The following is a 288,358-nucleotide window of genomic DNA, read 5'->3' as shown; positions in this document are numbered from 1 at the left end:
TCTGGTCGTTAGGACAGTACATGTACTTGTATTTCTTTACCAGTTTTGAACAAAAAACCCTACCACACAGTTGTATTTTACAGCTCTAAATATGGCAAGCTTTATTTATGCCAGGCATGAGAGATTTAGTCAGACTCTTTACAAAAAAAAAAAAAAAAAGATTGTTACTAGCAGAAGCCATTAAAACAGGGAATCTTTACACCCACATATTGCAGACTAATCCTTGTACAAGAACATTTCTTTTAGAGGTCCTGTCCTGCCTTGCTCTGCTTTCCTCTATACACCATGTGTACAAGTCTATGCATCTGCTTTAGAACTTCACTCTCTGATTTTATTATGTATAAGCATTTCAGAGGTAAAACTTAAGACTTAGGAGTTTACCTCTCCTGCTTCCAGTTGATAAAAAAAAAAATCCTCTTATTCCTGTGCAGGCAGACCTGCAAAAATCTGATTAGCCTGTTTATCCAGCATTTGTATCAAAAGTTGTATTTTGTGTGGTCTGCTCACACAACATAGTGTCCCTCAAAGCAGTGAAACCAAAACACAGGGGTAAATAGTGTCTTGCCTAACAGTGACAAAAACCAGCAGACAGGGAAAAATCCCAGGATCCTCAGTCCAGCTGCAAAACAAGGTTTAGTGTAAACACCTGAACGTGCACCGCCTATTCTTTGGTACTGACTTCTGCAGAAGACGTCTTCTGAGAACCTAAATCCAGACTAGCAGGGAAGCAAGGAAATACAAAAGAAAAACTGCAAAACTGGAACAGCAATTGAGAAAGAGGCCAAAAAACAACGTGATAAATTTTTTAGTAAATCATATGCTTCCCAATGAATTTCATACTATTCAATACTAAAGATTACAGTGTTTAACACCTAAACAAGTAAGGCATTACAATGTCTTTTTATTTTTAGAAGAAGACAGGTACTTCTGTGCACCTGTTACACAGTCAGAACCTTGACATCCTCACAACAAAATGAGTTTGAAAGGTGTAGTTTCTAGACTGGGTATGACATTCAAAACAGTACACTATATAAAACCTACCATCAATTCACTCCTCAAACCACTGACACAAACTTCACTTTAAAGTAATAATGTCTAGATGTTAAACTGCATTCCCCATCATTAGATACAGTGCACTTCACAACAGAGCCTGATTTTAAAAACAGGCATTAAAAAGAGAGAACTTGTCACCTACTAGAGACCAAACAGCTGGTTTAAATTCTATTCCACTGCCACAGCTATGCAAAATACTATTTTTAGCTGCTTTAAATTTTTATTTTAAGACAAATTGCTAGTTTCTCCAAGTCCTGAATATCTGAAGATTACAAGGTAACAAAAATAGACATTAAAGTGTTCTTATTCCTAAAAGTTTGCAAACCATTTTTTCCATTAAGGATATCTGCAGTAATGTCAAATGTGACGAATCCCAGGTCACTTCGTTCTCTGGGTCCAGTGAAATCTTCTACATTTTTTCTAAGACAAAACAAAACACAATGCAAGATTATCCTTTCTCATTATTTGTCTCTTACACACTACATGAATTATGATTCTTATTAGATATTTCCCTCATCTGTTTTCTGTATCTGCTTGACTCTGCATGGAACAAATCTTTTATGAATTATCAACTTCATAGGCATATTTAGTCCAGTTGGGAAATTAGCCAATTAAAACATCATTTCATTAAAACCAAGTTTAGTAATCTCAAATAAAAAAAATAAAGTTTACAAGTGAAGAAAGCACTTTTGGAGACAGAAGTTAAGAAAAACACTGCCAAATCTTACCAATTTAAGCCTTGGTATGAATCTCCATCCCTTTGCAAAAAGCAGTATCTTTTTAAGTGGTAAACCTTATCAACACCTCTTAACCACTGTCAGTCTGGTGGAGTAGCAGGCCTTAAGCTTGGGGTCTCCAGAACTTCTGAGACATTCAAGAGAAGCATCTTAGGTGTAACATCTCCCAGTAATACCAGATCTGTGCATCACAGAACAGACCGGCAGTACACATTTAACCCAAATTAGGCATTAGTATGCTGCCTCATATATGCTGAGCTCACCATAACACTCAAAAATATGCTTTTATGCCAATGTTATGCTCTTGCAATCCTCAGTGTAGCATAAATATGGGGCTTCTTTTCCTGTGGCATTAAACCAGTCTGAAAGGTGATGGCAGTCCCTTTATTTGCATTCATCTTTCCTTTCAAGTCCTGCTATTAGGCATCCACTGGTGCCACTTATTTTGGGATGGTTCCAAAGCTCCACAGAATCATCACCAAATCACAGAATGGCCTGGGTTGGAAGCGATCTTAAAGATCATTAAGTTCCAACCTGCCTGACCATGGACGGGGACACCTATCACTTGACCAAGTTGCGCAGAGCTCCATCCAGCCTGGCACTAAATACTTTCAGAAATGGGCTGCTTTAGCTCACTAATCTGGGTCAAAACCAACCAAACAATAAAACATGAACCGAGCTCAGTCAAGTGTCCTATGAGCCAGATTCCCCTGTGGAGTTCTGGTAAAGAACCACGTGGCAAAAACGGGAGCAGAGACCTCTACTCTTAGGTGGCTGTAACAGCTGCTCAAAGGCTTGTGAAACTACCGTCCTCCACATCACGCATACTTAACTTAATGGAAGTTTTCTGTAACTATGTTCCAATTCAGAGAAAAAAACCCCACCCCAAACCAACTCCAAAACTGGGAAAAAACGGTCCCCCACCACAAGTTTGCATCAATACATTTTATTTGTACACAACACGTTCTGACGTGTATTACGTCCTACACCTGGCGCATTTCGCAAAGGGGAAGCCATCCCAATCACTCTGCTGCCACAGAAAAGAAAGGATGCTAGGTTATCAATGGAGGCACCCAACCGAACTACTTCTTAAAAGAAAAAAGTACTACGACCGGATAGGATAAACCCCATGTTCCTGTAGGTCCCTGCCTCCCAAAGCTGCCGGCCGGCAGCAGCTGGCTCGCCCCCGCGGGAGGTGCCGGGTGCGAGCGGCCGGCCCGGCCCCTGAGCGCGCCGCCCCGGCTCCCGCCCGGCCGCGCCGTCGTGGGGCTCCCCCATTGGCCCGGCCGGGAGCGCAGGAGGCCGAGCCCGAGCGGCCGCGCGAGGAGCCGGGGAGCGCCCGCCCCTGCCGGGCGCCAGCGTCCCCTCACCCGCCCCGGCCCTTCCTCTCGGCTCCCGAGCCCTTCCGCTCCCCAGCGGGCAGCAGCCGCCGCCCGGCCTGGCCCGGCCCTCCCCCGCCACTCCCTTCCCTCTCCCCGCCGCACTCACAGCGTGACCCGGGAGACGGCGATGCGGACGGGCACACTGCGCTCCTTGAAGGCGGTGGTGATGAAGCAGCCGAAGGTGAGCGCCGCCATCACGCTCAGCGAGAAGGCGAAGAGCGAGTTGGCCCGGGACAGCACCGTGTTCATCTCCCCGCTGGGCCCGGCCGGGCTGCGGCCGCTGCTCGGGCGGGGCGGGCGCGCGGACGCGGCAGGAAGCGGGCGGCGGCGGGGAAGGGGCGCGCGCGCGACCGCCGGGGGGGCGTGGCTTCGGCCCGGCTGGGCGGGACGGGGAGGCCACGCCCCCGCCACGCGCCCGCCACGCCCCCGCCACGCCCCCGCCACGCCCCCTGCCCGCTTCCGGCCGGCGATGGGCGGGGCCGGCACCGGGGTCGGGCGCGACATGGCGGCGGCAGCGGGGTGGGTGCGCTGCCAGGGCACTCCTTCCTGCAGGCCAGTTGTCGCTCTGCTGGGTTTTTGCATTTGTATAGTAAAACATAAATAAGTGCTAGGCGAAGGCTTGTATTTCCACTTCATATCTGTATCTTGCTTTCAGTGGTACTGTGATTTGCCATTCCCTGCCTTGTTTCGTATAGGATGTTCCTATTCATTTCCAGTTTGTTACATACATGCTCAGTATGTCAGTCTTCTTGCCTAGAAATCTCCTTTAGTAGCTGGGCTTGTTCCTGGAATCCATTTTCTTTGCCAGATGGCGTGGTGATCTCACACCGTTTGCAGGGTGAGGCAGCCTTTCACCCTTATTCCACCAATTTGGTTGAAATTTCAATTCAAATTGGTACCAGCAAAGATCAGTTTATGTAGTGAGGTGGTTCCTAACTCCTCCCGGGGCTCCTATTTGATGCCGTTCCTGCTTCCCGGACCTGCAGCATGTGAGAACGTGAGAACCAAGGGGTGAGAGCTTTATAATGGCTTGGGGTCGATTTTTTTGGTGTTCCCACCCCTTCTATTCCTCCGTGTTAACTGTACCAGGCCGGAGTAACGCGGGTTTCTCGGGGCTGCCAACAGGTGTCAGCAGTGATTCAGTTATATGTGATTTCCCGGCCCGAAGGTTCCAGTGCTGCAAATACTGGGAGTAGGGACAGGAGCTCTGAAAGGCTGGAAGGAGTCATGGTGACTGAAGGGATAGGGAGAGCAAGGTGGGGGCTGTCAGGCCGTTCTGAAATACGTATGCTCTGTAATGATGGTGCTGTTGCTTTTCCTCCCTGTAGCCAAGAGTAAGGTCTATGAATCAGGAAAGAAAAATCTTTGCAGATAAAGGTAGGAAATGGAAAAGGAAGAAGATCATACTGAGGCTTTTTGTTTCCTCTCAGACTGAGTACCTGTAGTACATGTCTGTTTAGCCTGTAGGATGAAGGTACCTATGGAGACATTCCTTTCTTTGGGGACCTTGTTTCCACTATGCAGTTGGTTTCTGTGTGTTTGCATTTGCCCCGTTGAAATCAGTCTCAGGTCCGAAGAGGGTAGACTCTTTTCTGGTTTGCATTTTGTAATTCTTGACCTTTCTGATATTTCGCAAGAGTTTCAGCAGCACAGGGAGTTTCTTGTATAAAGGTTTTTGTTGGCTTGTTATTATTTTATGCTATTCAAAATATTAATTATAGTGATGACTTATGGTCTGGAACTTGTTGTTACTGAAACCTTAGATTACTCTTACTGAAAAGTAGGTACTGTTCCCCAAAATATTTGGAGACTTAGAAGCATTAAGGAAGCTTTTACTGCAAACTGGGGAACCTAATAATTTTGGAAGTTATAAAATGTTGGCTGTTTTTTTCTCGTATCTACAAGCAAAAGGCTTAATTGCCTTTGTTCTTGCTTTTAGTTCATGTAGCTGCTATTTAGAGTTTTTCATATTAAACAACTGTTTAATAAAAAAAAGGCTCTTGGGCAGAACTTACAGGAATACAGTAGTGAAATTTCCAAAGCAGTAGTTAAATACCCACAAAAGACCAAAATCAAAAGGTATTCATCTGTTTTTAAAGGCAATGCATAAATATGGCTATTGCTTGTGGAGGTTTGGATTTATTTTAGTAGAAACTTTAAATAAATGTCACTTAAAAGCACAGTATGCAGGGGAAGACAGATGGTGTAGTTTATTCAAGGATTGATCTATTACTGTTTTAGAATAAAGAAACCTATCGCTTTTTAATGACTGAAATCTTGCAAAATCAAAATGGGAAAAAAATTTGAAACAAGGCAGTTGTGAAAGCAGGGGGGATAATTATTCACAGTAGCTATTTGCTCGCAGGTTCTAGATTGTTCTTTGAAGGATATAAAATCTCATATTTTGTGAAGAATAGTGACATAATATTAATGTGAAAAGTCGCTGTCAGCTAAATAAGGTGTGTTACTGTGAATTGAGCAAATACTATAATTATGGGAACAAATTCGTAGGATCTTGGGGAGGCAGAAGAGTGTGAGAGACCATTTCCAAGATGCAGTGGAATGGTATTCATTATGCCCAAGCAGTGTCCTTAAGCCCAGACCAGCAGAGCACAAGGCATGTCAGTGTTCACGCTGGCTATTACTTCAAGAAATGCCATATTTTTCATTACAAACTCATTGAACAAATTGCAGAGGTAGGATTGGCAGCAGGTCTGAAATGCAGAATTTGCTGTCCTTCTCCAGTCCTTACCCTAAAATTATCTGACTTTGAAATTGAGTTTTTGTGCACTCTTTGATCTATTAAACATGTGTTCTTTTTTTATAGTGCCGGCACTTCAACAGGATTGATCCTTGTCAGCAGCTGATGATTAGTAGTCTTGAGAGAGAGTAGCTTGCTTTCTTTGGTTGACTCTGATGTTCCGGTTATGGAGTGATTCCTTTCATCCTCTGTAAACAAAATAACAAGTGTTGACACTGACTATCAACAGAGATTGCTATGAGTTCTTTGTTTTCCCACTGAAGTCATATTGGTTCTAACATGGTACACACAGATGGAAGCTTTGGGGTGGCTGACAGTTTGGGAGGTATGGTTTGTGAATTTCAAGTGAAAGGGAGGTGTTAACTTCAGCCCAGCACCTTTGGCCTTCTTGGGGCTTAAGTTTCTGACTAATTTTACAAGTGAAAGTTTAGGTGCCTGTGGCATCTTTGGTAACTGGATAGTTAGACGAGAACTGTACAGATAATGTTTTTTTTGATCTAAGGACATGTATATACTTCCTGATTTTTTTTTTACCATAAATGTCTAAATACTGTCTTGAATTTGTCTTTTATTAATTGTTGAAATGTTAATTCTTTAAGAGACAGTGGCAACACACAGCCTCTTAGGCAGCTCTGGGAAGGAAGACGAAGATTAAAATAAATGTGGCCATGATCAGCTGTCTCTTGCAACAGCCCCCTTTCAGTTAGCACCTCTCCTGGATGGCTTGTTTTTACAGCTGGTGTTGAAAGGTTGTGACTAAGAGAAGAGGCTTTTTGGACTGCATTGGAGGGGCTTGGATTCTAATGTTCTTCTCACCTCCATTTTTCAGCTTTGGATCTCCACAGTCTGCAGAATAAGAAGATAAGCAAGAAGAAATTTTCACTTGCCTTCGTAGTATTATCGTAAGTCCTTCAGCAAGAAACTCTTGGGGAATTTTAAATTTCTCATTTTAGAATGAAGTTGATATTTTACAACACTGTCTCATTTGGTGGCATAATATATGGCAAAATAAAAGCTGCATCACAGAGAGAAACAAATATTCTTGGCTCCAAAGTCAATATATTTTGGAGCCTAACACAGATAATTTTTGGCTTCTGTGAGGTTTGTCCGTTCCATGGCCTATAAAGCCATGTTAGGTAAAGTCATTCATACGTTACTGATTCAGCTTAACCTTTCTCACTTCATTGTGCTTTGCATTCTGGGCAAGAAACCTGGGTGCTACTGATCCACCTCACCGGGGTTTTATCTCATTCACTCAGCCAGTTGCAAGTCTTCATCACAAGGTATTTTTATGTCTCTTGTAAAAGCACCAAGCAGAGACTTGTCATGCCTCAGCTTGAAGAAAAAGATGTTTTACCAGTTCTGTCATGGTGATATCATTTAGCCAATACCAATTTTAGTGGATGGAAAAAACCTTTCTGTTATGAGCACTAGCCATGGGAGTCAGCATATAGTGACATAAGCTTGCAGAATAAACTTTTAACTCTCATCCCTACTATTGACTCTGTAATTTCCTTTTATTAACAACATGCTTAGGCACCAAAATATGCTTTACACAGAAAGGAGAAAAATTAAACCACTTTTACTTGGTCAAGAAGAAAACCTGACAAAGTTTGAAGAAAGGGGGAATAAAAGTAAACAGATGATTTCACTGTTTTTAGGAAGAAAAACTATTTTTTGAAGAAAAAAATTAAATGGTTAAAGAAAAATTTAAAGACAGCCTATAATGTAGAATAAAATTAACAATTTTAAAAATAATTCAAATTGATGACAAAAGATTAACAGCTCAGGTATTGTTTTTATTTAGAGGCATCTATTTAATGAGAACCTGTGACATTTTTGCAGTTCATTAAGGAAAAGATTAACCATAAAAAGTGCAAAAATACCAGGTTTAGTTACATGAATTTAGATTAATAAGGTGGTTGCACTGCTTACTAGAGAAATAGCAAAGTTAGTTTGTCAAGGTAGTTGAAATACCAAAAGCATGGCTCCCGTGGTACCACAATCCTACGGAAGAGGTTGCGTTAGTTGCCAGAGAGGGAATCCGTGTTCTGCAGACGAGGTTGGCAATGAAAGAAATCTCTTGGATGCAAGAAAGGAACTGTACAAAGGGAAAGAGGTACAAAATGAGGAGACTCTTCCTGAGTTTTGCTGATACAGCTGTATCAGTACATAAGGCCATCAAAGATGTATCCTTACGAAGAGGCAGCGATTATGTGCATGTTGACATTGCTCTCCCCTGTTCGCTTGCTACGACTTTTTCCGGGGGGTCATTTCATTTCATGTTCCGGGGGGTCATGTCATGTTTCTTTTTCCGGTCATGTCATTTCATTTCAACCCACTTCATGGGTTCTAAGGAGTGGGTGTGAGTGGTTTTTTCTGTGTAAAATCCAACAGGTTAGTTTTAACTTACCAACAGTTTAAACTGCCGGATTTTGAACTGAGGAGTGTATCAATACACATTCCTTCCTGTTGATTTCCAGGAAGGGAGAGAGAGGGGCAGGAACCTTTAGCTGAGGAATGGAATGGGCAGCTGGAGGTGGTAACTTTTTAAACTTCTGGGGGCAAGATTTGCTAGAGTGTGTCTGTCAGCAGGCTGTGTGTGCCTGCTGTCTGACACGTTTCTGGGTTTAGTAATGTCTCTAAGTGCACACATGACTTATTTTGGAATCTTCTGTAATGCTCTTAATAGTTGAGTTATGTTAGTTATCCAAAGAGGACTGCAACAAATACTGTAAATAAACTTACTATGTTTCTAGCAGAACTCAGATTGAATTTACTTGTAAGCACATTGATCATACCTGCTTCCCTGCTGGGTGGAACTTTGCTGTCAGTGATTAGATGGACTGGTTAAGCAGATCAAGCATGCTCATGTGATAATGTGGCTGACAGCAGGATTGTTGATATTGGACTTGTAGCTGAAGGAGCATCTACCCCCATTACGGGAAGCAGCTATCCAGTGGTGTATAACAAAGGGATACAGATTTAAGATTACTATGTTATTTTTTCAAGAACTGAGAAAGTTAGAAAACTAGAATTTCATAATCACTTAAATATCTGAATTACTTTTTATGCTTTTAAATGCATGTCATATGGAGAATGTCTGTTATGTGTAGAGATACTGATTGATATTTAATCCTTGACTAGTAATTCCATTCTCTGGAAATCCAGACGTACAAGTCTGTATACTAGAATTGTTTTCTAAGATAGGAGTAGTATTTTCAACTACTAGGAAAGGCAAAACACCTCAATTAAATAATTTTGAACTCATTAAGAGTTAGCAGTAGAATAAGCAATCTTTTCATGATGTTGCAAATGAAAGGTTGCATCATTCATGTTCCACAATAACTTGATTTGTATAGAGCCTAAACTGTGTCAGACCAATGATTTTAGTACACTGGAGGAAAAAAGTACCACCCTACCACCCAAAGGCATAAGTTTGAACTTTCTAGAGCAGTTCGAGAACCCATGGAAATAATGTGCTACACCAAAATACAGAGAGAAAGTATATATAAAACAAAACATTTTTGTGCATTAATGCTCTTTTAAAGGAGCTGTTGTGTTTCATTATTAGAGAAGACAAATGGTGTCTAAATGTGTAACTGGTTTAGTAGAATGGGTGTCAAGAGCCAGAGCACAACAAGAGGAGAAGTGTTTTAAGACAGTCTCATTTTTCCCTGTTATGCCACTAAAGATGTCATTGCATTGTATTTTGAAACAGACTTTTGGTTAAAGTCTTGGGCTGGGTTATCAGGATATTAGCAGGAATTATGAGAACTGCAGAAATCTGAATTAAACATAACTTTGGTTATGAGTTATGACGTCATGCTGCATGGTTTGTGTAGATCCTGGGTAGACTTGGTGCTCAGGAAGAAAAGCTGTAAAAAAATGAGGGCCTTTCATTTGTTTGGTTTACAGAGTTGTGTCTGTTTCAGTTGGCAACACAACTCTCAGGTTTTTGTGCTGATAATATGGGTTTGTCATGATGCTCAAGTAATTCCGTAGAGTTCTTAAGGATAGCAATGGGGTGCAGTGAAAAAGCAGTTGAGATCTGAACCAAGTTTCGTCTTTTCTGGATGAAAAAGTTTGTGTTTTCTCATTTTTTGTCTTTTCATTCCTCTAAAACCAGAGCACAAAGTCAGTACTTCAGCCACCTCTTCCTATTTTACAAAGAGTAGTAATTGTGTTGTGCTAATGGGCTTGAGTTCCTGTTTGGAAAAGGACACAGCAGCTGCTTGATGTTTTCCAGTCACTCCAGCTTCTAAATTTCTTGTAGCTCTCAGGTAAATGTGACTTGTTTGGGTTTATTTTCTGTGCCTAAGTATAAATGCATAATATACGTAACTTAGGAGTGATATTAATAAAAAGAACATTTAATAGTACTTTTGGAAGATTGTTTTATTGTATGAATGCCTTTTTTTTGTCTTTAATTCGATGTAACATTTTGCATAAAGAGGAAATAAATTTTAAAGATGTTTGTTTGAGTCTAGATTTCTTCAGTTCAAATGCTTTGAATATAAAATAGTAGAAAAAATTGCTGAACATAGATCAAGGAGGAAATGACATAAACAACATTCAGTAGCTTTAGGTAAGTCAGGTAAAATTTTGAGGATTAGCATCTCATACACTCATTAAAATACAAGTCAGCTGGTCACTAAGCAGGTAATTTTTCATGCTGAATTAGACATTTGGTTTTTAGAAGCTCATGCTTCTCTTCTTCTGATTCCTTCATGAAGCATTGTATGCTTACAGAAACTCAGTTCTAGAACTCGATTTCTTACTGATTTTATTTTAAACTCGTTCTGAGGGCATTGCTTTAGAAATTTCTCCTTTTTGGTTGTCCATAATGTTTAAAATAATAAATTCTTCAAAGCACCTAAGAGTTCCTGTTCCTCTGCTTGGTATCTTACAATCTTCTGTTATACTTGTTATTAGACAGAAGTTTCAGAACCAGGATGAGTATCAACTTCGTGTGTATATTTAGCTAACTCTTATATGTGGAGAAAGACACGCACATGAAAGAATTCCTTGTACTGTATTGCATACCTCATCTTTAAAAAAACATTTTCACTTTCAGACATTTATATGCATCTCCAAAATACTGAAGAAAACTACTAGGACTAACTGTAATGGAATTTGTGCTGTGAATATAATTACTCTTTTACATCTTCTGTCATCTGGTTTAAATATATTACTTTAAAAAATTTAAATAGAAGGAAGTATGTTTTCCAAAGCAACAACACAGCATGTGCTGTAACGAAATCATATTTCTAAGGGTTTTGTAGTCTTTAGTGTTAAAAAAAATGCCTTCAAAGACTAAATATTCTATCAGTTGTGTTAATTTTCTTGCATATCTTGCCTTACTAAAAATTAAATGCACCAGTCTTCTAAAGCATAGATGAAAAATTATCAGAATAAAATAGTTTATGAATGTGGTTATGCAATTAATCATAGATGATAAGCATAGTTGGTCTTTTTTCTAAGAATTACTTTGTTAGGTTGAGAGTAAATTGTACACTAGATTTTGGACAGTTTGAATTAGCACAAACAGGTGCCACTGCTAAATACTTTCTTTCTGCACTTGGCTGCTATGCAGCACAGCATTAAAGGCCAGGCTACTTTGTCTGGGCTCTGGAGTTTGAAATGAACCACTTTATAGTCATCATAAACAGTATTGCTATGTTGATTATACAGGTTATGTTCTTTAGAAATGATAACTGACCAAGCTACATTAAAAGGGAACTCTAAGACCATAAATTCCAGCATTTAAAGTTTCCTAAGTGGTTTTAAAATTAAAATAGGCTTTTTCTGGAAATGGGGAAGCATATCAGAGGAATCATTACATTGTTCTTGTTTTATTTGCTGGGAAAGTGTTAGTATGTCAAGGTAGGGGTATCCTTGTCTGTCACAGTATTTCTATCTTCTTAAACAAAATAAAAATCAAAATATCGTTAATCTGCAATGTAGCTTGTTGCCATTTTCTTGTGTGCTATGGTAAAACCCTAGATGCTAAAACAATTTTACAGCCTATCTCTTTTGTCGACATTAAGTGAATGAACAGTCAAGATATCATTTTATTTACCTTTGTAATCTGAATTTTATATTAAAATAAAAAATTATTAGATACCTTATTAGTTTCAGTATTCTTTTCACCAGGATATCTGACTGATTTTTTAACAGCAATGAAGTTATCTTCAGAATACTCCCATTTTACTAGTGAGGAAATGAGGCCAAGAAATTTCATTCCCAAAAGTCAAAACTACATGGGAAATGCAAATATCCAGATTAAGCCACTGCTCTTTTTAAGTGTTTTGATATCTTTAAAATATTATACATTTGTTACATATGGTGCATTTCCATTTGGAAGCTCTCATTTTTCTGCAGTGCTGCAATATCTGACTCCAGTTACTTCACATTGCCATGCAATAGAAAATTGGGGCACTTACATCCCACGTTTTTACAGTCCTTCATGGCATCGCACTGACTGTCAGATCCTTTATTTATTTACCTATGCTTCTATTTTCTGATTTCCCTTACAACAGCTGTAGCTTTCTGTTTCCCGGTCTGGATAACTGGTTTTCCCAGTCTGCATGGGCCTCCTCTCAGCTATTCTGTGTTCAGGTCTCAGCATTCACATTGTTGGTTCTCCCAAAATGCTGTGTGGGTGTTAACTTCTAAGCAGTTGCTCAGTTTTCGTGACTGGGTGCCTTGTAGCATGGCTTTGCCAACAAGCTGTAATGGTAATTTCTGTAGCACTTTAGTAGACTTAGATTAGGATGGACTTGGTTCCGTGTGGCTGGGAGAGTTTCCAGCTAAGCTGACACATTAGAGTTATAGAGCTCTAAAAAATGAGGAAATATTATGAGAGTAATTTTCCCAGCTTCTGATGGGTATGTGTGAACCAGAATTCTCAAAACTCATGATTTCATGTAGTTTTTCATCTTAGTGTAGTTTGTTACTGGTGAGGGGAATTTTTTAAAGGACGGAAGGCAAGTTTTGATACAGGAATAACCTTCCTGCTCAATTTTCATGTTGTTCCTAAAAGCAGTTTTACAAATCCATGACATTATTTGAAACATCGCTTACAAAATAGTAATTGCATGCACAGCCTTATTATTGTAGTTTTAAATTTACTTTTTTTGAACCTTAACAGAAAAATTCAACTTGAAGAAAACTATCCAACAATTGAGAAATTTATTTTGTGATTTCTCTACTGCAGTTGTAAGGAGCAGAAAACATTATTGTAAGGGGAAGATGAATTCTGAGTACTGCTAACTTCAGCTGTTATTTATGGTATTTGCTGCTCAGAGTTTTGCCTCTACAAAGAAAGACTGTTTTGTAAGTTAACAAAATGTGGGAGAAGTCTAAGAGAAAGCAGGTGCTAGATTGCACAATATGAAATCAGGAAAAATGGGTCAGGTAAAACACTGTAAGAAAGAAAAAGCTTTCTATAACATAATTATGGTTTTTTCTTGTTCTGCATGGTAAATTTGTAAAACAGGTCCATAAGATGGCTGGGGAATTCTGTGGACTGATCAAGTTAAGCTTAATAATACTAGTACAAATATGGAAGAAGTAAGAAATTCCAATATTGTGTGTGTTACTGAGGAAAATACTATTTCTGTTAATGATTGAAACAGAAATTGGCAGTGGTAGCTCAGAACATAATGCCTTTTATATTTGTGGAAAACATGACACCTCAATTCAGTGTCAGATAACAATGTGCCAAATATAAAAAGGGATTTTCATTTGGCATTTTAAGTGCTCATTCCCGCTTCTAATAATGGTATGAGGAAAGCAGTACCTATTCTGTCTGGATGAGAAAATGTCTATAAATTAAATTTAGTAAAAAATTGCATATATTTTTTTACCAACAAATGTAGTTTACAATGTAAACTGCTTTTTAATTGCCTTTTCTAGTTATGGTTGACTTTAAGTGGATTAAATCTTTTTCAAAGAAAAATACCTAATGCCTGTTTCTCTCAAGATAAGCACAATTAACTTCCTGTCTGTTAAAAATCTTGTTATTTATTTCCAAGAACATTTCCTTTTATCGTTGTCTTTTCTTCATTTATATAGGTTTGTTTGAATGTAGTTTCCAGAAAAAAAATTACAGTTTCTCTAATAAATTTAATAAATTACACTAATAAATTACTCCTAGAGTCAGATGACAAGAGGTGCCTTATTGTTTCCACTTTCCTTTCAGAAATATGATTTTGTATTTTAGTACCTAATCTGCTATACCGTTCATGGAAGTCAGGGTGATCTGTGGATGCAGTGACATTTGGATCGTACCCTTTTTTCCTGATGGACAGTTGCCAACATTCTAAAATGTTTCTTTCTGATCACCAAACAAGAATACACGGTAGAATAGAAAGGTTTAGGATTACTTTGGGTAGAGTATTTTAAGTTATAATTCAAGACACTATTTTTTAATTTAAAAGGAAATATAAAAGTTTAGAGCAGGACCCTTTCTTGTGCTGTCATGATTCTTTATTTTAGGATTATAGTTCACTTAGAAATCTAGTTCTGTCATGAAGCTCCTCAGTTTGTGTCATGTTGCAACTCACAATTTACTGAGCAATTACTCACACTAATGGAACAACTTGTGAGTGACTGCTGATGACTGTGAGTAATAACTTTATGGTATAAAAGCACATTATTTCTTAAAATATCTGAGGAATTTAGATTCCCTTCTCTAAAGCTGGCCAACAAATAAAGCCTGTCCTGTCATAGGTTTAAAGTAATATGATGCAGCACAGTGAAATGCGTATCATAACTATTAGAAATTTTCCATGTTGTATATTTATCATTGCATTTTAATTAATTTAATTTTAGATGCTCCAAGGTCTTATGCATAAAAATATCTAGATGTTTGATTCTTATCACCTGTTTTCATATAGTGCTTAAGTCTTTGTATACTAGATACTTTCATTCAGCTTGAGCAAAATAATGAGAGACTGTCAAAGCTGGTGTATATAAAATCTCTGTTTATATATTAATGTGTACTTCAATTATTTACTGATATGGTTCTAGTTTTTTAAGGAAGAAGTATTAGTCTGACATAAAATGAAATATCAGAAAAGAGCAATTGTACTTAAGCAGCAGCAGAACATATTTTAGCAAAAACAGATTATCTGAGTTACCTGGTTCAGTACAATTGCAGAGTTTTACAATAGTATGTTTGAATATGTATTTTAAACATGTAAATAAATGAGTTAGCAATGCAGAATTTGGAATGCAACAGACCTTTTAAGTGGAACAAGTACAATCCAGGATCTTGGAACCTGCTGTCCCACATGATAGCAAGAGCGGTAGTGAACTCAATGCTATGTACAGTATAAATAATCGTCATATTTTGAGCAGCAGGCATCATGACCAGCTGATATTTTCTTTCCTCGGGACCAGTTGTTCCCAAGAGTGCATGGCTGGAGCCATATGATCTTATCAACACATTCGAGAGCCTGACCCAAACACTGACAGAGATTTTGCTGCAGCAATGACTGTCATAGAAGAAAGTCGCCCTTTTGCACAGCAGTTATCCAATGTCTACTTTACTATACTCTCACTTTTTTGTTTTAAACTTTTTGTGAAGATCAGTCTTGCTATACTTAGTCATTTCTACATTGTGAAAGGAAACCGTAAGGAAGCAGCAAGGATAGCTGCTGAATTTTATGGAGTTCCTCAAGGACAAGGTATATTTGTACATACTATGTTATCACTACTGTTTGGGGATTTTGTTGTTCAGGTAATTACTTACCTGCTAACCTCATTTACATTCAGTTTTTCAAATTATATGTGTGAGTGGGTTTTGTTTCTGTAGTTGTTGCTGTGTTTTGTATAACAAAAATTATCTGTAGGAGTGTTGTTAGATTATGCGCCTTTTTTGGTTTGGTTTTTTTTTTTTCAGTTTTTTAAAATTTATTTTTTAATTTTTAGATTAACATTAAGTTCAGAATAAAACTGAAGTATCATAGCTAGTGTTCTGTTAGGAGAGAGGCCTATATTTGGGATGGCTGTATATAAATAAGGTTGCTGAATACTTCCCAATCTGGGACTATTTTCCTAGTAGCTCCTAATGGTAAACTCCCAGCTTACCATGCATAGTTGAAATTTTCCATGTTTGGCATATGAAATATCAGAATATTATTTTGCACCATTCTAGTGAAACTAGTCCAAATATTTCTGAAAATTATTTCTTGATTAAGGTAAAATTTTCTTACATTAATTTGTTTGAGAAGATATAGTCCTCATGTACTTTGAATAAGTTGTATCTTGGTACATACCAGGAACCTTAGTAACCCTTTGTCAGGGCCAGGTTTTGGGCATCTCTGTGGAAACCTTTCAAATTTTACTGGGTTGAAAGCTCTTGTGAAAATTCCTTTTTCTGTTCTTGCAAGCAGAACTTCAGCAGAACTGTTGCCCCAAGCTCATCTGTAATGAGGTACCATTTTCATTCAATTCTTCCTTTTGCATTACAGAACACTCTTTCTTCTAAATTGTGGTGTGCTGGTACGTGACTGGACCATGATTTTGCTCAGCTTGGGATTCCTGCTACCTCACTTGTCTTTATTGTTGTTCCTTGTATTCTGGGATGACATCAAATTGAGTTAGGCAGTGGAACAGGAAGACTTGTCTTGCCTCTTACTGCCTTTACCACTCATCCCTAAGTACCACGAATGTGAAGAAGTAGCCCAAGTGAAACATAAAGTGAGAAACTATAGAAATGAGCCAGAAACAGTTTCAAACTCAAAAGATTCTTTCAGTCTTCTATGTTGGGACTAAAGCTAGACATTTTGTGTAAGGGCATTAAAATTTGCAAGCCAGAAAGAGAGGCTTAAATCCTAAAGCAGGAATTAGCTTACTTTGCAGAGGATTTACTTGAGATGGGTTTATATCATGTGTTTTCTGCACAATCTCTGAAACCCAGGGTTTTTACATCTGAACCCGTTAATAACACCATTTGAACTGCTGTGCATGTGTGTGTTTGTGTGTGAGTGTATGTGCAGATATATATGGGTGGGAGAGTGTGTGTATGTATGTATATATTCACTGCAGTAGGATAGGAAGAGCACAGGCAGGAATACTTGCAGAGAATGGGGAAGGCATTACTTGAAATCTGGAATTTTTGCCAGAAACTGCTGGCCATCTTTAAGGCAGCTCATTTTAGGAAGACTGACACACAAGCCGGGCAAAGAAGCAAAGAGACTTGGGAAGAATTGCAGGGAAATGAATAACATACATCAGGGTGGAGAGTAAAATAGTGTCTACAGTGTTACCTGTTGCTGAACCCAGGAGTCTGTAATTCAGTAATTTGTCAAAAGTCTCATCTATTATACCTAAAAAAATGTATTATTAAGCATTCTAGTAGCTGGCCCATGCAAAAGATTGAAATCTATCACTCTTGCAGGTTACTGTTTTGGTCAGGTAGCAGAGGTTTTTATTGATTTAAAGAATCAAACATATGGTAGAGTTTCTAGTTTTCTGCTTGGTTTATTAAAAGAAAATAGTTAATGCAACTATTTTGTGCTTGAATTGTACTTTTTGCAGTTCAACATCAGTGTGTCTTCATTTTTCACTGTCCAGCTTGCAGTGTTTGGTTCTAGATTTGAAACAGTTGTAAGCACATGTTCAGCTAGTGTTACATAATCTGCTTTTCATCCATTTTTTTGTGAATGACAGCAGCAATCCTTTTCCTTTGGGATGCAAATAATTCTTCTCAAAATTATTATTTTATCTTATCTTTTCAGTACTTTAGTTCGATGTCTGTAGAAGGAGGCATGCTAGTGTCTGAACTCACACTGTGTTGTGGGATTTGGTTTGTTGGTGTTGGTGAAATACAGGGATGCCTCCATGGTGTTTATATAATACCATGTAACAAAATATCCTGTTAAAAGTAGCATCTAAAAGATGTACAAAAAGTAACATGAAGCATGAAAACAGCTTGAAACATTACATTATAAAACTAAATACTGAGTATCCTTCTGATTAGTTATCCATTCTTTTTTCTCAAGTAGCAGAAAAACCTTGGCAGAAAAAAAACAACACAAAGAACCACCAAAACAGAAAATTAGGCCAACATCTATCATTAGCTAACTGAAGTTTATAGTGTTTCAATAAGTAATTCAAATTAGAGGAAATGTTTCTTTTCATTTTCTAGTTTTAACCTGATTACATACTCTCAAAATTCTGTTAGCACTGGTATTTTAGGTTTGCTTTTAATAACAAAAAATTATTTATTTCTATTATAATGGCTTGGCTAGGACAGAGTGCTATAATTTTGAAGAAAAAAGAACCTTTGGCAATAATGTGCTACTAGGCACAGGCATTATTTCATACTTGCTAAATTGACCCCTTGAATTAAAATAAGCCTTTCTTTTATGAAGTCTGTATAATTGAGGGTGTTTCAAGTACTGAGCAGTAGCTTTTGGTGGAACTCCTTTTGCCAAACTGAAGGGATAGAGGTCAGTTCAGGAACTGAGGCCTAGGGATCATACATTTCAAGGCTGACTTGCTTTGTCACTTGTTCTTTTTATTAAATATAAGGAGACAGGTGAAGACCTGTGTCATCTGCCTTGTGTGGTCTTGTTGCTGCATGTTAGTAGCGAAATGGGTCCTTAATTTTTCGGGAATACTTTCTCTTCAGTTTCAATAGTCAGCAATCTACACTCCATCTATCCTTTGGATCTCAAGTGTGTGAACAGCTGGATAGCGTCACAATAATTAATTACAAATTATTATACTGTTTATGTGGCATTGAAATATAGGAACTAGACCAGTGTTCAGCATCAGCTAAGACCAAAAAAGTGCATATAAAAGCTCTACTAATTATAAGTCACATTAATTTTTTTGTGGAAATGATGTCTGAGTAAAATTTTTCTTGTGTATAGGTGAAAGGTACCTTCAGAGGTAAATTGAATGCTCTAGGATCAAATATACATGAGTTATCTGTCAAAAGTTTGGTTAACCTGTTTTTAAAATGCTTAGTAATAGTGATTTCTGCAGCATCCTTATGCAACCAATTGCAGTTTTTACTGTTCTCATCACTAGACTGCTTCCCACTTCCCCCAAGACTGGCCTAAATCTTTATTTCTGCAAACTAAATACGTGAAATATGGTTGTTTCTCTCTACATATGAGAACTAATCAATTCAAAGACTATTATCATGCATTTTCCTGCTTCTACGGTTTTTTTTTTTTCTTTTCTAGAATAATGTAAAAAGGATTTAACTTAGTCTGTCCTCCTAAGTCTTAATTTTCTAGCAGTTGGAGTTATTGCAGTTGCTCTCCTTTGCACTTGTGCCAGTTTGTACATAGTTTACAGACGTCTTTACTGATGTCTAATTTCCCGTGTTAAACTGAATGCTCCAGCTGAGACTTTATTAGTGTAACCAGGGGAACTATTAGTTGTATACAAGGGGAACACTTGTGTCACATGCCATGTATATGGTACCCTATGTAATACCTCCTGGAATGATGCTGCCCCCTCAGCAGTAACGTATTATGGAGAGAGTCTGTAGCCTGTAAACTTCATGTTAAAACAAAGTCACTATCCTGTGCATTTGCTTTTTCCTCTCTCAGTCCTTTGTACTGGCCTTCAGCTAACTTCATGCTGTCTTGGTATCAGACAATTTCTCCATTTTACTTGCCTGTTTTGAATTGTTTCCCTCTGAGCAGCTGTAGCATCTACAGATTAGTATCATCTACTGCTTGCATAAAAATAAATACATTATTCTACTGTTCACAGTGTTAAAAGCCTGAATAGCACCAAATGCAGGACAGAATTCTGCAGTGTTTTACATTTGCTTAAAGTGAATTGAAGACCTGTGTCCTAATAAGCTATTAGAGTTGAACTCTTTCTTTTTTTTAATGAAGTCAGTGGTATTACTACCATAAAAAATTAAATGAAAAGGGGATCCATTCTATTATAAAGGTCCCATTTGGTGGGTTATTTTTAACTTTGGCGCCAATTTTGTAAACACTCATATACACTTGCCTCATTGATTTGAAAGGGACTGATTCGTTGTTTGGAGCCAAGTGCCTTGTAATCAGGGACTAGAGCTGTGTTGTAAATAGGTTGTTGTGCCTAGTGTTTCTTTATTTATTGTGTTGAAGTGAACATTTACATATTCGTTGCATTTGAAATTTTGCAGAGGTCAACATTTTATTAATTGCTTTCTTAATGAATAGAGTCATAGCAAGTATATGTTCCATTTTAAAATTCTGTGCCCTACAAACTGATATACAAGAATAAACTAACTTGAAAATTAACTTTGGGTATATTTAGCTCCTTAGCAGACTATGTGTAATGACAGTGATCTGCACAGTAGCATTTCTTCTCATGGTATTTCCAGATCTGTGAAGAGCTAACAACTCAGCCTTTTGTACAGCTGTTGCTGGATAAACACTGGAGGGTCAAAAGCAACTTTTAGACTCTTCCTGCTATAACTGGTCGTATCATGAAAGTGCTCTGTGTGTATGAGCACTGGGTTGGATGGAGCTTCAGATGAGTTCTATAGTTCAGTTGCTTTAGGGTGAGGTAGTGGTGCTGTGGTATGAGGTGGATTCAAAGTTTATGTATCAAATCTAAAGAGTTAATACATTATCAGATGTTTTGGGTCTGTAAGACATAAACTCTGCCAACAAATACTGGTAAGATCTCAGTTTGTATGGAAGAGTCTATACTTTGTTACTACAGATAACTTTTTAGAAGGAAGCATAGTTCCCACTCATAAACCTTTTTATAAGGGAAAAAAGTGTCTGTTTTATCAAAAGTAAATGTGTTACTCAGTAATTGTCAAAATATATTTAGCTGCAAGCAGAAAGTGATAGAGAGGAACCTTCTTATGAAAAAAATAAATTTGCAGAGGTTAACGTAAACAACAAACAGCTATTCATGTACATATACAGATACCTGGGGTCTGATAGGCAAGCTAAGCAGTTCTGAGAATGTAAAATGATTTGTCTTAAATATTCTATTTTTTAATGATGTCGATTCTCTTCACAAAAATTTGTATAAACTTTCACTTTATGAATAACTGTGTAAGTGAAAGTTACCAGAAATTGTGTTTATAGTATACTTCTTAAAATACATACTGGTTTTACAGAACAGGAGAGGTGAATATGCCCTGGTTTCTTCTAAGCTTAAAAAAGTGTACTCTTGAATGACTGTAGCAAATTCTAAGCTACCCATCTTTGCTGTATCTGCCTTGGTCAGGCACGGTAGGAAAGCTCAGTACCCTAGCTGCTCCAGTTAGGCTAAATTAAGCCATCAACAGGATTGTGGTAGTTCAGAACTGGAGTCTCCATCTTCTTCCAGAAACTGGTAAATACTATGAAGTTTTCTGTTTCCTTTTCTTTTTGTACACTACTTGGGTAGTCCCTAGAACCAGTCCTTAAAATACAGCTCATAAATAGTCAATAATGCTGTGGTTCACTGTCAGAGATCCACTGTTTGGAAGGCTTGATCATGTTTTGAACTGTAGTGAATGATTAGAACAAAGTTTCGTTTTTATTTTATCCTAACGAGTTGCAATTGATAATGCCACTCAGCAACAGTTGTTAGGTAGGGAAGACAGGCATGAGGCATTTTCTCAACTTGCATTCCATAGAGATCACAGTTCTATTAATAAAAGCCACCCAAGACCTCTCCTAGTTTCCTGGATACAATAGAGATTCATTTAGCAATGATAGGAATACTGTATGGCATACCTATTCACCATACCACTTGGTGTAAGGCACCACATTTAGCATTTGTTTTTCATTTGCAGCACGTAAGCTAATGGTGTAAAAATGCTTAAGATAGTGTGAATATTCTTTTTTGAAAGTTTAGAAGGGGGGACTTTTTAGATGGAGCTCATCACTTTCTCTTTTATGTCAAATAACTTTGCCTATTTTGGAAAATGACTGCCAAAGAAGAGTCATACTTCAAAATAAAGCCAATAAGATACTTGCTTTGAAGGAAGAAAATGACACCACATGTCAGACAAATCTCAGAACCATTCTTTTCTGAAGTACGTATTCTACCTTAAAGAGGTTTTGCTCAGAGATATGTGATACAGCTAAATCAGCACGGCCAGAGCTCTGACTTATTTGCAGGAGCACCTGTTGGCAAGCATGTTACTTTTAATTCAAATTTTACATTTTTTACATCCCTCATCTTAAAGAAAATTTCTGAGGCTACAGAAACTTCTAGTGAATACACATGCTGGAGCATGTTTGCATGTTTGCCTCCCTGAAAGAAACTGATATAGCCTACATGTGGATTTGTTTGTGGGGGTTTTTTACTCTTTTGTGTTTTTCAGGACCTCCTTGAGGTCCACCAGCTGCATATTTTGGTTAGTTTCCTCCTTGAAATGGTGTGCCTCCTTGAAATGTATTTCTTCCTGAAGATGGACCTTAACTTGTCACCAACCTAGGTCCCATACACTTGCTTGGAGTGTGCACTCTAAACTCACATGGAAATAACCTGCATCAATTGATTTCTCCATTTTTCTGTGTTAAATGAATAATAAGCTTATGAAATAATACAAGTACAAAATTAGTATTATGAACTCTGATATAGCTTATAACCTGGGGTTTTAAAGGTGCATAGCAATAAGACTGAAAGGCAATCCTGGAGCAAAATCTCTAAAAGGCTTTAAAGAGAACTGGTGCTAAAGGGAGTATGTAGAAAACTGCAGTATTGGCTCAGAGCAAGCTCAGTTTTACCACCTGCACTGGTCTTTTTTGCCTTGGTGGGGCATATGGCAACAGGGGAAGACCAAAATAGCATAGCTCCCTGAAGCTGATGTTCCTTCCTTCAGCCACAGGATTCTTATGGCCAGGGTTTTGCTATTCACATTCCACTCTCGTAGGGGATGTTCTTAAACTTTCGCAATGCAGGCAAACAGCGAGTGAACTGCTGCCAGTTAGATGATGATGGCTTGGGGGGAATTGCATTGCGTGCCTAAGTACTGAGCTCTGCTCATGACTGCAGCCATGCTGGCTGGTTGGCCATAAATCCTTTGTGGCATGCTGCATCTGTTGCACTAGTGGATGTTGCCCTCTGCCATGTCTGGAGTCTTTCTGGCAACAGATACAATCTCTTTATGGCTGTTCTTTCACCGTAATTGGCTGAAGAGTCTCTCTGGGGTGCCCTTTTCCATTCCTATGCTGACTACTGGTTTCATGCCTGTGTGTGTCTTTCTGTCAATATCTGAAGCGCAGGCCTGCTTGGTGAATGATTTGCGTAGGCTCAGCCACATGACTTCTGTGATTTTGTTTAGTTTACATATTAGCAAATATTCTATGTTAATGCTGCCTGTCTGCATGAAGAGTCTGGCAGTTACACGTTGCAAATCCACAAGCCAAGAAATGTGATAAATGTATCATTGTTCCGTATTTGACTTCTGGGAGGCCTGAGACAAAGCCTTTGTCATAACAGAAGTTTAAATATTTTTTTAACCTTAAGTTATTGTTCCCAGCATTCAAGGATACAAGGTGTAACAGCTGTAAAAATCTCAGGGGAAGAGGTAGGAAAATTACTTGCCATCCAACCATGCTGTTGCTAACATCATCATTCATCATCAAATACTACTACTACTACTAATTTGGATTTCCATCTAAGAAACAGTGATGAGATTGTATTAAGAGTATGTAATAGACTTTTTTAGTGCTTAAAATGGTGTAAAGAAATGTCATTTTATGCTTAAGTAACTAGTGACCATTAAAGCATTATCTACATATCTGCTGGTATTTGTCAAGAGGGCTGATTGGTGACACCTGGATAATGCCTAAGCTTCTGGTTGCCTGCTAATGACTTAGATCACCACCATACTTGCCATGAAGTATGGCTTGATACAAGAATCTGTTTAACAAACAAATGAAAAGTTATTCCAGGCCTTTCTCTGTTCTGCTCTTAGAGCTTTATCCCTGTACTTTTATGGTGCATTTAAGTTCCTTGGCCTTGAGCTGGCACTACAGGATGTAACAGTGACACCACTGTGGCCTTGTAGGATTCTGTTTTTGTCAGTAACCACAGCTCATCAATTCTTCTAAAATTTGCTTCATCTTGGCATCTCCTACAGGAAAGAATGTTCAAGATCTCTTCTGGTTCGTTTCTGGCTATGTCAAATGACAGGCTACTCCTGGGGTACTGGCACTGAGCCACAGGGAGCCTGTCTGTCATTTCAGCTTCATGGTTGCAGGGTGTGGATCACATGAGCAGGAAGAGTCAGTTTCTAGTCCTGTTCCAGAATTTAGTGTGGCAGGTTCCATGCAGTCACTGTGGCCCCATAATAATCCTGGTCATAAAAACAGAGTAACCTGAAAGTACAGAACAATTTGGGAAGCAAGGTGGGTCATCAGTTTGCTGGTTTGAGAGGGCTGCACACAAAATACTCATCTATGACATTTGAAAATGGTACAATTTTGTCCAAATTTTCCTAAGACAAATTATTGTTATAGTAATTTGGACTGTAGTGCATTGGACTGCATCATGTGTTGAAAGGTCAAGGGGGTTTTGGTATTGTTGCTTTTATTAACACATTTTTTGTGTCTTACCACAGTTGCATCTCTGTTGACATAAAAAACAGTCTTGAAAACAGAATGAGTTCCCCGCTGAAAGGGAGGAACAAAAATGTACTTCTATTTTCATTCCCACCTGTTAAGGACTGCTGCCCCTTTGAACTCAGAGCTATGTGCTGGCATGGAAGTGTTGAAACTGTACTGACATTTCTTTGGACAAAAATCTAGAATAAAAAGATTTTGAAAGTTTTCTTTAACACTTCTTCCTCTGGGTTATAAATTTGAACAGAACTAATTATTAATGAAATGTAACATAGTGCTTTATTTAAAGCTTGTATGCTAAATTAGGTCAGAATGCCAAACTCATCAGTAAAGTCTTCTAGTTTGCTTGCTCTCAGACTGTAGTGTCTGCCCCTTCCCTGGCTGCTTTTTTGAAGGTAACTTCCATGAGTAACTGTAATCTAAATGCTGCCCCTAATTGCTTGTTTGCCAAGTCAGGAAAAGTAATGGTCAGCTGTATTTTGTATGTGCTTGGACACCTACTTAGACTTCTGTTATAGGTTTTTGGGCAGATTTTCTAAGTGTTTGAGTGTCTTCTATAGAAAAAAAATCTGAAGAGCAGACTCTCAGGACTAAGCCTGGGTAGTTCTGTACTTTCGAGGGTTAGAAGTTTTATTGCCTAATGAAGTTGAAGGACACTGATTTTATTTTGTAGCTAATGTAGCCCAGGGCATAGATGGTTGGCATGAGAAGGATCTCACTTTCATTAAGCAATTCCATGTCAGAGGTGGAAGTGAAATAGCACAGTCTTCAGCCTTACTCTATGGTTTTAATCATGTTCATTCCTTCATCTCAAGTATATTTTGAACATCATTTCAGATGATTTCTGATGATGTTTTACCTTTTTTTTTTTTTTTTGAATTTGTATTTATGAACTGTTTTAATAGGACTTTTTAATGGGTTTTTCCTGGAGGATGAATGGTTGGGTCTAGCAGAATTTAGTGAAAAGTTCCTTCTAGAGTCCTGAACTGGCAAAGCTTTGCCTTCTTTAAAGCACAAAAATGTGTATTTTACTAATGTCCTCTGGAGTATTCAAAGTAACTCAATGAGTGGCAAGCATCTATGGAATATCTCTATGGAATAAAGATACTTTACCTATAAGCCGTGCTTTGAAGGTGGAGGATTTTGGGAGTGGTCTAACTGCATTGGTAGCTCATTGCTTCCTGTGCAGTTGTCTGGACAAGAGAGCAGGTGATGCTGACTCCTGTGGGGGTCTGCCTCTTGGAGCCATGGCAGCTGTCTGTGTACCTGCTGGTTTCCTTGCTCCTGCCAGTCACACCTCCCAGGCTAGTAAGAGAGAATGGAGGCTGGAATAAATGTGGAAAGCATATGTATGAAGTACTTCCAGGTTTGTACCACTCCTGTAGAAAGACACAGATTCATTCTCAGCTGACAACCTCACCCACGAAACTCCTACAAAAAAATGTAGGTTTTTTCTTGCCAGACCAATGTCAATTCCTGCTCTGCAGTTCCAGATGCTTTGCTTGATCTTGATCCTCACCACCTTCTTCTGAGACTCCTGGAATTCCATTCCTAATGGAAATTTAGAACTGAGATGAGCCTCAGAGCCATGGCAAGTACAAAAGCTGTCAGTATTTATTTCTGACAGGAGAACAATGCTGGTATTTTCCTGCACAGGCATGTGTGTACGTATCCCTAGTACGCTTGCCTGTTAATTCCTCTTCCAGTATTTATTTACTTGGAAGAAAGCACTAAAAAGTAACACATAATTCTAGTATTAAAGTGATACATTTATAATGTCCCATTTATAATGAGCCCTTTTGTGAAAGCTCTGTTTCAGATTTACATGCAGAGTCTGATTGCTGGATACGTTGAAGAGTTTATTTCAGTCTCAGAGATATTCTGATTCATTCAGCTGGATAAAACCTGAGGAAGAGAGTTGTCTGAAAGCAGCCTAGTGTCTGTGAGAGTGCTGTTTTGTTCTGTCTCATGGGAAGAGCAGTAGCCCACCTGCTTCTGTTCTGTAAAGAGTGTAGCACTATTCCAAGTACAGCAGTTCTTATGTGCAGTAATTTCAAGGTGAAATTTGCAGCTGCTCCTTTTTCTTCCCTTCACCCTATCTAACTATAATCTTGCCTCTGATTTTCTCTTAAAGAAAACCAAGAGGGATCTAGAAAGTTTCATTAAATATCTGAGTATTATTTCAGAATTTTAGGAATTAAATTTTGTCAGGTACCTAAAAAAAGTAGTATTAGTGAAACTCAGTAATGTTGATATGCTTGTTAAAAATTTACAACTGGCTAGTTTTATATATATAGAAGAGCATAATGAGGAAATACTAGAAAGAAATGCCAGGGACATAAAGGCAGCATTTTAACATGCTATTATTACAGAGAAATCACTGTCTTTAACCGTGATGGAATTTTATCCTGGATTGCTTCTCTCTGCAGATATCTGATACATGGTAAAGAACAAAAAATTCTAGCACTATTTGGTTGGTTTTGTTATTATTTTTTAAAAACTATTGACTTGTGCCTCTTCTGACAAGACTACAGTCTTACTTTCATAATGGGATCAGACTTTCAAAATAACCATTATTTTTTAGTCAAAACATGCTTTTATTCAGGACTTAGTTTCTGTTGACATTTATAGGATAACTTGCCCCCTATTAAAAAAACCCAAGAAACAAACCACAGGTAACCAGGAGTGCTTCACAGTTTCATGGATTCTCCTGAATTCTAAAATCAGTCTTAACTGCACATTACATATGAGCAAAACCTGATGCAGTAATAATTGTTGTTACTATTCTTAAAAGAATTTCCATTCTGATAGAATAATTTTGGTTTTCTGTTTTAAGCTGCTTGGTATTCAAGCAGCAAAGTATTTGAATACTTATGCTTTAAGAATCTGTTTCTTTTTGTGTGCTAAATGATTAAAAAATTAACACCTTCTTTCCATTTAAACCATGTAAATAGTTAAGACTCATGCTGTAGCTAAGCTGATTCTTTCTCTGTTTTAAAAATAGAAAATGCTGGAGCAGTCCCTCCCTTCCCCCACTCCGTAGTCACTAGTCCAAGCTAGTAAATGTAACTGAATGGATTTCAGTGTTGTAGCCATTCTACAGTAGGTACAGCAAGATCCTTTGTGAAAAACCAAAAGGAAAAAAGAAAAAAGGTAGTAGAAATCCATTTGTGGATGTTCGTCAGACCAGAGTACCTGCACCAATGACAGACAGGCTTTCCTCGAGAAACAGATCATGACAACAAACACTGCTGCTCAGAGGAGCCAGAATCTCCCCAAAAGACGCCTAGAAAGTGTAGGGGAGTGTCCTGCAAAACGGAAATCTAGCTGGGGTATTCTGACCAGCCAAGGTTAGTATAGCAGCCATTTCAGAAACCGGGTACTGAAATATGCTAAGCTGACCCAGTTTGTGATGGTATAGCTATAAAACTGATTTTTGTGGGTTTTTTTTCTCCTAGCTGTAGTGTAAATGCATGCTTTTGTTAGTGGCACTTTATTGTCTTGCATGGGTTAACACAAGGGTACTGAGGCTATTTTCGTTCTTTCTGCTCTCTTATCAGCTGATCTAAAATACCATTTCTTGTTTATCTGCCCTATTTGTTTTATGCAAGTGTTTAAGGCTTGACTTACCCTGACTTTTGCTGTCCTGTCACAAGGTAACTGGATACTGAAGGTTAGTGGTTTACTATGGGGAACCAGGGAATGAAAGGAGGGGGAGGAGTAAACTTTACATATCACTTTATGTGTAAGGAGTCTATAGATAGCTGAAATAGGAGGCAATAGATGAACACAGGTGACAGAATTATTGTCCTGTACTAAGATACTAAGGACAAAGATATAATTGCAAGGCTTTCCGTAGAGAAGTACTTAGGAGGTATTTAAGTTCTGAACACTGACTTTTTCAGCAATGAGGAGCAAACTCTGTTAGAAGTGTTTAGGACTCCTATTGCCTGTGCCATATTTTCCTATATTTTTTTCATAATCCAAGTGTGTAAAAGGGAGCTTTGAATAATTGCAAGAGTCTTAAGAGAAATTTTTTTTAAAGAGTGATCATAATTCCATTTAATGTTGATGATATCATAAGTTTTAGAGTGAAACAAACGTTAAGGAAGTCAAACTTGAAATTCATGATAATACGATATAAAATAAAAAACTGGAGATGTTAAAATAGTCAAGGAAAGGAGTAGACGGGAGTGAGTTTATATGTTGTGCATAAAGGAATTTACCATGTAAAATATAGCTATATGTTATAGAAATCAGAGTTATTCTTAAAATACCTTTGATGGTTTCTTGTATTGACAGTTTTAGAACTAAGCAGTATTCAAGAGTTTAAGCACCAGTTTCCTTCTCTTCCAAGTAACCATTTGAATGCAATGACACTGTATGGTTGCGTTTATTCATCAGTTTTAATATGCAGAGCATCTTTTGCCCCCATGTTTTTCACTGTTTGGGCTAAGATTTCCTGACCTAAAGAAACTTTTATTAATGGTGATTGTAGCTCGTTAGGTCAGTAGTTTCCAAAAGAACTTGCACAGTCTCTCTCAGCTGAAAAGAAATTTCACAACAGTTCATCAGCATTAGTACTAGCCACTCTATTATATGGTTGAAGATTAGGCTCTCTTGCTACTCTCACAAAGAAATAGCCATAATTCGTCTAGTGTTGAAATTCTCAGAATCAAAGTAAAATATGGAAACTAAAATTTTCTGAAGAATCCATCTTAACAGGGTCTAGCTACTTAGAGCCTCTTTGTGATTGCCACACTGGGAATATCTATTTATTGATGGACGTCCTGAAGTGCTGAGACTTCTGTTGCACTTAAGGCTTCTGACTGTTGCAGTTCACTTGAATAACAAGTATATGTTTTATCAAGTCTGAAAGATGCTTCTTTCCTTCCTATTTCATCCATGGAGGTATCCAAACCTGACTTGACTCTGCAGGCACCCTTGCAGAGCAAAGGAAGAGAAAGTCATACTGCAATGCAGTCTGTAATTAAATAGATTGGAAAATGGACTGAAAGTGATGCAAAAGATGGAATATATCATAATATTGGATAGAAGAGTGAAAGGACAGTCAGAGTGGGAAAAGGCCTTCAGCCTATTGGCTTGAGGGGCCCCAACTCCAAAGTCTTGTGGATGTTACAAAAATCACACACTGGGCCCAGTTTTGCTGCACAATTGCTTACTGCTTATAAGGCTTGGGATTAGGCCCTGTGCTGCATTCTCTCTCAGGCAGGCTGGGAAAATACTGAGAATTCTCAGCACAGTTTGGGAAAAATTGCTTGTAGTATGGATTGAGGCTGAGACTGTGTTTGAGGAGCAAAATTATTCCAGACATAAATCCTCCAGAGTCTGAGCTCAGCTCAGAATGTCCATATGCCTTTTCTGTCACCTTTTAGTTGGGAAGGGGACTGAAAAACCCTTGCTTTGTTTTAGTGACTTGTCCAAGGAAATAATAACAGTCAAAGAATATTACCAGTTGCTCCTCCTACTCAAGTCAAACCTGGTGTGGATGTAATAGATTACTGAATTTGGAAGTTTATGTGATTTTACACCTTGGAATTCTATCTAGGGCACACAGACTTTGCAAGCTAATTTTGGTTAGAAAAATATCCAGACAGTTGTTGAGGCTTCAAGAAGATGGAAAAAACAACCTGTGCATGAGCAATGGCTGTGGAGCTGTGGCTGTGCTTCATGTGACACGAGAAGGGGCCTGACACACTCCTTCCCACGCGTGCGAGGCCCAGTGCAGAGCCAGCAGTGACCGCTGCTGCTCCTACCATTGTCATTGCCATCATCTTCACGTAGCAGAATGTGGCTTCTGTTGGGAAGCAAGGCAAGCTGTGTTTGGAAATCGCTGTTGTGTTATTCTAGGCTTTTTTATAGAGTTCAGTGGCTCATATTTCTGTGTGAGAAGTATGCTAAAGTGCAATGCCAAATACTCAAAATGTTATCTGTGCCACACTGATTTGAGCATCCAGTGCGTTATACCCCGGTATTTAACAGCACAGTCACATGCTGTGCTCTTCCACAAAGCCCCAGCCTCCTTAGCTGTGCAAGATGAATGATGTTCTGAGAATGCATGAAGTTTGTACCCAGGAAAAACATACCCTATGTTTTTCTGTTTGATGCAAAGTTAGAAGGCATGCAGTGAATGGTAGGGAAAAAGGGTTAATTTTTTAATGTCCCTAAAAGTAAATTCCGTTCTTGTCTTTGCTTTGGCACCTATGTGTTTTAAGATCAATCATCTAATATAAAAGTTTCTTGGCTGATCATAGTTATTATTATCTAAGGCTGAAATTTCAAAAGCTCAGAGCTCTCATAACCATAACTAAACTGTGCTTTTAGTGTACACTCTAATGTTTAAGTAGTCAGAAAAAAAAGATCAGCTGTTAGAATGATTTTATAATTCAAGTATCAAAACTCTGTTTTTTAGTTCCTTAGTTATAAAATAGTATGAATGGATGATGTTCTGATATAGGTTCAGCAGGGGAGCTGAAGTATTCTTTTGTTATTGGGACAATACCATGAAAAAGGCAGTAGAAAATTAACAATGTTACAGTGAATTTATAGTTTGGATGTCATCTTAAAGAGATCCTGCTAGACATGGAGATAGAAAAAATTTTGGATACTAACTCATTCACTGAATGCAACACTGGAATGGCAAAACTAATGTCTAGTCACGTAGTGCAGGTGCATTAGAGACAACTGTGTGGGAAAGTAGGTTTGTTTTGTATGATTTTTAGGAGTAGACAATTGTTGGCATTTACATTTGGAATGAAGTCCCCAAATTGTGAAAGGCTACATTATGATAAACATTGGAAAGTATATTGGTTTGAACCAATCAAGTTTTCATTGTTCGTATGCATATATATATATGTTTATGCATATAAGCAATATATATATATATATTTAGTTATATGCTTATATAGTTAGAGAATTTTTAGATTGTTTGAAATATTGAAATGAAATATGTGAATGCCACTTGAACTACACCTTGTCTTTCAGACATATTTTAGTAATTTCTAGCCTAAATTCTGATTCTCTTGAAGTTCTTCAGTGTTGACTGTTGAAACTTCACTTATTAAAAAAAAGTGGCTTCTGTTTTTCTGGTCATATCTATTCATGGTAGTTAAGCATCATAGATGTATTTCTAAATGTTTAAATCCTTCATTGAAGATTTTTTTCAATATTTTTTATCATGAAATATCAATTAAGTAGTTGACATGCTTCTTTATCCTACAAGGGATTTAGACAAATGAGTAATTTTATAGTGCCACAGTAAAAATATGTTAGAACCTAATTAGATATACAAAATATCAGACACTTTCAACAATGGGAGTGAAGTGATTCTGTTGATCTTGGGACTTTGATGTTGCAGAGTTTTTCTCTTTTGTTATTGATCCTGTCTGTTGCTTCAGTTGCCAGGATCTGAAGCACTCATAGTGCATCTTAAGAAATAAAACGTAACAGTCCTGGTCTTAATACATAGCATTTGTTGGTTTTGCAGAAATAAATATTAGCTACAATGCTTTCCAAATACTCTGTGTTTCTCATCTCCCAGTAATGAGCTGTGTCAGGCTTCTATTTTCAGTTCTTCTTTGATGATAGTGCTTCTTCTGAGGACTGGGACTCAATCTGTCTAGCCGTAGAGCAGTAATTTTTTAAAGTGCTGAGCTCTGGTATGAATAATCTCCCAATGAAGTCAGTGAGAAGAATTTCATTTATTACAGTCCTTCTTTTGAAAATCTAACTTTTAATGTACTTTTTATACTGAGTTGGGGGTTGTTGTTTTGTTGGTTTTTTTGATTTTTTTTGGAGACTTCACAAATTTTTAAAAATAAATATGAAAGGAATGACATGACTGGAGGTAAAGACTGTTGTGAAAATATTTTTACTTAGCATTTTGCTACTATGATTATAATTGCAGGAATGACTTATAGATAATTGCAGGTAGAAGCAAAGGAGTGAGGTGTGTAGGGAAATGTGAGGAAAAGAACATTAATGACTTAGAAATGAATCAAAGTCAGAATTGCACCTCCCTATTTTTGGACATTTTCACTGCTGAGAATAGCTACCAATGCCCCAATTCAACAACCAAAGAATATTTTAGAACATAATTGAACGAATAGTGAACTACTAAAAGAAAAACACAGTTCGGGGTATAGATCAAACAACATTTGAAACATATTCAGAATATCTTTGCTTTTCTTTTCTAGATGTGTTATGAGGAAGTAGTAAAATAATATAGGGATATTTGGCAGTGCTCTCCTTAAAATCTATGTACTGATACTTATTTTTGAGGATAAAAAACTGTATCTCTTTGCATGAGGTTAAAAAAGGAGGAGCTTGTCCTGCAGTTTATTCATGTCAAAGTTCTCTTGATTTTACTGTGAGTTTCTCTTGTGTTGAAATTCCAGTTAATCTGTCTTGGAAAGCCAGTGCACAGATGCTGGCCCTTTGAGAAGCTGTTATGTTAAAGAAAGAAATGTGAAAAACTGACAAAAAGGGCAGCAGTCCTTTACCATAAGAAACTGACAACTTTTACACACTCATATATTCAAAGCTGTGTTACTGAAGGCTGAGAGTTCGTATTACAGGGAGCTGCTGATCTCCTTCCAAACACAGCTGAAGTGTATTAAGAACAGGTCCAACTAGCAAGAGCAGAGGTTTTTTATTATTATTTAATTTTTTTTTATTTTCCAGATTGAAAGAAATGAGTAGGATTTATAATTGCAGTTGGCTGGAAGTGCCATGGGGAGATGGAGATTTAGGTACTGTATAATAATTCATAATTTTTTTTTTAACTTCACCTGTTAATGCAGTGAATCTATTGATTCTTTCTTGATAATGCTTACAAAGCAATGATGCTTTGTAATAGTTTGCCCTTCTGGTAAACTGTACATCAGAGAACTTGGAACTCATGTGGCTTCTATATATAGTTAGAAATACTTTGTATTCAGCATCATTCAGCATCAGTAGGGAATTAATGCATTATCAATTTTGGAATAGACCGTGTTTGCTAATACTGCTGCTACAGACACAATGAGTGAAAAAGTGTCCTTGTTTATATTTTTGTTAATGTCTTCTAAGTGAGAGACATTGTAATTTGTAGATTAGCGGAAGGCAGTAATCTAGGCAAAGAATTTAAGAACATCTTTGATGTGTATTTATGATACATATTTATGTTGAGCATATTCTTGTCCCTGTGGTATTTAACAATGAATTACTATGTATATCAAGAAATCAGTTGGAATGTGAATTTTCTTTTTCCAAACTTGGTCAGCACAAAATAGTTCTGCAACATTTTGCTTTTAGATTTGTCAGTAGTAGAGATGATGCAGGTATTTTGCATTTAATAGATTTACCAGGAACAGCTGGCTGCTGAATGTCTCTGCCTGAAGATAGGGATATAAGGTGCGTCTAGGTGCAAACCAGAGCTTACAAAAGGATCTGGCATCATTTGAGTATCAAATGCCACTGGAGTAATTAATAGACATTCTTCTGATCAATCCAAGATGGAAGGAGGTGAAGGAAATAAAGGTGAAAAATTGTTGCTTTCAGATCCTACCTGCATCTTTATTTTGTTTATACATGGCTACAAAAATGTCTGAAGTGTAAGTGTATTTAATGGGCATAAAAGCTTCATAACTCTTACAATTTTATATGTTTTTCCATATTATCAGTTAAGTGTCTTTTTTTTTCTTTACATTGAGTAGGATAAACTGTCAAGAGAGAGATGTTCTCATCTATAGAGACAGGGTGACAAAATACCAAAAGCAACCTCTAAATACAGATTTAAATTTGAGGAATTTTTTGCAGCAGCTAGAAGGAGAACTTAATGGATCTTGTTAATTTGAATTAGAACAACTTGAGTGCTCATTCAGATACTACTGCAGAAGAAGTAAAATAATGATTACACACACCCAAATTACAGTAGAATAAATCTATCTGAGCTTATTGGGATGACAAATACTGATGATTTGTCAAAATTGGGTCACTTGAAGGTTTCTGAGCTCAAGTTGGTTTTTTTAATGTAAAATAACCCTTAAAATCCCAATCCGTTTGTGTGTGGGGTGGTTTTGGTTGTGGGTGTGGGCTTCGTGGGGTTTTTTTGGGTTGGTTTGGTTTTAGGTTTTTTTGTTATTGTTTTTTGGTTTTGTTGTTGTTTTGTTTGGGTTTTTTTGTTGTTTTTGGTTGTTGCTGGTGGTGGTATTGTTTTGGTTTGTTTGGGGTTTTTTTGTTTGGTTTGATTTGGGTTTTTTTTGCTTTTTTTTTTTTTTTATTCTGACTATCAATAAGAATTTCAAAACATTACATTAAATAAACCTGAAGTAAAAAGTACAGGGAATAATGTATGTGTACAGGCACACACAGATGATCAGAGCTTAGTGCAAATAATTCTGACAGAGTATTGGAAGCTGGGTCTTCCCAATAGCACATCTACTGCCACAGATGAAAGAGTACGAGGAGCTCCACACATACAGGATACCCTGACATAATAAAAATCTCACTGCTTTTTTAACATCAGGCTTATAAAGCCTTTCTCTCATATTTTTAAACTTCTGTGATCAGCTTTATGTAGTCTTATGATAATTAAACTAATCATCTCTGCTTTTGTTTTGCCAAGTTTTTGATCTCAGTAATATTCAGTAATGCTGAGTCACAAAGTGCACTGTGTTCTCCAAGATGCAGTCATATGTCTGTGTAAGTGTTAGTCTCGTTCAGTAACACCAGTAGGAAAATGGAGGTTTTATCTACATTTTCCTATTGTGCACTATTTCATATGTTTTTAACTATGCCCTGATTTCTTTTCAGGTTGAGTAGCCTTAATCTTTTCATCATTCTTGATGTGATATGAGGGGGCTGTTTATAGTAAACAAAAGTGTACTTTCTGAAACAGAAAGTTCTGGCCAGAAGGAGTCCAATAGGGAGCAGAAACAGGGTCTATTTCTGGGGTGCAGTTATCTTAGTGCTTAGGCTGATGATTGCCAGTGATTGAGCAACAGCCTTCTCATTTCAGATTCATCGCGTTGTCAGTAAATGCAGTGGCTGGCTCTGTAGGCAGTGCCTGTCCATAACAAAGTCAAACCTGCACTCATGGAAGAGTCATCTGCCAATGTTAGCAACTCATCATTCCAGGCTAATTCTCTCTACGTTTCTTCAGGAATTTGGGCAGCTTGATATAACTCACACAAATGATTGTATTAGTATTTTACAGTTCCAGTGATTTTGTTCTTAGAGGAATAAATACTGATAATTCATAATACATTTTGAAGTTGTTTCTTCCTTGCACAGCCTCTCAAAACTGGATTTTCAAAATTCATCCAATAAATCAATATCAGCTCTGCCTGCAGCCTTGGCTGGCTAGAAGGGACCTGTCAGTGTCCAGTCTTCTAGTGGAAAGGGCAGGTCCTTCAGCAAGAGCTTCAGGATGTCTCTGGAAGCTGGGTTGCAAGTTATGGGGGGGGGGGGGATGTGTGTGAAGGCAGGGTTGTTGTTGGGTTACTACTTTCTTTCACTTTTCTCTTTTGGGGGTGATAAGTAAATGAAAATAAACACCAAACCTTTACAGTAAACATAGCTAATTATTTTTAAGCCTAATAGTTTATGGAATGAAAACTTAAACTTTATATCTTATTTCTACTATAGTAATTTTTTTACTGTGATTCTCACTGTATTTCTCTCCTTGCACTTATGTAGTAGCTTCAAATTAATCTCACCATACATAAAGATTTCCACACTGATTTTCATATACACCAGCTTCTTTGTGACTTCTTCAGTCAGCTTTGCATCTGGTTTAAGTTCAAATAATGCCTATATTCCAACTACGACGTTTAATTACTTGTATTAAAAATAAGCAATGCAAAAATAGAAGTGGAATATGGTAATTAATGAATTTATTAAATCAGATTACTGATATAAATATCTTAGTATTTTGTTCTGTGGAACACATAATCATTTATTAGAGATGTTTACAGTTCATTATAGAGCACTTTTTTATTATTTAGAAACTGATCATTTGAAATACAGTCTCTAAAGAGGAAAAATTAATTTCATAGGACAATTGACTTCATTCTGTGCATCATATTTTCTGCTTTGCTCTGTGCATTCTAAAGCCTTTCTAATTCATATGGTTTATTCAATAACTGTTGTTATTATATAGGTTCTTGGGCAGATCGCTCACCTCTGCATGAGGCGGCCAGTCAAGGACGTCTTCTTTCTCTAAAGACTTTATTGTCACAGGTGAAGGCTCTGTTCTTACAATTGCTTTCATTTTTGTTTAATTTCTCAGCATAGATTATTAACACAGATTTAGTATGCTTTGTTTTGCTTTTTTCACTTGAATTTTTCAGAGCAATACATATTTAGGAATTTTTCATATTATAATATATAAGCTAGTATTTAAAATATTTTCTCTGTATGTTCCTCCCCCCCCCAAAAAAAAAAAAAACAAACAACCCAACAATCAAAGTTGTGAAGTTGTGTCTAAATTTATGTCAGTCTTCCGGTCTTGCAAGGTATAGATCAATATAGTTTCAGTGCTTTAAGCCTTTGGGTAAATAAAGCTAGTCAGGAAGATACTAGTTAACAGGAAGAATCACTGAAAGATTCTGGGTTCTGCATAGTTGTCATTTAAAAAAAAAAAAATTGTTAATAGCAAAGGGAGATACTGTAAATGCTAAATTTTAATATTGCAGTATTGATCCATTAGCTATTTCAATATTGAAAAATTATACTACAGAATACAATTGATGAGAGCCAGTAAATAAAATTGTTCATTCTTAAGAATCAAACTACATCTACTGGAAAAAATTTCAAGGGCTTGGTGATTTTATCAATCCAATAAGTGGTTTCTTTGCTAAAATTCATAGCTTTGGATATTTCAGACCTTAAGTTAGAGGATGATAAAATAACAGGAGAATTTAGACTCAGGTCATCATGGGGTTTTAAACATCACCAAGAGTGGAGATGCACCATCCTCTCCCTCATCTGTTTCAGGGTTTCACTGTCCCCCAGTTAAATTTTTTTCCATATAGCTGCTTGGAATTAGCCATGTTCTGACTTGGGTCTGTTGCCTTTTGCCCTGTCACTGTGCATCTAAAGAATCTGTTCCCATCTTCTTTATACCCTTTATATTTTATGCCTATTTCTGATTAAAAAAGAAAAAAAAAGAAGAGCTGAGAACTTTTATTCTGTTATGCACTGATTCATGAAAGATTCTTTCTATGCTCACTGAGGATTTACTTATTGCAAGTTGAGTTTTAAGCCTATTTAGAGCACTGTAAAGTATTAATTTGAACAGTAGTGTGAGGAAACGACTTTTAATAGGTTTTGTATGATCTTTAAATGCCATTCACATCTATTCTAGGGGTACAATGTAGACACACTAACAATTGACCAAGTAACTCCACTTCACGAAGCCTGCCTGGGAGATCATGTAGGATGTGCAAGAATCCTCCTTGAAGCAGGAGCAAATGTAAGGCTTTGGTTTTGTTTTCTTTTACATGAAGTCCAATGCTAACCTTGGCTTAACTGAAGGATATATTCCTTCATTTTAGTGTAATTGGTCTCTACTTACCCAATTGGCTGTGTTCATCTCATGTAATTACAGCTGCCATCTGAATGCTGGCAAATGAAAGTGATGGGCAGTCACAGAGACAGTAATGAGTCAGGGTGAATCTGTTAGCAGTATTCATTATGATATTTCTCTTCTAAAATATGAAACCCATTCCTCCACTTGACTGGGTTCCTCTGGCTTTGAGTGGCTTTCAGGAGACTGTTCTTTTAATCTTCAAAATGTCTGCTGTCACACTGTACCTGTGTGCTCTTAAAATTCTTTGGTCTAAGTATAAAAAAAGCACTAAAGCACTGTCTCTTTTCTGTACTCCTGACATAGACTGTCTTACCTTTTATCCCAAAACAAAAATGGGACATTATGGATCACTTTCACTGCAATGTCTGTTGACATCAGAATTCAAGTCCATAGCTTCCCAGATCTCTGATCTTTGTAATGGAAATATTTATTGTTCTTAAAATTCAGGTTTGAGAAGCATGTAGAAAATGTCTGTGTTACTACAGAGAAAGAGAGAAGATACATAGATGTTTCCAAAACCAATTTCTCCCTACTTTAGGTAGCACAAGGATTCTAAGGATACAAAACTACAGGAAAAAATTTCATTTTCCCACCTGATTTATTTTTAGTATTTTTAATTGTTTTGGTAGGTTTGGGGGGTGCATGAAAGAAGATAGGCCAGAGTCCTGGAAGGAGCCCTCTCCTCATACCTGTGCTCCTTTCTTTAGTATTATTAACCCTCACAAAGTTGCCTACTTTGTCTCCTTACTCTCTCACACTGGAAATACTCAGTTGAAGAGTGCGGTGATGAGGTTGGTATTAGAACAGTAGGCTTATGCTATTAGCTTTGTCTCCATCCTGTGAAATATCACTTCAACCTGGAGACTAAAACTATCAAAGAAAATGGCAAATAATGCTCACATTTAATATGGAGTTTGCATTCTTGCCAGAGCTGTGGAGAGAAGATCCCTTTATCCCCTTACTATGTGAAGTGTAGATTTTCTGTATCAGTGAAACAAGCTCAGTGCAATGGCTTTTGAAAATTATTTACTGCCCAGACATCAATATATGCTCTTTAGTATTCCAGGTGTATTTATCCAACATAGTTTAACTAGAAAAACAGTAAACTAATTTCAGCTGAGCAGCATGGTAAGAGGAAGACAGTAGCACAGGGACTGGCCAGTTGTTATTTGACCTAGCACTTTTCTTTTTGTATTTTATGCAATTTCTAACTATTTCCTGTTTAGAAATCTACCTTTCTTTCAATTCTGTTCATAAATAGATTTTATATATCCTAGGTAAATGCTACAACAATTGATGGAGTGACACCTTTATTTAATGCCTGTTCGAGGGGCAGTGCAGCATGTGCTGAGCTCCTGTTACAGTATGGTGCCAAAGCTCAGTGGGAGTCCTGTCTGCCATCACCAACACATGAAGCAGCCAGCAGAGGTAAGAAACTACTTCCTGAATAAACGTGGAGCAGTTGAGCAATGTCTCAGTAACAGGGTTAAGCAATGTGTGTGGTTTTGCCCATGAGACAGCATACTGAAGTCGAGCAAACTGTCATGCTTTGTACTGACAGGTCACAGTGAATGTCTGGAGGTACTGCTATCCTGGGGTATAGATGTTGACCAAGATCTTCCTCATTTAGGAACACCTCTGTATGTAGCTTGTGTTTCACAGCAGATCCATTGTATTCGAAAACTTCTTTATGCAGGTATGTCATGATTTAAATAAATATATGGCTGGTCTGTAAAATAAACATATTGTACTCACCTTTGAAGTCAGCTGTGCTCAGTCAACTGAACTGGAACCCTTGCTTGCAGGGCTCTACTTCAAACTTTATGCTGATTCATGTTTTCTTATAATAACTTAGTATATCTTATTTTTTGGTGCTTTAGTAAGCATATGAGGAAAAAAGGAAGCAAGACTAGTAAGAATGTGTGTTCAAAATTTTCAGCACATACTGCAGCTTTATTGATACTAATTTTCTGTAGGAAAAACAGGGGTAAAAAACTAGTTTTGAGAAATTTTACATAATAATCATTGAGATTTCAATTGAACTATTTTAGCAATGTAGTCCCAATTGCTTTCATTTTTCAGCAAGTTCTGATTGATCTTTTCATGAGACATAGAGGCTGAGTTGCAGAGGGAAGAGGTGAGGTAAAAGGCATCTGATCCTAAATTTCAGATTATTTATTTAATCAATGGGTAAGAGATATTGAAGGCTTGCTCTGTTTCAGCACAAGTCCAGGGACACAACTGGGATAGCTCAAAGACAATTTGCTGTGTTTCAGGCATCTACATACAGGCTTCTGCATCCTGCAGAACAAGGAGTTAAAATCTATATATGAATAATTCAGCCTTGCTATCATTGCACCAGAATAGTTTTTCTACTTGATTGCATGTTATATTTAGAACTTAAACAAGCAGTTAAAGTGTTTCTCATTGAGTCCATCTCCTTGGATGATTAATTATCCTATGTCGTGATTTTTTGTGTTTAAGAACAGCAAAAGTATAATTAGCATATTTTGGGATTCAAATGCTACCATACAGAAAAAACAGTAACAGAAAGGCATACATTGGTTGCTGCCCTGAAGTAGAAATGGCTATGTAAATTGAGAATATAAGTAACTACTTATGTAAATCTAAATTTTTTCATATTTTATCAGTTTGTGAGAATGTATTAGAAGTTGAAAAGCAGATAGACAATGAAATAAGCAAGACAATGGTACTGCAGAAGCATGCTCAGATTGTTAATATTAAGAACAGTGAATTATTCAGATTTCAGATCTAATTTCTAGATTTGTGACATTATTAAATTATTTTACTCAAATGAGCATTTAAAATGCAAAAGGTGTTGATTCAGGGAGTAAAGTTGATACAGAAGGCAACTGTATCACCTGTGTTTTGGTCCCACAAAAGGTCAGTAAGAAGTCTGAAGAAGGCTAGGTTTTAGGTGAACCAACAGCTTGCCTGTAAGGGAAATTCTTCCATACTAGCTAGTTTAGTTTAACTCTCATATGGATTTATTTTTCTTGAATATGAATGAATTGTTACAAATTAATTTAGTCCATTTAAATTTAAAATACGTTAACAATTCCCTATTAATGTAAAAGTGTAACAATTAGAACCCATGGAATGGGAGAATTAATGGTTTGGGGTTTTTGTTTCCTGTTAGCTTTCTTGACTGTGTATCTCACCTTAATTAAAATTAAAATTAATTTATAGGTTAATAAAAAAAGGTTGGATGGGATGGGAGTTTATTTCAAACCCCTTGCTAGTTCTGACATTCGAAAAATTATAAAGCATCCAAGATTTCTTCTTGAGTTGATGTACTCACAAAAATATGTGTACAAAACTTCAGTCTAGTGATTTTTTTTTTTTAAGACCTAAATAAGGAAAGTATGTTTTTTATGTAGTGAAAATTTTCTTAAATGTGTACAAAAAGTGCTTTTTAATGATTAGGCAACAATGATGCTCATGTTACCTGGTTGGTACCTGATACATTTTTATCTGGTTGTATTTAGGTAAAAAAACCTAGGATTAAAAAAAAAAAAAACCAAAAACATACAAAACACTGATGTGATTAACTATAGTTCTATGCAATGAAATTAAGAAAGTGGCTAAATGCACTGTGGCATTCCAGGCCAGTGGTGGTTTTTGTTTGTTTTGTAGCCTCGTCTTTCTTACTCAATGGCAAATTTAATTAATCTCTTCTTACATCTCTTTATGTGCATCTACCCACCAGGTGCCAATGTGCAGAAAGGAAAGCATTTGCAAACTCCACTCCACGCTGCTGCCCAGCATTCTAGTACAGAGATTGTAAACTTACTCCTTGAATTTGGGGCAGACATAAATGCCAAAAATTCAGATTTTGAGAGGCCTGTTGATTTAGCTGCCCCAAGCAGTTTAGTGGAGAGACTACTGCTGTTTCATGAAGGTAAGTTTACACGTTTATATTTGAAACCGCAACTTGTATTATTAAAAAAACCAAACCCACATATTATTAACAGCCCAAACAACCCATGATATAGAAGGTAACACTGTGCTTTATGAAATGAATACATGAGCATTCAGGTAATTTCCTTTCTAACTATAAACATACTCAGCAATGTTTAGCCTCAGGCCAGAGCCCATTGATCAAGCAGCATCAGAATTTGTACAAGCTGAAAAAGTATCGTCATATGTTTATTGGGTGTTTACAGAAGTAGACATTAAAGCTACATTTTTATTGGTTTTTACAGACCTTGTTAAAAAGAAACAGAGTATTTAAGTTTCAGGTTAAAATATATTTCATTTTCGTCAGCTGTCATAATATTTTTAAATATATATTTTATGTGCATATAAAGCAAATTATTTTGATTGTGGGCAAAAAGTGTAAGAAGTTTAATTTTCTAAATTTTCTTTACAAAATTATGAAAACCTGAGAAATAGGAGACTAAAGAGTCTAGAGTCCCTCAAACCTCTTAAAGGTCTATCTTCCTTGGAGAGAGAGAATATTCCAAAGGGAAGTGGATTTGTTCAGACTGACCTATGTATAATGTAAAAATAAGCCACAAGAGAAAGAAACTATTTTAATAACCATGGGTATCTCTTTAGAGGTGAACTGACAAGCAACACTGATGCATGTTTTCCTCCAAAAAACCACTCTGTAGTCTGAGTGCTATTAACAAAACCCCTCTAAAAACTGTATGTTTTCACAAATTTACCAAGACTAGTAATGTTTTTAAAAGTTAGAGCAAAGAAAAAAATTACATGGCATGAACCAGATACAGGTTTATTGTCCAGAGAAAATAGCAATGTTCATTTTGAAGGAGTGGGGGCAGAGTGATGAAGACATTATTATTAACTAGTAAGACCACTAAATATGGTCCAGGATCTCGGGGTATTTTGCCTGCTTATTCTTGTTGCAGTGATGCATTGGTAGTGCAGCTGGTAGTGCTGTAGCAGATATGTAACCTGTACTGTGAATAAAAAAATCCAAAACAACAAGTCTGCAGTTTTTAAAGTTATTGACATCAGATATTTTCTGGGAGCTGTTTTTTCATTTAAAAAAACTGACCTTGTCTTGCTTTCTTTAGTATTTCCCTAACTATTTTTAAGGTTTAAACAGCCCCAGTCTTTATCTTTGAGGGGAGAAAGGCAATGAAGGAAAGGGAATGAAGAAAAAGGCCAAATTTGCAAAATGTGAATTTTTTTTTTGTTTTCTTTAGAAATCCCATTATTGTGCAAGACTGTTGTAAAATAAATTGCTGGCTTTTATAGTTGTACAATTAAACTCCTTTCTTTATTGTTTGCAGCCACACCATCCTCTCTTTGTCAGCTCTGCCGACTATGTATCCGAAATTACATAGGAAGAGCTAGACTGCATCTTGTTCCACAACTCCAGTTGCCAACAATACTTAAGAATTTCTTACAGTACAGATAACATAGTAATTAATCGTTAGAAACTTAAATATAGCGAGTACTTTTTCTTCTCTCTGTTCATTGTACATTTTATCTAAAGAACTGCTGGGCAGAAAAAAAAAAGCCTTTTGCGTATTGCTTAAAAAAATTGTATCTTTGACACCTGGTGTTGGTAATGTAATAGTAATTGGGAGCCATTCAGCAACTAGTGCCAAGGTGCTAATCCAGCTGAATTGAATAAGTGTGCTGATACTCTGGGACATGACTGTATAACTTTATCTTAACCTTTAATAGCTTTAGTGCTGTTAACTTTAATTGTGTTTATGTTTTTAAAATCTGTTTGACACACCTGAACCACAAAGAGTTTCTTCATTATTATTATTTAAGTTTTTCCACTTGGAGTCAGTATTTTATGTGTTTTTAAATTTCTGTTGTTCATGTACCTAAAAATACTTAGTGATGGGTGCACTATATACATTGATAAGAATAAAACAATTAGACGTCAATTCTTTTTTTCTTTTATATAGACAACTCATTAATCACAGTGAGAAACTTTCTTTAGTCTTCCTCATTGCCTGTGCTGTGAATTGTAATTAAACTGATATGAATATAACCTCAATTTTTTATAGAAATCTGTTTATTGGTACAATTAGTAACTTATTTCTCAAAAATCTTAATGCAGAGATTCTTTTGATCTCCTCTTGTAAAACAGAATTATATGGGCACTTCCCTTATCTTTTCGTAACAGTTCTGTATCATAAGCGTTTAATGAGCATATTAAATAATTATTTTAATGTATAGTATCTGGGAGGTTTCTGAAGGTATATTGTGGAGATGCGGATACTGAATCTTCAAGCTCAAGTTTAGGAGGTGAATACAAGGTTTTCAAAAAAGTCAGTTTTCTTTATCAGGATGGGTACAGCTCACGAAAGGACATTACTTCTCTTACTACCTGTTTTGTCAACATGTACCCAGCTCCAAAAATCCTATTGAAAAATCTCAGAATACCCTAGCAGGCATTTCTGTGAAAAGGTTGAAATTATGTTGCTCAACTCTAGCCAGAGACAGAATGGTGACAGCCCCAAGAGATAGTAGAAAACCCTAAGGCTTTGCTCATGCCCTTGAATTTTGATGATTGTGATCTGAACAGATGAAAATGCAGTGCTCCTCCTTTCCTTCTTCTCATTCGTCATCTGTTCCTTTGAGAACAGAGTACTTTCTCAGTGACTGATACTCAATTTCTGCAAACCAAAGCATGGGACACCTGAAAACTTGCCATTTGCCCTTGGTGATTCACTCTCTTCCATTCCTTTTCAGTGACTCCTTTCAGTATTTATGTTCCTACTGGAAAGATGCTAAGTGAGGAACTAACTATAGAGGAAGCTTTCACAAAGAGGAATGCTTACTCAGTTGCTAAATTATATGCACCTAATAAAAAATGCAGCTGTCTTGACACCATGTTAAATAACCTTAATTTGTTTCTGTTCCCTGCAAGAACTCTAGTTAGGGGTCTTTTCTGGAGTCCTTGTAAAGGAAATTCAAATGCAAATATGAGGAGAGGCTTAGGAGTCCATCATATCCTGAGTCTGTACTGGAGTGAGTCTGTTGGTTTTGGTTTTCATCCAGAAAGTAGCAATTTGTGTTTTTAGGTACAACACCATTACTGTGTATTACTTTGACAGACAAGCCAACTTTGAACTGCCAAGCCAACCACGGCACTGTTGAACTTCTCCATGTAGAATGAGCTCATTTAGATCCTCACCTTCAGGTGTACACATCGCTTTTCAAGCTTGATTCAGACAAAGTGGCAAAAAGCTCTCACGTTACATACACCTATATCAGATTGAAGCAAAGATTCTGCAAAACACCTGTTCGGAACACAACTAGATAATGTTAAAAGTTTTGCTGAGAGTCACGTCAGAGTCCAACCCATCTCATTGCAAATAGGTGTGTTCATGCTCTTGTGGGATTTGCAATATCTATTTCCACTGTTCCCCCTGATTCCTGCCACCATCCAAAGAGCAAACAAGACCGTCTTTGTGGTTTACAGGTATTTGGTACTATTTTTTCTGTAATTATACAGAATAGGAGACTAGTCAGAAAAAACTGGGTTGTGGTAATACCATTACTTTGATCTCAGGCAAGAGGCACTCTTCAAAATAAACTCCCGTCTTTTCCTAACAGATAATTATGTGAAAATTGAGTTAATTTTGGCAAGCTGAGCCAAGTTGGATGGGGCATTGCTTCTGTTACTATGTAACAGGGACAAACAAAATAGGGAATGGATGTGGCTGGCCTGGCAGGACTACATACTGGAACAGGTCTCTGGCAGGTCAGAGCACGCTACTGCCACATACCAAAACACAGAGCAATGAAATACCTGGTGCTAGTGCTTGGTAAAATCCCTTCCAAAAATGATCCCTTTTTTAGCCAGAAATGAAAGGAAACAGGTTCGTTACTGTTCTCATGTTGTGAGGGCCCTATTCCAATGTGGCTCTGGTGGGTTGAATTCTTAGTATGAAATAAATGTTAAGTAATATATTAAAATATTAGGAACAGGATCTGAAGCAAACATTGACCCAGGTCAGAGCAATTTTAAAGACTGTTACAATAAAGCTCTTATTAAATGAATTTTTATACCTGTTAAAAAGTCTTCTAAGGCATTTTCAGAAAAAAAAAAAAAAAGTAGTGTAATATGTCAATTCTGGAAAGAAATCCAGCAGTGGAATCCTGTAGGCTTGCTGAAAGTGTTCCAGAGACCCAAAGGAGGTACAGGGCTGAGAAAGCACGTGGAATACAAGGTTCTCCTTGTGTTTCTCTTGGGGCTGCGGGGCCACTCGGCTCCGGCCACAGGCAGCACAGCATCACTGGCCCAGCCTGGCGGGAGCTCTGCGCAGGGTGGAACAAACAGGGCATCATTACAGTCCAGCAACATGGATTTAAAGTGCCAGATCTCCTATCTCAGACTGCAGCTGCCAGTGAAGCTGTCTCTGAAGCTTATAAACATATCAATACTGTTGGACAGATTATTTCCACAGAAAAATTGATTTGGTTTCGCAGGGATAAAGTGATGTTAAACTTAACTGAGATTTAATAGTGAAAGCTGGAAAGCTTTTAACTGGATTTAATTTAATAATTTAACTGGAAAGCACTAGCTGTGTAGCTTGATATGTTTCTTCATTCAAATGGAAATAGGACTTTTACAGAGGAGTCAAACAGTCTTTTGAAGACAAAGTATTCTTTAATATTAAGGGGGAGATATCTGTATTTGACTTGCTGTACTAGACAATGAAGCTACATATTAGCAAACAATCTGAAATTATTTTTGAAAATAATTTTTGAACCCGTTGACAGTTGCAACCACAGCTGTAACAGCAGATACAATGACAACCTTTTCTGCATATTCCTCTCACTCACCACTGTACAAAACTTTAAAGAAAATGCAACCTCATGTTATTCACAATGATTTTTATCTGATGGATCCCCAATATAAAAAACACCTTTGACTTTGTTTTTGTATTTTTGTAATGAAAGAATTCTTAAACCTCACTCTATAATTTAAAGAGGGAGTACATTTGCCCAAGATTTCATGTTAAGGCACAATTTATGTGCAACACATTGATGCAGTTATACTACATATTGTAAGATATTTTAACTGTGAAATATTAGTAAAAATCCTTACACTACAACAAAAGATTTTAAATATAGTAGAATGGCAGTTGAGTCAATGCTTTAGATCCCAATCATCAGTCATGGGGCTGCATGTTCAGTTCTTACCTTTGCTCTCCACCTCTGCATCAACAATTTTATATACCAGGTTGTAAGATTTCTGTGCTAAAAGACAGATGGTCTTTCATTTGACAAAAGCAAGATCAGACACTGACTGATCAAAAACTATGAATTTTAACTTCTGAAACTGAATTCTTCTTCTGCAAGCTCCATGGAGTAAACAAAGGAAAAACATTTTCAAAGAATATCTGCAGAAAGTAAAACATTAGGTTCCAGCACCCACGTACGTACAAAAATGGGGGTTTTAGGTTGCAAAACAGCTGAGCATTCCCTCTGCCCAATATATTCTTACACTAGAAACCCTGCAATAATACTCCAGAACGTTGCCAGAATGAAATTTTACCATTTTGAAGAGGGAGGAAAAAAACAACAACCGGGATTTTTAATTTCTAATCTCCATCCCACCTTTCCAGCATGGTGGCATTGTTATTTCTATAGTTAAATAAGGGCATAGCTTACCTCTATATTGAGGACTGTTTGATAAGATCTGCTAAATAGATACCTGATACTAATTCCAGTTTTATAACAGTTGCTATAGAAATAATTCTGCCAATTTTTAATTGCAGCCTCATTTCATGTAACTACCAGGAATTTAAATAAATTTTAAAATTTATTTTAAAGCAGCAGCAAAAAATGTAAGAACAGGTAAAGCAGATTTCTGCTTATGTGCCATCAATTAAGCTAATAAAGAGTACTGTAACCAAGGCATCTTTTCCACAGGTGAGCAATTCTAAGAATTATTAATAAGAATAATAAGTATAATATTTGCCTAATAATTAAATTCTGTACTATACACAGCTTTAAAGTTTAAATATTTTTAGTATTCTATTGCCATAACAATTTTTCCATTTGACCGTAGATTTAGTAAATATATATGCACAAGTATTTACTGCTGGTCTGTCATACTATATGCATGTTTATAACTAATACAAAATATAAAAAGAAAACAAGCATTTTAAATGTACATAGCATAGTTAAATAATTTCAATAAATTTTCTATTTGTTCCTTACAAAGCCTTTTAAAAAAAAAAAAAAAAAAGTTCATAAAGAGTTTTAGCCTCCAGTGAAAGTATAAGGGGGAATGTTGCCAAAGATGATCCTATTAGAAAATACAATTTTGTAATCTAGATAATTTAAATAAATAGATAATAAATAGATAATCTAAACAAAACATAAGTGAGCTTCTATTTCTACTGCTGTTAAAGCACAATAGCAAGTGGATGAAAAAAACATCTACTCTTTAAATTTTACTTTTGCTGTAGAACCCTGTGTGTAAAATTAGTTCAAATTAAAAAGGGGGACAGTGTGAAACAGCCACAATATTTCAGTCATTCTAAAAACAGGTTATAGTTGCTATCAATAAAGTAATTCTATTATTATATGATATATTTGGAAGTGTGTTTATGGGTTTCACAGTTTGTTATCAATATTTTGGTAATGTGTAGATAGTTGCTTACTTTACAAAGCATCTATTCACACAGAGGTGACAAAAATAATTGTCTGATGACAATATTCTTATTAAAAAAATGACATGGCTATATATGAAATTAGGACTTTTTCTTTGGATTATCAAATAACTTTTTTCTTTGGATTCTCAACAAACATTTGTATAGAAATCCTTTTGTTCTCATTTTACAATTTTCAAAGTTCAAGTAATTGACCTTCAGGAGGAATCAACTACGACCTTTCTGTCCTTTGACAATCAAGGTTAAATCAGCATTAACCCCCAGAGTGTTATTTTAAGCACGATAAAGTACAGAGGAAAACACCTCATCAAAATGGGTTAAGTCGTATTCCTGTTCCTAATGGTGAAAAAGGATTCACTTTGGCCCACATCAAAGCATCATTCAGTGAAATAGCAGATTTTCCATCTTCGAGAAAGAACACAGGACCCTGTAAAGCAAAAATGTTTGGGAAGGGAAAGAAAAAGGAATTACACATGTATTGTATAAAGGCCACCACAACAGAAAGCACATTTCATCTGAGGAGAACATAAAAACCTTGTTCAGACCTGTCATCTAAGTTCATGCAAAAATTTTACCCCCTGACTTAAAACTCTGGTAACAGCTACACATTGAGGGCACTTATGTTCCCAAATCTGTCAACACAGCATTTCAAAATATTTAAATGTTTAGTTTGATGTATTTTATTGTTATTTTATATATGCTTGTCAATTATTCCAGAGTTAAATTTAGCCTGAATTAGAAACTGAGGTAACAAGCATTTTTCTTCTGAATAATGTCCGTATTTCATCATTGTCTCTGCTGATCTATGCTTTTTCCTATCCACAAAAAACCCCCTGATATAATGCCTCCATGAATTGTTTGAAAACAGTCTACAGGGAGTCTACAGAATAATTTGAAATATTCACTATGAAAAGGACAAAATACTCATTCATCTGATAGAAAAAGAGTTATTTGCTAATTTATTAATTTGACAAAATCTGCTCTCAAAGCTGCAGTTCCATTTCAGTGCTTTCTGAAAGAGTTATGCTCTCAAACTTGCTACATAAAACTTGTAAACCCATACAAGTAGGCTGCTCTACTTTAGTATTAATTAATTTTGACTTTTGAGCTGATCTGCATGTTTAAAGCCATGACTCCTAACGTATGCTAATCCAGAAATAAGTATCCTGTAGATGACAAGCTGGTGACACCATATTTGGTATTCTTGTTGAATGGATTATAACAGTGGCAGCTTTACATGGCTGTTAGCAAATGTTGAGAGTACAGCCATAGACAGAGAACACTGATCTAATGTGGAAGTGTTGAGAACAAGTTTTTTTACACTGATGGTGAACAGTTGAGAATTTTGTTTACCTCGAAAATCCCACTAGCATTTTGTAATCTCCAATTTTTGTCACAAAACTATCCATCCCTCTTAGACTCTAAACCACCCTGTTACTCTTTGGGCTGACATCTTACACTGGACAGAGGAAACAGACTTGGCATCACTTAGGAAAGTAAATTCAGGCATTGTCTGGAGTCAGGAGTAGTGTTTTCAGGATCTTTCAATTTTCTCTTTATTAAAATAACAACATATGCTAAAGAGGTATTATAAGGACTAATGCATTTTAATCTTTAAACTCTATGCGAGTGATGAATAAATATATTTGAATATTTAGTCTTCTAATGCTGGATTTAATTAGTCATGAATTCCAAGTTTTGCAGTATGCATTTCCATAGTAATAAAAGCCAAAACCAGAAAAATGTTAGTATGTGGTTGAAGACAAATAACTTCCTAGCTTTTATTCAAGCTGTGGTGAGGGAGTAGCCAATAAGATACATGCACTTTAGACACAACATTTAGCAAAGGAAATCTTTCACATGGAAATTAAAAGGTTTTGGATTTGGGAAATGACAACTACTTGATTGGGCAATTCTTTATATAGCCTTTCTTATATAGAATCTTATAGATGTCACTGCCTGTCACCTTTAACTCTACTCCTGTGATAACAGGGTAAACATTTTTCCAGGCAAATGATGGGAGGGACCTTTGATTTATGGCAACCTCACAAGTAGTCAATGCTATCAGGAAGAAAGAACACTTCAGCTCTCTGAAACCATACCTGGATCTTTAGCCCTGTCAAACAAGAGATATGAACATCTGAATGACTAGGAAGATTTGATCCAGTGACACAGTCTGGCCCAACCATCCCCTTCAGAGGCTCCTCCTGAATTCGCGATACGAGTACTGAGTACAGTGCTCTCTGCGATTCAGACGGTGGGGTGCATGGCAACTCATCCGTAGGCCTAGCAATATAAAAGAAATTTGGTTTTCAATTTTGCTTCTTAATTTGTGTTAGAAAGTAAGACCCTCAAAGCAGTGACCTTCAGACTTTACATAGGGAATACAGGTACAACTAAACAGTTAAATACTACTGCTCTCACTCATGGTAATTTTATGTTTTTCCACCTACTTGTTTGATTGTGTGCAAGCTCTCCATGCATCTAATTCCTCAGAAAGCTGTTCGATTTTCAAAGGTACAGATACTTCCCGTCTTTTTAAAAGCTGACTGAAAAGGAACGCAAGTAATTAAAGTCCAAATTAATCCCAATAATGACTGTTTTCTTAGAAGCAAAACATGATAGACAGTAGTAAAGTAAAACTATTTCTGATTGGATATGGAATAACTATGGAAATAAATTGATCCTTCACAATATAAACTATATTAAACCTTAGTAATATTCATACTAGATATAAAAGTATAGATTTTGATTTAAATCTTATTTTCATTATCCCTATTTACATCTTATTTAATTTGTTCTATTTTTTTTTAATTTGAGGCAATTCTATATTTTAAGACCGTATGTGTTTTTATTTCTTAATATTGTCAACTTTACTAAAATTAAGGATCCATTTTGCCTATATATACTACATATGGTAAAAATGCAGTTAGAGAAACATGATTCAACACATGCTTTGGGACAGCCTTTTTTCACTTAGAGAAAACAGTTTCAAAGCCCTTGCAGTGGATGCATTTTTTATTTATCAAAATATAATATAAGGGGCAGTTATTACCTGACCTAATTCAGCCATCTTTCATTTGTGTTGGGATACCTTAAAAATGTCCTGCTTAAGCATGTAAGTTGTCCACCTTAAGCAGGTAAGTGTGCAGTTTAAGATGGGCTGGAAACTAAAAAACTGCTTGTTACTAGTCTATTAATATCCATATCAGAATAGCCTTTCTGTAAAAGCTTGTATTTCATCTTGTTATTTCTTTAGGTTCAGAAAAGAAAAAAACCAAACCAACAACAAACAAATGCTCCTTTTCCCAATCCTCTTACCAAGTTTCAGAAATGAGGATAGCTAAGAAGAAAGACATGTTAAGTTGTTGAATTACCCTTGGTAATTCTGATAAAATATCAGCAGGCGTTGGAAAGCTTGCAATTCTAGTAAGGTGTGAAAGGACTGAATGACATAAACATAACATTTATTCTCGATGAAGAGATAAATAAACTGAGATGATAAGCAAAGCTACAGTGGGGGTTAGAGCAGTTAGTGGAGCAGTAACAGTTAGAATAATGCCAGCATAGCTTGCACTATAAAATCAGGGACATACTGGAAATGGCCTTGCTATCCAGCAAGTTAGGGGACAGAAAGAGGAATTGACAGCCCCAAAATGTGAAGAAGTGGAAGTTAGTCAGCTGGATATCATTACCAAACCAGACAGGAAGACTAAACAATTATGGTTATTCTCTAAGGAACACTAAAGTATTCTATGTAAGCCTATTTTATTTACCATATAAAGATTATTGATCTTAATCTTTCTCCTTCCTAGTCCAAGTTGGTTGGTTCAAGTTCAAGTGGGGTCAGATGAAATTGAGTGTACCAAAAGAAATGAAGTGAGTCAGGTTGAGTAGGGCCAAGTGAGTTGGGCCAAGCTTCATTGGGCTGGGTCAAGCCAAGTGGAGAAAGTTGGGTCACGGGAAGTGGTTGAGGTCAGGTTAGGTCAGGTAAATTGGGTCAAGCTGAGCTGATTGAAGTCAGTCAAGTTTAGTCTGGTGGGCCTAGTCAGGTCAAGTCTAGTCAGGTGGCTGGTTGGGGTTGAGCTGGACAAAGCAGGCAGCACCAGGCCAGATCACATCAAGTGGGCTGGGAGTCATTGGTGTCTGGGAATATTAGCTTATTAGTCATTAATGTCTAGAAATATCAGGTCACTGAATAACAGGAGGTCAAAGTGGGTTTCTTGGTGAGAATCAAGCTAGTGCCCAGTCATGGGCTCCAAACTCAAAGCTACTCCTTTTCGGTACTGAGGAAGTCTTGGCAAATGTTCTACAGGTAGATACAAATTAAAGTGTTACTGGCAACATATAGTCACACCTGGCAGTGATGCTGAATACTCAGCTACTTCTAAAAATAGTTTTTCTTACAGAACTAAGAGTTTGACTGACACCCTGGTTTCACAACTTGTTGAGTTACCTCAGAAACTCATACATGTATAATGCATAAAGAAAGTAAAGAAGCTTGTACATGCAGGCATAGATATACCTTTACAACTTTATAACAGAGCTGGGAACTCAGCTGTTTTGTGAGGGGTTGTGAAGAAGTGGGGTCAGTGTATGGTATATGCCATAATAAAGACTGAAATTACTCAGTGTTAATGAAAACACTGTATTACCTTGTGTACTCATACAGTGCAGGTACAATGCTATTGTACTGTCTTCTGATAGCAAGTAAAGCACCAACGTAGCCACACAAAATCAGCAACTCATTCCGAAATCTAGAAATGAACAAGTATCAATCATGAAAAACAAAAAGCATTTGCAAAAACATTAAACAAACTCATATTCACATTATAATTTTAAAACCTAATTTATCCATCCACCTTTTGTGAAGAATATATGTTTGCTGATTATGCTTACTTTCTGTGTCATGGAACTGTTAGAACAGATTCCATCTGCTTCATATCGATCTCCATCATTAAATCTTAAATGGCATGTACAACACAATTTTTAAGCACAATCATGTAAAGTTATAAAAACAGCATCACTCAGACATTTTAATGTGATAGAACTCTAAATGTAAATAAAATTGCCCCAGATATTAGGTGAATTTCAGTTTACCAAGTTTCCACAACTTCTTTCTCCTTTTTGTTCCTCACATATATACTTGTGTAGGCATCTAGGCCTAGCTTCAACCATCCATTATAAAGGTGAACCAGAGCTATCCAACTATTTTAGAGTTAATTCTGAGAGTGGCTGCCCAACTTTCCTTAAGACTTTGACATAAAAGTCCACATGATTTGTGATACCACTTCAGGGAACTGAAGCCAGAGCCGATCAAAGTGAAGCTCTTCACATAAAACCAACATTGATGCACACATTGTAAATGCTCCACAGAGAAAGAAGCAGTAAAATATCTTTTTTTTTCTTGCTAAACCTTCAAAATTTGGGAAAGTTCCACCTTCTATTTTCCAGACTGGGAACGAGCATGTTGCTGAATTTTTTTTTGTGTCCCTTTTCTGGTAACAAAAACAAATGATACTGACAATGTGCACTTGTAAATTCATTCCAAAAGATTCCTTTAAGGAAAGTTCCACTTTTCTAAGTCAGGAAAATATACTCACTCACTACACTTAGGCAACATTAACTGTTCAGTCGGCATGTAACTTAGAAGATCAAGATACAGAAAGACTGAATCTAAAGTCCAATCTGAGCCACAAAGTTGTTCTGTTGAAAAATAAAAAGAAAAATATCTCATGAGGCAAGTTATACAAATGACTTCTGCTTTAAAATTGTTCATCCAAATACCTACCTTTCACATATTGAATGCCAATAGGGAGAGCCTTTTCAGGTTCTGTGCTTAACAGATAGTATTTTATTGTTTCAAATATATCCCCATCTGCATGAATTGTCTCTGCCAGTCGCATACATTCTTCCACATCAGGAAGGTTACACTGGAAAACAAACATTTTGCCAGAAAGTTACTGAAATGTTCAAACACTTCTCTAAGATGCAGAGAAATACTGATGTTTGCACATAACAATAAGAAAAAACTCTCTCTGAAGGAGTCATTGAAAGACATACCTGCATAAAATGTGCATTAAGAAAGCCATCTAGACCAGAGAACAGCACTGGAGGAAAAGGTTCTGTAACTTTAATTTAAGCAGTACCAGTTTTTCTTGCTAATGTTTTTGTGAAGTTTTTACTACTGTTTAATAAGTGTGCAGTCTGAGTTGCACCCTAAGGGAGTTATCAAAGCAGACCCTTCTGCTGCTGAAGAGGAAAGGGGGCATTTAAGGACATTACAGGCATAAGATATAAAACAATTTAGACTTGTACAGAAAGTCGATCTGCCAAAACATGATTAGGCTGCACATCTAGCAGGTTATAAATCATACTGACAGGTAATTCTGAAGATCATAAGCTACTTCAGAAAGTAACGTGTCAGGGAAAGAGTACACAAAGGATAGAAATAAAGAACTAAATTTATTGTACAATACTGAAAATAAAGTCAACAAAGACTAATAGAGTCAAAAAGGATATGTTACATATAAGATTGTAGAGAAAAATTCATCCATTATTTGGCCTAATGCTTTTTGAAGTTAGTAAATAAATCAATACAAAACCTTATTACCATTCAGGTAAATCCTTTTTCATTGTACCTTTTCATGCAGGTCATTTATTTCTGCTATGCATCCAGGATAAAAAGCACATAGTTTTACTAACTGCAGTTTATTATCAGGAATCATCATAAGAAGATCAACTGCTAAATCCCTGCACAAACAAAAGATGACATGTAGTTATTCTTGATGGTTTATAATAGAAGGAAACTATTTTCTCTTTTACATTCCTTTTATAAAGAAGAGTTACTGAAAAAATACTATTTCCAGAGAAGTGCAGAAGCAAGCTCAGTCTCTAAGACCATTTTTGTTCAACAAATAAGGCAACGAATTTTTCATCTTTTTGGGAAAGTAATTTGTTAATTTTCTGTTGCTTTATTTGGTTGAATTAAACAGCTGTGAAATTCTTAAGCATCAGAACCATCTCAAAGTGAATTGGAAGAATATGTGGGCAGGGATGGGAAAGGAGTGTAGGAACCATGAAATTTGAGAGAGGAAAAGATGATAATGTGGTTCTGTGTCATGAAACCATCCTCAAAATTCCAGGCTTCTAAAGCTTCATGACATCAACATAGGACATCTCTCAGTCATCCAGAACGACTTGGTGCTCATGTGATATTGAAATAGATTATATGAGAAAAGAATGCAATACCTATTTTCATCCTTCTCAAAGGAAAACTGTTTTAGCAAACTGACATTTCTGACATTTTCCTAAACTTTCTACCATTTGTTACCCTATCCTTCATGCAACAAACAGCTGAAGAGAACATGTGTAATATTAGGAAATTATTTGGAAATTGTTCTATTTAAGTTTTAAGAACTGTTTATTCTGTGACTCTTCTATTCATGCAGATGTCATGTCTCCTGTGAACCTCAAGACTGACTTGCCCCTGTGTAAGGCAAAAAATCCTACTGATTTCCTCTGGATTTTCAGAATGTGGTTCTTAGCTTAAAAATGTTCAAGTAAGCTATTATCCAGTACTTGCAACTGCTTTCTATCCCACTTTCAAGTACTAATCACAATTAAAAATTAGGAAACTTAGATTTGAAAAGCATGTGACTTTATAAAGGGAGAAAATAAGCTTAAACTTTCTCTAAAAAAAGCAAAATACCTGTATCCAAGTGATGGGAAGCTAAAAGGAAGACATTGAAACAGTATTGAACAAAATTGTGTATTACTTTACAGAGAAAATATCTGATAGCAAATAATTAAACTACAACAGCAAATCTAAGGGTCAGGGCAACTGGCTTCAACAACAACAAAAAACCAGCTTTCTATTTTATGCCTTTTGACAACCTAAAGAAACTAATGCCAAAAGGTCTTTAGAAAATCTGTGATACTATTACTGTACAACAGCCACTTTTCCAAGTTACAGAAGCACTCTTTCAGAATCTAGGATATTTCACAAGTTCTTAAGCTATTTTCAAGATCACTTACTCATATGTATTAATCTTCATAAACAATTTAAACATTTTTTTAAGTGATCAGAAATTGTCTTGTCATAAAACTGAAATCCAACATTCATTTGAAAAAAAAGTAATTCAAAGAAGCCCTCATATAATGGCGTACAAATTGTGCTACCTGGAACGATTTTTAAGAATCAAACTGAAAACACTGTTGCATATAAAGATCAAAATGAGGTGTCTGAGTTTGCATATGCAGAATTCAGTATCTCATATGACTAGCCTTTTGAATAGTAGAAAGCTGCTTTTGACAGTGTTTAGGTGTTAAATGCAAATAAAAATGTGTCCTTAAACACTCACACATTTCCTCAAGGCTGTAGATTTAGGAAAGTGCATGAATGTTTAGTTTTGACTTATTTTTTGGCTTGATTTTATATTTTAGAGCACTTCTAAAGACAGCCAACCAAAACCCAAGAAACATTCCACCAGTAACTGATTTCTGTATTAATCTATCAGGGTATATTAATCTATCCTTCTCGTATTCCTTTTCGTGTCTACAGTTAAGTGCTTCACTACAGCGAAATGTTTCCAACTGATGGATATCCCTAAGCATAACAACCAGTAAAATAAAAAGGGAGCCCTTCAACTATCAGAGACCTTTGAACTCCAGCTTCCCCATACATGATCTTATGAATGCAGTGAACCAAGGGGATTATGCTGTGTGAGAATCTCTTTATTACAAAACAAAGAGATCCATGAATCTCTGATCTTTTCCTACAGAATAGAAAAAATATGCTGTAATGGCTGGCAATCAGAATCCAGGATTGCAGGGTGTTAAGTACAGCATGTGAAACCCACTGACAAATTCAGATGTATACCTGGGCAATATGTGCTACACCGCTTTAACATTTTCTCATCTATACCCATGTAGACTTCAGCATACACATGCCATAAGTTTACAGAAGCTTTGTGTACCTAAACATAAATGCCATACTATCACAAGCACTTATTACAGCCCTCAGATCACAGCAAGCTTTTCTTAAGGAACTGAAAAAAATATACACTATTTTTCTTAAATCCACATCCAGTGCTTCCTATTGGAGGCTACACAGAAATCACCCTTTACAATGAATGCAGGGAGATCAAAGAAGGAGCTTCAGACACTTTAAAACCTGCCGATGGAGTTACCAAAATGACCCTATTAAGACTGGTGGAAAGCAGACATGCTAAACCATGGCAAAATGAAAGTCACCAGTTTCTTATCTTCGCATTTTCAATGCTTCATTGTCTAGAGCAAGCTAAATGTTCTGTAGAGAGGAGTTCCACTATGTTTCTCTCAGGCTACCTCTAAATACATCAGCAAATATTAACTGTAGAAGAAAAACTGATCCTTAACTGTTTAAGTGCACATTTTCTATGAAACGTTAATTATGAAACAGTTATACAGCTGCCAAGTATACCTTAGGAAGGTTTTCTGCTTTTTCATTGTTAGGTAAAAAACAAGAAGTTGTATTCTTCAAAGCAAAATCACTATAATGAGGAAAAGAAAATTTATGACAGAAAGCTTCCCCTATATGCAAGAGAGAAGTTACTTCTGCAGAATTAAATAGTAATCCTGTTTCATCCTTAAATCTTTTCAGCAGTCTTGTGCTCCTAATACGAATAGAAGATAATTCCTCAGACTCTTAGTTTTATATTTTTCAAACAAGTACTTAAAAATCACTTCACATATCCTACTTGGGCTACTGTTCCTTTTGACATTTTAACTCAGTTCCAGCCTTACTTTTTCTAAAGCAGTTCTTGTTACTCAATATAAACTAGGACTTCATATGCTACCTATTGCCCAAGTAGCTAGGATTTTTTTCAGTGGGTTTCATACTCTGACAATGACTCCTCTCTTATTTACAATGCATACGGAATGTATTTTGAGATTAAAGCAGAACATTTGCATGCCCTGTACTTCAAAGGTCTAATACAGCAATCCTTGTTCAAGGAGCAATTTTTATTCTCCCTACCCATGGTAGTTGGATCTCTACAAAAGTTTCACAATGACACATCTTGATTGTTTTATCAGGGAGAAAAAAATAAACCTTTGGGTTAAGAAATTCTTACCATGTCATTACTGCCATATATTTTCTTGCTAGTAGTTCTAGGGCATAATGTGTTGCTTGTGCTGCACTTTCTCCTAAGACAGTACCCACACTGATTGCCAACTCCAGTTCATTTCCACGAATCAGATTTGCCATCGCAAGCTTGCTCAATGAAAAAATATCATTAAGGGACATAAGCATTTTGGGGCATTCACCATGTTAAGCATATCACATTCACTTATGAGACTTTTTACGGAAGGACAAAATATGCAATAATTAAACTCAATTATATATACTTGGGGTCTCTTGAATGAGTAAATAATTGTGCACCACGTGTTAATAATTTTTTAAATAACTAAATAGACTTCCTTTAGCAGAATCTTCCTTTATTCAACTGAAGAGATCACATAAATACGATGCCTAAAATGCATGATAGGAATTCCATCTAATCTTAAGGACACTAGAATTCAGAGTGTATATTTCCCCTCTCTTTCAATGAAATGAGACTAGAACGCCAAGAAAATGAGAAGGATTGTCCTGTTCTTACTCTCTCTCAGCCACCAGAGTTACTGATAGGCATAGCAGAATGTCAGACCCTAAGAACTACACAACAACTTGAAATATGCCTATTAGAAATACAGGCATTAACTGATTCTCAATTTCTCTCAGAACAGCTAATTGAGATGGAATTATACTTATTTGGGGGATAGAGGAGGAAAAACTTGGTAAGTCAGCAACAAAATCCAGAGAGACTGAGGAAAAGAAACAATTTGTAAAGCTACAAACAAATTAAAAAATGTAATGAAATGTTTCCTACATGTCAGTTCTATTTTTGTACTGAGGGTTGGGGGTTTTTTTCCTATTTACTTCTTCATTTAGACTGTAAATTCTTTAAGGCAGAAATTGCATCTTCTTTAGCAAAATAACTTCCAGTTCTGAATGGGTATTTTGAGTCACCATAAACAGTAACACTTAGATGTATACATCTAAGGTACTTAAGTATATTATCTAATATAACAAGATACTGTAAATACAATTCAAGATCATGCTACCTTCTGTACATGAAAGATACCTTGAATTTAATAGAATCAAGGGAGTTTTGCTACTAAATTTAATACTATAAGGATCGAACTCTGCATAAATATAAACAAATCAAATACCAAATACCATTTTAGAATGTGACACATAAATTTTAAAACACATGTGAAGATGTAAAAAGGAAGTCAATGTTGGCTTTTTCATTGTTAAATTAAAAAAAATTACCTCTATATTTTCAACAGCCAGATGACAACATGCTGCAAGCACTGCACGGCCATCCTGGAAATACCAATCTGCCAGTTCTTTACTGACCCTCTGCAGGAGACTGCAAGAACAAAAAATTAATTCTGCAAGGTCACTTTAATGTTGGAGTCTTGCCTTGGGTCTTAATTTATGTGAAATTCACCACACTTGCTTCTGTACCCTAAAAGTTGCTATATTTGACTCATAGATAATGGCACTACTAGCTTGAAAAATGCAATCTGTTTGAGCTTCATCCACTACTTTTGTTGGTACATACTGAGGTGGGTCAGTTTCCCAAAGTCTACATCAGTACAGAAATGTCTCTTCAGACTGAGAGAAGAAAAATGAAATATTTGGATATCCAATCTGTACCTGTAAACTCTGAACCATTATTTCTCTAATTCCTCAAAAACTGCTCATGTAAATGAAGTAACTACACAGCCTCTAAACTCCTTTTTTTACTACACCTATAACTGGATAATGTAATTCAGGTTTTGGAGCGCTGTTCTAGACAAGGAGAGCTGCATATTTGGGGTTTTTTTATGGGCATGGACAATGAGAGTAATAGAATCACAAAATGGCTTGTGTTGGAAGGTACCATAAAGGTCATTCTGTTCCAAGCCCCCTGCCATGGGCAGGGACACCTTCCCCCAGACCAGGTTGCACAGAGCCCCATCTAACCTGGCCTTGCACACTTCCAGGTTTGGAGCATCCTCAGCTTCTCTGGGCAACCTGTGCCAGTGCCTCACCACTCTCACAGTAAAGAATTTTTTCCTAATATCCAATCTAAACCTACTCTCTCAGTTTGATTTTTATTTAACATTATCAGAACCTTCATTGATGACAAACAGCAAAGCTTCAGGAAGAGATTATGTGTAATAATAGGGGATCACAGATACTTGTTAATGCTAAAACTTACTCTGCTTACCAAAGGTTCTAAGGTAATATGCTATATATTTAAGTGCACAGGAATGCATCTTAAATATCAAGCAAGTGAAAAGGACATTTATAATTATAATACATACATATGAAAAATCCATTTTGTGCCAGGAGACAGAATAGGGAAATTAATGTAGCAACAAGTAGTTAGTAACTCTATTAACTAAGTACTAGAAGATACAATATTTTGTTGAACTCTAAATTGCTGATGCCAAATTAAACCATTTTGCTTTATCTCCCTTAATGACTTTACACTCTGCACTAAGATGAGGTTTTACATATAAACTAGAACAACTTACTCATTATAATCATCTGTATTGTTTCCACCAGAATTTGAAGTTCTGCTTGTTGTGGAGAGTGGTAACATCTGTATATTTCCTTCACAAGCTGCCTGGAAGTGAATAAAATATAGATAAATTAATGCACAATTCAAACTGAAGATGAAATGAAATTTTTCAGTAACAACAAAAATAATCTAAGATTTATAAAATTCTTTCTAAAGCCCAGTTATAACAAAGAAACTGTTTGAATGTTTAAACTAATGAACTCATTCATAGCTAAATCTTAGCCTAGTTTTATCCAGACATACAAGAATTCTACCGAAGCAAATACTTCTTCCTTCCTACGCATTTGTGCAGGATTTTTCAGCATTTGTATATAATGGATGGTGAAGGCTACAACCTTGATTTTTACACCCCAATGAGCAAACAGCTCTGAGGGAAGGATGAAGTCCATAGACTTCCATACTTCTCAGCAGGTATACCAGAAAATCTGGGAAGGTTTGGCATATAGTGGCTTAAGGTGAACTTTCCTTCGTATCTGGTAATAATTTATTTCTAACATTAAATACAAAGAGGTCACTGTGGGTTAAAATGAAATCAGTTGACAAGGCAGTGTTTGGTCAAGGGTTGGACTCAATGATCTCAGGGGTATTTTCCAACCTAATTGATTCTATGAATTTTGGAAATTCTTTCACATGTTTTAAGATGTAGCTAGGATAACACCATTAAACCTCAGGGCTCAGTTAAAAGGGAAAGTAATTCCTGGTATTTTGTTGCTTATTATTATCTTATTAAACCGTTGAGACAAAGATTATTCTATGAATTGTAATATCTCTCTGCAATACCTCTCTTACATGAAAAATTAAGATCTTTCTGAAGCTTTAACTTGCTTTAAAGTTCAAACATTATAGCTTGTTAAATCTGTGTCAAAGTTACATTCTGTACCTTATTCAGCTATTTAGCTAAAACATACAGACAGATGATTTCTCAGCAGAAATTCAAGAGAAATGAAATTCTACATGACTTTGATGTTAAGGGGACTGACTGTTGAAAATCAGGTTGCATTTCAATTGAAACTGAACACATCAGTTTTCATTATGATCATTTGCAGTTTAGAAGAATAAGGCTTTAAATCTGTAAACATGAGTTACCTCCTTATGATTTCTGCATAAAAATTGGTCAATACCACATGGAAGTAAAGACTTGGGCATCATTATTCAGCTATTTTGCTAAAGTGAAAAGAGCTAGCCTTTTAAATTATGTCATATTCTGAGTTACAAGCTAAGAGCTAAATACATCTCCCACACTGATATATATGTAGTAATACCTGTGCAACAAGTAGAGCCTCTTTAAGCTGACCTCTTGAAGTAAAGAAAGAAACCAGTTTCTTCACATCGCCAATAGCTATACAGTATGGGATGACATCATCATTTTCTTCCTGAATTAACTGATCAGCTCTCCTAATTAAACAAATGAATAAATAAACAAGAAATATCTACATATATGAACAATCACCAAACTTATCTATATGGTTTAGGTGTTAGATGAAGCTGTTTAAAGTTCACTGAAAACCATCTGCCTTTCCAGACTTGCAAAACGTGAATACTGCACTAAAGAGTTTATGAAGTTGCAGTTTATGTTCAACCCTTTGCTTCTTGTACACAAAGTTATTGTTGAAATCCTCCCCAGCTCCATCCCAAAGCTTACTGAACAAAAAGTAACATCACTAGCATGCTGTAACAAAAGAAAACTATAACTGATATTACTATCCGTCCTTCCCACTTGTCTATGTCCTTTTATGGACTGAAGCTACAATGTGCCATAATATTTTTATTAACTTACCTTTGCATTAACTTCCTCCAATATTTCATTGATACACCAGGTGCAACTGAGAGAGCTTTGTCCCACTAGAAGAAAGAAGCAATGCATTTAACACGATAATTTTAATTTGAGAAACAGCCATATTTTGAACTAGTGTAATTTTTCTTCCATTAAAAATAGATTTCTCAAAAGTTAAATAAGGAATGAGCTATGCTTTAGACTGCATATGTTAAAAGTAATTGGAACAAGATTACTGATCTGGGGACTAGTGACCCATTTATTGCCTCCCTATCTTTGCTAGGGTAGCTGCAAATATGCAAATATGAAGGTTTTCAGAAACCTTCATATTTTATTATTCTTCAATAGTGTTCTGATATTTTACCTCTCCAAGTTCTACCATTAGCTCACAATATCGCTGAATTTGTCCTAATCTTAAATGTATTTCTGCAGCTTCTTTGAGTCTTTCTTCTTTGCTTGGTGCACCAATACCACCTCCAAACTTAGACATCTTTACTGTTGTCAGTTCTTGGGCCTTGGACTGAGGAAAAAAAAAAAAAAAAGATTAAGAAGTTTTCTGTGATGAAAACAAGTTTTCCTAAGAATGGACTATTGCCAGATATTACAGTGGAATATAAAGATTATAATTTAAGAAAAAAATTCTTTAGAGAAAAGGCTAATTGAAAGAGATTTCAATGAGATTACAGTGAACTATATTTATGATGTTAAAGTAACTGTGTTTGTGGTTTTTTGTACACATACATTTTCCTTGATTCTCTTCCTTTATTAGCTTAGGGTTGGTTTTTTTTTTAAATTCTCATATATAATAGTAATTCACCCAGATGTGCCTCATAAAAATCTTGATATTTTGAAACTGAAAAAGAAATATTTATGAACATATGCCATACAGAGCTGGAAATTGTATGTATTACTATTACAATGACGTCCACATAAAGAAATAACAAAGACAGTAGGCTTAACTGGTAGACAATAGGCTCTGTGGTCTGATCTGTCATGTCCCATTAACCATATGGCCAAGAAATTACTTATATTCCCAACTACTGCAATTTTTATATTAGTTGGGGAGATAAGACTAAATTTCTTCATCTGTCAGAGTTTGAGAAACAAGCTGCAACAGAATTATACTTAACAGAAAAAATAAGCAAAGGGAGCTTTTCAAGAATTCTCAGTTGGATTCTATCATCAATGCACAATGGTGGCATTTGGCTATTCATGACTTTGCAGTACCATATATTGAAGATGGAGAACGAATTTTGAACATTCTTCACCAAAGTAAACTGCCATGTAGACCAATGGCAGCTCACAAGGATCTGGGTTTTTTTTAAACAAACTACATTAATTTTTTTCTTCAGCACTTCTATATTTTTTACATTTTCCTGCTGAAGGTTCCAATGCATCCTCTCTGTTTCCTAAAAACAGAAAAAAGACAGTTGCTCTACATCCTTACTTCATCCTGAAATGTCTAGGTACTGCAGTGCCATTATTCAGCTTCCTAAGGAAAAGAGAGTATTAGCAGTCCTTAACAAGCAATCAGCATTACCCTACCCCCTACTTTCTCTTAAAGGTCTCAAACAAGACTCTGAGTGAGTAAGAAGGGGGGAAAATGCTTTTAATTAATGTGAACACTTCATCTAGGTCCACAGAATGACCAGCACTTACTGTAGTTACTCTAGATCAATGGGGCTATAAATGCATGAAATCATGTTGCAGGGATAAACAGACTTCTTGGACTGCACAAGTCAAGATTTAATGTCTTCTCAGGCTAACTGGCTGAGAAAACTGTTGTTTTTGACACATGGACACACAAACAGAACTCCATAGGATTAGCAGAACAGCTGCTATTATTACAGTTAACAATACTAATCATCTTTAATCACTTGAGAGTCATAAGGAATGTAGGACACGCTTAAAGAGCCTGTGATTTTGCAAAATAGCATGTAACAGTAAACAACATGTGATACCTGGCAAGTATTAGCCCAGGGGCTGGCAAGAGCATTCCCTTGATCCATACCAGCAGATAATCTTTCCTCTATTTACAGTCCAGTCATTAAAGTATGGGATACTTTAGTATTCCTAAGAACTTCCTGACAGAATGATGAATCTGCATATTCTACACAAACTGTGTATCTGGTTGCATATTCATAAATGCAGCTACTAATAAATTTATGGCCTAGTACTTAAATTTCCTATTCTCATCCAAGTCACTCTTAAGCTGCATATTCATATAAATGACAGGTTCTTGCTTACCCATTCCTTCTTCCAGAGACCTGCAGAACATATTTCTGCTGACTTTCCTTCATTTTCAGACATGAATTCCCGTCTGTACATCTGAACATAGCTACACACTTCATGTTTATACAATCAAATAATCTGAATTTACCAAACATAAAAGTACAGTGTATATAACAGGCAAGACAAACTTGCTTCATAGCTGAAACGGTAGTGATGATTGCTTTGCAATTTCTTTTAATTGTTTTGAAAAATGCTTTTCTAGTTAATAACTGTAACCTAGCATTTTAACACTGAGTATGCATGAAATCACACAGACAGCTACATACTATTGTAACGGAGTAGTATTGCAGTGAAGAACTAGTATGCACAAATTTCTTTGGACTTGAAATTGCAACCTTTTGTAAAGCATTGAATGTTATTTTTAAATAGTGAAATACTACATGGACTAACAACCATTTTCACATATTGTTTGTGCTTCACTTACCATTCTAAATCTAATGAGGTGTTTCATATGCATAATTCCTTTGCAGTAGTTTTGTGGAAGCAAACTGTCATCCTGTCCTTTTATTACAGCAACCAAATCCCATAAATTTTTGCTGCCTCCTGGAGGCTAAAATTGTTAGAGAAGAAGAGTTTTATTACAGTAATGTTCAAGAGAGAAACTTGAACTTACAAAGACATTAGAAAACATTTGTCAGTCAACTCCAAGAAATACAGTTTCAGATCATTTCAATATTAGAACTTTTATTATGAAAACATGAATTAGTTCAAGATACTACAAGTTCTTCAGTCTTCTTGCAGGCAGTAAAGATACAGTAAGATCCATGAACCTATTAGGTTATGGTTAGACATAGCTGAGGGCTTGCCATTAGAGTTTTCCCTTTTGCTTTCAAAGAAATACAAGCTATCTTGTGTCTACTGCTGGCACAAACCAGCAGTCAGTTGCTGGCATGCAGGAGCTGACCCAGCACTTGTTTCCCACTTTCTGTAAAGCAAAGACATGGGCCAGGTAGAAAAGAGCTTCAAGGCTTGACTGCCACAAGCTGGTTTACTATCTTAATATTAAATCTTAAAACAGACACATATAGTAGAACTGTAATAATTTTTTAAAATAAATTTCAAGCATTTCTATTGGTCTAGCCTTTGAATCAATCCTTCTGTAGAAACAGGACAACAGTTTAACATTGAATGAGGTCTAGAAGAGAGTGAGTATTTAAAAGCTTAAAAAAATCATTAAACCTTTGACCTAAAGAAGCTTCTCTAAGAAAAACAGGTTCACAAGTTTAGAAGTCAAATTATTTCTGAGCTGGTAAAAAGCATAAAATCCTACTAGGGAAATCTCTCCCCACCCCATGCCCACCCCCTCCCCTTGCCCCCTCCGGCCTCCCCCCCCCCCCCCAAAAAAAAGTCTACTCTCTCTTTTTTTGTCCATTAAAACTCTTATTAGACTCCTCATAGTTTAGCACAATACCTCATTTTCTGGACTCAAAAAGCACTGAGCATACCTGATCAAAAAAGCTTTTGTTCTTGGAAAATTCTAATATTCTTATAACAGTTTTACTCTCAAATCAACATGGGAAATCAAAATTTATAACTTCTGTAAGATAAGGAATTCCATAAATATATTTTTAACAAAAGAGAAAATGTCTAAGTTTGAAATCAAGAAAGATTGTTTCAGCATTTCTAAGTCATATACTTAAATTTAGCCAGAACTCAAAATAAATACTTTGAATGAACTAGGTCTTTTTAGATCAGTGTTTTGACTTAAATTACAACAGTGTTTGACATGAGCTCCAGTAGTAGTAGAACCTGTAGTTCCAGGTGATTTTGTCCTTGTTCTACCTCAAGTGCAGCTCCTATGCAGGTAAGCACTCACAGGAACCCATATTTTTAACTCATTTGCACTGAGAGGCTGCAGCAATTTATAGAAAATATTACTGTGCAATGGAGAAAAGGCAATAGATGGATACTGAGGTATGCCGGATCCGGATCTACAGTTCCTAGAACATAAAGAGCAATTTGGGCACAGACACTTGGGCAGTTCAAATCTTATCAGTAATGAAGGTATTCTTTTGATTAATTAAAAATTAAAAAGCTCTAATGCACTTTGATTAAACACATATTTTCATTTTCTTCAATAGCAAATTGCTGTCAAATTAACCTTTCCTATAGAAAATGATATTATTTCACTAATTTAACTTTGCAAAAAATTGGTTTGTTTTTTGCAAAGTTAAATTAGTGAGATTTGTTTTTCACAAGTGACAGACAATTCAATCACGGACATTTTTATATGCAGACCTATAGACCTTAAGTTCTATAAGAAATAGAACTGATTTCTGCCTATTTTCTAAGATCCCTTCAAAAAAGAGAAAAAAAATGGTGGAGAAGAAAGAAATCTCAGTTTTGGAGATTGACTTCAGAAGAGAAAGTAATTCACACTGACAACATCCTTAAGTTTGCAGAATACTTACTGAAAAATATTCTGAAAACCACCGTAGTTTTTTTCCCCGAGGATTTCCTGACAATTTTTCCAATTCTTGTTTCATATCCCTGGAAACTTTACCACATAGCAAAGGAGGAGTGCCAGGCTCCACGGCGCGATCTAACACACACAAAGAGTTATACATGAAATTAAAATAAAAAACAACCAAAGGAATAAGAGCAGTAACATAAAGAAAATGAAAACAATGGTTCATACAATTTGCTTACCTGGATTGCCGATAATATCATCCCAACATCTATCGGTTATGATATTTATCTGTAGAGGGTTTATAAGAGGCGTCAATGACCAGAGTCTCACAGTGGAATCACGAGAGCAGGATGCCATAGTAAATGGACGACTAGGATGACATGTTAATCCTAGTAGAAAGGATATTTAAAAATATAGTCAAGTAAGTTTATCTAATAACCTGTTTGATTAAATTACTGTATAAATTTTAAAACAGAATTTTTATTGGAATCATTTCAATACAGAAATAAAACAAAATTTAAAAAATATTACCATATACATCTGCACCATGATCATAAACTGTGTCCAAACATGTTCCATCTCTTGTATCCCAGACTCGAATTGTATAGTCCCAGCTGCCAGATATTAGAAGGTAAGGAATTTCAGGATTCCACATAAGTCCCCGTACTGGAGCTGTATGTCCACTAAGAACATTTATACAAGCATCTTGTGTATAATCCCATATCCGAACAGTACTGAAACATGATAAGAGATCAATCTCCATCAGATCACCTATTGAAATATAATTATCTCTCTACCTCAGCAATATTTTAAGCTTCAAATTTATCAGAATATTTATTTGCTTCACATCAGGGCTCAAAGATTGCAGTGAAAGGGGCTAAATCTAGCTGGTGACCAGTCGCCAGAATGCTCCTCAGTGTTCAATCCTAGGGCAAGTCCCATTCAATGTATTTTATTGACAAGAAGTTTGCTATCAGGTTGCTTCCTGTCATGAATCACTACACCATGAACTAATAGATTTTGCTTCAAGCATAAACCTCTAATGAATGCAAATGTGGAAAGCAATAGAAGCCAATACTCCAAACTTACAAAATATCCTTTACAAAAATATCTTCTATACTCTGCAGGGAAGTGGCTTTGAATCACAGAAAAATGCTTCCTCCTGCTCACATGGACTTATGTGCTCTCCCTCAAAAGCAATGTCATCAAACCAACAAAACAGAAGTATCTAATACTCATTAAAATTCTCTGCAGATCCTACTTAAGCATACTTTTGAAAAATATCAAATAAGAGCAGGTCTTGCACCTGTTTCTTTAGACGTAATGTAAACATGTGGTATCCTTCTTGTGTTATTCGTTGCAGTAATAGTATCAGGCATTGACCCTACTCTTGGGAAAGGATTTGGAAACTTGCCCAACTACAGCAGTTGTGACAATTTTAGATAATGATCCTGCTGCCCAAATACTACATAAAGCTAAGAATAAAGCTAAAGCCTGAATCTGAACAAGGCAGAGATTTAGATTATTAAGTATTCACAACACCATTATAAGTAAAGATCTTAAGTTTCTCCAATATTCCTGCTTGAGGTTTAAGTTTTCTAATTGTTCAGAAATACTAACCCGTCATCAGAGCCACTGCAGAGGATTCCTTCTCTGAGAGGGGACCACCGTACATGAAACACCTTTGCAGTATGCCCAGTAAAAACTTTCAGTGGTTGATCAGAGCTGGTTGCCAAGTAGTAAACACGAACGTTTTTATCCTCACAACCAGTAGCTATCATATCTCTGCAAAATAAAAACAGCAAAATCACAGAGATGGCCAATGTCTTTTTAAATTAAAAAAAAAAAAAAAAAAGTGCAATTTTCAGCTATGTTTTTAAAAAATAGCATATTTTTGCTTCTCCTTCATCTCTTCAAGATGTAGCTATTGATAATCCAATTAAATAAACTAAATCAGAAAAAAACCTGATAAAGATCCATTAGTTGCAATGGGGAATAGTATTTGCACTGCAGTATGACCATGCACCCAATACACAACTATTAATAGACTGAATTACTATATAACTTTTTTTTTTGACACAAAGTTCTCATGTCATTTTTAGGAATTATCTACAAAATTTACATATAATCATAATGTATTTACTTGTCTGCTACATCTTCACCTTAGCAGCCATTCCAAGGACACCAGTCTAAAACCCTCGTTCCTGGCTTTGAATGTCTGTTTTTTTCTCCCACCCATTATATATTCAGCTAGATAATTTTTTTTTCTCTCATCAATATTAAATGATCCTCCTTTGAAAATTAAGGAAGTTCATGGTGGTCAATGAAATATACTACTGGGAATAGAGAGCTGCTATAGGCGTATCCTACTGTGGAACAGATAACTCCAGTGTTTCACTATCACAGTGAATATCACATTCTAGATAACTTTGTGTTACTTTGCTGGTAATCAATTTAAATAGTAAATATTGTCAATTCTTTGGGTTAATTTTTACTTACTTGTTGTTTTGACTCCAGTCACAGCCAAACACTGCAGCTGGGTGTTTGTACTTGTGAAGAACATTGCCATCAATGGTTCGAATAATACTGAAACCAATTACAATGTATTATTATAAGCAAAAATACATTCTGAGTAGGCTATCCAAAATTAAGTTTTATTCTGTGCAAATAAGCCAGATAGCAAAAAGATATACACAAAGAATAGGAGAAATAGCCACAAATAATATCAGCCCCTCAATTACAACATCTAACTGGATGTTGATTGTACAACATCTAACTCTACTTCATTTTCTATGTTTCTTCAGAGTGGCTTTAAAGATATTCACCATAGTACCTCTATTGTGAAAGGATCCCCATAGCCCAAAATCAAAGTTTTAGTCATGGCTTTAAGGTACAAATAGATCTTTAGGAATTAAAAAAAAAAAGAAGCTGATTGTTTTCTAAAATTTCTGCTCATTATGTTTGAGCTGGAATGACACAGGTAGCAGAGGAAACTAATGAAGAAGGATTTTTAAAATGTACTGAAACACAATATATGCAAAATTGGTCTCAATAGATATTCATGTGTTTTTAGAAATGAGTTATTATACTCCTGTGATAGTACACTTGTAATTACTTCATTCTAAAATAGTACTTTTTAGTCCTTGAAACAAAAAACTAAAAAACTAAAAAAAAAAATTAAAAATTAAGACAAGCAAATTGGATGGCTTTTGAAAAGTGTCCTCTACAGATAAGAAACATAGGAAGATATTCTGGTCCAAATAAAAATCAGTACTTAGTTTTACTATTAGAGTGTCTTAGACACTATTCCTTTGAAAACATTCCTTTTTTTTTCTTAAAATCATGAAAAACATACCCTAACAAGTACAGAAGACTAATATAATTCAAGTTTTGTCCAGTAAGAAAAGTTTTATAATTAATTACTGAGAGTACTGTCAAAATTTATGGACTTGAGAAGTGCATTTAGCAATTTTTTTTTCTTCCAATAACACTCACCAAAATCCATCACTGCTGCAGGTTGCTATTCTTTTGGAATCTTTATGACTCCAGGCAATGCAGAAGATTCCATTCTTTCCATGCTTCAAAAAATGCAAAATACCTATCAATAAGAAATAATTCACCCCTTTTTCTCTCATCTATTGACTCATCTTTTTTACTTTATTCCCCTATGGGCTGCAGACCTTTTCTCCCAGTACAGTATACTGTACAAAACCACATTATAATGAGTACCCAATACAATTGGATGTTTGAGAATCCAAGTCCAAAATATCGGGAATATGGAGATAGGTAGTTGTCCTGGGGTGACTGTATGATACTGTATTCCCTATCATCTGCCCTATGCCAGACAGGAGTTCTGTGCCTTTAAAACTACTATGGGAGAGGGGAGAGAGCTGCTGGAATTCTTTCGGCAGTTTGTGTTCAAAACACAGATAAGCTCGCTGGCTTCTCCTGCCTGGCTGCTCCACTTCTGCAGCAGGGAAGGGTTACATTCCTTTTGCCCTTTAGCTAGTTTCTTGTTTGTTAGCTAAAGTACGGAGCCTTGGGACTTTGGCTTCTTCTTCTCTTCTGGACTGTTCAGCAACGCCAGAACATCATCCAGAAGGCTCTACACACCAGCCCAGAGGGGCCCATGCTGAACCCCACAAAGGACTCTGAAACCTACCCAGGTTCTCTCCATAGCAAGAGGTTTTATTATTTAGCATTATTCTTTTTTCCATGCCTGCATGCTCTTTTGCTTGTTAAATAAATAACTTTTTTTCACTTTCCTCTGAGGAAAATTCTTTCTGAAGAATCTTCTGGTGGGGGAGGGTGGCTGTAACCTGCTTTCTATCAGAGGACGTTCATTTCAGACATTCCTCCGAATTTATCTCAAACTGGGACAGTTGTAAAACTGCTGTAACCTTCAGGATCCAAGAGATAAAACTGGGTCAAGCTGAAGAATGAGCAATCCCTAACTATATAAACCTGAAGCTTAAATAAAGAACACTGTGGACAATCAAGAGGGACCTTTGGGCCTTGGGACGACTGGTAAAGTGATGTGAAGTACAAGTTGTGTTGTCTTCTGTCCTGCCAGTTGCAGGGAATGATGGGGCAAGAAACAGGAAGATCATGCAGATGAACATCCGGATTTGATACTGGTGTTACCAGCACAGTTTTGGGGGTTTTGATCATGGGTCAGTTTATACAACACCAAGCCTGCTGGCAACAAATGGGGTCCACCTGTCTCAAAGGAGAAAAAGGACCTTAGTTCATGAGTTCATAGGGCTCATTGAGAGACCTTTAAACTAGATTGGAAAGAGGCCAGGGCCAGGCTTGCCAGAGAGAAGGTGTAGGGAAGGAGAGAACAACAGAAACCACTCTAGTAGCTTAAGGAGGCTTAAGAGGCAATACCTGGAGCAAGCACAAGCAGCCAAAGACATAATCACTAGACAGGACTATGGGACATCCATTTGCACCTCCACTGGGATGTGGACACAGTCAAATACTTCTATAAAGTGCCTGTACCCCAACACACACAGTATGGGGAGCAAACAGGATGAACTAGAGATCTACGTGCATTCACAGGCCTTTGACCGCACTGTGAATACAGAGACACAGCGGGATAGCTCGAATGACTGGAATGCTGCCACGAAAGGCTACACACTGTTTCGAAAAGACAGATCAGGAAGTGACATTGGTGGAATTGCCCCCTCTGTGAGGCAACACTTAGGATGTATCAAGCTCCGTCTTGGGGTGGATGATGGGCAAGTCAAAAGCTTATGTTTTGGATAGTAGACACTGTTGTGGGTGTTTGCTATAGGCTGCCTGATAGGGAAAAAGAAGTGGATGAAGCCTTCTATAGCCAGGTAGAAGCAACTCCAAAGTCACAGGCACTGCTTCTTGTGGGGCACTTTAATTACTCTGACATCTGCTGGAGAAGCAACACAGAGAAGCACAAACAGTCCAAGAGATTCCTGGAAAGTGTTAATGACATCTTCCTGTCACAGGTAGTGGAAGATCCCACAAGGATCTTGTGCTGCTTGAACCTCATACTAACAAACAGGGAAAGCCTTGTGAGGGATGTGAAGGCTGGGGGCAACCTTGGCTGTAGTGACCATGAGACTGTGGAGTTCAGTATCAGGCAAGGTGGAAGCAGGGCAGCAGGTAAGATACAATCACAGACTTCGGCAGAGCTACCTTTAGTCTCTTCAGGGATTTTCTTTGAACAGTTCCATGGGAACATGCCTTGCAGGGAAGAAGGGTCCAAGAGAACCAGTGATATTCCCAGATCACTTCCTCCAGGCTCAAGAGCAATGTATCCTGATGAGCAAGAAATTGGGTAAAGGGGGCAAGAGATCTTTGCACACTGGAAGTGTGGACCAGATGAGTGGACAGTGAGGTGGGTTGAGAACTGGCTGAACAGCAGATCCCAGAGGGCTGCAATCAGTGGCACAGGATCTAGCTGGATGCCTGTCACTAGTGGTGGCCCCCAAGGTTCAACACTGGGCCCAGAATTGTTTAGTTTGTTCATCAATGACTTGATGAAGGGGCAGATGCCTCCTCAGCAAGTTCAGTGATGACACAAAGCTGGGAGGAGTGCCCAATACCCCAGAGGGCTCTGCAGCCCTTCAGAGGCAAATTGGCAGGTTGGAGAGATGAGCAGAGAGGAACCAGCTGAAATTCAACAAAGGCAAATGCAGGGTCCTGGGGAGGAATAACCTCAGGCACCAGCACAGGCTGGGGACAACCTGCAGGGAAGCAGCTCTGTGGAGAAGGACCTGGGGGTCCTGGTGGACACCAAGCTGTCCATGAGCCAGCAATGCCCTTGTGACCAAGAAAGCCGACTGTGTCCTGGGGTACATTAGGAAGAGCATTCCAGCAGGTCAAGGAATGTCATCCTGCCCCTCTACTCAGCCCTGGTGAGGCCTCACCTGGACTGCTGTGTCCAGTTCTGGGCTCCCCAGTACAAGAGAGACATGGAGCTCCTGGAGAGTGTCCAATGGGAGGCAATAAAAATGATTTCTCTTACAAGAAAAGGCTGAGAGAGCTGGGCCTATTCAGTCTTGAGAATTCACAACAGAGAAGTGATCATCAATGTCTGTCAGTATCTGAAGGGAGGGTGTCAAGAGGATGGATCCAGGCTCTGCTCAGTGGTGCTGAGCAATAAGAGGCAATGGGCAGAAACCGATGCATGGGAAGTTCCAACTGAACATGAAGAAGAACTCAATTGTGTATGTGGCCGAGCACTGGAACAGATTGTTCTGAGAGGTTGTGGAGTCTCCCTCTCTGGAGATACTCCAGAGCCATCTGGACACAATCCTGTGCAATGCATTCTAGGATGTCCCTGCTTGAGCAGGGAGGTTGGACCAGATGACCCACTGTGGTCCCTTCCAACCTTACTCATTCAGTGATTCTGAATAAAGGTTAGTTACTTGTTGGAATAATGAAGTTAGTGGGCATGAAAAATTGTGGTATGAGAAGATTTAAGTGGGACCTGTATCAGATATTTAGTAGCACAAATGCAAATATCAGTGTCAGAATCCCAGAACTCCTGAAGGTTTCTGCTTGTACCTCTCCTCACTCCTTCACCTCTCTTCTCAAAGAGCATCCCTTGTACATTGATGCAGATCCTACAGTTAAATAATTATGTCTGTATAATCTGATGATCACAGCTATATACTAGGAATACACAAAATAGTGTAAAATACTACAGCATAGTATTACACAGCTCCTTCTGCCAATAAAAATTATGCTATTATATCAGGACTTAAAAATGCCTGGATAGATTTCAGCTAATCCAAGGCAAGCTGCTAAATGAGTCATACTGCTTAGTGTGCTGAGAAATGGACCTTTATTGATCTAGACTTTAGGGACTGAAAGTTTCTTCTGGCCCTTATGTTTGAAAATACAGAACACAGTTTTCCTTTTGAAGCTGAGTCTGTATGTCCATATATGTTTACACAGTTAAGAAGGAGTCAGCTATGCTTTTGCCATGCATCCCTACAGGACCAATTTTAAGATAATGGAGTCCATCTGGTGCTTCACCACTCTCATATCACAAATCAAGTCTGAGGGAGTAAAAATACTTCTGCCACACATGTAAACTGGCACACACATAATTCTATAGTTTTTTATACTACAGCACCTTTTAAAAACATATGAACTTTGGCCATCTCTAATTATGGACACTAGAGGGAATGACTACCTTACATTTCATATAGACAAAAAAAGAAGTAATCTCATCTTACCTCACTGAATCTGGTTATAATTTTGCCTTTTCGAACATCCCAGATAAAGCCGCCATTTCTGGATGTTCCACCTGCTATGCAGTTCAGATCTCCTTTAAAGACAGATGTTTGTAAAATATTACAGTAATTATATAATCACAATATTGTTTGACGGTGGTTCTACTTTAAATTAAAGAAATGTAATATGAACAGAAAACATCAATGGCACATAGACATGAGTTTTCCATAGTTTAAGGCCAGCATTTGCTACTAAGTCACAAACACCAATTTCAATGAAAGCCTGACCTGTTTTTCTACATTCCTGCTTTGAGGAATGGTCAAATAAAAATTGTATTGCTGTAAAAGTATCTTACTGCCTGCTGAAAGTCTTGCATGTAAGAAATTAATGATCATGATGCATATGACTCAAACTGAGAGGTAATCTCAATGTTTCAAGCTTAAATTGTAGCAACTAGACCATTTTCCTTTAAAGTTCCCTATGTAATAAGACAAATCATAAAAATGAGACAGAACATCTAAGAGTATTTTGTTTTCTTAATCTTGCACCATTACTGCATCTAAGACCGTCAAGAACGTACCTGAATCTGTAACCACACTCTACAGGGTGGAAAATCTGAGTACAAAACTCCACAGTGAGAACCTGAAAATTCAGTTCAGGTCTAACCCAAAAGTCACCAAATTCTCCTCACCACAGTGACTCTATCCTAATATAGCTATGCTTTTAATAAATAGCAGATTTATAGGAAAGTCTTGACTGTTATTTTATTCCAAGCTTCAGAGGCAGAAAAGACAATCTATGCAGGAGGAGTCTAACAAGGTAAATATATAAAATGGGAATAGACTCAGGTAGGAGAATGATGGGGGAGAAAAAAGAAAAAGTAGTAACCACTTTTTTCAAAGGTCTTCTGAGACCAAAAAAATGGTGGCATGCATTAGATTATATATTAGGAACAAAGTACAAGGCAGATAGGAACTGTCTGGGAGTAAGGTGAAAGAAGCAGCAAAAGTTCTGGCTGGGAGGGACAGGAGCTTTTGGACAGGATGGTAAGGAACAAAGTTGAAGCACGTGCTTCCAATTTACTTTTTTTTTAAAAAAAGCAAAACCAAAAAGCAACAACCTCACACCCCTCCTCCAGTAGACAAACCATTCATTCAATGTGAGATACAACTACAAATTGAATTTAAATTTCAAAGCTAAATAACCAAACATAAGCACCATATTTCATATTGCCATAATTGCCATATAGCAAGGTAAATTATTTCTGAAGAGCAACAAGGTCCAAGAGACTCTCTGAAATGAAAAAGTGCAAATTTATTTCATGTATGCAGACTACATTAAGCTTCCCGTCACAATATTTTTCTCCTGTCAGTTATTATTGAGGTCTCTTCCAGCTGGTGATTGTGTGATTCTATTTCTTAAGAGTTTAAAAGTGCAGGTGAGAACAGAGAGATGAATTACTTAGATTTTAAAGAAATGCATCTGCTGTCCAAAGAACTAAAACACAACAAGGAAGTCAACCTATTGTCAACTATTGACAACTATCAGAAGTGTTTTTTCAGGTACACCAAAGAGGGTTGCAGAACAGTTTTGAAAACAAAATTTCCTACTGACTCCAGTGATTTCTCTAAGAAAAAGCAGACGCTTTGCAGAAAAGACACTTCCTATTCTAATAGGGTAAAATCAGAGTTCTTCAGTGAGTAGACTCCTACACAAAAAATAAAAAATAAATACATATGTTCCATTATTTCAGCCCAAAATATAAACTGAATTCCTTTAAGTAACTGCTTCTCATGCAAAGCAAGTCATTTTGTCATTTGCGTAATGACATGTTAGCAATGTTCTGGAGATTTCCCTCCCTCCATTCTGAGTATGAAATACTTGGAGCATTACTCAGAAGGGTAAGCTTCAGCAAGGTCTGAAGCATTGAATTCATCTGGTTTCACAGAAAATTAAGTTTTATTTAAACCTTATATGATGCCCTTCTATATAAAACTAATACTTTTCTATGAGAAATTCTGCAGTCAATGCTAATTCAAAGAACATTTAGACATACAGCAAAATATTCTTACCTGGAGCCCAAGAAATGGAATAAATAACCCCCTCATTACCAGGAGATGTATAAACCGCTGATAAAGTATTTATGTCCCAAACTTTTATTGTGCCATCAAATGAAGCTGTAGCAAGAAGATCAGGGTTATCAGGTTTGAATTTGCAATCAAAGATGGTCTCAACATGTCCCTTAAATGAAACAAATATTTAATCCATTTTTATTACATTTGATGTTTTTCATAAGTCCAACTCTAGATCAAGCTCTAAAATACATTGTACTTAATTTACCTGTCAGGTCAATTAAGAGTTCGCCTTATCGGTCAAAATTAAATAGCATAAAATAACTTGGACTATAACATGCTCTTTCAGAGATTATTATGAAAATCAGAAAAATTCCTTCATGAAACAACAGGGTACACAGTGCCAGGAACGTGTTAGCATTTTCTGTTGGAACTAAGTTGCTAAAAATTTTAATTAAAAAAACTAAGAAAAAAAAAATTAATTAAAAAAAAAAGGAATAGTTTTTCCCTTTTGGTAAAAAGCACCTGACTGAAAAAGTAAAGCTCTGTATGTTGAACATGTTCCACAAGTTGTCTAGTACCCCACTGAATATTCTGTGCTCCTAGATACAGTCTATGATCTATTGCAGCTTAAACTTCAATCCATTAGAGATTTCATGTATCAATTGGGTGTTTTCCAAGACATGCATTTGTAGAATTAAAATCTACAAATATATGAAACACAGGTATTACGTAAGAATTTATTTTAAGCCTCAGTTGCTTTATAGAACCAAACCCAATAAAAATGGAAAGAGAAAGCCAACCAGCACCCTCTATTCAAACACATATGGGAGCACAGCTGAAAATTATTTGAGTGTTGTTTGTTTGGAGTTTTTTTTTCAATGAAAAAGGAAAAGAGAAAAATCATCAAGAACCTCAATCACCAAAAGCCTGGTGAAGAAGAGGGTCATCTGTGTTAAACCCATTTTTGAATTTTAGCTTCAAAGAAAATTTAATAATTCAGTCTTTGTAATGTTAAACTGAGTGCCTTCACCATATATCTCTCTGACTTGACTCAAACTTTTATTCTGAGTTATAGAAAACCCTCTAGAGAAAGTTTCTGAGCAGGCCGTCAAACTAAAATTTCAGTTAAAAAAATAAACAAACAAAACCCAAGTCCTTAAATCTTTATCTGTGGTTTAAAAAAAACCTGTCAGAATACTTCCAACAGAATTCAGTCATCCGCAATAAAAGATTATTTTAAACTTCAGAACTGTCATTTTGTTTCCTAGAAATTTAGGCTCTTTTTAACAATAGAAACTGCTTTACAGTACTGCAAAGACTTCATTCTCCAGTTTTTTTGCTGTTGGAAGAAAGTGCATAAGACAAATAAACTTTCATTTCAAAGACAGAGATGAATCATACCAAATCTCTAAGGAAATCCCACTTTTTGGCTCCCATGTCATAAAGCCCCACTCCACCATCCATGAAGCAACAGACGGTATGACCAGGAGGAAGAGAAAATGCTTGGTTTTGGGTTAAAGTTGGAGGAGGAACAGCCTCACTTGTTGAAGATGTATGGTGATTTTTAGTAGGATACTCTGATGAACATGCTTAACAATACAAAGCAAAAGACAATAAGAAAATATTATTTCTTATTTCAATAATAAGTAAAATTATAAAGAGTAAAATGCTTGTATTCCTATGAGATTTAAAACAAAAGAAATTGAGAATTCCTGTATGAAGCCTGGCCTACTACAGAAGGACCTTACAAGGTGCTTGATCCTTTATGCATTTGTTTAGTCCACTAGCAGCAGAAGGTACTTTAATTAAGAACTAAAGAGCTGACCAACCTTATAGAGACTGATCTGGACATAACAAGACTCATAAATAAGATTTTCTTAAGCTGCGGCCAGTACAATGAATAGCAATCAAATTTACACTTACACTTTTTCTTTGGAGGAGAACTTAGCACATGCAAGCCATGGAAACCAGTTTGCTTCAATTTAAAATTATCTATAGGTGTTGTACGTGAAACATTCCAAACACGTAACACACCAACCTGAGAATCTGAGGTTTAAAAAGACAGAACACAGAGGTATGAGTTTGAGGACTGATTTATGCAAAAATACAACCATGAATTAAACTTCAAGTCCTAAGAAGAATTTTATAAGCAGGTACTGACAACTCCATAGAATCGCAGAATAGTTAGGGTTGGAGAGGACCTCTGGAGATCATCTAGTGCAACATGCATGGCAGCCTATTTATCCTCCATTTACCACCATGGCCATATCACTATTAACAATCATTATTAAAACTAGCTATTTAAACATAGATAAATTCTATGGAACCTCTCTCATTATAAAATATTCTGCGAGTCTTAGTTTCCTTATTCATTTATTCAACCTGAGCCATAATGTCTGTGGCATAGAAAAGAAGGAAATAGGTTCTTTTCCTCTTTTAATTTTCTAAATCTTTGAAGTGACATCAATTAGTAAAATGCATTTTTATTCCTATTTGCAAAGGAATTCATATATTTGTTGCTAAAGTGTGCATGAGAAAAATATTATTTAGCATAAAAAAAAGCAGAAAGTCACATACTTATGTAGCTAAAATTTTTAAAACATGTAAAAACTGCTCAGTGTAGTTTTATTATTTTCTGGTTTTGTATTATGGTCTGTTTTTGTACAATTCATGTATGCGTCTACTTGTAAAAATGTTACAAAACAGAAAAATCAAACTTGGAGTATCAGTTTTGAAGATTCAGTTCTGTATTTATTATCTTTGTATAAATCAGGAAATAAAAGCCTTACCTCCAGTTATAAACATTCCAGGTGCACTAGAAACCCAGGCTAAACACTGAACAGATGCTGCTGCACTGGGAAAACTAAAAGTTGTGATGCAGGACAGAGATTCAGAATCAACTAGTCGAATACCATTATGTAAATTAGCAACAAGAAGGTAGTCCGTTGACAAAGGGTCCCACTCCAGAGCTGTAACTGGATCCTCTTCATCTGTTCCTTCAAGAGATTCTGGTCTTAAGACATGTTTCTGATTTTTTGAACCTTTAAAGTGCATGAGAAAACAGATTATTTAAAAATTAAATCAAGTATATCCTTTCAGTAATTATAAGTTAATTGACAAACATAATTTTTTCTCTCTCTTTGAAATTTTCACTAGCCTGCTCTCTTGTCTGCACCAGTGAAATTAATGAAGCTGCCTTTGCAGTACTTGATTTAGAGTATTTCTTTTTCCATCAGATTTGATTTTATGTTCAATACCGCAGAGAACAGAAACAGCTGTCAGGTTTATTAACATAATTTTATAGGAAAGGAAAGTATGGTAAATCATATGTTCTAATAATTTCTACGAGTAAAGGCTGCAGCACAGCATAAAATAGAATCCATTTGAGTGTAAGTAAATCTGCACACCACAACAAATACAGGCAAAATGAAGGCAGTATGAACCAGGAAACCACTGTGGTAGTAAAGGTTTTTCTGAAAAACCATTTTTTCTTCTGTTAAACTATGTGTGCAACCATGAAGTCTTTATAGATTCTGTAGCCATTAAATTAAACAGACCATTAAATATCTATTCTGACACCTACAAAAAGATGACGTATTTCACTTGATGATCCATATTATCAAAACTCACATTTTTTTAACATCATATTTATTTCCCACTTTTATTTTTACAGAGATGAATCTTAGTTTTATAAGACAGTGTACAGTCCAAATGAAATAGTATATAATAGAATAAATGTATTTTTGAAGTTGTGATCTTATACTAGAAAAAAAAGAAAATACTGTTTTCTAGAAATAACAAATTGACATCTTCCATTATTCAGCTGGTACTAATTTTTAATGCTGGTACTGGTTCATACACATTACATCTAGGCCAACTTTATAAAATCAGGTACCAGAAATGGGAGAAATAATTTAAGACTGCACAACAATTAACAGCACAAACCAGTTTCTCCATTCCATTTCTTTTCACTCTTCCGAAGCATTGGGAATAACATCAAAAGTATGATAACTGCTTTAATTTGCCAAAAACTTGAGGATTCTCACTTTTTTAAATGTCCTCTGCTTATATTTCAGCTCAAATTTTTGTTTTACTGCAAGTCAACATCGAAATGAAAAACAAGAACTGACAACAAAGCTGAATTGTCATTTTTCAGTTAGCTATACAAGAACTAAAAGCAATAAGTCCTCGAGTGATTGAAACCAGCCATACTCAAACACTTCAGCCCCAAGAAAGCACAATCAACTGGTGGGAGAGTATGAGAGAGCATGTATCTAGGAGCTATTCAGTTTTACCTGTGTTTCAAAAAAAAGTCTAAAAGCAAGCCTCATGAAAACCCTAATTGTTAAATTTTGTTTTCCATTAAAAGAAGACATGAACAGTATGAATCATGCAACTGAGTCATAGGTCTTTTAAGTAAGCTGTGCTTATTTTGATAACAAATGAAAGGAAAAATAGTACAAAACATTTGGCTCTATATGACTGCATTGAATCTCCCTAAAAATTGGGTACTAATCTTAAATTCTTCCATATATTTTCTTTACACTAAATGTTCTGATACATTAATGGATAGTCAAAAATACAGCCATAGGAGAGAAAACTAAGTAGGCAACAACAGTGAAAAACACATTTCACAGTCTGCTATTTATGCAGAAAATTTTCACCCAGCTTCAAATAAACTTTCAAATTTTATTTCTCTATTGGAAATGAAGACTCTTATGTACGTTAAGAACAGGAAATAACTTGCATGTTTGGTTTTTTTTAAATTCTAAAATTATTTTAATAAAGATATGTAATATTACAATAATAAGGAAAACTATCCTAAATACAGAGAAAGGAAGAATTCCTGTGATAATCTAATCTAAATTTCACGTTGATGCAAATAGTTTTATCCCCAGCAGTAATGGATAATTTTCCTTAAACAATTTTTTTACAGCAACTTGAATTGTGGTACATACAAAACTGCCACTGCCTAAATTTTTTCAGCCTGTGTTATATTTTCAGTTGCAGAACACAATTTTGGTATTTTAAATATTTTTTTTATTATTTCTGTTTTCATATTCAAATAATTCTAGACAGACTTCATGAAAAGTCTCAGTCTGATAAATACTTAGATGATGTCGTAATAAAATAGATATCCTTTTCCCAATGCCAGTGCTAATTCAGTCAGCACTACAGAAGCAAGGGAATCTATTCTGCGTGACATCCTGTGTGACAACTTAGTTGAGTGAACTGAAGGAAAATAAATTTTGCATGGCTGTTGGAGAACAACTTTATGTAAAATTAACACATTACTTAACAGTTTTTCTCACTAAGCTGGAAATCAGTTTTTACTCGAGGAAAAAGAAGTAGTCAGGAAAAAAAATTGAAATGTTCAACCTAATACAGACATCTGTCTTTGAAGAAAATTATGAAAACAAATGAAATTTTACCTTCAAATGAGCTTATGACACCTTCTTAGCAGACAACTAGACTACTTATAAAGTATGCACAAATGTGCATGGTGGATTTAAGACAAAAAGACATAAATATTTTCCCATCTATCCTTTGACAGAACAGAACCATGAAGATAATATTAAGTGTGACACGAGGATCTACCTATAAAATTGCAGGGGACTCTAAAATATGAAACAGAGGACTCCACAATAAATGCAAAAGTAAGAAAGTAAACAAAAGATTCAAGTCTTTCCTTTCAGAAAAATAAACTTGCAGGGAAATATAGCTCAGTAGAAGATCATGGCTGTTATCACCCTCCAAAAAAATGTGTATATTGTAGTAGTGAAAAATTGCAGTCTTATCTTGGTCACAAAAGGGAGGAGAAATGCCCTACACTCTTTATCTAAGAAATCATATTTTTGTGATATGGTAGGAAGTAGGACTATTATGAATCAAGAACAAGTTTTATATATGTACCTACATTATAGAATCTAATTTTTAAAAGTGCAGAATTCCATGCATACAGAAAAACAAGAGATACATATAAAAATATAAATATTTTACCATATGAGTTTTTACCTGGTTGAAAAATAGATAGGCTTCCATCAGTATGTCCAAATACCACCTTTCCTTTTTTCTTTGGATGCCATCTAAACAGACTGATATCTGACAAGAAACTGTGTGCTTCTCTATGTACAGTAACCCCACTGTCCGGTCCTGAGATAGTCCAAATATACAACGGACCTCTGTGGGACACAAATGCAACTGCATCACCTGCATTCCAGCACCAGCTAAGTGACGCAGGAATTCCTGAAACATACAGGTAAACCTTATAAGAACCAGGATACAAAATTCAGTGTAGTATTCCTTGAGCTGCTATCAGCAATTGTCTTGAAAAACAGTAGAAATAATTGTTCTATGCAAAAATTACTAGACTGAAATATAGAGAACTGCATGAACATCTTACAGTGTAAAAGTAAACTACAGACTTCCATAGGCAGGAAGTAAAATTACTTCCCAAATTACTTTTACACTATTTTGATGGGCTGTATTTAATGATATCTATACTTCATCGGTGCCAAAGACAATCACACATTTGAAAGAGAACTGATCCTGCAAAGAGATGTGAAAAATACTTTCATTCATTCAGAATTTCATTCACCACTATGTTTTACTGTAAGTTAATTGCTACTAAGCTAGTAAAATACTGAGAATTTCAAAATGCCTATTTTAGCAAAATACAAAGAAATTTAGAGATAAATATAACAGAAGCAGAAATCTGAGACAAAATTTGAAAGCTAGCTCTGTAATAAAAGGGAACTTTTGATAGCTTCTTTCGGGATACATGACAGTTTTAATTCAGTTGCCTAACATCAAACTGTAGGCAGTCCTATTTAAGAATTTTGATCTTAACGTCTCCAATCCTCATCATCCTCATAATTTAATAACATGTGCCTAAAGGAATAAACGACAGTAAGATAAATTCCTCAAGCTGAAACTTAAAACTGTATTTAGATACTTTTACATGGCAATGTAAAAGGGACTAAAAGAGAAACCAATAGAAGGTTTAAACATATTATCTTAAATTAGTTTCTAAAAATATTAAAATAGTAATAACAACACTTTATCCATGTGTAGTCATTGGCTAAAGTAGATTTTTAAACAAGCAAGGTATTGAAAAATAAGTACCAGCATTTATATTCATGCATAAACTGATACAATATTTCTTTTAGAATAGATTAAATTACTGTGGAGTTTTCTTTTGCATGACATCCAAGATGTACAAGATTTCCAGAGGTATCCCTAAATGCTCTGGAGAGAACAGAGTAGGGAGTCCCAAAATGGCTTATTAGATCCTGAGACTTGGACTGTTCTTGGGTTACATCTGCTTTCCAGGAATGCAAATGTAGGAGCCAAGGACACCTGACAAGATTGACTGTAAGAACAGAAATACAGGCACTTGTTTTGACTAAATGGAATAAATCAGAACCGGGCAGGGAAATATGACTGTAACATGGATACTTAACCCTCTAGACTTTTAATACAATCTCCAGCAATTTCAAGGCCTGAGGCAAGATTCAGGTAGACAAGCATTAGGGTATTTTAACAAAAGCTGCTGTTCAAATTCACTGATGATTTGTACTTGAATCTGTTAAGGCTACCTTTTATTTACTTTCACTTAGCTAAAGTTATATTGAAATTTATTAGTTTAAAATTTAATTATTTATCCTTTTATACAGTGATGAAAATAATGTTGGACGTTTTTTCCCCTGCTCAACAAGATAACACTAGCAAAGTTAATTCTTGAACTGGTCAGCTTCTTTAGAAAAAAAAGAATAACATCTTTCTTTACCAAATACAAGACGGTTCACAGCAATTTACTCAAACACACTATCTTTATTTTCTAGAATGAACTGCAACAAATCTGACAAGAATATTGTGTTAGGCAATTGTTAAAACTCTGGCCAACCAACTATAGAGTTTACACTGTATCAAGTATTTCTCATACCCATGGATCAAGCTGTATGGATCAAATAATTCTCCATGTCTAAAATACCTTTTGTATTGTCCAGCTTGGCCACAACTTTCTGTTCATTCACATTCCAAATGATCACTAAACTATCTGCACTGGCACTTGCAAACACATCAGGGTTGTGGGGACACCAAGATATGGCTGTGATTGTCTTCTTATGCTCAGACATAATCGCATGGAGCTTGAATTCATTGTATCGGTGATCCAGCTAAACAAATAGTAAAATTCATTTTAGAGATACATTTTTTGTAAACTTACTTTAAGTATCTTTGGGTTGGAGAATATTTCATATAACAGTATTAGACTTACAGATGAATTTATAGTGCATTAACAATTGCCAGCACCTCATATCTCAATAAAATAAATTCTCATACATTTGACTTCGACAGAAAGGTTGTCCAATATCCAACTATCCAAAAACCAGTTTTACTTCTATCCTCTTGTCACTTATAAATTATTATATTTCATTGAGAAGTGTACTCAAACAATCCTAAAATGCTTTATTTATAGGCATGGTAACAACCATTTACTAATCTCCAAGGGGTTAAACAGGATAGAACATAAAAAAGACAACAAAAGAGAGTTTGAAATCCTTGTCATTATTTTTAATTACTTAGTAGAGTTTAAAATGTATTAAAAAACCACGCCAAATATGACACAGTAAATTTTGTTTATTTTAATCCTACACCGGTATAACTCTTAAAATTATAGTAAGTGCATCCTATATTTCCTCACATATTTCTCAATCTGAAAATTCTATGTCACAGCATTTCTATTTTTTAGTTAGGTGTTGATATACAGCAACTGCAAACTTCAGCAGACCACAGTACTGAGGAGATCAGGCTCCAAATCAAATAAAGGTGGGCCATTGAATCCACAACTTTGAACCATTTTAATCCACTGTGCAAAAGACTATTTTATAGTACAGCTTTAAATGGAATTGTGGAATTGTTTCATTTCTCCTTCAGAACCCAGTCTTCTATCACTGAACTTCATTCATCTCAAATGTTTGCTGCACTGTGAGCCTGTCTTCTAAAAATAATTCTGGACACATACAACTTCAGGGGTATCTTGAATGGAATACTGAGCTTTACATAGACATTTTCTCAGCAGCAACCATACTTTCAAAAGCACTGCAGAAACATTTATCGAAAGGGTTCAAAGTGAGATCAACAGCAACATAAAAATGTAACTAGTCTGATAAACAAGAATGATCTTACCTGATAAACATAAACAGCAAGGGTAGCACAGTAGGCAAATCTGTCCCCACTAGCAGCACATATATCCTTGTTCCATGGCTGACATCCAGCAGCTAAAAGTCCCACTTGTTTAACATGTGACATTTTTGCCTTTAAAACAGAAATTCATGAGACTACAGGATGACAGAATATTAAAGAATAGAATAATACATTTTTATTCCCATAAATAATTTATACATGTCTACTTTAAAAATATAACTCGCCTGAGGTACAAATGAATGTATCTGAAATAAAGCCAAGCAGGATGTTCAGAGGTTTCAGTGCCACACAAGAAAGGGTGCCTAATACCATTCACAAGAATCCATTTGGAAGAAAAAGGGGGGGTGGGCAGCCCATAAAAACTTGAATACTTCTTGATTTGTACTAGCTGAAATTGTTCATCATGTTCATTTTCTTCTGCGGTCTGGTTCAGTACTTTCTCTATTACAGTTTAATGCCTTCTCTGCTCTCCCATTCATCTCCCACTGACAGCCACATAAAATAAACCATATACTAATAGTTTTAAATAAAACCAACATGTAACAAGGTCTTCAAACCATTTGCATAGAACAGCTATTTAGCATATTATCCTCTTTATTATCATCCTTTCTGGAGAAGCTTTCTAAATTTTCTTAATAATTACCATTTAACAAAAAAGTTGAAGTGAGCTGTAAAGAATCAAAAGCAAAGCTTAGGGCAACATTACTGAATAGCAAACTATGCTTTCTACGTCCAAAACAAGTCTCACAGTACCAGCTGTTCTCAGAGTGAGAAAACTGACTTCAACATAAAAATGCAAGAAATGTTTTGCTGGACCAGACCAATTATTTACCTAGCCCACATTTCATTCTGGATAACGTCAACATGTTACTTAGTAATAGAATATCTCAGGGTCCATTTATGCTGTGGATAGATTAATGAACTGAGGGGCATTAGGTGGAAAAACATTACATGGAATATGAAGGATTACATCTTTAGGTCAAAGAGCTAAGAATATAATCCTGAAAAACAAGAAGAGCTATGTTAAATTTACCAAGTGTTAGGTACCATTTCAAGCTCCACAAAGGAAAGGGAATTAACAAGAAATGAGACTTCAAAAGCAATCAAGCATTCTGAGGGAGCAACTGTTGATGAAGCACAAGGGCTGGTTACGCAATGCATGGCTGTGTAACAGTTGAGCACAGATATGTTGCTGTTGATCACTCTTGAGCTACTTGATGTCAAATGTATAGAGGGGGAAATATTTTTCTGGACAACGTTAGTATTAAGGCACATACAGAGCAAAATTTATATGGGTGTTGCAGTAGTGATCTACAGTACCCAAAGGAACCTACTGGTAACTAATGACTAAAAAATGGCTGCCTAAATATTATTAAAATTTCGTTTTAATGCATATATACAAGGAATAAAAATAAAGTTGAATGATTTTTTTTTTCTCCTCTGCTTGGTGTATCTGCTTGGTAGGTAAACAGTAATTAATAATTATAGGCAGAAAATTACATGACATCATGTTTCTCTCTCTTTGGAAAGTGTGAAAAAAAAAAATTGAGAGCAACTTATTTTGGGTGTGTCTTTAGCAGAAGATCAGGATCAGTTGAATGTTTGAGACTGATCATCTCAAAGATATCACTGACCCTAGTAAAAGTGCTTAAACATCTGAGTGAGTACTAAAGGACTGAAGGAAATGAAATACTTACATGTAACCTTTGAAAATTTTGGTAAAAGAGACTGCAATAGCAGAACAGAAATACACAGAAAAACAAGATACAGCTTTGTGGCAGACAAGTGCTTTGGCTATTAGACTTCCTTTCTGTCTGTCAATAATATTAATTCTTCCAACTTCTGCAGCAAATTAGAGATTCTAGAGAGAACACTTCCATAAATTGCATCATCTTGCAGCTCCTTTGCAACCCATCTCATGTTCTAAATGATACGAGTCCCACAGAGAGAAATTAATCTAATTATTTAAAGAATCAACATCATCAAGTGGCAAAAATAACCTCCAAATTTCTAATTTTGCCAGTTAGCGTTGTTTTACTGTTCAGTAAAATTACAAATTCCAGAGGTCCCTTCTGTACAATTAAAGTATAAATCACATATCCAGAGAAATAATTGGATTTGGGGCATTCAGAGCAGACTTCTTCTAGTTCCCATGAAAAAATAACTGGCATCATTAACAATCACTTTTTCTGAAATTAAAGTCCCCCAGCTGATTAGATAACTATTTTATGAAAACACAGAATACCTGGAACTAGAAATTTTGGGTTCTGTTCTTGATTCCAAGGAAAACAATGGTTAAAACTCTAGGTGTGTCAGCAAATTGAAAAGGAATGTTAAAAAAAGCCATGGTGAAGTAGAAGAGAATTAGATGTAAAATATTAGATTATTGTAGGTTTAGTTTGCAGGTTTACCACCTGAAAACCATCAATGTAAGATTGATAAAAAGTCAACAACTATTTAGAACTATTTACTAGTTCTAGAACTAGTACTATTTAGTACACAAGTATTTACTTCATAATAATAAAAGATTTGTCACTTTGTGCAGCTACTCTTTTTTGCCTTCTCATATGGGAGCTAAGAATTCCTGATTTGATGAAGTTTTAATCTGTAAGAAAATAAAACTTAAGTCTTGTTTAATTTGCAGTTTGATTACAGGTAAAATTAATCGTAAAGCTGAGATCTCTTACAGATGCTAAAACAGAATTCCACAGATTTTTCTTTCAGAGTAACAACAGATTTGTCTTGTAGGGTTCTGCAGTAATCTCTATAAAAAATGCTGTTAATAGTTGAAATTTTTGAATTTTACATGACAAATGTTGCTCTGTAATATATCATTATTTCACTGAGTTAAAATTCATGCTTAGTAAGTATTCTTAAAACTTTGACTAGATTTTCCCAATTTAAGTATATGTAAAAAAGCTACATATATAAAATATTCTGAGCTTTATTACAGAAAGGAATTTGCATTTTATTTACTAACATTTATTGTTTTAAACTTGCTATTATTTCCTGCTCTTTGTAATGATGTACCATTTTATGAGACGAAACATTTGAAATTCAGTATGACAGTATCTAGAAGAAGAAATGACAGTTGTGTGGCATACTGACTTCCTCTCTCGTAGGTATCATACATTAAAGCAGCTTCCTGTAGATCTTTTCAAATATTACAGATTTCTGTTAAGCATACTTAACAGAGTAAGCAGAGTATAAAAGAGAAAGAAGTATTCATCAGAACAGCCTGAGTAAAACGACAAAAACATGGAAACGCAGCATAATTGAAAATACGTATGATTTCACACATGGTGCATTTTTATACAATGGAGAGCTTTTATACTTTGTAAAAAAGCATTTTATTTTCAAATAAGGGATGTACAAGTTATTATATTGGACTCTTAAGTATACAATGAAAAAAACCCTGTGCATGTAAAAAATATATACCACATTGGGAAAACTAGCAGTGTGTGCCCACAGTTTCCAAGGAGATGAAGGAAAGAGGGAGGACAACAGTTGGCAGAAGCAGCAACATTCTAGGCCCTTCCTTGTTGCTAAATATAGAAAAAAGCCCCAACAACCAACCACATAAAACTGAAATTTGATATATCATAAATATTTAAAAATATCAACTGAATTGACTAGATTTATATCAATAACTTAAAGATAAATGCCTAATAATCCCTACCTTAGCATAGGTATCAGTTTTTGCAAACCATTTTAGAATTTCCATGTTCATTCCTATACCTTGCTGGTCCCAAAAATGGAAAATATTGTTCTGATTGTAGAATGAAATCACTTTACTTGACAGATAAAGGAACTAAACCTTGATGTTCACAGAATAATACAGTTACTACAGGATGCAGGAGAAAAGACTGAGCATTGTGTCACACCACACAGAAAACTGCAGCGTCAGTAGCCTGGCAACTGCAGCTCTTTAACAGGCACCATTTTAATTTTAATCTAACTCCTTTTTCTCTGCTCCAGCTACTCAGTGTATTTCATTGTTCACTGTATCTCCCAATTGCACTACAATGACACTTGTAGAATAATAATAGCTCTTTAAACCCTTCACTTAACACTTTCATTATCAATATGTGTGCTTGCACGTTATCAGTATCCATAAATGTATAACCATCAAGCAAAACCAACAACAGATGCTGTTACGATCCGGTTTAGGCCCAGAAAAGCAAAGCAAGCTATGTCTCTGAGCATAAACTGGAAAGAACTTAGAAGGTTCAAAATATCCCCAGAAATGAGATTAAAACCAAACAAGGTTAGATGTTGTTGCCAAAAAATTGATTATTTTATTTAATAGTAAAAGAGGCAAAGAGAAGGGAAGAGAAAAGAAAGAGAGAAAGAAATACAAAAAGAAATGTGCGTGGGGGGTGGGGGAACAGGAAGAGGTGACAGGGGTTAGGTGGAAGCAATCGCCCATCTGAAGGTCCCAACGACGTCTCATTGCTCCCCTCCATCCGGTCTGCTGGTGGTGAGGGTCCCCCATCGCTGCTGTGGCCACGCCACCACACGCTGCCACACGCCATGCCACGCTGCCACACCACACGCCGCCACACGCTGCCACACACCAAAGAGTACAGAATCCCATGGATTAATATACGCTTTGGGCCTTGCAGCACTGAGGGTCTGTTGCATCATCTCTGGTGCTCTGGTGCAGGGTCTGGGGACCCTTTTGAGGGCAGCCCCTGTGATGGGCCATGTCACCCCTCCTGCTGTGGATAAGCTTCTCCCCCTCCCAGTGAGGACCCCTCAGCTGGGCTCCTCTGCACAGTGGAGGATGGGCAGTCACTGTGCCTCTGACCAGAGGCTTTTTCAAGATACCCAAAGCCTCTCCTCCCTCCACCCCTTGGTGCGAGGGTCTGTTCGAGCCTGGCAGCTGATAGTCCTGGGGCTGTGGTCCTCATCTTGGAGGTGTTAAGCCTGTGCTCAGTGAATGTCCCCAGCCCCGAGTTGTCACTTTATCTTATCTTCATCAGCGAGCAGTGTCAGGCCTCAGTCAGGGCCCCATTTAGAGTTCGGTAGTCCTCTCTGCAGCTTTTGGAACACAGTTTTAAAAGTCTTTTAAGAAAATGTTTAAGTCATAAAATATAATATTTCAGTCTCTGACAGATGCTCACATGTGCTTCGTCTGTAGTCCATGTGGTGTATGACCTGTCCAAATGAGTCCATATGCAATATGGCATGCATACAGAAGTGGATATACAGTAGCCTTATGTTAATCAATATGCTTCTGTGTATACAAAGTGTAGTTTCTTAACAGCTATAAGCATAAAGTGCTAGTGTCCTCTGCTTCTGTTCACTCTGTTGGCATTATCTTCCCATCAGGTTTGTATCTTTTCTTATGTGGAAAGCTTGCTGTCACTCCTGTATGTTTGACATATAAAACTGTTATATCTCATCCAGACTATTGTCCCCAGGTACCAATATTTTTGCCAGCACATCAATGATAATGTAATAATTAATAAGATCTTTAGTCATATAAAGACATTATATCACATTATATCTCCTTAAAGACATTGGGTATATTTACCCATCTTTGGGGGGAAATGCATTGGAGATGAATATGTCACCCGTGAACCATAGAGTTTCAAATTCATCACCCTGTCCAGTGGAACCAGTTAGAAGCACCAGATAATGGACAATCATTTTATCTTGCTAAAAGCATGAAGGTCTTCAAACGTACGAAGAAATCTTGGCATGTCCGCAAGACAGACTTCTGCCTGACACTGTCTGCCTCAATGGCACCGAGACTCATGCAAAAACACACAAACATTATTAGCACTGGCAGTCTTCCAATGGTGCTGGGAAAAACCAAGCACATTATAGCCATGATAAGAAATTAAATTCTCATTAATTTTCCAGACCCATGAAGTAAAGGGTAATTGGAAATACTCTGGTATATATACAATTTAAAAGCCAATAGACAACTTACAGTATGAAAACTTTGACAAAACAAACAAAAGTTCTCCCCACTTTGGAGTACTGCAAAATGCTAACGAATTTTCAGTCTTGAGGTGGCTTATTAAACTGCAGTTACCAATGCAGGTCTCAGAATAGTCTGAGAAAATACACACTGCTACAGAAGCAACTGCTTCTGGGCAAAAGATGAACCAAGTCCGACTATATTAGTAGTGACAGTTACAATGTAGAACAACGTAGAATAATTATGTAGGTTTACATATGTACTTCTCCACACATGTGGAGCCCTTCATACTTCCCAGGAGAATTCTACCAAGGTAGTCTACTGCATATTAAAGTGCCAGGCTGGTTGCTAGTTTACCACTAAGCAGTATAGGTAGTTTGCAAAAATTGGAAAAGTGTTTTCTAATTTTGTATACAATTCATGGCACACAGGCCATGTATAGCTCCCAGATAATCCGAACACTAACCATAGTCAGGAACAGGGTGCCTTGGACAAGGCCTTGAATTTCAACAAGATTCCTCAAAAACACCAGAAGCTTTGGCTAGACTCTTGCAACCAGAATTTGCAGATGACATTTCCTAATCTATGGCAATCTATCAAGGGTTCAAAATGTGCACTCAGTTATCCAGACACTGACTAGGAAAAGAATACTCTGATTTAAAAGATTATTTGAAATGAACAAGTGTTCTACTACTGTTCACAGCCATTTTAAACCTCCACAGTAAATTTGGACCCAAATCACTACCAGAACTGATTTAACCACAGGATCTCTGGCTTCACAAACGAAGAAGTTGTGGACTTTTCACTAAAGTTTGAAACTTGAAATCACAGCCTGAGACTATTTTACAGAAAAAACCACTTGAAATAAAACCCAAATATATTAATCCAAGATATATACCCTGCTTATAAAGCATAAGGTAATAATATTAAAAAAATTATAAGATAGTAAGTCTTACAAAGTAGTGGTTTTGACTGTTTTGACTACACATTTAACTGTACATTTAACTAGAATACCCTTGATTGTGCAACTTTAACAAGATAATCTAAAGAGCCATACTAAGTTTGAAACCAAACATGGAGAAATACTGACATTTCTAACAATACATCACCAGCGTGTTGGAATACACACCTAATCAATACAAAGCCATCTAGCAGTGATAACAAAGTCATCATCTATGGAGTATTGCTTAATCATAGTTTGCAGATAATGGGTATAACACACAGAGATATATATACAACCACATCTGATCACAGTATGAAGCATCTAAGAGTCTGCATAAAATTTTGTTCTCATCTTCCAATCCAGAGTTACAGCAATCACCAGAAGATTGCTTTTCTGCTGGTAAATTGCCAAGACTGGTCTGATTTCAGACAAATTTACCTCTTGACATTTCTCACATCTGAATCCCTGACAACAGCTATGTCATGAGTGACATGTAAAATGAGAACAGTGGAACAGTATAAATACCTGCCAGTTTTTTATACTTATTAGCATATAACTGGCATCATCAAGTAATACACAATAATACAATGCAAGCAGCTGCTTTCAGTAGCATCTCCCTCATTCTAATTCATTAGCTGACCAGATACTTCGAAAACAAGAAAAAGAAATTACAGAAATATAAAGTACCATAAAAGAGCTTAATACTGTGAACGAAATGTAACTTATATTCATTTCCCACCATAAATCTATGAAAGCAGCTGTTGACCAAGCTTGCTCAAGGCGTGCAGCTAATAAATGCTAAAAAAAATCCAAGATATCCTGAAAATGTTGCTATAGTAACAACTCCTCCTCAGAAAAATGTTAATAAAAACATAAAGCTATCCAAGATACAATTTGGAAATGACCCTATGTGAATTTAATGTCTCCCAAATATTTTTTTTTACTCTATTATTACTTATAACTATTTTATTTTACTCCATCCCTCCTAATACTCTAAAATTAAATGTTTGCTTTCCATCTCATTCCATATTAAAGAATTACTACTTGTTAAATTATGCAACCTAAAAAATGCAAGTAGGTGGCCATCACACTTCCAGCACCTTTTATCCAGCTAGCAACATCAATTCTCAAAAACCTCATTTTAAATGTGCTTTATCTATGATTCAAGACCTCATTAAAACTACTAAAAATCCCTTCCTAGTACCACTATAGAAATAGGACTTTTGATACTATCAATATAATAAACAGCAGCTTAAAGAAGAAAAATAAAAAAGTAGTAAAAGAGAAAATATTAATTTAAGCAATCCTTACTCTTTGTTGTCCTCCATACCAATCATCTTCATCAAACCAGTGGGAAATATAAGTCATCCAAGCCATGACAGAAGGCACAGTTGAAATAAAAAATACAGAACCGGAACACATATAAGTACAATGACTCCTGAGCTAAAATTTATTCAACACTACAACAAGCTACTCAAAGACCAGATCTGAAGTCTGTGGTATGATTTGAGATTAATAAGCTTTAAATTCAGAAATATATAATCTGATATAGTTTGAACAACAATTTAAATGTTCTACCTATTGGATTTTCTAATGGAAAACAAATCAATACTAGAACAATTAGGAGATTATATATTTCAGTATTTAAAACTAAAGCAGGCTAGTGCTTCCAGATTGATTTTGCTGTGTTTCTGAGCTCTAAAAATGAGGTGCTGTTTGAGTCATTCTTATCTCTCCTAAAAATTACTTTCCTTTTTTTCAAATGTACTGACTGTATGAAATGTAGTTCAGTGCACAAAAGCTTGTATTGAAATGTAAAATATTCTCAGAATCACAGGGAATGATTTGATTTGTTTTGGTTATGTAGGGAGTGGTTTCAACTGGCACAGTAGGAGGGGCTAAAATTATCACAAATGCCAGGCATCGGTTCAACATTTTTTTAAAGAGGGATTAAAAGGAAAAATAAATCTGCAACTCCATTGTTCATAGCCAGCAGAGCCTGAAGGGCTCAGCTGCAGCCACCAGCACTGGCTGAAAAATGTAAAAAGCCTAATTTAACTAATTCATCAGAATGAATCTGCTTCTTTTCTCCTCCTCAGAAGAGTTTCACATATCTGACCGCATTATTCCTTCTGCACCGAGTATCCTTTTCTAGTATGTTTCCAAGTTTCACATTAGATTTCACAGTGCATTATGCCAATGAAAATGAAAGGTAAAAAGAGGAATAAAAGCTGTACTATCACATTTCAGTACTGCAGCAACATACTCCATCAGCCCTGCTGTTTAGGAGACATTATCATACAAATCTTCCTGACTGCATGGTTACAGCAACTATCAAATCCTCAGCAGAGACTAGGCAGACATAAAAAAACCCAGTTTCTTCAGAAGCCTAGAATCCAGACAACCTCTGCCTTTCTAACCTGACTTAACAAGCTGTTCCCCACAGTTTGTAATATAATAAATGCAAAAACTAAACACTGAAGTCCATTGTTTAAACAAGAAATCAACCAAGCAAACTAGGAAAAGAACAACTGGAAGTACCAGCTACTAACTGGTCAACTTTATTTACCATTTCCACAGAGCAATTCTGTGTCATTACCTGCCCTACCCCAGAACATGCAGTTTCTATTAAAGGTACTGTATAGGCAAGCTACAGTCTCCAGGGGAATAAAGAAAAGCAGCAATACTTTTGGTTCCCAACCTCTTACTCAGAAATTCTGACATCCAAGGGAAAAAAAACAAACCAAAAATACAAGCCACACACGCAAAATCATAAATATTTAAATCACGACACCCAGAAATAGGAAGCAGCGTTCCAAGATTGTCAGATTTTTTGTAGTTATACATTTCTCCATGCAAATGGATACAGACACAAGAATATACAGAAAAACTTCCTACAGTAGTGCTGAAATTTTTTCAAATTACTTGCCCTTCAAGATTTCAGCTCAAACATTAAGTATGCAAAATGCACAGAATTGCATGGTCTCATAAACTGTATGAGAAACATATTACTAATTCAGTCACCTCTAATCATAGCGCTGAAGAAATCCCCAACCATAACCACGGTCTATGAGTAAACAATAAATTTGTTACTGATGTAACACTCTATGAACAAAAATTTTACAAACTGTTAAACAAAACATATCCACATTATTACTGCTTGTTACACATGAAAATCATGGTTTCAAGTGAATTGATACTTATCCATTGAGGAAAGTCTTTGCTTGCAGGTTGTTCTGTCTTTTTTATAAGGGCACATAGTATCATTGAGAATCTTGATCAAAGAATTACAAGCAGTTCAGTCGTAACAAACTTGTTTCTCTTTTTTGCCTGTAGCTGTTTCACCACCTCTGTGAACTGAGTCTTCTAGCCTCAATACCAGCCTGTCAGAACAATGAGTCTCTCAAGACAGACGAACACCGTGATTCACATTGAGTTTCAGTACCATCAGGGAAGCATGGGCTAAATGGATATGGATACTGTATTATCCTTTCAACAAACTGGTAATATCTTCAGCTCAAAAGTACAGATGCAATTAAAATCACAGGATAGCAGATGGGAACTTAAACTGCTATAAAAGATCTGTTAAAATTACCTGAAATAAATTAAGAAATTTTGTGTTAAATTATAGATGAAAAACAAAGACAACAAAGACTGCAAATGCATTATGTGTCCATTACGTGTCCATTACTTTTTTTTGCCTATTTCATTATTCATCTCCAAGTTCTGCAAAAGCTATTATACTATAGTGTGCTGGTTTTGGCTAGGGTAGAGTTAATTTTCTTCCTAGTGGCTGGTATGGGGATGTGTTTTGGGTTTTGTGCTGAACAGAACTGACAACATAGATATTATAATTAATATAGATTACACAGAGTCAAGGCATTTTCTGGGGATGCGTGGGAAGCTGTAAGGCAATTTAGCCGGGACAGCTGACCCCAACTGACCAAAGGGATATTCCAGACCATACTGCATCATGCTCAGTACATAAAGTAGGGGGAAGAAAGAGGCGGGGGATGAGGGAGGAGGGAGGGGGATTGGAGTTGGGCATTCAGGGTGATGGTGTTTATCTTCCCAAGTAACCACTGATGGGGCTCTGCTCTCCTGGAGATGGCTGAACACCAGCCAGTGAAAGAATTCCTCATTTAGCTTTGCTTGTGTGCATGGCTTTTGAGTACCCTATTAAACTGTCTTTATTTCAACCCATGAGTTCTCTGCCTTTTACCCCGCAGAGTCTCTCCCTGATCCTGCTGGTGGGGGAGTGAGAGAGAGGCTGTGTGGGGCTTGGCTGCTGACTGGGGTTAAACCATGACATAAAGGTATAACAAAATGTATGTGTAGGACGAATAAAACTGTGAGTACTAAATATTATAATAAAAAATATGAAAAATCTCAAAGCATTCCATCCCTTAAATTGCTGTAAATAATGTTACTATTATTAAATGTTTTACAAGTAACTTAGTATGCTCTTAAGCTGAAGTCCAGTTGGTACCTCCAGTTAAGTGTTCTTTGATCTCAATTTAAGGACAACAAAATGTACTATGATAGATCAGACCAAAAGAGACATCTTCAAGGCATATACAGTCTTACAGTATATTGCCCAATAAATTTGTTTACAATATTCTAGAAGGAATAAAAAAAGACAAAATATACAATCAATTTGATGCAGAAACAATTGTTTAATTCTTGAGCTGACACAAGAAAATTGCATGAAGCTGCATCAGGGGACGTTCAGGTTAGACGCTATGAAAAGGTTCTTCACTGAGAGGTGTTCAGTCACTGGGACAGATTCCCCCAGAAGCTTTCATGTCACCAAACTTTTCAGATTTCACTGAGCATCTGGACAATGCAAGGAGCAGGAAGTTAGACTCGATCCTTACAGACTCCTTCAAATTTGAGATATACTACAGTTCTGTGATCAAACGTGCTGCAGACATTTCACAGTCCTCCCTTTGGAACAAGGTACTCTCATTTTAGCTCATTTCAGATTGACTAGGCATAAATAAAAAAAAACTAAAACAATCAGAAGGAAAAAATGGAAGGGATGTGAAAGTTATGATGTTTTAGGGTACGAACATCACAATGTGTCATTTAAGTGCCGCACTACAATGGTCAAGAATTACAAAAAACCAAATACAACAGACCACTCCACCCCCCCAAAAAAAAATCATTAAAAGAAAAATCATTGGTTATGAAAGTTGATCTTCTGGACAGTCCAGTGCAGCTATCTGTTTATTATGAGAGCAAGCTACTACCTTGCTCTCTACAAAAGACATGACCTTAAGAATCTAGAAGGATGTAGGAGAGTATAGTGGCCCCAATCTCTATCCACTAAAAAACTGTACCTAAATACAACATATAGTTTACCTAGAAAAGAGAGGATAAAAGATTACATCTGAAAATAATATTCTATACTGCACTGGAATGAACAAACTGATGCTGCTCTCCCATGTTATCTGGCAATATCAGAAGTCAGCAATGCATTTCAGTTCTGAATAAACATTTTCAAAAAAGGATGAGAGGTAAGAAACCTCTATTTTGATCTTCCACTTTTACCACCAAATTTGCTGTTAATTAATAATTTGAAGTTGATGTACTGCGACAAATCAACCATGCACTTTTTTCCAAATATATCTTTAACCACTGTTTCTGTTTCTGCTTATTATATACAGAAATATTTAGAGATTTGTCTGTGTAATATCTATAAAAAGTCATGTTTGATACATTCTTGCCATAAATCAGTAGCATTATGTATGTTTCAAAATTAAGAATTATTTTCAATTAATTCAATTTTTACCTCAGAAATTTTTATTTTTGATGTACCAAATTCTACGAGAAAACTCCCTGCCAATTCATGTAGACATAATTTCCTAATATGTTCTATCATAGATATAAAATTTATCTGCCTTAACTACTAAATTGCTAAAAATTAACATGCTATGCCTTTGCATTTTGAAGACACATAATTCATTATAGGAATGCCTTCGTAACAAAAATACACAACAAATAACCCGAGGACAAAATATTTAAAAATTTCCTTAAATTTACACAAGTATAGAAATTCATTACTTTAATAATTTATATGCCATTATGCAAATTCATTACTCCAATATCAATAGTAAAGAAGTCAATTAAATAAAGTTTTATTTATTAACTAGTACTTTAAGAACCTTTACACTGAGAATACAAAGCATCGAATGATGCCAAATATCCTAAAATAAATCCTAAAATACAATGTTTAGAGTAAAGCTGTGCAAGAACCAATCATATGATAATGACACAGCAAACCTATACCTCAGATCAGTTAAGTATTAGACTTCCGTAGACTTCCCCTACCCCTACCAAGCTACGAATGGTACAGATATGGCAGGGCTCTAAATAGTTGTCCTTTTTTATCTTTTCCCCTCACTTCCTCTTTCACAACAAGGATTTATCAGGACAAGATGACATACAGGACAACCAGGCCACCTCACAGTGATTAGACTAAGCCATTAGTAACAGATGTGAAACTATCATCACCACCAGCTCTGCATTGGGCTGAGACTTTCACACAACCTTCTCACAAGCTACTTTTAAGACTGAGCTTTATCAGTTTATGGAGGAGATTAAGCTTTAGCTACCAACAATAGCAGTGGATTGGTCTTGATCATGTATCTTCTTAAGGATGTTCTATAACTGGATTTTAAAAATAAAGTCAATTAATCTTTATAGTCTTTTTTTCTAAGAAAATAAATTAACATCTCTTCAGAAAAAAAATAAGTTTATATAAATATATATAGTACTACTTTTACTATGGCTTAGGAGATGCCATTCTAATTCTGTGAAGAATACATACAACATTTAAGAAATGGCAAAGTTAAATATTTCCAGTTGTGTATTTGGTCAAAAAAGACAAAAAGGGTACACAGTGTATTTACAGAGAAAAATTATAATCTCATTCATAAAACTATATCTATACTGAAATACCTGTCTCAGTTTCATAATCAATACTTGTATAAAATTTGAATGTAGTCAACACTAAAGTGCCCCAGTTATGGTTTAACCTGGCAGGTAGCTAACTCCACATGGCCACTTGATAACTTTTTGGTCTGTCAGCAAACAGTTCATATGCCAAGAAACATATTGTATGTACTTTTTTGTATCATGATCACAGGATTTTATCTATGCCTTGCTAAGCCATTCCATTCTAACATAATCTTCAGATACACATTAGATTCTAATAAATTTAGATTATAATAGTGCAAGTCCCTGTCTGGAAATATAATGAACACATTAGAAAGTAAATATTGTAATTATATCAACTTTTTATACTATAGTTTGCTGATTTGGATGTTAAGATAAATATAAATTAAATTTATTAATTTTCCAAATTTGAACAAGTAGTTAAAGTTGGACATGGGCAAGAAAGAGTTGATTTTATTAGAAAAACAGATCAACTCCTGAAAAGTTTGTCTCCAATATAATGTTCTAAAACATGAGATTTTCTGCCCTAGGAATTTTTACAGAGCAGTCAGTTTAACAGGTTTGTTCAGACACTCCAGGGCCACTTGCGTCCGAATAACCATAAAGGCAAAAGAACCCTCAAAAAGTAAACATCACAATCAACCCCAAAATAAGAAACCCTTTAACTGTAAAAAGACTTCCCTTGATTCTCTGGGAAACCTGAATGGGATACAACTACATACCTCTTCACAGCCAGCAGTTAGGTAGAAGAGACGTGCTGTAGGTTAGCAACAAATGATTACAGAGCTCCTCTCAACACTAACCCCACACCTGACAGGGGAAGTCTCAATCTTTTTTTCCTGAAATCTAAATCAATGAATGAAACTGATTGCTGGGACCTGACATATCCTATTTCATTCCATCATTATCAGTCCTCCATCACAGGTATGTTCAGACAACAGGTAACAATTTGAAAAGAAAATTAAGAGAATGAAAATAGTGGAATTAATTTGTTCTCTTAGACCTTGTTTTACCTATGTGGGGTAAAAAAATTAAATATAATCAACTCTACCATAAAACCTTCAAACTATTCTTTTGCCAGATTGAAAAAGAGAATACAGAAGGTTAAAACCAAAGAGATTACGTTTCATATTGTCAACAAACTAGGTCATTTATGTCTATTAAGAAAGAGGTTAGAGAGCATGTTATTTAATGGTACAAGTAAATGTCAACAATTCTACCTAAGACAGAAACAAACTAGGTCTTAAAACATATAAGTCAAAGGGATGAGAGAAACGCTATATGTTGCCCCCCAAAGATGCAAATAGAGGAGGTGGGTTTTAAGAGACCATGAAATTGAGTAAATATTATACAACTATAGAACATCAAACAGAATGGAATCAGTCAAAAGGAGAGACTGAGGAAAAAAACCCTTACAAAATCAGTCAAATATTGGATGTAATAAGCCATGGGAAAAGTATGAGCCACCAACAGGACATAGCCAGAAGAGATGTACAACATGTTAGGAAAGATATTGTCAACACAGAAGGAGGCCTAACACTGTCATACTGGTCATTTTCTGCTATATGTTTGGTTAGCACATTCAAGAGAGATGGATTTAGACATTTAAATACAGGGGTTTAAAAAATAATGAAACAAGGAAGTAATTATCAGATACAGAAGTGTTATTTGAATCAAGATATCATCCATGCTAAGCAGCTGGGTTCAAATTGGTCACATTGGCTAGAAGATAGGTAAAGGTTCCTGAACGTGAAGCAAATTTAGTCCGTAGAAGCATTAAGAAACTTCATTAAGTACAGGAAAGGCTGTATTAACCTCATCAATATAAGACCTATAATATACAGCCCAAGAAAGAAATACTACACGAATCCTTTTCCACTGCAACAACTGCTTCTGAGAGCCTCTACCATCATTAAATAGGAAATTAGATACTGAACAACAAATAGAAAGATTCACCACTGCTGAAGATCTTAAAAATCACTATTTATCAACTTGTTTGCTTACACACAGTTTCGCACATACAACTAAACAAAGTAGCCCAAGTGAGAAAATGTAAGCAGGACACTTAGCAGAGACAACAATGCAGTCAAGGTCATCAGCATAAATTAAAACACCACCAAAGACAGAACTGGAAGAGGCAAGTTTCTACACTTGAGACTGCCTCGAGAACTAATATATGATATTGTCAACATATTAAAAAAAAGTCAGCAAAGTTCTACAGGTCTTTACTGATAACCAAATAAATCCCACACAGGCCAGCAAAACCAAATTCTCCAACCAGTACTGGAACAGCATAAGGAATAAACTGCCCCAATGGACTCAGCCAAGATGTGCTTATAGGATGAAAGCAGGGAAAAGATTACTACAAAAGCTTCTTTCTCCAGTGCCCATAGTACAGCTCAGCTGCTACCATAAATAATGGCTAGCCTGAGTGATATGATGTCATCGAATTGCCTATACCCTACAGGGGAATTCACAGCTCTTGTAGTCACTTTCTGTAATTCAAATGTTATATTGATATTTACTTCTCTTCTTGTGCTGCATATGTTTTGCTTTATAGAACAAATTATGTCAGTTACACAACATCAGCACCAGGACTTGCTGAAGTAACTCTTACTGGCCACATCAACTTTAATTTGCAGACTGCAGGAAGAGGAAATACTGCTTTCCATAAATTATCGTCTCCTATTAGCACTGTTAGAAATAAAATACTGAATTAAATGTACCATTAGGACTCACCAAGGACCTTCTTATGTTGTTCTTGCTATGTGGGAATTTTCCTCACAGCAGATGACCAAATGACAAGTTTATTGCTGTGTTATGGGTCCTTCAAATAGTCAGAGCTACTAAGAGTCCAAGATTTGGTATAATAGAACATACAAAATGTTGAAACTGAGGAAGAAGACTGTAGATATCTTGTTAGGGAGAATAATTAATAAGTGAACAAAAAATCAGTAAGTAAAACAATGGTCACATGGTATTTTAAATTTTTTGCATTATCTGTAGTCTTCCATGCATACTCCATATTACCTTTGTAAGTTCTTTGTATCACCATGTCTCCATATGGGTTACAACAATTTGCCAAAGATGACTACAGTCTTAACTGAAGCTTTTGAACAGTTTTGATATGTAAAACATAAATAATGATAAGACAAAGCTATTTACAAAGTTTATGATTTGTGCAAGGTGCTTATTCTGTAACAGAAACCTTAAAATGTATCAGTAACTTATACAGTTGTGCCTGTAATTAGGAAAGAAATATCACAACATAAGTGTGTTTTCCCTATTTTAGGACCACAAAAAATCAGGAAGTTCAAAGATTCGGACCTTGAACTTATTTTAAAACAGTGAGAAATATGCCTTACCAGAAATAACTTAAAGCAAAAAAACTCTGTACTAAAGTTTGAAGAACATCTTACTATTCACCATATGTGTTTATTATCAGAATTCTTCCCCCATTACACTCTTATGAATAGCAGGTACCTGAATAATGTCATGGCAAACTTTTTAAATAAGGTACAAAACCAGAAGGCTCTACACTCCTACAAAAACCCCCTAGAATTAGTTAGAAAGAGACACAATGAACTTTCTAGCCCATGAAGTTCTTGAAAGACTAAGTGCATAGCAATCAGAAAGAGACTCTTGAAGCAACAGGGTTTAGGGCTCAAAAAGGACATTTCCAAGTATTTATTTTCTATATCATGCCATGGTTAAGCCCATTATTAAGAACAGTATGGTTTTTATAGATTCTAAAGTCCAGGATTATGTTCTTCACTGCAGCATTACAAGTAATTAAAGATCTTGCTCAGACTTTGATTTCACATCTGCCATCTTCAAGCCTCCAAAACAGTTTCTGTAATTGTTGCATGACGTCTATGTAAAGCAACATCTCTTAAGATATCAGAGGAAGTTACTGAATAGAAAAAAAACCGCTAAACTTATTTCTTCATTTGCAGAGTCTGCTGTCTTAAATTCACTTTCAGAAGCTTTGCTTACGTGGCTTATAGTTTGCTTTTGTACTTAAATGGTTTTCTTAATTCTCTAAGCTTGATTTTGTTTGCCCCTCCCACACTCGTCCCAACTGGGAGAAGCACTTATAGCATAAACAAGCCCAGAGTTCTCCCTCCCTACGGACGGCAAGCGTTTGCAGCTTGCTTCTTTTAGAGGTTGCTGCTTCCGCCTTTATCTTAAGTTCGTGTTTTCGCACAAGCACGTTTGTAGAGAGATACACACACAGTAGGACAGTCCCCAAAACAGTGCAAAATCCCGACAATACCGTCAGACGATTCCTGGATGCTTCAGACACCGCCCGCAGCCCCGAGAGCTCCCCGGGTCCGCTCCGTCCCCAGAGCGCAGGTGAGCTCAGGGCGGCGCGGCCCGGCCGAGCCCCGTGCAACCTGCGCCCAACGCGGGCTGAGCCTCTCCCGGGCCGTACCGCACCCCGCGGGGCGAGAAACGCCACGCCACGGCGGCCGCACCTCACCTCCCGGCCCGGCCCGGCCCGGCCGCCGAGCTCCCGCCCGCTCCACGGGGGCGGACCCCGGCCCTCCCTCACCTGTCCTCCCGCAACGCCAAAAGCGGGGCCGCGACGCCGGGCACAGCGACGCCGGGCACAGCGGCGCCGGGCACAGCGATGCCGGGCACAGCGAACCCGGGCACAGCGATGCCGGGCACAGCGACGCCGGGCACAGCGGCGCCGGGCACAGCGGCGCCGGGCACAGCGAACCCGGGCACAGCGGCGCCGGGCACAGCGAACCCGGGCACAGCAGCGCCGGGCACCGGCGCCGTCTCCGGGCAACCCGCGCGCCCGCCCCCGCCGCGCTCATTGGCGCGCGCGCCGCGGCCGCGTTACCGAGCAACGCGCCGGCCGGACGCGCACGCCGCGCGCGCGCGGCCCTGGCCCGGCTGCTCGGAACGGGGGGGCCCGGGCCGTGCGTGGTCACCGGCCCCGCCCGTGCTCCGCGGGCGCCTGTGTCCGGCGCTGGGCGGTGCGGCTCTTGGGTTAGGGGTTACTGCGGTAGTGCTCGCCTTGAAGGTCTCTTCCAGCCTAAGTGATGCTGTGATTGTGTGACTGTTCCATGCGAGTTCCCGGCTGGGGCGGCGGCCGGGGAAGGGAGCTTTCAGAGCTCGCGAGCCGCATTTCCCGTTACCGTGAGGGCACCAGAAAACAGCGCCGGGCGGGAAGGGCGGGTTTTGTGCGCCCCGAGGATCTCCGGGAGGGTTCTGATCCGCCCCCGGACGTCCCCGTTGTCAAACCAAGCACTGTAAGGTGACATGAATATTGACTCATTCAGCTGTAGCCGCACCTCGTTCTCAGAGACCGTGGCTCCATGCTGAGGGGCTGAAAGGAACTGCAGACTAATGCACTAATCCCATCAAACAGGAGTCACAAAACGCATGCCACCAGATCCCACTCCACCTGGACTTATCAGGTACATGCGTGGGTTTACGATTCACAGACATTTATAAGGCAACATCCACTTGTTTTTCTCTTAAACGTTTTCCCTCCTCCAGTGTTTGTGCAGCTGGATCGTGGCTTGCAGTGTGGAACGTGTTTAGTGAAAAGTATTTTTCCTTGAATTATATTTCAGACAGAAGAACTTCCTAGTCCAACTCAGTTTTTCAACATTGCTGTGTTTGTGTCGGTGTGATGCAAACAGCGGGAAGGTAGCCCGTGGACTGTGAAACTACAGTCCCAAAGATAGTTTTTGACTTCTTGCATTAAAGCTAACACAATCCACTGTACCTGATATGTATGCATGCTCAAATAAGAAAAAAATGTCTTTGTACCCTGTTCTCTGCAAAATCAATGTGTTGCTTGGGAAGATCTGTTTTACCATGTAATTCCTGACAGATTCTTCTTTAGCAGAGGGAATTCAGATGAGGTGGATAAGAAATCACTTTGTATGTTATTTACTGGGCAGAAAATGTATAATATACATCACCTGCCAGCGAAACTTTTCTTTAATTTGCTTCCTTCCTTAAAAAAAAATATGCTATGTTTTAACGTAAATGATCTTGAAGATCATAGCCATCACACTTGGTCATAGCCCCAAGTACTATCTATATTCTATATCCAACAACAGTAGTACAAGAAGTAGGTGCAGACTGAGTATGGAACAAAAGGCCCTAAAGTATTATACTTCAAGAAAAGCTTCTAGCAGAGGCAGATGCAAAAAATACAAGGAAATGTATTCTTTCCCTTTTGATATTGTATCTATTGGCAATTATAAACTATGAAATTCTTATACTAAATGTTGCATTCAGGTCATGGCTATGTATCCCCACATTTATGCACCATCCTAGACTTTTGGTCCTTAAAACATCCCACAACACTCAAAACTATTTTTAAAGTCAGTATTTGCATTTGTTATTTTTTAAACATCCCTCTGGAAACCCATGTGCTGCCTTTTTAATGATAGATAGCAAATAATTTTCTGTTCAGTTTCTACCTGTTCATGCTTTCCTAGCTCTTTTCAGCCAACCCTTTCACCAGTTGAAGAGATCTAGCCTACTTTGACTCTTAGATAAGATCTACCTGATAAATGCAAATTACCACACTTGTTGCCTTTATCTTTTCTAGCTGAACTTCATTCTTTTGGCTTAGGGTGACTGGAACTGCCTAGAGTTTATTCCTGGAAAAGTGTCAGGCTGTGGGCCAAAGGACCCATTCATAGGATCATAATATAGTAAAAGAGGATGATACAGATTAGAAGGACCTTCTGAGACAATCTAGTCAAACCTCCTGTTCAAAGCAGGGTGAGCTATGAGGTCAGGACAGATTCTCATGGTTTTATCTTGGCACTCTGTTGCACTGATATTGGACGGTAAAATGCTGCGACCTTCCCAAGAGCGCCTCCAAGGAAGCCTCTCGGTGCAGCCAGCACACTGGCACACACACACACACAGGATAGCCGGCTAAAACAGTCCGACGGTGAATGAGCAGGAAGGGTCTTTGCGTAGGGTTCTACAGGAGAGATTTAATGCATCTGCACTCCTGCAAGGTTCCAGAGAAGTAGGGGAGAACAATGGGGTGTCCAGGGTCAGGGAACCAATAGAGAAACTCTGAGGGGGTATCAGGTTACAAGGGGTGGGGTGGCCAACAGAGCCAACCAGGGGAGCAGAACGGGGGTACATTAACAGAACAGAACAGAGCGTTCTAGGGGAGGCTTTTTCAGTCACCATAAATTGGAAAGGAACCTAGGACTTATCCCACTGTAGGACTCCTTTCATTCCTTGTCCAGCAGATCCACTGGCCTCCACAGCAGTCCTTCACTGAACTTACTCTATTTTCTTGATGCCTTTCTTGTGTTGGGAGCCCAAAACTGGAAGCGGTATGACAGATGTGGCCTAAGAAGTGCCTAGTAGAGACAAAAAAATTAAACATGTAGAATAGAAAACAGTTCTAATACTTTCTCTTTTACATGCTAAGGATAGAGAATATTTCTTTAAAAAAAAATTAATCACATTTGTGTCCATAAAGTAATTTTCTCTGGATTCTGAGATTATATTTAACACTGCAATCTCCGTTATGTTGTGTTTTATTTTAGTTACTCAGAAAATGAATAGAATTTTTACTATTAGGAGTCTTGATTAACCTAGGCATACCTAGAAACTCCTTTATGGAAGGTGTATGTCTAGCTCTGCCACACTACTAAGAACAAATCCTACTTTTTCTAGCTTCTCTGTGACTTTCATCTCAAGAAATAAAGGTATCAAGATGAAATGCAGTAGTTTACTGTCATCCATGTCCACTATACTCATTAGTAATCTACAGCATGTTAGAGTTACTAGATCCTCAAGCTTTTACAGAATTTTTATTTGTTCTTTCTCAGTCACTGAGACTGAGCTGAAGTTTATTCAGATAGTTGTTTCTTATTTTTACCAGTGCTCTGTATTTTCTCCTGGACTCCTGTTATTAAAGGAGGATACTTTTATCCAAATCATGAATAATACAATTAAACTAGTAGAAATAGAAATTTAAATGGATTGAAAATGCAATTTCAATTTCTATCACATGTAGGATCAATGAGTACTTTGAATTTTGGTAATTTTCATTTTATTCCTATGGTATGACTGACCTCTGGTGGGAATCACTAAATATTATTTTAATTTCTCACCAAGAACGGGTTTTTTTTCCCACTAGTGATCCTATTGATTTGATCCCTGCCTGGCAGGGATCATATGCCTTTCTACCTCATGAAACTGAGGTAGAAATTATATCTAGCAAATTATTTTATTGGGAACTGAGGCTGGTGATTGTCTTCCTCCATTTCTTCTAAGAAGTCCTTACTGAAAGATGTCAAAATGAGAAAATACTTGAAAGAAGCTTAATTCATTGTGTTCATGCAGTTGTTTATTAGGTGCATACTGTCTCTGCTGTGACTAAAATCAGTAACATTTCATAAACTATTTTAAGTGGAGGAACCGCCACCTTGACAGTGCTGTTGCTGTTTGTTGGTAGTTACAGTGTTTGGACTGCCTAGAATTCATTTCAGGAAATGAAATGCAATGAGTCCAACATTTGCAAATGAGATCAGGCCAAATCAGAAAGTCCCACTTGCCCTTAGTGACTTGCACAATGTAGACTTTGAACAGCTTTTGCAGGACATGAGGAAGAAGAAGGTGACAGACCCTTCCTGACTGATGATTACTGGTAGTTTTCAAAAAGCTGTAACCAGGGATAATCACTACTCTGAACAGGCTTGCAGACAGGCTCTGGTTGCCAAATCTAGCCCTCGGGTGAGATTCGCTTTGAAGTGCTGGACCAGTAGGTCATTACTATTTTCTCTCACAGGAGTCCCACAAGATCTTCCACAGTCTCGTGCTGTGGAAGTGCCCAGTAGCTCAGTTTCTTATAAACTAGGAGTTTAGGGTAAAACGAGTTGTTTGTTCTAATCTATTGAATGTACTGACTAGATCATTACTGGCTATAATGGGAATTTTAAACACCTAAATTTAAGCCATCTCCAGAGTTTTAGTGGCAACAGATTTTTAGGCTGGATAACACCACCATCCTGGAGTGCCACTCACCATAAGACCCTTTCATATTGCAGGGCTACTGGCCCACATGACATTGAGCCTGAGAAGGCTCAGGCCTGTGTTGCGCTGTGCTGCACATCCCACCAGGCTCTCAAGCCTGCGGCTGCAGGACACTATCGGCCAGCTCACTGCGAGAGAGAAGACTGCAAGACTTCTCCCACTTGGCACCCGGTGTCTTTGCCATTATCTAAAAGTGCAGTAGGAAGTTTCCTTGTGGATATCTTCCCTGTTCAGGAGTAGAAATGATGACTATAGTTATACATATGTAAAAAAATCTATAGTAGCTCAAATGGTCAATATGGGGTAACCTTTTCTACAGGCAGGGTCTGCATGGTGTGCTGAACATCTAAAGGAAGGTAAGATTACTTGTGCTGTTCTCTATTTCTTTAATTTTTCTAGCTATAATAAAAAGCATTTAACCTATACTTTGCAGAGTTCAAGTGTCTTTCTAACTGGGAGCATAATGGACCAGTATCTTGTAATGCAAAACACTTCCTTTTCTCATTTTTCTTTTTTTTTTTTTTTCAGAAATACTGGTGGGATTTCTAGTCTACATTGAAGGGGAAAAAAGTAACCCCAGAGGCAAATATTTTAGAATCAAAAAGTATTGAGGCTTCTCTGGTTCCTTTCTTTGGGAAGAATTAGCTTGGCAGAACTCCTTCAAGGTAGAAAAGGCAAGGAGCTGGCAAATGTAATTATATGTAACTCCTTTTATTATAGACCAGAATAGATAAAATTGCTGCACTGGAACAGAGCTTCCCTTAGAACTTTATGCTCTTAAACATCTATATAGGAGCAAGCTCTTATAAACAGTATATACAAGCCTTTTAGTTAAAGGCAGTACCTAAGAATGTCATGATATGTGCTCAGGCCTTGCAGCAGTAATTCATTGTATTGTTTTAAATTTATTGTTACTCACGCTGCAAGCTCTTAACACCTCCAATGAACTTTGATATTGCAGTACTGCTAAAGCCCAGATCTTCCAGCAGATCAACCAGATCTATCATCAGACACAAAGACTGAAATCACCCCTTTGGCTAGGAAAGTCTGACATGCTCAAATGGCAGTGGCTGGATCCAGATGAGGTGGGATTAGGTGATTTCAAATACAGTGCTGTGTCTAGTGCCAGCAGGTATGTGGGCATGGAGCTCCCTGAGGCGTGCCATGGAACAGGGATATGTGGTGGAGCTGTGTGCTGTGGTCAGGGGCCATTCAATGATGCTGTAGGATGACATTACAGAGCACGTGGCATGTGTGGGCCAGACATCACCACTTCAGGAGATGGAGACTGGAAATTGGCTGGAGTCAGTGTTTTCTGTTTTTGCTGAAACTTCAGTTTTGAGGTAATCCTGTTCACTGTCAGTACATTAAATTGTATAACTACATTCTGATCTCTTCCCTCATGGGTCTGTGAAATAATTTCTTTAGTGTTCTTACCACATCCCCCACTTCTGTTCTTCCTCCTTCTTACTTCTTTCAGTCCCTCATCTGCATCTTTTATCCTTGAGAAGCCTTTCAGTGACCAGGTTCATAGTTAATTTTCTCTAGCCCTCTTCCTCCTGTGCTTTTCAGAGTGTTTAAGTCTACCTCAATGTAGCCTCTCCTTAGCAGGAGTTCTCTCTGCTTTTCTTTGACCTTCTTCTACTGTTATCTCTTGATTATAAGTAAAATCTGACAGCTTAAATAAAGGATGGTAATATAGTCAATACACAGTAAAATTATGTCAGGCTGTGACAGTTCTGCTGAAGAATTAAAAAGTCAGAGTTCACACACTTTTTTTCTTTAGAAAGACATTATTAGCATTGATCCTTCATATGCAAAAAATGGAAGATTAAAAAACAATTTTACTTAATTAAGTTTTCTTTTGATCTTTTTCTTTGCCCTTCCTTCCTGCTCCCTCCCTGATGCCATTCAGACTCTTCAGTTTTCATTGAATAAAGCTGGATATTATGTTTCTTTTCAAGTGCTTTCATGCAGGTAAAATATATTAATGCTTTCTTATTCATCTCTGGAGGCTAAATCAGTAGTTTTCAAGAAAGCAGCAGAGTGGATGTAACTGGAACAGGACCAAGGTCTGAGAAGGTCAGAACTGAGATCTTGTTGCTTTCAAATTTGGAGCATCATGGCATCTACATAAAATAAGGATAATACTGTAACTGCTTTTATAGAAGCAATGCATTTTAAAAGCTGCCTTTTAGAGAACTTTATAATAGTAAGATCCAAGACTAATGAATCCTGCCTTTCATTATATCAAACAAAATTTTTGTCCCTGATTTTAATGGGGGCAAGATTGTGCTTGGACATATTTGAAACAGAAAGATAAAGTCTGTTTTAAACACATTTTCAACATGATAGAATTTACTGAAACATCAAATATACTGTTAGGAAAGTACAGCAGAACTACTATGGTAGATAAATGCATTGTACCATTGTTACTTAAAAGATGTTAGGAAAAAATGTACATTTTTGAGTGCTAATTAATGAACTCTACTTTTGACAACTGCTAAGCTGGCTCAGATTTATAATGATTGACCTGAATATCTCTGGTTGTATCACTGTTTTGATCTGTCATGTAATTATTTTACATTTAACTAGAGCAAAAATTGTTTGACACAAGTTAGTTACTGCATATATCTGTTAAATTTCCTATATTTTGAATATTTTTAGTTGTGCAGAAGCATGTCCTAGGTTGGTATTTGGCAAACCTAGAGGAATTGCTAACAGGTTGACTTTGAGCATTATATAGCTACGCTACCTTCCTTTATATAGTCATCATAAGTCCTTGGCGTTTTTTTTAGGCGAGATGCTAAACTACTGAAAAATATGATTCTAAATTTCTCAAATAAAAGGCAAATGAGAAATACCCAAATTAATCATCAGTGTTAAAGATCACCTTTTAGCTGCCTGCTAGATGTTATAAAAATCTGAAACTTTCAAGTTTTGAGGTAACTTCCTTCTTTTATGTAAAGCTCTTGCAAGAGAAGAAAGAATATGTCTGCTTCTTGACTTCTATGGTTTTGCAGTGAAATGTTGCTTTCATCTGAAATACTTTATTTAAACAGGGTAGCAAAAATCAAATGATCATAAACCTTTCATGTCCTGTCTCTCCCTGATCATATCTACAAACTCAGTCTTAGCCATTGGTACAAGTGAATACGACAGTTCATGTATTACTGGGGAGAGCCTGATTTTTAAAAATATTGTGTCTAAAATACTAATTAAAATTAATTGTGATCAGATCATGATTATTTCTTGGATTTAATAATATGCCAAGACTCTTTAAGTCTGCATTCTTCATTCATAAAACATTTTCATTTTATACATTTTGAGCTGCTCATTTCTATTGCATTTTGTAATTTCAGCATCTGTATATATTTCTTTTGAGTATATATTACTTTTGAGTAATAATTTCTAATACTTATAGCTTCAAGTAAAATTACATTGCTGGGATGGATGACCAAATTAAAAAATATAAGATGAATTTATCTTAATGGCTTGTAAAACATAAAGTTAGAGGGATGTGAATGTTTCAAAACATAGAGCTAGTTTCAATGTAAAATGGGGAGTGGAAGGGAAAGAATTGCAATGGTTTGCTAATAACTTTCTCTCTTAACTAGAACAAGGAGAAATAATCTTTGTTCCTTTTGCTTCTGGAAAGATGTAGATGTGATTGTCCCAACTATAGGCCTGTGGATATTCATCCTGGACTAACCTCTTTTTGGAAATAAATATAAGCAAAACGGAACATGTGTGCAATTGCTAAGTGACACTCAATCACTTAACAGTAAGTTTTAGAGTGATATACATTTATTATCTTTGAAAAAGATCCCATTTAAAATAATGTAATAATTTATTAAAATTATCAGTATGCTAAAATTGCACTTGCATCAGTTGCTGGTAAATATCAATTTTCAGAGCCAGCAGTTGATAATGTATAATGGTTGTAGTTAAAAACCTTGGCAGCCTTAAGACTTTGTCTGGGGGCCAAAAAGCTGGTCTCTTTGACTTGTTCTTTGGCTTTCATGCTGTCTTCTGTCAAGGAGGTTAATAGAAGTGATCTTGGCCAATGAATTCTCATCAGATGCCTTACCAACTAAATGCCCCATTCGTATAAAATGTAAGTTTCTAATCATATTCTGCACTGACAAAAGCAAGTGTTTTTGCTGAAATACATGGAATTGAACACCATAGCCCACTGTGGTGGTGCATCCTACCCCTCATTGGGCCTTCTCTGCCTTCTCAGGCCTGTTCCATGATCTCAGTAATTCTCGTTAGGCCACAGCCTTTGTGTAACAAGTTCAGCAGTGAAATGTCCCTTGGCCATACCAGGACCTCTTGCACGGCTAAGACAGGAGTGGCACTGTCTGTTACAGGGACACCTGTTGCATGACAAAGGAGGGGAATGAGAAACAATCAGTCATCCCTGACAGCCCTGGAACATGACCCACCTGAATCATAACCCAAGTGAAACGGTACCATTATTACTGGACTTTTGAATAATTTCAGTAATTATCAACTTGATTATGGCCAGGATGGAAACTTTCTGATGACTAAAGGCAATCATCTTGCCACCCAATAAAGAACAGTCCTAAGCGAGGCCCTTTGAGCTCTCCTGGACTGCAGTGGGCTGTGCCGACATCTTTGCCTGAGTGGGACACTTCTCAGAGCTTGAAAACTCTCAAGTTTGCAATGCGTGAAGGACTGTCATCAGCTGAGGACAGGGTCTCAGCTGATACCCCAAATCGTCAAGGCTCAGCCCTTGTCTGTTGATAGACACCAAGGTATTCAACATATTTCACTGACACTCGAGGGGAATTTTTGAGGTACCTCTGTGCATATAAATCCATACATCTTTGTGTCTGTGTGTGTGCGTAAGTGAATTGATTAAATACCTTATAGATAATTGAGTTACTGTTGTGATTATAATCAATACTATTGAATCACTGTATAAATTTTAAATTAACCACTTACTCAGTTCTGCTAAATCCTTCAGGCTTAAACTCCTTGTACAGGTCTGAGGCTAAGATTAGACCCAGCTGCACTTGGGCTCCATCCAGGAATTCAGAAAGCAAGGGGGTCTGCTCCAACCTTTGTTACTCAATGTGTGAATCTCCATTATCCTTTTGCACCCTTATAATTTTGTATCCCTAGACTCTGTGGAAATCGTTCTAAACCGACTCTAATTCCATTTTTCTTGTACACTTCATCTATGCAATCAGTAATAGAGTGAAGCTTGCCACCAAACTGTGTTAGGTCACACTTCCAAAATATGTATATTAAGACCTACTTTTCCTAATAACTTTGGCAGTGATTCTTTAAGTGACCAAACTACTCACTTGTAACACCACTTAAAATAAACTAGTTTCCTATGGAAACATTATCTAATTTTTTTACTAGTGGACTTTGTATTGTAAAATTTGGATACCTTACTAAGAATGTTTAAAAAATAACACATATTGCTGTCACTTTGTTAAAAAAAATAGTTTTACACTAGCCAGTGTCATACATTTTTGTGGAGCTGATCAGTTTTTGGACTAGTACTTCTACATAATAATTTAACCTGCTGGCGCTAATTCTTCATATTATTTATCTTCCTAAATATGTAAATGCAAAAAAGGAAATTTGTTTTTATAATCAATTAGAAAATAGATGTGTCTCAGATGAAGGATTATAGTAGTTTTCTAGCCTATAGTATATAGATTTGAATTTCCCTGGTATGCTGTAAACAGATTGCTAATCCTTCCAGTTGGCAGTGTAATAGCTGTAAAGATGTGTTTGATGTTCTGTGACTGGGTCTTGCTCAGATTATTGAAGTCTTTAAAAAATCATGGTGATCTGCCTACATTATGGAATTTTTAAGCAAGAAAATGCATTTGCATAAATATAAGAAAAGAATCTGAGAGGCAACATAGATTTTTTTAAAAATAAATTTCTGATGATTTATTAAATATAATGAAACACTGAAAAAGGGTCAAACCCATTTTTTTAGCCTGCCACACTCATTAAATAATGGAAAATATCTGCTTGAATTGCCTAAACATACTAAACATAAGAGAAATGTACTCTTTAACAGAATAGCTATTTTTTTCCTTTCATAATGCAACATTTCATAATCCAGTGTCAATGGATACACCAGTACATTCAGTAAAAGCCAAATCTAGTACTTATTCTGTACCAGATGATTTACCAACCCTGTGATTGTTATAATGTCCCCTTTGCTCCATAACTGAAGCTTAAGAGCAGGTAGAGCATTCTAATTTTCCCTTTTATCTTGAAGTAGTTAAGGATATTTTTCAATTCCCTGTTGTTTTTATGCTTCGCCCCCCTGCCGCCCTTTTTTAAAAAAAATTTCTTTATGTTCTTATTCTGTGCTATTTTTGCCTGTAGATCTGGAAAACAATAAGTGTTTTCCTCCCTGACTGCAAACATTGCAGCTTTCAGAGCACTCATCTCCAGTAACCACCTCAATGCTTTTGCCTTGTTGCTGAGACACCCCATCTCCTGACCTTACAAGCTCTGCTTGTGGAAGTTGACAGTTTCATTCAACACTGCTGAGAAATACAACAAATAGCAAGGTTGGCTTCGTGGATGGAGATGTGCTTTCCAGGAGCATTTGAGTATTTGACAGGGAATCTGGAGGAGTAATGTTATAATGTTATCTTGTTTGCAGAGGAATCAACCCACCACTGAGAATGGTGGACCCGTTTTCAGGGTTTTATTTGTGTTTTTTCTGAACTTTTTTTGTTGATGCTGTTTGGCTGTGTTTGGTTTTGACCTCTGGTTGTTTTTTTTTTTTTTTTTTTTTTTTTTTTTTGTTTTTTTTTTTTCTGGAGGGGAGGGATGTTCTATAAATTGCTCGTGTTACCTGCATGGCAGGATGTTGTGATTTTTCTGCGAAATGGTGCTTGGCCCTGTAAAACACAGGCAAGTGGTAATATTGCTGACTGCCTTATCAGATCTGCACCTCATTCAGGCTTGTTTAGTTATTGCACAACAGAAAGGTAGTTCATATGTGGTTTGCTGTGTATGCCAGTGACATCTCCGATTTGGCTCAGCTGAATAACCTGAGCCGGTGGCTGTCCAATGCGAGGTGTTTCTTTAAGGCTTTCTTTGCAATCTGGTAGTGTTCCGATACCAATTTTTTTCAGAGCAGCTATTTAGAAGAGGTATCACACAAGAAAAGAGAATAAAGAGGAAAAAAAGAGCAGGGTGAAAACCTGCCGGAGCGTTTGCCCGCTGTGACAGCGGGCGGAGGGGAGAGCGGAGCCGCTGCGGCGGTGACGTCATGCTGAAGGCGCTTCCAGGGAGCGCGCCCAGCAGGGGGCGCCGCGCTCCGCGGCCGCGCGGGAGGGGCGCGCGCGGTGCCCTTTGTGCCGCCGGCAGCGCGCGCTGTCCGTGTCCGTGTCCGTGTCCGTGTCCGTGTCCGTGTCCGTGTCCGTGTCCGTGTCCCTGTCCGTGTCCGTGTCCCTGTCCCTGTCCGTGTCCCTGTCCGGCTGCGGCTGCACCGCGGATCCGCGGGGAGCGCGGCACGGCTTTAGACTAGCGAGCTGCTTTTGAGCGGAACACAGCGAAAGCGAGAGCCTGGTCTAGAAAACATTGTCTCGTGGTGCTCTGCGTTTTTTTTACTGTGTTTGATCCTGTCTTTGCTTTTCCAGTAGCCTGTGGTAATTGCCTCTGTTCTATGGAAAAACAAAACACCGCCCCCCACGCCGCCAAAAAAAAGGGGAAAAGCAAGGATTACGTCATCTGTTTTTAAAGAGAGTGGAAATCCCTTTTCTTTGAGGAGAGAAGGGAGATTGTTTTTTCCCGCAGCCTCCCGCAGGTGGAGAGCTGGAGGATAATTTAAGGTCTGATCTAGAGGACGTCATGCGGTCGGACACAGAAGACAGCGCAGTTCCTAATCTTAGATGGGGATTTCTTGCAGTCGAAATTGTCGATCTTGATTCAAGTCGCCGCCCAATCATAAAAACAGCCCCTTTTTTTCTGTTTGATTCGAGCTGGTTTGGTTCAGAGAGGAATGCAGTTTGTATGAAAAACAGTGCTTCCATTGGACAGGGACATCAGCTTCTCAGAGAAGTCCCCCTGTATTCCCCCCTCCCCTGCTACAAAACCTTGCCACACAAACCCAACACAATTGCCAAAAGAAATAGTCCTGGAAGATGATTGTTTCTGTCTTTATAAGCACATGAAGCAGTCCAGTGGTTGCTTCAGGTGTTGTTGAGTTGGGTAGGCAGCGGCTCAACAAAGTTGCAGTAATCAATTTTCTGGTAAAGAAAATAAAATAAACTGTTAAGAAGGCGGTAAAGAAAATAAAATATACTGCTAAGAAGGAGGGGAAAGGGAGCATGTTGAAGAAGGCTTGTTCCAAAATGTTGCTTGTGAAATATGCAACATTTTGGTGATCTTTGAAAAGAAAAATGCTCTCGAGTGTGAAAAAGACCCCTAAGTCCTTTTTGTAATATCATCCTGAATAATTTTGTGTTTTGTGACAATCCTGTTGCTAATAATGAAACCCATTAGGGTATTGTCAGATATGTTTTGGTACTGTGTAAGAAAGCTAGTGCAATCATTGAAATGATTAGCATGGGGAAAGAGAGGATGATAACACTATAAATGAATGAAGGAACTGATACTGGAATAGGAAAAAATACTGAAAATACTTTGCTAATAACTTTTGTGTTGACAACTCCTGGCTTTTATTAACAAAACAAATCAAATTTCACAGGTGTCCTAGGTAGGCATGATTTCTTTATCCCAAATACTAAATCATTTTACTTTAGCCTTTTTGGTTTGCTTTTCTCCCCCAAATCACTTAGATTCATTGGCAGCATCCCCATATTCTGAGAGGAAACATTTTTCAGCTGACTTTTAAAGCTATAATTATTTCAATAACATAGTAAAGATAGCAATTTGAGATTTTTCCTCATCTTTCAGTGTAAAGGTTGTATAGGTCATGAGACATGTCTAGTCAGCATCTTTTTGTAGGTATGGACTTTTGCATTCTCTTCTCTTCCAGCTGTGAAAATACACTTGCAAAACTAAATCCAGTTTATGTTGGTAACCTTTTTTTCCCAAAGTTCCAAAGAAATTCTTACCTGTCTCTACTGATGAAGGTGTGACTTCAAATGCAGCAAAAATTGATGAATGTAGTCACCATGCAGGACACAGATGTTGCATTTAAAGATGATTATAATGACAGCTTTCCTCACCCAAGTGATGCTGGTATGATGAGTGTTGACGAGATCCTGTCGCTGGTTCTACTAGATTTTCTTCCTTTAGAGGATGTTAGAGCCTATGCAGTAGAGGAGATATGATAGTAGGAAGCACTTTTTGAAGCAAAAACTCCAGGGAGAAGTAGCAGGGGAAAAAAGTCTCTGTCCGTCAAAGTGTTGCTCTTCATATTTTGTTTTATAAATATTTGCAGTGGTGCTGGGAGGCAGCAGGAGGAGTAGCTCAGGAAAACACTTAACTGAGAATAATCAAATTGAACTTATTAGACCAAGTGTTTCCTTGAGAAGAGAGTTTGAAGTGTAAGATTTTTCTGCTTTGGTATTATTTGGGCAATGAGGAGAAAAGGTTTTAGTTCATTCTACAGGATTTTTTCATTTCAAAACGTGATACTAATCAACAATTTAATACTTTCTGACCAGGTCAATGTCAGGTCTTTCATACCAGAAAACTCTTTAAGTCTCTCTGAAAGTACTGATATTAAGCATGATATCTGAAATGTTTATTCATCCTTTGCCACAGCCCAGAGAATGGCATATCCTTGGACCAGATCCCCTTCCACAGTCATCTTCTGAGATAAGTGTGCTTTCTGAACAGTTCTCTTATGTTATATATGACCCAATAATGTACCACATATTGACACTGAGTGTCATAAATTGTCCCTGTCTAAAGTCAAGTACAGTTTGCTTATATGTAATATAGCTAATATACCTACTGTTTTTCCATTTTAAGATTTGAAAATCTTAAGGTGATCTCTTTGGGCCTCTGGTCACTAGCCTTCCAGACCTCTGTGCCTTCTGAGAAAGTTTGGGGGAGAGGAATGCTAACTATGTGAGAGGAAGACCGAGTTAAGAGTTCATATAAGCAAACTGAGACCGATCGATGTGCATCTAATATTGCTATTTCTTATTTTTCTTTAAAGGTTATGGTGATTATGAAAGGTCCTCAGGAACTGGAGAAAGCTAATTAATATGCCTACTTTCAAGAGGGAAAGGAAGGATATCCAGAGAACTGTACACAGGACAGTCTCATCTCTGTTCCTGGGAAGATTATGAAATAAATCTTCCGCGAAGCAATTGTTAGGCACAGCAAGGTAAATAATGTGATTTGTAACAGCCATCATGGCTTTACTGAGGACAAACCATGTCTGACTAACCTGATTACATTGTGTAATGAGGCACCTGTCTCTGTAGATGAGGGGATGACAGGTAAACAATTTTGTTTACTTTGACTTAATCAAGTATTTTGACATGGTTTCTTAAAGCGTTACAGACTAGTGGCCACAACACGGGTGGGAAAGTGGCTGCATTGTATGTCTCAAAGAACAGAGGTGTACTGCATGATGTCTAAGGAGTGGCTGCACTTTAGAGGCTGATACTGGTGCAAATATTGCTTAACATTTTCATCATTGACCTGGATGAGGGAAAGTGCCCTTTTCTTTGTGAATGACAGCAAAATGGGTGGCAAACTGAGTCAGCCTATATGCTGGGCTTTATGCAGGGCTAGCACTCAAAAGGACCTCAGCTAACCTGGGGTACCTGGGGAAATTTGGTAAGAACAGACATACCTGGGCTGGCATAACCCCATGCAACAGCATAGGCTGGTGAGTGACTTGCCACAAAACAGCTCTTTCATAAAAGACCCAAGGCTGAGTGAGAATTTAAACATGAGTCAGCACTGTGTCATGAAAGCTGTCTGCCTGCTTGGTGGTCACAGTATGTGTAGCCTGCATAGCAAGGGAAGTAATTCTTTCCTCTTATTCAGTACTTGAGATTGCATCAGGTGAGTACAGCTCAGAGATATGTCCATCCTTCCCCCATGGCCATCAGGAGATTGCTAAACTGGAATATGTTCAGCAGATGGCTGTCAGAATAGCTAAAGGGATAGAGCACCATGGAGATTTTCGGCTGTTGAAAACATGGAGTTCTCATTTCATAAAGGGATAAATATATACGATTATTTAATACAGAATGGATCGCTAAAAATGGTGTGCTTTTAACACCTAAGATTGTGTGGGTAGAGAAGTTCTGGAGTGAAAACAAAATCTAATACCTAGGAAGTAGTCTGGAAAGAATACTGTTCTTTCCAAACATACAAAGGTTAAAAAGAAAGTAGTATTGACCCTTAGTATTCCAATTTGCATTACGAGAAAGATTAAAAATAAACAGGTTAAAGGAATTTTATGATTGGCTTACTCACTATTCTCCTTTTACACTTATTCTAGTCTGCTTTGGTTTCCATAGATACTAGTTTAATCATGATGCACAGAGCTATTTCTAATTACAGTATATGCCAGCATAAAATTAATTCTTTGAGTATCTCAAGCAAAAAAACAGCTTGCAGCTTGTTCTTTGACATTTTATTATCACAAATCCTGAAGTAGCACACTAGGACATCATATTTAGGCTGTTCATTTTATTTAGAAAAAAAAGTCTTTAAATATATACCTGCTTAGATCTGTGTCAAGGGAGGCAGGTTACAGAAGGACTATATTGTACCCAAGGCTGCTGCATTAATTTCAAATTATTTCGCACTTGTAAATGATCAGTGGCTATTATAGAAAAGACCTGTCATACTGAACATCCAATGCAATCTAGTTCTGTCCTCTGTCTTTTATCAATGTGAAGTTTTTGTGACATCTTTAAAATCTTCTTAGGCAAATACATGCTTTTTCCTTCCAAAAAAAAAGAGAATGAGTTAGATATATCTTGTCTTGAAGAACTTGCAAGGACTCAGGTCCTACAACTGAGTACTGGTGAACCAGACACAGAGTTCAGTGAGAAGTTATTCAAGTGCAGTGATTGCAGGCTAGGTCACAAATGAAAAAAGGCTGATTTTTTCAAGAAAACTAAATGCTAAGCATGAACAGTAGAGAAGTTGGTGGGACTTGATGATCAGTGCTGTTGAAAACCATGCCAAAACTCGCTGATATTAATTTTCTAAGTGAAGTAAACATTTGTCTCATTGTTTTGCCTTATTATAGTACAAACTTTTCTTATATGAAATAATAATCCTATTTTATTTCCCTATTCAACTGCCATCCATCTCTGAAGCTGTGACTATAGTAATATATTATCTTTTCAAATATGTTTCTGCAGTGTAAAGTAGAAAGAACAGAATCAGAACTTTTTGTGTTGTGATTGTTGCTGACAATAATAGCATATTTAATTAAAATGTTTTCCCCAACTTTTTGACTATTAATGATCTGTGTTGTCAAGAATCAAAAATAGCCTTTCCTTAAATGTTTAGGATAAAGGTAGAATTTTGCAGACTTGTAGAGATTTTAACTCTACAAAAAGAGTTAAAATGAAAATTTCCTTGAAATACAGAATTTGAACTATAAATAAGCAAAACTATTTGACGATACTATACAGGTCATCCATTTATCAAGCTTGAAGTGAGAAATACAGTCTTCAAGTCTTCCTGTTTGCTATCTAATGAGTGTTCTGACAGTTCACTGCCTGTAATATTGTTTCATTTACTCACTTAAACATTGAAAGTATGAATTAAGATATATGGTGCATACAAAGAGCTAATTTAAGTAATTCTAAAATTATTGAGATAATTATCATTCAAACTGGTGTACAGTTGACTTATTGAATGCACTTAATAGATACACTTTTTTTACTCTTGTTTCTGACTAGAGACTACTGTAAATTTTTCTGAGTTTCTTCTAATTAACAGAAAAGAATGGATCTCTGTTAGGGGTGAACTTCTGCTTCCTATGTAAAAAAACATATCTGTATAGATTCTTTAAAACCTGAATTGCTAAACAATAAACGGTTTTGATAGTAATCTTCCCTTTGAATTCAGCAAAAGTCTTTCTGTGAGCAAAGAATGTGAATTGGAATCTGAACACATTTGTAAGAACTAGAATTTTTAACTTCTAAAATGATGCACTGACTTTGCTTGATTTATGAGTATTAACAATGTTTAATTAGTTGGAAAAGCTTATGGGCATCTTTCCCTTCAACACAATTTGGATCATGGAATACAATAACCAGTGTCTCTCCCATTTGCTTCTTCCATAAACATCCTTGCTTTATTGTATAGTGAACTGTCTTTTTATATAATGTACATTGTATACTAGTATTTCTTAAAAAATTTTGCCAACTTTTATTGATTCAGTCACTTCTAGACAAGTTTTCTCATGTAGATCAAAAGATGCTGCACTAATTGTAAGATAAATCATTAGTGTGTCATCACTTGAAATATTATCTATAGACTGAGGGTTTTAATTAGGTTCTTTTAATGTTAAATCCATCTTGCTTCATCTTTAGCCTTCATCTCCAAACTTTCTAAATTTTCTTATGTAGAATTTTACCTGCATGAGATGGCTGGTCTACTAGACTTTAAAGGTATTTTTTAACCTTTGATATACGTGCTTTTTTCAGGTACATTATTTCTGGACTTGCATTGCAACAAATTAGAATATGCTTTTAACTGAAAAATGTAAAACTATTTCACTTTCTCATCTGTATTTTTTTTTTGAGGGTGAAATATTAGTGTAGTTAAAATACTGTTCTGTAAGCACTGTGTAAATGTTGTCTTTTCCACCAGTACTGGTAGAAGTACTACTTTAAATTGACTTGGCAAAAAAAAGAAAAAAAATTAAAAGAAACCAAACCAATCAACCAACCAACCAACTCCAATAAATAATAAAAGTAAACTTGCTAAGTTTGATGCAGAACTCTTGGAATGTTTCTTTTGATGCTCTCTTAGCTATTGGGCATTCTCCTCCTGTTGTGATTAAGAAGCGCTGTTGTAGTACATTAGAAAGAGTAATCAATAGATGTTGTCCTATAGCACAGCACACTCAAACAAAATCCAATCTAAAAACTCTCACAATTCATGGTATTCTCATATATTCCCATGAACACTGTTTTAAAGTTGATAGGCATATATTTGTTCCAGAAACTATGGGGCTGTACTGATAATAAGAAATTGTTTCTCTCATTGGAATTAACTGTGAAATTCCTTGTAGAGTTTCCAAAAAGATTGTGGATGCTTGCTTCAAAATGTATTGACATATTCAAATATATTGGTTTCTTATTTGAGCAGAGTGGTTGGCCATCATTTGTTATTGGCAGATGGAATTGATATCTCTATGTTACAGATTATAATCAACTCAAACTTTATTCTGTCCTGATTCTTCAAGCCTAATGGATACAGCATAGAGCAGTGTTTACATCCATTTGTTTTAAATGTCTAGACAATTTACTTTTTTATTTCCCCTTTTGAATGATTTTATAGCTATCCTAGTGTGTTTAAATAACCAAATAATTGCTAAATATTTCTCTGGTGAACTGATGAGGGAGAAAAATATTATAGAAGAGTCACAAAATCCAGTGGATCAAACAATCATTTATTTTCATTTTTCCTCATATTTAGTGGTAGAGGAAGTGTGAATTTATCCCACAAAATTAAAGAAGTTAATGTTAGCCAGTTCAGAGTTAAAATAGTTTAAAATAACTTGTTTTGATGGTAGCTGAATCCAATGAACCTTGCTAGATGCAAGATAGCAGCTTCTCTCAGTTTCCAGGCAGTCTCTAGCCAGTCTGCTTCCCTGTGGGCACACCCATATACAGACACAACCACACATATGGCAGGGACAGCCAGCCATTGCAGACACCTGCAAAAACACACAGAGCATTCATAAGCATGAACAAGATGAGCCAGACAAACCTAATAGCCAGTAGCTTGCTACAGGTGTCAGATCTCTTTTATTCCCTGACTTCTCTCCATTTTGCTGGTCTTGTTTCTTGTTGATTCATCTTTATCCCCCCCTCACCTCCATCCTTGTCTTCCCCAAATTAACAATTTTTATGTAATTACTTTTACTCAATGGGTCACCATTGTACCTAGGTACCACTGGCTTTACACTCTCTGTTTGGTGAAATTAGACCATTTTTTTATCTAACTGGGCACACTATTCATATTGTTTTGTCTAAAATGGCGTGTTTGGTTGTTATTGTTGCTAGCTGGAGGAAATAGGCAGTTGCCTCAACAATGGAAGCAAACTGGTAACAACAGGATTGTTCATATTATAGTTCATGTTTTATCAGCCTTTTAAGTGAAACATTGGTTAAAAAATTTATTCTAAAAGGCCTTAAAAATATTCTGTGTGACTCATTTAGAGTTTGGGGCTTTGTTCTCAATATATACTACAGTAGTGTGGGGTTTTTTTAATATCTATTGGCTTTGAACTACAGTGTATACTTAATAAGCAGAGAAATTTACTGTTTAAAAAGCATGAAATGCAGATGTTTAGAATTATGCAAAGTGCTTATTTTGACTCAATGAGTGTTCCGATGGTTGATGATGCAGACATTTAAATTTCATAAATGATTGCTTTTCAGAATCTCTGTTAATGGAACTGAAAAAATTTCAGTATCTCTCGATTTTAGCCTTGAGCAGTACACAAGGTCTAGTTTGGGATGCAGTTAGGAAAAGAGTTCTATGAGGAGTTATATATATGTTAACAGTAACACATTTAAATTCAAAATTTTTGCAGGAGTAATCCATCCATTCATTTTAGTAGTGGTTGTGTAGGGATTATTTTTTTTAAAGTGGGAATTAGAAGGGCCCAGTAAATAGCTGATATGCTTGTAGATAGCAGGGAACTTTTTAGAACGTGAGGAGGAAGTTACCTGGGAAAGTCCTTCTGAAGATGCTGGGGTCCATCAGCGCTGGTTAGTTTTTAAGCACCACCTTCTAAAGGACCTGGCAATTCCAAACTGTCAGAAGTCAAGCAGGTGATGCAGAAGGCCAGCTTGGCTGACCAGGAATCTTTCGGATATTTGGCAAAAAAGGAAAGTATATGGCCAGTGGAAGCAAATTCAGGCAACATGTAAGGCACACAAAGATGCTGCTTGCCAGTCTAGGGAGAAAATTTGTGTAGCCACAGCTCAACTGGATTTGAAGCTGCTGAGAACTGTGGGGGACAATAAAAAGGTTTTTAAAATATATTAATGTCAAAAAGCAGTGCAGAAATTACATCAACCCATCACAGGAAGAGGATGGTCACCTCACAGTCAGGAACATTGACAAGGCAGAGGTGTTTAATGCTTTCTTTGTGTCTGTCTTCAGCATCATTCCTGGGCTATGGGGGTCCCAGCATGCTGAGCACTCTCACCATGGCTGTGAGAGTGATAAACTCCCAGTTGACCCTGAACTTATGTGGCGTTTGCTGCTCCAGCTGGATCCTTCTAAATCTGTGGGGCCTGATGGGATTCATCTGAGAATACTCAAAGAGCTGGCTGATGTCATCACAAGACCTCTCTAGATGAGTTTTGAATGGTCTTGGGAATCTGGAGAGGTCCCAGTTTACTGGAAGCTGGAGAAAATTGTCCCAGTTTTCAAGAAGGGCAAGAAAAATGACCCTGGAAATTCCAGGTCTGTCAGTCTCATTTTGGTGACTGGTAAAATTATGGAGAAGATTATTCTGGGAGGTATTGGAAATCACCTGAAAGACAACACAGTCATTGGTAACAGCCAACACAGCTTCAGGAAAGTCCTGTTTGTCACACCTGATTTCCTTTTATGACAAAGTAACCCATCCAGCTGATGAAAGGAAGTCATCTGATGTGATCTTTTGGGATTTCACGAAAGCTTTCTGTACTGTCTTTATTAGTATCCCTCTGAACAAAATTACTCAGCTGGATAAACACATCATATGATGGGTGAGTAACTGTCTCATGGGTTGGGCACAAAGGGGGATTACTGTGAATGGGATAATATCAGGTCAGTGACCAGTTACTGCAGGGCTCCACTGTAGGGCCAGTGCTCTTCAACATCTTCCTAAACAATTTGGATGAAGGACTTGAAGGAATACTAAGTAAGTTTGCAGATGATAGTAAATTTGGAGGACATGTTGTCTCCCTCGAAGGCGGGGAGGCCCTGAAGAGGGACCTAGATAAAATAGAGGGCTGGAAAATCACCAATCATATGAAGTTTAAAAAGGGCAAGTGCTGGATTCTGTGCCTGGGAAGGGGTAACCCTAGATGTACAGATAGACTAGAGAACAAGAGGCTGGACAGCAGCACTGCAAAAAGAGATCTGAGGGTCCTGATTGATGGCAAGTTACATCTCTGCGCGGGCAGCCAGGAGGGTCAACCATGTCCTAGGTTGCATCAGGCACAGCATCACCAGCTGGGCAAGGGAGGGGATTGTCCCTCTCTGCTCTGCACTGGGGCAGCCTCACCTCGAGTGCTGGGGGCAGTTTTAGGTGCCATGATATAAGAAAGATATTACGCTATTAGACAGTGTCCAAAGGAGGGCAACAGAAATGGTGAAAGGCCTTGTGGGGAGACAGAAAGAGGAGTGGCTGAGGTCACTTTGTCTGTTCAGCCTGGAGAGGAGGAGACTGAGGGGAGACCTCATCATGATCTATAGCTTCCTCATAATGGGAAACAACAAGGCAGGATCTCATCTCTTCTTCCTGGTGATCAGTGACAGTACCCTAAGGAATAGTATGAAGATGTGTCAGGGAAGGTTTAGACTGGGTAATAGAAAAATTTTTTCACCCAGAGAGTGGTCAGGCACTGGAATAGGCTCCCCAGGGAGGTGGTCACAGCACCAAACTTGACAGAGTTTGAGAAGTGTTTAGACATTATCAGGCACATAGTGGTGTTCTTAGGGCTGTACTCTGCAGGGTCAGGAGCTGGATTTTGACGATCCTTGTGGGTCCCTTCCAGCTCAGGGTATTGTATGATATAATAAGACACAGCCATAGCACACAAAGATAAATCGTTGTGGTCATTGCTTACTCCATTGTTGCATAAACTACAGGAGCAAGATTCCACTCAATGAGGAACAAACCTAAATCATTGCCTCAAATAATGTCTAATAGATCTTTAATAAGGAAGATAGTAATCAATTACCACAATCATAGAATTAGTCTGAGACTGCTGAAACCTGAAATTGTTTACTTGGTAACAGTGGTGTTTAATCTACAAATGAAGCCAGCCTTGGTGGTGCTAGGTAAGTGGCAGATACCAAAGAAATGTTTTATGTTTTGTTGTTTTGGATTTTTTTTTTAAAGAAGGCAAGAGGGCTCCCAGAAATTTTTAGAGTGCTACCGATTAAATATGTTTGAAAATTCATGCTATAGTGAGGTATATTCTTTTTTTTACTTCTAAAGGTGTCTATTAATGAACCTTTTCTTGGAAGGTGAATATTGGGCTATTAAGATGTATTGGTTTGATCCACTAGGACTATTTCAAGTGGGTTTGTATTTTATTATGTTGATTGAATTTTGACTAAGCTTTTCAGTTCAAGGGTGAAAAGGTATTTTAAAGATTGAAAGAGCCTATAAAAAATTAGGCTGTCAAAGGATATGTCTACTTTTCCATAGAATGTGCCCACTGACTTCTAGTTATTCATATTTTGCATAGTTCCCAGCATGTGTATCTTTACAGTCCTTCAGGAGGTTCCTTATAGCCTGTCTAATAAGCTTAGTAGCAGTTGTGAAAGAATATTAAAATCTGTAATGAAGAAAATTAATTGCTCATTTTGGTTCTTAAATATCTGAAGTAGCAAAAGGAGATTGAGGTTCAAAACTGTCATTTTACTATCCACTGGATTGTAAGAGAAATGTAAAGAAAATAACTTTGAATTCTCTTGGTCATGGAAAGTGAGAGAGGATCCTTGAGTACAGGGCGTCTAAAAGCATGGCAGCTGAGACACTGATCTTCTTGGGGAAAAGTCAGAACACAGAGCTCAAAATAGAGTCTGAGTAGTTGATAGGGTTTGGGTTGTGGGTGAGATGTCTTGTTTTTTCTGAACATCACCTGGGAGGAATGAGGAATGTCCCACCAATGAATGCTACAATTTGGTGATGAGGATGCATCATTAAAACTGTATTTGGATTGCCTCAGGCAGAAAAGGAAAATGAATTAGCATCTTCCATTTCACAGGTAAGTGTTCTTAGATTGCACTGTAGTGTAAATTATGTTTTCTTTTTTCTCCATCTGCATTTTACAATAGAATATTTATCTCCTAATTATTAAAAGAGGAGCAGTTGGCAGTTACCTTCCTTCTGATACCTACTTTACTGAAGGTATGCCAGAAAAGGGATAAATTTGTGTATATTCTGCATTTCTTAGTCTTCCTGTTGGTTATTCCTAGACATCCTTCTGATTGGTGAACATGATATTATTTATACCCTTTAAAATATAAAGCTTTGTTCCTGGAGTCCTGTCATAGGTTCCTAACTTTCAGACTTGTGACCAAGCAGATAAAATTAAGGTAACTTTTATATGCCCAAATATTTTCTTATATTTAATTCTTATCAAAGTATTGAAAAGATCTGAAATCATATGTGAAAATTTAACTGCACACTGATCTCGAATCAGCAAGAAGCAGGAGACATGGGAGTTCCTTGTGTAAATGGTTTTTTTCTTATTCTGGTGCTGTTCTCTGGGAAAGTATTCAAGCCTCAAAGAAAGAACTGTTTAATAAGAATCCTTGCAATTGCCAGTGAGCACACACACTTCCATGAAATAACTAGGCCAATTTTTTGTTTTCTTTTTGTTTTTTTAAATACATTGTTTTCATCAGATCTTTTTAGATATTATGATGTGATATTATACTATGATATTGATCAGTCATCAACTATTACTCCATAACATCCATCAGATCTAGATGGATGAAATGTATTTGAGTCTCATCCAATGTTAGTGATTTTAATTGCTGTCATGTCCCTTGCTTGGACTGAAAAATGTGTAACTTGCTTCTGAGTCATTTCTGCACAGAGCATACAGGGAGCATCATGCCGAACACATCCCCAGTCATGTGACTGAAAAGTCTGATGCATGATTTATCTTGAATCATACCCTGTATGTTTCTGGAACAAACAAGATATATTTGCAACAGCCAGGAGCATAGCAAACCTCACTGGTTTTCTAAACAGACATTGCAGTAAGCTCTTTAAAAGAGTAGAAAAGTTAAAGCTTAACTTAGGTTGTGCCAAGAGATTTAGACTGTATTCCCAGTCCTCTTTTCTGTCTTTTTACTTTATATACAGGGACAACTTGGCGTCCTTGCTTGTTTCACACACATTTTCTTGATTGGCTATATCTGTGCTTCTGACTGCATAATCTAGATATTGCTTATGTATTAGGTAATCTGTGAGTGTGAACCACAAAAGATGAAATCATTACAGTCTTATGGCAAAAAGCCTGCCTTGAGTTAGTGAGGTGTTTTTTTTGTTTCCCAGACCTCTGGGGAAAAGCATGTCCTCATCTTCGCTGTTTCTGTAGGCAAGTTCTGGATTGTTCCCTGGCTTAACCTGGGATGCTGTCCGGGGGTCTAATTATGACATCTTAGGAAAGGAGTTTAGGTATTTAAATGGGAGAGTATTCTGTAGCTATTACTATAAATATGTGACATTAAAACAGTCTGTAGCAACAGCTCTCAGGTGAATTTAGAAATCTTTTTGTATAGATGCTTTCTGGTTTTTTCATTTTATTTAAAGACTAACAAAATTTTTAGATGTTTAAATGCTTTGTTCTTTAAATAGTGGATTTTGAAAATTAATATTCCTCTCACTAGAACAGTACTGCAAACAGAAAGCAGTCATACTGCCAAGTGACTGTGAATGCAACAGTTGCTTTTGGAACTGAATAGAGTTCTTTTGATGTGGTTTATACTGTGAAACATTTAAAAATGTTATGTACTTTTCCACACTATATAAGTAGTAGTAAGAGTGTGTCAAAATATACAGCTTTAAAATAAGTAGTGTGTTTACTTGCAGATTTTACTTTGTATGCCCCAGAGTGTAAAGATTACTTTTTTTCCCTTGTGAAATTCAGTATGTGTAGAATTGGAATTGTATTCATAATAGAAAATTTATTTCAGAAACTACTTGGCTCAAAAGAATAAGCATGTTAATTTTAACTAGTCACAGTAAGCTAAGTTTATTCCAAAAGTGAAATAGCAATTTTGTTTATTACTGTACTGTTTGCTGCCTTCCAGGCAAACTAAAATAATTTTGTTCCTTCCTATTTTGAAATTACCACTACCATTGCATTCTGAATCCTAAGAAAATCTACAAAGATTTACTCTAAGATTCATTCATCCGCTATTTGAAAATACTGATATATATTTTTGCTCTTTTAAGGAAGGATGATGAAATGGTTTTAGCATGTGCTGATTCTGTGGTATCTGTATGTATGTATGCTATGGCTTTGTCTGTATTGAATTGTATTTGATTGGAAACATGCAACAGCTTATTTGCTTTTTAAATATATAGCTGGAAAAAATTTTATGGAGCAGGTAGGCTGAGAGAGATACTAGCAAACGTTTATTCTATTTTTTTTTGTGTATATGTGAATTGCAAGATTGTTATGGTTGGTATTTATATCTGATCCACTCTGGCAAAATATTTTATTTAAATGTTAAGTTTGCTACAGTATTTCTTTATGTCTCTGCATTGCCTGTAGAACTTTTAGCAGCAGAATGCTGCATGTTCATATATTTTTATTTAACTCTGCAGTGGATATCTGAAAGAAAAAAGTATTCCAACAGCAGTCATATGTTTAATATCAGTCCTGTTTAATATTTTTATCAATGATCTGGACAAGGGAATTAAGTGCACCCTCAGTAAGTTTGCAGGTTGGATCAATGGGGCCAGTTGTACAAGGTTCAACAAGGCCAGGTGCTGGGTCTTGCACTTGGGTCACACCAACCCCCTGCAGCACTACAGGCTTGGGAATGAGTGGCTGGAAAGCTGTCTGGCAGAAGAGGACCTGAAGGTGTTGGTCAATGAGAGCAGAATTCATTTGTCAGGTAAGTGGACGTCTGGAATTTCCCAGAGAGTATTAACACTTGAGGATCTTATATCTTTATAAGGTAGTCTAAATTTCAGTTGTCAGTATGTTCTGGTAAGTTGTTTTTGCCCATGATGAAGATCTTTTTTGGGTATAGCACCTATTTAGAACTATAAATTCAATTCTTACTTACTAATCTTAGTACTATATTTATACCTTGAATTTTCCCGTGGATCATCTGAGAATTGGAAGTCTTTGTCAGGAGTCCAGCTGGACACATGGCCTGAGTGTCAAATGCCCACATTTCAAAATTTGATGGCATATACTGGCCTGAGAATCTGCTGTCAGAAGGTGCAACTTTCAGGCTATGCCCTATTCACTTGTCATTACTGGCTCTAGGGGATAAGGAGAGCTTAAAGTAGGCACAACATTAATTTAATCCTATGATACCTTGTTGCAAGCATCTTACAGAGAAGGTACTGCGTGCTGCCGGGCAGTCGGTAGTGGTGAGCAGGTAAAGGAGAGCGGGCAAAGCACTACAGCCTGCTGGGAATTCTCAGTACAATTGTTCTCATGAATTTTGACAATACTTGCGTATAACTCTCATTAATTTTCTCATAATTCCAGGTAAAAAGAGCTACCAGAACAAAAGAGTAAAATTGTATTCTATTTTATATATCTTCTAAATATAAATATTGATTTAAAATAATAAGCAAAACCCAGACCATCTCCTAAGAGAAGCTCCTTTTTTAACATATGGCAGGCCTGTGGAAGGTAGCTAATGTTTTGTCTTCATTGCTTGACTAGAGTTTCAGCATCTGTATCTCTGGCCTGAAGGCCTTATCCTTTCCAGGAATGGTCTTTGGCCTACACCTGCTTTTATGTAGCTAGATTAAGATGAAACAGATGGCTGGTTGCAAAAGAGAATATAAAACTTCATAGAAATATTCTAAATGCTTTACTGCTTCTCATCTTATTTAACACAAGGTCATTTTGTGATTTTTTTTCCTATCCAAATCCTTGCTGAAGATAAAAATGTGCTGTGGGTTGTAAAACTCTTAATTCCCCACCCTTAATGGCCTGATGAAAGACTGAATAATCCTCATGCAAGTTAGAACATTAACATGAAGTCCACAGAGGCGGAAGGAAACCAGGAAGGCCTAAAAAAGAAAGATCAACAGCTTCTGATTAAACAACATGTTATTTTAATTCTGTCTTGATTTAGTGGATGAGTTCAAATCAGTGGATTTCGAATAAAATCTCTTCTACACAGTAGATGTAGCATGTGTCTGATGCAAGTTGATATTCAGAACAGAGGTTTGTCGTCATGGGAAGCTGTTTCCTAGTTTGGGGTGACCCAGCTTTTTTGATCCTTAAGGGATAGAGTTCTTACTTTTAATGAGCTTGAAGATCTTTATGCTTAATTGATTAGTTAGATTTTTAAAGTAGTAGTGAATTAATTTCTTAGCTTGAAAAATTATTTCTGCCTGTGGCCCACAGTGTTTTCCTGTTTAACCATGGAGGATGCAGAACTTTGTAGTCTCATAGTGTTTCCATTTTTTCACTTTTCCTCTGATTATCATCTCCTGTTTAAACCCTGGGTCTCCTGACCTGTTTTTGTTTTATAATATTAGTCAGACGGATTATTTGCATGCTAGATTTTCAATTCAAAAAAGGAGTCAGTGGAAGACTGATGAACCCAATGCTGCACTGAATAGAGTAAGAGTTGTTTACTACATCATAATACTTATTCATGTTTGTCAGGTAGTGTGCTTGACGTCTCATCCTCTAAGACCTGTGCATCTCCTGATATATTCACCTGAGAATAATTTGCAATCTGCAGTGTTCCACATTCTTGGTATTTTGTTTTGAAGACTGTAGTACTTTCATCAGCAGTTTTTGTTAGAGAGACTTCTACTCTTCCATGGGAAATGGAAAATGTGGCTAATTAAGGAACTTTCATTGTGGCTGATTTCAGTAGTTTTTGTGGGTTAGCTGAGTCTCAAATTTGAATTCTATACTTGAAATTGAAGACAGTAAATACTGATATCTTGCTCTGTAGTTCAGGGAGTAAAGTTCCCTGAACTAAAGGAAAAAAGGTTGGGACTTATCTGACTTGCTCCAAATCAATCATGACTAGCCCTACTGAAATCAATGTGGTAAAAGTAGAAAAAAATGAGTGTTGAGTGTGTGTCAAATTAAAGTTAACAGTATTTAGGACTGAGGATGATCAAAGTAATTTCTATAGCCTAGTATTTTATCTTCTATTATCACATGGAGCATCACTGCAGTGACTTCCACAGGACCTCTATGCCTGGCTAAATTCTAACTAAATCATTTTGAGAAGGAGTTGACAGAAGACCTTGTTTGTAAGCCCTATTCCAATCTACTAAAACCAAAGCTATAAATAACCCACCTGCTCTCTGTCTGCCTGCTGGCATGTTTGCTGACTTTCCCTTTCTTTTTCTTAACTGGCATAATTTTTGGAATGATATATGAATAATCAAGACAAGGCTTTTTTAAAAACAATTTTTGATAGCTACCATTTTGACTGTTTCAGACTTCCATGACTGTGCATATTTGATAAAATTCCTCTCAAACAGCAGGTAAGTGGTGGTGCTGCTTCAAAATAAATAGTTTTGCTTAGAAATAGGACAAGAACTGTCATCTAACAGCTATGTTTCCAGAAAGACCATCTCAAAATGGACTAAAACTCTCTTGAGACAAGTTCAAGATCAAGATTTAATACTTTATTTATTTATTTTCTTGTGATCCTAGAAATTACAAAGTGAAGTTTGCAGAAAGCTCATTGAGGGCCTGGATTGGTAGATTAAATGGCAGCCTTTCAAGGAGTCTCAAGGAACAGATGAAAGAATGTCTTTTGCACTTGTGAGACTGAGTTTATAGCTTCATTGATATAACACTTCTCTAGAATATAACTCTCCTGTTTAGCAGAGAAAAAGAGAGAGAGAGAGAAAAAGAAGTCTCTTTTTCAGAGCCTATGGCAAATTTCCTAGGTGTGAAATATTTATTCTACTTGAAGATCTGCTGAATGTTCTGGAGAAGGTAGTTTGAAGATTTTAAATGTTAAAAGACCTAATTATTACTTGGGATTTAATTTTTGGAAATCTGTCAAGTGTTCTATGGCTTTCAGAGAAAACAATAAAGTCAACAGATCCTGACTCAATTTATGCATAATAGCTGATATTGTGGTACGTCTGTACTATTCATAAAGAATTCAAAATTAACTCAAGGAACATGTGATAGTTCCAGTGTCTCTTGTAACCTCTAGGCTTAGTATGTGTGCTCTTGCTTTTGACTTCCATAAATCCTTCATTTCTCTATGTATTATATCTAAATGCTTCTTAATACCAATGTCTTAGATCTTTGAGGAAGTATAATGAAGGAAAGAAGACTAATTACTTCAGTTTGATGAGAAGGTTATTCTTAAAGACAAGAAAAAAATTGAATTTCTGACTTGTCAAGCATCACTTTTTCCATCACAATATTTTCATGATGTAAATATATTTTAGATGTTCCATGGAAAGGAAATGGTTCTAAGGACCTTGGGAAATGTAATCCAGTCTTTCATTTTTAATATTGTGACTAAGTAGCTGTTTTTATTTCCAAATGAATTTGATGACTATATTTTAAATAATGAAGTTGCCTCTGGTGAGGCAGAGCTAGAGATGCTTCTGAATATCAGTAAAACTCCTGGGATGTTAGAAGACAGACTGTAATCCCCCCGAATGGAAAGACAAGAGGATTTTATTGCAGTTACTAAATGGAAGCTCCTGCCCAAAGATGTGTTAAATTGCAATATATACTTTGGAGTTGGGAATGCCTGCTGGTATATAATTCTTTCAGGCATATCTGTATATTCAGTTGCTATAGGAACAAGACTTTAGATAGAATTAAGTAGAGAATAAACTGAGAACTTAATGTACAGCTCTTTCTGATGAAAGAAATGTCCTGTAATCCTCGCATCTTGATGCCATCTGGATTATAGTTCAATATTATTTTACCACACCATCTAAGTTTCTTCTAAAATATACTTTTGATCATGCTTCAGCAATAAATGTTGAGTACAATAAACTATATGATTGAAGGAACTGTTACTCTGCAGGGGATGGGTAATTCACAACTATAACTAGAAGGCTTAATAACAGATCTCAATTTCCTTTTACATACGTTGCGTATATGCCTGTAAAATCCCTGCGCATACATGCAACTTGCATAAAACTTCAAATAGCAATTCTGGAAATAACTATACCAAATTCTATCTAGTTTTCTGGTGGAATTTGGTGCCTGACCACAGTCTGTTTTCAAAGTTAATGAACCTTTCCTTTTGTCTGAGTAATAAATGGCATCAATGACTCTAGTTCTTTGTGTTCAAATGTAAGGGCTGATACTGAGAAATGCAGGACTAGTCATCAGGAGGAAGATTTCAGATGACATGTTTAGATGTTTAAAATAGAGAAAAAAATAGTCAAAATAGAACTCTGCATCAGTGAAAGCTGTAAGTAAGCATAATGATAGATTTAATGAACTGAGAATTTGACAGGCTTTAGAAAAGCACAGTGAAAACTGAGAATTGAAATGCACCAAAATATTTCTTTTGTTATAAAGAAACATTCTCTGGGTAATATAGACTGCTACAGAAGCTTTAGATTCTTCTAAACACCATTTTCCCTGTTCTCAGTCTTATGGATGTCCAACTGTGACCTGAAACTCAGTAGCTTCAAGAAAGATTCTGTGCTCTCTGCTGGATCCCCATTGCCTCATTGCAGTCTCTTTTTTCATTTTTATCTTTTCTTTCTCCTTTATTTTTTTTTTTTATCATGGACAAGCAGTGTTACATATCAGACAGTCTGTAATCTGTGTCTTACCTTTTGATTGATATATAGGCCTTTAGATTCTTAGTATGTGTATGTATTGCAAATTCGTTCTGCATAAAATCTTCAGAGACTCAATCTTTCCTCTTCTTCCATGCAACTCAAACTTCCAACCTGAATCTCATTATTTTGAGATGTAACAGAGAGAGAAGTCTTTTCAGTGAAAGGAAGCTTATATAAACTGTCTATAATTTTGCATTTTATGATTTTTTTTAATTTAGTTTTGTTTGATTTTTGAAATGTCTCTTGTAGCATCAGATCCCCTACTTATTTTAAATAATGGCATCAGGTAGTGGAACTGAGAAATTGAACTGAAATAGTTTTCATCAACTAGAACCAAGGATTTTTGGTGTACATAAGGGTGCATGTATTACAGACATGACAGCTGGAAAAAATATTTCTCCATAAATCTATGGAAGTACAGACTGAAGAAGGATGTTGATCCTTATTAGATTGTGTTCATGATTTTCTGAATGTGTGTACCCACATAGCCCCACTGAAGGCACTCCACACAACAGATTAAAGATATTAAAGTCTGTAGGGCCATTGAATAATTACTGTGCAAACAGGCGCACTCTCTGAACAAATGGGCAATTTGAGAAAGGTGGTTAAAGTCCCAGAAGAGGAAAGACATGGTATGCATTTTTGAAATGTCAGGTCTGCCAGTCTAATTCTTTTCTGTGTGGAACAGATTTTATTTTATTTGTCAGGGTAACTTGGCTAGTGCAGATAGAGGAAACAGTGCATCTAAAATATTAACACGTTGATAGTGTCTCATATCAGCAAAGTAGAGAGGAAAAAGAAAGTAGTTTCATCTAACCATAAGATGAATGCAAAGATATTTGAAATGTTTTATTCAAAATAGGTAGAATTTGTATAAAAAGTGATCTGATAAATTGAAGAAGATATCTGAAAGCAACAAGCTAAAATTAACAAACCTTGGTGGTTTGGGTTTTTCAACATGGAGAAGAGAAGGCTCTGGGGAGACCTTAGGGCAGCCCTCCAGTACTTAAACAGGGCCTGCAAGAGAGCTGGAGAGGGACATTTTATGGGGCAGATAGTGATAAGACAAGGGTTAATGGCTTTTAACTGAGAGAGGGCAGGTTTAGATTAGATGTTAGGAAAAAATTCTTTACTGTGAGGATGGTGAGGCATGGGAAGAGTTTGCCCAAAGTTGTGGATGCCCCATCCCTGGAAGTGTTCAAGGCCAGGTTGGATGGGGTCTGAATAACCTGGTACAGTGGAACAGGAGCTGGAATTAGATGATCTCTAAGGTTCCTTCTAACCCAGACCTTTCTATGATTCTATGAACTACATATGTGTGAAGCACTGCACTTAAAAGAAGTCAAAAGCAAATGAGAATAGCAGAATAAATGAACCAACCACAGAAAATGCAAATCTAATGCTGGGAAATACTGAAGAAGTCATTGCATGAAGATCCTGAATGTGCTTGTTTCTCTTTAATATTCCAATATTGTGTTAGAGGGCATCTGTCAAGTTTTGGCCATTACTGCAGTGGAGCAATTTATACAAAATGTCAAGGCATAAAAGGAAGGGAAAAGTTGTAATAAAAGGGTTGGATAGAAAGACTCCTCCAGTTCTCTCATAAGAGAGGAAATGGAGAGTAATGGAAAAATAAACTATGGTTTATTAGAATAATGATTGTAATAAAATTTTCTCCAAATCCACATCCTCCCTCGCCCTCCAGTGAGATAAGATATTAAGTTCCAGGAGGCAAAGCCAATATGCAGAATATTTAATGGATTATAGAATTCAAAAATCATCTACATTAAAGAGTCAAGTTTGTTCAAAGTGAAGTTTTGTCTTTTACCTCAACTATACTGTTAGTTTATATCAGAATAGCTTAATACTTTTTTTCATATTTATATAACCACTTTTCCTCTGAAAAATTATCATTTAATATTATTATTTATTGTTTACATTATAAATGTAATTGACTTGAAACTGTAATTTTTATATTATATGAAGATGGTCAGTGCATAATTAGGTGAAATTAGGTCGAAAGATACATGTTTCCAGAATATAGAAAAAATATCTTCCTAAGAATTATATATATATCTGTTCACTTCTTTTATTGAAATATCTGTTCTGCACAAAGTATAGTTCAGATTAATGTAAGAATTTTTTTTGTTGTGAAGAATATTTTTTTTCCTGAAAACTACAGGTTATCATATTAAATTTCTAACAACAAAAGAGAAACTAGTGAAATATGGGAATTTATTTTATATATATCCTATAATACTCTATTTATTAACAGAATAGTATTTAATCAAATACTGTACACCCACATTATAATAAAAATCCAAATTCTTATTCATGATTTGAAAATATATTTGGACACTTTATTGTGAACAGATAGAATGCAACTTCTTTTATACAATTCTGTTTACAGTTATTTGAATAAATTTCTTTTGTCTTTTGTGGGAAGAAAACTTGCATAACAAGTGCAGATATAAGAACTGAGAATTTTATTACCTGACTTATTTTCAGTATGAATTATTAACAGTCAGATTTATTTCTGTGTGGCAGTGTCTCTTCAGGAATGATTGAATATCTACTACTGATGGAGCACTCATAAATTTTCAAAAAGTCAATAAGTTTCTTGTTTAAGCATTTATTTCAGATCTTACCTATAATACTTGCTTAATATTATGTTGATGTGGTGCTATGATAGCTTATATCGAATATACTATTGTAATAGGAAATATTATTCTCTAGTGGGTCCCAGAGAAGTAAAGTTATGGGGTTTTGGGTTTTTTTTGGTTTTTTTTTTTTTTTAATGGTCCACAAAATCCAGGATTTATAAGAACAAAATTGGAATTACTGCCTTCCTAAATATAGAAAACTCAAAATGATTATGTCAGGGAGAGGAGAAATAAAAGAGGGCAGTTGTAAAATTCTGCCCACAGTGGTCTAGCTTGTGGAGCCTTACTTAAGTTCAGTGGCTTTCTGAACTACAGGGAAGTCTGTGGACTCCTGACTGGTATGTGGGGTGTTTGTTCCCTGAAACTTGGTTGCCTGCTTCACATGCTGCTCAGCACTAATCTTACTCTCTTTGCTTGAAATGCAGCTTGAAGGTCTTTGGTGTCATTCTTACTTCGTCCTTTGTCTGCTGCCTACTTCACAGTATCTCCACCATAAGCATGCTCAGATTCTCCTTGGGAAAAGAGCAGCCTTCCCCTGCCATCCATTCAATCTTTCTTTTTTTCACTTTTTTTCCCCCAAGGGGTCTTACCTTAGATAGTCTACTAAAGTCATATAGCATAAATGAAGAACAAACCAATAAAGCACTACCTGCTACCTATGCATATTAATTTCAGGTTTTTTTAGGACCATTATATGAAGCATATCAGTAAACAGAATTACAACCTTTTGCTTCAGTTCCCTAGGGACTTTACTGTAGCATAATAAAACAAGTAACATGAAAAACCTTTTAGCTATAATGAAACTCAAGAAATTGTTTAAACTTTTATGAAGTAAGCTGATCTCAAACTGAAATAATCTGAATGGGTATTCTAGCTACATCTGGTTATGTAATAAAAGCATGAGACCAGTGATATTTCCCCCTGGTATTGGAATGGTTACGTGAGTGGGAATTTTAGTTTATAAGAGCTGTCTTTCCTAAATTTCAAGTCTGTTGTTCTGCTATTTCTCATTTCATTTGCTTCTCTGATTCATTATTCTTTTCACCCTTTTCTTTGAACTCTTCTTTTACAGAAGAGGGCTTAACAAAAAAGATTGCCTGAAGCTGTTATGAAGGGGGAGATTTGACTTATTTTGAGATGTTTCTCGCTCCTTATTTTATTCACTTTTTCGACTAGTCTGGATTGTTCAGACATTGTTTCTTTCTTTCCTCCTGACTTCTTATCATATACCTGCCCACTTGGTCTGGAGCTGATTCAGTCCACTTTGTCTACAGAGGCAGTTCAAGCAGCTGTTACTTAGCCAAGCTGTGAAGTAAGCATTAGACCTTAATTGTTGCATGCTGGTCAGTGCTAAAGTCAGTCCAGTCTTTTTCTGATTGGAGATGAGATTTGCATTCTCAAGATTTAATTAAAGTATGAGTTTCAAAGGCAGTCTGCACTGACCTGCTTAGTATTTAATGACTTTTTTCTTTCTTCTTCCATGGACTTCATTAAGTTTTCTTAGTGTAAGTGTGGGTAATAACTTTTTAGTCAGGGGGGATGATCCCCCAAAAGGCAGTGCTTTTCATGCCCTTTTTCTCATGGTAATAGTGATACAGAACACAGTAAGCAGTCCCCTTCTGTGTTCCAGTTCTTTACCAGGGATCTTTCCTAAATCTAAGTTCTGCAAATGTGAAATTCCCCTGTAAAAGGCGCTTTTTTGTTATGTATTCAGTTTGGACAGAAGACTTGTGGAGGAAGAGAATAGTACCAGTCTGGATTGCCATAGGTAAGTACTGTGACTGGAACAAAAATGGACAGCTGCTCCCTGGTAGATCTGTGTTATTGAGGACATAAGGTGCTGTGATAAACACCCAGGTATATCCCCCCATAGTGCACGAGGGCAAACTAAGTGATCTCTAAAGACCTGAAAATAGCTTTATTACAAGTTTGAATCTGGCAAGCTGACAATGTGTACCTGCACTCTGACCTAAAACTCAGACATGATCTGTGGGGATGTCACAGAAGTTGAATCCACAGATTCCGAAGATTTCACAGAATATTCTGTGTTGGAAAGGACCCACAAGGATCATCAATTCCAACTCTTAAGTGAATAGCCCATATAAAAGAGATGAATTGCACAGTATATGCCAGATATAAAAGCAAATATTGTACATCTAAAGAAATAAAATACCCCATCTTTATAACACTGTCCCTAACCACAGTGATCCTCAATGCCCAAAGCCTGGCACTGGATGTATGGTGTGGTAGTTTTATGTTACCATGGCATAATTCAACACTAACACATAAAAATCACAGATTTCTCATGCAAATAAAATTACTTTGTGTTATTCTGTGGAGCATCCTGAAATGCACTATTATTAATTTTGTTTTCAGAAAACTGGTAGATGCTACATGCATTCTCAATACTTAAGGCCTACCCTATTGTGTAAAATAGGCTATTTTGCCATAGATTCATGCGGCTGAATAATTATTCCATGCAGTTTTGGCTTATACTGTTTCTTTTTACAATTAGTCTGGTGACAGCTTGAATGAAAATTAGTTGAGTGACATTAGCTAGATGAATAACATTCATCTAGTTATTAATAGACCTTGAAAATATTTCTGTCTTCTGGAATCATTCACCTATTTTCTTTGGCAGCGAATGTCTTAATGAATATTAAGATCATAAAGGGTATGCTTCTGTTCTTACTCAGCTCGTTTAGTGCTTTTTAAAAGCTGTGTTTGTGGTTCCAAAAAGTGCTGTACTCTTTGCTCTTTATTATATCACTGGGCTTACTCATAATAAATATTTATATTAAAAGAATGAACATTACTTGTTGTATGCACCTGTTTGGATGGTATATGTACATGTGTGTTTATATATATATATATATATATTTTATAAATATATATAACAGTTACATGCATTTGAATAATAATCTATTTTTCAATATTTAATCTTAAATAGTGTTATTTTTCTTGCTATATCTAATCTTTACAGTTCTGCTTCCCATTTTTAATGTTACCTCTATTCCTCTCTTCCAGTTATTGTGTCTTAATTTCTCAGTAATTACAGTAACAAAATTGTTTTGGGCCCTAGAGGTGGATATCCTTGATGTACTAATGCCTGCTGATGGCCTTACTATAATAGCGTGGATAAAGAAATTGTAACTATGGCTTTTCACCATTATCTTTAATCCAATAGCATGGTAAGTGATGAGGTTAGATTTTAGTTTAGCTACATTAGATTTTGGATTGTATTTAGCAAAGCTACTAAATAAGATTTCAGTACTAGTGAATGAGGGGGGAGATGGTGGTCTTTTAACTGTAGATCACTTTCAGGAGAAATCTAGGTACTGGAATGACTAAGTAGTTGGAAACTAAAGACCTGAAGATACATCCAGGTGCACATAAAAATGGTGTCATAATTCCAGGTGGATGTTCACGCTGACAACATAATTTAAACTCTCCGTCCCATATAACTAATTATTTTACACGTGTTAAGACCTCTTAATAGTGCAGAAATTAGTATTCCTTAACTTATGGTAACAAAAGTTACCATAAATTTGGCAGAAAGTTTCACCTCGTAAGTTCTGGTTGGGAAATGGCATTTGTTAATGATGTTAATCTTAAAACACAGTGAGACCATTACCTTGTATTGAAGGCAACTCCTTACTTTGGCTTCCAAAATGTGGGGATATAATGGATATAACTGAAATTGGAATGTGAGCTGATTGTTTTTCCTGGTACTGATAAACAGTAATGGAAGTGGATCAGCAGATAGACACTTAAAGAATCTAACTTACACTGGAATTTAATTGAAAAATGCTATTTTCATATATCCACCAAAGCAAGGTTTACTCATAATAGTCTAATAAACTGTTCAATTAGAGATGGATTTAAATAACAATTAACATAAACACAACTAACATTGCAAACCAGTTGAAAACAGCTCATAATATCTTTTACTACACCAACTAACATGTACTCATTCAGTGATTATGTAATCATCTCTGGTGGAGATAACACAACAGAGCACACTGAATTAGAAGGTATAATTGCTGTGATAATAACTAAACAAAGATGTGAGTCTTTAGGGTTCAGATTGGTTGTTGGAACCATAATGACTTTTTAATATTTTTTATATTGTGGCTTTATTTCACTTTTGCAAAAGGTTTTTCTATTATTCTTATACTTAAGCTTACCAAAGGCATGAAGTGAAAAAGGAAATACAAGCTGCAAAAAGCTACAATTCATATTGCAGTCATAATTTGTCTTGATTCATTGCTTTATAGTCCTTTAGGTCAGAATTTGCAGGAGCCTGTAGAAATAGTGTCAGTAATCCTTATTAGACAGATGATGTGGATTAATCTGCCTCCTACACTGCAGCTCACTGACATCTATCTTGAACATGAGTATTAATTTTCAGTCTGAAATTTGCTGTCACGAATTAAATCTCTAAATCTAGATTTGTTTGATAATTTGGCTTTTTTAATGTTGTGACTAAGTAGAGGGTCTTTTGAGCTTTGAGAAACATGGGAAAATGTATATTTTCTGAAGGAGAGCATTCAAAACATGAGATGGAATTCTGATTTCATAACGGTTGTGATTTTTAGAAATGATCATGTTGAAACCTAATCATACACATTTAATAGAAAATTACATGTTTTTTCAACCTTTCCTTATGGTTCAGCTTACAGAAGTCCTAGGGGCACAACAGTGAGAGAAATGTCCAAACATGTGATTCTCTAGATTTTCTGTAGTAGACTAAGGGCTTGTGTGTCACAACATTCACACCAAGAAGTTATAACTAACATTTCTCATTACTGCAGATATGGTCCAACCATCTCCACCATAAGGGTGTGATTTGGATTCCTATCGAAATTTTTGGCTTCTACTTGTTAGTGCAAATTTTTGTACATCAATGTGATGAGTGTTATGGGAATATCCTTATGAGAGGCAATAGAATGACAAATATCTAGATGACGTATAATTCTTGCCATAATTTATGAGGAGAAAATTCTTCATGTAGTTTTACTTAGTATAGAGATATAAGGAGCTATGTATTTGGAGCCTGTAATTTCAGTGTTATTTTTCTTAGGCTAACTGTCACCAAATCACAAATGAGTGTAGCTTGAGGTGAAACAACTCCAATTAACACCATAACAAGTGTTTTAAGTCCAGATAATTTATTTCATGCTTACAGAAGGTGTAGAAGGTGAGAAGTGAGGATTTGGACAGGTAGTAATTATTAAATGATTAAGTACAGTAATTTATCTTGCAAAGAGAGATGCAAATAAAGTAACAAAAATGACTGAGGTTTGGTCTTGCACCGAGTTTTGTGTTATAGTGCCAACTTGTTCTGAGTCTGAGATCACCAAGTGGCTGAGTATCATGGTAAAGTTATGAATATCAAACCTCTGTTACTAATCTTCAGACATTTCTAAGCTTACTTCCTTTCTTACCATTCTGTTGCACTGATGCCCCAGACCCCTGCTTAGCTTTTTTGTGATAGGGCATTTGTTTTAATGGTTGAAATAAAAGTACTTTGGGACATGGTCCCTGTCTCTGATTTTTTCTTTTAACAGTGCACAACACTGCAGGTCTGTGCTACTTCACTGAATTTCTAGGCAGTGCCACATTATAACTGGAAAAATGTTACGGTTTGCTTCCACTTTCCATGTAATTAGCATTCCTGGCTGTATAGGAACTTAACAAGATTGTATATTTCTTCAAATGCTGTATAAGAACTTCCAGGGAAAAAGATCAAAGGAATAGTATGGTATCTTTATCAATATTTATTATAGAAAGTTGTACATATGCTAAAGTGCATATGTTACATATGTTACATATACTGAAAGGGGGATCATCAGGTTCTGCTAATCAGTACACAAGATGCTGCTCACATTACAGTTTCATGAAAATGAAAATTTTGTATCTCCTATTTTCACAGGTTATGCCATCTGGCTTCACTTTTATTCAGTGCATGAATAGCACTAACTTTTAATTTTTATCATATACAAAGTGCTAAATTAATTATTTTATTTCCTGTGTCTTCCAAATTGTTAGCCTAATTAAGAGCTCACTTAGCAGAATATTGCATATTAATCACATGGCCTCTTTCACTAACATGCTAATTTATTAGGATAAAATAACACTGTAACACTTCAAGACATGGAATTTCCATAGTGTTTCTATTCATAGTACCTACATTCTCAGAATTATCAGCAGATCTCATCATCCAGCATTACTACTGAATTAAATATGTGGCATCAGTGTTTACTGATGGAATTTTAACTTTCTTCATGTTAATATTACTTCCATTCTTCTTTGAGGTAGTATCAGCTGCATAATACAAAGTTGGACTTCCTTCAAAAGAGGATTTTCTGTTACTCTAATTTAATATGTAATTTTATTTGGAGAAATATGAGATAGTGTATATGTGATTTTGAAATTTAAATCCAAATCCCCAAAGCCTCTCAGGTTTATGAGATCAATTCTCAAAATTAATTTATTTCTAATGAGTGTATTGTTTAATTAGTTTTTACTATTGCAGATAATACTAGGTGTGTATGTCATTTAAATTTTTTTATCATTATCAAGAACAGCTTTTATTACATTATTAATTCAAGAGAATGCTCACAGAAAAAGCTATTTTTCTCTCCATTATGTCTTCAACTCAGTAAGATAATGTGAATTTTATGAATTGAATGGTTCCACCAGAAACAATTTGCCTGACCATACACTTGAAAATACAGATGTGCTTTAAATAACTTGATACTTCAAGGCTGATTTCTACATGTTGAACTTAAATTGTCAGGATGAGTAATTGCAGCCCTAGTGAGACTGAATCTGGAGTGCTGCGTCCAGCTCTGGGCTTCTCAGTACAAGAGAGACATAGAAATTCAGGAGTGGGTACAGTGAAGGATGGCAAAGATGATTGGGGGACTGGAGCATCTCTCTGATAAGAAAAGGCTGAGGGAGCTGGACCTGTTCAGCCTTAAGAATTCTTGAGAGAACTGTGAGGAGACCTCATCAATATCTGTCAGTATGTGAAGGGAGGGTGTCAGGGGATGGATCCAGGCTCTCCTTGGTGGTGCTGAGCAATAGGACAAGAGGCAACAGGCAGAAGATGATGCACAGGAAGTTCCACCTGAACATGAGCGAGAACTTTTCTGTGCAGGTGACTGAGCACTGGAACAGATTGTCCAGAGAGGTTGTGGAGTCTCCCTCACTGGGGACATCACAGAACCATCTGGACAAAATCCTGTGCAATGTGTTCTAGGATGGCCCTGCTTAAGCAGGAAGGTTGAACCAGATGACCCCCTGTGATCCCTTCCACCATTACCCATTCTGTGATTCTGTGAATTTTGCTAAGTGAACTGGTCATGAAATATGTGCAGCTTCCAAATGCTGGAGTAGATCCTAGTTTATAAATATTGGTTGGCAGCAGGGTTAGTGTCAGAGATTATGCTATATTTTGTGTAGTCAGATATCTCTGAAAGTCCAACACTTTGCCTTCTATCTATTTCATATACTATCAAAACTGTATCTTTTAGCTGATGTTTGAGTAGTCTCAGCAAATGATGTGCTTTCTTAAAATCCTATTAATAATTTTCAGCCTTATGGATTCGTTCTATGATTCTAGTCCCATTCTCCATGTTTGGAAGACGCAATACTTAGATACCCTCCTAACTGTCAAAATATGCATTCTATTTATGTGCCTTTTTTCACTTCTCTCTTATCCTGGAGAGGTATAAGAACAAAAAGTCTGCAAAAGCCTTTTAGTTTTAAGAACCAACTTTGTTAGGTTTCTAAAAAAACCCTTGTAGTAGTTTCTTGGCATAAGAGTTCTAACATTGAAAAAGAATGGGGTGAAATAAATATTTATATTCTTATCAGTATGACTGAACTCAGTCAAGAGATTAAATATTTCTTATGAAACTTCATTAATCAGAAAATGAAAGAACCAAAAATAATTAATGCAGTCAAATGGGGTTAAAGGAAAGTAGATCTTGCTCGACAAAATTAATGTAATGATTTATTTAAATGCAGACAGGGGATGTTGGAAATCAGTGTCCTTAAAAATGTCATACAATTTTAAAATTATGTACTATAGAATAGAAGTTGGTTGATGGCTCCCAAATTCATTTTAAAGGGTATATAGGCACCTATATAGTGTATTTTAAGTGGCACACTTAGGGAATTGATTATAAACTGTTTACAGTTTTTTCCAGAGATCTGGAACAAAATTTAAAATCACTGAATGAAACACCCAGAGAATGCAGTGCACCTTTTAGCCTAAAAGAAAAGTTCTGAGATGGTCACATTCTGTAGTACGATACAATAAAGAACTTGACACTAGAAAGCTGTTTAGTCTCATCAATATAACATAGGGCTGAAAGTTGAAATTGTTTTTTCAGGCCAATGTTTGACCAGGCACAGCTTTAATGATACACATAGTCTTGTGTTGGGGCAACTTCCTAGTGGCTGTTGTGCTGGCTCTCTGACTTTGCAATGATGCAGCCCCCATGAATGGGTATTCGTAAGTGGGATAGATTACACATCAGGAAAACCCCTGATGCTTTTCAAATCTTAAAAAGTTGAGGTTTGTCAATATTTTATTAGTCTACTCTGTATACATGCTGTACAACTGTTATGAGTTGAAAATAGTTGACATGACTAGTATATTGGAATCCTGTCTCAGGATTTTGTCAGAGCCAAGACTTCACCTTTGGTTACTGTGTTGATTTTGACTGCTTTGTATGTATGGTTGAAAATTTGAAATCTCAAAAGGTAAAACCTGTGGGACTTCAACACATAAGCTGTACAGTGTGTGAGCCTCTACAACACTGGGGTCTCTGCCATTCAAGCCCAGCCATGTGTGTTTTGGCTTTTAATATCTTGGTCTGCAGTAGCAGTAGAGGGTTTGCAGTAACAGGACTATGTTATGGTGCATTGTTCTGCATTGTTCTGCAGTAGCCATCGGAAAGAGACTTCATGGTAATTCTAAATATTTCGACCATATTCCTCAAATGTGAATTGTCTCTTGTTTGATCTGTTACCCATTATTTTTCTCCCCATTGCACAAGACTTATATCACCATAGGACACCACCAAAAGATAGTTTAGAAGTCCCTGGAAATGTTACTTTTGCAATGATGCCTTTGTTCTTTCTTCAGGAGGATCACTTTTGCTGTTGCTTTCTCCAGCTCTAGTGGGGAAGGGCCTGGAGACCTATCCTGTTCTGAGACCCAAGAGGATGCAGTACTTTTCTATCCATTTTAAGGGCTCTGCAGCAATACCTAGGTGCTGTTTTGGAAATCTTACCTCTTACTCTCTGGATTGGTGGCTGTGTTCTTCTCCAAGGGCTAATAGAGAAAAATTATACCAGGTAATAAATGATGCTTAAATTTCTGTTGCAGAAATTAACCTTGAGGTCTGACATGTATGCTTAACTGGGGAAGGATATGGATAAAAGAATTAATATCTGTGCAATTTTACAACAGAAAAGGCATGAAAAAATCAGCTTTAGAAATAGATAAATACACATCTAATTGATATTGTGAAAGTAAATGTGTGATTATATCAACCACAGTTAAATTAAATATCTAAGCCAAGGAAACATCTATAGAAAACAATTTTTCCACTTGGTGGAAGGTTGCCTTCCGTTTCTTTGTGATCCACATATTACAATGTCTCAACAATATAAATGTATGCATTAATATTAATATTAATAACTTCCCTAAGGTCATACATATAATAGATGTGCTAATTCTCTCAGAATTGCATAAATAATTCAATTTACTTTGGGGAATTTTTGCTGTATTTTTTTAGCATGTTGTCTTGAACTACTACTTGCCCAAGTAGATTGTTGATTCTTGTGTACTTTGGTTCAGGAGGCTTGAATGAGGCCTACTAATTTTGCCTTTAAAACATTCAAAGAGAGGGTTCTTCTGACTTTGAAGCAGGAGTTATGTGTCCATTATACATAACACTAGTAAAGAGTAGGATAGCTGTCAGTCCGGATTAGAATCCAGAGACGTTTCTACAGAGCTCTTCACATTTGTGTGTGACCTCTATCGACTTCCCTTTCTCATTTCTGCTTGAAGTCAGTCAGAAGGAGTGAAAGGATGTTTATTCATTCCTCACAGCAGTGCTTCCCACCACACGTCTTCAGGGTTGTGTTTCTTAAAGTAACAATTGACTAAGCTTTGGCAATGCTCTCTCAGTGTATTTGCAAGCTATTTTGACACTTTTAGTGACATCTTTTCCTTCATGGTGGAAGTATAACAGAAAATATGACAATTATAATGGAATATATCGCTGAAAAGAAGTATTTAGCAGAGCAATGACAGGACTGTGGGAGATAGTCATCCACCCTAGCAGTCCTTTCAGAAAATGACCAAATAGGGGAAAAATATGCTGATGGAACCAAAACTTCATTTGCAATTTTTTTTATTTTGTCTCGGGTTAAACCTGTATCTTTTCTAGTATAGTCTTCTATTTCTTTTCATCTAAACTTTAAGAAAAATTTGTGGGAGGACATCAAGTGTCCTGTCTTAGACAAATGTCTTGATCTTTGTCTTGACTCTTTTCCAATTCATAAACCTGCAGGATTTGCTATTGCTTTTTTCTGTAACAGGTAGAAAAAAAGACGTAGTATTATGCTATTAGTAGAAAATTGAGGCCAAATATGATCAATTGTTATCATCTAAGAATTAAAATAATTCTTATACAAAATATTTGAAATGTTTGGTTTTTGTTTGTTTGATACTTAATAAGAAAATCAAACAGAAATATTTGTCTTGAAAATATTTATTCTACAGTTTTTGTGGGCTTTTTTGTTTGGTTGGTTCTGTTTGGTTTTTTGGTTGTTTGCTTGTTTTGTTTGGGGTTTTTTTCTTTTTTTTTTCCCCAGTAGCCCAATTCCCTTCTCCACTTCTTGCAGAGGAAAATGTGTGTTAATTCAGGCCTTACTTGAATGTGGGAGACTGGGAGGTCTCTGCATTGTGTATTCCAGTTTTGTCCATTTGACAGGATTCTGCCAGAGTACCACTTCTTAAAGTATGGACACTTTACAGAGTTAAATATGTCATTTGCTGGGACAAAACTGAAATGTAGTTGCTATTGAAATAGAAATTCAGATCTCTTGTCTGTTAAATCGTAAGGTGATGAATCCTTTTATCCTCTCCACTTTTTAGTCCAATATCTTTCACCAGCATTCTTGATTGTAGTAATCAATGCAGTCCTAACTGGAAAAAGTTAGTGTGGTTTTTGGTGTGTGGTGTGTTCCTCCCCCAGGTCTGCCGTTTTTCGGTTTTCCTTGCTGCCTTCTGTAAGCTTTTTCCAAATGAAGGTGAGGAGTTGCTTTTCAAAAAAATTCCTTTTCTCCCCAAGAACTTGCATTTGTCCTCATTAGCAAGGCAAATAGCCCATCCTCGGCAGCTCAGCCATACTCACAAAAACACAGCTTAAAGGTACTAAGTGGTGAGCACAAAAATGAAGTGCATACATCCATCACAGTTCATGATGGTGTCCTAAACAGGAGAGAAGCTTCCAGAATAGGATGTCATTGAGCCCAATAGGAGATTATTGAAAATGAAAATTGCTTAGAAACAACACAACTCTGGATATTGAGCATGGAGGGAGAGGACTGTTTTGCCCAGGAACCAGGGCAAGCTGGAGAGCTAGCAAAGAAGTTTGCTACTAAAATTTCATTGCTATGAGCATTTCACAAAATACTGCATTACAAAGAGGTTTTTCAGAGTCACCAGATAGCTTGTTTTTACAATTTTTCAGTAAAGATAGCTGCAGGCTCTGTGCTAGTCAGGCAACAAAATTGGGACTGTGTTTTAGAAAGGAAAAAAAAGGAAGCAGATATCAGACTGTCCATACAAATGTGAAGCAGAAAAAATGCCCTGAAGAAACTCTCATAACTCACTCACACAAACACTTTAAATATGAGATAGTAAAGAAGGTGGTCTGTAGTTTCTTTAGTCTTGGTTTATAACTAGGTTGGTTGCATATGTGTAAAAAAATAAAACACATACATGTAAAACAAAATAATATTTTTAAAAAGTAGAAATAGTGAAATAATCAATTTTTAAAAAATCTAAATAGGGATTTGAAAAGTTTATCCAGACATTGAAACAGTTATAATAGACTTATGTATATCTGTGTGTTGGATCAGCTATAGAAATTATTTTCATATGGTAAATTCTAGCTGGTGTGCTATTAGATGCTCAATTTTTCAGGTTGAGGATCCAGTTCCCCAGCAACCCTGTATCTCCTGGTTGTCTTTATGGAATGGTATGTGGATTTGAACATGTTGTCTTTTTATTATGTTCCAAAATCATTTTGGCTTAATAATCAGTTTCAAACATTCTTTTCTTTAACTCTGTCTGAATCTCTTAATTATAATTTAGTTAGGAGGCTATTTCAGTCTTTATTCTGCTGTAACATTGCTTATGCTCCCTGTTCAGAGTGCATTTGGAAAGTAGAGGTATGACTTTTGTCTAATTAGATAGAAAAAGTAGTCAGCTAAAAAATATTCAGCTAATGATTCTGATGCTTTGTTAGGGCTTGAGCAGAGTTTTATAAACAAATGCAGCAATATATTATAATGATGTAGCAATAAGGTGGTTTGCTTCTGAAAATAGTCATGTATCAAGTAGTCATTGATCATCTATTCAAGTGGAGCACGATAACAACTCTGACCTAGAGTACATCATTTTTCAAGTTTAGCAGTGCACCCTGCCAGCATTTTTTTAAAATGTCTTCATTTTATGATCACTTATTAGTATTTTAGAGTAGCTGAAGAAGTGAATTTTATTTTTGAAATACAGACAAAAGCTGTGGTACTAGAAAGATATAGCAGACAGCTTGGGTCCTGGTGATGTTGTCCAGCTAATGAACCTGATATATAGCTGAAATTCTGGAGTTTTGTTAAGCTGGGAAAAGCTGTGGAGAAGAACAAGATGGAAATAACATTAGGAAGAAGTTGATTGTTTTTTTTTTTTTCTAGAAAGTGTTAAGTAAGGGATCATGTGTTTCAATAGGTAAAGCTAAAGTGATAATTTTGCTCAGAACAGGGATCTCTGTAAAGGAACAGTATAAATACAGTTATAGTGATAGATTGGTATATTTTGCTTGTTAGGAGAGCCTGATTCTGTTTCCATCTTTATAGCATAAGTGTGTGCTTAAATAAATGTGTAAAATATTGAGGCTGCCATGAAAAGGTTGTGGCTGCTTACATATAATCACCAAAGAAGAAAGAATTTTATATATATACATGCACACACACACATATATATATATAAATAACAATGTACAGCAGTCTCTTAAGAGCAAAATTATATGGACTTGTTTTGTAAATGAACTTCATAAAGTCAAATAGAATGTGTATGTGAGAATTTTGTAGCTTTGTGATAGTCTTATAAATAATTTTTTGACTTCTGGGAGATAATATGTTCAGCATTGCACACAATAACTCTCTTTCTTTCTTTCAGGTACCATTTAGTGAGGCTTTTTTTCTTACATATCATGAGTAGCCATTTTCCTTGTGTTCCTTTATCCATTTGTTTATGGGAAGACTCCAGAGGAAGAACTTTTCTGCTTAAAAACAAAAATATAGTTAATGTGCTGTCTGTTAGAGAAAAAAGTTCTTCTGAAGTTTAGTGGCCCTTAATGATGTGTTTCTGTTGTCATGGAAATGAGGCTCTTTTTTTTTTTTGGTAGGTTTATTTGTTCTACTTTTGCTTTTTATAGCCTTCCTTTTATAAGTTTAGCTTTGTACTGGCAGTGTTCTGCTTCATAAAAGAAAAGTTATACTTCTTTTATTATCCTTTTACTTCCCTTTTATATCCACTGGAGTTTGATGGCTAAAAGGCTGAGGAAGAAACAAATACTGGGAGATGGGAAGGTATTGGGCATGTACTTCACCTTACAGGAACAGAGTCTCAATCTGGCAGGAAAAAGAGGAATCACTGCTGTGAAGCATGCAATAGTAAAGTTAAAAATTGGATTGGACTAAATATTAGATATTGTTAGTACTTCCCATCTCATAAAAATGTGAGTTGCAAAGTCACTGATGGAGGCCATGAAAGCAATCCAGTTTTTACAGTGTCTGTTTTCTGTCATTGACTGAACAGGAGATTTGTTCCTTTGTGCTTAAGTACAGTGTCATGTTTTTTACAGTTCTTTCATACTTGTTTTTTCTGGGTCTTGATAAGAAAAATGATTCAAACTTAAAAGTGGTTAATGCTATTTACTGAATAATTAGAAAGTGATATTAATGAGTTAATCCTATGTCAATTCTGATGCCAGGAACCCCTGAGGCATGTCAGCATCAGACAGACCTCTTCAAGATGTCCATAACCTGCTGCACAGAATTTCTGTCCGTGGTGAGGTTCTATATACCTCACCACGTGCCATGCTTTTATAATTTTCTTCCTCACCATTAAATTTATTAGTTAAAAATGGTCTGTTTCCTCACAATAAAACCATTAATTTATGATCTAAAAAGTGTGAAATGTCCACGAAGGACATATGATACATGTTAGAACATCAGAGAGGACCATCTGTACATCCTCCTGTAACATCTGTACATCCTCCTGTAACACCTGCAAGCTACCATGACAGGACAGGGTCATTCAGCTGCCACTTAGAATGACATATGGGTACTAGCTGGGGAGGCTTAGCTGGGTCAGCATATACCTCAGGATCACTAATTCCTCATTATGTCTTCAGAATTGTTCCCCCATAGTAGTTTTTCTGTAAGTATGTGTTAAAATGAGCTGAAGCACTGTAAGCAAGTGATATCTGTAAAAATAAGCACATAAAAAATTTTGTGATGATTCAGAGAGGAAGGGTAAGCATGATTCATATTGTGAATAATTTGAGCCTCTGCTCTAAAGACACAGGTTCCTTGCTTCTAAGAAAAGGTGGGAAAGGTTAAAAGAGTTCATACTTGAGAAGTGAGTGTGATCCCTTTTGCCTAGTGTCTTCTTTCATGGGAGAGCCTTCCTTTTACATGTACCACTGTTTTTGCGCTGATATGATATTTCATCCTTCCTTCCAAAGTTCATATTATAATGAAATAGGTATGCAGTCAAGAACAGCTGCAGCTGGGTTCCTGGGAGGTAGATCTTGCAAACCATTATAAGTTCCTATAGTCTGCTTAGAGCGTGAAAAACATGGGGGAAAATCTGCTAGTCATAGCAAATCCCATGTGTATCTAAATCAGCTTCCACTCTTTCTCAAATCTTTAATTGCATGCTGTGCCTCCAGTATCATCACTTTCAGGGATTTTATGCTTTCTGTGAGTACTTAATTTTTTAGCTGTCCCGGTCATTTATTTTTTAACAAGTTTCCTTATTTTTAAAGTTACCCATATGAACTTTAGTAAAACAAAGATTGATATGCTGTGTTCTTTTTCTCTGTTTTGTCATAGCTTTTCTGTGTGTTGCTGTATGTTTTGAAATCTAATGCCTCTGTCTCTCCCTGATTGTTTTCCTTCTGTATTGATGTACTCAGTTCGTTAATGTCTTCACTTGGGGCAAAACTATATTTTTATATGTGTAAATGGCTCTTTCTATTTAAAAATAAACAAAATAAAGGTATGATATTTTGATGCTTATTATTATTACAGGTATCATACAAAGTGTTTAAAAAAAGAAAAAATATCTTGTTAGTGCAGGATAATTAAAAAAGGCACATAGTGGGTTAGAATTTTATTAAACATGTCCTTCAAAAAATTATGCAGGTGGTTAATTCACTCTTGAACGTCTGAGATTAATTCTTTTAGGTTTAGTATGCTAAGTATACAAAATATTTTTGAAGTGATTAGAAAGTAGTTTTTGGAGTAGATATGCATTCTTATGATCTACATTGTTAGCAGATAGATTTAGAAAAACAAACAATCTTCATGGTTATAAGTCATTACACATTTCAGGAAAGAGTTTTCCCTTTACTGTGATGCACACTTGAATTCTTAATGGTAATTTAATAGTTGAATAACTGTCATGAGCATAACAACATTAAAAAAGTCCTGATTTAATTCAGCCCAGATTTTTCCATTATTTGGACAATAGTCTGAGAGACAGACTAGTGAAGTTCCTGAGAATCCCTTACCACAGTAATCGTCAGCTTTACAATTATTATATTTATCCAAGGATTAGTGGAAAAAAATGCTTTGTGATACTTTTGTTTGCTAAAATTTCTACAGTGTAGGGTGTAAATTTTAATAGGTGCAAAGAGGGCTTAGAGGAATCTGATATTTAAAACATCTAAACCAGTAATTAGTTTACTTTGGTGAGAGAGTAAAGGTGATAATTCAAGAACTGTGGTTTGGTTTGCTGCGTTTTAACTATCTGACAGCTTTTACTCTCTTTGTGGGAACCTTTTCTTTTTTTTCTTTTGGTCATCTGAAAACTGATCTGTAATCCATTTATGTGATTTAGTTTTCCAGATTAGGAAGATCCTCTAATTATGTTGTATTAAGAGATTGCAACTAGAATTTGTAATGGAGTCTTAGCTTGAATACCACCCAAAATATGCCACTTCAGACCAAAAAAAAAAAAGTTTTTGCTAATCTTTATTTCTCCCAACTTGTCTTGTTGTAATGTTGATCTATAATAAGAATATTGAATGCTACTTTGAGTCTTTCAAAAGCAGTAAGTGAGTAACAGAGATTAAAAAAGGGATTACAGGATCCAGGGAGTTCATTGAACCAGCATCTTTAAACCACCGCTCATGGAAGATATTTATAAACTGTTCTTTTGCAGCCGGTAATTGAACACTCAGTTTCAGTTATGGTTTTTAGATCTCTTTCTCTGATTTTCTAGGAATGATAAAGGGGTGGGGTGAGGGATGCAGTGGAACACTCAGTGTATGCTCTGTGAGGACATGATTTACATGCCTTTTGTTGAGGTGCATGCATATTGCATAAAGGTCTCATTCACTGGATACTTTGCATCTGAATAGAACTGCGTAAGTATATATGTGTATGGGTGTGTTTATACTTGTACATCTACATATATATATACACATACACACATACGTGCATATTTATACATCTAGGTGCACTTCATCTCTAGAACTTTGAACGGCATTAGAAGTGTGCAATTTTTCTTTTAAAAAAATTCATTTTTGGGTTTGGGTTTTTCCTTGGCATGACAGTTTCTCTAAGAGAATGGCAATGATGCCTGGTTTAGATTCTTTACATTTGTTGCATTTAAGCTATAAGAGACGAATGCATTGCTCATTAGGAGGTATGTTAAGGAGTAAAAAGCTTGCTGGTAAATTGTTATAAGCACAGTCTAACTTCTATTATTTTGCAAATTGTGTATTTGTGATCTCTCAAGTTTTAAAAATAAGGCAACTAAAATTGTAATTATAATAATCATTAAACATATCTGATTTTTTCAGCTTGACAATTCTCCATAAATCATAACTTTCTTTGCCAATGGGAGGACCCACCCAGCAGCCTTTTGTTTATTTATCTTTTTTCACTAAACTGCTAATCTCCCTTTTTTGGCTTGTTTTTCCTTTCTTTTTCCCTTCAGAGCTTGGATGGAATGGATGCACTTGGAGAAAAGTCAAATGGTAGCAAAAATGTAGTTGGCATCTACACAAAGAATCTACTGTAGCTGCTTGCTAAGTCTCACTTCAGTGCCTGGAAAATCGTGGAGGAGGTCATTCTGGGAGTTAGTGAAAAACATCGCAGTCATCAGTCACAGCCAGTACGGGTTTATGAGGGGGAAGTCCTGCTTATCAAACCTGGTTTCCTTTCATAACAAGGTAGCCCACCCAACTGATCAAGGGAAGCCAGTTGATGTGATCATTTTTGATTTCAGTAAGGCTTTTGATACTGTCTCTCACAGGATCTTTCAGGACAAAATGTCCAGTGCACAGCTGGATAAACACAACATGCAACAGGTAAGCAGCCGGCCCAGGGGTCAGGCACAAAGGGTTATAGTGAATGGGGTGACATCAGACTAGGGACATCTTCATAAATGCCTTGGATGCAGGACTCAAAAAAGTGCTAAGTGTGCAGGTGATAGGAAATTGGGATTTTAAGGAAGGCAAAGCCAGATCCTGCACCTTGGAAGGGTCAACTGTAGATGTGCATAAAAACTGGGAAATGAGATGCTGGAGAGCAGCACTTTGGAGAGAGATCTGAGGATCCTGGTCGATGGCAAATTGAATCTGAGCCAGTAGTGCCCTGGCAGCCAGGAGGGCCAACCGTGTCCTGGGGGGCATCAGGCACAGCATCGTCAGCCAGGCAAGGGAGGGGATTGTCCTGCTCTGCTCTGAACTGGGGTGGCCTCACCTCAAGTCCTGTGTGCAGTTTTGAACGCAACAATATAATATAAAATTATAATAATAATTATAATGGGATAGAAATAATATATATAATGGGATATAAAGCCATTAGAGAGAATCCAAAGGAGAGCTACAAAGATGGTGAAGGGCTTGAGGGGAAGCTCCGTGAGGAGCAGCTGAGATGACTTAGATAAGAGGAGACTGAGGAGAGACTTCATTGAAGTCTGCAACTTCCTTGTGACCAGAGATGGAACCTCAGGAAATGATCTGAAGTTGTGTTATGGGAGTTTTATGTTGGAATTAGGAAAAGGTTCTTCACCCAGAGAGTGTTTGGGCTCAGGAACAGGCTCCCCAGGGAAGTGGTCACAAGACAAACCTGACAGACTTCAAGAAGCATTTGAACAATGCTCTCAGGCATGTGGTGTGTTTCTTGGGGCTGTCATGTGCAGGGACAGGAGATGGACTTGATTATCCTAATGGATCCTTTCCAACTCAAGATATTCTGATTCTGTGTCTTGTGTTGTCTAAAAGCCTTAACTGCAAAGATTATTCTGTGTCAAATAATGAACAAAGCCAATGCCTAAACTACAACTTGAGGAATAATGGAGGGATAACTTTAAATTAACTAGCTTGGGTATTGCAGGTAGTCAATTGGATGTTACAGTGGGGATACTGTAACACGCATATATCAAACCAGCAGTCCCGTGGAAAGAAATATGTATGTGGACAGATTCTTGCTAGATGTTTCAGAGATGTTTATTTCTCCAGCCGCATGGCCGGAGCTCTGCCGAGGAACTGTTCCAGTCACGGGACCAAGGGTCCTTCTGCCCGCGCAGGGAACACAAACCAACCAATGGGAACGAGGCTGAGCAGGGGCAGGGAAACCCCGTGTCTGTGCCCTCAGGGCCCCTCTGCCAGGGCTACACGGCAGGGGAGGGACCCCGACAGTTGGATAGGTTATTATTCTGTGGTTTGTGTGCTGTACATGTGCAGGAACTTGGCTATTTGTTCTGTATTGTGATTTGTGTGGAGAAACTGTAGAATATGAAGTGAAAAGCAGAAGAAATGGATGAGTTTATAGACATGCCCCAATATTAAGTGTAAATCAACTCCTTCATCTGCACCTTGTAGGCAGGGTGTGGGTAACAAATAGTGAACCTTAAGGTAAGATTTAAGGCATAACTCTGTTTTAATGCTGCCTTGAATTTAGTCCCTTACACTTGCACATGGTGAACTGTGAGGGAAGTGAGGGTTCATGAATTCAGTTGACCTATGTGATGCCGCTGTTTCCCAAGGGGAATGGTCAAACTCTTTCTAATAAATAGGAGCAAGACATGACTGATAGGGAGAACTGTTTTGAAGCATTCTTGTCTGTGCATTTTTATCTTTAGCCTCTCTCCTACTTTATGTCCATACTGTTATATTAAATTTTTCTTATTACAGTAATTGTATGTCACCAGTGTGTTGTGTATTCTTCTGTGCCCAGCTGCCTTCTTAGTTCCTAACTTAGGAGTCCTTGTCAAAACAAAGGATTATACCATGTACTACATTTTGAAATCATCAAAAGGTGCTTTCATAAATTTCTGAAACATTGAAAACAAGACAGAAACTCTGTGGAGCCAAAGAGAAACTTGAATGTTTTAATAGACCAATAACCTCCAATGGAACAGAGGCACACATGGAAATATGCATACTGTTGTTGCATGTAGGATGGATAACATCTTAATCACAGTTTTTCAACTCCATAAGACTGGTGAGAAGGGAAGAGAAAACACAGATTTTTTCTGTAACTAATTCTTCCATAAATCAGACCCCAAAATTTTGAAGATATTTGAATGAGCACTTTGGTGTACAAAGACCACAGAAGTCACAGGAATCTCAGAGCACATTAAGGTATTAAATCTCTCAGCAAACATAATTACAGTTTTAAATAATTGATTAAAACCCAGAAGGTTCTAATGTGGTCATTTAGTCCAAACCCCTGCATAATGCAAGTATTTATCAGAGAATTCCTATGACCTAATTAAACTAAAGTATAACTAAGAGAATACAGATTATGGTTTTAATTTTTGTGTGTGTGTGTGGGTCCAAGAATCCAATCTTGTCTAATTTCTCTACTGTTTGGAAGAAATAATTTGAATATAATTGCTGTTCTCCAGTGTCTAGTTTCAAATTCCACTAATATTGACTTAACTTTAACAACTTTCTGTTAGATCTGTTTTCTTGTAGATACTCTGGTGTAATGTAGGTGCCTCTTACCTTTATTCTTAAATTTGACATACTAGCACTTCACATTTTTAAATTAAAGGCATGCCTGTGGCCAGTTTTGAAGTACTTCCAGTTTTCAGCAGGAACTTTGCATTGATAGCACCAAAAACTATATGGAATATTTCTGTGATAGTTACACCAGTAGGAGATCTTAGAATATAATCACAGTGTGTTTTGGTTTGGAGAAGACCTCTGAAAATAGTGTAGTCCAAGTCCCCTGATAAAAGCAGAGTGAACTAGAACTGTGTGTGTTAAGTATGCTGCCCTGAGAAAAGTTCTTTTTATAATAATTTCATCCAATACATATCTGTATGAGTATTTATCAGCATATCCACTTCTTACAACACTGTCTGGGGTGAAAAATGCACTGTTGGATGATCACAATGCTGTGCTTATGGCATGGCCTCCAGTTTTGAAAGGGGATGTGAACATCTATCTGTTGCTGGGCTTTAAATATAGGCTTACTGCTGAGATCTAGAGTGTCTTTGTGGAGAATCTAGCCATAACATTTAGAAAACCTTATGCAGAAATGTATTATTGGACATCTCCCTCAATTATACTGGCATTCATGTTCAGCTGATTGTTCTTCATTAATCCCTCAACCAGGAAAATCTTTTCAGAGTTAAACCTTACCAGATGAGTAGCAGTATCCTTTGGGAATATGGCCAACTAATCTTGATCACAAGGATATTAATTCAGAACTTGGCCTGTTAATAAAAGGCATAGTTTTCTTAGTCTTAGGTATCAAAATGATTGAAATTCTTCAGAATTTTAGAGGAATTACATTGATGGTGTCAATTAATTTTACTCTGGAAAATTTTACTTATTTTCAAAAGTAAAACCGGTAAGAATCATGAAACATATCCAGTTATACTGAAGGTTTTAAATTACAGATAATGCTTACAATAGCTACAGATAATAGTCTGGAAGTATATTAAGATTGGTATTCTGAATCAGAGATACTGTTAATCATTTTTATTAGCTTTCTCCTCTTGATCGATATAGCGTATATGAAATATATATTTGAATACTGATATGAACAGGTTACTTCTTATCTCTTGTGTTTTAAGTCTGGATATCTTATGCAGTGGTGAAAGATCTTCTCAGTGAAGGAATTTTTTTAACCAGATGAGTTTCACAAAGAGGTTAGTTTTCTGAATATGATAATGATGTTAATGTTTATTTGTATGGAACATAATGAGGCTATATGCAAGGAGATTGTCTTCACACTCTCCTCTTCAATAAAATTCCTGTTTCTAGAAGTGTTAGAATATAGAAGAATGAAGAAAGAAATGAGAATAAATTAAGGTTGTCAAGGAAAGGATCTCCATTATTTTTCTATCAAATGTAACATCCAGACTCGAGGACAAAAAGTAGTAAGAGACTCATTTCTATCAGGTGAGGGCCTGTTCTGAAACTTCTTTAGGCTATATGACCATCTTGCTATGTCTTGAGAGCTGCCTGTTTTAGTATTTTGTTCCTCTAGAAGAATATAATTTCCTCAGAAAAAATAATTATTGGGAATTAGTAGAACTATACAAATCCTATCAATGGGATAAGCAACAGTATTCTGCTAACGTTACATTTTGCCTTCTACTTTCTTCCTTCCTCTCTTAACATTCCATTTCCCAGCTAATTCTGATAATTTTCATGTCATTAAGCATTTCTTCTTTCCCTGGACACTTGTGTGAGTGTCTGCTGCTATGAGTTAAACTCTGGGCCATGTGCTCTTGGTTTATTATTTTGTAAGTATCTCATGAAGTTGTAAATATGAAATATACATCCCAGAGCAAACATTTAGAGACATTTTGGAAGTCTTAAAGCTTCTCAATGCTTCCTCCAACACCCCTCTGTTGGGATATTCCAAAGATGAAATATGATGTGCCATTATTTTATAGTTACATTTCTATTTTGAATATAAAATATAAGTTGTGGAGCACTCTAAATAGAAAATTGGACCACCAGCTTTAATTTTTCTCTGTATGTTTTCCAGATTTCCATAATCTGCTGCCTAATTTACATAAAATAATTACTACCTGTGCATCTTTGTCAGTGTTTAGGCACATTTAGGAGTGAACTTTTAAAATGAATGTCCCATTTTTCCTCACCTGCTGTATTTTGGCTTGGATCATAGAATATCCTCTAAGAACATAAATTGTACTTGTATTTTATTTTTGCATAAATGTTTTTATATAGTCATTATATTTTTTCATATAATGAAACCAGAAAATGCTTTCCAGGAGTGAGCTCTACACTGCTCCAACTCCTGAAGGGCAGTGTCTTTGTGGGACATGACTGGCATTAGTCCAAAGTGAATTCCCTTGAAGCACAAAGAACACATATTGCTTCACTCCCCAGGTCCATCACAACTTCTTCCTGTAATCATAGGTAATATAGCTGGAGTAATCTGAGCTGGCTTTTGATTTTTCTTGCTTGGTTACTGAGGTAGTAGTATTAGCAACATAAATAATTTTATACTTTTAAATTATGTATTCATAATCAAGTTTATTATGTTGTCATGATCAAGACATCACTGCACCACAACATTATCATTATTATGTAGTTGAAAATCGATAGGACTGAAGGATGAAATGATAAACTGATTTGAAGGCCATACAAAACTGGGAGTAAAAGTCAGGTGTTTGTCATGCTGTTTAAAGCTGTAAGTGCTCAGCTACATTTCATAATATCATAATGGACACCAGGGGATCTGTTAATGTCATCAGCTTCCAATTATTCTCTTGATTAACTGTTTATTTAGTCTCATTATACAGTTGGATGTTCTGTCTTGCCTTGCCATTTACAATTGGCATGGTTGTCCAATGATCACTTGCACCAATAATCACATTTCACGTTCAAAGGGAATTTTATGCAGTTGAATGTAGTTCCCACTAACATAGCTCTTTTCTGTGCTAGAAGTGTTTCCAGAAAGAGAAGATTGTGTAGTTTCTCTGTACAGTTTGAAAGTAGCTTGTGTATTACTGGTGGTAAATATATTTCCCAGTATACTGAAGAAAGAAAGCCTTTGGAGTTGCTGCTTAGAAAGTTACATATAGTTGGCTTTTTCTGGGTCCGTTTGTTACTCTGTGTAAGACTTGCAGAGCTTTTCTGTTCTATGGCTTTAGGATTAACATCTGTTCATAATTTAATCTTGAAAGGTCCCTGGAACAGTTTTTAAAGAAACATCAAGGAGGCAGATTTACGTTTCACCCTTGTTAATAAAATGCAGTTAAATATGAAAGAAGCTTACATGAAATCTCTTTCACATTCTCTATGTTGTTCACTCTCACACAAGCTGTGTGGATGACCAGTTAATAGCACCTGGGAAAAAGCAGAATTTTCTGAAGAAGGAGCTTTGACACTTACATAGTTTTGAGGAGTTGCTGTTTAATAGGGGGAGCTGTTATTATCTTCATAACAATAATATTTACAAAGAAAATAGATTATTGAAGAGGTGGGGGTGAAACTTAAAGCTGGTTTTTTTCAATGCTATGCTTTGCTTCATCAACTACTGTGATTTCATCTTAACCTCTGACACGTGAGCATAGTAGGCTTTTTAGGAAGTTACAAATCCTGTCATTAAAATTAAGATGTGTGTGAACCTGATGTGAAAATTATCATAGTGGGAAGTATATCAAGGATTCATTCAGCTCAACATCTCATGTATTTGTGCCAAAAGCAGTCTGCCTTAGAAGTAGTATGAGAAATGGCTAAAATTTTTTCACAAAATATTCCTCCCCAGTAATTTGCAGCTCAGGGATCTCATATCCATGAATCCTTGTGATTCAGATTCTCCTTGTTATTTTGTTGGGTTCTATTCCTTCTCTACAGTAGCCTGCTACAACAAGTTTCCACAACTTAAATACACCCTTTATTTACTTCTGGGCCTACTTTGTAGTCTTGTGCCTTTATTGAACAAGTTGTTTCTTCTTGACATTTTTTATGTCACTCAAGATTGTGCTATCTTTATTGTGCCATCTTCTCCGTTATCTCTTTTCAGCCTTTTTTCTTTTTGTTTCCTGTTATATTCGAGAAAAGTTTGTATGACTGTTTCAAGGAACAAGGTAATTTGGTTTCATCAGTGACCTATATATTGCATTGTTGCAAACATCACTGTTGAGGATGTTGGTCACCTCAAATATTTGGTGCTATTGAGAAACACAGCTTAGAAGCAATTTCCCAGACTAGGTAAAATATTTGCCAGACCCTCTTTAAAATATGAAGATTTGTTAATTCTTATGTAAGAAAAGATTTTGAAGAGAAAGAATAGCAGAGGAGACTTGAACAGGAAATCTTCTGTTTTAAAGGAAATATGCCTCTCTTAAAAAAACCGTCTTAAAAATAATAATTCCTAGAAAGATGGAAGGCACTTAATTCCTATGGTGTTTGCAGCACTTCTATATGTATAGACCTTCTCAATGTGTTGATATTTAAATGATCAATTAGATCTGAGAAATAAAACAACTGATAATGTTTTTTCAGTTGTTCCAGAAAATGGAGCCCTAGACATATGAATTAAAAGGGAAAAAAAGGTAGGAGATGTGTTGAGTTATAAATATTGATTCAGTTATTTGATTATATATATGCACATTTAACTTCATACATAATAATTATTCTGATGTGAACCAGATGTGAACAGATTTATATGCAAAACGGGTAAAAAACAATAAAAAATCCAACAATAACCCCCCACAAAAACCCCTCCCTAAACAAAACCCCAAACAAACAAAACCCAACCAGCCAAAGTAAACAACTTTTTTTTTTTTGTGGCTCAGAAGGCAGAACTAAGTCAATGTATTTAGATAGCATAAAGTAAATGGATGAGCTATTTATCATTTATATGTTAATAGGAATTTTGAGCCATAGTAGTTTTTATTTTTGTTTTAGTCACTTCCCCCAGAAGGACGAGAAGTTAAACCTGCAAAGAAAAATTGGAATTGTGTTCAGTTTTCACTTTTGGTGAAATCATGAAAGTCTTAAAATGATGATATTACTCTGTAGACTAAGGTACAAAAATGCTAATTTATTGCTAGACTGCAGCGTCCAATTTGCATTCCAAATCAGACTGCAGAGCTCCCCAAATTAGTAGGTGCCCTCACAGTGTATTTAACCTATGTTTTTCCAGAGCAAACTCCCAGCAGTGTATGTGTTTGTATGTGCTTCCTCGTGTACATACCCACATGTGGTGCTTCACCATTTTAAGATCCAGTTATTTTAATAGAGCTTTGAAGTATAGAGCTAATTTGAGGTATGAGGCATCAGTAAAAGAATTGATACAAGAACTGTTTTAAAGCTCTGAACTGCCTCTAAATTCATTTTTACTGTGACAATGAGAAAGTGTAGAGTGCAGAAAATTTGCAGTGATTAATGTCATGTGTTAAATTGTGCCTGTGTGTGTAAACACATACACGCACACAATATTGTATTGCTATAAAGATGGTTTTTAGAATATTGTAAAGGCAATAGTGCATATTTGTTGTTAGTTCCTGATAATACAGATATAGGAGAAAAAGGGAAATGAAGAGTCATATTATTCTTAAATGTGCTGATACAGGAGGAGGGGGAGAGGCGGGGGGAGAGAGAGAGAGAGAGAGAGAGGGAGAAAGACAAGTAATACAGCATAAAGAACCCACAGGCATTTGGGCTTTCCCACTTCAGTAGCAAATAGGGGGAATTATGGGTTGGTGGTCTGCTTCCCGTTAGGAGGACACCCCTCCATCTGTTTTCAGTACAGCCTGTTTTCAATTTAAAACACAGATTTCAATACAAACCTCAATTTCTTTACTCCATTTTGTATGCAAAGTGAGGCTTATGAATCGGTGTCATTGCCATAAGGGCTCAAACCAAATTTCCCCCCAAAATTCACAGGCTGTTCATTTGAATACCTGCTTACAGTGGTACACAATGGGCAGCTTTGAGAAGAAAAATTGATAATCTTCACGGAAGAGTAATTTGAATGAAATTACACTTGACAGCCTGTCTCCAAGCAAACAAGGAGAGTGAGGGAGCCTTAGCTAAGCTCTGAGGACTTGCCTAAGCCTCTGCTGTTGGAGCTTCCCAGGGAAAAAAAAATCCACACTTTTTCCTACATCTGACTGAAGCTTTTGATTAATTCTCTGTAGCTGTTTCTAGTGAAGAAAGGTAGCCATGGAAGAGAATATGGAAGAGGGACAAACACAGAAAGGTATTGTGTCAAAATTGCTTTTTCTTTGCATGGAGATAATTATTTTGCTGTTCCTTATTTGCCTTAGCAGCATGCTGTAAGGTTGGGGAATATCCGTATGTGGCAGATGGGGAAAGACATATTATTTTCATATCATTTTCTTCATTTTTCTCTCTGCAATAGCACATAGCATTAATATAGTGACTGCCAGCTGATATCTAGTATTAAAAGAATCTAGGTAGCAAATTTTGCATCTATACAAATAACGTTGCGAGCATTTAATGCAGCCTGCTTTCCAGACTAGTCTTTGTTAACGTTCATTTATTTCACGTTTTCACGCTTGTCTAGCTGGGTCAAGGGAGTCTAGTGTGAACTATGAGAGAGCTACTCACACAATATTTGGAGCTGGTTGCAGTTGGATATCTAACAATGTAACCAGTATTTACACCTTGAATGAGAATCCAGACTGAACAAAGACATGGAGTCTATTTTGTATATATTAGGCAGTATTGAAATTTCCCTCTGCCTTTTTGCCACTTTGGTTTTGTAATGTATTGCAGCAGACTTGCCATAGTTCTAATACTTGTATGACACAGATTTGAATTGTGCAGAAATTAATTTTGCAGGCTTCAGATGAAATTGCTTTAGCAAGATGTGCACAGCATGTTCAGAGCATTTCTGTTCCACGGCTTCTGGTTAAAAATAACTGAACGTTATGGGCTGTGTTAGCACTTAAAGGTCCAGTTTAAAGTGATTGTGGACTATTAATTAATGTGTGGATCTTTGGGAGACACAGTGTTTTCAGTCTTTTCACTTAAGTGTTATTCTGTAGAAGCGACATAACAGTAGTGAAAGGAACCAAGGTTTTTTCATTTTTCTTTACTGCAAGCACAAAGGATAATCCTAGTGAATATTTGCTATGTTAAATTTTTATTCTTTTCATTTTACATTTCTTGAATTCACTTCCATTTTTGAGGAGTATATAGGAAGTTGCCAAATAATTTATAATAAATTGCCTGTAAAGGCAAGTTTTTCGGCACTGATGCCATATTCTGTTTTTCTGCTCCCTGATCAATCTCCTTCCTACATGTAAATGTCGTGCTTTCTCATTATAAGTGACCCATTTAGACAGAATGCAGCTTTGAATTGTTTATGGTCCTGACTTAATCTAGATGCAGAGTAAATAGTCATGAGAACATTAAAAGAGGATATATGTGCTCCGTGTGTATACACACTTATGTTTATAGATAAATAGATTAGTATCTGGTTGGTGATTACAGCAGTTTCTTCAGTTCAATTTTATTATTTGTAAATGACAGATAGAATAAGAAAGTACAGGACAGGTCAGTTTTTCTGTTTTGTTTTGGTTTGGTGTGGTTTTTTTCCTGAAGGTAAAATCAATACTCTTACTGTATGATTCAAATTATTTAAGGTGCTTTGCACTTAGAAATTGAAGACATGCTATTTTTAAAATTCTGAAATGCGTTCTTTTGCTTCTTGAAACAAGTAAATTGAACTGTTTGACCAATGAATCAAAATACGTCATTGTTACCAAATGATATTGCCTGAAGAAACAGCGTGAAATTCAAACTCCCTAAATTCTTATTAGAAAGAGAAAAAAAGAGAAAAAAGTGAATAATTTTTGTATATTGAAAGAATGTGTTGTTATCGATAAACTGTGTCCTCATTGTTCATATGATAAGCAGTTGAATGACCAATAGCCACTCAAAATGGTGTGATTAATAGTGTGATTACAACAGCTAACACGACTTACCCTCCACCCCCATTTACAATGCCATGTGTTCAGCCTTTTTTCCCTTTAGTGGTACCCAGCTGTCATCAGAGACAGAGAATGTTAAGAGCTCAGAAATCATATGTATTTATCCTTATTGCTGTGAAAAGGGATGCTGCTTAGTTTCTGTGACCATACCTGTGAACTTGTCATTTCAAGATGTCATGTTCCCTTGTTGGAATATGACAATTTTTAAAATGCATTTAGAGTTTGAAAAATATTTGCAATTCAGGAGACAAATTAAAAATTATTTTCAGTTTTGAATTTTTGGGGGTGCTTGATGGCATGATAGGGAAGTATAGGGATGATTATGAAATCGTGGATCTCCTTAAGTTTTGCATTTTGCACTTGAAAAATATTGACTGGTACTAGTATGACATGATAGTTCTCTTTCATATTTCCTGGGGTTTTTTTGCTTTCATTTAGTGTGATCTATCTACTATGTGTTTAATTGATATCCACAGTATAGTTCCAGGTCATCCAGACCATTTTTGTTAATTGTAGTATTTCAGCAACAGTAATTGTAATTCATATATTCTGTTTTTCATCCTCCTGCCATCTCGAATGAAAATGTTTCTTTCCTTTTCTTTTCCAATTTATACAAAATCAATGGGAGTATAAATTGTCACTGCTTATCAACTCTGTGCTTTTCACAGCAGATGCTTCGAACCTCCCACTGAACAGCATTACGTCTTGCTGGCAGCCATGATGGAAGTGAATAACTTCATATTGATGCGTTTCATAAATATGATGAAGATAGCTCTAGCAGATTTGGAAGTCTTTTTATTTCTGACAGTTTTATGACATAAGACGTAATTAAGTGCAAACATAATTCTTAACATAGTGGTTCCAAATAATGACCTTCTGCCACAGTCTCTCCACATTTTAATGTTTAACACTTAGGATTTCTTTATGTCTGTATCTTGGAAAGTTATAATCAGGGAAATAGATTCCATTTTTTTTTCCTAAAAGTAGTTAATCACGAGAAACTTACTTCAAAGTAAGGGTCATCTTCTCCCCTTCCCATTTTCTTTCTATTGGCCTTGGAAAGTGTGTTTTTGTGTTGGCATCACTACCCTTATTATTGTAAAATAAGATAAGGCTGTTGTCCAGCAGTTTTCATATGTAAAGCTGTAAACATTGAAACCAAGAATAATTTCTATTCATACATTTCCTGTTTTAAAGTACTAGAAGACTTGTTGTTCTTCCTCCACCCCCTTTTTTTCCCCTTGATATCACATTTCCTTTGGTAGGATGTAAGTACAGGTTTGGGAGGAGGTTTCAAAGGTATTTACTATGCAGCTATCTCTAGCTGTCCGAGAACTGAAAGTGTGCAGGAAGTCTGTCTCAAATGTAAAGTAAATTAACACTAAAATATATTCTAACAAAGTAAAAAGTCATAACATCTCAGAAATACAACTTGTTCACAATTTCCATAACACTGACATTATGCTACATCCTAGACCTCTAACATACTAAGACATTAGATTGCAAATTTGCTGTCTTGAAAACCCAGGATAACTAAAGCCTGCAATTTATTTGACTGGTTTATTTTTCAAAAAATAGCAGGTCCACTTATAAACAGAAGTTTCACTGATGTCTTTAGGGATGCATGCTAATTTTGAAAACCTCATGCATAAATTGCATGTGGCAGTGGTAGGCCTCAGCTGCCAGTGTTTGAAAGACTATGACGTCACACTGATAGCTTTGTGATGTGGAAAAATGTACATTTCAGGTCTTCCCTCTGTGAAAGCACTAAGATTGCAATGATGTCTCCAGCCCCAGTTATTTATCCCAATAAAGAACTTTTCAGAGCACAGGCACTGTAAGTTTTTGTACTGTAAGGAACTTGGTACAGGGGAGTGAGAGGTTCTCACCACAATCTGTTTCAGAAAAAAGGAGAAATGTTCTGGAGCACACTAAGTCATGCTATACCATTTGCACTAAATTGAAGATGAATTTTCTTTTTTTTTTAATGATTCATCCATAACTTCATTTTGCAGTTTTAATTCCTTTTTAAAATAAACTCTTGGGAATCAGTGGAGCAACAAACATGAGGAGGATACAAATGTTATTTCAGCTCTCTGGGCTGTAGTATACCTAACGCAGTTAAGGGCTCACCAGTAGGATAGCAAAAAGATATGTAGTATTATTGTGACTAGAAATGATTGAATGCCAGGAAATAATGACTTAGTATTTGGCCTGCATTAGTGATATAAGTGGATCTTCTGCCTGTTATCAGAACTTTTTCATTTGTTCCACAGCGTACCAATAAAGGAGAGCTTTAAGCAGAGTTTTGGAAGAAAATCATAAGGAGACCAGGATGCTATCAGTAAAATGTAGACACAGCCTCTGCTTCTTCAGCCATGAGAGGCTAAATTGTTTCCCCTTACTTCAGTACTTTTTGAAAAATGGCAGGCTGACTTAGTAGGATAGTAGAGAGTAGATGAAAATAATGTGTTTTATTTCATATTAAGAAATACCAACAGCCAACGGGTCCAAACACTTCTGGCATCCTTTGTAAGTTAGTCTTCTAAATCTTCTGATTTACCTCTGAGAGAAGAACTGTCCTTCTCTTTTGACTATTGTTACAAAGTTGGTTAAAATAAGAATGAGGAAATCAGTATTTTGCACTTTGATTTTGTTTGGTGACAATATTTGTAAATAAAGCAGAGGAGTTATTTTTTGTTCTTTAATGTAAATGCCACACTGAGTGAGGGCCATGCTTGTATCTTCTGTAGTTAGATGTTATATGTTAGTATTCAAAAGTAACTTGGAAATCATTTTTAAATTTGGCCTTATAAGTAGGAAGTAGCAGACATTTTCTGGTTGATATTCTTCATACCAAATCTGGATTTGTAGTGCTTGATTCTTAAAGAAAACCTGGTAGGCAGAGGTCAATCTCTATTTGCTTTGGGAATACCTTTTCAATTTAGTAGGCTTAGTTCCCAAGCTTGTGTTCAGATTGGATTCTTGCAAGTTGCTTCAGAGTAGAATGGTCTTAACTTTCATCATGTTTATTGTTCCCTGTTCTTAAAGGTGTGTGTGTTATAATAAGAGCATCAGATAAAATACTCACTTAACAGTTACAAAGTCACTAACAGAGTAAATAAATTTTCTTTGTAATCAATGCTAAATATGGAAATAGACTTTAGCATCTGGTAAACTATGTCACTGTATTTCCTGCTTAATACTCCTTAGTAGTTAATCAATAGGGTTTATTAAAGAAAAATGCAGTAACAGTCAATATGAATTTGAAGTTAATTGTTCTAATACTGTAAGAGTTATTCTCCTTTATGTAGTAACTACAGGCTACCTTACTTAATATTCTTACATTAGGAGCACTGAGTTGTAGAGTTGTAATTTGAATATGTTATTATTCAATACATTAGGCTTTTATTCATAGATAATGATGTAAATAAATTTAGTCTTGCTTGCTTATTTAATCTTTAACATTGAAATGTCTCTGTTAATAGTAGAAAACTTTGTATTTCTTACAGGCTTAACATTATACTAGTCCTAGGCATGAAAATCCAGCATTAATAGGACTTAATTATAATTTTATATACACTCTTTCAGGGCCAAAAACATTCCAACTGCCCCAAGGCAGATGGAATCCTCAATTCAATGTGTGAAAATTTAAGTCTTCATGGTAATTTTGACACTTGGATGTCAATTTCATAAATAAGCTATATTAAAAAGATTTTTCATAGTAGATGTAAATTCTTAGGAAAAAAGTATTGAATATATTTTAAATTATTTATTTACTCAAATTCTTGAAAAAATACTATATCAAAATAGAAATATAAATTTATAACAAGTTTTTTTGACACTTTGTGAAAGTAAAGGCTCACCTTTGGGGAAAAAGGGCTACTCTGGGTTTCCAATTACTCTAAAAAAATAAGAAATTAGGAAGGACAATGCAATACTGTAGATACAGCAAAGTTAAATTTGATCAAGCTGAGTGCTTAGGCTCCTTATGGAGAAGGACTGAGAGATTGTTATACCTAATATCTAAAATATTTTCATTTTATGACTGTGCCTTCATTTCTGAGAAGTACCTTAAAAAATTTGGCAATGTGACTTTGTAACCTGTTTTAAGTAGCCTGCCGCTGCACTAAAATTCAAGATGGAAGAATGGAGGAAATGCTACTGGGCTCACATAAGAAAGATGTTTGCTTTCTTGATACAATAATTTTTACCTGCTAATAATTCTCCCTATGTACACAGGTGAGAGTATACTATTTCCCCCTAGTAGTTTTATATGGAGGACTGAGTAGAAAATAATAAAAAAACCCCACATTTCTGGGTTGTTCTGCCTCAGATTGTAGACACTGTGAATTATTTTATAAAATCCATGATGAATATAGGCACCTGATAGCCATTGAAAAACAGAATGTAAAAAAGGCAAAGGTGAATATTGATCTTATACGAAATACTTTGTCAGTTAATGTTCTGTTTGACACTTCTATTTCAGAAGACTTTTCAGCCAATTCAAGGGACTAAAATGCATAATTCTGCTAACATCTTATCACATGGCTGATTTCTGAGACAGGCAGCAAGTCCCACACTGATGTGTTGTCACAAATCTTTTTCTTGTGGGAGTGGAGAGTTACAGAGGCTTCAGTTCCCCTGTGTAAGGAATGAGGAATAAGCCTTGTCATTTTCTGAGCTACAGAGGGATCAAACTCAGAGCATCAAAATTGAGAGGGTCAAAGATATACACCAAGTAGGAATTAACAAATCTGGGAACTATTGTGTACATGTGCTCTAGGGCCTTATGGAGGAACTGCGCTGACACAAAAAAATGGCTTAAGTGTTCTCTTAGCTTGTCCATGGTAACTCTTATGCTTCAATGCATTAGTCTCAAGAAAGCTAAATGTTATCTTTTATTTTTTTCCCCTCGAAATTTTCATCTCCTTCTTACCAGTTATCATGGAGGAGTTCAGTACTCCTCCCAAAATTTATACTGCAGCTGTCTGGAACAACATTTTCCAAATAACACTTGCTGAAATATAGCTACTAAGTGCAAGCATTACTCTTCTTTTTGCACTTGCAGTGCACCTGACATTTGCACTTGGATAGTTTCTGAGGACTTTTTTGTTTCACATAGTAAAAGTTTCATTTTTTCCCCCCAACAGTGATAGCAATAGAATTATACACCAAAGGAATAGCACAATAAATTTGGTATCAATTCTAACGAAGTTCAGTCTTTTTAATGGTGGCATGGGGAGAATAGTGCATTTGCTGAGGTTCTGGTATAAAACTAGACCAAGACAAATGCATTTGCTGCATTTTTGGTATATGAGCTTTGCAGAAAGGTACTACTGCCAAAATTTTTTAAAAATCAAGGCAAAGTATTTTTTTCCCCTCACTTGTCAGTATCTTCCTATTTGTACCTAAAGACTGCATTTTTTTTTTTTTTTTTTTTAAAAAGAGTAGTTCTTTTTGATTCTCCTGGTTTTCACTTTTCTGTGGAAGCGCTTTCTTTACTTTCTTTTTAATGCCTGGAAGACATGGAATTTAAATTCTACAACATTTTTTTACTTTCTTCTGGGAACATGTAATAGAAGATGACAAGTGTTGCATGTTTATTAATTAAGTTGTAGCTGGTCACATCCTACTTCTCAGGTTGCAGAAGAATGATTATATACAGGCAAAATTGGACATTAAGGAGGAATCTGAAGGAAGAGAGTGTAGTAGCCTAGCTAAGGGATTAGGCAGGGATTGCTTTGCACTAAGGCACGATGGGAAAAAAGTAGAGATGATTGATGATTGTGGTGATAGAAGTTCAAGAGAGGCAATATGAAGAAAAGAAGAAAGGGATAAGCAGTAGAATTTGAAATACCTTTGGAGGGCTTCAGAAGTCTGAAGTTGATATGGAAATAGGGGAATCATATCATCTTTTATTTTGAAACAGACCTCTGAGGTCATCAGGACCAACCATAAACGCAACACTGCCAAGCCCACCAATAAACTATGGTGGAAGACAATATTAGAGTTGAAAGAACATTTGAGTTTTACCTGAGAAGTTAATAGAAGCATAAATTTGAATTACCTTTTTAAAATAATGACCATTTAATTTAAGCACATTCTTCCCCCAAGTAAAACAGCAGCTATGTTCATGGCTACTAATAATACTGTAATTTTACTATGGTAATGTAACTCTGGGCAGTTTCTGGCTATTTAAGGCTATAGGTGAGGGAAGAGGGAGAGTAAGTCTGTTTTTATCTTAAAGTGATGAGAGATAGGAAAGATTCTTTTAGCTGGAAAAGGAAAGTATATAATTTCACATTCATGGAAAGAGTTATCAAAATTGACCTGTTGGCCTAGTTTCTCTGGTGAAGGAAGCTGGTACTGCACCCCCTTGCTTAGCAAGGTGATGGAGCCAGTGTGGGAGGCTCCACAGTGTAGTGGCACCCTCTACTACTGGTGAATCAGCTTAGCTTTCTTTATGCAGTTCATCAAAGCCTCCCACCCCCTGCTTTCCCACCAAATCATCTCTTACTCTATTAAGATACTTGCCATAGTAAGCACCTGGCATAACTTTGAATCCATTTAAAATCCTTTAGAAAACAACCATGGGAAGAGCTTGGGGTATATTTTTGCAGTTCTCAGGTGAGGACGTTTGATCATAGCTAAGAATTTAGGTTTGCATATTTTTATGCCAGAGTAGATCCTGAGCTTCTGATGTCATGGTTTTGATCAGTACCGCAGGGTGAGATGAGGAAACTTATCCAAACCAAGTACTTATCCCTGTGCTTGAATGGCACAAAGCTCTGATTCTCATCTCTCCAGAAGAAAGCTAATACATACATCCTGTTGTCTTCTACTTCCATCTGCCACATTGTTTGCTCCCAGTCTCTTTTACCATTCTATGACTCACTGCACACCAAACAACCTTCAAAAGATTTTCTGCTCTGAGACAGTGGAAGTTACTGTCAGTAACTTGAATGCTTTGGGAGAGTTTGTGAGTTACCTAACAGTGAGGTCATTCACTTGAAGACAGCTTTCCTTGTTAGTGGATGGCAATAGACAAGGTAAAGTTACCTTAACCTTTCCAGTAAATTAATCTTTGCCTTTTGCCAGTTAAATACCATAATGTGTCCTCTTGTGGTATGTGCTAAGTGATATATATTCAGCAGCTCCTTGCTCTTTACTGGTCTGCTTGTTCTGTTACCTCTGTGGTGAAAATTTATTTCCAGCTACATTTTTATGCATAACTTATTTACCATGTTCATGATGCAACTTGGAGCCGGGATCTGTTCTCTGTGATGCTTACGTTTGATTTGCTCCCTTTGCAACGGAGGAGTCAGGGAACAACTGAGACGAAGGTGATGCTGTCACTTGGACCAGACAAATGCTTCTGTGCCCTACCTGAGTACGGTGTTAAACACCTCAGGCACCTGTAGTAGAAGAGGATGCAGTACCTGCTTCTGGGGGCAGTGAGCCCAAATTCAGCCTCTCTGGCTGCTGGATTAGTCCACTGTGGAAAAACCTTAACTGAGCAGATGTATGTGAAATTATTTTTATTTTTACTGATAATGATGATGATAGTATAATAAAATAATATTTTGAATTCTGCATATGGTGTGAAAGAACTTATAAACTTTAAAAGGATAGTGTTTTTTAAAAACATTATAACCAATAAAGAACATGTACTTGAATTTATGGGGGTAGTTGGCTGATAAGTCATTGTAAATAGTAAGTCAATATGCATAACTGAGGATGAAAGTAAATGTCTGAAATTGCCTTTAGAAAAGGACCATTGACTATTTGCACTGTGTTGGTCATAAAGGTATTCAATTATATTATTGAACATTGTATTATTGATTTTTAAACTGAGCAGCTTTAGTGTGAAAAGCTTCCTGCTTAAAATGGCTTGCCTTTGTTCTTGACTTGTTGATAAACCAGTCCCATATAGAAAAGTAATTTACATTTCTAGCTCATTGACACAAATACAGTGATTTACTTTATTGTGAAATAATTTGAGTATGTTAGAAAGATAAAATGCTTTTCCTATTTGTTGGTGTGCTTCAATATAGCAGCACAATTGTCTTCAGAGAATTTCTCAGCCTTCTAATTTTTAACTGACAGGTTGACCACTGCTTCTGACCAAGATACACTTTTGACATTATAAATAAACATAACCATGATTTCCCTGACCTTTCCTCTTAGTAGAAGATTGCAGTTCCTTGAAAACACCTTCAGGTTCTCTTTGCAGTTCTTATGGTAGTCAGGAGCCTTATTGCCATTTTACTTAACTAGATGGTTGAACTAGATTAAAATGAAACAGTGTCTTCTTTCCCAAGTGTTCATAGTCAGCTTGACATCTACTCCTCTGAGTCACAAAACATGTCTACTATTTAATCTTGATTTATATTTGGTATCAAATGCTTTCCTTTCACTGGAAAATTCATAGTTCTGATAGAGCATTTAGGACCCCTTTTATTTACGCTGCCCACCAATGTTGTTGAAAAGGCTAGTATTTGCTTGTAAGTGCATATATGGCCCTTGATTACTTCCAAAAATTATAGACATCAGTAATTTGAAAATCTGAAAAATCAATGACCAAAGGTCTGATCTTGAAAGGACTTAAATATACATCTTTGATGTCATGCACTGTGAATACTCATTGGTTTTATACCAATGTAAGCAAGAAGGAAACACATGAACATCTAAGATTAAGACCTTACAATGCCATGGAGTAATTTGCATGTTGCTGTCAGGTTTTTGGCAGGATATCTGTGAGAAGATGTGATGATGCAATTTAAAAGAGTTTGAGAGGAGACTGGAAGGAAGGTTGAATGGAGTTTTTTTGTCAGCTGAGGGGTTTTTTTGTTTGTATCACATGGTATTACAGTGACTAATATGCTTTGGGTCTACTGTGGCTGTCTGCAGTTTCTAAAAAAATATAATTCTTCTTAGACTTTTTTTTAAAGGTTTTTGTTTGTGTTTTTCTTTTGAATTAGTGGAATTTGGATTTACTCCCGAGCAGGGTATACTGGACCTTCTAGTGGTATTGAACAATTTTGCTAGTGTGTCTTGTTCACATACTTAAGCCAAGATGGTCATCAAATTTGCTGTGCAGATGGAATTTTTCCCAAGGCAGGCTACTAGTGACCTTCTTTTTGCCTTTTTTTTTTCTGCAACATGGTCATGGTCTGCTTTCTAAGATTATCTGGGAGTTTACTTTCATTAAATTCTTGCTTCTAGTGCAAGACTAACACTGATGTTTTCCTTCTTGCTGTCCTCTTGTAACAAACTGTAGATGAGACCTTTGGTCTTTGAATGTAGGTCTGGAGCAGCATTTTGGTCACTTGCCTGTATTTTTGGGCCAGACTACAGTAGATTTAATAAATCCTCCTGAACTGAGCATGTATTACAAGGTTTTCTTTTATTAGAAGTTTCTGGACTCTGACAATGTCTAGTCTGAGCACTACACATTTTTTTGCCATATGAAGTGTTCTGTTAAAAATTGTAAAGGGAAAAAGATACTATTTTCATCTATGTGTAGGGTTTGTGTATCTTCTATTTTTATACCATTATATTAATATAGATAAAATTAATAAAAGGATGCTCATCAATGTGACTATCCTAAGAATTCAGTAAAATATGTATGTTTCAACCACACCCATGACATGTGGCACATAGGCCAAAAAATGAAAATTAATTTACTCTGCTCAACAGCATATGGAGGCTACCATTTCTCAAAGATGTTATCTTTCAATGTCTCCAAATTATTCTAGATTTATGAACATTGTTCACCAGTGAAAACACTGGAATAATTATAACCTAGTGGTGGGTAGGTCTTTCAGGTCAGCTGTGTTTATGTTTTTGGTTCAGACAAGATATTTTTCTCCCCCCTCCCCATCTGGTACAGTCATCAAATATTTAAGACACAGGGGAATCTATTAAGGGCATTTGGGCTCTCTTGTCTGCTTTATGGCTGTGTTTATCTAATGGGGACTTTCGCTGTTAGTATTTTTCATTTTCATTTTGATCTGTTACATCTCTGTACCATCTGTATTGTCTGTACTTCCAGCAGATATCCTTCCTTTATTGCCTGTCATATCCCCTTCTAGAAGATGAATACATGTCTTTTATACATAATTATTGACAGTATGAACTTTTAAAATCCAGTTTAGATCCCTCTGAACTGCATCTAGTGATTGTAATATGCAGATTTCAAGACTTTAAAGAACCTGTAGCTGGCTGTGGGTGTGTTTTGTGAATATTATACACAATCAAAGCAATGACATACAGTTTCATGATAGAAGAGTAGCTATGTCCCTGCCTGGGGAGTGACCTACTAATACACAGTTATTCGTGCTTGTCTGTCTTGATTTATTCCTCATACTGTTTTATTTTCATTATTATCTTTTAATGTAGAGACAACTGGATTTGATGTAGCTGCTGCAGTTTCTAAGTCTTGTCATGTCCTCTGGGATATATTTTTCCTCCTTCGTGTTATTCTTGCCTTAATCACTCCTGATCTTTTTTTTTATTTTTTTTTTTTTGACTCCATACTAACTCTGTACCTCAAGTTGGGAAGATGGACTGCCTCCTACGGGAGGTATGAAAGTACTGCCACTCCAGAATCACTGACCTGTAATCATTCCTCTAATCTAATACCCTGCCAAGGTGATAGACGTCAGTGTTGTTACAGAATGTGGTTGTTTTATTTCTAAAGGGATAATTTTACTAGGCTTTTTGTGGTCCTTCAGGGACAATGAATTACACAGTGGCCCAGATGTAACAAGCAATAGGTAGCAGCCATTAAACTAAATTATTGCAGTCATCCTCACTGTCCTTAATCTGTTATTGTTTTAGGGTTTTTTTCTATAACAATCTCAGTGTGGTAAACTGTATGATTTAAAAGCTGCCCTACAGAAGTATAATTAGGAATAATTTGATTAGGGGTAAAAGTGGGTAGTAATGATGCAGAATTTTTTCAGGTAAGTATGGTCATAAATTCTATAATAAATTAAACTAGTAAGTACTAAAATATAGAATACTTGCATAGAATGAATATAATGAAACAAATTCCTCCTTTGTAAGTGGGAAAACATGTTCAAAACTTCCACAATTTATTCACCATTGTCAGAATATGAAAACTTTCAATAGTTTTCATTTTAATGAAGTTATGTAAAAAGAGGGTAATTATTTGCATTTGCTTTATGCAGTTGCTTTGACTCTCTATTTTTGTTCTTTGTCCTTTTTGACTCATTTCATGAAATTGTTTGTTTTACCTTTGTTAGGAAGAATTAAGAAAACACCTCTTTTCTAAGTGTCTTTATGATTACTGGGGTAGATTAGCAGTTGCTCTGTCAGTGACACAGTGTTTATTTTAATCTCTGAATTAATTTTCTTGGTTGCTAGGCAATTCTACTTCATAGATTTAATGGAAATGACTAATTCAGTGTGCTCTCATTTCATAATAGGCAATCGTTTGCATTAAAACTGAAACTAGGTTTCTCTATGACATAATGTTTGACAAATACTCGTATCAGTATACAATTTTATTACTTTAGTGAATAAAATATCCAAATTTCTGTTATCCAGTCCTGTATTTCTTGTACAATCCAACGAAGCTGTTGTAAATATAATGTATTCAAAAGAGGGAGAATTGGGCTTTTATATATATGTAGAGGGCAAGCATTTGCCCTAATGTCTGACATTTTGGAAATTTTTTCAGGCAGCTTATGGAGATGGTTCTGTAGTATGTATTTAGAGCTGGTATCAGTTAAGCCTTTTTACATCCTCAATGGCAGTGGTGTAATTAATAAGTGCCCTGTATCTCAGTTACTCAGCCTACAGATGTATTCAGCAGATACTGCTTATTAGCAGCACATGGAAGTTCAAAAATAGGTATGAATATTCAAAGTAATAATAGCCATATTATTAAAGAAAACCTCTCAGCAGTCAGTAGTTCTGGAGGATTTTCATACTGTAAAAATATGCCTGAGGACAGTTTCTTTAAACTTTAAAATATTGTTTTCTGCTATTTCTATACTACTCTTATTTAAGGAAAAATGTATAGGAAACAGAATTTTAAATGAAGCTTCTTAGGTTTCTCAGTATCACAGTAGTGCAGAAATACAGGCCTTTTTCATTTTGGTGCTACCAGCTATGCTTTAATTTATTCTGAGCTATCATCTAGTGAAATACTGTCTTTTAGCTTGTTATTTCCATTTCACTCTTGTGTTTCCATGTTGGTGAACTGCACAGCTTGAAAATGAATGGAATCCACCCTCCTTCTCTGCAGAAGAATAAAGGATTCTGTGAGCCGGACTGCCAGTGGTGTACCCTAGTGGTCTCTGTGTTCTGACATTGGTTCAAGGTTTATCAGTTCAACTTTCTTAGCCCAGAACATCATTCTGCATGCTTAGTTGCTCTTTATTTTTCTTCTCTTTAGTTTATCATACATTTGTATTCCTGATAATGGCCACCTATTTGTACAGTTAGTGTGCTGAAGACCACAACTCATTTGGTTTATCTATATAGTTTATGGCCAGCAAAACACTAAATTCTAAATCCAGTTCTCAAGGATATAATATTTTATCAAGACAGTGAAGACTGGGAATGCTGTATATTTTAATGATTTTGTATTTAGTACACAGTCTTGCATTATCTATTAATACAAAAAACCTCTAGCAAAATCTTCCAATTGCTATCTTACAACTTTAATTACCACCTAATAGTGGTAAAGTAAGCAACAGTACCATGCTATTTTTGAGCTCTCTTATTGTATTTGAGAGAAAACAAATTTCAAAAATCACGTAATTTAAAGTATTTTCAATATTTTTTCAAAAGGACAGAGGAGGAAATATTAGATCAGTCAGCTGTATTCCTCACAGAACAAAGTGCTTTTGTTCAGTTTTTTTGTATATTTGAGCTAATAAGATGGGTAGTTAGCCAGGATGCTTGTAACTGCAATGGTAATGGACACTGAAATCAAAAAGTTGGCTGATTTGTATTCAGTACATACTTGGGAGCCTGTCTCACTTTTTGTAAATGAAAGGTGGAGTATGCAGACAAAATTAATAAGATTATATTTATGTTAGTGAACTCTCCCTAGTCATCTTAATCTATTTTAACATATAAAGAAAGCAGTACTAAGATGATAGTCTTCAGTTTGTGAAACTGGGTTATGAAACTCCTGCAACAGAATGTTAATGTGGGTGAAAGCAAACATCTAGGGAAAATGAAATAAATTTCTTAATGAATATGCTCCATGTCCATGGCTCTGTGAGGTAGAACACTTACTTGGATAAACTGATTATCAAAACAATTGCTTTAGTGCACTAACTTTACAGAATAGCAGCAACTGCCTTTCAACAAATGGGGTAATGGGAAAAAAAAACCCCACAAAAATAAAATCAAAGACCTCGAGGTAGCTTCAGCAGTGTGCATACTCAGTAGGTACAAACATAAATTCTATGTGTATGGGGAGATTTAGGTTGGATATTAGGAAAAGGTTCTTCACCCAGAGGGTGGTTGGGCACTGGAACAGGCTCCCCAGGGAAGTGGTCACAGCACCAGCCTGACAGAGTTCAAAATCTTTCGGACAATGCTCTTGGGCACATGGTGTGACTCTTGGAGATGGTGCTGTGCAGGGACAGAAGCTGGACTTTGATGATCATTGTGGGTCCCTTCCAGATCTGGATATTCTTTAATTTTGTGATTCTCAGTAAGAGTACACAATGACAAAAAGAAAATAGGTCATAGCAATGATTTCCATCATGCTTGGTAATTCTGAGGAATGAAATTGTTATGAAATAGTGAAGGTATTAAAAGTCATGTTATTGGATTAAAAAGTAAGCTCTTCTTTCAGCCAGTAACTTGTAAGTTACTCCTTCAGAGATAATGTTTTGTGAAAATTACTGGAACATCATCTAAGATTCTGGACTGAGATATGAAATATCTGAAATGCATTATCTGTATCATGTACATTTTTCAGTCTGACTTGCAGTAATTACTACAAAATTATTTGCGACCCTGAAAAATCTTACTGTAATACACTCTGTCTTGATTTCCCATTTGTGAAAAGCAATACAGGACATACATAAACTTTCATTTCTTCCACTCATTCTATGACTTGTTTATTGCTTTAACAAGTGGCAGTCTTTACAATTCTACAATACAGTCTCAACTGAGTCCTCTAGATATTAAATCAAGGTGAAGTATGCCATGGAATATTTACTAATTTCTAAATAAATGAATAATCTGCAGGCATTAAATGTTCTTTGCTATTGAAGGTGAAATGCAGCTAATTGAAGATTCTTTCCTGTCCCATGTTAATTTCTAATCAAACATTTTATTTAAATGAGCAAAACTAAAGGAGTTGCATTCATTATGCATATGGCATATGTGTTGTTAAAATGAAGAGTGACAGACCTTTGATTTTTAGCAGTGACATAATCTAAGGCAGAGTGCTGTGTTATACATATGGTGGATGTCTGTACAGCATGCCAAAGGGAGGAACAGTTCAGAAAGTTGTTAACTTCATTACCTTCAAAAAACCTGAATTTCTTAGTGTTTATAACATGTGATATGGAGAGTTCAGGATGGATATATCTCTACTAGAGATTAGTGCCTTTTTTTACTCATTTTACAGAAGTGATACCCAACAGAGACAAATTAGCCTGCGTTTGCTTGTTTGTTTAAAAAAACTTGCATTTTCCTCTGAAGAATGCCTATTTTTTTTTTAGGAAGGTGATTGCAACATTTTCAGCTACTGAAATTTTGGCAAAATTTTTTCTGTCTTTGGCAGCAAAAAATATAGACTTTTTTTGCTGTTTTATCAGCGCATGATGGAATATAACCCCAAATACAAAGAAAATTTCAGGCTGAAAATTTACAGGCCTAACTTAATAGAAATATACTCCAAATACTATTTCTTACAGGTATCTGCTTTCTTTGAATATATTTGGTATATAGCCCATGCAAAAACAATCTCTGAGCATCTTCCTCCATGATGCACGGGATGTGGTCCCATTGTGTCACATCCAGTCTCTCCCCAAAACTGTCAGCACCAATATCTAATTTTTCTAAGTGGGAAGAATACACTGTGGTGAGCTCTGCACTGTTACAGCAAGATTTATTTCTGCTATTCAAGCTGTCTTTTTTAAATGTTGCTTATAGCCCTTTCTTTAACACTGCTGTCTATTAACAAGATGTACAGTTAGATGAGTTGTTGAAATAACCAGACTTCTGCACGTCCCTCACTTTGTTGCAAGTTTGAAGTCCTCTTAAGCAGCAGCTCCAAAAATCATGTGATACAAACAAAATCTTAGCAGTTTCATTACAAAAGCAAATTTCTGGCCTCGTTGGCTTCAATGAAAAAGTTATCCTTAAAATTACATTTATTATATATTTCATCAATAGGATATGGATTGTGTGAAGGCTCTGACAGTGCTGGTGACACTTTCAGCATGCATGGGCCCTATCCTTGTTTTCAATTACATGCTTCCAAAGAATTTGAAATGCTAGGTTGGTTTTATTTCTTCTTTTTAAATTTTTTTTTCTATGATAAATAAGAGTATTCCTCAGCCTTTGGTATTTTAGTTTTAATGTCAAAGCACATGATGGACCTAGTGTTTGCCACTAATGTGTTGAATAATACTGAAGAGCAGTTCTGCCCTCAGACAACAAATGTTGCATTTAGAATGACTGAAAGCAATGTCAAACTATTATAGGCTTCCCTAGATATAAAAGTAGGCAGGAAGGGCTTATTGCAATTTAAAAAGATGAAGTGTAGAATATAAAGTTTCCTGAAGTATAGACTGTATAGTATGTGTGTTGGGAAAAAGTGGATGGAAATTTATCTTCAACATCCAGTCAGAAATTGTAATAGTACAGTTAGCTTGCTAGAGAGGATTAACGATAATACTAGGTCATTTCATGGAAGCATATTTCCAACTACTTCCAGTCTTCTTATTCAAGCAAGTAGTATTCAAAGAAAAGATTTGCATTAATTTTTTTACAAATTTGATATTAACCTATGAAATTGCATTTATTAATTCAAACATTTTGGAAAAAGATTTTTCTCTTTAAAATTCTGTCTAATCTTATGTCAGTTTCTTGGGAAGTTTGAAAGGTTTTTTTAGCTTGTTGGCTTGTTTTTTTTTTTAATTTCTACTAATAAGTGTAGTGCTTTCTTTATATTGTGACGTGCTGTTGTGTTTTAATCCCAGCCAACAGCCAAGCCCCACACAGCTGCCCACTCACTCCCTCACCAGTGGGATCAGGGAAAGTAAAAGGCAGAGAACTCGTGGGGGGAGATAAAGACAGTTAGAAGGAAAGCAAAAGCCATGCACACAAGGAAAACAAACCAAGGAATTAATTCACTGCTTCCCATGGGCAGGCTGGTGTTCAGCTATCTCCAGGAGAGCAGAGCCCCATCACACATAACAGTGACTTGGGAAGAAAAACACCATAATTCCAAACATCCCCCCCTTCCTCTTTCTTTCAGCCACTTTATATACCGAATATGATGCCATATGATCTGGAATATCCCTTTGGTCAGTTTGGGTCACCTGTTCTGGCTGTGTCCCCTCCCAACCTCCCGTGCACCCCCAGTCTCCTCCCCAGCATGGCAGTATGAAAGGGAGAAAAGGCCTTGGCTCTGCATAAAACCTGCTCACCAATAACAGATACATGTCTGTATTATCAGCCCTATGTTCATCACAAATCCAAAACACAGCCCCATGCCAGCCACTGGGAAGAAAATTAATTCTGCCCCAGCCAAAACCAGAATAAATACATAGCAAACTTTTTACCTTTAAGTAAACACTGCTATTTGTGGGAGAGAAATATACTGGTGGAAAAGACAGTAAACATATTATGGCTTGGTTTAGTCATGAAACAGTGCTTTTCTGAGTCTCAATTAGACACAGGTGAAGTAGTACCAAAAGATGCTTAGACAATGAATATAATTTAAGTCTGCAGTCTTGGGCTTATAGTCATAGTAGGTTATACTAGCTGTGCAATAACTATTTTATTTTTTTTAATATAACTATACTGTATTTGTTAGAAAAGCAGAGGATGTAATGTTTTGAAAAATAGTTTGGTTTTCTCAGTTCTGTGGAACAAATTCCCATAAATTATGATTAACAGACCTTCAAGAATATATTTTGAGGAAAAAAATGCATTTTATAGAATGTTTGCCTTTGTCGTGGAGCAACACTGTAGTTCAGAGTCATGAAGTAAAACAGACCCATAAAGTTTTCTGTGCTAGCAGCAGGGGTAGAGCACAGTCGTATGTTGGTATTCCTTATCAACAGAATTGGAAAGAGGAAAATGGAAAGTAATTGCAGCTTTCTCATGCTCCACTGTTCAGCAAAGCCAGGTAGATCTGAGGGTGATCTAGTCTGGAAGAAATGAATGATTACCATAATTCATTGCCACTGGAGAATGAAAGAACAACAAAAGAATGAAGAGGGTTTTCAGCATGAGGGAATTTTGAACAGCTATGCAGTACATAAGGTGTCTGTTGTGTGGCACGTCTGCTTAGATTTTCAAAATTTCCAAGGACTAAGTAATAATGATTAAATGAAAATATCAGTCTTAATGTCATAAAAATATGAGACATCTTGAAAATGTGAAGTGGATACATTCTGAAAGCTCAGGAGCAAAAATAAAAAAGTGAAAGAATAGATGACCTGTTAAAAAACAAACAAAAAAGAAAACAAACAAAAAAAAACTCGAACACCTACTCACAAAGGCAAAACAAAAAGACCCTAAACATATTTTAAGTGTCATGTGGAGGCCTGACTTTCAAGCCTTTACAGTTGATGACAATTACTGTAGTCCTATACAGTTAACTGTTTTATAATAGTAAGGATAGCTGTCCTTTAGCAGTTCTTTTCATTTGAATAATGGCTTTTCTGGCTCCTAAAGCAGGTAATAACAGGGCTACTCAGGATGTGTAATTGGAGTCTCTGTATCTAGGGGTGTAGTGGAATGCAGTGAGTGGGTAGAGATTTAGTGTGTAGTGTTAGGTCATTATTCAGTGAAGATCTGTTCTTGCAGGAGCTGGAGAGTGGAGTACATCTGATGGGTCACTGACAAGACTGTATGGTCTTACATGGAGTGAGAGGGTTGCTGGCAAATTAGATAACCATACAGGTTAGAAGTGTTTAATGTACAGAGGGAGTTGTTAGGACAGGAAGGTCTCCATTTTTATTCTGTGCTTAGGGAATGTGATATCGTATCTACATAATATTTTACTCCTGCTACTTGCTATTGAAGCAAGAAGCTGAGAGAAGAAAACCAAAATCCCTTTTCAGCTAGAAGGCGTTTCTGGAGCAGTTATATTGGATTTGTGCAAAGCTGTTGGGGGCGGCATTGGCACTGAGATTTTAGCCTGAGACTTTAGCCAGAGAGGAAGCCTCAAGGACTGCAACAGTTCCCCCAGCAACAGCAGAAAAAAGACAAAAAATGCTATGCCTGCTTCTAGCTGCAGAATTCCCATAAACTCATAGCCCTGTATCACAGAATCACAGAATAAGCTGAGTTGGAAGGGACCCTCAAGGATCATTGAGTCCAACTCATTGCGCTGCACAGGACATCCCAAAAGTCACACCATGTGCCTGAGAGCCTTGACCAAATGTTTCTTGAACTCTGCCAGGCTTGGTGCTGTGACCACATCCCTGGGGAGCCTGTTCCAGTGCCCAGCTGGTGAGGCTGTGCCTGATGCACCCCAGGACATGGTTGTCCCTCCTGGCTGCCAGAGGACAATGACTCAGATTCAATTTGTCATCAACCAAGACCCGTCGGTTTCTTTCTACAGCACTGCTTTCCAGTGTCTCATTCCCCAGTCTGTACTGTACATACAGGGCTGCCCCATCCCAGGTGCAGAATGTGGCACTTTCCCCCATTGAACTTCCTGTGGTTGGTGATTACGCAGCCTTCTACTTTACCAAGGCCTCTCTGCAGGGCCTCCCTGCCTTCAACGGAGTCAGCAGCTCCTCCCAGTTTTCTATCATCTCTGAACTTGCTCAGTATCCCTTCTAGTTCTGCATCCAAGTCATTTATGAAGATGTTGAAGAGCACAGGGCCGAGGATGGAGCCCTGCAGAACCCCAGGAGTGACAGGTTGCCAGTCTGCTGTCACCCCATTCACTGTAACCCTTTGTGCCTGACCCATGAGCCGTGTGCTATGACCCATGAGTTGCTCAACCATCACATGGTGTGTTTATCCAACTGTGAGCTGGACATTTTGTCCAGAAGGATCCTGTGAGAGACAGTATCAAAATCTTTACTGAAATCAAAAAAGACCACGTCAACTGGCTTCCCTTCATCAACTGTTGGGTTACCCTGTCATAAAAGGAAATCAGGTTTATAAGCATGTCTTTGTCCTCATGAAGCCATGCTGACTGTGACCAGTGACTGTGTTGCCTTTCAGCTGGTTTTCAATACTTACCAGAATGATCCTCTCCCTAACTTTACCAGGCACTGAAGTGAGACTGACAGGCTGTGCTGGTTTGGACAAATTTGGAGGAAAATATCCTCTGATAGAGGGCAGGTTACAACCAGCCCTCCCCCACCAGGTTTGGGGAAAAAAAAAAAAATTCCTTGGAGGAAAGTCAAAGAGGTAAAAAATGTATTTATTTAACAAACACACAGGAAAAGGATAATAATGCTAAATAATAAAACCTCTCACTGTGGAGAGAACATGGGAAGATTTCAGAGTCCTTCTGTACGTGTGGTCCCTTTCCTCCTTCTTGGAGCTGGGTCATGGTGGGCCCACCTCCAGGGCCTCGGAGGAAAATTCTCCTGATGTGTTCTGATGTTGAAACAGTCCAGAAGAGAAGAAGGGAAAATCCAAAGTCCCAGGAAAACAAAGTTCAACTCTCCATCTGCCTCCAGAGAAAAGGAGCTGAAAGCTGGCTGAAAAGCAAGAAGGGTGCTTCCTCTGCTCTTGCTGCTGCAGCAGAAGAATGCAGAGGAGTGTGTGTCTGTGTCCTTGAACAACTGTTTTGAAAAGTTCACACAGTTTTTTCCTCTCCCCCCTCTCAGGCTCAGTTTAAAGGCACAGAAAGGCACAAAATTAATTTCTGGGCAAATAACAGTGATGGGGAATACATATCATAAAGTCACCCCAAGACACGGGCCTATAGTGGGGTTCTCTTTCTCACCCTTCTTGAAAACTGGGACAATGTTTGCCAGTTTCCAGTCAGCTGGGACCTCTCCAGGTTCCCAAGACTGCTCAAAATCATCCTGAGAGGTTTTGTGATGATATCAGCCAGCTCTGGGATGGGATTCTGGAATGAATCCCATCAGACTCCTTAGATTTGCAGGGATCCAGCTGGAACAGATCCTGCACCATTTCAGGGTCAACTGGGAGTTATCATTGTCACAGTCATGGTCTCTAGCTATCCAGTATCACCATCTAGGTTGCAGTGCTGCATAGGATATGCACATTAATTTTGATAAAAACATTTTATAAAACATTGCTTTGCTTTAAAGAGCAACTTTAGCATAGTCCATTGCTAAGGCTGCTCTTTGGGGATACTTGCCAAAAAGCCAAGTGCGGCATGTGCAATGAGTCATAGAATGTTCCTTTAGTACAAAAGATCTAATTCTCTCATTTTTGCTGCCCTCAGTCTTTGGCTTTGGGAAATGCAGCATAGTGTCAGGAATCATTTGTTACCATTGAAAATATTTTGCAGTTGTTTCTCATGGAGATGGGGGGCACTGGACTGGGAGATCTGCTAGGAGGAAAGGCCAGATTTGTGGAAGGGAGGACTACCTAACAGCATGCAGTAGAGTCTGATTTTCCCCTTCCAGATGTGGTTTGGAAAATGGAGAGAAAGTTGAAGTAGTACTTACTCCCTGTTTGTCATTGACAGCATTTGGAAAGCTTCACTTCCAGAGAGGCAAGAATGCTGAAATCATTCTCTCACAATGGGTCTCATTTAAGGATGTGTTGAGGAGAAACTTAGGTACCTTTTAGTGACTGGCAGATACAAAGCAGATTACTTGGTGTGGGCAGCAGAGGGGAACTGGAAGGTTCATATATCCTGCAGCCAAGAACATCAGACTGGGCTGTACAAATTCTTATAGAGTTGCCAGGAACTGGAAATCATGGTGAACATTTGGTAAACCGGCAGATATTCTCTTCACAAAGGCACCGTAGGGTTTCCATAAGATGCAGTCAGTTCAGGGTGATTCTTTCTATGCCCTGTTTTGCAGAGATGCAGGAGAGGCTGTGCTATAGCCCAGCACACCTGGACTGTATTCCTGACAGCATTTGTTCTACAGACACAGCAAATCTCTGAGTGTATGTGTGTGTATCACAGATTTCATGGAACAAGTCTGAAGGAATATTTAGGAATGCTTCAAAGTGCACACCTCTGAGATTATGGCTGTCACATTGCCATTTTCAAGTCCCTCCTGTACATCCTAAAAGAAATCTTAAAGTTGTTCAAAGAAAAGCTTGCTAGATTTCCCACCCCCAAGGGCAAATTAATATATTTTCCTTTAACTTCACTCTTTGGAATAGTGGGAGGTATTTTGGCTGTAACTTTAGAGATTGCAGCCTGGAGGGCCACCATGCATAGCCAAATGCATCCTTAATAATTGACTGAAAAATTAGTAAATAAAAAAGTGTTTTACATTGGAAAATATTGGCATAATAATGCAAGTTCCTACATCTGAGAGAAGTTGAGTGTAAGGAAGAGGGGGAAAGAGTGGAAAGAGAAAATCAACACAGCTGTGCATCTCTTACTAGTATGTAGTATCTGTGAAGAATGAGAGCTTATGGATTTGATAAAATGTGCATCATTTAAAGGATTTAACGTATGTGGTTTTTTAATATTCTGATATTTTAAACAGCAAATGCAGACATGAATTCAACTCTGTGTGGAACAAGACAAGATTATAAACAAGGATAACCCTCCTGGGACATAGAAAGAAGCAGCCCTATTTCACTCTTGCATGGCACAGTAGCATGGGCCTAAGGAGCCTTTTAAAGATATGACAGATTTGGGATTTAATTTTGTGGAAAGAAATAAAGCTGGAATAGCCCAGAGAAAGGACTGAGTGGTCAGTAGTGTGGAATATAAAGAATGTGCATGGGAAAGAAGGCTGGAAGTAAAAGCGTGGTGTGTGGTTCACCACATCTCTAAACTAGCTGAACTATTAGACAATATGGCAGGGATATTGTATATGATCTAGAATTGCAATTTTTACCACTCACTTATGCTGAATTTTCTAGACTAAAGTTTTCACCTTTAAGTTTGTCTGGTATCAGTAATCTCCTGCAGGCATAAGGAACATTTGCATTCCCCCACACCTCCTGAAAATAATTTTTAAAAAATGTTATACAGAAACTATGGGTGTCTGCAAGCCACATAAGTCTGGAAATACCAGTTTCAGGATGTGAAGAAATACCCACTCTTAGGTGTTAAACAGAAAGGTATTTCTGCCAGAGGTAGGTGATGGAGAAACAATCCAAACCAGGAATTTTGGTAATATCTAATTGTTGTAATATGGGTTCCTATAGCCAGACAACTAATAGAAATGTGCGAAATATTAGAAGTAAACATATAAATAAACCTTGGTAGGATTAAAAAATAACCTGTTCTACAGATACTGCAGAAGGCTGCAGCTATTTTTTGCTCACTGCATGGTTCCTCAGATAATTCCATTTGGTAACTGGTGACACATGCATTTAAAAAAAATTGCTGACTTTCATTTAAAGTCACAGGGTAATATTGCTAAGAAACTGAAGAATGTAGGTAACCACATCTTAAACATATAATTTTTGCGTTTGGTAATATGCCATTATGTATATTTAGTTCTCTTGGTAGTTGCCAGTCTCTTTAAGCAAATTATTTATGTTTGAATAATCTATTTGCAGAGAATGAAAAGAACAGAAGGAAACTGGGAAGTGAAGGAAGGGGGAAGATTTTGAGCATGTCTGCAATAATATATTTGTAAAAGGGCAGAATTGAATGGGAAACCTGTAACTAGCTTGCACATAGCTAATTTTTAAATATAAATCCATGATCTAACTGTCTTGCAGAAATCACTGTGGGGGTTTTTGTAATGATTTGCTCCTACGATGACCATCTGTACAAATATATTCTAACTTAACCATTACATTCTTATGGCTTGAAAGAAAGTTTTTAGGTCTTAATTCTTCTCAACTCTAGCCAAGAATGCAATATACAAAAGCTATTTCATTCCCATTACTCTTATGGCAATATTGACTTAGCTTTGTGAACCTAGTTAAAAAAATAAATACACAAATAATGAATACAGATTATCATGATAGAAATTTCTCCTTTAAAGCAACAAATACATTGGAGGATTAAAACATATTACCATTAACTCTGTTTATAGTGTTCTGGCTTTTCAAACTGACAAAGATTTCTTTCCAGACATCTTTGTAGTTCAGTCCCTGGGATTTAATCTCTGTAACGTGTTACACTCACTATTGTCCCAGTGAATTTGTTGACAGACAGTAAGTGGGTCACTGCATTGAAATGCCCAATGTAAGCCCCGAGTTCTCCCTTTGTGTTGGCAAGGCAACGGCAGTGGTCCAGGAATCATGCGCAGAACAGGCTCCCAGCCTACTGCTCTCACGGGGTCTCGCTGGAGGGCAGGGAGGAAAAATCCCTTGGATGCTGAAGCAGGCAGTGGATTCTTCTCTCTTTTTTAATGGGTCTATTGTCTTAGAGTGGTGGTGGGAGGGACAGAAATGCAAACTTACAAATAAAATGAAGCAATGCACAGCAATTGTCTCTATGTTATTGCTTCATTCTAAACTCTTTGGATATTAGTTTGGTGGGATTGAATATATTATACATCAGTCAGACCGAGTTGTTCTAATGTATAACAGAAGAAAGATAAATATTTCATAACTGCTTTAGATCTTGCTATGGTTTGCTATTCTCTCCTCCCCTCTTCCACAGCTCCCTTTAGAAAAGAAACGGATAAAGTGCTTTGTTCCATGAATCTGTAAGACTAAGAATTCCATGTGCTGGAGTCCTTATGTATGCTAACATTCAAAAAACATCTGCGATAATTGAATTTATAACAGTTTTTTGAAAAGTAGTCTGTACACAGCGAAAACTTGAGTCTGAATATCCACCAGTTCATAGTAATTGTTGATCTAATTAACTGATTTCTACAGTTGACACTAACTGCTAGTATGTTACCGCTAAAATTGGAAGAAAAGGCATGTGAAGAGAAAAGGAAGGAATTTTGTAATTGCAAAAAGATTAAAATCTTTCCCACTGACCATGTCACAGCATCAATGAAAGTCCTGCATCTGGAGGAAACAGCTTTGTTACTGACATTGCTCCATGGACTATGTGTTCATTTGCTTCAGTTGAGTAGCTGATGACTGGAAGAGGTATGGACTTTGGCAAAACCACATATTTTTGTAAAATAAAAGAGTTGTACAGAGCTGAGGGCATGTAATGTTCCCTAGCTACAAAGCTTTTTTTTCTAAAAAAACTATATTCAGGTAGGAATTCCAAGCAGTATTCTCCCAAAAGCAGCCATAGAAGTGGGAACAATAGCAACAGCCAGCTCTCTTTTGCCATTCATGCTAAGCTAACATAGGGAGCCAGGGTTAACTGTATCTTTCACGGAGGTTTCAGCTATTTAAGAAACCCCTGAGAATGCCAGTGTTATAATGCTGCACATCTGGACCTGAAATAGCATGTTGCTTTTGTCACCTTCACAATTTGTGTGCTTCACATCCTTGGCTGATTGGCAGAAGTTCCGTCTTCTGGAGAGCAACTCACATAGCATGGTAAATATTTCATACTTCATGTTTTGGGCCAGCAGGTGTTTCAGAAGTACCAGAAAAAATACAGTTTGGAAACTGTCTTATACACAAACAAAATTCAAACTATTTGGGAATCTCAGAACAGTTTTGAAAGTATTTCTAAGTCAGTGCTCTAATAAAAAATGACACACTGGACAAATAAGAAGTGGACAGGCTCCAACTCAAAATAGCTGGAAATAGAAGGTGGGCAAAATAGCTATAAAAATTATTCAAGTTTAAAACTGAGGCTGGATGAACACCGAGTCATGATCTGGTGCAATGCCTTGTTATGCTCTCCATAGATTTTAAGCAAAAGGGAGTAAAGTGGGGAGCTAATAAGTCTTGGTTCTCCCAATATTCTTTGTAGCTTATCTTTCTCTTTTCTTCTTCTCTCAAACTGTCCTTGTCTGACTTAATTCTTTACCTGTGCAGTTTAACTCAACCAACCTTTGAATAGAAGAAAAATGAATTGATTATTACACTACTAGTAAAAAAAAATGAAAGGGAGAAGAACAGTAGGTTTTGAATTTTTAAAAAAATGTTATTACAGTTTCTAAAGTAGTTGACTGTTTTAACCTTTCACCTTCATTGCCTAATTATTATGTAGGCAATTGAAGGTGTATTTGCCTTTTCCTTCATTTTCAGTTCAAGTTTGGAGAAACTCCATGGCTTTTGAAAGAATTGCTTGTTCCTTGATAAATGGGAAATAATGTAAAAATAATGCAAAAATTTTTCAGCTTTTCGAACTATTTTTATAAAACAATTATCTTTTTTTTTTTACCTTTAGGAAGTTTCCAGTCTCTTGTAACATATTTCTTTAATATTTTCCTGCTGCTTGTTTCTCTTCTGAGCAAAATAGCTCATATTGCTGTTCAAAACAGCACATATTGCTGTTCAGTTTGACCCAAGTAGTCCTGTGACTCTAATTCTTTCTGTGCTGCTTTTACAGAAATTGATAAAACTGCACAGAACCTACTGATGTATTGTCAGGTCTTAAATTATTTGTCTCTGCAGGGCTTTAAATCTCTTCAAGTTCATGAATAGGTGCTTCATATTTCATTGGAACATATTAAGGAATGTGAGAGACAGAGCTGCAAAAAAAGCCAGGGACAGTAAATAAAATGGCCACAACTCCAGTCACTGGCATGGGGGACTCAGATTTCTAGAGGCTGTGCTAAAGGAGTTTATTTTCAAGTGGGTGCACAAGACAGTGGAGGACACATGGCACAGTCTTAAATCTCACAGATTTCTCTGCTTTTATTTCCCATTTGTAGCACTGTTATTTTCAATGTGTTACATATTTTCCATAATGAACTTTACATTGTCAAAAGACATGGGAATTAAATTTTGTTCACCTTCAGTGATGCCCTTTTCTCCTTTAGACTGTGTATACAGAGACAGCTAGTACCTGTAGCAAAGTATATCTTAAATAATCACTGGATATCTTTTTCAACAGATGGACTGCAGTGAGAATACAGGAAGCTGGTGCCAACTTCCAGACAGCAAAGTGTGTCAGGGATGAGGATATCTTTAAGACATTAAGGAAAAATAATTTCCCCCTGAACCAAAAATGCCCAGATCCCCCAAATAAAATAAGCCTAAAAATCCTATCACTTTGATTTTTGGCAAGTGATTTACTGCATAACTAAAATGACATCTAATTTTCCAGAAAGAGTAGAAATGCATTTTCATTTTGAAATTATTTTGATTAAATATTTTACTTTAGCTCAAGATGAAATGTGTGCCTCTTTCTTGGGCTGGCTGTCATGTCTTTTGAGCAGCCTACTAGAAGTGAAAGGTAAAATATATGTAAATTAGTGTTTGGAGATGGAGAGAAGATCCTTTTCCTGGGCTCCGATAAGGTGGGGCTTCTTCTAGTATCTTTTCCAATCATCTTTGTTTGATTGTCGGTTTTGAAAGTGCTAGATGTGACTTTTACTTCATTCTTAGGAACACAGCACATAGCCTAATGGATTGCAACATCACAAAGAATATTTACAATTTTCTGCATTTTAAGATCTTGCAGAGTTAATGGAATGCTACTAAAGCATCTCTCTCCATGTTTCTTATTTACATAGTAGTCAATGTTATTGTAACATACCCTGCTGCTCTCTTTTATTTTAAAGTTTCTTTGGGGACTCTGAGGTCTCTTCCTTCCCCTTGATTTCTCTTCCATAGTGGGATGGAATAAAAGCTGAAGTCAATAAATATGAATGGGATGGAATGGAATGGAAAGAAGCACAATTCTTATTGTCATATGTTTCTGCAGTAGAAATGCTGGGACCTGAGCATAACTTTGTCAGAGTTCATCTGCAGAGCAAAATATGAATGCCTTTATTTCAACAGCTAAGTGTCGGGGTCCCTTCCCCCCTGCCGTGGGGTCCTGGGAGTGGGGCCCTGGGGGGAAGGCACGGGGTTTCCCTGCCCCTGCTCAGCCTCGTTCCCATTGGTTGGTTTGTGTTCCCCTGCGCGGGCAAGGACCCTCGGGTCCCATGATTGCCACAGTTCCTCGGCAGAGCCCCGGCCATGCGGCTGGAGAAATAAACATCTCTGAAACATCTAGCAAGAATTGGTCCATATCTATTTCTTTTCCACGGGCCACATGTATCCATGTTTGGTACATGCGTTACAGTATCTGCACTGTAACAAATGGTGGATAATGAGTGCAGAATGATCCCCAATCCCTAAGTGACTGATTTGTGAGTAAACTCTAGAAACTCTGGATTTCTCCTCATTTTTGTTTTGCTATTCCATATCTAAATTATGGAGGAACCATGGGAAGACTCTGGGCTCTCCGAGCTGCATATGGACATTTATCTTAAACTTGAAAAGATTCTTGAACAACGATTTGTAAATTTTAGCTTAATTCAAGCCCAAAAGGAACTGAAACACTTCCTGGCATGATTGTTTAAGAACTTTTTCTATGTTTCTTGGGTTTTAATTCTTACCAAAGACTTTTGGAAGACCTTTTCGAACAGTTAATTTTTGAGTCAAAATATATGCCGATGGAAGAATATTTTTGTGAATATTATTTACTTACCGAGACTTTTGAGCAATGTCAGCTGTGTCCTGGCAAAGGGAAGCCTGGCTCAGGGACCACGCAACCATGGCCACGTGCACCGAGCCCTCTCTGAGCAGCAGCGAGGCAGTTCCCGCGTGTGGGCAGAGCGACGCGAGCTGTAGTGTTGGTAGCGGAGTGAGGCGCGGTGGGAGCAGCGGGACCCGGCAGTGCCCACCTAACCCCGCGCAGCGCGTGGTGGAGCGAGCCCCGTGAACGCCCGACCGAGAGGGGCAGTGTCTGGCGGCGTCTGGCGGCGGTGGCAGTGGAGCGGAGCTGCGCCTAGCCATGCGCTGGAGCAGGGAACAGAGCGGGTCGCCACTCAGGGGCCCAGCCGAGACGTGGGTGTAGCACCAGGCAGCGGCAGCAAAGCTGAGAGCAGAGGAGACGGCACGGGGAGCTGAGTGGCACGGCCCTGCCTGGCCTGCACGGCCCCGAATGCGACCCCAGGAAGAGTGCACAGGCACAAGAAGCCCCAGTGGCCCCAGCAGTCCTGGCAGTTCCAACACAGGAGCGAGTGAAAGAGAAAGAGAAAGCAAAAATGCAGCGAGACAGAAAACAGCAGCCACTTGGAAAAAGGAAAAAATCACCGTAGCTAAGGTTTTAGGAATAGTAAAATGGTATAATGTTAAACAAAATTATGGTTTTATAGCGAGATGTGAAAACCAAGAAGACATATTCCTTCATAGAACTGCTATTAAAAAGAATAACCCTGAAAAATGCATCCCAAGTTTAGGAGATGGGGAAGTTGTACAATTTGATATAGTGCAAGGAAAGAAGGGTTTTCAAGCAGCAAATGTTACTGGGTCTGGGGGTATTCCAGTCAAAGGCAGCCGTTATGCACAAAATTATAAACAATATCCATCCCAGCAACTTCCCTACTGACAACCTACTTCCCCCTTTTACCCTATACCCAATATGAACCCTTTCCTAAGTTTACCCCATCCCCAGTTTATTCCTAATCTGCTTTTCACCCCATGGCTTCCCTATACAATTCCCTTTCCCTACAACGCTTCTCCAATGCCGAGGGGGTGATGAAAAGGGGGAGGGAAGAAATTAAACCCTCTTCTGCCTCAGTTTCTCCACAAAGCATGCCCGGAGAGTCCTGTCTCCCTTTTGTCAGCCTTAAGATGTTCTGGAGAATCTGTTTGGACATTTAAAGTCTCAGGAGGGTGGCTTGTTTTGTTTTGAAACTGTTCTTGTTATGCTTATCCAGTTGTTTTCAATGTTAAGTTCCAAATCTCTTTTTGTTAAAAATAAATGGATGACATGTTGGGGTCCCTTCCCCCCTGCCATGTAGTCCTGGGAGAGGGGCCCTGGGGGGCAGACACGGGGTTTCCCTGCCCCTGCTCAGCCTCGTTCCCGTTGGTTGGTTTGTGTTCCCTGCGCGGGCAGAAGGACCCTCGGGTTCCGTGACTGTGAGAGTTCCTCGGCAGAGCCCCGGCCATGCGGCTGGAGAAATAAACATCTCTGAAACATCTAGCAAGAATCAGTCCATAGATATTTCTTTCCACAGCCTCCCTGTTTGATATATGTGTGTTACAGTATCCACACTATAACAGGTATGCAACCTGAATCCACAGATATGTTAGCTGTACGTTTTGACATTTTATGCCACAAAATATTCAGCAGTCCTCATCAAGTGTTTGCATAAAGTGTCTACATCAAGAACTTCCAAAGAGGCATGTCTTTAAGTGTATCCATGCTTTAAAATGAAAAAAAATGCTCTGCTCCTTGCAAAAGACATTGTGGGAATAAAAACTATCTAATACCAAGAGGAAGATCTAAAATCTTCTCATCATGGTGTTTGATTTTGTGGTTTGTTTTTTTATGGGCTTTCATTTTTCCCCCTTCCCCCTCCTCCAAAACTTCTTAGGTGCTTGTCCCCAGAGAACCTCCCACAACTCAGCTTTGGATTGGATTGGCAGGGAGGCTTCCTGTGGCAGTAGTTTCATGTAGGCTGTGATGGACAGTAGCGCTATGTTTTCAGGTTCCCAGCCTGAATCTCTTGCAGTTTTCTGTGTAAAAGGAGTGGAAGACTTAGGACTCGTCCAAAAGGGAGTTAGAGTTTAGGTATGTGCATTTTAATCTGATCCTCGCGAAACCTCATGACGTTTTGCCTAATCCTGGTGGCTTCTAAAATGTGTATGTACCAAAATACCTTAAGTTGCATTAGAGACATCCTGGAAATGGAGCTGCCAGTAACTGGCTTAGTGGGTTTCACATCTTTGTGCAGTTCATCTACATGCCGAGTGTTGCTTTGCCTGTGCTGACTTCCAGGTTTCATCTCGGGAAGTGTGATCTGAAAATGCATCAGAGATGAAGAGTGCTAAGTTAATGGTTACAGCATATGCTTGGGATCAAGTCCCTTCTCACCCACATTTCCTACGTCCCTGAGTATATTCTAACAATTGAGCTGTATGTCAGGTTAAAACGGGGCCATTCTATCTCTGCTGAAACTGTTGGCTCTAACTGAAAATAATTATAGATTGAGTAGAAAATAGAGAGGAAGGGGAAAAAAAGAAGAACAGTAAAGAGAACATGATGAGGAAGTCTAGTGTTTGTATGCATATTTTCAATATGCTGTCAGTAAATAAATGATTGAAATAAGAATTTGAAGGTTTGCTTATTGTGCAGGACTATCACAGTTGCCTTTCTTGTAATTCTTGCCCTTGCCCCAACTAGGGAAATTGTGCATCTTACAAGAAAATTTCATATTCTGCAAAAGAAATATGATGCCAAGGTCATTTTGAACTTGTAGCTTAGTATGTGTAAGTCTAGATACCTGAATGAAAAAATCCCTCCAATCTTAACATAGGAACAGTAGCCACTTTGTATCATAATAAGGGTGTCCTTATTTTTATTGTTTTAAAAATCATATAATGGTTTGATTCGGAAGCAGCCTTTAAAGATGATCTAGTTCCAACCTTGCCATGCCCAACATGGGCAGGGACACTTGCCTTTAAACCAGGTTGTTAAAAACTTCATCCAGCCTGGCCTTCAACACTTCCAGGAGTGGGACATCCATGACTTTTCTGGGCAACCTCTTTGGAACAGACGGTATGTGACTCAGCACTCTCAAAGTAAAGAATTTCTTCCTCACATCTAATATAAACCTACTGTCCTTCAGTTTAAAGCCATTCTCCCTTGTTCATCACTGCATGTCCTTGTAAAAAATCTCTCTCCAGCGGTCTTGTCAGCCCCTTTAAGGTACTGGAAGGCTGCTAAAAGCCTTCCCAGAGCCTTCTCCAGGCTAAAAAACTGTCTCAGCCTGACTGTAGGATAGAACTACTTCATCTTTGCATCTCTCCTCTGGACTTGCTCCAACAAGTGCCCGTCCTCCTTATTCTGGGAGCCCCAGAGCTGGAAATGCAATATGAGAATGCAAAAATAATTATAAAAATTCAGCTGATACTCCCAGTTGCTGAGATTCTGGGATTGTTGGTCCTTTTAAATCTTCAAGAGTGTTTCAGTGTAGCACACACACTTTTTTCTGCCTTTTCTATATCATTAGGATACATGGGACACTAAATTCAAGATCTTAATGAGCATACATTTTGTATAGATAAATAAAGCACTTACCATCTATTGCATTCTATGAATAAAAAGACCCTTTTGCCTAAGCAGCTAAGATATTAAATATTGTTGCAAATGAAGTGTGAAAGATGAAGATAAAGCATGTAGCTGACATATTTCTATGCAAATATTAAGTATTTTAGAATTTTATGTTTTATTTTTTCGATCGAGCTATTTGAAAGAAAAAGTGCTAGCTCATAGTAGTTAATGGAAGGTAATTTAGGATGAATGTGCTGTGGGGAAAATGAAGCTTATGTAATGGGTGAGATGTCACAATGGAAGCTGTGAAATTCTTTGTTCTGATATTCTCCATGTTTGAAATTGTTTTATTTATATGTCATTAGTAAATGAAGTATTCATAAAAAGTGCATGAATTATCCTATGAAATGTGATAAAGTAACAAATTTATATAAATTCTAAATTTTTCTTTTCTGTTCTCTCATTGTCTATTTAACATTTCCTTATGAGTACATTCCAGATCACTTTGTAATACATTTCCAGTAAGCGATATTAAATAAGACAGGAAAAAAATCCTGAAGAAAATGGCTGTAGTGGGTTTAACAACCATAATAATTCATATTCAGCTTACAAAAGAAGCAAACCAACATGCAAGAGGAGGAATATCTTACATGCCTACTTTGTCTTATTGCAACTACACTTAATAGTTTTCTCATGGAAGAGATATTTATTTCTTTACATAGATTTTTCTAGTATAATTCTTGTCACCTGGGTTCATACCACTGTGTATGATTTTTCGTGGAATCATGGAATATCCTGAGGTGGAAGTCACCCACAAGGATCATTGAAGTCAAACTCCTGGCCTGCATAGGACAGCCCCAAGAATCACCCCATGTACCAGAGAGCATTGTCCAAACACTTCTTGAACTCTGTCAGACTGACTGGTGCTATGACCACTTTGCTGGGGAGCCTGTTCCAGTGCCCAACCACCCTGTGAGTAAGGAACATTTTCCTGACATCCAACCTAAACTTTCCCTGACACAACTTCATGATGTTCCCCCAGGTCCTATCTGTGGTCACCAGGGGGAAGAGCTCAGTACCTGCCCCTCCATATCCTCTCGTTAGGAAGCTGTAGATTGTGTTGAGGTCTGCCCTCAAAACTGCACACAATATTCAAGGTGAGATGCACCAGTGCAGAGCAGATTTGGACAATCCCCTCCCTTGACTGCCTGGTGATATTTTGCTTAATTCACCCCAGGACACAGCTGGCACTCCTGGCTGCCAGGGCACTGCTGACTCATATCCAGCTTTCTGTCAGCCAGGATGCCCAGGTCCCTTTCACAGTGCTGCTTTCCAGTCTCTTGTTCCCCAGTCTGTAGGTATGTCTAGGGGTACCCTGTCCCAGGTGATCAGAATTAATCTTCTGCCCAACTAGAGTATTCAGCTGCACTGGTCAAGTAAAATATTATTTAACCTATTAATATTTAAAACATACCTTCATTTTACTCTGTGTCCAAAAAAATGTGAAGAACCCTAAGTTAGTTAAACCAAAGATGCTTAGTTTTCTAGTAAAAAAATACATTATTAAAATGGCACAGAAGTTTTTCCAAGAATAGAATGACTTATTTAATGTGTTGAAGGTAAATATCTCATGGGTGAGAATTTCAACATGTCTTGGCAATGTGAACTTGCAGCCCAGAAAGCAAATTATGTCCTGGGGTGTATCAAGAGAAGTCTGGACAGCAAGTCAAGGGGGGAGAGGCTGGCCCTCTACTCTGCTGTCATGAGACCCCATCTGAAAAGCTGTCCAGCTCTGGGACCCCCAACACAAGAAAAATTTGGACCTGTTGGAACAAGTCCAGAGGAAAGCCACAAAGTTGGTCAGAGGGCTGGAGCTACTTTCCTATGAGGCAAGTCTGGGGTGGTTGAACCTGAAGAAGAGAAGGCTCTGGGGAGATCTTATAGCAGCCTTCCAGTACCTCAAGAGAGCCTACAAGAAATCTGGAGATGGACTTTTTACAAGGGCATGCAGTGTTAGAACTAGGTGGAATGGCTTTAAGCTGAAAAAGAGTAGGTTTAGATTAAATATTAGGAAAAAATTCTTTACTATTAGGGTGGTGGGGCACGGGAACACATTGCCCAGGGAGGCTGAGGGTGCCTCATCTCTGGAAGTGTTAAAGGCAAGGCTGGATGGGACTCTGAGCAACCTGATCTAGTGAAAGATGTCGTTACCCATGGTTAGAGGGCTTTGAACTAGATGATGTTTAGAGGGTCCCTTCCAACCCAAGCTCTTTTAGTATCCTATGATCTTAGCCTAACCCAGCAGGATCAATATTAAATCAAACTACTTATCAATTCTCAGTCTACCTACCATTTAATTGTCTAAGTTGAATCATAACTACATAGTATATGCCTGAAGGGGATTGTGTCCCTTTTTTGGCTGCTGGGCTGTATGGCCAGAAATTGCGAATTTCCAAGCCAGCTGTGCAAAGACAGTGTTTCATATGAAGCTGCATAATAAAAAATATTTGAGACTCACCTGTGTTTTTTGGATATACTATTTTAATTTTGTTGTTATCAGTAATTGCACTGCTCTTTCATGCAATTCTTCGTTGGGCTATGTCTCTGGCCTTGTTCTTGCATTATCTGAATTTGCTGATGTGAGCATGCTACAAGAACCAGTTGCCTGCTGTAGTCTTTTTCTGATAGTTGGAAGTAAAGACTGGTTGTCCTCTCTTATTTCTTATTTACATCTTTGTAATCTTTGCACATTTTTAAACTGATTTGTATTTGCATTATTAAGTCATCTTTATAGTGTTTATTCCACAGTTTTGAGATAGAAAAACAAGGGATAGAAATTTTGTGGCAACAAAGCAGACTTTAAATTTTTTACCCTTTCAAAAAGAATGGTATGAAGATATTTTAAGTATATATATATATATATATGTATGTATATGTGTGTGTATCTCCTTGTTTTTCTTTTGTGTGTATGATGCTGGTATTAGGAGTTCCACTATGTACATAGAAAAGAGCTCAGTAAAGTCTGCTGAAAAGTCATCCTTTTAAACAAACAAAAAACTGCTAATGATAATCAAAGAAGTTATGGTAATATAGCACTGCTTTTCAGAAACTGCTAAGCAATTTTCAATTTTAACTTCTTTACTGATAGATTTATACTGCAGGTTTAGTATTATAGCTTTAGTATTGCAGTAGTATTTTGCTTACTCTCCTATGGTTTTTTTTTTTTTTTTATTGAGCAGAACTGAGAGAAGGAAGTTTCCTGGGAACTTAGTACTTAGAACAATGGGAAAAAGGGGGTTTTGGTGGGGGTTTCTTTTGTTAATTTGACATTAATTTCAGTTTTATTCTCTTGTCCTTGGTTATTGCAGCATAGCACTGCTTTTGTGCTCAGTTCAGTGTACTTGCTTGCCTTGTTAACTGATAGGAGAAGTTAATGCAGAAAAACATACTTCCTGCCGTGTCCATCCTTGCACTTTCCTAATTGATTTAATCTCTATTCCATCAGAGCATCGAGGCCTCAAACCTGTACCTTAACCCAGTCTATTAGTCTGATGAGAATTGTGCCATGAGGGAGACTTGATTTGTCTGTCTTTATTGACTTACAAAAGCCAGCAGCCAAAAAACCTTGAACTTTGCCATGTTACAAAGCTGTGAACATAGACTTAAATCACTGTGAAGCAGACTAATAGAGATATTGGTAACTGATTTTTTTGAAGAGTTTAGGAAAAAATCTGTGGCTTAATGAAGTATTTTGCTTTTTATTTTTTCTAAATTGTGCAACAAAAATGAGGTAAAAGAGCATTTTGTTTCCTTTCATTTTTGGCTATGCGAAAGCTATGCAAGCTTCAAGACAAGTCCATTAACTTTTTATTTGGCCTGTACAGCCAGAAATAATAAAAACAGGTTTTCTACTCAAAAATACTTTGCGCAAACTGGTTGTCTCCTAATTTATTCTTTATCTGTAATGATTTTTTTTTTTAATATTTGATTTTCCATTCTTCTCATTGTATATGACCAAATTTAAATTTCTTTAAATGCACTTGCAGTACAGAATTGTGATAGATGTATTGCCATCTAAATGGGCATTGTTGCATGGTGATTTATAAAGAGATGTCCTGCTGACTTCCATGTTTGAATTTTTTCCTAAGGAGTTTGGTTTGTTATTTTTTTTAACTTATAACCTTTTTTGTCTGTACCAGTATAAAACTGCTTCATGTGATGGTGACACTGTATGATTTGTACTTACACAGAGGAAGAATCAAATACAGTTGTTTAAGTTGCTTTTTCTTTTCATACAATGTTCACCATTAAGAGTCTTCTATACCATACTTCAACACCTGGATTTTTGGTGAATTTTTAAAGTTTCGCTTTTTATATCTAATTCTATTAATATAATTGTTGAATTTGTTTGTCTTGGAAACAAAGTTGTGCTAAATCAAACTGGCCAACAAAAGGAAGTACCTTGTTTCCTAGGGATACATATCTACTGGAATGGCATAATGTGGTTAGTGACTCCCCATGATTAGAGAGTTTAGGGAGACACTCTGAAGTCTCCAGGGTACTCAGGTAATGAGTGCAGTTATCTGAGACTCTGGTGCACCCTACTATGCATTCCTCCTATCTGGAGAGTTACATTCTGCCATAATTTTAAATGTGAAAGCTAAAGTAAATGGTCTAGGCAAGCAAGATTTGAAAAATATTCAGTCTTATTTTCATTTAGCAATTTGCATATACTGAGGAAGAATACAGGTCTCTGAGCCTTGAGGTGTCAGGAAGCTGTCTAATCAGACACAGAGTCATATGTCAGACTGCGATAGCCTTGACTGTACCACGCTCTGCTGCATGTAGCCAGTCATCACTCCTCTGCTCAGCAGGTGTATCAAGTGCTACAATCATAGAAAAACGTAAGTGTTTGTCCTACAAATACGTTGGGGGAAATAATTTGATGATGAAGTAGAGTATACATATGCTGGATGTGAGGCAGAGGAACTTCATAGGTGCAAAATAATGTTTATGAAAATGTTACTCTCGCAGGTACCTAACCCTTTCACAATTAACTTCTGTTTATTCACTGTCTTCCCCCTAGAAATATTCTAGGTAAAACAACATTGTGAAGTGTTTGGTGGTGAGCCTATCAGCATGCATTTTTAATCACAATTATCAGACAATCAGTGAATGTATGCATACTGCTGTTAGATATGTATTTCATCTTCTGACTGGGAGACAGCTGGTTATTCAATCTTTTGATCAAGCACTGGCACTTTGCTTTTATATTAGTTGTGCTTAAGTATATATAGTAGTTATTTATAGCATACAGTGATGTACTTAACACTTTCAAAAGCTTTATATCACATTTGTAGGTATGTGAATTTGCCCTTATTAAGAAATTCAGAACTAACACAAAGCTTCTCAGTTTGTGCATGCTAAATTTGTTGGTATTTGAAATGTCTGGCATGATAAATTATTGAGTATATTTATCTGGATTAACTTTTCAGGGCTTACTAGTAAAATGGAATATTTTTTACCTAAAAGTGGTTTCATGCTAGGAAGGTTTTGAAGGCATTCTGTGTGCACAAAGTACTTGTGCTATAATCCACTTAAATCCTGTCTATTTCGTTTGAACTGTAAAGTCAAGTACTAGGCAGATCTTATGCATTAGAATGTCTGGTATTCCGTCTGCATTAGCATGTGATAAAGCTACTATTTTGCATATATTTCAGCTTCATATGGGCAGCAGCATATTCAAGACAAAACCAATTTGCATTTATGACTTATACTTTAAGACCTACCTCTTCACATTCTCTTTGTGTCAATAATCCTTACAGTGATTCTTCTGAGACCTAGAAAGATTGCTTGTCTCTGCAAGTACTACTGTACAAGTACTGTTGGTGCTATACAAGTCCATCTTGGCAATTTTTCTGTTATGTGCTTGAACAGCTCTTTTAGGCACATTAGAAAACATTTTTAAGCAGTATTTTTGGTATTCTGGGTGTTACTTCTGAAAAATAGCATACTCACCGGCAGTTTTTTGCTGGAATCAACTTTTATATGGTTCTATGATTTTATAAATATTATATTAACAAAGAGAAGTTGTACCCTTGTTGAATAGTGTGGCAGAGGTAACTGAGTGACTAGAATGAAATGTATGGTAAAGTCTCTGCCCTTGGCATTAATTATCTGTGTGTGGAAAACATAGGTCTGAATATATTGTGAGGAGGATAAACATCTACATTTACCTTTCTCAATGAGAACTGTACATTGCAGTTCTCATTGAGAAAAACAACGCAGCTGTGGTTTCTATGCCATACTAGGACTCTAGATGTTACAGTGTGTGCAATTCTTAGCTAAATGTGAAAACACCAAATTGCAAGTGAATAGCAGTACTCTTTGTCTAATAGTACTCTTCTAGACATACTACTAAGATGTCCACTTCAAAGTTTTCCAGAGTGAAATGCATGAGAGAGAAAAGGTAACTTAAGTCTTCAGCCTTGAAGGAAAGCCTGTCAGTAGTATAACAGAGAAGATAATTTATTCAAAGACAGTTCTTTATTATTTTTTAAACCTTATTCTTGTAATGTTTCCAGCATCTGTACCTGAGTAAGCTATAAACAAACTAAGCTAAGGGATTGCAGAGACATTTTTTTACATCTTTTTTTGGAACCAATCCAAATTGGTTACATTTTCTTAACTGTGCTAATTAGTCCAAATCATTCTATTTTTTCCCCATCTGGATTTACCTCCTTTGTATTCCTAACCAGCCGAGTCACTGTTTTGCATGCCAAATATCATGATAAATACCTACTTTGTATGAGCTACTTGAAAAAGATGTGACACAATTTTCTCACTTCTTTTATCTGTCAACTTGCACAATATGGTGTGGCTAATTAAAAAAAAAAAAAAATTCTTGTGTAGTATTACTTAAGACAACTAAATATTTGACCATGGAAAGTAAAAAACCTTTAGAGAATAAAAAGAGTATATTTGTACTTTAAGCAAATACACAGGAATGCACCAAGTTATACACAATGATGCCCAGATTTACATTTGTAGTCTAAGACTGTCATATAACCTTAAAATTTTTTGAATCTTTTGAAACAAATACTTAAATGCACATCTTGTTGCTTTTAAAGTTAGCTTTTTAATTATTTTAAGCTTGAATTTTGCAAGGGAAACCATTCAGTGCTTTACTGAAACTTAAATATCCCCTCTTGAATGAGGAACTTTATTTGTTTTTATATGTACATTGTTCCTAAAGTGCACAATAGTTCAGAATTTAGTGCTTGTTGGGGTATCAGAAGGCATTGCTGTCTGTGTCTGTCTGGGGACTGAGGGAGCAAAGAGTTTCCCACAGTCAGTAAAAGTCAGGTTCACACCCACCTGAGGAACCTGAATATATCTGTCTGTAGGACCTGATGAGATGCATCCCAGAGTCCTGGGAGAATTGGCTGATATAATTGCCAAGCCACTCTTCATGTTATTTGAAAGGTCATGGCAGTCAGGTGAAGTCCCAGGTGACTGGAAAAAGGGAATATTGTACTCATCTCTAAAAAGGGTAGAAAGGGGGACCCTGGGAATTACTGACCTGTCAGCCTCACCTCTGTGCCTGGGAAGATGATGGAACAGATCCTCCTAGAATCTCTGCTAAGGCACATGGAGTACAGGGAATGGGCTGCATCAGGGCTGGGGTAAGGCCCAGTATCAACACAGACAGGGGGATGAGCAGATTGAGAGCAGCTCTGCGAGAAGGATTTGGGGATGCTGATGGATGAGAGGCTGGACATGATCCAGCCATGTGCATTTGCAGCCCAGAAAGCCAATCGTGTCCTGGGCTGTATCCAAAGCAGTGTGGCCAGCAGGGAGAGGGAGGGGATTCTGCCCCTCTGCTCTGCTCTGGTGAGACCCCACTTGCAGTGCTGCATCCAGCTCTGGGGTCCCAGCACAGGGAGGACATGGACCTGCTGGAGTGAGTGCAGAGGAGGCCACGAAGATAACTGGAGATAGACCACCTCTCCTGTGAGGAAAGGCTGAGAGAACTGAGGTTGTTCAGCCTGGAGAAGACTTCGAGGTGACTTAACTGTGGCTTTCCAGCTCCTGACAGGAGCCTACGAGAAAGCCAGAGAGGGACTTTTACAGGTGCATGTAGTGACAGGACAAGAGGGAATGGATGCAAACTGAAAGAGAGTAGGTTTAGATTAGATATTTGTAAAAAATTCTTTAGTGTGATAGTGGTGAGACACTGGAAGAGGTTGCCCAGAGAAGTTGTGGATGCCCCATCCCTGGAAGTATTGAAGGTAAGGTTGGATAGGACTTTGAGCAACCAGGTCTAGTGGAAGGTACCTCTGCCCATGGCAGAGGGTTTGAAACTCAGTGATATTTAAGATGATCTTCCAGCCCAGGCCATTGTATAACACCTTATATCACTAAACCATCCTCTTCTAAGTTAAAAAAAACCAAAAAGAGAATATCACTGCTAGATAACACACCAGGTGCCTAAGGCTTTGAGAATTCCTTAACGAAGGCTGCATTTTCAACTCATGTGGAACAGTTTCTTTCGAAACTAAAATGTGATCATTATTGAAAAATAAACTTTTGCCAGAATGTAGCAGATTAGATAATATCTAACATGTGCTAGTTTTATATGTTATTTTGAAGGTGGCTTGAAAACCAATTTCTGTTTTCTTCTGAGTAAAAGAACCTCCCTCTACTGGAGGTTTCAACACTATATAGTAAGCTAAAATCTCAAGACAATAATGTTAATATAAGATCCCAGTATAAACAGGCATAAAGGTAGTAGTGCATATGTTTGTGAATCTCACTGTCCAATGCTTCCATAAGTACAATTTGCAAAATTTGGGACCATCAAAAAAATCAGAAATTGGATGCAAAGAGTTTTTACTCAACCTTTTGTACCTTTGGGTACAAAGAGTTTTACTTAACTCAATTTTCTGTTGAAATTTGTCTCCAAAATATTGAATTAGATATGAATGCTATTAGATATCAATTGGATTAAATTGATTGTATAAGAGAAGCTTCTATACATTGCTATGCAATTTAATATTTTAGTATTTATTGTTCCTAAAATTTATTTTTGACACTAAATTATAAATAATCTGTAGTCAGTAACCTGTATTTCCCAAACTTCCCTAAGGCACATAATTTTTACTACTTTTTCACTAATATTACTATTTCTTGTAAGATGAGGCACTACATTATACTTGGGATATAGTCTGACTGACTGCAGAAAACAACCCAAACCTCCTGAAGAGTCTCTCCAAGACTACTTATTTAAATATACTTGCTGTTACCAAGTTTATTTTGGCATCTGTTGAAGATATTTAGTGTCAGGGATGTTAACTGCAATGCTCTCTCCTTCCTAGTCCCCAGAAACTACAGCAAAAGTAAACGGTCTGCTCTTGGAGACATAAATGGCCTTAGTAGGGCCTTGTAAACAAAAGAAATAGATGATGATGCAAAGGACAAATAAATGTAGGACAAAGCCATCTGTCTGTCCATTTTAAGAACTGTTGCCTTTTTCTCCTGTATCTAACAGTATCCTAAATAAGGTAGGCAGGATAGTCCAATGAAATCAAATTAATGCTTTTTTTTTTAATGAATGCCCCTAATTTTCTACACATTCTTCAACAATTTTATAGTTCATTACAAACAAGTTCTTATGAACTGGTTTTGCAAAGGCACTTCGGCTATGGAGAGTAGAAGGAGATATTAGAGGAGGGAAATGATAAGGTGGCTCTAGAGAGATTTTTTCATTAACTTTGTATAAAACTTGCATAATGAGGGAAAGTTTCCTCACCTTGTTTCTGAGATGTCTGTACATTTTGTGGTGCCAACAATAAGTTGCATAGCCTCTACAATAGGCTCTCTGGCCTGAATTAAACAAGCACATTAATAAAAATAATCTTGAATAAATAGAATGTTTGCTTGCTTTGATTTTTTGGCAAAAAATGTTTAAAATGTGTCAATATGCCAATCAAATGGCTTCTGGGTGAATGGATTTATTTCAGTTTCTGTTTTCATAATTTTAAAGCAATCTGTAATTGGGATATAATTCTTGTTTATTAAAAATTGTATTAAAGGCTTAAAATGCTTTAGAAATTAACTGCATGGCAACAAAGTTTTATTGTTAAATGATTTAACAAAAGCATTTGCCTTTTAAAAAACAATCTTGGCATTTTTTGTTTAAGGCAAATATGCTTATTTTCTTTGAATCTTTTAAGATGCTCTGTTCCCACTCAGAAACTATAATTTGAGCTGTAACTAAATGGGGTGAATGTAGGTAAATACTATGCCTTAGTATTCATGTAGGTAAGATAGTTAAGATTCAGTGAAAAATGCGTATTGTGGTCTATTTCATAAAGTTGTCATATGCCTGGTTTTCAAATGATTTTAAGTAAATGTGGGGTTTTTTGTAATTTATTTGGTGATAATTCTTTTTCCTTATAGTTATTAAAATGAGCCTATGCAAAAAGATAAGTTGCTGTTCAAGTATGTTTTCCAGATTATTTTATTGATCCTGTATAGACAATGTCCCTGATAGTAGGCACTTTTTCCAGACTAGGGAGTGAAAGACTAGAATGTTAAAATTTTTGGTAAAACATTTGGGACAGCACAGCTCCTTATTGAATGGTTTTATACTGCCTTGCCATTAGAGAAGTATTTCCCAAGGTTTGTCTTTTGGGACATGTGTTTTTTTTACAGTCACAAGTTGTGGACCATGATGGATCTCCCTTGTTTGTCCTGGCCCTCTTGGGAACCAAGACAACAGCTGGGCCTGTTTAACATTTTTAAAAGCTGCTTGGAAGTTTTCAAATGTGTAGCTTTTAGATCTCTTCTGGAGTAAATGGCTCATGTCTTCCGTTAGATCTTCCCCATAACTTTATAACTCTAGTACCATTGCCAGTTACGGGCATTTTCTCTTTTCAAAACCAGACGTGTTTCATGTTTCCTCATCAAGAGATGCTGACCAGACTTATTTTATAATGAGTTTTAATAAGACTCAAAGGTTCTATAGCTACTAAACCTCAACCATGTTCATCATGTTTGTCAACATAAAATTCATTTCTGGAAAAATGCTTAGTCTAAGTTTGGGGAATATTTTGTTAAATAATTCCATTTACTATTACAACAAAAACTTTCTCTTTGGGATCTGTGAAAAATAATCTAAGACATCACGTAAAACTTGAATAATTAATTTTCCATGTGTACAGTCCGGAAATCTTCCCCACAAGTCTTCTTTACTTACATTTGCTTCAAAGAAACTTAGGGGCAATTTTTCTGACAGGTACATATTTTTCCATTTTCTGTGCCCTTCACACTCATAGGTGATACAGTATATGCATGACTCATGTCTGTTTATCAAGAATAATTCATATGATTTGTGACATAGAAATTTTGGATATATTCTTTAAGAACAGCAACTGATATGAAAGCTTTTGCTGCCTGCTTTACATTCCAAAAAGTTGTGATATGCAATGAAAATATTGAGGCTGTTTACTTTGATGAGTTTTTGTATCTCCCTGGAGGTTAGCTCATGGGCCCTTGGTTGCTGTATAAGAACTCTCCAACTTTTGTATTAGGTTCTGTGTCATGAATGGAATTCATCTGGCTAAGGAAGAATGATGTGGTACAGGCCTCCCTTAGTGGCCTGAGGGAGGTGTGAGTGTTTAGTCTCTCCATGGGCTGTATACCATTTTTTCAAGGCCATTTGTAAGGTATGGCTGTCACTGTTAAATGTTAATGATTTTCGTATTTCAGAAGCTATTTGCCCATCTTGTGTGTGACTCTGCATAATGGGAAAGAACTTGATGACTGCAGTAAAAGAGTTTACAGAACAGTAAGAACAGTAAGTAGAGAGAGTTAGGTCTTGTGAGTGCTGAGATCCCCATTTGCCATAAGGATGCTACTTGTCCCACATCCTCTGAGAGAGTTCATTGGTTTCTAAGGAAAACCACGTCTATTAATGTTCTCCAGAACAGTCCCACAGGCTATGCCACTGCTGTCTAGTATAAAGATTTCACCTATTGGATAAAGAGGGAACTTTATGTATATGGTCAACAACAAGTGGCACAACTGAATTAGTTCTAAACCTATTTTTGTCCCAGTGGAAGCTCTGTGGTTTTTGCAATAGAAAAGTCCCATGGGAAATGACGAATTCATTTTCTTTTTGTGGGTTTTTTTTTTACATATTTAGGCCACAGAACTGAAAATCTTTTTAAAGCACCTAAACCAGTAAACCTTTTAAGTGAAGAGGTTAGTGTACTGCCACTGTTTAAACAGAATTAACTTTTTGTCCTAGTTAATTGTTTACTTTAGTCTGGTTATTTTAACTTAGAATTGTACCTTCACTTAGTCTGAAAATATCAGGTGGATTCTTGTATGTGATGCTGGCATGTTCAGAGTTGGAGTTTCATTTTCCCTCAGTAAAACATGCTGTTGGGAGTCTGTATTTTTAAAGAGAGTTATATAAATATGGGTTAAAAAGGACCACTTTTTTTTTTCCCCAATGGTGTATACTTCACAGTATGTTTAATTCATCCCTTGAAGAACATGAGGATTCACTTTTAAAAGATTTATTTTAGCTTTTGCACTGAAAAACAGGGGTTTGAAATTTTGCTACGCATCTTTGCACAATACGTGCATATTCTTTTCAGCCTTATGACAGTTGGTGAATGTGCATTAAGAGATCATCTTCCTGTCCCCCACAGGAGATCACCTCCACACAACATATGCAGCGTTTATCTGCCAAAATTCAGAAGTCTCTTGAATCAAGCTTTTCAAAAAATTCTTCCATCTGGAGCTCCAAGTGTTTTCCAGAGATTCTAGAAACCTACCAAGAGAAAAATCAGAACTTTTCAGAAGCTATAGTTAAGGTTATATATCTTTCATAGGAAAAACATTGCAAAATAAGCAGCACATAATTTTAAAGACCTGCATATATATTTCTGTGTTTTAATAAACAATATGCTCTTTACATGCATGTAAAATACATATATTCCATATATAAACAAAGAGAAATAGACATTAGCTTTTTATTATTATTATTATTTTTATTTTTCCTTCCAGGTTTAGAGAGGTAAATACACAAGACTAATGTCACAAAAATGGCATATCCTCCCTGGGAGGTTGTTTGTGATGTTCTCACTACATCATTAATTTGATACTAATACTGATTGCAAGTTTGCAGTACTGGCAAGTGAAAAATTTATGCTGCTTTTAGATGAGAGAACTTGAAAAAGAGAATCAAAAATGGAGTGACAAAAATAAATGGAAATTGCAAAGCCTTTATTCTTCTCACACTCTTCTCTTTGGTTTATATACACAGGATCTAACTCCCTAGTTGCCTAGACAGGGCAAAGAAAGATAGAAGTGATATTGTGAATACTAAACAATCTCTTAAGTACAGCTTTTTGGCTGGCAAAATGTTAACCTTTTTCTGCTAGCTTTGTAAAAATATTCTTTCAGTTATGGTGGTCAGCACAAAGAAAATGGTTGTTGAAGAACAGGGAAGGGAAAAGGATTAGTAGGTCTACGCCCTAGACTTTGACTATTTATTTGAAGAATGACAGTTGCAGACTATGATAGTGGTCAGCATTCAAGACTGAATGGGTGCAACTTGTTTTAATTGAAATTATAAGGTAATTTTAAAGTTCCATCATATTGGATGACTTCATTTAGCCAAAGGCTCATATTACAGACTACTTGTTTCCTAACAGATTTTGACAATCTGATTTTATGAAACGGTTGTCTTGGTAACCCATTCACTTTGCTTCCATCTATGAAAAAGCAAATGAGAAAACAGTTATCTGGCTGGAATTGTTTCTTAAATCTTCCACCACTAGCTTGTTTTTATTTTCATGTTAGATACCATACAAACTGGAACCCAAAATAATACAAATATGTAATATGTAACCCTGAATAATGTTGTCTGTATAGCTCACAGGCAGATAGATATGCTATACTCAATTACTTAGTATATAATTCACAGGGGGGGTAATTATAAGCTCTTCAAGGCAGTGACCTCATTTTTGGAGACATCTGTATAGTGCCAAGCATAATAATAGTGCTATCTGAATAATAACACAAAAACTGCAAAAAATAATTTGTGAAATAGAAAGTAAATTCCTGTTTGCTCATTATATATATTTATATATAATGCTTTCCTTTATTTGCATACTTACTTAGTGGCTATTTTTGTCAAAATACATTTGCACTAATTGATTTGTTTATATCATGTTTTCAACATACGTAGTATAATTGAGTAGCTGTAGCATGACTGAGCATTTGTTTTCATAAGGTACAATATTTTGGGAGGTTTAAATGCCACAGGAAAATTTGATTAAAAAAAAATGTAAATGACAGAAGGGTTTTTGAAAATTATCAGATAATAATTTGTTATGAGTTGACTGAAATAGTATGAAATTAGGCCATTTAATGTCAGGGTTAGAGCCTTCTTGTCTTCAGCATAGTAGAAGTAGCTCAGACCACATACAGCCACACAGGAATCTTAGCATTTGGGAAAGCAAATTTGAAATGCATTGAGAAATTTAGTTAGTATGTGAAAAATGAGTAAGAAAATTCTGCCAAAATGGAACACAGCTGAACAGTCTTAAAAAGCACACTGGTTAAGGCATGACTGATCACATCTCCAAGTGAACAGAGAGAAAGAAACAGGAAAAAAGCCGTGTGCCTTCATGATACAGTTAAAGATGTAAGGCTGAGAAAAAAACGTAGCTCCCAAAAGAAAAGGAAAGCAATGAAGTAATGTGTCAGCATTAGTTAAACTGGAAAGGAAGACAATAAGGAAAGCATAAACAGAAAATTAATTCATTTTCATAAAATGGTTAGAGGATTTATGAAAAGCTTGTCGAACAGTATAACAAGATAAAGAGAAAATAGAACCAATATTAGGAAAGGTAGGTAAAGGAATGATTTTTTTGGTTGGTTGGTTGGGTTTTTTTTAAAGAAGAACTGAGTCCCAAATCCTAAGGTTTACATCACTTAATTTTTTAAATTATATATATTTTTTAGAAATTTTATCAAAAATAAGCCTCGATTTTCCTCTTTCTCTCTTTTCTCCACTAACTCCCACAGGTAGTTCATAAGAATTTAAAAAAAAGAAAGAAATAATACTTTCACATGTGAGGCAAAATATTTGCTTTCTTGTTTTTATTGTGGCAGAGAACAGTTTTCATTTTTACAGCTTAGCTCCTGAGATGTTGTTTGGACAAGTGGCTATAAAAGTTTGATGCCATGCAAGAGTTTAGGATCGGCTTTTCATAGGTTATGTGTGATACCTTACCTTAGCTTCATATGGTGGGTTTTATTTGTTTGTTTGTTTGTTTGTTTGTTATGAATGTGAGAAATTGTCATGATTTCTCTTTATATGCACATATTCACTTTTCAGTTCTAAATCACTGGAAACCAGTAGAAACTGAAAGGAGGAAGGTGCTGTAGAAATACAATTTCCAAAATGTTAGTCTTGTTGTTGATAGTTTTATAATTAATTCATAATATTCTGTCTCTCAATCTGAATAGGACATGCAGACTTCCAGAAGATGAAACATATATTCTCTAATAGTTGTGGTCACCCTGTGTAGTTTAACTCCCTGCAATGGTTTGTGGACTCCTTACTGCTTCACTACGTGTATTCTGTTCCCATAACACTTGGAGTGAAGGAGATCTCCAATATTTACGGAGTTCCAGAGTGTCCCAAACCTTACTCAAGTCACTTTTGCTTTTCCTGACCACTGCTGTATCAGCTTTTATCTGGCCTGTGCAGCTCCAGCGAGGTCCCACATGGTCACCTGCTTGATACAATGTTGGGGATATAGTTAAGGGTTCTCAAAGCCCTAAAAACTACAAACTCTCCCTGCTCTTTTTGTGACTAATTCCTTGCTATTATCCATTCTTGGAAATAATATTTTATTTGAACTAAATTGATGAAAAATGCAGGTATACACTATTATTTATAACACTTAAATCAGGCAGTATGGTTCCAAATTATTATAAGGTGCTTAGGTAAAGAATGGTAACCAAAACTACTCTTAGATATTAATGTAGCTGTATCATGATAAAGCTCTTCCTCTTTTTTCTTCATCTGTCTTAGTTTCCTTCTTGAGCAAATGATAGTGATCATTTCAGCATTTTTTCATGCCTTTTCATTCATGTTTAGATTTGATTGTGTGTCCATTCTTTCAGGTTTTCTCAGGTTTAATCTTTTTTCCTGAAATTCCTTCATTTGTTTCATTCAGTGGGAGAAAATTGTCGTTTGACAAGACAAAACGTTTGAATTACTTTCCCCGAGTTCTTCCTTTGATGAAACCCACCCACATTTGGTGAAAATCTTACTGCCAATAGCATTGTCATAATAGGGAATTTTGGAAGTCCCTCATACATATTTTTCTGTGTTGTTTACCCTCCCTGTTTTGGTATGTCCCCACAAAGCACCAGCAGTCTTTAGATTGCTGTGGGCACACAAGTCATGTGTGAATGCTTTGCATAGCTGGCTGGGTGCCCAAAATCGTTGGTAGGTGGGCTTGGTGAATAGGAGAAAATCCTGGTGCCTGAGCACATGGCTGTACATTACGTTGTGTGGTAGGTAAGATTTTGGCTGTAGGCACAGATGGATAATATGAACACATAAATTTTTTATGTTAATATTAATAGAATAATAATTGTAAAATGTGGGACATGTAATACAAGATGACATGTGGTGGATTAAACATATTAATATTCATTTGGAAAGATCATTAGTACTCAGTAAGACATCCTGCTGATGGTCTTTATACCACTGCTCATGTATATATTATCTCTTTCCTCCCTTAATGGACCAAATTTACCAGTGTCACAGAAGCTTATCTTCCTGGTCAGCTAGTAATATAGAATAGACATGTAGTTTTGGTAAGTTCCTTTCTGGTATGCATTTTACCTTCTAGAAGAGTTTTTGGTGTGAGTCTTTCTAAGCATACACACATGTTGGTAGTGGTGGTCAGTTTAAAAAACAATGGTAATTGCATCACTTTTACAAGGCTAATTACTGCCCCCCAGATAGGTAAATAAGTATTCATGTTGTATAAATGACAGATTGTTAATTGTACTGATTAAAAGTGTCAGCAGAAGAAGCTTAGGTAGTAGAAATAAAAATGCCACAAATCTCTGCTGTTGTCTTCTGGGTTATATAGTAATCAGGGAAATGAAGACTAAACAAATATTTATAATTGATACCCAGCAATGGGTCTGCCTTTCTTGCTTATCTTGTAACTCTACAAAACTTATGAGATACTTTATGAATATTTGTCCTTTTTGTTTTTTCCTTCTGTTGTAAATTCTCTTGGTAGTTTATAGAAAACAATTTGTGTTTGAGAGAGACTGATTATTGAATGTGAGAATCAAACATGCCCATGTATTCCTGACACTCCACTAATGTTTTGTGTGTGACATACTGCAAGCCTTAGAGATGAACTGAATTTCCATCTGATTCCAATCATTTGCCATGAAGTAACTTGATGGGTACAAACCGAGCTTCAAGTTAGCTGCATATGGGTGCTGCAGGAAACATGAGGTGGATTTGACCTAAGTGGAGTATACCAATAGCTTAAAATTTTGTTATGCTAAAATGCTACTGCAGACTGCTAATGAATTCAGGTGATAGTCCAGGAAAAAAATGAACAACCCAAATTACCCAAAAGGTAATTTATGTAAGCTTTATGGATGGCAGAATGAATTTCCAGTTTATTCTAACCACATGATGCATCAGTCTTGGCTCTCTAAATTATGTGGCGGTCATCTGTCAAGAGCACGGAGTTGCAGCGCAGTGATTTCTTATGGATGCATCAAGCACTGTCCCTTAGCTGCCATACACCTCTCATGCAGAGAGACCATCAGGGAAGACTTAAGGACAAAATAGTTGCCTTTCTGGAATATCTGACCTTGAAAAGATAATTAATCTTATCTCTGCACAAAAGCTATGAGAAAGTTCCTTTAATTGCAAAGAAAGGGTCACTCAAATTACATTACAAATTCAATATAACATGGGTTTCACAAATTGTGATATGCAAGGAAAGTGAAAGCCTCTTTCAGAACTTAAATGAGGTTCTTATGATTGAAAGCTTATATGGTATTATCCATGTTGCAATTTTGGAACTGTATTTAAATCTTTTGTCTTCTTTAAGTTATGTATTTGAGCAATACATTTTTCTACCTATGGTTTTGGATGCAATATTTGTTAAGTTTTTTAAGGAACTCTCTATTTTGAAGGAACACAAGGCCTAGTTATGCAAGCATCTACAGGTGGGCAGATAGTCTTTTGCACATGGGGCTGAGCAGCACCTGTCACAAACAACTGATGGGTCTGTGGTCATGCCTCCCTGTTAAATTTGCTCACGTTTGAGTGAAGTGAGGGAATGGCAACTGATCAAAATAAAAGATGAAATCGACAGACTGGTATCTACCAAGGCTCTTAGCTGGAAACACCTTTTGTCTCCAGGCTCATCCAGTTAAAATATTCCTCTAAGGAAATAAATTAGTACGAGTTTCTCTGTTACTTCTACTTGGAGATTTTTTGGAGTGTCTGCAGGGATGCAGCAGTGAGAGAAAGTGGAGATCTGAGATGCAGATGTAACTCCCTGAAGATTGTGCAGAAGTGTGAGTCATTTAGAAGGAGATTTTTTGAATTCCCGTAATTGACAGGCTTGGAAGAAATGACTTGCTTGTCGTAGCACAAAGTGGACAGTCCTACTCTCCAAGCAGCCAGAAACACTGGAAATAAAAATATCTTTTTTAACCATGATCTCAGAAACCCTGTGCCAGTTCTTTCCAGAAGGCTCACAATATATTCTTGCAATACACTGCAGATTCCTATGCATTTATAAGATCCTACAGCTGTGAAAATCTGCAAATTAGGAGCTGGAGGGCAGACCAACAATCATTGTACTTGAGCAGAATCATGATAAGATTCAGAACTGAATTTTTCCCCAAAGTTCTGTTGTTGCTACCTTGTTTCATGTTGAAATGTGTACATAGAGGAAAAACTGGTAAGTAGAAAATGGTTACTGCAGTATATGACTAAAATATTAATCAATATATACTTTAGTAGTATTCTCTAGTTTGTAAGGCAGAAAAATCTTAGGTTTTCTTTTTTTTTTTCTCCATCATTTAAAAATTCTAGTTATGTCCATTTCTATTTCACATCAGAGTATATACTTTACGTGGTTGAAATTACTCGATTTAAAAAAGAAACTTGGATTTTTCTTGAAAGTGATATGCAGATATGGTACTGACACCATAATTATTAAATGTATATGATGCCTAAGTTTTAAGTGCTTGCACAAGTGAGATGCTATAAATAACCTGTAGCTGATTTGTTTAAGAACCGACTAGAACAGATTTTCCCCTACTTGTCTATCTCACTCACCCATTCGTCTCTGTCTCCTCAGCTGAGATCCTCAACAGGGATATGTTCAGTAAATCACACTTCCCTTACACAGAGACTACTTCTGCTCCAGGAGGGCTGGGCAGAAAGTTGTACTCTTCCTGTGCTGCTTGTACTTACTCATCTTAGGCATTGTTAGCCAAGGACCCTGGGTGACCATAACAATTGTCTCCATCCAGTTACATGATCTCCTGGATCTTCTCTCACTCCCAGCATCTTTCCTCCAGCCAAGAGCTTTACCACCTTCTCTCCAGACCCCCTTTTTTTCTGTCCTCCTTTTCTTTCCACAACCCCAAGGCCCCAGGCTTCCCAATTTAAGCACAGTATGTGATCAGCATTCTAATTTGTGGTTTTGTCTTATGTTTCTAAAAATTGTAATATTTGGGACGTGCCACTTTTATACCAGAGGTTAGAAAGATTTACAACCATACTTGTGGCTGCAAATAGCAAACTTCTATTTGAAAGTTCAAGCCCTGAGTTTTTGACATTCAGTCCTCCTACACGCATGCACCCAATTATCTGCCAACTGTTAGTGTTCTCAGTTTAAGATGGAAGATTACTTTTTGTTTGTGACAGGTACTGATACTCCTAAAATATCTGCAGTTGGATATCCTGCAGACTGACCCAGTCCCGTGCTGTTTGCTGCACCTCTGTCCTTCCCTAGAATGTGGTTGTAAGTGGGGTCAGTAGAAGGGATAAGACTGTCCAAAGTTCCTTTGAGCTTCACCCTAAAGGTGTGATAGTGTTTTAAAGGTAGGTGATGATATCAGTCTTTCAATAACTGCATATGAAAGATTAAGAACATTTTTGCCCTCATTGTTGGACTATGAGGAAATTAACTCCCATCAATACTCTCAATGATAACATGTTGTGTTACTGTCTTATCTTGAAATTCTTGAAGTTCTTTAGGGAAGAAATATAAACATTCACATACCTCTGGCCTGGAAATTACAGCTGAGATAGTTCACATTATTATCAAACTGTAATTTCAATTTTTTTTCTCTTTCACTGTGTTAAGCCAGAGTTGATGAAGCAAGGAAAATTTTATGTATTTTGTGAGGATAATCAAAATGCCTGAAACTTATTTTTTCTAGTTTCTTATAAATACAAAAGAGTGCTTATAATTAAAATGTTGGGATTTCTCTTTTCTTATTATGTAATAAATAGAAAATTTAGTGGAACACTGTATTTTAATGGTTTTCATTGACTTAGAATCTATCTTTGTTTATCCCAGACACAGTCTTTATATGGTACAGCCATCCTTTGTGACTTTTACAACTGCACATGCTTTTGTCTTTTACAATGTGCATTTATAAAGTGCCTTTCCAGATACTTTAGTGGATTTGAAAGATCTCTGATGTCCAAAGAAATATACAGAAGAACTCACTGACATCAAGTGAGTGTATAATTTCTTTGCCAGTACTTTTGGCAGTCAGTATTTCATTGGAAATCTCCAATTTATTCATAAGTGCTTTTTTTTACACCACTGTACTACGACACATCCTGAATTCTAAATTTCAATAAAGGAAATGAGGGAATGTCTTATAGGAAAAGCTCATACAAGCACTTTGTGTTAAAGAGAATTTGTATTCTGGCCATATCCCCAGTGACAGCTGAAGTGAACCCAGTCAAATGATTTCAGGCATAAAGTTGTGCTAGTTGCAGCTTGTCTATGGATTTAGTCATTCAGAAATTGTAGATAAATGGTATTAACTGCTACTCCTGAATTTTTATATAACAAGCATTGGAGTAGGATCTATTTGAATAAATAAGCATTAAAAAAATGAGTTAAAGTTTATTTATTTTTAAAATTATACAGAATTTGTCCAAGTTATGCCTACTCTGGTGTTCACTGACTGACGACTGATGTTTTATTTACGTTGTGTTCCAACTTTATTGATATTACTAAATATCTTAAATATCTTTTACATGGAATTTCTATTAAAAAAATTAATTGCTAAATCAGTGTAGTACAGATAGGTGCTTCTGATGTGTCTTTGTCTTCATTAATGCTAGATATAAAACACATTCTATATTTTCATGATTTACATAATAATTTGCCATTTGATAAGTGAAGTTAAATGAATATGACAATGAGTAATTTCTATGAGCATTATGATGGTTCACATCTGTTTATGTGGGACAATAAAGCAACTACCATTACTAGACAAATTTCTGAATGCAAAATAAAACCCAAAATAATCCCCAAGTCTGCTGATTACAATTTTGTTCTTCCTCATTGCCACCATTAAACAGAAGCACAGATTCACAGAACCATCAAGGTTGAAAAAGGCCTTCATAGTCCATCGACCTAGCACCACTATAATCTTCCCTAAACCATATCCCCACATGCAATTTGTATTGGTCCTTAATGAAGAAAAATATTTGTAAACTCTGGTAGGTTTATTTTGGTGTAAGGGGTTTTGTTCTGTTTTGAATTACAGATGTTGTTGCATGGTATGCCATATGTCAGAAAGGCTCAAGCAGGCAATAAGCATAATCGGGGAAATTTGTAGTCTTAGTAGTCTCTGTGATTGTTACCTGGTATTCCCTGAAGCTTTTATAAAGCTGCACATCCATTAAAAAAGACTTGTTACAGAAGTACAATGATGGCATATATATGAAGGTCTGATGATGTGAATGAAGCTGAAGCAACTGGCTTCAAGGAGCATATTGTTTTCATTGGAATCTATTCTCTCTTCCTCAATATTTGGAGACAGTTTAATTCTGTTTTTACCCTGAGGTTTCTTTTTAGCCTGAAAATTCCTAGAAGAAAATGGCCTTGCACCATAAGTGTTAAATATGGGGTTCTTTCCCACAGTTATTGTTTTCAATTAATGGAAGGAACATTTTGGCTTTCATGAGGTATTTAATGGGTATAAAAAGATTCAAGCAAAATTGGCTGTTGCAACTCCTATCTGTATGATGTGAGTTCATGAATAAATGAATATGGCAATAATGAAGGAGTTTTACACAAACTGGATGGTTTTTGGAGCAAAAAATATTTCAAAATCTTCAGACTAAACTAGTCCAAAATATTAGTGTTGCTGAGGAATTATGTAGAGGTTTTTCTAACTGTTCAGGGGCTGTTTTCTTAAGTCCTGCTGTGGATTTTTTGTAGAGCAGGTACCATTGCAGTTTATTAAATTTTACAGAGTGAAGCCTGAAGTCTTCAGCCTCAAGAAATTTATATATGAAAACTTTCTTCTATCATGTATTCTTCCTGCTAAAGAACGTTTTTAATACCCTGAAGTGTAAATCAGCTTGTACAAATCCTTAATCTTTATGTTCTGTTGTGTTTTTTGACAGTTCTGAACATCCTAGGTATTTCAGTAAATTCCTCACTTGTGTGTATTACCAACTCCAAAAACCCAGCCCATGCTTTTCCTTTGTCTTGAAGGATTCTGTTTCTTCATCTTCTAATAAAAAAATAGATGCTAAGGCTTTCTCTTCATGCAGCATTTTTCAACACAATTTGGCATTGTGTTGCCAGTAGATTTCCCAGTAACAATGGGAGCACAGCTGAGAAAATTGTCCTTTGTAGTGAAGCCTTTTTCTAGGTTGCAGCTATAGATAGAGTTTAATAAAGCAGCTCTTCCATGAGAACTTCACCTTGGACTGTAGAAGTGAAACTGTCTGCACTCTATGACCTTCTGGAAATTCCTCTGGAATTGATTGTGGGTTCCAGACCTCACCTTGCATTTAATGTGATTTTTTTTAATAAAAAAGCAGCTCCTGGATCTTTCAGGAGGCAGTAGAGGCTATACTGCCTTTGATATCCTCTATTAGAATATGCCTACCTTGGCACTCTAATATAATGACAATTTTTTTGCACTAGATCTACACACTTCAAAGGTTGTTATGAGGACCTCTCTCAGTTATGATAGGCCAATAAATTAATAATTTAGAGATTAGAATAAACTAAATTTACCAATAAGATCAAAAACAACCTGGTTTTTATCTGTTACCTCACTTAATACAATAGATTAATGCTGGTGTTAATGCCTACAGAAACCAGAAGTATACCATTTGGAAGCAAAGATAGATGCTTTCTTGTCTCTTTTGGTTTATAATTCTTATCTTCTTTAGGCTGATTCAGAAAAGGAGATTTGACACACAGGTGTCAGGAAGCTGTTTATTTATGACACTTGAGCTATGGAAAACAGATGATCTTTCCACTCTCTTTATTCTTTTCAAAATAATTTCATATATTTTGGACCACCCATGTGAAGGAACATTTTGGCACCTCAAATACCATTCTGCAGTAATTTTAGGGAAGATTTTGAGAAAACTATGTTTGGTTTTGATTTGTTTTATTGTAGCAAGGACTTATGAGTAAAGAACTGTATGGAATATCCATTGACAAGGGATTTCCTGATCAGCATACCAGAAAGCTGATATAAGGGTATTGGGTATGACTGGTTTTTTTGTGATTGTAGGAAATGGCCTAGATAGCTTTTGAAGGCCTTTTCTTTTTCATTTGATATCATATGATAGAAATTAAAATCTGCACATCTTAAATGTCATATACTGTTATTTACAGAGAAGTTCCAGAAAAATCTACTGTTCCATTCTGGGTTAAAGCAAGCAAAAAAAAGAACAAAGGGGGAGAAGAGAGAATTCAGCACATGAATATACTTCTATACTTGCCTCATGTCATCTAGCAGAACACCAAAATTCAATGTCATCAGAGAGCTAGGACTGGAAATAACCCATATACTGTGCCAGCTTGATGGGTCACTATTTTTTTTTAATTTCATGAAAAGGAAAATGTTAGCATAAAATCTGCTTGTCACAGTTTATAAAGTTCTAGGAGCTACAGCTGTGTAGGCCGTGTTATGACCAATAGAACTGCTTTGAGCAGTAAGCTGTTAAATCCTTTGGGAAAAGCAGAAAATTAAAGGAAAAAAGTATTCAAATCTTCAGCTTCATAAAATGGTGCTCTAAAGACTAATATGAAATCAGCTTTGCAAGGTGGGAACAAGGTTGCTGCAACTAGAAATCCATACAAGTTGAAATTTGAGCTAATTGCTCAATTGTAAACCCTGAAATATCTTTAGGCCATTATCTTTAAAAATCGACATATGCCCTACTGATCTCACACAGTTACTGAGAAATTTAGTGTTCTACTCCTGTAGTGAGGGACATGTGTAGTTAATTGCCCAAAAGAAAATAGTAATTTAACTAGACTAGAGGAAGCCTTTACTTAACATCAAAAAACCCTCCAGCATTTCCTTGCCAAATTTGTCAAGAATATAAATAAATCTCTCTCAAACTCTTTGCTGTTTTTTAAAAGCATCAAATCTTTTGAGGCCAGAGCAGGATATTCTGTAAAACATCCCAGTTGTCCCTGAGAGCTTTCTCCTTGTCTGGGGAGTCAGTCCCACTTTTAGCTTCTCCTCAGGGCTTTGACATTCAAATAAGGCAAATAAAATAACTCAATAATCAATAAGGCAAACAAGTCTTATCAAGAACAACAATTCTTGTTAACCTCTTTATTTGAAGGAGAAAAAACCCCACCCTAAACTTACGGAAGTAAACTCTTATCCATATTCCTTTATTAATTATTTGTACAAGATATTGTGTTCTCTTTAAAAGCCTTGTTCCAGATTTACCTGCTAATGTTACATCTTACACTCAATTCAACTCTGCCATGATCTGAGTTTGCAGTCATTGAGAAGATAGGTATTTTGTTGAAGAAATTGATTGAAATCTTGTAAGAAGCAGTGTCGTACTCAAACCAATACACAGAGATAACATGAAGACAAAGAGAAAATGGGATGGAATTTTGCTAAAACTTTAGTATCACACCGCTGGTTGAAGATAAAATATTGGTCAGCTAAGCAAGCTCATGCTTTGGTCTTGAATGTGCCAAATTCTCTCATGAAGAAAGAAGACATTCCTTAACAGTCTTCCATGTTCCACTAAGGAAGAAAAAAATCAGATACTATCTTTAGAAGAAAGCTACTGTTTTATTTAATGCTTTCCTTTATAGACAGAAAAGAACAATGCCTGTATTTTTGATGTGTTCAAAACAAAATTTAAGACTCTACCACATTTATGGATGTCAAGTAGGTCCCAGAAGTTTGTATTTTTTGCAAACTTCCAAGACAGTTGCATTTCTGAAAGATGCTGGTAGAGAAGACTTGGTATTTAAACAAGTACCAAGCCTTTTCTGTATTTAAACATTTTGAGACAGGAAATATAATTGCAGCCTACTGTCTCTGAATTTCATCTCTATTTCTTTCTGATAATGAAGTTCACTTTTCTTCTTTCAACTTTTCTTTTCCTGCATGTCTTATTATCAGAACACATACACACAAAAAATAATTAAATAGTCAAAATTTCTTTGCATATATATCTCAATATTTTTAACTTGACAAAAGAAACCAGGGGCTTAAGGGAGGTTTTATACCAGATTTATGCAATCAAACTCACTTTGTTACAAAGTATGTTGAGCAATAGTTTGTCCCTGAGGAGAATAATGAACTTATGACTCAATTCTGACTGAATAATTTTTCAACATATCAACAATATATTTCTAGCTCTTTAGAAGAAGTGGAAAAGAAGGAATTCAAACATTTTATTTGCAAAATTTTTTCAAATGTATTTTTTTTATGAACACTGGGGTTTTTTTCCCGCTTTGTCTGGGTTCTTTATCTTCTTAAGACAAATTATTGACAGCAGTTTTAACCTGTGCTTCACTGGGAACAAATGCCTTGGCAGCTGGCCATTGTAACAGATTTTCTGGGTGACATGCATGTTCTATACTGATCTTGCCAAAGCCTGGTGTTTCAGATAACTTCCTTTTCAAGAGCAGGTGTTCATTTATTCCACATCATTCTGCAACCTTGGCAGATGAGATAAAATTCAGAACTAGTGCAAAAGAGCTCATTCATCCAGCTCCATGGAAATAAATCTTAATACTTGGAGCTTGAACAAGAAAATCCAGAAAGAGGCAGAGTGTGAAGTGGTGAAGTAGCTGGTTGGGTTTAGAAAATAATGGTGAGTTATACCTGGACATACTACCATATTAATTGTCTGGATTTTGCACTTTCAATGGAATATGCCAATGGTTTTTCTGGGCAGGGATCTTACAGTAACGACAAAAATCTCTTTGCATAAGTAGTTGTATCTGATTGCAATAGCTTTATTCTTTGTTAAGTTTCATTACCTCTCTTATTTTCTTTCACTTTTATTATCTTGACTTTATCAATGTTGTTTTAATTACACATAATGTAAACTGTCAAAATCCATCATGAGTGCAAAATACATGCATGGGGTCTGATAGCAAAACTGTGCTTGAGAAGTGTGCTTGAAAGTGTGTGCTAAAACACCACAAACTGATGGAGAAAATATTTTCAGCCTGTGCAAGGTCCATGGATATTGTACAATTGAGGGAGGTAAATATTTGATGAGTTTCATACTGCAGTAAACTCTATTTCCATCTACTTTCATTGCCACCACCTCTGTTCCCTTGCTTAGAAAACATTAAATGCATTTTATCTTGAAATTATTCCTTCACCTTTGCATAGACAATGTCAATTAAACCAGCTACAGAAAACACTTATCTTATGCATTTCTTTATTTATCCCCTGGCCAGTGTAAATGTTTAAAAGCTGTTTATCAGACTTATGTCAGAAAAATAAACAATTGTATCTTATTAAACCTGCTGAGAGAAAATAAGTTACTATAAAAGCTATAGAGTCTGTGTATAAAATAAAATTGAATTAGAGCCACCTAGCTGACCCACTCTGAACTGAAGACTTTCTGTGATGATTCAGAATCTTATCACAATGATAAAAGAACAAGCTATGTGTTTCCACAGGACCTACTGTAAAATGATAGTGCATTTAAAGGGAGGAAAAACCAAGAAGATGAAATATGACTGCAGCTCTTGGGGACATTTCTGATCTTACTTCATGCATAAAAAAACTGCTTAGGTATTCTTATCAGTGTACACTGGAGAGCATGTAGGCCAACAACCAAGTGGGTTTCTCAGGTGGATTATGGAGCTTGTGCTGCTCTGTGGTGGCACAACTGCTCTGATGGAGATACCTGAGCTTACTGCAGAGCATTTCTGTATGACTTAGAATTACAGAAATTTACTGTCTCAAAATAAAAGTCAGGTTCATCAAATCATGAAAAATTAGCTATAGTTTTGTGAGAAATAAACACCAACTTTCTAAAATAGATTTATCTCTAATTTGAATGCAACCACAAGTCAAGTCTTTGTGTTCTGCTGTTTTTAAACAGACACTCCAGTCTAGAAATGACAAAAGTTCATCAAAACAATATGTTCCTGTGAAATATTTTATTCTCAGTGAACTTGCCTCTTTGCAATGATTTTTTAAGCAAAAAATTACTGATCAGCCCAAGTCTTTTTAAGAAAAAAAAAATCAGTAATTTTTAGATTTTCAGCAAGGTTGTAAGCTTTTCTTTAGTGGTGCAAGATGAAAATGTGTATAGTTATCAGCATCATGCTAACATTGACTTCACAGTGACATACTTTTCCTCATATTCTGGAATCATTTTTCTTGATCTGCAAAGCAGTGGAAAAAGACACTGTGTTATTATGTGTTTTGGGCAGACTTAATTTGACTTAGAATGCTGTAGGTTAATTTTGCGTAATTAAAAAAAGAATTGCAAAAGAACTTTGATATTACAGTGTTAAGGTGTATATGGGGTGATGAAGGGGAAGGAATATTGAGAAAAATCCATTCATATTAAGTACTCATAATATAAAAATTATATTTTGAAATAATAAAGGACTGAAGGATCTCTATTTGGTCTCTTAACCTAATTGGATTTCAGTAGTGGCCTTGGCACAAAAATTTTTCAAAGGTTGTGAAATTGTTTTTGAAATGTTCTAAAAAAATTTTTTACAGTGCATATAAAAAGTACGTGCTTTCCTTAGTATTGGGAGTATCTGTTCTGGGTCTTTCCTTCTGTGTTTCTTCCTGTGTTGTCTTCTTGTTAAGACTTTTCCCATTCCTAAAAGGAGGTCTAAAGCAACACAAACCTCATGAGGTCTTAAGCACAGGTTTTAATGAAAAAAACTAGCCAAAGAAGTTTCATAAAGCTAACTTACCTTGTCTTGGTTCTGTCCATTAAATAACCCTCTCTCATAAGTGCAGTTGTTTTTTGCTCCATCCCTATCTGCCTCTTGCTTTCTTCACAGCCCTTTTACTTTCATTCTTTAGTACCTTTGTTCAGGACATACATAATCCATGGAAAACCCTTCTGTAGCTAGGGAAGAAAACCATGAATATTGAAGAAACTGGACCCTGTAAATCTACTTACGAGGACTCTAGAGAAGTAAGAAGGGATCCCAGCTGGAAAACATCTGGGGTTAGGAGAAGGTAAAGTACAGAGTACCCATACTCTGACAACTGCCTATGATCCATCAAAAAACAATATTGCTCTCTTTATTGTTCTGCAGGCAGGGGAATTATTGATATATAATCCTGGGTTTGGTGATAAATATTTTTTCAAAGCATAAATCATTATGACATGTTTATATTTGCATTTTAATAGAGAAAACTGTGATGAACTATTGAGCCTGTGTTTTTCTTTTAGGATCTTTTTTAAGGCAATCTTACGTGAAACTGTTGCTAGAGTTGTATAAAATAGTAGAGTTTCAGAATAAAACTACTCCTGGAGACTTAAAAACTATTCTGGATTATGTAGATCTTAGAGACTTTTGGTACTGTACATCTCCATCTTACCTACAGTTGTCACCCAAATGCCTACAGCTAAAACACAGCATAGTGAAAGACAAGACTATAGATTTGGAAATGCAAACTGCACAACAGAAGCAGGTTCTAACATTTTAACTGATTTTGACAAGCAGTAAGTTCATTTTTTGTTGCCAATGTCGCTGTAAGTTTGTTTCTTATTTCCTGAGACAAAGATGTATGGTTTTTGCTAGAAGATTCTTAAAATTCTTTTAAGTTTTCTGTATAAGAGAGCTCACAGCACATTAACTTTCCCTGGTCGCTCTGACTATTTGGAACATTTGAAAGACGTTATTCTTTTGAAAGAATTTTTTTTTAAATTTTATTTTTAATAGCAATGTCAATAATGGTTCTGCAATTTCAACGATGTTCTAGTACAACTTGTTTGTTACTGCAAGTTAGCTTTCTGTTTGGTCAGTTATCATTGTTTTACTGATCCTATTTTTACGAACTTCTGCATTTGTATTTGTTTTGGCTTTGTAATACTAGTGCACTGATGACTGCAGATATACTCTTCTCATGAGGACCTTTAATGTGCTGCTGACCTTTAAAATGTCCAGGCTTTTTTGGATAGTAGTCAACTGGAGAAGATCTTTATCCCTCAGGAAAGACATTCCTAGAGGTCTTGAGAACAGAAACCAGAAATGTCTATTAGTCAATTTTGTGTGTGTATGTGACCAGGAAAATAACACTTTTGTATATGTTTCTAATGAGGAATTATAATGCTTTTTATCTTTGCAAAAACGTGTGTTTCTAAGGAGTAGTTATAATCTTCTTTTCAAGAAAGTGTGTGAGTAGATTTTTTGTCAGAAAAAATAATTGGAACATATTCAGTGATTCTTGAGGCCCATCTGGCATTAGACACCAGTATAATGGCCAGGAATAGCCTTTCAGGCTGGGAAACCGTAAGTGTGACAGTGTACCTTAACACTGCACGAGAAATAAATGTTGCACCAGACTCCCAGGCATTGTACTGGGTGTTTACTCTGATAAAAACTGCACGTGGAGCAGAATGTGAACAAACACTTTGGTGATACTTAACCATCCTAACTTTAAGTGTGTGGGAGTGGGCATCATCTCGAAAATGAACTGTCTCCTTTTTTTAGTGCAATTTTGGAGCCCATTCAGCCAGCATAGCTCTTCAAAAGCCTGTTGGTAGGAGTCTTTCAAGCTGTAGTAAGGTTTAAAATAAAAAAGGCCACAGCAAAAAAAAAAAACTTACAAAAAACCTTTCATCAGCAGAGCTGCAAATTGTTCCATGCTGAAATACCATCTGCTCTCCAAAAGAAAGGATTTTTACTAGAATGCAGTATGTTTGGATGAAGATGCACCCTGCTGCATGTTTTGCAGTTTTCCTTTGTTGTATTTGCCCCACCATATTAGATACTTTTTGAAGTCTTTGACTTCTTTATTAAATTTAGTTAAGTAGATCTGAAATATGTGCTTTCTGTCTGAAGGCATGCTCAAATTTTAGAAGCATTCTTAGGTTCTTTATCATCATCATCTAAAGCATTATATTGACCTTTTCATGCCTCTTTAGAGTGATTTTCCTCAGAAGGTACTATTTTAGAAAACAGAAGAAAGTCTTTTAAGGTAATTTAGATGAGCTCACATAAGCATATTGCCATTTGTGCTTTGTGGAAATTAGCAGTTTTCTGTCATTAGAGGACATATACTTAAAGATTCATTAGGATTTTTTTAACTGAGGTTACAGGAATTTGTTGGCAAAATGTAGTGCCAACCTTCATTTTTTTTGCTATTCTAACCTATAGAAAAGCTGATTTTGTGTGAGGGTCCAATGAAAAAAAATCATGCTGGTTTGGCCTTGTTTTGCCCATCCTCTCTTGTCAGAATTTTAGGTGTATGAAAGTTAGATTCATTTGCAAATGTGAGAATAACCTGTCTGTTACTTTATAACCAAATGTTTAGAAGAAAGTGTGAGTCTTCTATACTGGCAGCAAATACAAGTTTCTGGTTGTTATGTTTGGCAATTTATGGAAATTGCAGCTTTTTTCTTTGCTTTTCTCTCCAAGAAGAACTGCCCTTTAATGGAAATTCATTTGCATAAAACTGTACAGTTACTTATATCATGCAAACTGCTTTGTACTATATATGTGTCATTCCTTCATGGCTCAGAGCCCAAGCAACCTTAAAAAAAAATGCAGTTTTGAGTTTACTAATTCAAAAGATGGATTTCTGGAGGTCACTGTATGTGATTGCAGGTGATATTTACTATAGTTTATCCAGAAGGCCATTGGTTTATAAAGTTTATAAATTGAGTTTAATGTGTTGTAGGAGAAGCATTTTTACTCCCAAACATTACTAGCAAATGATAGAAAAAAGCAGTTTTCATTTCATCTGCATTACCTTGTATCTCTTATTAGCTGGTCTCTTGGTTTACTTGAGGACTCCTTCAGTTTCTGATTTAGTTACTGAAATTCTATTCAAAGGTCTGTGTAAATAGTGGGAGAATTTGACGTCACTCAGGCTGTTCAATAGTCTGTAAAGCTGAGTCCACTGGGAGTGGCCTGAATTTTCAATTTATCAAGTCTGATGAATAAATTTTGGTAGGGTGTCCCATACAGGAAAGCAAATAATTTCTTTTTCCCAGTATCTATATTTGGCTATGTAAAGCCTCTTTAGTGTGTAATGTTGAATAAGAATAAGGAAAGGCACATGAGAAATTATGTAACCATAAAAGGAAGATGTTGTCTGTGCAGTATATAGTGCCAGCATGTGCTGCATGGAAGCCAGACAGTAATGCCTGTGTGGAGTCTTCGAGCTGTTACATGTAAGGTAACTCTGTAGCATTGCTGGAACTCTAAATATTTACCCTTAATATACTCAGTAAGGGCACATCTAGCTCCCTGACTCTGCATCCTGCATCCACGCTGAGATTGCCCACCAGGAATTCTCTAGCTGTTCACAAAGCTACTGTACTCTCAGTGCTGAGTGAGCTTTGTTAGCTGTGCAAGGGAATAATTTACTGCAAATTGATTTTTTTTCCCTCATCATCTCTTTGGATGAATTCTACTAGGCCAGGAAGCAGATCAAATCCCTGGAGGCAGCTGAATTCTTTTTCCGTGTGCTGGTGTCTGTAACCTAGCCTGGTATGGTTGAAAGCTGATTGGCAAAACCCATGTAACACACGGATACACTCCTTGCATTAAAACAGAAAAGAATGTCAGATTCAATTTTTTTATAAGAATGCAGTGGATTGACTAACAGTGATCTGAGCATAATTTTGGAAATTTCCCATGATATTTATCTGCGGCATCTGGAATTAGAATCAATTATAGTTGTTACAATAGCAGTTAGAATGCTTTTCATGGTGCTCCCTAATGATGTTTGCCTGCAGCATACACAGCTCTGAAATCTTTACATGGGGAGGAGATAATTGATTGTGGAGAGAACTTTCATGCGTTCTTCTGCACTCAGGCACTACTAGATTTGGCTGTGTGTAACTGAAAGACTAAAGGATTTATCTTCAACCAACTAAGGAAACAGTGTTGCACATCCAACATTGCACAATGTTGCAATATTAAGAACTCAGTATCTATAATGAAAATATTTTTATAACATTATATGCATGAGTTGTTTGCAGCTTGCTTATGTTTCTTATGTGTTAGCAAACAGAGAATATTGTAACTTTCCATGTTACATAGTATCCTCTTCATAAAACGGAAATTCTCAATCAATGTTGTTTCAATAAATAGTAAACCAGTGTCCTGGTTTCTGCTGTCATTTATGACATCTGGTTGCAAACTCTCATCAAAATGTTAATGCCAATAACTTGCATATTTCTCTTATGCATAGTTAATCAGTTAATCTTCAGCTTGTTGGTAGGCTCATCATGTTGTTAACATCTCATCAGAATAGGTGGAGTTCACTTAAAATTCAGTATTTCAGTCTATTTCCTTTCACATACATTGAGGATTTGGTCTCCAGAACAGCTCTCTTCCAAATCCTTGACTACTCCCTATATGGTATTTACTGCTCTCAATTTCATTTCACGTTTTGCAAGTTTAAAGAAGACATAATCCACATACTTGGCAAGTCAATCAGAACAAGCTTGTCTAGAGTTCAGATAATATATGTAATTACAAAAGAAAAGTTCAGAACTCTTCAAATACCTCCAGATAGAACAGGTAATGCAAGAGGCAAAGTAGGAAGGCTGTCTAAGCTTTGTTTAGATTTCGTTGGAGAAAACCAGAAATGGACAATTATTCAATGAACCAAAACCTGTGCCTGCCTTGTTTCCTCAAAGCCTAAACACAAAAGGAGCATCACTTGTCCGCTCTGTGCACTTCTGCTCTATCCTGAAACAGCTAAAGTTGTGAAATCTCAGTTTCTTTTATTAGTTGTTAATTCAGAGAAATCACTTGGCTTTATTAAAAACTGTGTGTGTATTTTAATTTTGGCTTCATTAAAATCTTTAAAAACAGATAAAGAAAGAAAGATAGCTTAAATTTACACATCCATTTGAAAATGCTAAAATATTTTAAAAACAAATAGACCCCCAACTCTAAAAATCTGTGAAAATCATAATTTCCCTTCCAACAGATTGGTTTAAAGGAGCATTTTCTGGAATGTTTGGGCCAAGTAGGTGAAAGCACTGCTCAAAATACCTGTTAAAGCAGTCAAAACTCTTTTGACTGGCTGTACGGCCCTGTGCAGCTCCTTCACCACCTTAAGAAGAAGTGTAGTGGCAGTCAAATTAATTATCTACTTGTAGTTTGTATGGATGACATTAGGTCACAAAGAATCTGATTCTTCCATTTTAATAATTTTGTCTGTATCCCCATTGTGAATACTCTGACTGTGGCCTGTTATCACACTGCAGCAGCTATTGAGTACAACACAGCTTTGTTCTCATACTTGAGTGATGAGTTTCCCAGGTAAATGCAGGTGAAGGTGTGTGCCTGGAATAATGACATTGTAAAGTTGACTAGAAATCCCAGACAGAATGGCCTAGACATAAGTGAAAGGGACATAAAAATTGATACAATAGGAAAGACATATTCTCCAATTTTTTTTCAAAAAACCTAGAGTTTAACCTAAATTAAGTTGTATAAATACTTATACATAAGTGTGGTATGGATACACATATATCCACACCTTTTACATTAGCAAATTATTTTCCTCAGATGTGTTTGTCTTTTTTTCCTTTTTTTTTTGTCTCAAACCTCTCTGTCTGTTGACCTTTTCACATCTGTACTTTTTTAATTTCCCAGGAGTAAAATATATTGCTCTTAGCATAGTGCTACAATGAAGAGACTGTATAGGAGCTCAATAAGACTTCCTGAGACTGTGACCTTTTTTAATGCTAAATGGCTTACCTCTGGAGATAGATGTGCTAACCTAATTAAATTAGTGCAGAAAAGCTGCAGTGGATTAATTTTGACAGTTTCAAGTTTTAAAAAAAAGTGGTTTACAGCTATCGTGTCTTTTTAATTTTGGTGTAAAAAATTTACATCTTTTCACTTCCTCTAAAAAAAAAGGTTTTTTCAGTAAAGTTAGATACAATGTTAAACTACTTTATCAAACAGGCCTTAATGTTATTTTGTTCGTGTTTATTGAATGACTAGTAAACTTTTAAATTGAAGATAATAAAATGAAAACAAATTTAATCACCAAATGTGACTGCAGTCAACACAGGACTTTTAGCAGTAATCTTTGGTAAAAAATCGCTTCTGTAAAAGAGACAAATGTCTTTTACTTGTGTAGTAATAGCAACTATGTTTTCCTAAAATATCTGCTGTTCCATTTCTATAGTGATCTTGCTTTAAATCATCAGCAAATTTACTAAGATATTTTATATATTTCATAGCTACTTTATATTATATTATATTACATTACAATATATTACATATATTACATACATTACATGAGAAAGCTTTTAAGGTCAAACCTTTTGAGAGTATGAGAAAAATTATTTACATCTCAAAGACAAACACATTACTTGAAAATTTTCTGTTTAACCATAATAAAATAACTACACATCTTTTGCAGTAAGGAAAATCCAATATAAATCTTACATACTACAAATATTATTTGAAAGGCTTTGTTTTCACTGTCAAAGTACCAATACTTCTGTGAAATATTCTTTTGAACTTGTTTTAATATTTCTATTGTTTCTATCCAAATATGGTATATTGCCTTGATTTTTGCTTTGTTTGATTTCTCTCTCTGGAACTGCTTCAGTGAAATAATTTACTGGAAAGTAGATATTTCTGGCTGTGAAATGTGAGATTAGCAAGCATCCTATCACAGTAGTGTAGCTGAGAACTACAGAGATCTCCAGCTGTAGAGCAAGCCAGCAAAAAAGGAGATGCATGAGAAATGAGAGCCAGTCACCATGGATCATGGCTGCTGGTCATTGCTTCCTTATTTCAGGATTGGCCTGTCTTTTTCTCTTTCATGTAAAACCTTTTCTTTCCTCAGTATTTGGAATTTGGGAAGAACAAAATTTGTAATAATAAAAGTCTAAAGCCAACATAAACTGTACTCAAAGACTGCAGCCATTTCTCATTTTAAAGTTAAGGCATAGGAAGGGTCAACTGGTATACAGATATCAGATGATTTCTATATCTAGAGGTACAGGTGAAACTGTATCTATTCAAGCTGTCAGTGTACTGCTGAATTTCATACAGTCTTGTAGTTTATATTTTGTGCAAATCACATGTAGATAGGTTTTATTCTGCATTATTTGAAATTGGTTTCTTTCTAAAGAAATTTTAAAAAGAAAACTCTAACTGTAAGTTACAGTCTTAATGCAATTTTGTGTAAGGATTAGGTTGGTCTGACTTGGTCTCATAATCAATGGTTAAAAGAATGATTAGTAGATGTCTGCCATTATTAGGATTAAAATGTTATATGGAAGCTCTACTTTTATTTTTTAGCATGTTTCCCACCTTGTATTGCCTTTGGTCTTTCACAGATCTTTTCTTGCTTTTATGTGCCTGTCTTAAAAATAGTTCCTTAACCTTAGATTTCTATGAGGAAAAAGCCAATTGCATCTAAGTATCTTACAAAGGAACATTTGTGAAACAAGAAAGTAGTCTTTAATGGCAAAGCAGCAGGTGAGTTAGAGTAATATGAAATATGATTTTAGAATCTGTTCTTGAAGTGGAATTTTCTTTTCTGTGTCCCATATATTATTTGTAAATGCCTTTTAGTATTTTCATATACTAGTAGAAATGCTTTTCCCACTCTACATAGAGAGTGAAAACGAAATGCATGCTTAATTCAGATTGATCTTGCACTAGAGTCTATTCTGTTTGGTTGAGAGCCATTTTCGATACAGTTATTCATTCCTTTACTTTAAAACTTGTTTCTACATTGAATACTTGTTGAGTTTTCTGTTGCTGCTGGAGTCAGCTATAAAGGCTGTTTAACTCCAGCAGGAGGTAGCTTAGGTTTTATTTATATGGGTTTTTTTAAGCCATTAGAAGTCAGTTACAGATGTTTCTGTTCACAAGAAATACATAACTCAATCCAAGGTCTTGGTAGAAGGAAACTTAATGACTCTGTTCCAACAAAAAAACTTCCAGTTTTATATCACTAAGATTTTTAGTTGTAGACTTGAGTAATTATGTAACATGCTGGTCCACAGAGACTTTGTTTATGACGTGTATCTTTAAAGTTATTATCTATAAAAAAAGAATGTGTAAATTTGCACTAACTAAATGATACCTGTAGATTGTTTATTCCAAGTTCATTAACAAATATTTATGTTTGTGTTTTATTTATGTCTGCAAACCTGTTTATTGGTAGATTCATTAGTTTGTGGTTTTAAATGAGATTAGCTGTAAATTACTATACAGAAGAGTTCAAGCAGCACATTTTAAAGTGCTATATTTATTCACTTTTTTTTTTTTGTAATATTTTGAGTGGCATTAATTAGCTTCATGGAGCAGTCTTCATAAGTAGTCGTGTCTTGAAGGATAACAGTTATCTGCCCCATCATGATCTAGTTCTTAATTTTTTTCCTTTCTGAGGTGTAAAAGTGACAGTTGTATAATTCTTCCATTAAAAGATTATGGTTTCTTTCCAGAAAGGAATATTCAGAATGTTCAAACTTTCATACTGAAGCTTTTAGCAATTCCTTTTTCTACTACTTTAGTTGAAGTTCTGCCCTTTTGGATAGTAAACATGACAATCTGTGCATGTCTGTTTCATTGAGGAAAATCTCAGCCTTGGAGAGGGGCGGTGAACAAGGATGGGGGGAGAAGAGGGAAGCAATGTTGTGTTCCTGCTGCTCATTCCCCAGAGCAGATGAGCTTTCTGTCTCCCAGCTTTGAAGAGAGCTAGCAAGATTATCAGCTCTGGTTGTTTCTCAGGCAAATAGGTGTTCAAGGGAGTGGGATTAGCCAAGATGAAGACAGCCTGTGGGTAAAGGGAGCAGATGAAGCAAAAAGAGGCTTTTGAGATAAAAATGTAAAACATCACTTAGACATTAGAATCAGAAGTTGCATATGATGTAGAATAAAGAGAAAGGGCTATACAATGCCAATTAAATTAAAGTTTTAATTGATACCATACCCAAAAGTCTGGGCTTTTTGAGTTCTAGAAATCCACTGCTTTCAGCTAACAGCTGTGTAATATATACACTCTATCCTCTTCAGCAGTGAAAAGATCTATGAGGTAAAAAAAATCATTTAAGGAAGCTGAATATGTGGTATTTTATTCATATGCTTTTGACCGCTATGCCCTGCACGGCTGCTGGGAAATTTCCTGAGGTCAAAGTATTCACATCTTACCTCTAATTTCAGTTTTTTTATTTCTGAATTTCAAACACCAAAAATTAGAAATGATAACAGAAATGTCTACTTGATTATATAAAGAGCTATGGAAACGTAAGTGTTCTGAGAAATCATATTAATCTTATTCTGAGTACCAAACTGAAGAGTCACTTGGCAAATAACCTGTTTGATCCTCTGCTCCAACACTGGAAAAAAAGGAGGATGCTACCTTCTCTAGAATGAAGATGTGCAAAAAGCACAAATAGCTAATAAATATGTAAGAGGTTTGTAGAACATTCAATTAAAAAAGATGAGTGCACAGAAAATTTAAGAAACCATGTTTTCTGGGTTTTCAAGATTTGAATAATGCACTAAAAAAAGAAAAAAATATGTCATTTAAAGCCTCGTATAGCTCAGCCTATTAGTGCAGACTTATATTTCAGTACATACTTTGTAGAAATTTTTCATTTGGGAGAAATAGTTCTGTTCAAGGTTGAGGAAAAGAATTGAGGGATTGATTCTACGAACTCTAGATGAAAGATGAAAAGGATACTTATTTTCTAGTTTTATGATCCATGGCATTGTCATTCACTTTGTAATTAGAGTACTAAGTGGTGCATAGAACTAGTGTTACAAATTACTATTGTTTTCAATTGGATCAAACCATGTTTCAATCATCATCCATGCATTATTGATATATATAACATGCTTATAACCTATTTATTAACAACAATAAATTGTTAATTTATTTAATGTACAAATCTTACATGCATGATCTATGAAGTGCTTGTAATGGGCAAACTCTGAATTAACTGACTCACTTCTTCATTATTTGTATCACCTTTGTGAAGCTAGTTTGTTTTATTCCTGTCCCTTTAGCTTTAGAGTGATTTTGAAGCTGACAAATGTTGTCTGTGTTAAATCAGCCGGAAAGTTTTTTTAAGATTATAAAGATTGGCTATGTTATGCCTGAATGATTTGTATTTCAGGCAGTGACTGCTCTGTGTCAGTAGCTTTAATACTTATTAACTGCTAGATTGAGATCTGTCTCACTAAACAAAAATGAGCCTAATGTACTGAAGACTCTATAACAGCTAATCACGACACAGTTTTCTGAACATTGTTGTAATCATCAATGTCCCAAGTATGAGTATTCATTTCTGGTTTTAGTTTCTGTCCAAGGTGTGAAAGTGTAAGTTTTTTCATGTATATAATTAAATTATTTTAATTGGTACTTTTTCTGGAAAATTTGCATTGGTTTACATTGAAAGGTATAACAATACTGATAAAATCAATCTTCCCAAGCATATACAGTTCCTTTTTCCAATGTTTTCTCTTAATAACTTGTTTCTCTCTCACCAGAAGCATTACCCCCTTGGGCACACATAAACAAAACCAGCACGGACATTTATAAACCTCTCAGGTGCAATTTTTTTTTATATGAATGTGGACCAATGAAGATGTCATATCTACTGGTGTAATGTCATCCAGTTCTGGATATCTACTTCACGTTCTGTATATTTTATTGAAGTTACAGTGTTAATTTGGTTTTAAGTCAAATGGACAAGCCACAGGTTTTCAGCCAAGCACGTGCTCAGCACCTTACTAAGTGGAGCCTTGTGTAGGTCCCTAAATAGTAGCTAAGCCAATTTCTTTGACAAGCTGTGAGGTGTGCAGCCAGGAACTTTTGCTTCAATTAGTTCTTTGTTAGAATTAAAATTGACAGGGCTGGGAGAGGTAGCACTGATACCTTAAAGGATGCATACAGCATGAAGGATGATCATTTACCTGTCCATCAAAGAAAAGATAAACCAACCCTAGAGTGATGAAAGGGTTAGTTTCCTGTTTGACTGGCAAAGCAAATGAGACATTTTGCTTTAAAAAAGTATTTCCAGTCAATCCAAGGTAACTTTCCTTTGTTGTTGAGAGTTATGGAGTAGGAAAGAAATACAGAGTAGCTCTTCAGGATGTTGTGCAGTCTCTGCTAAAGTTTGGAACGTACCCTCGCTATGTGAAATCTAAACCTTTGATCATGACTCATGATGAGACTTTAATCCAAGCCACTGTTTCTTTGCTGTCACTACTGCTTAGATCTGCATTTTGGCACAGGGTACTAATCAGGTGTATTGCTTCACAGTGCTCTTTTATTAATATATGATATGTAGTGATTCTCATAATTCATTAGAAAGTTATCCAAGTTCAACAAATACTTTGGCAGCACACTTTGGTGCAACAGAGGGAGTGAACAAGCTATTTGACTATTGATAAAAGAGTACAGTCGAGTATGATGGAAAATGGATTTGTGTGTGTATATAAATATATGTGTATATTTATTCATATTCATCTATTCTAAGATGTGTTTCAGTTATGCAGGAAAAGAGGCTGTAGGTAGCCTGTTTGGTTTTTTTTACCTTCCAGATTTCAGAGGAGTTAAGATGGAACAAGAGAAGCATGTTTGTCATCTTGGGATTAGCACATACATGTGACTCCTAAACTAGGAGAAAGAGAGCATCTCTTCTTCCTTTCTGTCTGTTTTCATGCTTTGGGCTTCAATGACAATTAAAATCATGTTTATGTTATCTGTGTCTCTAAACTTAGCTGAAAACTTATTTTTAATACAATTTAGCTCAAATATAAAATACATGTTTAATTTGGCTTTGAAAGTTTATTATATCAGTTGATGGTAACACAGAAATTATGTATCTCTCTCCCAGGTGGATTTGCTAAACATAGTTGTTTGAATAGCTAAGTCTTATAGATGTAGGCTTCTTGAAACAATGTTTCTTCTCATTGACAAAGTAGCTTATTTCATTTTACTTCAACTCTACATTAAGACAGTGAATTATTTGGTATCTATATAAGCAATCCATTTGAGATTTAATTGCCTTGAATATAAGTGAAGAAATGTGTTCAATGCATATGATAAAAATGTAAATCTAAGGTATATTTCTGATGTAGGAGGCAACCATGATTATTAGTGAGCTTGCTGAATTACTTTTTTTCTACAGTGAATGTTTGTTTAACAGTGTGTTAAATATTACAGTTTGAACTGGAGTATTGAGTAGTTAACAAGGAACAAGGGACAAGAAGAATAAGGGACAGTTCTGGATGAAATCATACCTAATTTTAAGCAGTGTACAGAAAATGCACCAATTCTATTACCCTTGTTCAGGTTGAATCGTTACCTGTTACTCAGATCAAGACAGCCTCCATATGAGAAAGGGAGGGAGGGATTTTGTGTAATGTACCATATTTTATTAAAATACCATGTAATCTCCAGACCCCCATATTTCAAGTGAAAATAACCATGAAAGAAAGAGCTTTAAAATTTTTATATGCATGAAGGATAAAAAAGTTATTAATAAATTAATTTGTAAATTAGGTCTTTGAAGGTCTTAGTAACTTTCTTTTTGAAAAAAAATATTTTGCTGCACAATTTTCACTTCTAAAAAATATTGGTGCTGCTACAAGGAGGTTTTACAAACATAAAAATGCATTCCATGAAACTCTTGAATATACATTGGACTACTGACCTAGGCTGGTATAAGAATTCTAAACTTTCTAAATAAAATTTCTCAGAGAATTAAGTTCAGTTTAGAAAAGTTTTTACAACAATATATTTTCCTAGTACAAGTACTGAGCAACCTTGTATTGATATAGGATAGAGTAAATAAGCAGTTGATTATTTCAATTTTGTTTCTGTGAACCTACTAGGAAAAAATGGTAGATAGAACTGAGCTGAAGTCAGTTATGTTCCTTAGACTGTGACCACTCTATTCCTTTTGCTTTAATGACTACTGAATATTTTCTGCATTTCAAAGCATGTTGAAGGATCAAATATTTCCCCTTTATTGCTTCAAGTATTTCCACATTTATCCACATAATGAAACATCATCTCTTAAAGTTGTCAATAAAGCTGGTAATATTTTGTCACTAAAGAATTCCTCACATACACATTCAGTCTGTGCCATCTCTTAAGGCTGCATTTTCAGACCACTTTATTACAAGTATGGAATTTCTCTTTTCATTTTTGTTTTGAAACCTCTTTTGAGGATTTTATTGGGTTTTTTTATGTTGGTGAAAGTCCTTTGTATCAACCTATAGACAAAATGTAGTAGTAAATAGGATGGAAGATTGTGTTTTTTATGCTGCAAAATTATCATTTTTGTTGTTGGCGTGGGGTTATGGGGGGATATCTGTGTGCAGACTTGATAAATCCATGGTGAGATAATCCCAGTATCATTCAAATATCTGATGTCATATTCTTTTGATGACTGAACATTTCTCTAAGTTAGAGAATCAGAGCACAGTTGGGATGGATGTTGCAAAGGTAAATATTTTGTCCCTTTTTTTGTTAAAGGAGGAATTGTGTGAGATGTTACAGAGCAGCTTCTGGCTGCGGGTTGCAGATGTTTTTCCTTCATATAATTCCCTGGGAAACAATGATATACTAACCAGTCTACAAAGGTGGCTTCTGGGAATTTTTTTTTTTTTTTTAATGCAAGGTAATATAAGCACAGTGAGCTAGTGAAGGGGTGGGTTTGTGGGAGCTACTTCCAAGATCCAGCACAACCAGACTATAGCTCCACTGCTTAAAGTTGTCATCTTGGCCAGTGGGATTCTTATGAGCAAACATTCATTATAGTGATTTTGAGAACTCACAGTCTTAGGTATTTTAATTTATTTTGAGGAATTTTGCATCTAAATAAGAAAAAGTCTTTATGATTCCTCTTAGCCTTGGTCCCATGTTGAGTGCAATAACTGATGCAACTTTTAACTGCAGAATGACTGTAAAAGCCTAAGGACTAACATTCTGGTTTTCAGTATTAGCTGATATCTGATTAGCTAATATCAAATCACACTGTGGAGATAAGTCAAAGTAGATCCAGTAATGATACATAATTTAATGTGTAAAAGGATACCTGCATATTTGTTTTTTTATTTTCACGCAATTAGTTGCCTGTTTCTGAAAATCCTTTTGCTTGTTGGGACATTATTCTTGCTTTTCTACATACCTTGTTTCTTATAACTGTTCAATGTCTAATTTACTTTTCCACTGTCTTGGCAGTCAGGATACCAGAATTAATTTTGTGGTAAAATTACTTTTTTTGCTTGACAGGTAATTCTGTAATTGCAAGCATTCTTATTGAAGGTTAATTTAAATGACAAGTCATCTCCTGAACAAGACTAAGAAACAACTTTAGTTCTAAGCATTTGATGTAATTTTCTTCTGATTTCCAGTTGATCTTGTATAATGGGAGATTGTGGGAGCAGAATGGGGATGTATTCCATTAATGAGCCTGGGACCAATCACATGGGACTGTGTATGCAGCGCTTCTTGAGCAGGTTTCCAAATCAAACTGCAGGGGTGATCTTTGATGATTCATTCCCAAATGTTGCTTCACCTCATTTCCAGTTTTGTAAAACCACATCGTGAATGTCTTATCTTTATTCTGTCTTTAGGATAGTATTGAGGGAGCTGGATTGCTTCTACCTGTTCCTATACTGTGATGTCCTGGAGACCAGTTTCAGATCAGGGAGTCATGCTGCATGTTGAATAATTGAGAGTATTAGATATAAGTAAAAAGTGATACTTTTTGTTCAGTACAACGTGTTTTGATGTCTGTATTTATCAATTAAAATATTACGTAACAATAGCTTGACTTGAGGCTAAGTCTATCTTAATAGAATTCAAAAGTAAATCTGCATGTTTCATGATGAGGCTGTATTTGAGTTGATTGGCCATGAAAGCTGTGTGACAAGTGATACAAATTTAGATATGTGGAAAGTGCATGCCTAACCAGGCATGGAAGACATAGAAGATTTTTGTTATTTTGTTTTCCGTTTCAAGTTTATGTAGCTCTCTGGCATTTTACTTGGACTCTGCTGTCCTATCTCCTAATATTATATAGAAAACTAAGGAAAAATAATTTAAGAAAAATTGTTATTAAAATGTTGTGTGTTCTTCAGAGGTATTTGTTCCCATTGGAAATGTAATTACCTGTGATTAATCTGTAATTCTTTGCAAATGTAGTTGTCTCTGATTAATCATCAGATATTCCAGGTGCAAACGAGTTGGAAAGGATGAAAAAAAACCAAAACCAAAATATCCTTCTGTACTGTCTATTGTTACTTTTTATACAATCTTTTAATATTGATTTTCTTAATGTTAATGTCTGGGGTGAATAGGTTTTCTTAACTGTTTATGTAAAAGACTGTAGCATAACTGCATTCTGAAACTGGTTCTGATATCATTGATTTAAACTTCACTTTCACAGACAGAAGTGGCAAGAGATGTAAGTCCTGAATCTTTTTTTTCTTCTAAATATACTGACCAGAAACGGATTGAGTATTTCATTTGTAGTTGTATGTCCTGATCCACACTGAGGAGAAAGAGTTCACATATCACTAACACACAAAGAAATTATTGTGGTGATGCAATTTGTGTGCATAATTAGATGTAAACCACAGGGGAAATTTCTTCTGCTCAATATCTAAATCTTCAACCTTCTTAGAGATTGTATAAACAGAAGGTCAACTTATCTTTGGCTGATGCACTTGGAGATATAATAGAAAATTTGCACCCAAACCCCAGAAACTAGAAGAGATTTGCACATATTTTCTGTATAAGGTGGTTTAGATATCTATATCAAGAATGTTTCTGATGTAGACAATAATAATTGTACTAAGAGGAGCAAAGAGGTAGTTGTCTATGAAATATTTGTTGACCGGAAAGTGGACATATGTAATGCAACATGAATGTGCTGAATTTTGATAGCTGAATATAGTCAGTGTCTGGAGTTATATTTCATCCATGTAAAATAAAATTTCTTGTCTTGCCATCTTCTGTGTGTTTCATGATGAAATTTTCTCTTTGGAATGATTTTAATAAAATAGAGGAAAAATGGAACAGCACAGAAAAAAAAAAGATGGTGTTTTTGATTGCCTCCTACAGTTTTGGTGAGGAGACATGGTCCCAGAAGATTTGGATTTTTACCTGAGAGAAAAATATTGGTACACACAAGCAAAAAAAAGACAGTAGATGTTGAATTATATAGCACAAGCTTACTGTGCAGAGTGAACAGTTTGAAAAGTACTGAAAACTGTATTTGAAGCTGAGAACAAACATCAAAGGAGCATACAATGTTTTTCATCTTTCCTAGTAATGATTTCTGTGACTGTATGTTTTAACTGCCTTGTGAAGTTGGTGTTCGGAGAGGTGAATGACTGCCTGTCTCGCACAGACATAGACACACATCGCACAGCTGAGTCACACTCTGTGCTGCTTATTCAATGTCACTGCTCAGGTTAAAATAGCATTTCTATTGTTCTGTTATTAAACAGCAATTTTCACATTCTGAACAGCTGAAAGAAAAGAATTGGAGCAGATATTACCTATTTCACATTACCTTGTGTGGTGTATGAATGATGTGAGATATCCATTTTAAAATCATGGTGCTGATTCACTGGTTTTCTTTAGTTTTCAGTTGATTTGACAACACTGCAAAGTCTAGAGTTACTCATGAAGTAAGCAGTGAGAATGGTAGTAGGGCTATGTAAGAGCTAAATAAATGAGGAGGGCTTTGAGAATATGTGATTATTTGAAAATTTCATGTGGTTTAATTAATTTTTTCCTGGTATTTTTTTATGAAAGAAAAGATCTTGAATTAGTAAAATATACCACTATTAAAAGCTTATAAGGCTTATAAATGTGAATAGTTTTAATGCAAGAGATGAATAGAAGCACTTCTTCAGAAACTATAAATTTGTTTCAGTTCTTTTACAACTTTTGAAGCAATGGGGGAAAAAATTATTTGTTTTTGATTAGATTTTTCCTTGGATTGTACCTTATTACATCTATCATTTATACTGTTTTTACTTTGTTATGCTATTTTACTATACTTTTACACTGTTTCACTATAGTAAAACTCAAGTAATATCACTGGCTGAGGGTTTTGATGGCATCCTAATTTGTGGCATCTGAGTGTGTGCTCAGCCCTCACTGGACTTAGAGAGTGAGGTGCAGCAGCTTCAGAAGGTAATGCACAGCCAGCAGTTCCCATACAACAATGCAAACAACTTTGTCCCTTCCACTTCACCTTTCTCAGAAGGGGAAAAATAAATCTTTACAAAATCTCTCTTTCTCTTCCCTGCCCCAAGCTATTGCAATATTAAGAAACACTCTCCTTAAAGTCTGTGTGTCCCTGAAAATATTTAGGTCTACCTTATTTTTTCATCTTCTACTTTACAAGCCCTCATACATCATTCCTGTTACTGCTGTATTGTCATCTGTCCCCCTCTTTTTTACTTTCTCATATAATGCCCATAGATGTACAGTGGTACTGGTTTTCTGAGGCTTTTTCTGCTGTTATTCTGTGCTGAAAATGGCAATGGGCATTTTGTGATAAACTCTGATGGCAGGTAACTATGTATTGTCCCGTAGTTGTTGTTCAAATAACTTATTTTAAATATATATTTCTTAGGTTTTTTGCCTTTTAGATGGTAGATTTTCCAGTGAATGATTTTTTTCTAGTATTTTTGTAGGCTTTTAGACACTGAGGAGTCAATCACAGTTATTATTAAGGGTAATCTTAGAAAACAGGACCAAAGGTATTTTAAGACATTCCTACAGTTATCTGCATGCAGAATTAGTTACTCCAAAAGCATTTGTACAACTTCCTAGTCTGTTCCTAAGATCTTGGACTGATGAAAAGGCCACAGAATCCTTGGGTATAAAACCCCCATAGTCTATCACTGAAGAAAGACACTAAGTGATCACAGGGCATCCAAAGCCTTGTGCTGCTGAAGAGGAGAGCTGCCTGCTGCCAGTGGAGTAGAATGGCATGAATTGCACTGACAATGTGTTCTTCAGCCAGTACTGTAGGGGCTCAGAGAGGAGGGGGAGAAATGGAATGCTCTCACCTAAAAGCGTGGAAGGTGTTACACCCAAGGTACGTGCGTGGTGGCTGCTGTACAACAGGTTACTCAGCAAGACTTTGGCAGCAGTTTGAATATATGGATGTGCACATTTTACCTTTGGTATTTCACAGTTGGCTCTGATATAGTAAGTTGTCCTTAAACAAGAGTAGTCTCAAGCTATAACTTTCTTTCTCTTTTTTTACAACTAGCATGCATAGTTGGGTATTATTTTGTCTTTTATATATTTACTATATTCAATGTTTATTATACTATATTTTTCTACCAGGAACTATCCAGATATTTGAATACTGCTTTCCATACTATTACTTATATTTACAAAATAGCAAGGGGGTTCTCTTTGGGTAAAATGTGAACATATTTGAAAATGGCTTAAACTGTTCTCTTCAGGGAATCTTTTATATAAATAGTTGCTAAACATACATGTATGAGTATTCAAATTTGTTCATTAAAAGCAGTAAATGAAGGTTTCAACAGGCAGAGGAAATTATTACTTTGCTTATCTAGGCTAAAGGAAATAGAAACATACCAAATTAAAGGACAAAATACGAAATTACATAGAGAAGCTACATTTGAGAATTAGACATAATTAAAATAGACATACTGTCCTTAAAGAATGGCTTTTCTCTTTTAACATATCTCTGGTACTATGATTTAGCATAGCATAAAGCCTTTGGAACAAGTTAAAATACATTGAATCATACCTGTTGAACATCTTATATGTAATTTTTATTTGGCCTTTGTCTGTATAAATATTTAAAATCTATATGCTCACTTTGTTTTCTATCCAGGTCCATTTTGCTACAAACTGGTAGTGTTTAGGAGAAAATAGGACTTCTGATTACTGAGTAAATGCCTGTTTGTCTTCTCTCAGCCAGTGGTTCCCACCTTCTCTGTCCCTTCAGAAAGTAATAGGAAGGGTTCCACAGGGTGTAGGAGTTCTTATGGGATTGATGAGATTTGCAAGAGTCAGAGATGCTGCATTCATGAAACTAGGCAAGGTACTGCCAGAAGCTTGAGCACACTTACTGAAGGAATGTTTTGTTGTGGAACTGGGCATTGTTTTAGGCATTGTAATGGCTGGACAAAAGGTTGGCCTTTTATAGCTGAAGAGCAATTACCTTCACTTAAGAAACATTGCACAGAGTAAAATACATTGAGAGCAAATTCAACTGTATTTTTTTCTAATTCTGTGCTCTTTGGTGGATTTCTTTCTTTATTCTTGTGAGATATTTGAGCTATGCGCAAGGAATTGGTGCTGCAGGCACGAGCAATTCTGTTGTCACAAGTTGTCGCGGGTTCGGTTTGTAACCGGGCGGAAACACCAATTTAGTGTAGTGGTTTGGTCCAAAATACTCATTACTGTTTATCTGCTGTGAGATAAGAATTAGGAGAAATGCAAAACAGGCACCAAACTTGAAAGAATATAAAGAAGTTTATTAACAGACCTAAAAAGAAGAAAAAAAAAATTATACCACCTTCAGAAAACTCCTTCTCCCCCCACCTTCCTCCCTTCTCCCACTGACAATGTGAAAAGACAACCCTTGAGATGTTCAGTCTGTTACCACTTCCATAATAACCTTGTTTAGTCCATTTAGAAAGAGAAGTCTCTTCTTGCTCATGCTATGAAAACATTATCACAACGAGACAGCCGCCCACTTCCAAATATTGTTCAGTCCATTTAGGAAGAGGAGTCTCTCTGCCTGCGTGTGAGTCCCTTCCCCCGACTTGCAGCTTTTCCTGCAACTGCTTTCGAGGGTCCACTCTTGAAGTTTTTTGGGGTGCAATTTTAAGGTTGAGCTGTTCAGAAACAAAAACAGAGGCCCTTCTCCTTCCCTGGGAGCAAAGGGTCTTCATCATCTTCATCGTTAGGACTATCTCTGGGAGCATCTCTACGGACTGAGGTTTTCTCCTTTCCCGTTTGGAGCAAAAATCCTCATCTGGTTCATCTCTCCCTGTCCAAACTTCTCATGAAATTACAGCTGCGTCAGCATCTGCCTATCTCAGCGCAGGTGCTTTTGCTCACGAGCTGAACACTCCACCCCCCCATATCTTCATGAAATGACAACAGGATACTCTGATATATCATAGCTTCACAACAGAATTTCAGCTTTAAGCATCTCCTCTCTCTCTTCCCTCAGGTTTTCAGCTCTTCACAGCAATAAAAGGGTTAATCTCACCTCGGCCTTGCAGCTTTGCAGCTGGAATGTTGAATTTTTCTTATCGCAGTGGAGAGGGGGGAGAGCCGAGCCGCTCCGGCTGCCCACGGCAAGGCAGTGGGGTGGGTTCCACGGATGGAACAGGTCCATCGGCTCCAGGATGGCCGTGGCCCAGCCTGGCCTGGCCCAAGCAGGGCCTGGGCTGGCCCCGCTGGCCCCCACACGGGGCCTGCAGCCACCTGTGCCAGTGCCGGAAACGAGAGAGAGCTTGGAGGGGGAGTTTGTCTATTCCTAAATGTGGATCACAGAGGTGGTCACAACTTTAAGTGGCTTAAAGAATTGTCCATATTCAAACTGGCCAGCTGATAGGTTCTATCAGTTCCCAGAGGAAACTGTAAGCACCCCTTAGCAAGGACATCCCTTCCGGGACTATGCTTGCTAACCTATGACACCAAGTGTATGTCCAAAAAATTGGAATAAACCTATGATGATGGAAGGAATTGGACTGAATATCCTTTTTTTTTTTTTTATGGTTTTCCTGTTATGGAGAGTCCTTCTCAGTAATCTGATAGGTGACCAGCAGGAATTGTGAATATAAGTATAGCCTAGGACTGACATTGTAACCTGATCTGAATAAAAACATGAAGCTCTACAAGGAACTAACTGTTTAACCATTCAGGTTAATCAGGTGGCATGTCTACATTTAATAGGTCAAGTAGCAACTGAGAAAACTCAGAAGCTGGATCAACCTTTCACAGGTTTTCTGACAGTCTGGGTTGTTATACTCGACTTAAACTCTCTTTGGCCTGCAGTCTTTAATTTTCAGGAGTGTTTCTCAAGAATAAAACATTCTTTTTGGTTTTTTGATATAATTTAGTAACGTATAACCTTTTTTGCCTTTCTTGTAGGATGCTTCGAGTGTTGCATCAAATGCCTGGGAGGTATTCCCTACGCATCTTTGATTGCTACCATCCTGCTCTATGCTGGAGTTGCACTGTTCTGTGGCTGTGGACATGAAGCACTTTCAGGAACCGTCAACATTCTGCAAACCTACTTTGAGATGACAAGATCTGCAGGAGATGTTATTGATGCCTTTACCATGTAAGTTCTCCGTTCCTTTTACTTGTTTCCTTTTAAAACTGCTGAAAAATTCCTTAAGGAATATAAATTTGACTCAAGAAAATGGTTTTTTAGTGAAAATCACAGAAAAAGTAGTTTGGGTAAGCTTAGCAGATTAAGTTTTGACCAAGCTGATATTTTTACTATTTACAAGGAATTTGTAATACTATTAAATATCCCACAGTTCTAATTAATTTTTTACTAAAAAGTAGTTCATATAATTTTGATGAATCTGTTCCATGCATCCTTGCATAAAAAAACCCCAAAAAACTCCCAATGTCCACAGAACTCTAAATAGATAAAGCAGAATTGTGCAACAAGGAACAGTTCTGGGAATAAACAAAGTCAAGAATTAACCAATAGGTTGCGCAGAACCCTGAGACTTGAAATGTCAAAATTCTATTGCCTCTGTTTTTTCTAGAATTAATCTGTTTTGAAGGTTTCATGCTTTACTATTCCTGAAAATTTATTTCTGGAAGACCTTTGTTTTGCTGAGCATCAACTTCTCTTTGTTAAATTTATTACGTTTACAAAAAAAAGTTTTCTGTATGCCGAAATTAAAAGGAACGTTTCTAATATCTTTAAAATTGCCTCTTTAGAAAAGGATTTTCTTAGATATTTGAAATTCAAGTTCTTACCTGGCTGCTAATGGTTGTAACTAGAGCTGAAGCATCCTATCCTTAAATTTGTAATTATTTTCTTTAGTGAATATTTTTGGTAAAAATGAAGTGATTTGATCATCAAAAAAATAGACCTCTTATGATGAATAGTTCCATAATAAACATCGAAGGGCTTAGAAGTGATCAAAAAAAAAAAAACAAGTACCAACTAATGGAAAAATCAGAGAGAAAACAGAGAACATACTTATGCCATTGTATAACTCCCTCTTTCATCCATATCATTAATACTGTATACAACATTGGTGCCTGTAAGAACAAAAAAAGGATGATTATAGAGCAGCAGATACATGGTTAAAATTTGAGTATAGGAGCATTCTTCAGTCTAGAAAGGGGGTAATTAAGAACTGTTGCACTTGTGGTCTGTAAATTCACAGTATTGTGAATAAGACATGCAAGATTAGATTGTCTTTCTATTCCAGTACAAGAAATTTGAGGTATCAGACGAAAGTAATAGGCACCAGATTCATCAGGAGCAAATTCTTCAATTTTTTCATAGCAAAGCTATAAACCTATTTGTATATTATGGATGCCAGAAGTTTATATGGATTCAAGGGAAGACTAGATAACCTTGGAAAACAAATCCATTGATGGTTTCTAATGACACACAGATTTATCCAGCTCAGGAAGTCACAAAGGCCAGACTAGTGCTGGAGGTTATCCTGTTGACTTGCCTGCTCTTGCTCTTTCCTTATATTCATTGTTTGACGTAGGAAAATGAGCAAGATATATATATATGATCTGACTGGGTACCACTGTTTTCATGAGAGCTAGAAATGGAATCTTAAATTTCTTAACTTCTCTTGGGCTATGTTATCAACATCCTTTCCAAAGCTTCTCTGAAAATTTTAGATGTACTCACTGTGGGATTAGTAGCCAGAAGGGAGAGTGAAATAAATAAGTGTGTCATCGCTAAGCCAAATTAAAATTACTTCTTTGGATCAAGGAATTTATATATCCCTGTATGTTGGACGGAGGGGAAGATGTATCTTCTGCTTTGCCTTTTCAGATTGTCATTTAGAATAATGAGTCTGGCTTGACTTGGTGGCTAAGGGTCATTGTTATCCTGAATGAATGATCAGCCATTTTATTAGGCTCTAACTTATTTTATTAGTCCCTAGGAAGCTATTAGTGCAGAACAGCCACAAATCAATGCTTTCTCTTCATAGCACGTTTTCCAGCTTCTCTCTGTCATATACTAAAGTGAAAGTATCAGTCAGGGGATATAGTTCAAATGCATATAGTTCACTGTAAAAGATTAAGGAATTGTAAAGGTTGTTTTATTCAGTTGTGAAAGATATATATAAACTTATGTCTTAAAGGCAGGAGGAGTAAATATTTTGACTAAAAGCAGATAAGCCATTGCTTTGAACTGGATAAACTGTGACTCGCAAGGAAATTTGCACATTAACTTTCTACCTATTTACGTAGATGTTACACTGCTTTTAAAAATAATTTTGTAGGGAGAAAAAATAAATGATATTTTCTCACAAGTATTGATTAACAGTTGGCAGTATAAAAGCTCTATAATAATTATTCTTCTGAAAGAACAAAAAACAGAAAGAAGACTATGTAAGTAGAAATAAACGCTGCAGTGCCTACATTCTTAAAACAATACGTATTGAAATGGAAATAAAACTTAGGGTATTTGTTGTTCTGATTAAAAATTAATTTCAACAAAACCTAGCAGTGTTCCCTACTCAACTCTACTTTTTAAAGGTTATTTAACTCATTTGGGGTCTTAATGCCTCTAGTGCTGTGAAGTGTCTCAGGCTGGCCTGGAGTTTGTCCTTCTGTGATGAATGTGCCAGGCAGATGCTGTAGTGGAGTGAAGTGTATTAGATTCTGTCTAATCATGCTTATGGTTTTTTTCTATATTTTTATTAGCATGTTGTATTTCAAATGTCATTCAGCATAAAAATCAATCCCTATCTGAGAGCTATTTACGTGGGTGGCAAGAGATAAAGGCTGTTTTAACTGCATCCACAAGTGTTTGTTCTGAATGTAAATAACACAACTTGCAAGTGACCCTGTACCTTTTATCTTTGTCAATACAACTACTGGCTATAATTTAGAAGAAGCAGAGAAAGAAGGGCATAATGAGGGCATAAACAAAATCTAAAACACTCTCTAAATGTCTAAAATAAAAGCCAAAGTACCTAGATCTAAAAACGCCATTCAGAAACTCCCATATAAATGTCCCTGAGGGCATCAGCTGCCCTGACTGTCCCTGCCTGGCCTCTCCTAGGGCCTCACCTCAGCCTTCCCATGGTCCAGGACCCCACTTCAGTGAAGCCTGAGGGATTCAGTCCCTCACCACAGACTCTCCTGGCCATGGGGTTGGGGCTGCTCTGGCTGTCCCATGGGGAGCCCGCATCCCACGTGATGCTTTGACACTTGGAGAGAGATTAATTAATTAAGAACCTGCAGTAGGCAGCAAAGTTCCCTTGGAGCATTCAGCCCTTGGGGATTCAGCCAAGAGCAACAGCCCCATAGAATGCAATAGGTGATCTGAGTCCTGGTCTAGCAGATTGGTCCCTCATTCTTGGACTACTGTCAAAATTCAAATAGTATATACCAGCTGCAGTTTGTATCCATTTTGGAAATACTGATAAGTAGTAAATATTTGTAATTTTTTAAATTATAAGCAATTTTTACAGCTGTCATTTGAATTCTATAAGTGCCACTCAGTTACATAAATTTTCTCAAATTTATGATTTTCTTTCTGAGTTAAAATCTGGAATAATCATGGTCAATAATTAGTCAAAAAATTGGTCAGAGTTGTGGAGGTAACCTAGAGAGTTGCTGGGTAGGGTAGAGAGGATTTTGTCTCAAAGCACTGGATTATAGCCTGACTTTATTTCTTCAGGGGAGACAGGTAGAACAGATACTCTAAATACTTGAAAGCTAGTATAAATCAAATGTATTCAAATTCATGAGAACACATGCTGTGAAGACAGGTATTCCTTATGGAGAGAGCATCAAAAAGCACATAGCTGAGTGGTGGACTCTTCTCTATTTAGACAGCCATTTTAAAATCTATGAACTTTTGATAAATTGGATGGCTATAAAAACATTTGGAAATATCAGTGTATGATGTTTTCATTGGGATTAACCTCTAATTGTATTGCTTTCTGAATGGCTTTTGGGAAGCTTCATTCCCTCTAGTTCCAGACTTTTTAACTATCAACATTATCACTGTTCTAATGGTAGCTGTTTCCCTCCACCCACTCCCCCACCAAGTGAAGGAATGACTTTGGAATTTTGCAGAAGTCATAAGTTTTTGTTTGGGATGTGGATTCTTTCAGTGGCTGTAGAGTAGTTATTTTACTTCTTTGTGATCTGAAGGAAGCCTAAGAAAATAAATATGATGCTTTAAATTATCCTGAAAACTGCTTTTATAATATTTAACTGCAAGAGGTGAATGCTTTATGTTGCTGACTTTGTCAGTTTAACAGCTCTGTAGGCTTCACTAAAATGGAGCAATATGCTTGAGGTGGATGTGGTATTTAGTCATTCCCCTAATAACTTAATAAAATGCAGTGAACACTCCATCTGTAAAGGGCCAGGTATAACCAGATTTGCTTACTTAATCACTGATTTTGAGGAGATTACAAAGTCAGCAGAAACAGATATATGATTATCAAGCATGTATCACATGAGCTGGATTTTTATATTTTTCTGGTGTTTGGAACAAATTCCAAAAGAAGATTTCAGAAAATCAATGGCACAAGGTATGTTTTGTGTATTTCCCAACAGTATCCTTTTCCAGTTCTTTCTCTTTAGTACGCAAGGCCACTTAGTGCCATCTGTCACATGTTTGTGATATATAGGCCATGGAACAAGGGAATCATGCTCTTAGAGTGGAAAATGAAGAAACCTCCCTGATAGTAACATTAAACCTATTTTCCTACTGCAGTCAAAGCCAATTCAGGTAGTTGTAAATTCACTTCTTTTAAAGGTGTGAAACCAAATAGTAAACTAAATTAAGTTGCAATCTGTAAATCTGTTGTCACTGTGTTCTTTACAGGAAGTTTCATAGACACTCTACTGGTGCCACCTTCCTAGGGCTAAAAATTCCCTTCCTTTCAGAATGTGAAACCTGTGTTTCAGCTACTGCTGTGGCCAAGTTTGATGCTTGCTGATGACTTCTCTGTTAGTGTATAGTCAGGGTTTATTAAGATGGTATTGTTTAGTATGTACAACTGTGTTATGTATGTACAACTGTTTTCTTTTGAGTAAAACAAAAAAAAATTGGTGTAGAATCTTTTCTATCTCCCCTCTTAGTGATCAAAACCAATGTTTTGAGAGGTAGATAAATGGATGTTATTCTGATCTGCTATCCTTTTTTTTTGTTGACTTTGCTGCTGTCACAAGTTAAATGTTGGTAGCACTAAAATATTGCTGTTATTATCAATATTTCTACACTTCTATTAGTGGAATACTGTAAAAGTTATTACAATGTGACCTGTAGTAAAGGACAGCTAATATGAAATGTGATATTTACAAACATTTGCATTAGACTGTGTGATGATTCTGTTTAAGGCATCTACTTAATACACAGTAGTAGTAATCTGGTTTTCCCTATGCGTGTTTTATCTCTTACAAAAGCTTGGCATTCTTTAAATTTGAACATACATTATGTTTAAAATGCTACTTGTATTATGGAAAGCAAAACATATCAGGGTCTGTACCAAAACAAACAATTCCTAACTTATGCAGGGCTGTGTTTGGAAAACATAGCATGTTTGGAAACTGCTGCTGACTATGTGTAGGAGAATGAAGTTATCTCTGCAAGGAATATCCAACCTTGACCCACGTGTCTTCTTCAGGTATTATAATTTGACAGGAGCCACCAGAGAGAGCACAGTGTCATTGAAGGTGCAGTTTACTTAAGGAGAATAGTTTCTATTTCATTGGAATAATTGAGTCATGTATAAATAGCAACACTGGACAAATACAGCATATTAAATGTTAGATGCAGAGCATGGGATTTTAGATCTGGTATTGTTGGCAGACGCATCAAATCTTGCAAAAAACAGCAGCACCTGAGAACATGACACTTACAAGATTATACAGTGCTGAAAAGTCACATTTACCACCTACTCAGCTATATTATGTAGTCTAGTCTTCTATATTCTGTTAAAGGCAATACCAGTGAGAACCTATGTAAGTAAATTTAGGATTTGTGAATTACCTGCAAAGACATAGTCCTCATTTTATGCAATTAAATAAAGAAATTCATAGCACCACATGAGAATACCGTCGGAATAATCTGGAACATTCATAGCAGTGCATGTGAATATCAGCAGAGTGATCTTACGTAAAGAATTTATTGGTTGTGTTCTGTGGAAACACAGTCTCCTACTTTTAGGCAGACATCTGTATTATTTAGTACTGTGTTAAGCAGCTCTCCTTCCTGGTTGACCAGAATCTTAGATTAGCTATAATCACTGCATGTCTTGTGATTTTCCCTTTCTCAATAGGTGGTTCATGTCCATAGGAAATATCTTTTTCTTTTTTAAATACCTTTACTTCCTTTAGTCTTGGTTCACTTTATAAACAGATAAAATGGAAAGTGTGTATTTCTATGTAATATCCATATTGCTAAATATGCTTTATGTGCTATCTAAAACTAACTCACTGTTCCACAGAATGTCTGAAAAGGGTAAAATTCACAATTATGATCCCAATCTGGACATACAGCAACAAGCTGCCAGTCTTACACTGTCAGTACATACTTTTTATGTCTCCAAGTTTATAGTTGTATTAATGAAACACTCTCAAATCCTGTGATATGTTTTTGCCACATTTTTTTACACTTTATTGCTATAGAAGGTTGCCTGGGAATTCAGTATCCATAGTGTACAACAACCATCATGTAATTCCACTAGAAGTCCTCACGGAACTCTGCACTAGTTCCAGTGGGTCTTTTGCCTTCCTCAGGCAAAGAAGGCTCCTGATCTCTTCTGCAGCATCTCTAAAAATGTTTCTAAGGGAGTAGTTTTAGACAGAAAAAATTAGGTTATTAGAAGCCCCCAAACAATGTTGAGGAGAAGCCTTCTCCATCGGTCATAGCAAAAATTCAGTGGTTTGGACTCCAAGATTTCATGATTACTAAAATTCTTATGCTGGATCCTTTCCTGCTCCAAAAAGTTACAAGATTCATAGAGCAGAGGTGTGATTTGTGCTGCTTTTTCTCTTCTTCCATTAGCTTGAGGATTCTGTACAGCTTTGAGATGTGCTGCGAGAAATCTCCGCTCAACTGTTCCATTCCGAGGAAGGAAGTAACAAGCTTAAAAACTTTTAGAGGATGACGATCTAGGATTCTATTCTGCATGCCTGTAGAGAGTGGTACATCACAAATTAAAACCAATGGGTACTTATGTCACATCATCTTTGTTTCAGAGTAGGACAAGAAAATCTGGCCCTGCAGAATGTGAATGTAACTTGCATATTGTAGTACAATGATCTCTTCTTCATATAATACTAATAATCTGGCTATAATTTTGAGCAAATGTTTTGTATGATTACACACAAAATTTCTTCCAGAAATACATAATAAGAAGTCTCTGTTTTATTTTGTTTCTATTATGATAAGAATTACTTTTTTGTCTTTTTTGGTCTTATCCTTTCTTTACTCTTAATCATTTCTCTTCTTATCATTTCCTGATAAACTTTGGTTGAGCATTCTATGCATCATTTTTATTTTCTTCCCACCTGAAATTTAGAAGTTAGACTCCTTATTAATGTAATCTAGAAAAAATTCTTCACGGACTTACACTGACATTTTCTTAGTACTTATATTTTCCCTTCATAATGAGAATATTTCAGTTTCTTTTACCTCATTTGGGCTGTTACTTGGGGGTTTTTTGTCTTAATTTGCAGGTAGTACATGACTATTAATAAATTCTTCCTTCTCCCTATTTGTTTTCCTTCTGAAGTTTGTCTTTGCTTTTCTCCTCCTTTTCCTAACAATTCCTCTCTTTCATGGGACCAGCTATTGTCTTTGCTCAACCTGTTTAAGTGAATAGTATGATGAACTGACACCCAGAAATTGTTCCCAGCTCATTTGCAGGAGAGCCTGAGCACATACTTTTAAAAGTTCCATGGGGCTTGGTTTCTGCATAGCCTAAACAGATCTTTTTGCTTGCAAACATCCCCTTATATCTTGTCTGTCTTCTAAAAACATATTTGCAAAACTATTTCTACAAGCTTGAGACAGCTTGAGGGGGAAGGCTGCTATCTCAGTGTCTTAACACCCTCTCAGGATCAGTCCCTTAGGGGGTAAGAGGATCATCATGAAGGCCAGCATTGCTGGTTTACTGAGTAATGGAGATTATTGTGTATTCTAGGAATAAACATCAACTACTCAAAGTTCCCTGTAATTGAAAGAGAAAAAAATTTTAAAAACTAAACACCCCCCCCCCCCAAACAGAACAACCTATTCTACCTCAGTGGTAACATTTGCATGTATTTCTCATCCTTCTAAGTTCTCTATGCCAGCTGAAAAAGAAAAAAGGTAGTTTTTAATTAGGTATTGTACTATAGTAATCTTATTAACATACTTTGCTAATACACTACTTTGATTGCTTCAGTATTTTATTTTTCTTGTTAAGTTTAGGCGTTTTTTAGCTTGGAAATAGATGTAATTGCCTGAAACTACTCACATTCAGAGAGCATATGTACAATTTACTGGAAATCGTGTTCTATTTAGCGTCTGTAATATCTTAATGCCATTGTATGTTTTGGAGAAGTTATGTTATAAATTCAGGAATAGAAATGTGAGACAGAATAATAAATTCAGGAAAACTAGTCCCACAGTAATATCTAGTACTCTGGTGCATAGGCCAATGAAAACCTTTGGAATATTAGTCTTTTATCATTTGTTCAGTCTTAAGTGCACACATAATTTATTTGAATATAATGGTTTTCTGGGCATCATGAGAATCATGTGTCACAAGCTAGTGCAATCTTTAGCTGTTAATTACAACTAAATGTCTGTACTGAATTCCTATATTAACCAAATTAGAAAAAAAAATATCTCTAGCAAGGCTGTAGATTGTTCCAAAACACTATTAACACACTTTTCAGAAAAACCTGCCACACATAGACATGATCATTCAACAAATTATCTTATTGCTTGCTGATTTATTTTAATTTTTAGTACTTATATTTGCCAAAACACAATGAAAATACACAGTAGGAAACCTGCAACATTGACTCACTAAGAATGTTTTCACTCACCCCTGACTTGTCTCTGCTGGGATAGTCTACTCAGTACTCAGTTTCAACCTGTTCATTGAGAAGTTTGCATTGATGGCTTCCATGAATACTTTCTGCCAGAAGAAGAAAGTGCTTTCTCTAGAGATATTTTAAATATTCTTCTTGTTGGATAGAATCCAGATTCAGACTAATGAATTAGGGAGTCTAGTTAATATGGAATAATTAATGAGCCAGCAGCAGAGAAAGAACTAAAAATTGAAAGATCAGCTTGATTTAAATCATAAATTAAAAGCAGTAACGGGTTTTTTTTAACATTTCTGAACATAACATTGTGAGGAATGGCAGACCTGAATCCTTGCAGCATCTACCAGGATACGAAAATATGCAAAATATGGTTCAGATTATTCTATACATTTTTTTTAAAGCTTTTACTAACTTCAAGATGCTTCTCACAATTATTTTATGTTTAGATAACCATTCAGCTTATTCTACTTAGCAGCCTAGGCTAACATGTGAAGATTGCATGATCAACATGATTTTTAAAAAATGTTTATCTTCATAATTTTCATGATCTGTCTTTTAGTAGAAACATTACATGACTTTAATTATATCTTTATATAATAATAATGGACTCCTGAATTTAGTGACTAGGTATCTACTATTTCTTTTTGTTCATCTTATTTAGAGTAGCTTTAGTCTTCCCCTAATGTATATTTTTCCAATCCTGTCAGAAGCACAAAATTTCTCTTTATCATTTTGTGTCCTTTCTTTGCTCCTTACTCTTTCCTTCCATTCCAGCTTACAGAAGGGTAAGCCTTGTTCTTTTCCTTTTCCTTACTCATCTTGCCCATTGGCTCACGTTCATCACCCCTTCTGCCATTCCCTTCTACCTCCCTGGTTGCTCCCATGCTATCTCTGCAGCATTTGAGAATTTGCTGAAGCACAGATGGCAATTAATCTCCCTGAGTTCATCCACAAATAATCATGTTTTATTTTAAAGAAAGGCAATCTCCATTTTATACGGTCTATGTTTTATATATTATAACTTAATGAGAAAATAAAAGTTTATGTGAACTGTATTAGATGCTGCAGAATAACTTAATATATATAAAAAGTTACTGTTGTAATACATTTTCTTTAAATACAGCTACAGACACTGTAGCTATACTGCAATACAATTCTATCTGGCTTTTAAAGAGGTAGTTGAGTGATTGTCTCAATTTTTTAAAATCTATTTATTCTTTGCTTTATAGGAGATCCTTTTCCCTTGGAATAAGTCTGGCTATTTCATCCCATGTAGTCTGACGAGTAGAGATTTTATGACCTCTCTGTAACAAGTGGAGGAGGAAGAAATTGATTTCTATATTTGGCTAGTGTTTGGCTATATATATTTTTTCTTTTTGTGAAAGGAAGGCTTAAGTGAAAGTTATTCCTGTAGATGCACAGAAGGCTAAGGAAAAAGCAGAGATCTCTTAGTACACTTTTTGACACAAGCAGCTCAGTGGGAGACTCAGCACAGATGGTTTAAAGGGCTGTTGTAAGGACTGAAATAGTCTCTGGACTTCTCAAAAGTCCTAATCTCTTTAGGGCAATGATAGCTTGTAACCGAGCACACAGGGGTCTGAGAGAAGCTGCTGCTGGCAGAACTCCCAGACTTCAACCACTGGTGAAGGTCGCAATTGTTTAAAGTATATAATACAGGAATTGGAAGAGTTTTTATAGAATAGCCACCAAGTTGCTATTTGTTTTTGTAACCTTTTTTTAATCACTAATGACAAGATAGGCATATTAAAACACGGGTTTGATGTTAAAAAAAAAGTGTTACAGTGGCCAAATTACCATATAATCAGGGAAATGGGATTTTTTCAATGTGATCAGAATTATATATATTAAAATAAATTTAATCTTCATCATCTCAGACCATCTACAGTGTTAAATTTGTTTCACCCTTTTGAGTTGTTTACGTACCTATTCCATACAGTAATCAACTTACTCCAGTTTTCACTTGAGTATGAAACAAAAAGCAATGTAAAAAAAAAGGCTGGAAATACTTTGGTATTAGAATCTTAGGAAAAACATAACCTGTCTCATTTCTAGAAGCATTCTTTTATAGTACGTCTCCCATCCCCATTTAGGTCAGAAGTTTAACTGCATTTTTATTACATTTTTTAGCATAGACTTGAACCTGACTTTGAATATTTTGAAAACCATTCAAGCTCAAAGATATTTTAATGGGTTTCATTGTATTGTACATGTAAAATGTGTATTGTGAGTTGTCTTTTGGGTGATGATGAAAAGTGTGCTCCTAAGGAATTGTTATCATTAAATATTTCCTTTCATAACAATAAAAATATTAATTGCCTTGAGAAAACATCCATTGTGGGTAATGGCATGTCAAAATTCATCTGGCAGATCCTAATTGTTCTCAGCCTTATTTTTTGTCTTGCATTGTTATGAGGGGTTGCTATCTTGACCTGGAGAATAAGATTGGAACTTAGTACCGCCTTAAATCTGCTTATTACCATTTTGTAAAGAGTTGCACAGCTCCTGCCCTGTCACATCAATAAACTGAAAATTTACTGTGGCTAGTGTTTTGGAGAAGTTCAAGCAGAAAACTGAAATCTGCTGATCTAAGGCTATGGTCAGTAGGAATGTTTCCAAGCTTAAACAGAGCAGAGAGGTGCTACTGAAAATCTTTTCACTAACTGGTCATGAGAGAGCATTTAGGAGGCAGATCCTTGAGCCAATGTTGAACTTCTAGGCAGTGCTGGGCAGAACAACCACACAACCCAGGTAACCTTCTCTGTAGTGAACTGAGCCTTCTAGGATTCTGCATGTCACACTGCAAGCCATCCCTCCGTTGCTTCAGCTGTGTCTGTGAAATGATGTTTTAAAGCCGCACTATAGAAGAATTCCAGATGATCTGACCTCATTACTTCTGGAATAATATGTTTCTGGTTTGAAGGAATCTCTCTTGATGACTTTATTATTCTGTGTTGGACACTTGGTCCACCAGAGAATAAGTGGGAGAGTAACAATGACAAGATAGTGCAGACTGACATTGCAGCTTGAGAACTACTTGTATGTGCAGAAAGTTTTATTGAAGAATGTATCTTCTATAACATAAGTACTGGATAGGATGTGTGACTCAGCTGATGTGTGAGATTTCCTTTTCCTTTTGTTTTTTTCTTTTCCACTTCATTTAGAGAAAAAAAATAAACTGAAAAATAACTGACTTTTAAATTAATGTGAGAATTTTTGCTGTCTTACCTACCCAGATCCATTTTACATTTAATTAGATTAAATAACACAGTGTTTCTTATATCAATGCTATTTTATTTCAAAGTTCATTCCTGTCCTCAGTTTCAGCTGTCATTATGGCACATCAACACTTAAACGGACTCCAGTGTAGAAAGTTTGAGACTTAGTGGGTCTTAGTGGGATTATCTCACCCTGAAATTTCAGTCAGCTTTAAATATTTATGCAGATAATTAATTTTTGCTGTTCCTTTACAGGATTGACATCTTCAAGTATGTGATATATGGTGTAGCAGCTGCATTCTTTGTATACGGCATTCTGCTGATGGTGGAGGGATTCTTTACGACTGGTGCCATCAAGGATCTCTATGGAGATTTCAAAATCACCACTTGCGGCAGATGTGTGAGTGCCTGGGTAAGTGGTTAAGAAGGCTTTTGTACTTATAACAAATTCATCATGCTTTGTATATTTTTTCGTGCCTTGTGATGTTTATTTTTTGGTTTTGTGTTTCTTTAATATTTTGTGATACCTCAGTTCAGTGTTTAAAAATTACAGCAAAGGAGAACAGAGTGTTACAAACGTTCTCTGTATTGGTTAAATGCTAAGTAATTCTTGCTACTCAGGAGTAATGAATTCCACCCGTTGAATGAGAAAGCTCATTACCTCAGCAATGTAAGCTGTACTGAACAGGACTAAACTGTAAGGCCTACAGCTCTACTGGGAAAGAAATATTTCCCTTACTAATATTTTCAGTTATTTTAGGAATCTTGCTTGTTCCTCTTTGGAACAAGCTGAAACCTGTCATCAGGTTCTATTTTGTTTCTAAATGGCAAAGAGTCCATTATTTACTCCTGTGTTAATCTCTGATTTGGAGAGACCATTCACTTATGACCCTGGAAAACCTAGATTCAAAAAATTCCTATTTGTACTAGGACTTAAATGAAAGTTTCTCATACTAAAATTCCTGACTGTTTCAACTGGGATTATTATTTTAACATTTCTGTTCAGTGTCAGGTAGGTAACAATTTTTTTTTGGTATTTGATTGTTCTGAATCTAAGGTAAGAGGCCTGTGCACTTGGTATCTTTTGGAGTTGGATAAATCTGCAAACACAGCCTTCATCAAAACCTCATATTTTGTGATGAATATTAAATGAATAATACACCCAAATAGATCTGTGTGTTAAAGTACACTTATTTTTATGCTATATTAACAATAAAGAACCTTACTTTCCTAATCAGTAATAATTTGCATTGCTTGTGTTTTACTTTGAGAAGCCCTGGGCTGATACACATTGTGCAGCTGAGGTTAAGGCTATACACTCTTTATGGTCAAAATTACAACAATCCATCAATTAGTTTGAGTTAAATACATTGTGGTCATTATTGCTGAAGTCAGTGGAATTTTTTTCTTTTTCTTGGTGAAAAACCCCATGAATCTGTTGTTTGATTGCTTGTCTCATTTTGATGATATGTCAGTAAGATTGTTATACAAATGTCTGGAGTCACTTTTGATTATTATTCTAGCTTTAGTGTCTGTGCTCTAGAGAGTATGTGTCAATTAAAACTTGATACCCTTTTTGATTAGGTCGATTTTCATTGTCTCATCCTTAAAATTCCTAATGGGAAAACAACATTTGAGATTTGGAAAAAAAAAAAAAATTGGAATTAGAAAATATTTTAATCCAGCAATGATGTGTTTAGAATTTATTCAGTTCCTTAACACACGCAATGACATAAAGAAATAGGATAGAACCTAAGAACAACAAAAAGAAGAGTGGAGAGGTAAATGAAACCGAATCAGTGTTGTATGTCGAGGCCAGATTGTTCAATTGTTAAAAATGTGCTGTAATAAATTTTTTTGGGTACAGTTGCCAAAATGAGATAATGCTGTTGAAAAGAGTTGGCAGATACTACAAGCTGCAAGAAAGCTTCCTTGTATACAGTTTTGAGCTAGTAATTTTGTGAGTATTAAAATTTAATCTGTCAAAGATTAAACAGTTGGTTCCTTTTAGCAATGCCTTAATACTAACAGAAATGTACACACAGGATATTTGTTGTTTTGAAAAACTAATATTATAAAAATGGCTCCACATCAAAAGCACCTTTGTAAGAAGTCCAATTGTGACTATGATTTCACATCAAATTTGTTGATGTCTTTCTAAATAGAAGTTTAGCATGTTACAGTCTGAAAATGAAGTCCCTCATCTTTACTGTTGTCACTAGTTGTTTGTCATTAATACTTTGCACGAGCAAATTTGTTATGTCAGTGACTAAACCTACTTTGAAAATGGAGGGAAAAAAATCAATAAAAAATTTAAAGAAGGCAAAGTTTATTTTAACTTGTATTTCTAGATATGGAAATATGAAAAGCAGTGGCTTTTTCTCAAGAAATATTTTTGAAAAGCAGGCTTTTCAGAACACTGATAGCCAACATCTGAAGAAACTTTTCATGTGCCCTTCTGACCTCCCTCCTCAGCTGCAAATAGCTCACTTTCTAGCTCTGAATAGGAAAAATAGGGTAAAAAGAATTTTTTTTGCCTGAAGTAATGGAAAAAGAAATAGCTCAACCTAACCTTTCCAGTGACAATATAGCTGACTAATCAGCTGTTTTGAGCATTCAGAGGCTTAGCATCCAAGTCGTGTCAGTGCTGCCATGGAGTAGAGCCTCTCACATCTGAGAGAGGCCTTGTGAAAGTGACAGTGAAGACTCAATGTTTGCAGACTTAATTTACTGTGAAAAGTAAAAAAAAAGCAGTAAAACAATACCAGTCACATTCAAGGAGGAATGGCTTTGTTTCTAGTTTTCATTTTTCAATGCCTGAACATGCTTTTAGGGTATTAAATACACAGTCATATATAACAGTTCTGCAGCATGATTGGTAAAGAATGGGAGACAGGCCTGAAGCCAACTGTAACACTGTTTTCATGTTTGCAGTTTAATACCCTTCCTATTTATATTCAGATCCGTTGGTCATGGAAAGCCTCATTTACACCTTGTTTTCGAATATCTGCTTGCACGGTCAATAGAAAAAAATGAACAAAGAAACACAATGACACTTTCCCCCTCATTTTATGCTCTAAAATGGGAAAGGGGGTTTGGGGTTGTTTTTTATTTCATCAGAAAACATATAATTGGTGGTTGTATTTCTATTTCTTTGTATCTTGCTTTTCAAAAGAACCATGTTAAGGCTCTAGAGAAAGATGCTTTATATGCTAAACTGCACTGACATATACTTTCTGTGTCTTTAGTTTTAGGATTATTTTATTTAAATTACTGACAAGGATTTTTCTGCCTTTGAAAATAATTCTGGGTACCTGATTACCTATGTGCTATTTCACACATGCTTCTTGAGTGCCTAAACTATAACATGAGCTTCCCAAAATATTTCCAGATTTTATTTTGCAAAAAAAAATGGAAGCTGCACAAATGTTTTGAAAAACCATCTGTGAACTCGTTACTTCATCTTTTCCTTACCAGACCAGTTGTTCTAGAGGCAGTGAAACTGCATCATATTGATATTCAATTCTTTGTGTAACAGGAAGAAGAGAGCTCAGTGCAGGCTCATCTGGCTTTCCCACCCAGAACAGATGTATTATTTCTGAATGTTAGAAATGAAGTTCTCATTTCTGAAGATTAGATACCCTGTCTGGATATTCTGGGGAAAAAATGCTGAGCTGACAGACAGGGAGGCCTTGCTTCTGATTAAATTCTGCTCCATCTGAGGAATATAGTATGCTTCATACTATATTTGTGAGAAATAAAGGACCTTCTCTCCAAGACAGCAGATATTCTTATGGGTCCAGAGCCCTTTAATCCAATCTTAACTAAGAAAAGTATCTAAAAATCTCTTGTCCCCCTACATGTTAAGTTGTGCATGCCGTAAGTCATTTCAGAGAGTGATATGGGAAATGGGGAAGGTGAGATTCATAGCGCTCTGACCTTTCAGATTGCTCAACTGAATACCAGAAGCATGAATTTTTTCCAGAAATTACCCAGAAGCTAATGGAGTAGTTAATTTCAGAGGTAATATATTATGACACAGATATATCCCACCTAATTAGGAATGTCACTAAGGTTGTCAAGAGAAAGGCTTATGCTCCTTCAGCAGTTAAAGGAGAGGGAGGCTTAGGCAAACTTTGTCATATGAACTGAATTTTTTTGTGACTTCCCTATTTTCTGCAAAGAGAATAACCCTTAAGTCTTTTAAGTTATGTCTTTCATATTAAGCTCTTCAATAACTGTATACATTTAGTTGAATGTATCCTGCCTGGCCCCTTTAGTTGGAACTTAGGTGAATAACATTTACTATCTAAACACTGCTGGAGTTAATAGATGAAAGAAAACATATTAGCAATTTTATAGATTGTTGGAATTCATCTTTCCCCTGGATGCTAGACCAGTGTTGGAATTTCTTTAGAGAACTCTGTTCCTTGCAGTCTTCTGCTCTTGATCTTGAAATAGGAAGAACAAGCCCCAGAAAAAGTTCAAAACTCAGTTGAATGGTTAAGAGAGTCATCTTTATGCCATTCTCTCCCAACTGCATTGCTAGTATACATATGGTATCTAGAAAAGAAAGAAGAAAGCAAGTTATTTTTTTCACTATTTGTTATATTTTTAGAAATCTTTTGCAGTGAGCTCAGAAATTATTTTGTTACACGTTTCTAGTTGCTGACTCTACTTTTTATCTGTCTTATTTCTGTAATCTGTTCAAGCCTTTTTGTTTTTCTTTATTGTATAGTTCCAGATTTTCCCACTCAGGAATACTGCACCCATAAAATCCTTCTTTCATTTGGTATTCCTTTTCTCCCACAACTTGCCATGTGTTGTATATTCAGCGTTTTTGTTGACTGCAGTGTTCATTACTTCCTTTAATAGAGGAGTGGGCCAGACATTGTAATGTTCCTTGCCAGTACCTTCTCAGCTTCTCTTAGTCTTGCTGCTAGCTGATAGCAATGTTACTGCTGGTGATAAACCAGATGAAATGTTTTTGCTTCAGATTGTGCTGTGCATCTTGCACATCGATGACAGATTTTTTTTCTTGGCATGTGAGCTCAGTCAATAAGTATTTTTTGTTAATTAAATTGCTGTCATGCATTTCCAAAGTATGCTTGACTTTGGGAGAGGTTGCACTTTCTCCATGGGCTCTTTCTATTACGGATCATCATAAATTGCTCAAGATGATAGCTTTATTTCCCCTACGTTCAGGTAATCCATCTCAGCTTTAACTTGAATGTTTCCTCAGATGATGACAGTTTTCCCTGATCCTTGTTTTCAGCTGGCCAACTTATTCACTGCATCTAGCATCTTACTCTTTTTATAGTTATTTAAGCCTTTGAGTATCAGTGGAATTATCACAAACTCATTATTTTTATGGTGAAAGAAAACCCACAGAAACTATATACGTTTGTTCTCTGTTCATATGAAAAAGCTTTGTTCATGTGAACTGCGTCTTCCTATTGATGTCTTAGGAATTTATAGTTAGCTTTGTAAATATTTTTGGCATTGTTTGCACAGGAAGGAGGGAAACTTTTAAATTTATCATTTAAGGTCACAATAAAAGCTTAAAAATCTGTGTTATTGATTCTGAATGCTTGGCAAGACAGGAAACAAGCAAGGAAGGTCCCTACACCTTCATTTTCACATGGGCTTCTCAAAGCCCACTAAGAATATATCAGGAAAGAGCACACATAGGTTTTTTTTGACAGCCAAGTAAAAAGTTTGAGTGACACATCTGTTTAGAGTTATAAGTATTATTTCTACTTTCTAGTTTAAGCTTCATTGGCTTGTGTCCAACTACAAACCATGGAAACTTCCTGAAAAAATGTTGCAATTCAAATTTTGGAAATGTGAAAAATGCAAAAAATCTGTATTGTTCAGTCTTTTCCCAGCTGAGTGATGTACCTTCCTCAGTGTATAGAAAACTTGTCATCACTGAAAACCATTATATTATGGTTCAGGATTTTATAAATAAGTTATCAGCTATTTGCTAGCATAACCTGGAAAATTTACTACTAGGATTAGCCTACAATATCAGGGAAAGGGTAATTATGGAAATGACTGTTTTTCTTACTTTATGTCTTTGAATTGAATAGTTATGTGGCATGAACATAGAAGAGCACATGAAAAAGGAGTATTTAATGAAGAAATCTAATATGTATTCTAAAAAGCCAGTTTTAAAACCAGATTATTTATTTTTAATCACATTTAAATACAAAGCGAATATCTTAGGTATATTCCCAGATAGTACCTCCTATTGTTGGAAAAACACCACCAGAAAGAAAAACAAAAGGAGGAGGATAACTTTGAGAATGTGAAAATATAAGCATATGCATTTTGAGAAAAAGTAATTCCTGTTTGAATGATTGTGAAAAAAAGTACATAAGAAATTCTACTTTTGTCAAGCAGCAGTAAAAATCCAGTGCTTTCTGTAGGGCTTCAGAAACCTGTCAGACTATAAAAATTATTGTCTTGCCTGAAGGACATATAAAATAACTAATGATAACAACTTTAGGCAACAATGCTACAAACCCATCAACATTCTAAAAAAAATTCAGAAATAAAAAATAAATTAGAATGTTTGGTTTACAAGGAAGTACCAAAGAGAGAAATTATATGATCTTAAGGTAAAACTTATATTTGTATCAATGCAAAGCCATCTTCTTCAAACTGATATTTCATCGATTTGTTTACTAAGCAATATTTCGAAAAGTGAAGCAATTTGTTAGAGAATCATTTCTGAGGTGACTGTGGAAAACTTCTCCAATAAATCAGCAGCATAAATCAGAAAGTAAGCCAGCTTTCTATATGCATCTAAATGATTTCCAAAGCCATAGAAATAATGCATGGAGTATTTTAACCTTGAAATACACATTTAAAGAAAATTTTAGAAAAATGTATGTGCAGACAAAAGCAGAAAGTAACAGTGAGAATTGCTCCTAATTTTGACAAAATCAGGTTTTTTTTCTTCCACCTAAACTATCTGTAGAAGAAAAATGTTTTAAAAAGCCCAAAAAAACCCTGGTCCATAAAATAAATTCAATTTTCTTGGATTTCATATTTTGCTAGTCATATATTTTAAAAATCAAAGGAAATTCACATTAGGTAATATTTAGTAAATGAATGAATTTCAGTTAGGCAAACCTGAGAAGTCTGTCCCTCTATGAAGAGAAATTTAGACCAATACTGGCTTTTTTTTCTTCTCAAAGCAGTTGATTTGAATGCAAGCCAAGGAGGATCAAACACATGACAGTAATAGCATACCATGAAATCTATCCATGTTTCAACAAGACTCTTGGAGCTGTGCCTGAGAGTATAATATGTCATAGAGAGAGAGAATGAACATGTTTTGTGGAGGAAAAATAATAAATGTCCAAGAAGAGATTGTTAGCAATGAAAGGGATACTACAGACCAAGCAGAAAGGACTTTGCAAGTGTGTGTTTTCTGTGGTTTGCAGTGCATTGAGTGGTAATATCAGAACAGCAGTCTCTTCCAGCAGCGTTGTATATAAAATGAAACAAGTTGAAATACTTTTGTTTCATCTTTTATTTCTCTCCATGAATGAGGCGTGGATTTGGAGATGTTAATGTTTGGAATGGAGATGTTAATTTGGAAATGAGAATGTTAGAGGCCGTTTCCTTATGAGCTCCTCAACAGTCCTTCTTAAACATACTAATGTCTAAAGACATCTACACAATTTTTTTTATTTCAGTTTCTGATTTATTTACATTTAAATAAATAATAGCATTTTTGGTTCTAGACAACATTTTAGATTAAGCAGCAAAGGCTGTTCGAGCTTCTGCATTGTTAAAATATTTTCCAGAGGAACTCTGCAACTTTTTTACTTGCTCTTTTTCATATTTGCATATGGGGAATTATACATGTAAGATGCTGTTGCAAAAAAAAATCCATTGGGAAGAGGTGGAAATATTTATGTAGAGATTCTTCTCTAAAAATGAAAAAAAATTTCAAAAATTTGCTGGATGAAATCTGAACCTCTCGAAAGAAGAATTAAACTGCTGTGGGGTAATAATACAGGTGACAAACAGGAGCAAACATCTAATCTTTAAACTACTCTGTCATAAAAGTTTATTCATAACATGACATTATTGAGTCTGGACTGTTGATGTAAGGTGTAGTCAGAACTCTGCACTATAGAAAACTGAATGCAAATAAACAATAGGCCTAAAGTGGGAACCCATGTAGTTCTTTAAATCTGACTTCTTGTACTGAAGACAGAACTGTGCACTCTATCAGTACTCTACCAGTACAACTTCATCAAGACAAATTTCAGCATTTGAGAAAATATGTGTCAGCTGCAATTAATAATTTTAAAAGAGTATGTAAATGCATTTATGCAGAATGTGCACAGGGTAAGGAGACAGTAGCAATAACTCAGAGGAATTTTTTTCTGAGTAAAATGAACAAGATGAAGCAGAAGGCCTGATAGCCAAAGGTTAGTTATGAATCTAAGGTTGGGCAAAGTGCTAAAACTAATTAAGTTTTTATTAGTATTGAAAGCAAATATATGGACAATCGAAAGTGAATGGGACATTTGAGAGACAGGGCAATTCAGGAAATAATTGAAAAGATCTTTCTGTTCATGCATCTGTGTGGCCAAAAAGTCCAACACAGGGCCTTGTTCTGATATTTCCTGTTTTGAAAATGCACCCAAAACCAGGACTACACTGCACTGCAGGGGCCAGCTGCTTTCCAGTGTTCCCATCAGAGACAGCCAGGCTAACTCCGGGCTTATCCTGGGTGAGGTCCAGCACTGCCAGGAATTCATAATGAAGCATGATAGGCTTTGGGCAGGATGGATGTACATGATCTCTGTAGATACCGTTTTGATCGCTGGCAAAAACTGTCAAAGACAATTTCTGAAGCTGTGAAGAGGTTTGGAAGGAATGTCTTAGTTCATGTAGCTGAAAGTAAACATTTTTTGTGGGTGTGTCATAGAATAATAAATCCAAATGGGATGGAAACACAGCAAGGCGTACATCTTTTTGCAAGTCTCTGGGCTGAGAGCTCACATCAGGGAGTTCATATAAAATAAATACATGATGAGATTCAGAGAAAGTGTAAAAGTAAGTACTGAGTGGTTTGGAACAAAGATAAAATTACATGGCAAATGAGTTTCTAGAGTTAAGTTTTATTTGGGCACTTAATTTGTTGCTATGTTTCTGTATTATTTTTCTTGTTGTAAGCAGTAGTGTCCTCATAAAATGAAATGAATGAAGTTTAATTTGGTTCCTTTTCATTCCATGTCTGTCTGTAGAAAGATATGATTTCACTTTCTCTGTCCCTAGGGCCACTGAAGCCATCACACAATGTTTCTTCAGGGGTACTAAAATATTTATAACAAAACTAAAACAAGAAGAGTGTTTGAAATTTAATGAATGCACTTTTCATGGGACAACTACCCATAAATTAAAAAGAAGGAGGGGAAAAAAAAAAGGAGTAACTGAAATCTTGATCTTATTAAAACAGATACGATTTAGGTAATGTTTTCAGTGGAAAAAGGATTTCAACCAGATGTGACCACCAAGGAAGTTGTGCTCCGCACATATAATTTCAGAATATACTCTGAAATACCTTCTTCCTGACATTGGTCTGTTTTGATTAAAATAATCATTCTATAAGGTTGATGATTCGCCTACTTTGATAATTTATAACTCAGAAAAGCCATTACAGGGACTGAAAAGCTTACAAAATCTGGCAAGAGTGTTTTGCCAGCCATGGGGATGGTACAAAAAAGTAACCACTGAAAAGGTTGAAGATTTGCTTGTTCAAATAATTATTCATTTAACTATTCTTTGCAAATGTGAGCTGAGTTTAAATTAGTGATCTTTTATCTTCATGATTTGGCAGATGAATTTCACTATTACCTCTAGTTTGTTTTGAGTTTATGTGTTTGGCTTCTTAGACTGAAAATCAAACTGATCAGAGAAAGTAATTCTCACTATAAACACAATAGATAGAATGCTAAAGAACAAACTGTGATATCTCTTTAAGGTGCTATACTGCTATTTCAGAAACCTTTGGCTTGTCATGTAGCAGAATGCTACTTCAAAGGAGAAAGATACCTTTGAATCTCAGGAGGCTGAGCTCTGAATTTAATTCCTGGAGTGAACAGGCTCCTTAAGCGTTACTTGTAAGTTCTCTAGAGCAAAGAGGGTTAGGTTGTAATAGCAGAGGAAATTATCTACAAAAAGACTTTATTTTTTCCTGTGCTTATTTTTTATAAAATAATTCACATTTTCATTCAATTATAAAACAAATTTATAAGCTAACACCTGCTATGGCTAGAAACTAGTAATTTGTTGTGCAAGGTTAAACATTTTTACTTCTCTTACAGGAGGAATTATATTCCTGCCCAGATCACATTTCTGTGGTTTGCTTCACTGATATCAGTGATAGCAGCTTTCAGGCATAAGCCATAACTACCACATGGTTTGAGTTTTATATTTTAGTCATTCTTACTTAAAAGAAAGGAAGCTTACACATTTTTTCCTGTCTTCTTGGTGTTCTTGGTGTTATGCCACGTAATTAGGCACATCACTGGCCATTGGCCCTTCAGCTGAAAGTAACTGACAGGAAAACTGAAGTTCTTCCTTTTCTAAAATATGTTTTTAAAATGAAATCATCATTTGAGTGACTTTTCTGAAATACTCAACCGATCAGGTCCATGTTTTTAAAGAGAATCCGTTCTATAAACAAGCACGCAATTCTCTCTGAGAAGGCAGCTCTTATGACTCACAGCAACTATCATCTGACAGATTTTTATGGCTATCATTTTATGCCCAAGGCAGATTTTTTAGAGACTAATAAGCTCTTTTTTCCCCCTCTTTGCTATACCAATGCTTTGTATTATCTGAGATTTTAAAGCAGGCTTCTTCATCTCTACTACAGAACAGAAAATAAATAGATATTAAAAATAATTTGTAATGCTCATAGTAAGGCCAATCTTTTTTACTCCATTTGGTGTTAATCACAAAATAGGAAGATTCCTAAATCTATATGGAGCCCAGTCATAAAAACAGTTATTACATTTCAGTAATGTAACTAATATAAAAAATTTAGTACTCCATTAAACTATTATGATTTGCTACACTGAGACGTAATAAATTCATTAAATATTGTTATTTCACTAATTCTAGAAGACTCACAAGTAAGACTTCAGACTTGCTTGTGTTTGACAAGCTCAGAATATAGGCTAGGAGGCTGGTTTACTTTTAAAACACTTGTAGAAGATAGTCAACTGAGAATTTAAAGTCTACACCAAAACAGTCTTATTTCTTATTTCTTAATCCTGCCTTAGAAAAAAAAGAGTGCAAGTCTTTAGCTTGATAATAAATTAAGATTGGACACAGCAGTTTAGTTGGGAATTCATAGCCCTGAATCTACATTTCTAAGTAATTTTCCAAGTAATTATTTGTAAGTGCGTGCCTGGGGCCGAGCCAGATGTTGTTTCACTAGCTTTAACACTGTAATATGGAAAGGAAAAAAGAAACCAGTAAAACAACAACAACAACAGAAAAGTATTTACTTGTGTTATCTCTGCAATAGATGGAACAGAATTTCCAGTATATAAAGCCACTGACACATGGAAAGGTCTACTGTAATATTCAAGGGTCCATATTTATTATGGACTTTGCTATCACTTTCTCTGTTTTATCAGTTGGGTTTCTAGTAAGTGGGTTCTTGGGAAAATTTGGAGTGGAAGACAGCCATTATCTGCATGAATGCATTTTTTGAAATCTTTATGCATAAATTAGAAACATCAATTTTCCTTTTAAACTAGCTGGATGTTGAGTGAAAAGTTAAAATAGTTTGTAACTCTCAAACTGGTAGGCATGGAGGTAAAGTATGAGTATTGAAACATGGACTTCTAACTAAAGAAAAGGAGAGAAAGTTGATATCAAAGGTATTAAACAACTTTGTGAACTACTTCTACAAGTCTCATTCACCTAGGGACAATCAGGAAAATTAATCTGAAGTAAATTTTAAACTGGATTAATTAAACTTCATTAAATACCTATGTAAATATACTTCCTCAGAATAAAAATTAATTTTATTTAATAATATTTGGAAGTGAGTTTAAGTAAATCAAATTAAGGTCTCTTTAATATTGCTTGAGAACATCCATCCTATAACTTCAAAGCAATAAAAGTGCCTCATTTAAAATTCAGACCTTTTGTTTTGGATTTCTTTTCCTGATCAATGTAGATAAGCCACCCTACTACAATATTTAGTACCATTTACAACTGCTTAGAGTCTGACCTTATTTGATTTCCATAACTAAAATTTGAATTTATATTAGGCTATTTTCTGTATTACATGATGTGAGGGAGCTTATATTTAAAAAAAACCAAAAAACAAACAAGAAAATATCTTCCATTTTCCCCTTATTTACTCTTTAAGGTTTAATTTTAAGCAGATTGTAGACTAGCTTATTCAGCTTCCAAAAATATTTCTTATTTCTTATTCTCAGAGCCAATATTTTTCTGAGGTAAACAGCGACAAAAGTGTTAGTGTGCTGACACATTTTTATTTCCAGTAATGTGTTAAGATAAATCAGCATTTCTGAAGACACCCAATGCTGGGGCTATTTGGATTCAATATTTAGAGACTGATTTCCACATTTTACTGTGTAGCCTCTTCATATCCTTTCCACAATATATAATGAAAAGATGGTTTGTTATTGATGAGGGTGTTTCCCAGTGGTCTCAGGCCAGCAAAGGAGCAGCAAGGTAGCATTTTTACATATTTACAAGACATGGGTGTACCAGCATGACTGCTGGCTGAGAAGGCAAGGAGAGAGCTCAATGTCTCCTGAGAGCACATTGCTGCAGTCCTGAGACTTTTCGCTAAAGAAAGCAAGCATGTAGCCTTTGGAGAACACATGATGCAAAGCATGTAATCTACTGTGTTTCTTATTAATAGAAGTAACCACCCTACTTTTCTTTCTGAATGATGAATTAGATTGTATCTAGACCCCAAATATATCTGAATGCAATAACAGAATGGTAAAAATATAGTCTCAGTGGTTCAACACAAAATGGATTTGCCAGTGAGATTTTGTGGCAGTCATAGAAAAAGGCTCATTTATATTAAAAGCCCAATTTTAAAATCAGAAGAAGCAAAACCTACAGTATTTAATTTTAATTTTTTGCATCATGATTGATAGTGAAATATACAACCATATCTTGTCCTAACTATGGAGTAGTGGTGATGAGAGAGAGGGACAGATACACTTCACAAGGTATGTAGCTGTCTGTACTTCAGGTGCTGTGCTGTGCATCCATCGTTGGCACAAGAGTGAGAGGAACATGGAGTAAGCTTGCATTTCTAGAAGCATAATTCTTCTTCAGAAACAACATGTTAGTGCTCTGGCATCATTTTGACCTGATCATTAATAGATTATCAGACCACAACCATAAGCTGAATAAGGACAGAAACAGACAAAGCCAGTCACAGATGCATTTGTTACTTCTCAGTGGCTCCTTTTTTTCCAATGGTGTATCAGTTAAGCTCTGACTTACCACTGGTTTTGTTTTTCCCTCTTTTACTGCAGTTTATTATGCTGACATACATCTTTATGTTGGCCTGGCTTGGCGTTACAGCTTTTACTTCTCTGCCTGTTTACATGTACTTCAATCTGTGGACCATTTGCCGAAATGCCACCGTAGTGGACGGAGCTAATCTCTGCTTGGATCTTCGCCAATATGGTATGTAAAGAAAAAGCACTGAATGAAAAGTAAGATTTCACAAAAGAAAGCATTCCACTGCTTTGCTTCCATGTATCTGAAATGAACTGTTCAGTGTTTCTGAAACAACTGTTTAGTGTCTCTCTCTTCCCTTCTACACACTAGTCTAAGTGTGTAAGAGGCAAACTGCGTTTCCATACCTGACAAAATTGAGTCAACCTTGTCCATCTTCTCAGAGTAATAAAAATCTGGCATGGGGCTTCTGCTTAGTCTCTTCTTTAGAAATTGCTGGAAATTTTCTAAAATGCTTAATTAGTCATTTATCTGGGAAATTACTCTAGTCTTGTGGTAGGACACTGACTTGGAGATGTGAGATCCTAGGGTATCAGCTGTCTCTGCAGAGGTGAATTGGGACATGACAAGATTGATTGCTTCCAAAAATTTTGATGAGGACCAACAATACCAATAGTAACACTCTTAAGAAAGAGGTTAGAATAGTGTGGGGATATGCATCTATGTGTGTTTTGAGAGGATGTGAAATTTGGATAGAAAGGGATTTGTAATCTTAAAATGCCTGAGAATTCCTGTGAGGGTAATTCAATTCCTTCCTTCTACAAGACTGATTCGATTCTAATGTTGTGGTCTCAGCAGTTTCTCAACCCACAGAGCTTTGGGTAATCATAGTCTCTACAGACATTTTCTTGTCTTTTGTTTCCTTGGCCTAAAATAAAATAATAGTATATTTTTAATTAAATGGAGATATAAAAGATGCTACATTTCCTGGCAAAGAAACAGTTTCATTCATAGTAAACATTTCAATTAACTTGAAATAAAATATTTGACATTTTTCTTTCATGAGAGGGAAGGAAAGTTGGGGTTTTTTATTATTTATTGAGTTTTTTCCTACACAGCATGGCAGGTCAGTTTAAAAGCAATTATCTGTATAGATCCCATCAGATGTATTAATTTTTCTTTCTATGACCTTTCATTTTGTTAAAATTTATGACTATTTTTTTATTAATTCTACTTAGAGTGTTCATAGAACACTAACATATAACATATAAAGTGTGTGTTCTGTGAATGTACCTGTTTCCTGTAGATTCAGTGCAAAAAACCACTGATTAATATTAGGAAAGAATCATTTTTCATGATAACTGAGTTAATTGCAGCTTTTTCTTCAAGCTAGTCTTTGATTTAGTATCTGGACATCACCTAAAGGAAGTAAGGTAGCAGATTCTAGCAGATTCTAGAGAAACAATTAAGTATAAGTTTGTGTAGTGCTTTTTTATAACTTGTGAAAGAAGCTTTATACCAGATCCATATGTCTGAAAGCAATATACAGCGCATTTCTCCACATGAGGGTAGAGAAGGTTTTAAGTGTATTTACTGGTTGCAAATAATTTCTGGCTTTTTAATTGTGGTACTGATCAAAGTGGGGAAGATATTTTCAAAAATGGCTAAAAAATTGTTACCTACATGTTTCTTACTAGGGCTTTTACTAAATAGATGATGTGTTAGTTTTGTGCTGGCTAAAATAGAATAGAATCCTAGAATGGTTTTAGTTGGAAGGCACCTTAAAGAACAGGTCCAACTCCCTGCCATGGGGCAGGGACACCTTCCTCTAGATCAAGTTGCTCAGGACCACATCCAACCTGTCCTTCAACACTTCCAGGAATGGGATGTCCACCATTTCTCAGGGAAACATGTTCCAGTGCCTCAACACCCTCGCAATAAGGAATTTCTTCCTCACATCTAACCTAAACTTGTCCTCTTTCAGTTTAAGCCATTACCCCTTGTTCTACTGCTGCATGCCCTTGTATAAAGTCCCTCTCCAGCTCTCTTGGCAGCCCTTTTTAGTTACTGGAAGGCTGCTATAGGGTCTCCCCAGAGCCTTCTCTTCTTCTGGCTGTGAAATTCCAACTGGCTCATCTTGTCTTCACAGGAGAGTCGCTCCAGACTCCTGATTGTCAACAAAACCCAGATATAATTTTTAAAATAAGTTCTTAGCTTTTCTCATGCAGAGGAAGTTGATCTGTACTAGGAATACTAAATAATGTGAATATTTATACTTCTCCAGGTATTGTAACTATTGGAGAGGAAAAGAAAGTGTGCACTTCATCAGAAAGTTTCATCAAGATGTGTGACTCTAATGAGGTAAATAAATATCACAGTATTTTTGGCAAATCCATAATATATGTTGTAGTAGGAAGTAGCTGATCTGTGTTTTCTTACTGCTAATGTTCTAATTTTAGCTATGATGGTGAATAAAATCACAGCAAAAAATACAGTCAAGCAAGTAGTTTTCCTAGTCTTTTACCAAGTACCAAATTTAGTCAGTGCAATTTCTCCATTCATTTGTTTTCTAAATGCATTTGTGGTTTGTTTGGTTGGGATTTTTTAATAATTCCAATATCTCATTCTTTGTTCCTGAGATATTTTTGAAAGCTAATGCTCCTGCTGCATGATGAACAGGTCCATATAATGAATCATTGATTGAAGGGCTTATGATTACTGTTGTGACAGGAGAGTAAAGAATTCAAATGGATTTGGCCAAACCTTGTTTTGTGTTAGGATAGTAGCTCTTAGTACATCTTCTTTGTAGTTTTTCCCTTGGGCAAATGCCACCTGTTTCAGGGCAGCTGAGGGTTCTGGTTTTGTTTTTAAATGATAAAGGATGAAGACAGGACAAACAAAATTACATCTCCCTAAAAGAAAGAGAGGCTAAAATGCTGATCCTTCTGAAGCCAAAGGGATCAACACTTGATAAATGTTTTACTGGGTCTTACTATGCTTGAATAAATCTTAGAGTGAAGGTACACAATCCACCCTTATACCAAAACCATCTTAGAAACTGCAGCTCTTATAGTGTAGTTGACTCTGTGACTGCTGCATAAATCAGGTCACTGAAATTAAAAGCAAAAGTAATCATTTGGTTTGAGGTGAGATGAGGAAGGTGGTTAATTTGAATTATATAAGTAACCTGGTTTATATTTTATCACTATGAACAAATTAGATAGGCAAATATGAGAGGAAAGTGTATCAATATATGTGGATGGAAAGGTACAGTTAATGAAGGGAAAATGGGGTTTCTTAGGCTGTCTCTGCCACTGGAGAAGCCACCACAAACATAATTCTTGTAAGGTAGTATTGTAGTATTGTAACATAAAAAAAAAAAAACCAAACAAATCCTTCAAAATGTACTGGAGTGCTTATTTTTAAATAATTAATTTTCTTAATATTTTATTATGTAAATGCTATATTTTTAAATGGAGTTATGCTTTTTCCCCGATATGAGCATTGTAACAAAACAAGCACGAGCACAATGACATGTAGTGATGTCAATCTCTTGGAAAAATATTCGTATTCATTACTTTTGTGGAAGGGTGGCACCAGGAAGGTAATTATTTGTTCTACGTTATTCTGAATTTTTGTTCAGTTTCTCTTTGGTGTACAACCATGAAAGTCCTTTCCTTTGTCTCCCTTTGCAGCTAAATATGACATTCCACTTGTTCATTGTGGCACTTGCTGGAGCTGGAGCAGCAGTCATTGCTATGGTAAGCTACCCAAGACTCTACTCCTCATCTGAGTTGCTAATACCTTCTGGTTCTGACTTAGGATCAGCTGTTGAATTTCCACATCATCACTCAATGCTATTATTAAAATATAGTTCTGTAATTCAATCCTCTCTTTTTCTTTTTCTTTTTTTTTTAATATGTTTATGGATTCCCTTTGAAGTAGAATATAATTATTACTTTTTTAAATTAAAAAAAAAGGCCTTTAAATCTGTGCTAAGAATTTTTAGTATTCTCTTGCTGTATTCAGGCCCGTGTCTGAATTCACGTGTCTGTGTTGTAACCATAGTATTATACTTTTATGATCTCTGCCTTTCTGGGTATTCATAGGCTTGCCACGCTGCTATTTTAGGAGCAGAATCTTTTTGTCAGTTCTGGGAATATATAGGAATGTGTTGATTTTTCTGTCAGGACTAATTTTTCTGCTCCTTTATAATGAAGATTACTTTAAATTTAGTGACATTTTGTCAATGAGAAGGTTCCACTGAGGAAAAAGTGTATGAGCTATTGCCCTGCTCTTCTGTCTGCTGTATTTGCTTAAGCATAAAGATATTTTTAGACCTGCTATTCTGTACTGGTGTAGGTTTGCATTATGCATGCTGGAATGGGAAATGAAAAATGACTGTTGCTTGGTGCTGATGCATTCATAAGTGTTAGTGGTGGTGATTACTATATACTCCTTATACTAGTAAATTTTTATGGATCCTAGGGCCATGATTATTTTGTTATCCTCAGAATTACTTTTGTAAAAGAGTACATTCCGAAAATATTCAATGAAGCTAGTATTCCTCTTGCATTCATGGGGTTTTTTTCATCTGCCATTTTTTCAGTGTTACATGACACCCTGCAAACAGCAAAGATAGCTAAATGAAAAATATATGTTTTCAATGTAGTTTTTGTTCTAAGGCGACAAATAATAAGTGTAATATTAGAATACAATTCATATTAATAATTTAATTGGTTTTCCAAACTGAATTTTTTCTGCTTACAGTTCCAAAAATGATGACCTTATAGCAATTATGGTAGTATATCATTAGTGTTAGGAAATTATAACCAAAAGACCATTAGTTTTCCATTGTATGATTGTTTTGAAGTATATTCAGTAATTATTATCAAATGCTATTTTGTTCAGATGAAAATTCTACATTTCAAGTGAGTTTTGAATCCAAATAGCCACCAAAAGATATTCAATGAATAATAACACATTTCCAGTGAAAAAAAATTAAGTAGGTACATTGTGCCACATAGTTTAAATGCATAATACTTTCAATGAAGTTTTTAAAAAGACCCTTCAAAGCTCAGCATATCAAAGATGCCATAGATGTGTTACACCAAACACAAATACCCTAGGAATTCAGGTTGATGGCACACATTTATTCACATAATTTTGAAGGTTACCCATATCCAAGTGCACTTTCTGTTGAATTCTGTGACTGCACAGAACAGACATGACAACACTGTTTCAACAAAAATACAAATTAGTGCTCTAAGTACTAGTAAATTACATAGTGTCCCAATGCTGGTAGATGTATGTTTCATTAAATGTTTGCAATAGTTTTGTATATATTTCAAGTTTGTAATTTTTTTGTTTGTCTTTAACCTACCATTCTAATCTGTTTGGTACCTGGTAAAGACTAGCATGTTCCACTCTGATGCTGGTAACTTCTAAAACTAGCATACCAGACCACATCTGAAGGTTGAGACATGTTCTTCACACTTGACACAGTAGCCCAAACACAAGGGATAGGCCATGAGGGAAAATTCAGAATTTTGAGGTTGGGTATGCAGACATTAAAAATTCTCTTTAAGGGAGTTTACTGTCCCAAGGAAAAAGTAATGTAAGGTAGGAAAAATCAATTTGGGGTCCTAACTATCTCATCGAGGAAGAAGAAAATATCTTTTTTCCCCCAGATCCTACACTCAAATTAGCAGACAGAGGTAGTGCATCAGCAGTGGACTGAGGTGAGAAACAGTGTGCAGAAGCCATTTAAGTCATTGGAGAACCACTGCCCTTCACTACATGTGCTGTTTCAAGAATAATCACAGATATGAAATTTTGTCATTTGTCTTTGTGTATATCCGGACCTGTAGCAGATCTCCATGTTTGTGAAATTCAACAGGAAAATGAGATTAAAATACCAGTCTTTTACAAAAGAAAAATCTTATGAATGTAATGCACTCTTAAAATATTTCTTACGAACAGTTACTTTAAACCAGAAGAGTCCATCTGACTAAAGGAGTAAGTATATTGTATTTATAGCCCGTCAGTAACAGTAGTGCAACTTCAGGGACACTGCTGAATAACTGAATTGGTAAAATCTGCTCTCTGACATGACATTTTAAGTTTTGACATCAATATACTCCACTGTATCCTCACTTCTGGATTTGTAAACATTTGCCAGACTATTTAATATCAAAAGATTTCCTAAACTCTCTAAAGTCAATATGATTCTACAAAAGTCACAAAAGAATCAGCTAATTCATAAACATTAAGACTATCTGTTCTCAGGATACTTTTCATGAAACTGCATTTTAAAAATATATTTTTTCAAAAAGTAGTCATTTATTACAAAATGACCACAAAAATTGTTAATACTTGCAAAGCCATTTGGTCACAAATCACCATTTCCCCATATCTCTCAGTCTCAGATTTGTATATGAATGTTAGAATATTTTCACAATTCACTAAAACCTCTTTAGTCTGCAAAGAAGAATGTTGTTTCGGGGTTCAAAAGGAGGATTGTCCTATGTATTAGGACTGAGATATAGGAAACATCAAATTTTTTAGAGTATGTCAGGGAAAGTTTCATTTTGCAGCAAAGAAAACTGTCAAAGAGTTTATTTTGAAAATATATCATTCTTATGTCAACACAAGATGGGACAAAAAGAACCAAACTCAAAATGTGGTAGAATTGAAGAAGATATCTAAGCAGAACAGGTATGGAAAGACCCTGCACTGTCTTGCATATGTCTGTAATTGAAACCTCCTGAGGCAAACTGTGGAAACTGTCTGGCTTCAATTTAAATAAGCCTTGACGAGGGCCCCACTGGCTTCAGGCTATTCAGGTCATGGAATTGTGAAATGCAATTAGACAGCCACTTAGAAATGGCCTCCTTAGTGTGGCAATGTTATCTAGGAACTTGGTGTTAAAATAAAAAACAAAGGTGGCGGGACTGTTCAATGTATATGTCGTTATAAAACATGGATATGTATTTGAGATTATGTAAGTTAAAGTAGGAGTTTCCTGGCAAGTCTTCCTACTTACAGTGAATGTGAACTCCAAGTTTTCAACAGTTACTATAGTAGCTTGGCCCTATAACTTCTTATGGAAGGAATGAGCAAAAAATGGGTGTTTAATGAAGGTCAGACTGTGACCAATATATCTTCAAAATAATCTAATATTTTAATAAAAAAAGAAAAATCCCAAGTGAAACTACAAGACATTAAGTTTAAATTTGTCTCTTACTGGGTCATTATTTTGTGAGGATAAGAAAAGTGCATACATCATCCCATTTTTATCACAGATTCTTCAGTTGCAAGGATTTCTGGCAGATGTGTTTCAAAAGGTCATGAAGATGTGAGTACACTGCTCAGATACCTCCCACTCTCAGAATTCTCATGTCTACAATCTGTTTGAGTTTCAGATTGTATTTTTAACTGAAATTTCAGCCTCAAAGGACCAGTATTCATGTTTTCATTGGGTGCAATCTGTAAATAAGATGACAGAATTGTTAGGTTCACCAGACTGTTTTGACTTTTCTCAAGAGTTTTACCATGGAGGAAATTTAAGGCATTTCGTTCAGTACAGTCGGGATTCAGGATTAGAGTCTCTTGTTTGATCTAGAAATGCCTGATCCAGAAACTACCCATGGTGAAAGCTTTTGGAAGAGCTGAGTTAGGATAGAAGGTGTTTCTTTCTCCTGTGCGCTAAATTATGACCAGAGAGTGTTCCAGAGTGACATACGACATGCTGCCATCTCCAAAATCTATCCTCACAGGTTGTCTTAGTAGTGCTGTTCTACAGATATTAAGAAACTCCTAAAAACACGCAGAAATAAAACTCTCTAGGTTTTTTTCCTAGAGGACTGATTATCTGACCTTCTTTCTATGTTTTGGCTCCTCAAGTCAGACAGTTTTCCTCAAATAAGGATTAGTTGAAAGCTTGACATAAAACATGAGGATAAAAAAGATAGCAAAAACAAGGGCTTCAGAATGCTTTCCTTGATCTTAGTTATCCAGATTAAGAAATGTACTTTTGCCTGTACTAATCAGCAACAATTGCTAACAAACATTTGTGGGGAAAAAAAAATCCAAACATTGGCTTTTCCAAAAGAGAAAAAACATATTAAAATGGATCTGTTTATTTAGTACGAATCTAAAATACTCATATCTACAACAGTAAAACATGAACAGGAGAATTTGCATAATCCTAAAGTGGTTATTATTTATTGTATTATTATTATTCCATTTTCCATTAATTGAATCCAGTCTAATTTCTTGCTTTCTTAAAGAGGGGTGAAATATTTTGGATCTCACAAAATTGTCCATTGCCTCTAAAAGGAAGTTGATTAACATAAATTTAAGAGACGCTCTCATCAGAAAGTGTCTGAAAGCCTGCTAGGGAGGGAATAAGTGTTCATAGAGTCTCACCATCAACCAGTTGAATACCCTCATGGAACATTTTTATTTTCTGACTGAGTACAGAGACCATCCTTTTTTATTTTTTTTTTTGCCAACTATATTTTGTCATATTTTGCCTGACTGAACTTATTTTTCACTTAATGGCAATTTTCCCACAGATTAGCAAGTTAAATACAAAGCTAGAATTGTAGTTGAAAGAAGTAAGTCATGGCTAAGTGGAAAGACAATGCTAACTTTAATAAGAAAGTAAAAAGCAAAACTTTCTGTAATTGTATTAGATATACAATCTTAAGATGTATCATATTTCTATTTTAAGAACTACTTCAACAAATACTCCTTCAGTGGGGAAAAGTGTCCAATAAATACATAACCAGAAGGCATTTTTACACATACAGTTGCAGACAAGCTGAAAAATAATGCAGGGATGATTTGTTGATTTTTCAGGTTTTAGGTTAGTTTTTTTAACCATTTCTACCAACTACCAGTTATAGTCACAGTAACAGCTGTGAGATGAGTAATCTGAAGATTAATGAAGCCTGAATTTGCCATCATGGTCCTATATTACTTCTTGACATAAGAATGCCTAGTTCCTCCTGATGAGAAACCAGTCTCTGTTCTACAGCCTTCAAGTTTAAACGTGCTCTATTCTGACTACCTCTACTGTTGCTTAACTCTGTGTTACCTCTCTTACAGGTTCATTATCTCATGGTCTTGTCTGCCAACTGGGCCTATGTGAAAGATGCTTGCAGAATGCAAAAATATGAGGATATTAAATCAAAGGAGGAACAAGAGCTGCATGATATTCATTCTACTCGCTCTAAAGAGCGGCTCAATGCTTACACATAAAAGAAACCTTGTCTTACTTCCTAACATGTGAATGCTTTGTTGTTTAACTAAAGGCCATCCTACCATTTTAAAAACAATTGAAAGTGCTTCTCACAAAAGATAGTTTAGGTGACTTACATATCACCTACATACAATTCTTGGTTGTCTAGCACTTGGTTTCTTAATTAGTTCTTACTTTGTGTGACCATTCTATACCACAAAGCTCCTAAATAGCCTTTCCTGAATCCCTTTAAGCTAATTAGTTCTGATAGATCAAGGATACTAAACTATTGTCAAATACAACTATGTGTTTGATTTTTTTAATCACTTTGTATGTGTTATGCATAACACCTTTTGCATTGTTTCTTATATGTTTTTGGAAAAAAAAGTAGCTTTTTATACTTTTTAGTTTTGAGTTCAGTAACTACTTTAACTACAGGTATACTTCAAAGGGACCATTGTACATGATGTACAATATATAAAGAAAACATTCTGATGACTTTCCTTTATATATGGAAAACCTGCCAGAGGGCCCCTGATCAACTTGAATGAAGGTCCTAAGAACGTTTTAAACAATCAAAGGTGCAATTTCTAAATTTGTAATAGTGGGTAAAAAAAATGAAAAAAAAATGAAAAAAGAAAAAAAAGAAAAAAAGAAAAAAGTGCTTCTTATCTTTGTTAACATTGTATTATTGATGTTTTTAAAGAATATTCTCTTGTTTCAAGTTCCATGGGTGATAATTCCTGTTTGTATTGTGAGCATGCAGTCCGTGGTGCTAACAATGCATGGCCACTTGCCTTTTGAAGGAATTCAATACCACGGCTACCTGTTAACGAGTTATGGTATATAGACAACTGTTAATTAAGTGATATAGTTATTCATAGTTTTCTACAGAATAATCTCTCTTTAATTCAATGATGGTTATGCTAAATTGGAGCTGTCCATGTGATGATGTAAGAAATTACTGCTTAGCTACATTTATGAAAGTAATATATCAAAAATGCAGTGACCATAGGAGTCAGATGTCTTTTTACCTGCTTTAAAAATTTAAATGGATTGCACCTGCCTGAACTGTAAAAGATATATTAAAGGAGACTTCCATAAATGTTATAGCTTGGCTTCTAGCTTTCCTACACATAATGGTTTACCTGTATTACGTTGAAGTAAGGTGAAAGACCACTACAGAGCTTATTATTTCAAAGTGTAGTAATATATTTGAACCTTTATTTTGATAGGAAAATTTTACCAGAAAGATAGTTCATCTTAATTTGAAATAATTACCTGTATCAAAAACAGAACAAAAAACCCTATTTAAGAAAAGTCGGTATTATTGGACCAAATTTGGTGGATTTTTTTTTATGTTGCCTATTTCTAATGCTACAAGAATGCTGTAAAGTGTCTTTTAAAGTGATGTAGCCTGACAAGACATTTTTGTCAGTGTTAAAAATCTTAGGTAGTTTTGTGCACTTATTGGACCATTGTGAATTCTCTCTCAGTGTAAGTGCATTTCTAATAAAACTTCTTGAGTAAAACTCTTCTTTGTACTATTACTAGTCATGCATCATCAGTAATTTTTAACAATTCTTGTAGTAAGTAGAAGGTAATACTATAGTTACTTGTGGCATGATAATGCATTAAGTAGTATTAGTTGGTTGAGTTTTTTTCTTTTTCTTTTCTTTTGCTTGTTTTGGGGTTTTTTTGGTTGTGTTTTTGATTTGGGGTTTTGGTTTTGGTTTGGATTTTTTTTACACTTAAGCTGTCCTACGGGGCCAACAGTTTTCTGATAACGTGCAGTACCGGTATTACAGTTCTGCAAAAAGTATTAGGAACCTCTTTTTGGATTCTATATTGTAGTGTTTCAGTTTTGTGTCTTAAAATGTTTGTGCTGATTTTTAAAACTATGTCTTTTAAACTCATGTAATGATGTTAATGCTTTTGGCTCTTCTCTGGTATTAGAGTTTGTATTTTCACAAAGAATGCTTTGTAGCAGGCATTAATCTGTTTTGTACATAAATGTGCCAACAGCTTGATGGTGGCGTTTTTGAAATGTAGAACAAAGTGCTTGCAAAATGTAATAAACACACTTGTGTACTTTGTGTTCTTGTTAATTCTTTGTGTAGTTCTTCTTTGCCTCTACTGGACAGGTCATTGTAACCAGAAATGGAAGAAGCTTGTTCCTCCTATGGACCTTGCTATTGCACAGATTGCTTTGAATATACCTCTCAATCAGCACTTAGTGTCAGAAATCATACATCCTAAGAATAAGAGAGTAAAATATTTTCTAAGAGCAGAGTTTCATAGTCTAAGAAGTGCCAAGTAACAGGAGCCACACTTGCTGTATTTTTGACATATCAGTCAAAAGAACAATTGGGAAAGATTCACGTTACTACAGTGTCATTTGGAACAGCTCAGCAGAAGCTGATCTGACAGCAGTTTGAATATTGCTGAGGATACTGATTCATGGATACTACAGTAGGTAATACTCTGAAACCTCAATAACAATACTACATTACTTAAGTGCATGTAAAGTAATTTAAATGGTTAAGAGAGACCTATAGCTCTGCCAGCTCACGTGATATCACTAAGGAAAATTATTTAAAATACAGTTCCACAATATGTTTGTTTCTCAGTTAACTAGCTGTTATGTAGCTCTCTGTGTGCTCTCGATGAGAACATGTGCCATAATGGCAAACAATTTTTCAGAAGCAGCACAAGCCAAGGGAGTAGAGGAGCTTCCCATAGCACAGCACAGCACATCAGTCATAAGTGATTCACTTCAAAGTCTGCACATATTTGGTTTTTTCCAGAGTCTTCTCTGGTTGTTGACAGCCTAAGCTGATTTTTCCTGAGGTAGGCTGCATGGATCTTGATTTCTATAGCCTCTTTTTTGCTTAGCCTAAACTTGTAACTGTTGTGCTTTTAAGAAACAAGAAAACCATCGTAGGTTAACCTGTTTGGTGCTGGTTTTAGCTGCACAAAAGGCTGCAGTTAAAAGAAAATTTTCAGTTTAAGAGGATTCCAGCCCTAGATACTCAGTTTTGCATGTTCATCACCGTTTATTATGCCCCATCAGTGCTACTAATAGCATGTTACAAAACAGATTAAAAAATTTTTTTGAGGTAGACATCCTTCCTACTTACTGTTTCCCACTCACATCACCCCCCTTTTTTTGCACAAGGTTATTTTATCCCTCAGCAGGAGTGTTCCCCTCAGCAGCAGCATTTCTGCTTTGAGCACAAGCACATGAAACATTAAATCAGCATGATTTAGACAATGCACAGCAGTGCACAGCAGACGTGGGGCTGAGAGTGTGCACCATAGTAGAGAGAATGGCAATTTTTAAGCCAATGTGCCATATAGTTAGGTGATGTAGTTAAAAACAGGACACACTGAAATTATTTGCCTATTTAATATTTCTAAATAGTTAATGATATTTTTTCCCACAGGACCTAAAGTAAGAGGATTTCAACTATAACTATCAACTATATCTATAAACTAATTTTAAATTATATATGCAAATTTTAATCTTACATTAATGCAATTATTTAAATTGTAATATGTATGCATTGATTGTAAGTATTTATTGAACATTACCATGATTGCAACTCACTTTCAGTTGATGTAGTATATTTTAGGACAGAATATTTCTGTACTGTACTTCTTATAATAGTAGATGGCAACAGTTTGTAGTCTTTTCCATCATCAAGGTCCAATGCATTTTTCAATTTTTCACTTTTGGGTTACCACAAGTATTTAAGTAGCTGGTTTTTTGACGAGCACAGCTCAGTTTATAAACCATAAAAGATTAGACTATAATAAATTTCATCTCAGGAGGAAAGGGGGTGTTTATACAAGCTCTGTCTTAAAAAATCCCAACATTTTATTTTCATTGGGTTGTACAGAAACCCCACATATATTTATATTGTTAAGCAACAAGCCAATTTATGTCTCCAGGTGACACCGCATTTCAGAACTGCCTCCATTTTGGGTAGATATCAACTGGAACAAACAAGTCCAGAGCACACAGTGTATTTAGCAGCTCTTTCTGTCCCACGCAAATTCTTCTAACTTGTATT

At 36.3% G+C, this 288,358-nt stretch overlaps 4 protein-coding genes across 11 annotated transcripts in view; 2 read left to right on the top strand and 2 right to left on the bottom strand.

The window, feature by feature from the left end:
* Positions 1-3,516, bottom strand: part of SPCS3 (signal peptidase complex subunit 3) — an 11,469-nt gene extending 7,953 nt beyond the window's left edge. The window contains exons 1-2 of the mRNA XM_039551357.1: positions 3,279-3,516; positions 1,400-1,473 (exon numbers count right to left, since the gene is read on the bottom strand). Of these exons, the coding sequence (XP_039407291.1) occupies positions 1,400-1,473; positions 3,279-3,421 (217 nt within the window). The 5' untranslated portion in view covers positions 3,422-3,516. The remainder of the gene's footprint in view (positions 1-1,399; positions 1,474-3,278) is intronic.
* An 11,900-nt stretch (positions 3,517-15,416) lies between these two features.
* ASB5 (ankyrin repeat and SOCS box containing 5) lies at positions 15,417-44,266 on the top strand. Of its 3 annotated transcripts, XM_010401465.3 has the most exons (8): positions 27,705-27,831; positions 33,185-33,252; positions 36,645-36,724; positions 37,851-37,958; positions 39,353-39,503; positions 39,637-39,771; positions 41,806-41,997; positions 43,358-44,082. In XM_010401465.3, the coding sequence occupies exons 2-8, from the start codon at positions 33,195-33,197 to the stop codon at positions 43,483-43,485; spliced, it is 852 nt and encodes a 283-aa protein (XP_010399767.1). In that variant the 5' UTR covers positions 27,705-27,831; positions 33,185-33,194; the 3' UTR covers positions 43,486-44,082. The 3 variants fall into 3 exon arrangements, with proteins under 3 accessions (XP_010399763.1, XP_010399765.1, XP_010399767.1); XM_010401461.3 differs by lacking the exons at positions 27,705-27,831; positions 33,185-33,252 and adding an exon at positions 15,417-15,628 and having other exon boundaries at positions 43,358-44,266; XM_010401463.3 differs by lacking the exon at positions 33,185-33,252 and having other exon boundaries at positions 27,548-27,831.
* Positions 42,228-105,378, bottom strand: WDR17 (WD repeat domain 17). Of its 6 annotated transcripts, none has more exons than XM_039551356.1 (30): positions 105,251-105,378; positions 86,843-86,971; positions 85,647-85,830; positions 83,669-83,899; positions 80,443-80,694; positions 79,577-79,699; positions 79,055-79,242; positions 77,651-77,819; positions 75,581-75,672; positions 71,349-71,431; positions 70,353-70,439; positions 69,474-69,638; positions 68,385-68,587; positions 68,093-68,242; positions 67,855-67,985; positions 65,868-65,993; positions 63,516-63,671; positions 63,155-63,219; positions 62,640-62,772; positions 61,331-61,422; positions 60,075-60,174; positions 58,834-58,973; positions 56,430-56,450; positions 55,360-55,471; positions 54,510-54,651; positions 54,322-54,424; positions 53,374-53,475; positions 51,172-51,267; positions 50,821-51,004; positions 42,228-49,145 (listed from the first exon to the last, which is right to left on the bottom strand). In XM_039551356.1, the coding sequence occupies exons 2-30, from the start codon at positions 86,963-86,965 to the stop codon at positions 49,026-49,028; spliced, it is 3,873 nt and encodes a 1,290-aa protein (XP_039407290.1). In that variant the 5' UTR covers positions 86,966-86,971; positions 105,251-105,378; the 3' UTR covers positions 42,228-49,025. The 6 variants fall into 6 exon arrangements, with proteins under 6 accessions (XP_039407290.1, XP_019142687.1, XP_019142688.1 ...); XM_019287142.3 differs by lacking the exon at positions 105,251-105,378 and adding an exon at positions 104,972-105,097; XM_019287143.3 differs by lacking the exon at positions 105,251-105,378 and adding an exon at positions 101,418-102,042.
* A 60,236-nt stretch (positions 105,379-165,614) lies between these two features.
* On the top strand, positions 165,615-286,390 carry GPM6A (glycoprotein M6A). The gene is made up of 7 exons (XM_010401458.3): positions 165,615-166,056; positions 249,162-249,354; positions 261,791-261,947; positions 275,110-275,263; positions 277,320-277,396; positions 278,731-278,796; positions 284,150-286,390. The coding sequence occupies exons 1-7, from the start codon at positions 166,020-166,022 to the stop codon at positions 284,300-284,302; spliced, it is 837 nt and encodes a 278-aa protein (XP_010399760.1). The 5' UTR covers positions 165,615-166,019; the 3' UTR covers positions 284,303-286,390.
* The last annotated feature ends 1,968 nt before the right edge of the window (positions 286,391-288,358 follow it).

This window comes from Corvus cornix, chromosome 4 (assembly GCF_000738735.6).
Source record: "Corvus cornix cornix isolate S_Up_H32 chromosome 4, ASM73873v5, whole genome shotgun sequence".
Lineage (NCBI taxonomy): Eukaryota > Metazoa > Chordata > Aves > Passeriformes > Corvidae > Corvus > Corvus cornix.
The sequence above is the reverse complement of the archived record's forward strand: the minus strand, read 5'-3'. Positions and strand labels throughout refer to the sequence as shown.

Excerpts from the sequence above, each read along its gene's own strand:
- GPM6A (XM_010401458.3), top strand. The coding sequence starts at position 166,020 with ATGGAAGAGAATATGGAAGAGGGACAAACACAGAAAG. Across the intron at positions 166,057-249,161 it reads AGAGGGACAAACACAGAAAG|GATGCTTCGAGTGTTGCATC; the intron begins GTATTGTGTCAA and ends CCTTTCTTGTAG. Across the intron at positions 249,355-261,790 it reads GTTATTGATGCCTTTACCAT|GATTGACATCTTCAAGTATG; the intron begins GTAAGTTCTCCG and ends GTTCCTTTACAG.
- ASB5 (XM_010401461.3), top strand. The coding sequence starts at position 15,433 with ATGACTGTCATAGAAGAAAGTCGCCCTTTTGCACAGCAGTTATCCAAT. Across the intron at positions 15,629-36,644 it reads TGGAGTTCCTCAAGGACAAG|GTTCTTGGGCAGATCGCTCA; the intron begins GTATATTTGTAC and ends GTTATTATATAG. Across the intron at positions 37,959-39,352 it reads TCCTTGAAGCAGGAGCAAAT|GTAAATGCTACAACAATTGA; the intron begins GTAAGGCTTTGG and ends TATATATCCTAG.
- WDR17 (XM_010401459.4), bottom strand. The coding sequence starts at position 95,157 with ATGTGTTCCGGTTCTGTATTTTTTATTTCAACTGTGCCTTCTGTCATG. Across the intron at positions 63,672-65,867 it reads ACCTCATTAGATTTAGAATG|TCCAAGGCCCAAGAACTGAC; the intron begins GTAAGTGAAGCA and ends TTTTTTCCTCAG. Across the intron at positions 49,146-50,820 it reads TGACAGGGCTAAAGATCCAG|GGTCCTGTGTTCTTTCTCGA; the intron begins GTATGGTTTCAG and ends TTTGCTTTACAG.